The 240,381-nt window shown below is 38.9% G+C and overlaps 1 protein-coding gene across 1 annotated transcript; it reads right to left on the bottom strand.

The window, feature by feature from the left end:
• Positions 1-15,218: 15,218 nt before the first annotated feature.
• On the bottom strand, positions 15,219-196,770 carry dlgap2a (discs, large (Drosophila) homolog-associated protein 2a). Its single transcript, XM_088354961.1, has 13 exons — positions 196,570-196,770; positions 92,974-94,085; positions 80,064-80,278; positions 62,257-62,325; positions 60,682-60,835; positions 58,530-58,746; positions 54,758-57,073; positions 37,394-37,779; positions 26,696-26,781; positions 21,733-22,172; positions 21,566-21,657; positions 17,507-17,659; positions 15,219-15,476 (listed from the first exon to the last, which is right to left on the bottom strand). The coding sequence occupies exons 2-13, from the start codon at positions 94,015-94,017 to the stop codon at positions 15,270-15,272; spliced, it is 5,379 nt and encodes a 1,792-aa protein (XP_088211087.1). The 5' UTR covers positions 94,018-94,085; positions 196,570-196,770; the 3' UTR covers positions 15,219-15,269.
• Between the last annotated feature and the right edge of the window lie 43,611 nt (positions 196,771-240,381).

The following is a 240,381-nucleotide window of genomic DNA, read 5'->3' as shown; positions in this document are numbered from 1 at the left end:
TCCATTCTCCCACCTCCCTCCCTCACCTCTTGCCTTTCTGAACTCAAAACATGGTTCACAACAAACTTTCTTAAATTAAATGCCAATAAAACAGAATTCCTCCTTCTTGGCACCAAATCCACTTTATCCAAAGTAAACAATTTCTCAACATCGACAGCTCCTTAGTGTCCCCCTCCCCCCAGGTCAAGAGTCTGGGTGTCATCCTGGATAGCATGCCCTCCTTCCACTCACATATCAACACCATCACCCGCACTGCTTATTTCCACCTCCGCAATATTACCAGACTCCGCCCTTCCCTCACCCCCCGCACCACTGCTATTCTCGTCCACAGTTTTGTCACATCCCGCCTTGACTACTGCAATGCTCTACTCTTCGGCCTTCCTCAAAAGTCTCTCCATAAGATTCAGCTGGTTCAAAACGCCTCTGCTCGCATCATCACAAAAACATCTTCCCAGCAGCACATCACCCCCGTTCTCCAACAGCTACACTGGCTTCCTATTCAGCATCGCATCAGCTACAAACTGATCCTATATACATATATGGCCATTCACAACCTGGCTCCTCCTTACCTGTCCGACCTTCTCCAGGTGCACGTCCCCACTCGCTCCCTCAGATCCTCGTCCTCCCTCCGACTGTCAGTGCCCCCTGCCCATCTGAGCACCATGGGAGCCAGAGCCTTCAGTCGCGCTGCTCCCAAGCTTTGGAACAATCTACCTCCGGACCTCCAAAACTGCACACCTCTCTCCACTTTTAAGTCCCGTCTAAAAACACACCTGTTCAGGACTGCCTACAACACATAGCTTCTCCATTTCCTATGTTTTTATGATTTTATGTCTTGTTTTTATTTATTATTTCGCTTACAACTTTTTAAATTGTATTTTTTCCATTGTCTGTACAGTGTCCTTGGGTGGCCTGAAAGGCGCTTTTAAATACAATGCATTATAAAGTAGATGCATTTTTGTAGCAGTATTTAAGTATTACTGTGGTGTAGTACTTTTGCAGGATTTTAGTAGTATTTTATTTTCAGAATGAAAGCAAAATAATATATTAGGTCTCTGTTCTAAGCACTAAATTTGATCATTTGTTTTGTAGTTGTATTTATGTTGTAGTATTTTCGAAATACAGTATTACTGTAGTAGTATTATTATACTGTTTCTGTGGTATAAAAAAAAAGAGTCTCACAGGGTGGCACAGACTATTACACTATTCCCTAATCTAAAACCTACACGAGGGAAAGGAAAACCTCAACATGAGGAAAATGAAGAAACCTTGAGAAGGGAACGTACATAAAGTAATACCCCTTCCAAATGAGTATATGAGCTAGATCTTTGAGGAGCAACATCCAAAATGAAGAATTTTCCAAGCTGCAGAGAAGCTTTCTGCGTCTCTGGAGATATTGTGGCGCAGTCTTCGTTGCAGAATTGATTTCATCTGGCAACATCAGCCTGAGCCGCTTTTATAAAGGTTACTCTGCAGAATTTTAATCACATTCAAGTCTGGACTTCAACTAGGTCACTCTAAAATTTTCTTGGGAAGAGCAATATTCATAGTTCTGTCATCCAGGTCCTGTTTTATAGAAAAGCAGCACCAGATCATGACATCACTGTTTTGTTTGACTCGCTGTAAAGTTATTTTTTCCGAACTGCACTTTTATGCCGGACTGACCAACACGGTAACGGACCCCAGCCTGCCCCCGACCAACGAGTACGGATCGATCTTCGTCATAAGACCCGTGTCGCCACCTGGAATGTCCAGACACTCCTTCGCCCCGGAGCTGCCACCCTGCTGTCCCGAGAGCTCTGTCGCTATAACATCACCATGGCAGGGCTCTGTGAAGTACGATGGCAAGGCAATGGTGAAACAACAGCTGGCAACCATTGCTACATCTGGAGTGGCCCCGAGAGTCGGACCGGCCTTTACGGTGTGGCTCTTGCCATTCCAAAAGCCCTCCGGAGGTCCCTCATCAGCTGGACACCAATAAGTGACAGACTACTGTCTGCTCGATTCCTCCACCATCACGGCAAGATGACAGTGATCGTCGCCTACGCCCCCACCGATGTCGCTGATGAGGATGCGAAGGACGCGTTCTTTGACCAACTCCACCAGGCTGTCAACCAAGCCCCACCACACGACGTCACCATCATCCTCACTGATGCCAACGCCACTCTATCCAGCATTGATCGGTCCCCCGGCTCACCTGTCGGCACCACCTTCGTTGACAGCACAACAAACGACAATGGCAACCGCCTCCTCCTCCTCTGCCACCAAAACAACCTTTGTGTTGCTGACACCTGGTTTCCCCGGAAATGCATCCATCACTGGACGTGGTACAGCCCAGATGGCAGAACCAGGAAGGGATTGGACCACATCCTGATATCACGACGCTGGAAGTCGTTTGTAACCAACTGCCGGGTGTTCAGAGGAGCACAGCTTGGCAACACAGACCATCGTCTGCTGGTGGCCCAGCTCAAGCTAAAGCTCCGAGCCAACCAGCACAAGACTCTGCCTCGCCCCGACTCCTCCCGACTCAGCGACCCCAACATCGCCAGAGACTTCAGTTGCTCCATCCGCCGCTCTCTTGATACCCTGGCTCCTGACAAGCTGACAGACTGGGCGGCCTTCAAGGAAAGTGTCCTCCAGTCTGCTCACAATGTCCTCGGACGCCCGCGATCCTCCCCGAGAAAGCCCTGGATATCAGAGAGGACACTAAACATCATAGACCAGCGGCGTGAGGCCCGACTCCGAGGCGACCTCACAGAGTATCGGAGACTGAATCGCCTGCGCAATGTGGCCATTGCTGAAGATAGGGAGAGGTTTTGGCAGGCAGAAGCCCAACAGCTTGAGTCCGCGGCCAACAACAACAACATGAGCCGCGTATTCAGTCTACTACGCCAAGCCCGTAGCGGCCCACACATAAAGACAGCCCTGGTAAAGGACTCAGACGGCAACCTCATCATGACAGAAGCCAACTGCCTCGAGCGCTGGAAGGAGCACTTTAGCCTCCTCTTGCAGCACAGCACCATCCCGGCTGATCCCACCCTCCTACGGGCTGCGAGCACAGCACCTCCTAACGACACCTGCTGCACAGACCCCGTAACACCCGAGGAAGTGAGAGCTGCTCTGAAGAAGTTGAACACCAAGAAAGCCCCCGGCATCTGTGCCATTACCGGCGAGATGCTCAAGGCCGGCGGTGATGGCATGGTGGAGTGGCTAACCCGCCTATTCAACCAGGTGTGGGAATCGGAGCAGCTGCCCACCGACTGGACCAGAGGAGTCATCTTGCCCTTCTGGAAATGCAAGGGCGACAGGCTTGTCTGTGGAAACCACAGAGGCATAACCTTACTCTCCATCCCGGGCAAGGTCTTTACCAGGATCTTGCTCAGCCGTGCCCTTCCAGCAATCAGAAGCTGCCGCCGTCCCCAGCAGGCTGGCTTTATGCCCAACCGCTCCACAACGGACCACATCTCTGCCGTCCGTTTGCTGATAGAAAAGACCCGTGAATTCCGTAAAGATCGCCATCTATATATCGGATTCATTGATCTGAAGGCCGCCTTTGACACCGTCTGCCACTCTTCACTGTGGAACATCCTCCAAGCTCTCAGAGCACCACCCAAGATCATAGCCCTGTTCAAGCTGCTCTACAGCAACACAGAGAGCTGTGTCCGTATCAACGGCATTGACTCCGACTGGTTTGCTATCTCCAGCGGCGTTCGCCAAGGCTGTGTGGCTGCTCCCGACCTTTTTAATTGCATCATCGACCATCTGATGTTCAGGGTTAGTGAGCGCATCCCCGGAGTGTCTTTCGGCAACTACCACCTGACTGACCTGGAGTATGCTGACGACACCATCATTCTCAGCACTTCCTACAGCCAGCTGAGAGACGCTCTGGGCATTTACAGCGAAGAGGCAGCGCGGCTTGGCCTGCAAGTGAGTTGGACGAAAACCAAGTTCATGTATGTCGGTGATGGACCAGATCCACCTCCCATCCAAATTGGTAGCGACATCGTAGAGCCTGTCAAGAGCTTTGTATATCTGGGGTCCATGGTGACAGACAATGGGGACCTAAAACCAGAGATTCTCCGCAGAAGAGCCCTGGCAGCATCTGCTCTGCAGTCTCTCTGGAAACCACTCTGGCGGCACCAGACCATCGCACGCAAGACGAAGCTCCGCATTTACAACCTCGCCGTACTCCCTATCCTGCTTTATGGCTCAGAAACATGGCCCCTGAACGACACCCTGGCCACAAGAATCGATGGTTTTGATAGCAGGGCTCTCAGAACCATCGAGAACATCAGGTGGCCCCAGCGAGTCTCCAATAAAGAGCTCAGAGCCCGCACGTGCCAGCCCCAAGCATCTTCCTTGGTCGCACAACGCCGCACCCGCTGGTTTGGCCATGTCCTTCGTCTACCACCAGACCATCCGACACGAGCCATTCTCCAGTTTGACCCAAAGGCCGCAGGCTGGAGACGACCACGAGGGAAACCCCGCACTCGATGGCTCGACGTCGTTGCGGGCGACCTCCAACAACACGGAGTTGCCGTAGAGGATGCAGAACAGCTGGCACAAGACCGCCAGCATTGGAAAAACCTGGTTCATCTGGTCGGCTCAACGCACAGGGACGGGACCCCCCGACCTTCGCTGGAGCAATAAGTAAGTAAGTAAGTAAGCACTTTTATGTTTGGGATTTCAAGTACTTTGCAAAACATTCAATGTTTAGCGAACATTTCATTATATAATTACAGTGGAACCTCGGTTTTCTAACGCCTCTCAGTTCGGACAAATCGGTGTTCGACCAAAAAATTCGAGAAATTCTTGCTTCGCTGTTCGGTCAAAAAATCGGAGTTCGAACGCCGGTACGCTAGGGTGCGATGCTGAGCGGCGTACAGGTGTTTTAGCCCCTAATTATGCCTCCGAAGAAGGTCGGTGCAAGCAGGACAGGTGAAAAAAAACCAAGTTGTTCGTCCAACTATTGCCTTTAAGAAAGACATAATAGCTAAATATGAAAGAGGTGTACGAATTTCCGATCTTGCTAGTGAATACAGCATGGCTAAAGCTACTATCAGTACGATAATAAAGAATAAGGAGGCTGTGAAATCGAGTGATGCGGCTAAGGAAGTTAGCGCTATAAGCAAGCAACTGCCGCAAGTTTTGGAAGAGGTTGAAAAACTTTTGATGATTTTTTTCTCTCCCCACCGTCCAACACAAAGGTAAGAGATCCTATTCATAATCCTTTTTTTATTTTTACACGTTCATGTTAGCGTAATCTTTCGTACTGAAGATTACGCTAACGCGAATGTACGATTAGCCTGGGTTACCTTCATGTTTACGTTCATGGTAAACATTCAGGGTGTTGGAACGGATTAAAACGATTTTACATTACTTTTAATGTGAAAAACGATTTTCGGTGATCGACCAAATCTGTTTTCGAACAGAGTTCTGGATTATGGTCGAGAACCGAGGTTCCACTGTATCTGTATTTTTTCATTCGTTGCAGTGTATATATGAAATAATCTGGAAAAAAAATGTAGAAACCCCCACCAGAAAATATTCAAAATGAGCCGCTAAAAATTATTACTAACAATGCAATTTCTCGTATTTTAACTTTAACTAAAATGTTCATAAAACATCACATAATGTTATTTCAATGGTAAAAAATGAAAATCCGCAAAATTACCCGACCACAGATGAACAAAATGATCTCTAGGAAATATTTTGCCAATTTTATTTTGTGGTGTATATCTGACATCATTGGGAAAAAAAATATTTAAAACAAGCTGATACAAAAATGCTATTTTTTCCAATTTTGAACACAGTTTCATATATCTTAACAAGAAATTAGGTAAGCACACGCCCCAGGACCCCCCACCTTTTTATTTATATTACAGTACTGGGTTTTCATTTTTTTTTTGTATTTGCCTGTTTTTGTTTCTGTTTTTATTGATATCACTATATTTATTATTATATGTCAGGCGATCTTGGATGTCAAGAAAGGCGCCTTTAAATAATAATTGTTATTATTCTTAAAATAACCTGACCATGAATTAACAAAATTAAATATCTGTAGGATTTTTTTTGCCTATTTAAATGTATTTAAAAATATATGTTTCTCTCTGCTTAATTGTGTCGTTCTAAACTGGGATTTTTTATAGTGTAAAGCTGTGAATATTGAATATAGCATCAGGGGAAAATGTTTGAAGTTATCTGCACATTTCCTTTACTGTAAATGTTTTTAAGCGTTTAACATGTGTTGTGCATTTATATGTTTTGGAGTTTTGTTTGTATTTGTTTCATGATCTTATATATTTTTGTGACGAAGGAGGTACTTTGCAAAAATAATTATTTTGGCCCAGAAAAAATGGGCGCCACCAGGTTGTACTTCCAAGACACACCACAGAAAATGGTGCTCCTACCCCTCAGTGGTTAAGGGGTCCAACCAAACAATTATACATCTAAATAATTTTAGCGCTGATATAGAGTATCACTCTTTTTCCAGCCATACAAAAAAAATCATTTGGAAATATATTTGATGTTTTTAAATTAGCCAACAGGGGGCAATATTTGTTAGGTTAAATGTCGGCGGCGAGCTCAGCATTCAACCCAGGTCTTGTTTTGATGGAAAGCTGTCAAATGTATTTTGTTTTTATCGGCCTATTTCAAATTTCACTGCCACTTTGAAGGGATAAGAACGGTAGCCTGAACGTTACATGGAGCGAAAATAAACGGGTAGTAAGAAGACTATATGTAAGAGAGACCATTGAGCGATTTGTTTCCTTAACCATTTAAAAGAATCATGGATTAAAATAATTATTTCTGGGGGGAAATAGTGTGTTCTTTGCTTCCCTGATAAAAAACACTTTTCAGGAAAATAAATAATGAAAAGAAGAAATAGGAAGCAAATTTCTTTGTTTGTAACTATTTTGAAGCGGCCATTTTGCTATTTGGTGTTGAGTGAAGATGACATCACATTTACTGGGATCAGCAAACAACCAATCACTGCTCAGCTTTAACAAACAGATGAGCTGTGATTGGTTATTAATTGAGCCCAATGCAACTGTATCATTTTCAGTATAATGAAAGTTGCAAAATGTCCGCCACATTTACTGGATTAAATTAAGTGCCCCATCATTTTTTTGCCCAGGGGCCACATGGTAATAACACTCATTAAAAAAAAATTAAAGCATGTAAAAGAAAACAAATAATTATAAAAAGTACTGAAAAGTATAAAAAAGTACTAAAAAGTACTAAAACACATAGAAAAAGTACAAAAACTACTGAAGAATCTGGAAAATACTAAGAAGTACTGAAAAGTACTCAAAAATAAACTAACTGAAATATTGGAAAAAGTACTAAATAATAAGAGAAAATATTGAAAAGTATGAAATAATAGATAAAGTACTGAAAAGTAATAAAAAAAAACTAAATGTAAAAAAGGAACGAATATACTGAAATAATATACGATAAAGTTCTAAAAGTATCAAAACATTTTACAAAAACTGAAACGTAGGAAAAATAACTGAAATGTACTAAATAGTGTAAAAAAGTACTGAAAAAATATAAAACTATACAAAAGTACTGAAAAGTAGTAGCTCAGGAGGTAGAGCGCTCGTCTTGGGATCCAGAGATCACAGTTCGAATCCCGGCTCCTCTGTGTTACATGTCGAAGTGTCCTTGGGTAAGACACTGAACCCCTAATGCCCCCAATAAGCAGGTTGAAGCCTTGCATAGCTGCACGGTCGCTATTGGTGTGTGAGTGTGTGTGAATAGGTAAATGTGAAGCACATTGTAAAGCGCTTTGGGAAATCTTCATTGTCTTGAAAAGCACCATATAAATGCAGATCATTTCATTTTTTAATTTTACATGTAAAACCGTGATTAAATGTACTCAACAGTATGAACAAAGATCTAAAATTACCGAGTAAAAAAAAAGTATGAAAAATAACTAAAATACTGACATTGAAAGAAAAAGGTGACTGATAAGTATAAAAGTGTTCTAAAATTTTAAACGTGTTGAAAAAAACAGAAAAATATCGAAAATAACTGAAATGTATGAAAAGTAAATAGTATGTAAAAGTATTGAAAAGTACTAAAAAAGATGTACAAAATGAAAAATCTACAAAAAAAGTATGTAAAAAAATGAAAAGTACTAAAAAGTGTGAAAATAAATGAAATATAATAAAAAGTACAAAAAAGTATGAAAAGCCATAAAGTTGCCTGCCCCATTTTTCACAACTTGAAACGCAATAAGACGACTAATCGCAAAAAAATCCTTTGTTGCAAAGTATTAAGGATTGGTAATCAGGTTAAATTGCCAAACAAACCGACATTCCGAAATTTGCAAACCGAACTAAGATTCTGAAATCGGAATAAAGCAAAAGTTTTATTTGAAATCAATAAATAAATAAAATAAAAATTTAAGATTTTTTTTTTCTCATTTTTGAAAACGTTATCAGCCACCAGGGCAGAGGCGTTGTGTAAGTTGTATGCCCGACGTAAAATATGCATGCTCCTGGTGTCTGAGCAGACGTTATTTCAAACACTGGTGGTATGGTGTCAGACTCACTGTATTTGTATCTTATGTTTCAGTTTTACTCTAGTTTGGATTAAAGTGGAGCTTAGACGCTAATATTGATTCACTCAGCACTTTAGTTACTGCTTCATCGTGTAACACACACACACACACACACACACACACACACACACACACGCGGAGAGCAGAGTATAGTTATCAAAATTAGAGCAAAATATTTATAGTTTGAATTCCCACCTGATAACAGCAACATTTTTTTTCTGCCCAAAGTATTTTTTGTGTGTAAAAGTAAAATGTGTCGTGCTTTTTAAGAAATGATTTCAAATCCTCATAACTTGAAATGAAGAATCACACAGTCATTCAAACCTTTCTGTCCCAAAAATTTAATTGCGAGAATAATTGACATTGGGTGTTGACAATAATGAGAAAAATCACTTAAAATAAATATATACGTCTATAGCAGTATGTTCGATACGTAAGAGCAAAACTTAAATATAAATAAAAATAAATAAATACACGCACCAACGTTTGTATCAAATACAAATTAATTCAAACAAATGAAGGCTACATCCGTAAAATGTCGTATAAATAAATAAACAATATTAAACGGTGTACATTCATAGCCATCTTGCATGCCAAAATATCAATTTAGAAAATATTCCCACCCAAAAATGTTACAACAGAACGTGAGCAAGAGCAGAAAATAGTCATGTCTTATGAAGCATAATATAGAATTTATATACTGTATATCTCTATGTATATATATATTTCTTTACAAATAATGAATATTTGGCATTATATTCATCCACACTACATATATAAGATGAAAATAGTTTTCGCTAAACAACTACCGTTTTTTTCCTTCTTCGTTTTTGCCTCGTAGTCAGAATCGTTACACAAGTATTTGATTTAGAAAATGTCCCTTTTTAACATTTAACACTGAAAAATTGAAAATGTGATGGAGGTGTGATCATGGAGCGGATAGGAAAAATATATATTTACAGTATATGGCACTCGTAACAGATTTCCACCCTCACATTTTTTGGGATACGATCATTTCTGTTTTTGCGAAGATTGCGGGGGTTGATTTCCTATCGATTCATTTTTAGACTAGTGACTTCCTGTTTTTATTTCACGCATATTTCAAAAAGCAACGTGGGAAAATGAATTAATATGGAGGACCAATACTGCCACATGTAGAAATAAATGTATACATACATAAAAACCTACAAATATGCTCTTAACAACTTGTAGGGGCACCATTTCCTGTGGTGGGTCTTGGGCAAGTACAGCATGGCGGCACCCATTTCTCTCCAGGCCAACATATGTTTCCAGCCGGTCTCGAACCGAGGACCTTGCACGTGCTAGGCGAATGTGCTAATATATGCCATCCAGATAAATGAGCACATTAGTAAATCACGTAATTCCTAAATATATGACATAAATTCAATATATTTATATATTTTCATTAATTTTATCAGTCATTTTGTCACGTATTTCGTCGTAAATATTGTGTATTTGGGCATGTGTTTAGTAATTTGTCTTGTATTTAGTACTTTTGTTGCGTATTTTTTCATATTGTCGTGTATTTTTTGGTTAATTTTGTCCATTATTTTGTTGTTTTGTCATTTTGTCCTATATCTTGTAATTTTTTCATTTTATTATGTATTTTGTTTTGCACTCTGTTGTATATTTTGTCATATATTATGCTGTGAATATTGTTATGTATTTGGTCATGGGTCAAGTAATTTGTCATGTAATTAGTACTTTTGTCGTGTATTTTGTCATGGTCTGTATTTTGAGGTGAATTTTGTCGTGTATTTTGTTATTTTGTCCGATATTTCGTCAAGCATTTTGTCATTTTGTCATAGATCTTGTAATTCTTTTCACGTATTATGTAATTTTTTTGTTTTGCCATTTTGTCGAGCGTTTAGTTTTTGTATTTTGTCACTTTGACGTGAATTTTGTTGTGCATTCTGTTGTGCATTTGGTCATGTATTTTGGAGTGTATTTGGTCATGTATTTAGTCGTTTTGTCGTGTATTTTGTGGCCAATTTTATCACGGATTTTGTTATTTTGTGTGGTATTTTGTCATGTATTTTGTCATATATCTTGTCATTTTTTTCACATATTATGTCATTCATTCTCTTATGTATTTTTTCATTTTATCGTGTATTTTCTTATGTATTTTGTCATTTGGACATGTATTTTGTTGTGCATTCTGTCATGCATTTTGTTATGTATTTTGTCATGTTTTTTTCGCTTATTTTGCAGTGAAATTTGTCTTGTATTTTGTTGTGTATTTTGTTATTTCGGCGTGTATTCCGTTGTGTCTTCAGTCATGTATTTAGTAATTTTGTTGTGCATTTTCTTCATTTTGTCGTGTATTTTGTGGTCAAATTTGTCATGTATTTTGTCATTTTCCCATGTATTTGTCCTTTATTTTTTTGTGTACTCTGTCAAAATATGTGACAAGTGACAACATAATAATAAGAATAATGACAAAAAAGGTATTACATGATTTCTTTTATGTGGTCATTTATTTACATAGCATACATGTGTAGGTATATTCTGTATTTGACGTCTACTTTAATTTTTCATATGGCAGAATCGGTCCCCTACAATTTGAGTGGAAACATTTCAACAACATTGTTTGATTGTGAGCAGCATATCTGTGCGAAAAGGGGAAATGTGTGTTCTGTTTCCAGCACCCTCTATTGGATAGTTTATCGGTACAGTTAAATTTTAGTCGGGAATGTTTTTGGCCTCTGTAGGGTTTGCTCCTCTCGTTTTGGTTATCTTAGTAAAAATAACTTGGAAGGTAAACTAAAATATATATTGTATACAACATTAAACAATTGTGATCATTCTTAAGGATTTTTTTTCCAACTTACTGGAGAAAAATACATTAAAGTGGGAAACATGAGCATACATTTTCTGTTGGTGAAGTTAAAATGCCCTTTTTTTGCAGTGCATTACATATGATATTTAATGTTTAGATGCTTTTTGCAGCAGCTGCATATCTTTTTGTTTAACTAATTTGTTCGATATGCACTGTCATGCTACTGTCACGTCGTGCATGTCACAAATAAAGTACTGGACAGATTTGGTCACGGCTGTTGCAACTGATTTTCAGGATTTCGTACTAACATACTTTGATTCTGGGTGGGTCTTTCCAGACCCAATAGCTAAATAGTGTAATACAAATAAATAATAACGTAAATATTCCTCCCTCCCTAAAAAAAAATCAAGACTTGTACCGCAATACAGACGCTCGCCTACATACGAACATTTGAGTTACGAAAAACGGTAGATACGAACATTTTTTTTGGGATGTCGAAAAATATCTGGACATTGCTATGAGTTCGATTTTTTTTTATTGTGTGCACCTTTTTCCGAATGCAGGACATTACTGTAGTGCTTCTTTCTGCCACTACTGGTGTGTGGCACTGTAAGAGCTCAGCCAGCATCCATCCCAAAGAAATACGGCTTTCTCTTCCTAGTTCGTGTGTAAACATACTCTACTGTATCTCCAGCGCTAAGAACTTTGATATTTTTAAAGTTTAATATCTCGTGCATCTATTCCATATGGTTGTTGTAAATTGTAAAGAAGAGGAGAGTAGTTTCTTTTGAAATGAAAGTGGAATAAGAAAGTTTGATGCGGTTGAAAATATGGTTGGATCACTTTTATTCGGACACTTTCTATCACGGAGGAGGAAGTCGCCTAACTCTTGAAGCTCATCTTCCAAAAGCAAGTTAAACTTAACTTTATTTATCTTTATAGAGCATATTATTTTATAAAATGTTTATTAGTAGAAAAAAACACTGGTTTACTTATACATGCCTTAAACGTAAGAAATATAGCACTGAAGCAACTTACTAACAAATTCAACTTACGAATGATTGTCTGGAATTTCGTTTGTAAGTAGGGCAGCGTCTGTATAGCATTATTCTAAAAATGACAGGCAAGTTTCTGTTTTTCTCATTTCATTTTCTGGCTAATTATACATAATTTTGAGAGCAATTAATTGAAGCCGTTCTCATTTTTCCATTTTTTGACACAAGGGCTTTTTTTCGGCTACAAATTGTAAAAATAGATTTCTTGTTGCACTGACAAATTATGCATTTCTCATATTTTACAACACATTTAAACTTTATTTTCTAATCAAATGAGAAAATGTTACTTAGAATAATGACAATTTTGATATATTGTGATTTTTAGTATATTTTTTGATATTTCATGTTCTTTAAGTGTACTTCACTACAAACATACCTCAAGATATGAGAAGATATTGTTTAAAATGAGCTCAGTTAATGTGATTTGGAATCATGATTCGATTCGAACTGGATTTTTCTTTGTATATTTCTTGCTGCTTTGCTTCGCTAAAGGCAAAGCGAAAATACTTATAACACTGATTGTAAGCTAATCTTATTACATTGCATACAGTATGTAGCAAATGACACTTTGTGTGAGGCAAGTCTATTTTGTATCAAAGTCATCGTTTGGCTTTCAAAGATGTGCTGATGCAGAACATGTATGTTGTGTGCACACGCATGACAATAAACTATATACCACCTTGGGTTTGAACTAACAACATAAAAAAAACCGACCCTGACCTCATATTTACCTTATTTTTGTCTCTGCCAGCAAAACAGCACAAAAGTGACCCATATAAAAAAAGAATGCTTACTTGAGACTTGCCCTTGACTTATGTGTTATGGGGATTTAGAAAAAGCTGAATTTGTTTGTGGATGAGAAGAAAATACTTAAAAGGTTTTTTAACGGACATTGATACCGAACTGCATGATTAAATGGATTGAGGGGTAATAATCAATTCAATTTTGTGATACATTGAAAAAGGAAAATCACATTTTTCTTGGCAGGTACTTTTGCTTAAGTATATTTTTCTTATTCACTATATTTTGAATTATTTTTCTCATAATTTCCAATCTATTTTCTATATGTGATATATCAATTATTTTTTTTCCAAAATGTCAGTTTTTTATCATTTTCTTTTTTAATAGAATAATTAAATGACAAAAAAATAGAAAAGGTAAATTTTAAAACACATTTAATATTCCTATGAAGAAATTAATTTAAAATACAGGTTTTTTTAAACGTGAAATTCTATTTAAAAAATACAATTTTTAAACGAAAAAATAATAAAATTAAAACGAAATACTATCTTTTTTGAAACATAATGCTAAAAATAAAGTAAAATAAAAAAAGTGACACATAATATAGTAATTTTTCTTTTTTACTGAATTTACTAACTTAGATGAAAATTTTTAAAAATATTTTAAATGATGAAAAAAGTGGAATAAAATAAAAAAGTTATTATTAGCATATTTATCTATATAATAATTGTGTTTTTTCTAACAATGTATTTGTTTACTTAAAAAAACTATGACTTAAAAATAAACCTACATTTAAAATAATTTAAATCACTAATAACTATACATAAATTAAGAAAATGATGGTAAAATAAAGTGAAATAAGAAAATTGAAACTTAAAATAAGCACAAAAAAAAGCAAAACAAATATTATTCTTTTTTACTTGAAATTTTTTTAGTGTTAACAATTTTTGTGCCATCTCAAATGAGCTGTATGAAACTCGGCTGCCATCTCCTGGCTTAAGTTATAATTGTAGCCTCTGTCAAGCTCCTCGTGATGAAATTGTATTTGTGCTTGAATCAACTTCTCTTTTCATTTTTCTTAAAGTTTGGGTCGGTGTTTGGACTGTACTTGAAGTAGGCCTCTTCTTACTTTCCCCATTTTCATGCTACACTAACAAAATGAACAAAATAAATCAAACGCGGAAATGATCATGATGTCACTCTCCAGCAATTCTCCCACCCCTCCATTCTTCCTACCTTATGTATTCCGCCCCGGACAGCTCTGCTAAAAGTAAGCTAAGCAGATAGGCAGAGTGAAAATTAAAGTTTCAGGGTTCTTTAAACTCAGTTGGGCATTGTTAATACATAATAGAGAAAATTATCTACTTTCAACTTTTTAAGGACACCTGTAACAACACACCCATCCTTTGAGGTCAGTGCAGTTAGCTTACGATTTGCTGGGACTTTTGCCTACATGAAGTACAGTTTAGACTTTGTTAGCTTGGTATTGAACAGTACATTTCCCTTTTTCGAACAGCCAATTATATAAATGACACATTTTGATATAGGGGCACAAACAAACAAGTCGTTTCTCACAATGTTTCCACTTTCTAATCAGTGTAATGTAAAATAATGTTCGGGTAAATTAATTTAACTGGTCCATTGCCTGTGAAGATTAATTTGAACCGAGCTGGTGTTGAATGAGTTAGACTAAATGGAAATTGTGTCTTAAAAAAAAAAAAGATGACAAGAGAAGAAGTGTATTTCCCACACAGCTGTCCAGGGCTCATTGACTGAGGCTTGTCAAGTTTTGGCACTTTTCACAATTCACATTAGGTTGGGAAACAAAAGTCAATTTGTTGGATATTTCCTTAATCTATTTAAAACTCTCTTTTTTTGTAGCTTTAAAGGCTTGGCTACGTTTTTAAAACGGCACTTTGCAAAACACAGGTAAAAAACATGCATGATGAGAGCGAAGTAATCAGATTACTAATGAGACAACTAGTTGACCCTTGTCCGATATTGAACCCTAACCTTGGGATGATCGGCGCATCCTACAAGCCAACAGGAACAGGAGTCTAGGAAAAAAAGCAGGGAAACAAGTTTTCCCTTCAGGACAAACTTTTCAAAGTCGAGTCTGCGCCTCGGGAATATAAATCTCGATGCTGTCGGCTCGCTCCGAGGAGGAATTCTGTCGGAAGGAGGCGGCTCGCTTGGCCGCCATCAACCGTCTCCGTGCTTCCTGCCTCTGCCGGTCGGGGAGGTCCAGGGATCTGTCTCGAGTCACCACACTCTTTTGGCGAATCGTCTTCTTTGGTGTTGGAGCTTGAGGCTTCGAGGGAAAAAGGAAACGGCATAGCCAATGAGGTGCCGGTCTCGCCAACGCGTTCATTGTTTTGAATCAAACCAGGCGATCCGATTGAAACAAACGTTTACCGGCCGTTTTCTTTTGCTTGTCCGCTAATAACGTATTATCAGAAATAGCTCTGTCAAACAAAGCAAATGACCATATTCACAAAAGAAACAAATGGAGAAACCAAAAAAATCTCAACAAAGCATTCTCCTTCCTTGGCAGAAAAGAAGTTGAAATTATGCTCCTTATGACAGTTCACTAAATTATATTGTCTTTATAACGGAGTGTTTTTTTTTTCAATTCGAGAACGTGTGTAACCGACTACTGGGAATTTTGTTATAAATCCTGGAGAGTAACCTACAATAGTTATTATCAAAGATTAATTTAAAACTCTAAAGTTAACACTGCAGGACTCATGTGACTCCTGAGTTAAAGCTTTAGAGCATTAACATTATTGCTTTAAAAGTAATTTGATTCTTGGGTTATGTTTTAACTAAAAACTGATTTGGGTTGACTTAAAGCTTACATTTTTAAGTTAACACTTTAAACCTGCTTTCTAACTCTTGAGTGAAAATGGCTTTGCTTCAAGGTTGTGGATTTAAAGATGCTTGACTTAGTTAAAGCAGGGGCCGGAACAAGCGGGTCTGGCTTTTTATTTTGGGCGGCCTTCATTACAGTGGACTTGCAGAGAGAGAGAGATTTGGCATGACGAATTTATTTATCCGTGTGAATCTTAGCTGTAGTTGCCTCCCTCTCGCAGTCACAAGAGCTGTGCGGTTGGTGTGGGAAACATTCTTTATTTTGTTTTATGATCTTTTTTAAAACATTTTTTTACATTAAATGGCCATTCAGCTTGAATCCTGGCTGCCCTAAATGTCCCTTGATGGTGCGGAAGGCATCTTCTGTTTTCTCTTCATGTGATCTCTTTTTTTTTTCTTTTTTTTTTAATTAAAACTTTTTTCCTGATCTGTTTTTTTAAAGTTGAATATTTTTTATCCTCAAAGAAGTGAACCAGCGATAACTGAAGTCTGAAGTATCTCTGCAGTTTCTGTCCTATGGCCAACTTACCATTTCCAATGATAATATACACAAGTATATACTGTATATGTTGCCCTTCCAAGGCTTATATAAAGTTTTATTTTTTTTCGGCTCCATGCATGTTTTTTTTCGTCTGATGTCGCTCTTTCAACATTTTGGGTTGCCAACCGATGAGTTAAAGCTTTGAGGTTAAATCTTTAATCCTCTTTTTAAAAGGAGTAAAGGTCTAACTTGAAGTGTAGATAGCTAGATAGCTAGATACATAGATACTTTATTCATCCTCGTAGGGAAATTCTCACTCGGTTTTAAAATTGAAATGTTTTAACTAAATGATGTAAAGGTACTGTGACTCGAGGTAAAGCTTTAACATTACGCTGTAAGTTGAGTTATAACTTAAACATTTTAACTTCAGGTTTCAAGTGGCTTCAACTCAAGTGTTGCACCTTTGGATTTGAAAGAAATGCTTTTGACTCATGACTTTAAACTGCAAAGATGCTTTAAGTCAAGTTGAAAGTTTTAGTTTACGAATTTAAAACTGCTCTACTTCTATTTAATCCACGAGGGTTCAAATTAGGTTAAATTCTGATTCGCTGCTTAAATTAAGCTTTTACACTTACATTTTATGCAGCTTCAATCGGACCTACCAAACATTGAAAATCATTTCAGAATTATTTTTCTTCACAGTAAGATTTGAGAGAGCCATTTTATAGTCAAAAGTGCACACCAAACCTGTTTCTACTACACGTGACCAGCAGGTGGCACAAATGAACCATAAACAAATGATAAAAAAATCAAGGTTGAGCATTGCCTAATCATTTTTGTGTGGTTTTCATAAAAATGCTTATATTTTTCCTTTCGATAAACTCACACGGTAAATTACGGAACATTAGTAGTATTGGGCAACAATGTTTAAATCCAAAGTTAATTTCAAATTTAGACGGTAGTAGAAAATACACTTCGGTCCCAGTTACCTTCTTCTCTGGACTATCAATTGTCCTCCAGTTGTTGCTCTTGATCTGCTGCAGTTGATCGAACTTGCAGGTGACGTCATCAACAGAAAGCTGCAGAAGGTCCCAGAACCCAGCCAGGTCCTGTGAGGTAGGCCGCGGCATGGCGCTGGGGTCCTACGGGCAACAGCCAGGTCAGGGTCAATACAGTATGTGATGTAACTTTCTGGTCTACTGTTTTTAAAAAAAATATTTTTCTTTATTGGTATTTTGATTTGTTATACAGTTTAAATGTACTGTTCATGCAAAACTGTGGTAAGATGTTTGTTTGGTAATGTATATGTGAATGTTCAATAAAGCAAAAAAATAAGAAATAAAATAAAACCTGTCACTTTGCAATACTGTATTTACTGTACATGTAATGGGAAAAGCTCCTTTTTTTGCATCACTATCCAAAAACTATATCCATCATCTTTTATGTGGTTCCACCACAATGCTTTTGAATGTCCCAGATAGATATTGATCCTCATTTTTGTGACTTTAGAAAATCAATGGCTTAAAGTGGGGTTGATTTGAGACTGTCAGTTAATCAATGTCCACCGCAGTTTTGTAACTACAACAATTGAAAATGGTCACAATCATCAAATAACTTGGGAAAGGTGTCATGATAAAGGGAATAATAGAAATAAATAAATTAACACCTATAGATTTTTTTTGTCCAATCTGTGGCTTCTTAATAGTTTCAATGTGAAAACACCTAGAACTGACCATTCAGAAACTAATTTCACACAAAATGTTGGGTTCAAAATGGGACCTAGAGGTATATTTGGGTTTTGTAAAAGAACCATAACCTTTACTACACATATGAATAGTCAATTATATGATATATACATACATGTAAAAATTCTCTTTTTTCATACTCTCCCTCCCATTATAAATCCTTAAAATTAAAAAAATAAATAAATGTGTGTGTATATATATATATATATATATATATATATATATGTATATATGTGAAAATGTTCGTTTACATCCAGGATGTGAGAGGGGTAAAACGAGGGCTAGATTTCTATTAAGGTTTTTACGTAGCATATTTCGGACACAAATTAGGTACAGAACAAAGTTGTTTGATACACAAGTGCTAAGTCCAACATGACTGACACTCTCTTTTATATTAGGAGGGCGAGCTATGACAAAAACAAAAACCTAAAGTTGAGCGGTTAGAGAGATAATGGAAGTCTCTACTTCACACAGCCCTTGTTTTAAACTGCTTTAGGCAAGTATTGATAAGACTCAAGGCAGTCTTCTTACTGCAAATTAAGGACACCACTTTAAACAATATAGGGACTGAATAAAAACCAAATGAATGGATATACTATATCAAGAAGTCAGATAATTACGCTCAAATAAATGAATTCTCATGAAGTGAATTAATTATGACTAATTAAGTAAAATTATTATTGATAAAATAATAAAAAGGTTACGAATATAGAAATCATACAATCAAGATTATATGAAGTGCACAATATTACAACATATACTGTAAACCCAATGTCTTGGAAATGCCTACAGAAGGCAATAAATGGATCTTGATTGATTGAAAAGAAAAAAAGTCAGTAATTCTTAAAGCGGTTTAGCCTTTAAAAACGAACACAATCTGGATCAGACACATATTTGTTGAAAATAAAAATGATTTAAAGCAAACCAAATAAGCAGACAACTGTTATTGAAATCATGCTAATTTTTAGATGTACAGTATATCATAATTTATGATTATCTTGAAAATTGACAACATCTGAATCAGGTAATGTTACTTAGTTACACAAGTATATTTTACTATATTTTTAAAGATTTATTAGTAAATAACATATATACCAAATCCCAGTATTTTATTTCTATTAATTGCTGGCAGTGTACACATTTCAAAATAAATGAATGATATAAGGAAAAAATATATATAGCAATACTGTCACATTTTTATTCTTAGGGGCCGGTCACACAGCCGTTTGCGGCTGAATCACGGCTAAAATTTTGCGGGTTTTTTTTTGCCCGTGGTTGCCCGCGATGGAAAATGCGCAAAATTGGCCAACCCGCTGTTCATCGGTGGTATGCCCGCAAAACAGATGCCGGCGACTGTTCCGCTTCCTCATCGCGTCATTTCTGCGTCATTTTCTCGTGTGGACCACAAGTATTAAAGCTCCCGAGCCGGTGTTGTGCCCAAATCCGACTCCTACGCACCCCCCCCCTCGCATGAACGCGCATTCTGCTGCGATCGTTTTTGTTGGAAGCGTGCATTGACGTTGGTGACTTTTTCATCCGCGTTAACAAACACATTTTGTAGAATACGATCGCACTTTATTGTTTAAATAAACGCGTTATATAGAATACGATCGCTTTTGTTGGAAGCGCAGCAGAATGCGCGTTCACGCGAGGGGGGGAGGGTTTTATATACGGTGTGCATTACCGTTCGATTACGTTCACAACAAAAACAAAGACGGAATGGTTTAAGTTGTATTACATTCCCAACAAATGCAAGACGAAGTGGTTTTGGTTATATGTTCGCCATTACATTCCCTAAAAGTGAGATAAAACGAGGTAAAAGTGGTTGTAGTAGCGAGGGGATGCAAATCTCGGCAGGGATGCATTTCTCGGCATAACACCGGGCTGTAGAAATCATAACCGCTCAAGACACAGTCCCGTGAAGATCAAGATTTCAAGCTATGGCACCGAAGAAGCCAATATGTTATTATCGCTACAACGGGTCAGATGTATCGACATTTCGTTCTGTGTACATTGTTACAAAGAATGACAATACAAAGGAAATTATTATTATTATTATTATTGTAATAGTTTTTCATTTTTATTTTATTATCTTGTTATGAAATGAAAAGAAATGTCAAGAAATAAAAATGGATTAAGACGAGGTCACTACGGTGACGGGGATCCATGTTCACCCCCTTGACGTCTCGAGCACAACTGACGTGTGCTCGGCAAATCGCGCTGTATATACGCGGAGAAAGGCGTTTGACCGTCACACGCGTAACACGCTAATTTCACGAAATAACACCGCGATACAGGCGCAGAACATGCTATTACCATGCTCCACCCACAATTACCCGCTGAATTTTCCCGTCCTACCCATGTGTAACCAAGCCCTGGCCGCGGCCAGAGCACGTCGTACCGCGTCATTACCTCGTGTGCTGCCCGCGGTTAACACGTGCTCAAAGTTTTGAGTAGCTCAAAACTTTTTCGCGCGGCCAACCGCGTGTGAATTTCCGACCGCGAGTAAAGCACTGCTGTATCTCGTCTATATGGCGGTCTCAAAGCGTCCAACACCGCCCAACAGCGTCTGCTTCACGGCCAGAAATTTCTGGCTGTGGTTCAGCCTCGATACGCCCGTGAAAGGCTGTGTTCCCGCGTTGTAAAGAATTGAGATGCGCAAAACTTATTCGCGCTGCTACCCGCGCGCGAATTTCCGACCGCGTGTTAAGCACTGCTGTATCTCGTCTCTATGGCAATCTCAAAGCGTCCAATAGCGTCCGCCTCACAGGCAGAAATTTCTGGCCGTGATTCAGCCGCAAACTGCTGTGTGACCGGCCCCTTAGACACGAGATTAACAAGCTTTAAGGCAGGGGTCACCAACCTTTTTGAAGCTAAAAGCTGCTTTTGCACCGATTGATGCGAAGGGCTTCAAGTTTGATATGCATTTCTAAAATAACAACTTATGTTATTACTATGTTATTAATATGTCATTACCACTAGTTAAAATAGCCTCAGAAACCAGTGAAACATCATGCCAGTTAGAAAGCTAATTTCCTAGAAAATCACAATTAAGCATAACTGGTGAACTATTTTTAGAACCAACTCAGGTGTTATTAGGGGGCTACCTGTTGCCCATGGGCACTACTTTGGAGACAACTACTTAAAGATTTCAAAGTTTTAGAGTAAATGCTTTAATGGTGCGTTGACACTTTAGATAATAATTGCTAAGCTATTTTTTTCTTTCTATTTTTCATAAGAGCCCTGTTGGGGGCAACCAGTTGTTTGAGGGTTGGTGTTCTTATTTCATATTACCGGGCTCACCAGATTTTGCTGACACAGCCAATAGAACTGCTGGAATTTCTGTGACATCAGCAGCTGAGCACTCCCCACTGCGCTTCGGATTTTCCCCAAAACTGCCACACAAAGTTGACGTTGCAATCAAAATGTGATTACTGTTGTTGTTTGATATTAAAGCGGGTATGACTCACTCTCTTCCGACAAATCGTTCTCTTCGGCTTCTGCCTCCATTTCTTTGCACCAGGCTTCCATACGCTTGGTCTCGTTGTGCAGAAGCTGCATGAACCAGCTGCCGTCCCTCCTCAGCGAAGGGGAACCTCGGCCTGACTCGACGGAAGTGACTGCGTTCTCTTGCGGGGATGGGGGCTCCAGTTGCCAGGTCGGCTCGCTGGGGGCCTCCCTGGGGCTGGGCGGCTCGGCCGGGGCGCGGTAGTCCTCACGGTAGCTGAAAAGGCCCTGAGTACGGACGGTGCGCACGGCTCCGCACTGGGTGGGCGTGCTGGGCTCCGAGTGGCGTTGGAAGCCGCCTCCAAACTGCAGACCTTTGTCCTCCATGGCCGGGAAGCCCTCCAGCTCCAAATCGGCCTGAACGGCCGTCGTCACACTATTAGAGCGCTTGAAACGGCCTTGTCTGAAGAAAAACATCAAAGGGATATTCATATTTTATGGCATATACGTAAAAGTCAAGGCCCACTGGCCACATCCAGGTTTTCTCCTGCTCCTGAGATGATCTTACCATAAATAGATACATAAAGATTGGTGATGTCCATTTAAGTCTTACGAGCAATTACTGTGGAGTCCCTCAAGGGTCTGTGTTGGGACCTTTATTGTTTTTATTCTATACAAGCAAATTACCTGGCCTTTCCGGGCATTCGAGTTCTGCAAGGTTGTTGGAGTCGTGGTTTGTTGAAATATGTGCATAAAAAAACAATTGCAAAAATCAAGGTGGTGGTTCTGGCGTGGTCGGTTGTCGGGAGCTGCAGTACCCAATTTAACCATTGGGTGTTAGAGACCTCAGAATAATATTGATTTTTTTGGTATTTTTAGGGGGTGCCTTGACACGAAACCTACCTAAAGACCTTGCGGAGGTTAAAAGTACAACCGTGTTAATTTTGAATCCGTTTTGAGGCCTATAATTAAGATACAAACACATACACACACAGGATTAATAAAATAGTTCAGATTTAAGTAGATTAGATTAGATAAATGACTTGTGTTATGTATCATCAAAATTTTTTTTGCTTACGACGCTACAAGATTAGGCTCGGGTAAAAACCAGAATTGCAGGCTGAAATGGCCCCCAACGGAACACTGAAAGGTTTTGCTTTGGTTTATGCAAGGAGACTTGCCCAAGTTTTATCCAAAGTCAACCCAACAACCTGCCTTTTAGAAACAATTCCCACATCTCTTTAAAGATATTTTATGGTTTATTTGAGGAACAGGTTTTAAACATAGTCAATTGCTCTCTTCAGATAGACGTTTTCCGTAGTGCCACCAGCTCAGTAGCCTAGATGGTAGGGCGCCCGCTTTGAGACTGGGAGGTCGCTGGTTCGCGCCTCGGCCGAGTCATACCTAAGACTTATAACATTGGTAAAATGGCGGCGCCCTCTGTTGGCTGCGGCTGCATCGGCTCGCTACAACGGGTCAGGTGTATCGACATTTCGTTCTTACAAAGAATGACAATACAAAGGAAATTATTATTATTATTATAAAACAGTGGCGGTGAGGGCCCTTCTAAATAAGAGCAACTTACATTTGTGCATTTTAAACAATTACCGTCCGGTGTCCAACTTACTGTTTTTAAGCAAGATCTTAGAGGAACTGGTTTTAGTTTAGCTGTATTCTTTTTAATTTTCTATATTTTTATTTTCATTTTTTAGCAGAAATGAAATGTGGTTCTAGAAGCCACCACATTTTGGAGAGTGCCCTTCTAAATATTTTAAATGATATCAGGTACAATATGGATATTAATAACAGGATTTTAATAACATTTTCTTCTTCTGAAGTCTTACGAGGAAGGATGTTTCTCATGCTTGCTCCGGAATTTTATTTTCATCACTCCTGGTATCTCTTTTGGAATGTTTATTTTTGCTGCTGTTTTTTTTCTTCTTTCCTACGAACCTACATTTTGCGTGAAATGGAAATTGTTGAAAGCAAGGAAAGTAGAGATAAAATCAGCTATAAAGGATACGAAAAGAGACAAGAACAATTTCATATAATGGACAGCAAATTGAGGAAAAAAGCTGAAAAAAAATTGAGAAAATTCTGAACGAACTGATGTAAACAAAAAAGGAGCTGAAGGATGTTTGGAAAGAAATGCCAGAAATTAAAAAGACTTCATGGTAAAAATAACACACGGAGATCTAACAGGGGCTTAACTAGCCTGGACACGGCAGGCTAGTCGGCTGCTAACAATGTCTGGCTGACCAAAAAACATGCAGTGAGCAGCCAGGATAACTGCAAGCCAATGACTAACTCACGGCAAACACGAACCCAGGCGGTAGAAAAAACACTGAGCACGTCAGGCAAGCCAGCTAGCCGACTGGTAACTAGATTAACCTAGACCAAACAAAACTGAAAGCCTTCGGTCGCCTGCACGCTAATGGGGAGTTATCTTGAAAATATTATATTAACTGAAAAACATGCGGCAAAAAACAAGGAAGTAAAAGTCACAATCACATACCTATGTGGAAGAAAAGGCAAAAAAGGAAAGCACGCTGTACAAGACAGCATTTAGAATTACTAGACGCAACTTGAAATAAGCAAAGCAGGCGCATTGGACAAAACAGTCAAAAAAGTCCCCCTTACTCCCCCCAAAAAGTTTCAATTACTCCAAGCAGGAATGAGCGCTATGCATTTGCTGATCACTACAATCGCTGTCTGTTTTTCTCAGTAAGTATGGTTGCCTGATCCTCCAGAATGCATGAAGTTAATTGTGGGGTTTCCCAAGGTTTAATTTTAGGCTTGATACTTTTGATCTGTATATGCTTCCTCCTGGGGATGTCATCAGGAGACATGGCGTCAGTTTCCATAGTTACATAGAAGATACCCAGCTATACATTGCCTTGTGCCGTGATTACACAAGTCATATAGTTACCATTTTAAAATGCATTCAAAATATTAAGTCATGGATGGCGCAGAACTTCAGACACCTCAACCAGTACAAAACAGACGTCTTAACCATCAGTCCTGAAAGTCAGAGAGAGAAAATGTTACTAAAACTAAAAGATTCATATTGTGTTAAAAATGAGGGCATTCTTTTTTACTCTGAGCTCTTTTTTATGTCACAAATAAAAAGATATATGGTAACTAATTTGGGGTTTCACATCTGAATTTAATCGCCAAAGTCCGCCCAATTCTCTCTTGGGCAAACACAGATATGATTATTTATCCTCCCATTTACATGATTGTAATGCCCGCCCAAAAATAATACTGCCAGCTTGCAGCTACTACAAAACTCAGCAGCACATGTGCTTATGGGGATTACATTACATCAGTTTCAATTGTTGTTTTGGTTTTCCGTATATTTTAGGTTCTTTTACTAGTTTTTAAATGTCTAAACGGTCTTGAGCCGTCCTTATATCATCCCTCGCGGTCCCTCAGATCTACTAGCAGCGGTTTGTTACGTTCTCCGCCATTCAGCCACTTTAGTCCTCACCAATGGAATGCTCAGCTGTTGAACATAAGGTTGCGGGGTCCTTTGATATTTTTAACAGGTTTCAATAACGCCTTTCTTTATATGGCTTTTTTTTTTTTTTTTTAGGTTGTTTTCTGACCTTTTATTGTAATCTATTACACCGGTCGGATGTCGTTTGATCTTTTCCTACAGCCATCTGCTACTATCAATGTGGATGAGCCTCCCTAGGGCCCTTTCCTCGCATGGTAAGCCTGTGCCTGGTCATAATGGTGTTAACATTCTTATTATATATTCAATATCATTACACTTTTATTGTATTCATATTTTATTTATATTTCTCATTTTGTGTATTTGGTGTTTTGAGTTGTTGGGTGGGGAAAAAGGAGGGGAGTTTGCCGATATGGTCAGGTGTGCCGAGGAAATTATCCAATTCGTGTGCCTTTGTTGAGATTCAAAGGCACAGACTGGTGGTGTAACGTAGGATTTTTTTCAATGAAAGAAATGTGCCTTGGCTCAAGAAATTTTGAAAAACTCTGCCTTATTGTCCAATGAATGTTTTCATACACCACTTTGAGAGTTGATTCATTGTCTGAAAAGTGCTTTACAAATACATTTGATTTGATTTGATATTTTATGGCAAGAAACAAAAAAGAATTAAGATTGCAAAGCATCGGGATACGTTGATCATACCAATATTCTATCGGTGCAGTCCAAATCACTAAAACTGTTTTATCTAGAGGAGTTTTCATCATCCCAACTACTTTTCAACGTAACAAATATATACTGCAGAGAACATACAAAAAATATTCACAAGAAAAGAAGAAAGCTATAACTTGAGGGGATGTGGTAACTTTAAGAACCAACTGGTGAGAACCACCAGGAAAAGTATGTGTGTGTCTGTATGTGGAGTTTAACTTTGGAACAAATTACAGCATAAGCTCAAACATAGTTCAAATCCAGATAAAAAAAACAAAACAATCTTGGCAAAGTACAGAGAAGAAGAAAATGATGTCTAAATGATATAGCAAATGGTAGTAATAAGCAAATCGACATTGTTATTGTCATTATTATTTAATATAATAATGATAATAATTATCATTATAATAACTGTCAAAAATTTTATCGTCATTATTGGTATCTGAATTATATTTAGTGCTTCCTAGCATATTAGAGTTAATAGACGGGCAAAACAAAATTAATCCGGTATTAGAAAAAAGTGTTGGAAGTCGTGATGGTGATGATGATGAAGATGGTGATGATGAGACTGTGTTGCCAGAGAGCAAATGTAAATATGTATATTCATAAGTTATTTTTTACATGTAAATATACAGGGGATCTAGATCTAGGATGCAATTGTTAAGGAAGTCTGAGGGTAGGATTTAATAAGCATTTGCTACTTGCTACTCCCTTTTGAACATGCACGTTAACATTGTGTATTTTATTTTATTGTTCTTGATTTGTTGTTTTGTTTTTGCTTTTGTCAAGCTCGAAATAAAAGTTTTATTCATTCATCTCACAATTTCTTGTCTTCCACTTGGGTGCCGACGGAATGGTATTCCCTGGAGCCTTTGCTTTCAGATTCCGAGTCCGTCGCCGCCTCCACCTGAAGTAGATAAAAACCGATATTGCTGTCATTACAGGAGCTACCAGCCATTGCTCCTTTCTTTATTGAACCGGGACCTGGCATAACTAGCTATATATTGTCAGTAAATATTGAGTGATTTATGGTGTTTTCAGAAGCAACAAAGTGCCTTTTTTGGATTCTTTTGATTTAATGTATTTCACTTGGCATGTTTGAGTTCATAAGAAATATACAAGCCACTGACACTTTTATAGTGTTGTAGACACACAAACTAAGGAGGGAAGATATCAATGAATTTTAGACTTACAAGTATAACAGGAGAGGACAGTACAAAACCCCCCTTCATGGTGCTAGATTCCATATGTATGTTTAAGTTCCTCCCCTGAGCCCTTTCTTTTTATTAAATATCCCAGATTACAAAAAGCTAAACAGTAAAATTTCTGGCTAATAGTGATAATGATGTAAACAGTGTATAACAGTCAAAATAACAAACAACACTGATGAATAATAGTCAAAACAACAATAGTCTCTGGCATCTTATGCAATATCTCCTGCCAGGGTGTGCCAACAGGTAGAATTGTCACGATTGCCCATTGCCCTCACCTGTGACCGCTCGTTTGGCGCCAGCTGCTGCCCGTTGACAGATTGGCTCCCCTCCTATTTGAACTCGGTGCTCTCATTCACTCCTTGTTAGTCCGTCAACGAACCTCCGCACTTACAAGGCAAGCATTTAGACTCTGGCGTCTGTTCCGTATCCTGTATCGATCCCTGATCTAAGCCGTGTATCCTGTATAGTATCCTGCTCGTTATCGATCACGTCTGTCCGGTATCCTGTATCTTGTATCAATCCCAGATCCAAGCCCCGTTATCCCGTATCCTGTATCCGGTATTGATCCTGTCAGTCCCGTCCTCACCTGTATCCTGCTCTTCTGTCCCTGACTTCCCGATCGTCTCTGGCTACCTGACCCGTTCTGTCCATCGACCACGCTCCGATCGCCCGTCCCGGCTACTCCACTCGTTTCAGCATTCCGATCACGCTTCGATCTTGTGGGTTTCCTGCTTCCTCTACTCAGGAATCGCCGAATCGCTGGCGTTTGTTTTCCTGCGCCTGGCTTTTCCGCTTCCGCAATAAAGCTTGTTGTGAAACGTTACACGTTTGGGTCTACCCTCTGAACTGGCTCTGACAAGAATAACCTTATCCGCCACATAAAAGCTTAATACATAATCTCAAATAAATTCCGCACTGCAAACTTAAACGGGTAATGCCATGTTTTTATTGTCCTATATTTTCATAGTCTACTCATTGTGTAGTTCTTTTAAAAAAAGTTTTATTTCATAGTTTACTTCTGAGAGATTTGAATATTTGAAAATGATTTATCTATTATTTGATCTGTTCATTTAATACATCTTTTTTATTGCGTTTGAATATTTCTTTGTTTTTATCCTTCTTTTATAGTATGGCCAGGGGACTGCAGATGAAAAATATCCCTCTGGCCTTTTTTCAACAATGTTTTGTGTGTTGAGTTAAATTGAATTCCTCCCCTTTAAATAAACCAAACAATCACTCAGTCAAAAGTGACAAAAAAAAAATCTAAGTAATGAAAATGTTTTTGAGAGTTTTTATCCCTGCGCTTGGCAGATAACTGTGTTGATTAATGATTTTTAATATCTTTACATCACTTGATGATTTTATTTGTCAATGAAGTACTCGTTTACAAAATTCAAAACTTTAATAAAAGATAAGAAAACTATATTACCAAAGCCCATAATCTTTTGGTATTTGTTTTAAGACCTACCTGAATAGTTTTCTATTTAGGTTAGTTTAAACAATTACAACATTTTGGATCGAAAGCAGAAAATAATTCCGTCTCGTGACCAAACTCATTGACCAAACTCATTTTTCGACTAGTTTAAATTTAGCTTTTTGTTTGGAGATGAAACAAATAGAAACAAAGGATTTTGTCAAAAATGATCACAACTGCTTAACAGCTATGTCCAAACATTGGGTGGGGGTGTCAGGACCAGAATGAAGACAGGACCCACTTGCGTGCGTTTCTTTTAGTTTTATTAGGAAGAGGGGAAAGGATAGTATAAACGATCTGTAGATCGCTGGTCGAGGGAGCAGTTTGCTTAGACGCAGAAGTGGTATTTCTGTGGCGAGCGATGGCTGTGTCGAGAACGGGAAAAAACAGATCGGTGGCCGGGACGGGGGAGCAAAAACGTAGTCAAGTTCAGAAAATGGGTCGGAGCCGGGAATCAAACAGGAATCAGAACAGGAGAGAGTCAGGATTGGAAGGCTTGCCTAGTGTAGCTGAGGTTCGCAGACGGACTGACAACGGGTGACAGGAGGACGGGGGTTTAAAAAGAGACAAGCAGTCAATCAGCGTCCAAGGCTGTTGGCGTCAAAGGAGCAGACTCAGGTGCCTCGCATCAGTAATCATGACAGGGGGCCATTTTTCTAGCCCGTCATACACTTTTTCATGACCCGCTGTACGTACAAAAACTGGTTTCCACTTCAATATATATTTTTTAGATACTGTGGAGTTCCTGTAAAAAAAGTAAACTAATAACAATTTGACAAGAACACTTGTAATTTTGTAATGTGTTATAATCGTGGGAGTTTTCCAGTTACATCCTTTTCTTTATTTTAAATCATTACACACATATTTTAATCAAGTTAATAATTTAGTGGTAATGTTCACACCCTATGGTTATCCATTTACTCACATGTACTCGTTTACTTTCTGTTGGATTGCTTTGACGCCACAATATATCAACTTATCAGGTTGTTATACAATCTCTACATTGTTCTACGGGGTGTTCTGATTTTAGGAAAGGAGGCTTTGAGTCTTATCAAACCACCAGGAGGTTTCAGTCCGGACGAAGAGCAGTGTGAAGCTGGTCCCTTGGGAATTTTCCTCTAACTTCAGGGTTCTGCTCCTTTGGTATATAAGTGATTGTCAGCCCCTTTTGAAAGTGCACTCGTGAAAACATTACAGCTCATAAGCCAAGAATATTATTTCATGTATTTGTTTTATTGTAATAAAAATCTCAAACTGCTCACACCTGTGTTTGGTTTTACCTGCCTTGTCTCACGACTAGGATGTTGATTCAAACTCGAGAAGGACGAAAAAGTCTGTCCTCCTTCACAATGAAAAATTATGGTAGGGAGCATAAATGTTCTCTCTTAATATTACCCAAACAACCACTTAAAAATAGTTTTCAACTCTTGACTTTTAAAACCAGATTTTCACGTTTTTTTCCTCACTGATGTTTTTTGGTCTGTTACAGGATCTTGACCACGCCAGAATCTTAATTATTTGCGACAAAGTATGGAAATAAAACACTATTTTAGGGGCTTTTGGACACCCTTCTTTTGTGTGTTAACGTATTTCCTTCCAATCTAATTTGTTTTCTTTGAGGAGAGATCCTAATTTCCTGTTGGCCCCGTGTCACAATAACTCTGTCACTGCTCCCGAGTGCCTGCCGAGTATTTTGTGTGTGTCGGGGAAGGAAAAAAAAGACCTGGCAAATAAAAGGTTTGACGACACGCACTAGGTGGATATTGAGACGTATGGTCTGCGCTTAGAGGCAATGTCCCATTTTGCGCCTTTGCTCGCTCGAATTTACTTTTCTGGATGATTCCTCTGCCTCTCACGCGAAGCAATAACAGAGAACGGCAAGCAAGGCCTGCACAACACGTTATAAATCTTGGCCCCGCTACACTTTTTATCACTACGGGCCTGAAGTACTCATTTGGAAAATGGCACGATCCAAATTCAAGGAAATGGATCAAGTGTGTACACAGAGAGACACGAGGTGGTGCTCGAGTTCTAGCCCCACTCTAAACTTTTGGAATGTTTTTTTTAGTTCCCCTTTTTAAAAAAGATTATGGTTATACAAATAATTACAATAATAACAATAATAATATTTATTCTTTTTTGTATCATTCAAAAAATAAATAAATAAATAATTAAATTTTAGTTAACTAAGGTCAATCATAAATTACAACAAAGGTTTTCAATTTCAGTCCTAAGGGGCATTGTTTTACAGGGTTCTAATCTCTGAAAGACCGAAATCAATTGATCAGGAATGTTATCAAGTTCCTATAGGTCTTGGAAATTGAATTAGGACATGCATGTCAGGTTCATCGGCCGGTCCAAATTGTCCCTATCTATCTTCAAGCAGTGAGCAGGGGACACTCTGAACTGGTTGCCAGCCAGTCGCAGGGCACACAATGACAGACAATTCAATCAGTCATTCACACCTAAGGGTTATTTGGACCGGACAATTAACCTGACAGGCAGGGGAAGAACATGAAAACTCGGGTAGGCTGCGTTAGCTGAAATTAAACCCTGGACTTTTGCAACTTGAGGCTCCGTGCTAACCACCACAGCCACACTTGCCAGACTTAAACCCATGTGGAGGGACAAGAACATAGCAGTGAAATCAAAGACCAGACTCATGCAAGCGCTGGTTACTTCCATCTGCCTCTACGCTTTCTGGACTCTCACAGCAAGACTGGAAAAGAAAATCCAGCCTTGGAGATGCGATGCTACACGAAAGTTGTAGGCGTCTATTACTTAACCCAACGAAACGGTGCGCAAGACCATCAAGGTGCACATTGGACCTACGAGGACATGTTGTCAACTATGCGCAGATGGAAACTTCAGTGGTAAGGTGACGTCAGAAGATCATCAGGACTGACTAAGATCATTTTTCAGGGCACAGTCCAAGGGGGCAGGAGGAGAGGAAGACCAAAAAAGAAATGGGCCTACAACATCAAGGAATGGACTGGTGCCAACTTTGCCACGACCCCAGAATAGGCAAAGGACCGTCAACAGTGGAGCAGGCTGTCCAGAGTTGCATCCTCATCGGTGCGCCAATGACCGATGCAGTTAAGGGATCTGTGAACCATGAACCAAACAAGCACATCCTTACATTGTAATTTCCCAAATTTGGATCCTTTGTTAACCAAATGAATACATTGTTGAAAAATGTATTTAAATAATTTCACCCCTTCAAAACAAGTTTTCTGTACATACCACTGTCAAGCGCAGACCACCTAGTTTGGTAGAAAGTCCAAAACAAAAGAATGAACAATGAGTCATGTCTGTTATCACAATTACGTTTTCTGAGCACACTAAGAGCAACGGTGATACTTTGCAGAAAATGACAGCGAAAGGTTAAAAGCTTTGCCCATTTCTCAACTCAACTTTTATGTTCCTCCGGTTAAAAGTAATTTGCCGTTTTGCTCACATGACGCTGATGTCATGATGAAATGGTCAAAGAGGAAAGACTACAAATGTGTCGTTTCTACCGAGAAATCAGTTGTGTTGGGAGTTTGATGAAAAAGGAAACAAATCTCTTGGTCTCAGGTAGGTGAGGTGATAATAAAATATTGCGATACGACTGGCATGAAACATCTTTTTATGTACCGTCTCAAGGGCGACGGCGTCCTTGTACATGCTCTGAAACGTCGCTTGTGAAAATTCATCAACTGCGAGCTGGGTAAATGAGATTCTTCACGCTGACCTGTGTTTTTTTGCACGCCATTTTACGGCACTCTTCGGGAAAGCTCGTCGATCTTAACAGCTCTGACAACTTGTAAAAATTCGTCGTAGGTGAGTTTTTATGATATTCACTGCTTATCAAGTTTTGTGATGCACAAAGTCAATTTTAATGTCAAATTAAAGGAGATATATGCACAGTTGTTCTGAATGAGATTCAAATTCCTTGTTTAATTCTCTTTCCATCGATACCCGTTTAGTGACCCAAAAGGCGCTAGTGTTGGGAAATCAGGGTCTTTTTAGAGAAACGGCTCTTTTGGACCAGCTCACTTCAAAGTAGGGGTGGGACAAAAAAAAAAAATCGATTCACGTATATATCGTGATTTTTGAAATTTACGTTTCTCCTCGGAATGGATTTTTGATGCCTCATATCCGGTACATAAAAGTGCGGGAAAGCAACGAGAACTAAGACCGGCGCCTATACATTTTAAAACCAAAGTATGGACACATTTTGGTTTATTTATGTAGTTCCTAGGAATACAGAGCTGTACATGACCAAAAACTGACTGCAAATTTTGTCCCACATCCCTAACCCACTGCAGTAAGACGATAAACACATCTTTTGTGCCATCATTCAGATATCAACATTAACCAACACAAACCATCATTTCAGTTCATGTTCAGTGTACATGTTATATTCTCATTGTCTCAGTTAAAATAAATGTCCACTTCCAGACTCACTGACACAGAATGATGTGCATTGTCTGAACATCATTCATGGATCGTTGTCCCAGAAGTGTATGATATAAGTTGCTTGTTTTTTTAGGAAAGAAAATTAAATAGCAATTATCAAGGATATAAAAACGCAATACTTGAAGAATCGCAATTATTGACAATCATGATCGGCACCTCAGTATTGTTATACAATCTAATTGTGTCCAAAACATATCCGTGTATTCAAATGGAGTCTTTAGTTTTTGGCGTGTCCTAAGTGATAACGAGTGTGCTATCAAGGAATGCCTTAGGACTTGTACTGGATCCTGTCAATGGACGTATTTTGGGATTTTTCACTAACCAAGATTTTGTCCTTATCAGATTTAAAAAAAAAAGGTTAGAATTTCTTATCGAAAGTTTGGGCTCCTTGCAAATATAAGATCCACTGATGACTTCTCTTCTCATTTTAGATGTTTACCAAATGTGAAATTTATTAGTTATATTTTTGATAATATTGTGTTTGCACAATATTGGTCAAGAACCAATTTCTGTGTTTTTTTGTCCACTTGAATTGACAAAAGTTTCCCAGGGCTCAAACACAATTTCCCTACTTCCCGAGGCAGTTCTGTGATTTTCCCCTACCCGAGGCCTAAGCAACTGGGAGGTCATCTTTTAGTGACAGAAAGTGTCAAAATAGCCATGAAAAAAAGTTAGATTTATCTACCACCTCTATCGTCTGTACCGCTTATCCCCAGTAGGGTTGCGGGGGTGCTGGAGCCCATCCCAGCTATCTTCGGACAGTGGGCAAGGGACACCCTGAACCGGTTGCCAGCCATTTTCAGGGTATACAGAGACAGACTACTCACTCATTCATTCACACCTAGGGACAAATTGGACCATCCATTAACCTGACATGCATGTTTTTAGTATGTGGGAGGAAACCGGACTGCCCGGAGGAAACCTATACAAGCAGGTGCAAATTCCGCACAGAAAGGTTAGTAGGTAAGTGGTTAGGGCATCCTCAGCACAGTTCTGAGGTCATGAGTTCAAATCCAGTGCGACAGGCAACCAGTACAGGGTAATCCCCTGCCCATTACCCGAAAACGGCAGGGATAGGCTCTAGCACCTCCGCGACTTTACTGAGGATAAGCTGTGGATAGATGGATTAATTTGCTACCTCATTTATATCCCACAACCCACTAAGCAGAATATTGTGTTCCTAAAATACAAAAGGCACATAATGGATTGACTTGAGTCAATACAGTTGCTTACCAATAACACACGTGGGTGTTCTATTAAACTATTTTTTAACAGTCATGTTAAAAAAGATGTTTGACGTCAATAGCCACCATTGGTAGTGTATCAGTTAAATTGTATAAAAAGTTTGAACGTTCAGCAAAGAAGCAGATGTGTATTGTATAAACGTGGGGAGAATACAGATTTGTAACCATGGGAATCTGAAGTGTGGAGTCATAATTTTAGGCTTAGGCATTTTGATCATTTAAATAAAGGCAGATGATAAGTAAAAAAAAAATTACATTGTTGCTTTTTCATGAAGGGACCTTAGTTGAGTTTTCCCAAATTATCAACTCAAGCGCAAGCCTTAATGAAGATGCTGTGAATAGAGCCTGCAGGGGACCATTCACAAGAACAAGCTTTCGTGTAGGTTGAATCGTAAGAGACGAATTGTGGGGTGATGACTCACTGGGCCTATTTTTAGCAACTGCATCAAGAAAATCTCACGTGAATGATTGGACTACAGCAGGATAAGCAAACTTTTTGACTCGCGGGCTGCATTGGTTTGAAAAACTAAACTTCTTAAAACTTCTGCAAACAAACCCAGGGGCTATTTTCTAATTGTGTGTTTTTTAATCCAGGAGTGTGCATTTTTTTGCCTTAAGCAGTGAGTCCATGACTCCTATTTTAAGTCATATACTATCGAAATGTTTCTTCAATTACAGCTTTGGGAGTGGCGCTTAGCTTTGGCGACAACCAGTGGACATATTTAAAACTGCAGGTAATGGTTTGACTTGATAGGGCAGAGATCGGCTAACTACGGCCCGCGGGCAAAATCATATCACGGATTTAATAAAGCCAGCGAGAGGATGCTGAGAGAAGCACTCGAAAAAAATGAACCGCTTCTCGTGAATGAACTGCAGTTTTAAATATGTCCACAAGATGTCGTCAAGTCCACTTGTCATTCCAAACCACTCACTGTAGCTGCATATGCTGACTACCATATAGCAACTAGAGAACATTTGAGGAAACGCACATCCCGGAGTTCTTATCTCATCTCATCTCATCTCATTAGCTGCACCGCTTTTCCTCAGTAGGGTCGCGGGGGTGCTGGAGCCCATCCCAGCAATCATCGGGCAGTGGGCAGGGGACACCCTGATTTGGTTGCCAGCCAGTCGCAGGGCACACAGGGACGGACAACTCGCTCGCTCATTCACACCGAGGGACAATTTGGACCGGCCAATCCACCTGAAATGCATGTCTTTGGAATGTGGGAGGAAACCGGAGTGCCCGGAGGAAACCCACGCAAGCACGGGGAGAACATACAAATTCCGGACTTACTGTGCTGGATATGAACCCACACAGGAGGTTCCCAAGACCTTAGAACTGTGTCGCACACGCGCTAACCACTGCGTCGCCGTGCTGCCCATCCTGGAGTTATTTTATTTAAAATAGAAGTTGTTGTATAAAGCATTTTGATGTTACTAACCTGGATTTCTTACCGTGTGTCACTTTGTGTATCCCAATAAAAACTATATTGTTCATTGCACTAATGGCCAACAAATAGCTGGCTACATTTTCCTGCACTTGCTTATTTAAAATCCATCTTAATGATATTAAATTTCATGCAATAAAATATGAATTAAGAAGCCCTATTGAATTGAGTGTTTCAAAGCAATTGATCAAATTTAGTGCTTAAAAGGAAATCTTACTTTGCTATTACTTTTAATTAAAGTTAAGTTCCTAAAGTTCGTTCAGCATTAGGGGTTGGAATTGGGTGGTTTGGTCACCTAATGACTCCCAACACCTCAGTTGGGTTGAGCGAGGAGGCTGGGAATCCCCTCCTCTGAATCAATCTCCCAAAAAGAGTCAGAAAGGACTCTAGCCACCTCCCACTAGGGCAGGGGTCGGGAACCTATGGCTCGCGAGCCATATATGGCTCTTTCTATGAGTATCTATGGCTCAGTGACCAATTTGATTGCATGCAAAATTTCTCCATCTTGTTCAAAACCGGAATTGTCTATCTTATTCAGGTACACGTAAAGCCAAACCAAAGCTAAATGCAGAGGAAACACTTCGCAGTATATATAGGGCACGTTTTTCACTACAATTTACAGTCAAGGTGTCACACAAAAAAAGGGGGAAAAAAAAATCGTTTTGGCTGTACAACGCTAAAGAATCCTTTATTTAAAAGTTCACTATATAATCTGTGTTCAGTGTTCAGATACTTTATGATGAATCCACAGAACTGTAAATACGCCAAAACACCGCAAGAGAACTTAGTCATTTGATTGGGTGAGTGGGAGGGATGGGTGGAGCTATGCAAAAAGTACAAGCATTCCCTCCCATCTCTCGCCAAAGGTAAGCACATAAGGCTCCCTATTCTCAGAATGTTGTGACGTTTTTACAAAATAAATGCTTGCATCTGGTTTTGAAACCAGTATGTATGAAAAAAAGGGTCAAAAGGAGTTTAACCGATCTTGAGTAATTGCAAGAAAGAGACAAGTTTAAAGTGGTCTGTTTGTTGAATTTGGGACAGGGGCTCTGGCATTATTCTCTTTTCATAATTTTTATCAAATCATCAAAAATAAATGTGCTGAAGACTAAGCTTTTGTCTGGGGCGCGGGTTTAGCAATTTAGCAAATTTGTCTCATAATATATGGTGTGGCTCTTTCCCAAAATAAAATGAATATTTTTTGCTTTTATGGCTCATTGAGTCAAAAAGGTTCCCGACCCCTGCACTAGGGGGATATGGCTGTGGTATATATATATATATATATATATATATATATATCTGTAAATAGACACATTTTATCTGTATATATTGAGTGTTTCAAAACCATTTGGATGAGCACTACCATTGGTGAAAATTGGTCAATTTTGGTCGCTTTTATTTGGAAAATTATTTGCAATACACCAAGCCTGGAGGAAAAAAACATTGTAGCTATTACCCAGAAATCGAGAAGGAAATATTTGAGTGGTTAGAAGGCAAAAGACAAAATTAATATGGAGGGTATTAGCTGTTCGTTTGCAAGGTCTCAAGAATGCACAATCCAAGATATATGAAGGCTTCACAACTTCAACAGGAGACTAACACAATTACTTTGAAGTAACTAGGAACTTTAATCAATTACTTTCTTTCAGTAATGTGCCAAAAATTACTCAAGACCAACCTGTATTCCAATGGAGGATCGAGGTGTCTTGAGATACTCCTCGGCCTTAGACACCAGGACGGCTTTGTCACAGGTGAGGACGGAGCTGTGGCTGTCCGTGGACGGGTGCCTCCTCCCGGCCATGACCCCGGCCGCCTCCATCGCTATGGTAACAGCCTTTGCACTGTCCAGGCTGTCCACCGAGTTATAAAGTGCCCTGCCGGGGCTTAAACCCAGGGTCAGGCCATCGGGCCCCCACATCCCTCCGCGAAGGCGCCTCCCCTCGTGGTAGGCATCCTGGGTGGATTCAGTGCTGCTTTGGGCCGTGATGGAGATGAGTGGCTTGGATGTGGTGCGGGGTGGGACAGGAGGTGGGGGCTTCTTGAAGTTTGGCGTGTAGGTGATAGCTGCAAAATAGACGAATACAATGAAGGTGCATAGAATATTTAAGCTTCCGTTAGACAAAATAGTTGAGCTGAGTGTATGCGTTAACTAGTTACAATATTTTATCTACATTCAAAAAAATAATATGTATTATGTATAGTGGTAGGCAGTACATCGAATGTAAAGCCATACGGTGTACTTACCTGATCTCATTTTTGGGCAGTTTTGACACACTTACCTTGAATAAGTCATTTAGTGATCTTTAAAAAAAACAATAAAACAAGGGGTCTGTATTGAAAAGGATATGTTATTTTAAAAATAAGTGTTTTATACAATGTTAGATTAAATGTGACACTCAATATGTATTCATTATATTTGTTTTATCATTACATCACATTATTTTAATCGTTGCATTATTCATTTAGTGTTAATAAATGCAGCGTATGCCTAATCAAATATTTGAATGAAAAATTTACTTTTTGTTGTTTTCATTAGATTTCTCAATGTATGTTTCTTAATGTTGTTTTAAGTACTGTTCTGGTCTTTGTTCTGTTGATGGGAAGGCCTTGAGTCTGCTCTAATCTTGTCATAACCGCTGCAAAACCCACTTAGATCCAGGTTTAAAAATGATCTGTTGTGAAGTGTGGACTTCCTGACTTTGTCTGGAAATTCCCACTACAAGTAAGTTTCGTTCTTGTCAAACGACGCCCCTAAAATAATGGTCAGCAATTGTTGATGTTTGTTGGGAAGAGCTTAAACCTGTTGACAAACCCAGAATATTCCGTTTATTTCTTATTTTGTTTCATTGTAATAAAAGTCATCAAAAGATTTGCTATCCCCAATTTTAAGTTAAAAATTCACAATCATATATACATATATACATACATATATATTAGTATTTTTTTGTGACATGTCATGAACGGAAAATTTATATCATGCCATTGTTGATAAGTGAACGTTCAATTCAAACTAGAAGATTTTTCTATTTAAGACTGTTTAACTCCTGAGGAAGATTTTTTGTAATATCCCGTATCGTGAGCCACTTAATTCTCTACATTCCCATACCAGCTTATGTAATGTTCTCCAGTTATATTTTTATATGTTACATAGATGTAAAGACTTTGATTAATCATTGTTATACACCTTATAAGAGCAGAATTACATTAAATAGCTATGCGTTTGCATTTCATTTGAAACACATTAAAAATAAAGCATTATGTTAGTGGTTGACTAGCACACATCTTGTGTCGTTCTCCAAATTATCTGGCTGTTTTTTTATTTAAGGCCTCTAATAGGGATGGGCACCACCAGGCTGTACTTGCCAAAGGCACACCATTGGAAATGATGCGCCTACGACCCTAATAGTTAAGGGGTACACCCACCCACCGACCATTAATACTCGACCAGTTCTCTTTGAGACAGCAGACTGACCTCTTTCGCGGCAGCCATGTTGACACAATTCTGCGTAAACACAGGTGTTGCCGATGTCATTAATTAGGAGTTGCGCTAGCGTGCTGGAGAAGCTTCAGTTATGTAATCAGCAACACCTGTGTTTATCTAGGACATTTGCTTTTGGGGAGAAAGACACATTGGAATTACACACTGCAGTAAAATGGTTCTTCAATTCATGTCATATTCATAAACGTCTGTCCATTGTTGGAATATTGAAATGTGTCACTGCAGAGAAAGTCAGGATTGTGCTAGTTTTCAGCTATAGACTTTTAATTATTTCAGTTATCTATATCTTTGTCATTTATTTCGTGGAAATGAATGAACCTCAAGATTGTGTATACATTTGAATGTAGTTATGTACCATTTCCTATGTTAATCACTTGATGTCCGAATGTATCAATTTATTACCGGTGTTGGGCACGTTACTTTAAAAAAGTACTTAGTTATAGTTACCTACTACTTCTTCCAAAAAGTAACTGAGTTACTGAGTTACTCTATAGTAAAATTAACTAGTCACCAGGGAAAGTAATTTCGGTAATTTAAAAAAAGTTGTATTTCAAAGAATTTGACATTTTCTGAGCAGTGTTCGATTCAGTTGAATAGAGAACAAATAGGTAGTTGTGTTATAGAACATTTTAATATTTAATGCACCTCACCAGAATCGGATTTATATGACACTTGAAGTGCAACAAAAACAAGAAATATAATAAAATAACTATCAGAAGTAAACAATCTAAAGCGAATTTAATAAATTTAATCTAACTAATGGATTGTTGTAGAGATGGGAATTCTGACTCTTTTTCGAAAACCGGCTTTTTCAGCTTGGCTTGCTAAAAAGAGCTGTCTCTTTGGTCTCAAATGGCTCTTCAGGTTGTTTTTGTTGTTTAGTTCATGTATTATTATGAATGACTTAAAAAGGGGGAAAAGAAAGCAAAATTACACTTAAACGTTAATGCTAAAAAACACAAAAAACCTTTATTAGAATACTTAGATCAACAAATAAAAAGATAAAATACAAAATAATTCCAACCTTTATTACACTCCAAAAATTAAAAATCAACAGCTCAGAATCCCTGAAAAAAATGCATTTTGATTTTTGACCAATCACAAGAGAAAAATAGTGTCTCGGAGGAAATTGGCTCTCGATTGGTGGGTAGCCGGCTCACACTTCCAATTTTGTTCACAAACGACATGGGTCGGTTGCCATTTGCACAGATCCACATTTTCTCCCCGTTGCATGAGTAAATACTGTATTCATAATCCTTATCCAACTGTGTGTTAGTCGCTATTTTGAATGGTGACATGATCCAAAAAGACCTGACATAAACAACTCGTAAAAGAGCAAAAAAATGCACCAGTGAAAACAGCATCAGGTGTTCGAGGACATGCCGCCATTAGTGTTCTGCAGCAAAAGTAATGCACCACTTTTGACCGTCAATACTGTAAAGAAAATGCCTTTGTAACAGCGGAAAAAGTAATTCGTTTCCAACAAAACGCCATTACACATTCTTTCCATTGTTCTAAGAAGTGTTCTGATATTCTGTTAGGAGGGAGACCTTGAGTCTCACCTTGAGTCTCACTTGCATAATTTTGTCTGGACAGAGGACTTAAGTGAAGCTGGGATTTGGGGAATTTTCCTTTTTTGTCAAAGCCCCCATGTCCGCCCCTCTGGTATATACTGTAAATGATTACTGGCCATTTTGAAAGTGCCCTTACGTCCTTGTACTCACAAATCCAGAATATTTTGGTTTTATTTATCTATCCATTATAGCTGCACCGCTTATCCATCTAGCCAAGATCTAGATGGTAATATCCCAGTAGTTCTAGGTAGATCTAGATTCATTTATCCTAGATGTATTCATCTGTCTGTCTGTCTGTCTGTCTGTCTGTCTGTCTGTCTGTCGATTCATCTATCAATGGATCGATCGATCTTTCTTTTGATCCTTCTGCTTTTGGCCAGCAGTGTGAAGTAAATTAATGACAAGTGTTTGGGACTGAAAATATGCAACCAAGCATCACACATTTATAGAGCAAGAGGAAGAGCCCTTGGCCACACAGTACCTGACTCAAAGAGACACCCTTGGAATAAACATAGAGCACTGCGGTCCTGATTTTTGTTTAACACATGCTTCAATGGAACAAAAAAATTAAAAGACGTCCTGTGGGATCTTTTTTGGCTTATAATGAGAAGCACACAACACAGACGCCCTCCCAAAGGTCGGCACCAAATTAAAAGCATTTTGCCAAATTAAATTAAAACCCGAGCAACCCAATTACTAGTGACACAGCCATAAAAAATAAACACAATAAAAGTTTTCCCAAAAAAATAAATAGATAAATAAAATCTCAATTCAATCCAAACTCCTTCTCACCCTTAATCTGATTGCGTTTATTAAAAGCCGGAGAAGTCACATGGGCGTTTTGCTTGAGGGAATCGATGACTCAGGCAGTTTTCCATTCGCAAAATGAACTTTCCAATGATGAAGAGATGCATTGAAAAACTAAGAAAGGAAAGTGCATGGCCTATTCAGGGTGAATGACTCAGCTGGAAACCTAAAAATAGACTCCATAAATTGTGCGGTGGAAGGGCTCGATATTTTAGGATGGTCGTGGTGTAAAGAGTTTGGGCCTTTCTTCATAATTTCTTTCACATCTGCACAAGCAGCATTTCTCAGCAGTATTTTAATCCTAAATGAAGACTCACCCAGAAAATACAGAGTACATCGAACCATAACCATGCACATGGATGGTTTTTTTTTGTATATTAGTGCAGGTAGAAAAAATTACAGCGTTGCGGGAGTGTGCAAGGATAAACTATACTCTGGCCAATTATTTGCCTGTTGTTTAAAGGAAAGGCTGTGTAACATTTGACCACTAGATGTCGCTGTTTTGTGTAAGTGCAGCCGAAAACATTTGTTACAAAGCACAAGGAAGATTAGAAACTATGGAGACTCAAAGGGACCATCCAGCACATTTTTTATTTTTGTTTTAACAAGGTTTTTGTTTTTTAGGGGTATGTTTAGCAGCAAGATGGCTGACAATCATGTCAGAACCCTCTAGGTGAGGCTCATATTATGTAAAATACATTTCTCGATTGTAAAAAAATTACATGTCTATATGATAGTTGATGTATTTTTTTCTGATTACAGTGATTTCTAGTTTTTCGTGGGGGTTACGTTCCAAAAATGTACCCAAAATCTTCAAAAAGGCTGGGCAAAAAATGAGGGGAAAATGATGCATTTTGGTTACTTTGAGTCTCCAAAGTTTGTATCCTTTCTCATGCTCTTCAGCACTCCTTTTCAGTTGACTTTAGCATACAGCGACATGAAGTGATGAAGTGGTTAAATAATACACTCTATCCCAGGGGTCGAGGAACCTATGGCTCGCGAGCCATATATGGCTCTTTCTATGAGTATCTGTGGCTCAGAGACCAATTTGATTGCATGTAAAATTTCTCCATCTTGTTCAAAACCGGAGTTGTCTATCCTATTCAGGTACACGTGAAGCGAAACTAAAGCTTTAGTCGAAGGTAACACTTCGCAGTATATATAGGGCACGTTTTTCGCTACAATTTACAGTCAAGGTGTCACACAAAAAAAGGGGGAAAAAAACTCGTTTTGGCTGTACAACGCTAAAGAATCCTTTATTTAAAAAGTCACTATATAATCTGTGTTCAGTGTTCAGATACTTTATGATGAATCCACAGAACTGTAAATACGCCAAAACACCGGAAGAGAACTTAGTCATTTGATTGGGTGAGTGGGAGGGATGGGTGGAGCTATGCAAAAAGTACAAGCATTCCCTCCCATCTCTCGCCAAAGGTAAGCACATAAGGCTCCCTATTCTCAGAATGTTGTGACGTTTTTACAAAATAAATGCTTGCATCTGGTTTTGAAACCAATATGTATGAAAAAAAGGGTCAAAAGGAGTTTAACTGATCTTGAGTAATTGCAAGAAAGAGACAAGTTTAAAGTGGTCTGTTTGTTGAATTTGGGACAGGGGCTCTGGCATTATTCTCTTTTCATAATTTTTATCAAATCATCAAAAATAAATGTGCTGAAGACTAAGCTTTTGTCTGGGGCGCCGGTTTAGCAATTTAGTAAATTTGTCTCATAATATATGGTGTGGCTCTTTCCCAAAATAAAATTAATATTTTTTGCTTTTATGGCTCTTTGAGTCAAAAAGGTTCCCGACCCCTGCTCTATCCGTTTAACATTAAAAACCTAGAACTTATGAGACATTAGTCAATATATTGTTGTAATATGAAAATGTGTCACTGCGTTTCATTCTTATTGTGTGAGTTTTCCAGTTTTATGGACAATCTTTTTGGATCGTGGGCTGCATTGGGTTAAAAAATTTGGCAGATGAGTAGGGCCATTTTTGGAATACCAATACAGTGAATCTCAATACATGCGCAAAAAAGCGAAGGGACACTAGCCAAAGAGTTGCTCCAGAAAACACAATTGTTTATTCATTGTTTATTTATATGTAGTACTTTATTTACCATAATGTATTATTATTATTATTTTTCGTTTGGCGGGACGGATAAATAACACTGACTCCACCCACCACTGAGTTGTATCTATCTCATGCTTTTAACCGTCATATAATATTTTAATCAAAGTAATCATTCAGTGGTAATTAATGGACCTCATTGTATCCATTCATTTTGTCCTTATACAATCTCTACATTGTTCTAAGTGAAATATCACAGCAATGTTTTGTACTCGCAAGCCCAAAATACGCAGTTTTATTTGTATTTTTTTTTTGTATTGTAATGAAAAACCGTAAAAGAACTGCACAACTCCACCGCTTGCTTATTTTTGCCGTTGTGTCGAACACTCAAAGGAGAAAAGGTTTGTCCACCATCAATGATGACAATGAATCTATTTGAAAGCATTAAAATTCAATAAAAGCTTACTTGTACATCCAAACTTTACATTGGGGCAATCAGAGGCTTATGGTTGAAACTGATGGAATTGGGATCAAGACTTTTTAAAACTCGACATATTTGCGAGCCTACAGCGATATTCGTAACATTAAATGTATGTTTTTTAAAGAAGATTGATGACATCAGTGTTATTTAATAAATGTCCATTTTTGGTTGAATAAAGTCACTAAGAATATGTGGGGGGACTTAAATAATTGCAATAAATTATGCATGTAAATAAAAATAAATCCTCTTTCCCTGGTCCACAATTACTCCTGACCATGGCTTATTAACTTTCTGTTGTTATTCAACCAAATACACGACAAAATGTAAAAAAATCTTGGCAAAGCAATACTATTGAAGTGCGTCACTTCAGTGAATAAAAGACTGAATTGCATCAATAGAGGAAAAATGTTCCCTTGTGAAATGTTACCATTATACCATATAGATTGTTTGAACCCTTCAGCAACAACAAAAAAACCTTAAGTGTAACAAGCACCTGAACATTGATTTTGTGGGTTCAATCTCTTTACAAGGTCAGTGGATCCATAAATAATCGTGAGTGATGATTTTTTTAGTTTGTTTTACTGAGCTGGCAGTGCTTTGTTGAATAAATTATGTAAAAGTCTCAAAAAGGAAGTCAAAGTCAATGCTGGGCATCATGTTTTTCCCTCCATTACTAAGAAAGACCAACAATGCTTATAAACATTTTTCATTAGGTCAAAAATGCATATTGGTGATTAGGTTAATTAAGAAAACATGCATAGATTGCACTGTAGTAAAGGTTGCATTTTGCATGCATATAGGTCGATGGTGTTAGTTTTGGGTAAATAGGGAGACGGCAAAGGTTTTGGCAGAAAGAAAAACACATCCTAGTTTCCAGCAAGTCAAGTCAAGTCAAGTCATGTTTCTTTGTATAGTCAAGTCATTTTTTATTTATTTGTATAGCCCTTAAACTTTAAGTTTGGGGACTCCTACCTTAAAGAGTCTCAAAGGGCTGCACAGATCAAAGACTATTGCAAACTACAGACCATTATGACACCATCCCCTAATCTAAAACCTACATGAGGGCAAATTATGCACATATTATCAACATAAAATATAGGTTATTCATATGCTATAGAATAGAAGTGTGTTTTAAGCTTAGATTTAAACATTTCCACTGTATTTGCAGATCGACTCTCAGGGGGAAGAGAGTTCCACAGCACCGGGGCCCGAATGGAAAACGCTCTTGAACCTGCGGATCTCTTAATGGCTCTTTGGATCACTAGTAGACCAGCGTTTTCGAGTGAAGGCTCCGGACCGGAACATAGAGGGAAATTAAATCTGAAAGATATGAAGGAGCCAGTCCATGCATGATTTTGTATTATACCAACAGAACCTTAAAATCACATCTTGAGCTAACAGGGAGCCAATGCATGTTAGCTAAAATCGGGGTAATGTGATCAAACTTTCTTGTCTTGGTTAAAAGCCTCGCTGCAGCATTTTGCACTAGCTGAAGGCCCTTGATTTTGGACTTCAGGAGCCCAAAGATTGGTGCATTACAGTAATCGAGACGGGGGGTAACAAACGCTTGAATTATAATCTCTGCATCTGACTGAGACAGCATAGGGCGAACTTTAGCAATATTGCGAAGATGGAAAAAAGCTGTTCTAGTATAATTCTTAACGTGTGTTTGAAAGGACAGAATTTTTGACTGAGTCACTCTGGGTGACATTACATTTGTCAATGTTCAGAGACGTTTTTGAGAACAAGTCACGGCATTTAGATGGACCAATAACTAGCATTTCGGTCTTTTCAGCGTTAAGGCGCAAGAAGTTGAGTGACATTCATTCTTTTACCTCAGTGAGGCAGGCCTCCAAATTTCCACAGTTTAGTGTGGCAGATTCCTCCATCGGAAGATATAGTTAAGTGTCATCTGCGTAGCAATGGAAACTGATATTATACTTGCGAATAATATCACCTAATGGAAGCATGTAAATGCTGAAAAGAAGGGGGCCAAGTACTGAACCCTGCGGAACACCACAGGTAACACTAAAGGGCTCAGATGTCATTTTGTCATATTTAACACAGTGCGTCCTATCTGAGAGGTAGGATCTGAACCACAAGAGGACGGTTCCTGAGAGACCAATCCATTTTCCAACCGTTCTAGTAAGATTACACACAGTCCACAGTGTCAAAGGCAGAATTAAGGTCCAGCAGCAGCAAGAGTGTTGAAGCGCCGGAGTCCATTGCCAGTAGAAGATCATTGGTTACTTTAATCAGGGCTCTCTCAGTAGAGTGGTTAGCCCTGAATCCTGATTGCACTGATTCAAAAAGATTGTTCTCAGATATAAAATCGTTCAGCTGCTGTGCCACAACTTTTTCAAGTACTTTAGAAATAAACAGTAGGTTTGACACAGTGTCCCGGATTCAGTAGCGCCCGTACGGCTTAAATCACGACCTAAAAGATGCACGCCTTGGTTTACTGATGAAACTAGATTGCTTAAAAAAGAATGCAGGAAATCTGAAAGAAAATGGTGCGCTAAGAATATGATCCAAGGTTTTAAGCAAAGAAGAAGAAGCAGGTACTTTGTAGCAAGAAAGAAGCTGTTGCTAGTTTTCGGGGTAGAAAACGACAACACTAATGTTCAGGACAGACTTGGCTAGGTTTCGGTGTAGAAGAAGACAATGCTTGTTTGTGGTATAGAAGAAGACTTATGTATCTGGAGTAGAAGAGAACTATGAATGTATTTAGCATATATAAAAAGCTGTTTTTTGGCTTGGAACACAATGGTTGTTTTTGACAAATACGAAGACATCGCTAGTTTTCAGTGAAGAAATAGGCCTTTTTTGTGCAGTTTGAGAAAAATCTTGTCTTCAGTGTCAAAGAAGAACCTAAATACAATGCTAAGTTTTGGAGAAGAAGCTAATTATAAGTGTAGAACAAACCGCTATTAGTATTCGGCAGGGATGAATATGCTCGTTTTCAGCGTGGAAGAACATGACGCGATAATTTTTAAACACTTAAAGATAAAACACAACATGATACACAAAACCTTAAAATGCTGTTTTATTTTTCATATATTTATGATGGTAAGACAATAAATCAAGCTGCTACACAAAATCTTAAAAAGGCATGTAAGTAAATGATACCCAGTACAAAATATGTTTGCATATGCATCTGTGATTTCATATGTATTTATATGTATCCACTATATATAGTACTGTCAATAAAATCAGATATTTTTCATGAATAAATAACTCCTGAGCAGTGACGTGCAGTGAGGTTCGCATCTGGTGAGGCAAAGAGAGAAAATGAAAGTACATTTTATTAATTTACAGAGCAAGAAAGAAATATACAGTATAACCTGTAACATATTATCAAAAGATAGGTAATCCTCCATTGTGAAAAAGTCCATTCAACGAGAAAACAGTTACCGGATGGCTTAACTTGCTGTTAGCTTGCTTATACTATAATCAATTAGATTGTCTTCTACTAGTCTCATTAATGCCCTCTTCCATGAGGCAAGAGAATTGCATGCCTCACTCTGCATCTGCAGTAATATATTACATACGAATGGTATTAATTATATTCATATTATAACGTTAAGAATCATTGATTTTGAAAAATCAAATCATAAAAATGTAAAGATCAATGGGAAAGAACTTTAACACTGGATAAATATAACTATATAACATATTTTCAATTCCATATTTACATGATGATGCATCCTCTGATTGCACGTCACTGTGCCGGAGTGTGTGTCACAGGTACAGCCAGCTTATGGAAAAACGTGTTATTTATCCAAAAATGATGGTACCTGTTTCCCTAAAACAGAATGGAGTCAAACTAATGTATTTTCATTTAAAAATCAGTCCGGAAGTGCATTGTTTTGCTCTGTTTAACGTGCAAATAATAAAACATATGTTGGACGTTAACAACAAATATCCCACATTTGTTTGAACGGGCTTCAATTGTGCAAAATTGTTTTTTAATGACACATGTGCAATACAATTGGGCTTACAGAGTGTAATCAATTGCAATGCTGCATTGAGGTAAACAGGATGCCTCGTAAAGTTTTCTGGGGGAGGGGAAAGTACATAGTTCTGCTGCATGCGCCACATGCATTGATTAGCACATTGATTGACAAGTAAGTCATTTGCTTCTGAAGCAACTTTAATTGAGAAACAAAATACACCAAAAAGCAGGCATTAAAAAATATCTTTAGCATTTAGTTGAAGGCAGATATTTCATAGTTTCTTATTTAAATGTTGAACTTTGCAAAATAGGCAAATGCTTTCCAATTAAGGTCAAAAATTTCATACTGTAATCCACTTCATGTGATATATAAAAAAACAAGGTATACTACATTCTGTTATCGAAGATGTCTTATATGTAGGACTGATACCAGCCATATGTAGAAAAAATATAGAAATCAATAAACACCTACAAATACATGCCATATATATATATATATATATATATATATATATATATATATATATATATATATATATATAAATGATAATATAAATAAATCATCCAGCCATCCATCCATTATCTGCTCCACTTATCCTCTGTAGGGTCGCGGGGGTGCTGGAGCCCATCCCAGCAGGCAATGGACACCCTTAACTGGTTACAAGCAAGTCGCATGAATCAATCATGTATACATAAATAAATAACATAAATGCTGTGTATAAATTTATCGATGATTCGTCAATTATTTTTTTAGAGATTTATTTTGTCAAGTATTTTGTATTTTGTCATTTATTTTTTCATGTATTTTGTCACAACAAAAAGCTATTCAAATGAGGAGATGGCCCAGTTGCCTGAGCTTTTCACCAATTGGTTGATCAGTGAGGAACGAATCAGCTACTATACTGATAAACCAATAGATCAAAAGCTGAGGCAGTTTGACCCGCCCCCTAAATGACAAAATACAAAAAAGATTACAGAAAAAAATACATGACACAATAAGTACTGAAATAAATGACAAAAAATCTGACAAAATTCATAAATATATGAATGATATGAATTCATTTATGTTATGTATTTCTGTGTTAAGCAATGTTTTTATGTGTTTATTTATTCATATGGCATACATTTGTAGGTACCGTATTTTCCGCACTATAAGGCGCACCCAAAACCCTTTATTTTTTTCAAAAGCTGACCATGCGCCTTATAATACAGTGCGCCTTATTTATGGATCAATTCAATTAAGTCGCAAAGTCTTGCAACTAATGCAGCAGCCGCTGACTAGATTTTCCCCCGAACGCAAAGTAGTCCGCGGTGTATGCTGGGATTTATTTACCGGCGTTTCATTGGCTAACCAATGTGTCAATCATCATTTGAATCGTTCACTATTGGCTAAAGTTATTCGGAGGTAAAGGGGGCGGATCCTTTTTATCATTTACAGGCTCGCATAGGCTAAAGGGGCAAAACAAAGCCTGCAATTGGCCAAGAAAGATGAATGTGAATAGCATGTATATTTTACTCTTCTAGATTTACTACACTCACGGATATAAGAGGACCATGGTTGCACATTATTATTGAACACAACGACTTCGGTGAGCTACTCCGGCAATATATTTTCCCTGTATCTTGTTTCAGGCTGAACTCGATGTTTCTGTGATAAGCGGTGCAGATAATGGATGGAATGGAGTGTCTATTTTTAGATTAAACTCAATTCCAAGTGTTTATTGTCATATGCACAGTAAAGTTGCATGTGAAAAAGAAAATAGAAACTAAGGAATGGTTGGCATTTCTTGAATCCCAAGACTTTAACCTTCCGAATGATATTTGGAACGATGCATTTGAGTGACATCGTACGGACACCGCATCCGCACGTGTCTACGACACGTATTTGCTTCTTTGCAAGCTTTCCGAACGTTAAGGGGGTAATAAGTTTGACTGAACTGTCTGACTGTTTTGTCGACGTTCCCATTGTAGCGCCTTATAATCCGGTGCGTCTTATGTATGGGCCCGGTCACACAGCCTTTTGCGTCTGTAACGCGGGTAAAATTTTGCGATTTTTTTTTTGCCCATGGTTGCCCGCGATAGAAAATGCGCAAAATTGGCCAACCCGCTATTCATCCGTGGTATGCCCGCAAAACAGATGCCGGCGACTGTTCCGCTTCCTCATCGCGTCAGTTCCACGTCCTTTCCGCGTGTGGACCACGGGTATAAAAGCTGCCGGGCGGGGCTGTAGAAATCATAACCGCTCAAGACACAGTCCCGTGAAGATCAAGATTTCAAGCTATGGCACCAAAGAAGAAGCCAATATGTTATTATTCTAATAGTTTTTCATTTTGATTGTATTATCTTGTTATGAAATGAAAAGAAATGTCAAGAAATAAAAATGGATTAAGACGAGGTCACTACGGTGACGGGGATCCATGTGCACCCCTTGACGTCTCGAGCACAACTGACGTGTGCACGGCAAATCGTGCTGTATATACGCGGAGAAAGGCGTTTGACCGTCACACGCGTTACACACGCTAATTCACGTGATAAAACCGCGATACAGGCGCAGAACAAACGTGCTATGACCGTGCTCCACCCGCGATTACCCGCTAAAATTCCGCGTCCTACCCGCGTGTAACCACGCCCTGGCCGCGGCCGTAGCACGTCGTTCCGCGTCTGTACCGCGGAATTTCCGCGTGTGTACCACGTGTGCCGCCCGCGGTTACCCGTGGTCTAAAGTTTTGAGCAGCGCAAAACTTTTTCGCGCGGCCAACCTCGTGTGAATTTCTTGCCGCGTGTAAAGCACGGCTGTATCCCGTCTGTATCGCGATCTCAAAGCCTCCAACAGCGTCTGTTTCACGGGCAGAAATTTCTGGTCGTGATTCAGCCGCGATACAGACGCAAACGGCTGTGTGACCGGGCTCTAAGTCAAATATAAGACCAAAAACTATTTTTTGGGGGTGCGCCCTATAACCCGGTGCGCCTTATAGTGCGGAAAATACGGTATTTATTTATCTGTATATACGTATGTACATGTATATACGTAGGTCCTCCTTAGTCCAAGTTGTCTGTGCATGATGGGGTAGAAAAACTACTGCAGAAATGACAAAAGAGATACAACAATACAACCAATTAACTTCCCATCGCTTTCAAATCCTTCTGCCTCAGCCAATTTAGCAAACTTCAAGAAGTGCACAGGAAAAAAAAAATTGGTGGGGGGAAGCTCACTGATGCTCGACTCTGAGGTTTTCTTTTGTTCCAGTGTGCTTTATTATAGCAACGATTTCAGTGGGCCTGTGGAGCCTATTAATTAGAAACACAGCGAGATATATCTTGTGATTGATGTCACTTTTCAGACATTCTCTTAAAAGAATTTTGTCATCACTGGCTTTTGCAAGTGCTTTTAATTGCACCAATTATGAGGCGGATATTATAACAAGGCTTGTGTGCAAACTGTTTGGCATTAAACAGTTTGAATGATGACATGCAGCATTGCAAAATTCCTCTCCCCGTTTCATATGTATGAAAATATCCACAAGTATTCTGGATGGTTATGTCCTTTTCATTCTTTTGGATTACATTCACTGTCCGTGCATTCCTGAGCCCTTTTTACAGTACAAGTACCAGTACACAATATCACTTAAAGGGACGCAGTGTACCACTAGATGTCAGAGTGTTGTGTAGTGTAACCGAAAACAAGTGCAAAAAAGCCTGAAGAGAATTCAACTCAACTATAATATATATATATATATATATATATATATATATATATATATATATATATATATATATATATATGTATATTATTTTTTGGGGACCTAATGAAAATACATATATATATTTTTTTTTAATTGCTGATGCTAAATAGTCTTTTATCTCTTTTCTCTTCAAAACTTCTATATTATCTTTTACGCTAGAGTGCCGTGTCTGATCTCGTTTTTATCAATGTCAATAAAGACTAATTCTAAATAAAGTGAGAACTTTGCACATTATTTTGCGTGTTTTACTTATTGTTTTCTTATTTCACAAAAAAAATATATAGAAAAACGTTAATATATTAAAACCATTTTTTGTTCCACTGTCTGATCATTTTTGCTCATTTCAATGTTATTTTTCTGGATAAACAAGGAAAATTATAACAAAACTTGAAAAACAGGTTAAAATAGCGTAAACCCAAAACATTACAGCATAATTCTAGACCAAAATGTATACCTTGTATTATCTCCTTGGTGGCTACAAATGATAAGAAAAACGTTTAGGCAACATAATAATGTGAGCTTTAAAACAATCATTCTCGAATATTATTGATGGACTTTGTGCCTTGAGTCTTTTAACGAATTAAAGCGTGCCTTGGCTCAAAAAAGGTTGAGAAACACTGAAATATTTTATACAGTTTTTATCTGTTGTAACTGCATTTTATACACATTTTACGTGTGGTAAAGATTCCATATAAAGAAATGAATTCATCTTTCAATGCATGTCCTACAACTTCCTTGCTACGTAGTATAATAAACATGCCTGACACAGGCCTGTGATTTGGTGTGCATGGCTAATAGTTAATATGAAATAAGCAGTACATATTTGGTTGACGGTTCCCATCCAGACCTCTTCCTTTCAAGTTCCCTTGGATTTTTTAAACATTTGATATGTTTCTTTTAAAATCTACATACATATAAGATTAAACAGTTATGTGTATCATATTTGAAGGGACAGAGTGTATTATTTTACCACCAGATGCCACTGTATTATGTCGTACAACTGTAAATGAGTGCTAACAATTACAAGGAAGAATACAAACTACTGAGACTCACTGTCATGTCCTGCACGGTTGTCATGGCGCCCAGCTGGTCCCGCCCCTTGACACCGGCTGAGACGCATTGGACTGTTTGCTCTTGGAGTACTTAAACGCTCCTTTTGGGACTGCCCGTTGCCAGATCATTGCTAACCTTGTTGAAAACCTGTTCATGCCTGTTTGACCTGAGTAATAATTTTGCCTGCCTTTGAACCTGCTTTGTTTTGTTTTTGGTCCGTTGGACAACTTTTCTTTCTCAAAGTGACAGATCGTCTACGCTAATGAGTTCCAACTTCCTGATTCCGGGTCCGTTTCGTGACACTCACAGTATTTTTCCTTTTCATTTTTTTGCACAGCTTTCACACGGTTTTGGGTTTTTCAGGTACAAGTAGCAGCAAGATGGCGGACAGTTATATCAACTCCTTCTAGGTGAGACTCATGTTATGTAAATTGTATGCACTCTTATCAACCTATGAGTATAAAAAAAGACTTCTGCTCCTTTTTTTAAACAGTAGAATTTTTTTTCAATACATATTTTTTATCCACTAGGAGGCACTTAATAATACAGACTGTCCCTTTAAAACATTTATGAAACATAGTATTCTCAGAGTTTAATAGTCCCATACATGAACATAAACTGGTCATAATGTTGAATATGACATACACATTGTTTAAAAGGATAATTTACTACATTTATGTGAGAAATATTTTGTGATTGCAATATATAAGTTAAACTATTCTTGTGGGGTAATGTGCTCCATCCTATGAGGGTAAGTTATGAGACCAGAGGCAGCATTTAGATAGATAGATAGATAGATAGATACTTTATTCATCCCCGAAAGAGAACTCCAAAATGATTTGAGTAACTTTGCATGAGACTCAGTCATAACGCCAAATATTTCCAACTGACTCCTGACATCTTTTAGGTATTTCATAACCTGCGTGACATAAAATACTGCACGGAAAGCGTTCTAACACAGTTCAAGATTCAAAATAAACAGAGCCAGGAGAGATTGAAAAAAATGATAAATTAAATTGGCAAAAAAATAAAGTTTGACTCAACATCTGAATGGGAAATGGGCACATGTCAGTGTTACCATAGGAAACATGGAGAGGTCCATTGGTAGCTTCCCGGTAATTTCTAATAAATATTGATGGACAAAAAAAGTTTTTGGAAACGTTTTGGCATTTGTTGACAAGAAATGAGGAGGAGACATTGACTGACCTTTAGTCAATTCTTTACCATGCGTCATATGAATGAAGACATGTATAGTATGCGGAGCTACAGTATATCTACAGTATATGCCATAACAGGAATCTATTTGAGCATGTATGGACCTTCGTAGACATTATTCCAGATTCCAGAATTGTAGACGGCCGTCACTTCATATTTCACACAACTTTGAACATCCATTAGCTCACATAGTAAACACCCTCGCAATCAATAGTTATACAATAACCACCTGAATGTTATCACTCCAGGATGGAGCGAAAATACACTTAAGCAAGCACTGGAAATTGACAATTCTAAAGTTTGATTTGCAAATCATCTGCAGCATTGTCCCAAAGTATTTGCTTGGAATATTTGATATTCCCAGGTCCATTTTGTCGTTGTTCCTATCCGATGCAACATTCTGAGTGAATATTCTATAATGGGTTGAGTAAATTTGTCAGAGCAGAGGGCAGTACTTACAGTATGATAACTGTCTTAGCAATAAATACAGGTCTTGATGGAATTTCATGAGGTCCATGCTCTGAATGCCAATGATCATTTCACATTTGAATTGTCCCATTGCTACACATCAATTTGGTTGCTATTAACCGTGAATTATGGAAAGACTTCAGGCTACATTTTGTCTGCTGAGGCTGAAATATGAGCTCAGAGAGTTAGTGATACATAGGTGATTTCTGCACTGTTGTATTCATATCTTCCACTCCATAGTTCCACACTTGAACTTCTTTGTATCATGTCTTCCCTTTGGGTTCTTTTCTGCCACCGATACCAAAGAAAGGCTTCCTCGTATGAAGACCGATCCGGACCGACTGTGATCTTTTCCTTTTCCCGTTCCTCATGCCTTTGGGAATGTGTTGGGGACTCAAGAGACTCATCTTTTATATAATTTGGCTTTTTGATATCCTCAGGATCATGGGAAGATGGATCGACACCATGTAACAAAGGATCCAGATCTGAACTTGTGGGCTCAAATTCCATTTCCAATGAGGTATCTGGGGAGACTGAACTAGGAGGGGATATTGTGACAGTAACTTTCTGTAGTGGACATTTCTGAGATACTGACACACTGCCAAGATGCCCAGAATTTAAGGAACACTCAGGAGCTGGTTTACAACATTCATCATTTGCTAAGGAGGACTGATCCGAGGGGCAAAATGTGGCGGAATATTCTGGGGGAATTTTAGAGCAATTCGATTGGTTGAAAGGATTGTCCATATCCAAAATTAACGGAGAGTCAATACTTAGATCAAATAGGTCAGGCTCGGGGTCCATAAACACTGAATCAAGATCATCTTGATCTAAAGAAGTCAGCATAACTAAGTCAAAGTGAACCAGATCAGCACGATATATTGGGGTGTTATCAAGTGGCTCAGGAAGGGGTGGCCACTCTGGGTCTTCTGAAACTGGTTCAGTGTTTGCTTGGTTTTGTGCTGAAAGAGAGGAAATGTTGGCATCCAGTTGCATTTTCTCTGAAACAGGACAAGTCTGACTGTCTGGAAGGGACATAACAGGGTCAGGATTCACATCACTGTCTGTTGTACTATCTGGAGAATCTATGTCAAAGTGTTCCGTTACCACAATTGAAGGACATTGCCCCGTAGTAAATGAAAAATCACTATTTTCCTCCTTTACTAGTTCATCGCAAGATAATGTGTGGTTATTATTAGACTCTGTGGCCATTGGTAAGTTTTTATCTTTTCTTTCTCTTCCCTTTGACTCTTCTACTTCCGCTTCAGTTAGTAATACCGTCGTTGATTCTGCCTTGTCACCAGTGAACGATTCTAGAATGTCACAGTCTGATTTAAAGTCATACTCTTCTGGTGGAGACACTGTAACTATGGGCACTGGATTTGGTAGGTACGTATTTTCTTCCTGAATGGATTTGGATTCAGCTTCATGAGTTGGTTTGGATTCCAAGTTATAATCCTTTGAAGAGTTTTCACTGTATTCCTCCATATTAAGTACCATGTCTTTATTACCTGTTGAGATATCTTGTAGTCTTTCAGGGGACGTTTTAGTGAATTGCACCATACCCTTGGAACTTAGTGGCTCTTTTGTGATGGCCCCACTTGAACTTCCAGAATCCTGGTCAATAAACTCCCGTTCTGTTTCTGGTTTTACTGGGGAACCCACATTAGGCATATCCAATGGTTTCGTTGGCTTGTTTTTGGGTGCTCTAGCAGAGAATGGTGGGATTGGGTCTAAGGAAAGGGGTATAGCACTTTCCACATACATAGACTGTGGATGTGCAAGAATGCTTGGATCCATAGAGAGCTGCTTTGGGAGTTTTTTCCGTGCCCCTTTCTTTTTCTTTTCAGGGCAATTGACGGCTGCATCTGCAGTGCTTTGCCGCACCAACACTTTACTTCTCGCCTGAGTCCCCACAGAAACTTTGGATACACTTTTTATTTTTTCCTTTGCTGTGTTTTGATTTTCTCTGGGGGTTCCAAATTCTTCAGCACCTGCTCCTGCACCTTCACCCATCTTCGTCTCCAACCCGACCCCTTTACCCAAATCCGCCCCCACAGGGATTTTACAACTTTGAGGAGACCAGGTGTTGTAATGCTTGGTGAATGTGTTAAAATTGCTGTTAAAAGCACGAAGCTCTGTACATAGGTCTCTTCTGAGTTCAGCTAGCTCCAGGCGCATGGCAGAGACCTCTTCCTTCCATTGCATACTGATAGCTGCAGCCAAAGATGCTGACTCTTTAATACTGGCCTGAATGGCTTTTGGCGAAGGCCTTTCTGGTATGGTCGGTCTCGGGGATCTGAAGAAGACAGGAGATACTGGAGGTCCAGACAGGGGTTTAGTTGTTGCCACCATGTTTTCTTGCTGGTAAGACTTGTCTCCTCTGATAGGACAGCCTAGAACATCATGTGCCAAAGGGGCTTTGTCTGCCGCCACATCCTCATGTGCCCTGGGTTGCTTGCGTAAATAAGAGTCTTCCTGCACATAATTTCTGTCTGGAAGACAAATGTAAATATGTGTTTGTAATATAGGCACAGGTGTGAGCAACTGGAGATAATGTGCTTTTCATTGCCAAAAAGCAGAAACATCAAGTCATGCACTAGTTGACATGAGTCAAAACAAGATTATGGTATAGATGGACAATAGGAATATTCTCATTATCATTTCAACAACTTGCTTGTGTAGAATGTGTTGTTTTCAAATCAAAGTGTTTCCATATTGTAGCCAAAGCACTCATATTTTGACTCATTTGATAGTTTACACTGCCTTCTCAACATTAAAAATTTATCATGCATTCTTAACATCTTTTCAATGCACAAAGGGGTACCTTGTAGTCTCCATCACACACACAAGAAGATGTTTTGGAAAAAAATGCATGCTGCTCTGATTTAGTTTGAGATGCATGAACTTTGTGCAATGAAAAGAGGCAAAGATGAGCACAGCTTCCAAACCTTCTCCCACTAATCATGAAGTACAGTATGAACCCTATTGAAAATGTGATTTCCATTTTGGTTGAAACATTCCAAACTCTAATTACCTCTTGTAAAAAAATCCCATTAAGCTTCTTCCACCTAAAATGTTTATAGAGAAAGCAGTGTAATCAATAATTTATGACTTAATTGATAATAAGCACATCTCCAGATGGACACACCTCTAACCCTCCCTCTATTAATCCACATGTTGAAGGAATCCAGTTAAACGTTTTTGGTGGACATGTTCTTCTCCAATCTCCCTCCCCCCAGTCCTCATCTGGGCTTGGTTGTTTTGTGGAGAATCCATTAAGCAAGAGAAGTCAGGAAACCACCAGCAGCTTCCAATTTATAATCCCATGTCAGTTTCCGAAATAAATGGAGGTGTCAACTGAGTAGGTTTAGATTTTTTGTAACACGTTTTTATAATGTAAAGAGTGATCACTTCAAACGTTTGGAAATGAGCACATTCAATGTCGGCTGTTTATCGAGGCTGCACAAAACTGGAAACAACCAAGCGGAAAGGAAATACCACGGTACACCCTGTGAGATTTAGAGATTTGAAAGTCGTTGTATGCTGGGTTTACAAATCGGGAATTCATTTGACACGGTCACCATACTTTTGCTGCATTTACAGTAGAAGTCATTGCATTCATCTTGCGGCATAGTGTAGAAAGTCAGACATCAAATGTAGCATATAAAAACTGTTGCCTGATTGTTTTTTTGAGGTTTTCAATAGGGTTCATAACTCTACTCTCTGATGCATCCAATGGATAAGGACAATACTCCAAAGTACAAAATGTTTAGGTTCGAAGTGTGAAAGTCGTACACCCATCCAAAAATAAAGTAAAAAGAATAAGTCATGCAAGGGTTTGACATCCGACAGTATCACAATACTATGCCAGCTTCTCCAGCTTTTATAATTTCATGGCAAATCAAAGATTATTTAAAAGTGTCAAACAAAAATAATGATTTTTTTTACCTGTGGTTGATCTGATGGTGGAGGTGACTGTGGAGGCCATGGGAGGAACATAATCATCATCTTGAGAATATCCGGCTTGGATGGCTCGCAGGTAGCTATGGCTCCGAGTTCGGAAACAGCCGGGTAAATCCAACGCATCCATGGCCTGTGATTCCACTTCGCTGAACACCGACTCACAGACGGATTCAAACTGTCCATTTACTTCTGTTTCGCTAACCTGTAAAGAGCAAAAAGCCGTCGACGACACTCTTAGGTCAAATTGGGCCAGACATAATCTTTTAGATTATTCGTATACCACAAAATTGGATTATAATCTATAAACCAGAAAGCAAAAACTATTATGTTTTTAATTCCTGCTTTGTTGAAATTAATTTGCAAAAAAAACCAACAAAAAAAACAAAAGAAAAAAACAACTGATTTCTGAATATTTATTTTGTGGAGCTCCCTTTTAAAAACAAATGGGTAAAAATGAGACACATTGGGTCCAAGTGGGCCCAAACAATGTCCTCGATTAGTTCATTTGTACAAACACTCCAAAAAGGTCAATATCAATATTCATACAGCTAGCTAACAAAATCGGCTTCTTTTATAGATTATTTATTACAAAATATATTAGCACAAATCAAGCCATTTCCCGCATTTATTTTTTTATTTATAGAACTTCATTCTAAATTGGATCAATGTAGATGACATTACAGTATGTCAAACTAAATAAGCAAGAGTTTAATCATCCATCCATCCATTATCTGCACTGCTTATCCTCAGTAGGGTCGCGGGAGTGCTGGAGCCCATCCCAGCTGTCTTCGGGCAGTGGGCATGGGACACTCTGGACTGGTTGAGAGTTTAATCAATTTTGTTCAAAATTGAATTGTTTTGTAGATTCTGATTTACTGCTTGGTCAAACTAAATGAGCTCAAACAATATTTTTGCCATTGTTAATTCCAATCATACGCATAGAATCAAAAATAAGATGAGTCTGGACCAAAATAATATTTTGGGCTATTCTATTAGACTATACTTTTTGTTTTTAGGTTATTTCATTGGCTATTTTCGTCTGAGCTAGGCAGGTCTGAACAATCACAAAAAATAGTCAAAAAGGCTAAAACAACTCTTTTGAGTTTGTCTTTTAACACCAAATAATGAAATGATCATGAAAAAGGTACTGTATTTTCACCATGCTAAAAGCAAGAGTCTCCGTAGCTTGTTCTATTTCTGTATTAAACACATAGAAAGGGTGCACGTCCCTGTTGCCTTGCAACAATGCAGACAAGTATACAAGTGTGCGTATTTGAAAAACAGCGAGCGCAAAACCAAGTTTGTTGGTGGGTTTTTTAGGTATTGATTACAAAGTAAAACACACGGATAAAAACTTGTCGGAGTTTATTTTTCTACTTCCGCCACTTGCAAACCATTGATTAATTAATCTTTAATTCTCTGTGGGCTGTTGGTTTCCAAGCTCTTCCCCGAAGCATAGAAATCAAACCACTATGGTGGATAAAATCATGGAAAGCATTTAATGGCGGGAAAGTAAGGTTTTGGATTTAGTTAATATTTGGGGGGACAACTCTGTTCAGTCTCTCAATTGCTAGATAAGCTACGGCATTGACATCCATGAGTACTTCTACACACAATGGACGCATTGTGTATAAAGTCATGTGTCCTCTTCTGCGCAAGCGGGACACTTGTGGCGTTCAAACAGGATTCGCTTAAACACCATTCAGTTTGCATTTACCGGTAGTTGGAAATGTGAATGGTCTTACGAAAACATCGTATTTCACCCAAAAATCAGAATTGAGCATTAAGCTCTGAATGGCTGCGTCAGCCGACGCTTTTCCCGCAGGGCACACTGGACCGTTTGAAGAAAATCGGAGACGTTTATGTGCGCTTTATGGTCGTGAAAATACCATTCCATAGTTCAAACCAAGATAAATAGTTCACTTCAATCATCATTTCAACTTTCACAATTATTTCATTTAAATAAAGTCAATTTGAGATTGTTGAATGAAAAAAAAAACATTTTTTCCTGTGCAAAATTACCCCCAAAAAATAACCCCAGAAGTGGGTCCATTTTTAATCCCAACTGTTTTATTTTTCGACCCAACTGTTTTTAAACGCGTAAAGCCACACAAGAGACACACATTCGGAGACATACCTGGCTTACTTGGCTAACACAACTAGCCTGGCTGAGGGTGCTGACTGCTCGCATGTAGCTTTGGTTCCTGGAGCGAAACTTGGGGGAATTGTAGTGTGCAGCGGGGTCCAAGGCAATGCTCGGGTGCATGGCTGTTTGCAAGTGGTAGCTCTGACTAAACACAGACAAAAATAAACTAAGAACGGCACTCATGACGTTTCATTTTCTTTCAGCAGATAAACCGAACAGGAACTTTTTGCAGTGGATCCTAATAAGGATTTCCCCAAAGCAACCTGAACTCGAATAATAGACGCGCTGTTTGTGTAGCAGTGTCCTTTTGAAGGTGATTGGTTGTGCTGACGCATCAAATCAATGCCTGCAAATGAGGGCAAATGCAAACAAGGAGCTAGTTAGTCAGAAATTACTTCAGGGAAAACCCCCTCATCCAACACATCAATTAAAAATGCCAACCAAGCAGAAGGGGGAACTACGTGCTAGGGAAGGAAAGTGCAAAATTATTGTGAGAAAAAGTGAAATAACCTTAAAATGTAAATATTCCATTGCCAAAGATCTTTCGGGCATCAGGATGAGGTAGAACCATACTATGGAGATACGTGCATAGAAGTAAAAACTACGCCACATTAGAGAACTTTTCTACTTGATGGCAAATTTGTAGGGAACATTTGCATCAAACAAAAAATGTTTTGGAGATTCAAGATTTACAGCGCTGCCAAACATTAAAAATCCGAAAGGGTCAAGACATTTTTCAGATTTTTGAAAATGTTTTCAAAGTAGCATTGAAAGCACAATTTTTAAATCGAATGTGGGTCTTAGGCAATGTAGAGACTGCACATCAAACCTGCTGTTAATGGAAGTGTCCATCAAGTGGTACCAATGCACCATAAATAACAAAGAGACAATCAATATACAAAAATGAGCTATGGTTGATTTTTTTTCTCTCGATATTTGTAGTTTTCATAGAAACTGCGTATTTCATAATTTGCTAGAAACTGGCATATTAGATTACTAAGATTTGAATTGTTTGGTAGGACTGGGTTCATGTTTATTTAGCATGACTTCAATCGTGTCTGGAACCTCAGATGTATATTGTTTCATGCTGTGCCACCTTCTGTCAAAATGAAAAATAATGGAGTGGCATTAAACATATTCAACAGCTGCAACTCAATGGGCGAGAGGACCCCCTGACATACATCTTTAGTCCAAGAAAATACCCAGAAAATGTACAAATACATTCCAGTAGGATTCCAAAATTTTGATGGCTCGTAGGATAAAAACAGAGAGACATTTTGAAGACTGGTTTCTCTTATTTCATTATAACTTTTTCAGTGATGGGTATATCGTAGTGGCATTAAATAAGCTGACCTGTTCTTGAATGCAAAGTGTGGACCTTCAAGGTTCAACTGTTGTATATTGAATTTGTTTTTTTATTCATAGCACGCCAGTCGCCAAGTGATCTTTTATTGAGCTTTCATCAGCATCAATATAGCATCGTCAGCAACGGCAGCAAGTCGGCCACCTCTGGCGTGACGATGCAGCAGATGAGAGCTAACTGGAGACGCTCGATCGCGCATTCACCTTAAGTCTGCAGCAAAATTGGTGATGTAGTTACGCATGTCACTGTTGATTTTATCCAGGCGATAAGAGCTGTGGGCAGAGAGGAAAACAGAGTTACAGGGTCTTTCAAGTAGGAGTTGGATGGAGGTGACTTAATTGGGCGTTCGTCTGCTGGAAGTGGCTCGGGACGAAAATTGGGGAGAGTACAATGTTTGATTAGGGGCTTTCACCGAAGTGCTGCAAACAAGACCAGTATGGAGTCTGTGATGATAAATTATGGACAATGTTTTATGTACATTTATTTGGCAACCAATCCAAAGGATTGATTGCTTGAGTGCCGATGTTGAAGCTGATGATCTTCAGCTATGGATGGCGGTTAACGTGAGATGTAGTATAGATGAGGCATACCATAAACAGTGTGTTAGGTTGGGTCTTAATTTAAAAAAAAAAAAAAGGTTTTTCTCAAAGTTTATCAGAAGATTCCCTTGAAAAATCTATTCCGTATATGACATTGGATTCTAAATCTATACCAACAACTCCATCTTTTTATTCAAGACCAGACAAAGTGTGTTACTTTGTTGAGACATGCTAACATAGTATTGAGTTATTTTGTACAAAGCATCCCACCGAATATCTCTTTTGTTGTGAAGAAGTTCTCTAAAATCAGTCATTTTATACAACATTGAGGATTCTCACACTAAAACAAAACACCAAACCAAGACAATTCCAGTTATACTCGATATTTAAATATCCTCTATTGTGGATCTCGGCATAGTTCATTTCTTTGACATTTTCCCAAATATCAGTTATCAACTACTTTGACAAATACTAAAAAGTCACAACCTTGTCCATTTTTAAAATCACAATCTGTCAAGATAATCCTTCAGACATCTCAACCTTTGCTAATATTTTCAACATTTAAATAAACATTCCAATTCAGCCCAATTCATCTGTTACAGTCGTATTAAAAAAGGCAAGGTACCCCTGATCATTTTTTTTTGTCCGCCGTGCATACCACCAATGGTTATGTCCAAATAACTCTGTTATAGTTTCATCAGTCTATACCACATGTCAACCTGTACGTTTTTGCCGTACAAAGTATGTTTATTATGCATTTTAATATGTGTACGAGAAAATCTGTACAGAAAAGCGCAAATTTGTCAATTATGGGTAACTTCCGGAATACACCGACTATCACGAAAGGGCAAATCAATCAAGTCTAACGAGTTCCCCGCGGAAGCCTCTATCTCCGTATCGTTTTTTTTCGTCGGTTTGATGCTACTGTGCGCATGCGTCTGCCGTCTGGGGATTTTCCATCATGCATCATTCCGGGAAAAAAAAAAAGTGGTGTAAGATTATTTTGTATTTGTACGGGAAAATACGGCAGTTTGTACGGGCATGGAGCCGTGGAGGTTGACAGGTATGACAGCATCTTATTCCAAAATGAAGCTGGCTAGTCAAAATATTCTTTAGCATACTTCAAACAGACTCATGAAACTAAAATTGAGTTATTTGGACATAACGAGGGGCAGTATGCATGGTGGAAGAAGAATACAGTATTCCAAGACAAACACCCGCTACCCACAATAAAATTGGTAGGTGGTTCCATCGTGATGTGGGTCTGGGTGGCTAGTGCAGGTACTGGAAATCTTTTTAAAGTTGGAGGTACGGATTCCAGTCAGTATCAGCAGTTTACTATTCAAATGTTCGATACGTTGCAGATTTTCTTTGTGTTTTGCAGCAGGTTACACACGGCAAATGTTATCACAGGGGCAGGTCGCAAAGGGATTTGTGTATGTGATGGTTGGGCGTCACTGTGTGTGAGACTGTGATAGGCTGGTGTATGTTGTCAGTCAAAGAGCAGCGAGGGCGCAGAAGTCAATAGGTCCACCCAAAACAAATTGTGAAGCACAGCGAGAGCGAGTATTTTAGTGGCACATTGTGTTGAAAATAAATTAATTTATTAAATTGTACTCGAAGAAAAGTCAGAACAGCACAGAGCTATGCTGATCACCACCTGGCACTGCGTCGATTATTATTGGGTCCAGAAAAAAAATGAGGCGGCGTCAGGAGAGATAGCAATGTCTGTGCTGCAGGTCCAGCCTATTGCTATGGCTAGGGCGGAACAAATCTGACAAACCACCAGGTAGAGCCTGTATATCACCAACATCAGATCCATTACCCATGAAATAGAAGACCTGGAGTTACAACTTGTGGGAAACTGTTAAATTTCTTACATTTGTATTTAAATCATCACAGAGACCTGGCACAATTCTAAGATGCATGATGTTAGCGTGCAGTTAGCCGTCCACTCTCTACATCACTGTCTTTTACACTTGTACTAAAAGGATAGCCCTCCCATTTCATTGTAAAGTAGTATTGTATAATGACAACAAAGATCATTCATTCAACTGCAATTCTGTGCTCTAAGTTTTTATTTGTAGATCTGTAGTTGTTATTTTGTTACGATCACAAATAATATATGTTACTGATATCTAATAAAGAAATATTACCTTTTTGCGGGTATTGACTATTGCCTGACTTTTTGGGAAAACAACACTGGCGGAAAACTATGGATAGATGTACTTAAAAACAATGTTAAAGAAGCAGAGATTAGGTTGAAATTGTGCCAAGGCTGGATACTTTAACTAGACAACAACCCTAAATTGCTGACATTTCTACGAAGACATTCATGCAGAGGAACAAGTCCAACATTCTGGAATGGCCATCTCAGTTCCTAGACCTAAAAAATATTAAAAATCTATGATGTGTTTTGAAACATAATAAGGAACTGTTAGACATTTCTGAACAGAAGATGTTTTGCAAAGACGAATGGTCAAAAACCCTTTCAAACCGAATCCAGACCCTCATTGGAAGCTATACAAAGTGTCTAGAGCAGGTGTGGCAAACCCGGTCCTCAAGAACCGCATGTCCTGTATGTTTTAGAGGTTTCTCTGCTCCAACAACAGTGCTGCCAATTTTCAGCTTGTTAGCAAGCTTTGTGAGAGCTTGATAATGATCCAAACACATGCAGGACATGCGACTCTCAAGGGCCGGGTTGGCCACCCCTGGTCTAGAGTCTGTTATTTCTTCAAAAGAAGGATCTACTAAATTTTGATGTAATTTTTTTGGGGTGCCTAGTTTCATGCACCTACCTACTCTTGCTTGAGAGATTATTGCACACTTCCTGTAAATCCCATAAACTTAATTTCGCTTGTCGCTTCCTTTCATATTACTGTTATTCTGCCAAATTGTATATTTAACTGAAAACGCCGATCCAAACAACCAAGGATTTGTACAGGAAAATCTAGAAAATGATCAGGGGTATCTAACATTTTTCAAACAACTGTATGTGCGTATGCTGTCGCCACGGGTGGGACAGCCTCCATAATTGTTCATTAAAATAACAATCATCACCTAGCGTTCCCTTCTGTTCTTCCATCTGAGCAGGCCGTGCCTGTGATGTATTCTTCATGGGCGAGGCGACCCTGTCAGCAGCCCGCGTTTCAAAAAGCTCTTGAAAGAGAAAACGACACAAGAAGGTGAGTCTACCTGACAGCTTGTTCTTGACTCATAAGCTTTGCTTCAGTTGTCACATCTGAGTGTGACCCCTTCTCGGGGCTCCCCGCGTGGCGTCAAATTGTCGCTAACACTGGAGAAATCCATCGTGCTCTGTTTGTCTAGACCGCAATCTAATTCCCTCCCGACGAGCCCGATGAACCGTGACAAAAGTAGGTGAGCTCCTGCCAGGGGCTCCAGCACAGTCAAATCATGTGAATGACGTTTTGGGACCAATAATAATACCGTATTTTCTGCACTATAAGGGGCACCACATTATAAGGTGCAACCCCCTACAGAAAATTTTGCTCAGTTTCCTTCAAAATACTCGTTTCCAAGAAAGTTTATGAAAAAAATGTATTTTTGTGAAAGGATGTATTTCAAGCAGATCTTTCATTTTGACGCTTTGATACATATATTTGTGATAGCCTCCAATATCCTATAAACAGAAGTTTCCTTTGCTAGCAAATTAACATCTTACTGCAAGAATACTGCACTTGTGCATGAACATTGCACGAACTTTGCAAGAACTTTGCAGCCCCCGATGTTTCCGGTGACGATATCACACGATTCGGGTCATCATGGCGCTCGAGGACGTGCACGAAATGTCTTTTCTCTAACATCTGCTTCACTAATGATTTTGTCAACTTTTTCTGAAAGATTAAAATGAAGCGTGAAACTGTCTGTACTAATATCTTCGCTTTTATCACCACACTGCAAGCACACGGCATATGAGCCACCGACACGCTGCCATACGGTGGATACAGGAAACACAACAAGGCACAAATCAGATCTGATCAAAGCCACTCCTGCTGAACTCATTTGCAGAGGCTTAATACCCACCGAAGAGCTGCCCCAAAGTCTTTAGAATAGTTTTAAAACAAAAAAACATATTTTTACATTTTAGCACTCGAGGACAATGAATAAGTCAATTGATACGTATTGCTGATTAAAACACCAAAATATTGTTTGCAAGGGGAACCGAACATGGATAGTGGCGATGGGTGCACCGACACCTTACCACTGGAGCAAAAATGGTATACATGAGATACAAAAATGCACTATAAGTGATCTTATTATCGCACTATTTTTACTTATGGTGCCAAAAACAATAGCTTTTCCCTGTTTTTCCTGTTCAACTCCGACTCCCAATGAGCTCATGAACACATCATTTGTAGACATTAGTCCAAGTTGACCACGCATCTGACCTCACAGTGAGGAAAATTCCAGATGCAAAGACTCACAAACACACCGCTGCTGTATGAGAAGCCTGCCTGTCACTTACTAAATGACAGTAATGAATGCACCGCTTTTTGCATCACGCCCTCATCACAGAGGTTGCACCTTGCTCATTGGCAGACAATTGCATAGTGAGCTGCTAATGCACAATGCCTACATCAAGAAGCGAAAAGTTCTTTGCTCTATCTCAGCAAATGGCTAAAAAAAACAAGTCGGGTATAGCTATAGCTAAACCTAGATTAGTGATTATATTGGAGATTGTAGAAGATGACAGGTTGTTATTTTGACTATTATATCTCACCGTTGTTCATTATTTTGACTATTTAATCTCACTGTTGTTATGCACTGTTTACATCATTGTTATGATCAGCCAATAATGTTGTTGTTCTTTGATTTTCACACCCCTAAAAGCCAATTTACATTTGTAACCTAAGTGATATCAAAAAAGTAAAGGGCTCAGGCTAGGGCTTTTACAACAGATTTAGAATTTATCATTGTGAGGGTTTGTTTATAGTCCTCTCCTTTCCTTTTGCAAGTTCAAAATCCATTGATGTCTTCTCCCCTTAATTTTAGTCTCTGCTAAACTATAAACTTATCAGACAGTCATAACATAGTCTTCTAGTGTGACAGTAGGATTTGATTGTAAATTCTTCTTAACAGAATCGCTGTGAGAATATACTGGCTGTTAAGTACAGTATTTCAACAAAAATCTTTTGTAGTTTCAAAATTGTGGACAAACAACAGCTTGACTATCTGTACTGTGTCATTTCATCATATTGACTGTGGTCTTTAAAATACTTTCGGTTACCTACCTATCAGTTAAAGGGTTGGAAAAAACAATACATGTGCAAATTCGACAACTTCCTGATTTGTTTAAAAAATGGAATAATCCACTTCAGCACATATGTCTAGGGTCATGTTCTGTGGTCCACATCGGGTGAACAAGAAGTTTTTTTTTTTTTTATGAGATGAATCTATTTCATTTTTGGATTTTACACCAGGAATCGTGTATTTTTTTCACTGCACATTCACTGCATAGCCACCCAAGCCACTCCATGGCCCACAGTGGTCCTCATGATCCTCATGTTCCCCCTTGCCAGATCTCTCCTTCCTGTTCAATAAATCAGCACTGTCCTGATTTTGTTTCAGAGCGACCATATCTTATTTTATTGTGATTTAGTATGTGTTATTGCCTTTTTTTCTTATTATAATGGGTCCCAAGAAAGTTAGTGATGAGGGTAAAGAAAGAGGAAAACAGTTAAATCTACAATCTATTTGAATGGGATAATCATAAGATTATTATAATGAATGAGTGTCTGCCATTCTTCTCAAAGATTTGCAAATTGTTAAAGTTTTAACCTTTTTTATCTACACATTTAAATGATTATCAGGGTTCACTTGTTTCATTAATATTTGGAGTATTTATGGGTTAGGTATATATTTTATTAATATTTGTTTGTTTTGTAATGCTTAGGAATGTATAGAAATAAATACTAAAAATGTTTCATTCATCATTCAAACAATTCGGTGTTCAAACACCAATCCTGAAGTGATTATAGTCCAGGATAAATGTATCACTGTAATGCATCAGGCCAAATTATATAAAACAATGCAAAAATCTGGGCATTTTTGTAAGAAATAGCCCCAAACCCTGCTTGTTTCGAACAAAACAAGCAAACAAAATGGATCACTTTGGACAAGAAAAGTATTAAGTAAAAAATATACAACCCTTCTGCATACAAGATTAATTTGTCCCTGGATAGAGCATGTGTTTCTTGTATCCTGAACAAAATTTCCCAATAAGAAATAGCTGAAAATCATTTAATCCATTTTCGGCCTCAAAAAAGCATTTAAGCTAACCCTAAATAGCTTTAAAACACATCTTCCTGATCATCAAAAAACAAACATTCCTCTCAATAGTGGCGACTGGTAAGCACAAAAGATGCAACGCAATGAAAAAACACAACACAAGATCGCGGGATCAGGTCTTAATTGGCAAGAAACGCACAGGCTAACTCAGACAAGCTCATACCTGTCAACCTGTACGTTTTTGCCGTACAAAGTACGTTTATTATGCATTTTAAGACGTGTACGACCTACAAGAAAATCTGTACGGAAAAATGCAAATTTGTCAATTATGGGTACCATCCGGTATACACCAACTATCACAAAACGGCAAATCAATCAAGTCAAATTTCAAACGAGTCAATCATTTCAAACCAGTTTGCTGCGGTAGCCTCTATCTTGTAACGTTTTTTTTTGTTGCAAACGAAGTGAGCGGTTTGATGCTACTGTGCGCAAGCGTCTGCCTTGGGGATTTCCCATCATGCATCATTCCGATCTTACGTGAACAAAGCAATAGCAGAGCAGTAGGCCTACATTACAACAAAGTCTTGAATTTTCTTTGGATACAATCATCAAGTAGCAATGGCCGAACTTGAATTAAAACGCTGTAAGTCATTCTGATCTGAAAACAACAGGCGGGGTTGATTGAGTAAATTTGAAATACATGTGGTCTTAAAAAACATCGGATTTCATGTCGTAGTTGTGTAGTGAAAGGAAGTCCGTCTCTTTTTAGAGAACCAGCTTTTTCGGCTCAATTCATTAAAGAGAGCCTGCTCTCAAACGGCTCACTTGCTTTGATGCATTATATTCCGAATTATTATGTTATATAAAGAAGTTAAGAAAAAAAGGAAGTATAAAAGGAGAACATGAAAAAAGCCAGATTTGTGGTTATCCCTTTAATCAGTATATTACCAACAATAATTTAATGCAGAAAATGAATGAATAATTTGAATAAGAAAATGTATTATTCTACTTAATCATATTTGTATGTATTTTTTTCCTTCTACAGTGAACGACCAAGCTACTTAATTTTTTAACTTTTTTATTAATAAACCTTATTCATGTCGAGCAACTCAGTATCTCAAAACAAAATGTTAATTAACAATATATATATGATATAACGAAACACATGTACAATATAACATGTTAAACTACATAAATAAACACGTTAAAAAATATGGTGTGAGATTATTTTGTATTTTGTAAGGAAAAATACGACAGTTAGTAAGGGCATGGAGCCGTGGAGGTTGACAGGTATGCAAGCTGATGTTGGCGGTGAGTAGTCTCGAGCGATGAAAGGTCCAAAGTGTCTAAAAACGTGTTGTAACTTGGGTTTTCTCTTCTTGCACAAAAGACATCTCGTATCTCGAAAGGGGACCACGGTTCACCTCAAAATCTGACAACCCAGAATTTGTTTGATTGATCGGTCTATCGTTAAAAACGCCAGAAAAATCAGTCAAATTGAGCTAACGGGTTTTTGTGATCTTCTATATCATGCGTGCCGGAATGTATTCTTGTAAAATATTTTGCATATCTACTGTACATAATGACTAAGAACTAAACTTACTTTTCTTCTTCATATTTTCCCAAGAAATCCAAACAAAAGATGCGGCTGTGAACATAGGCCAAAACCAAGTCGATACTACATGATGGCAAAATCCAATGTTATGGCCTTTGCAATCGAGGACGATTACAATGCTGTGAAATCCTGGAAAAACATTTTCCAACTGCTCATGATATACGAGGCGGCCGCGGGGAAATGTGTTTCGCATCCCTTCGAACTGGCCCTGACTCTCGGTTCTGAACTGCCGTATAAGATATGATGAATGATTTCGAAATAATAAAACAGCAGGGGGGGCGATCAGCTGCCGTTGTTGCGCTGCAAGACGGCTCTGAATAATGACTGGCTGCGGCGCGTCCGCACCGACTCTGCCGGCCGGAGTTGAAAAGAAGCTATTGACCTGCCCGACTTGGAGTCCGTTGATTGCGGCCGTTGTATTATTGAGTTGAGAGGAGCAGCTATGATATTGAATTCATTTCAAACAGCAGAGAGTCCCCCCAAAGGGTGTCATTACCCGTTTTTGAAGAACGCTTGTCGTTCTTTTTGCCTCTTGTATCAATACACCATGTACTCTGACATATCTGATGCTCTGATAATAAAGTTGGAAGTAAGGTGTGAAACAGGTCTGTACAGTGGTACCTCCTCATACAAGCGATAAACGCGATAGTTTCAATATGCAAGTTCCATTTGAAACTAATATCTTGCTAATATCTACTTACTAGGATAAATCCAAGCTATGAGGGGTCTCCAACCTGGTGCCCGCGGCCAGCAGGGTGCCCTTGTAAGTGCCCGCAGTCCTGTTCTAGTAAAATGTTGTTATTTTGGTGGTAGATTGAGTCTTTTTTTACACTACTTCAAATAATTAATTAACATACTAACGACACAGTAAAACCATGATAAGTTTTTATTTCAGAATTGCATATCAAACTGGGTGCCATTTGCTCTAATATGTAATAAAAATTAGCTTTCAGCTTGAAAAAGGTTGGGCACCCCTGCACTAGAGACTGCTTGGGCCTGCTCACCGCCAGCATCAGCTTGTACCAGTTGGCACATGCGCTTGACACCCTATTTTTTATACAGTACATGTATTACGCAGCAAGTTTGTCTTTATCGTATTGCATCTTCTTTTTGTGGCTTTTTGTGGCCCTAGCTATGAGTACCAGAATGAAAAATGGTAAGGTGTTTTCTGAGAAAACAAGGAGAATTATGTCACAATCTGCACTGTCCTGTTTATCTGCACGTTCTCACTCTCTCCCACTCTCATCTACTTGTTCTCTCTTGCTTGGCCTTACCTTATCGGGTCACTCAATTCCTTGAGCTAATTTCCACGCAATTGTGTCACTCATCCTGATTACCTTCCAATCACACCTCTCCCTCTTCACTGTTTAAACAGTTGGTTTTGATGGCTCTCTGCTAGTTTGTTGCCTTCATGTCACATCACAAGCACTCTTTTCCAAGTGTTTTGTCATTCCAGTCTACTGAACCCTTGGCTGCCCTTCCAGATCACAAGTACAGCCTAATGAATTCTTGGACTCTGACCCTCGCTATTTGGACTTACTGGAACACCGAGTCCCGCATCCTTGGCAACGATTATCGCCTGGCTTCTTGACTTTCTTTGTACCTGAACCCTGCCCGAATAAACAACCTCTGTTTGCTGTACTAATCAGTGTTTCTGTTCTTTCCGTCAGCACCACCTCAAGTGGGTTCCTGACAAATTATGTCAATTGAAGCGAAGCAGGAAATAATTGACAATCATTGTGTTTGTGTGGGTGACCTAGCTAAGGAGAATGATCAGTCAACATCTCCTTTTTGTACACTATTAAAACAGAAAGATGTCATTAAGGCTATGAAACTGACCAGGGGCGTGAATGGTCTTTCAAAATTTTGAACCACAATTCATGATGAGATGGAGAGACGTTTGTCATTGTGGATAAGCGGCAAGAAGATAGCGGGACATAGCGACACTGAAAGAAGAAGTCGCTGTCTATCTACAAAGACCTACAACTTGAGGCAGCATCGGGTACAAAAGGAATGGATTTCAATGCCCGCCTTGGCTTGTTTGAGAAATTCAAGAAAAGGGCTCTTGGACTTTGGTCCAAGCTGTGCCCTGCTTTATTAAAAAAAAAGGAAGAAAAGAAAAAGGGTATGCTTTAAAAGAACTTTTTGTGCACATTTATTTAAAGTTACAATAACTTTAATTTGAAGTGTTCAGTAAGTGCTTACATATCATCAACAGTCTCTCAAGCACATGAGAAAAAACTACTGAAAAACTGAGTAATAAAAAACGTGCTTTCGAAAACAGTGTTGAAAACCCCCCAAAAACAACAACTCACGCTATTAGTTTTTAATTATTTCATATGAGGAAAATTAGCTCGTTCCACGAGGCATTCGAGTTACAAGCACGATTCTGGAACAAATTAAGCTTGTATGAATAGGTATTGCTATAAGTTTCTTTTTTGTCCCACTCCCCAAGTTGGATATCCATCCATTCATCCATTATCTGCACCGCTTATCCTCAGTAGGGTCGCGAGGGTGCTGGAGCCCATCCCAGCTATCTTCGGGTTGTGGGCCTGAACTGGTTGCCAGCCAGTCGCAGGGCACACAAAGACAGACAACTCACTCGCTCATTCACACCTAGGGACAATTTCGACCGGCCAATTCACCTGACATGCATGTTTTTGGAATGTGGGAGGAAACAAGAGTGCCCGGAGGAAACCCACGCAAGCACGGGGAGAACATGCAAACTCCACACAGGAGGTTCAATCTCGCGACCTCAGAACTGTGCCGCACACAAGCTAACCACTGCGCTGCCGTGCTGCCCCAAGTTGGATATGTGTAGGTAAAATCAGAGGTGGTAGAGGAGCCAAAAATGTCACTCAAGTAGAAGTAGTTACTTCAGAGTGATATCACTCATCCATTCATTATCTGCACCGCACTGGAGGTTCGATCTCATGACCTCAGAACTGTACCGCACACGCGCTAACCACTGCGCCGCTGTGCTGCTGATATGACTCAAGTAGAAGAAAAATGTAGTTATCCAAATATTTGAGTAAAAGTAAAGCACTTCCTGAAAAAAAAATACTAAAGTACTGAGTAACGTCTTATTTATAGTTTTATTTATTCATTTTTTTAAACAACCAATCAGAGAATCATAGCCCATCAAATCAACAACATTTACTATAAAAATAGATATTTTAATCTGTTTTTCAAGGTAAATTCAAGTACTTTATTAAAAACAATGAAATATTAATAGTATAAATCCAAGCAGAATTATGCAAAAGTAGCACATATGAAGCCTCAGTTGCCTCAGTGCAGACAGAACAACACACTAGCCCATGAACCAATATAAATAGTGTGTATCTGTGTGTCTGTGTTTCAGTCTGTGTAAAAAAGATGAAAAAAGCTGAGGGAAAAAAGAGGAAACGAAAAAAACAAAAACGTTTTAACATTATGCATAAAATTCTTTAATAATTTAGAAAAAAATATATTATTCTACCAAATTACATTAGAATTTTTTTTCACTCTACCACAAGATATCGCTGTGTTGTGTAACTCATTTAAACCACAAACTTTTTTATACTAAGCGACTTTTAATGTCAACTTCAAGCAACTGAGAAATTATGAAAAACAAAATGTTAGTGAAAATATTGCTTATTTACTGCAACAACAAATAAACGGTGTCGTGCAATAATAAACTTTACATTTGTTATGTAAAACACATTTAATTAGAAACATGCAAAACACAAATTGAAATATTTACAGATGTAAAATGAAATGAACTACACAGAATCCCTTGAAAAAAATATGTCGTTCACAAGCGAGCTGGCTAATTGAGTATGCTCACTCGCACACTACACACCACCAATATAGACTGGAGTGAAGTGTAAACTGCACCTTCCGAAACAGAGACAGACATACGTGTCCTTACGTACTCAAGTAACGGCTTCAATGTGGGCTAATGTAGAGGAGTAAGAGTACACTTTTCACAAATCTAGTCAAGTAAAAGTAAATAGTAAAGTGATTTAAAAATACACCTCGAAGTACAAAATTTTACTGAACTTACTCAAGTAAATATGTAAGAGAATAAATGTAACTCGTTACTACCAATTTCTGGGTATAATATGCTTAAAATCAGTCCACGGTTAGACATTTTAACAATACATTTTTAGCAGCTGAGATTTTATAGGTGTCTTGGCCTCACATGGAGAAGTAAGATCTTTTTACACTACTATTTTTTACGATTGAAATAGAGCAGCTTGGAGAGCTCTGTCACCTTGGCTTTTATAGCGCTAGCAGATATTTCCAGACATTTTTGCAAAGAATATCCAAGAGGCCTGTTGGCTGAGTAAGGTCAGCAATAAAGAGTGTTGTTTAACCAAAACAACACTCATGGGGAAAGCGACGGTGCCTTTGGGGTGAACTGTTCAACTTCCTCTATATATGTACTGCATTTTTCAAGTCAATATTTTTCCCCCAAAAACATTTTTTTGCAAAAAAAAAAAACCCCGCAATAAAATTATTTTATTTTACTATTATTTTCAGCTTTTACATTTTGAGACCCTGCATTTTGTGTTGCTGCTAAATATGAGTGCACTGTTATGATGCACTATTTTTCATCCATCTGCTTCGTGGTGTGTCTAACACCCCCTGGCGGCCAAATTGGGCACTGCAACTCCTGACGACCGACCACTCCAAACAGCCGAATCCAATCTCTGAATCAACACTTTGATTGATGTAATTGTTTTTAATGCCTACATTTACACAAACTACAACCCTCAACTCTGAGCCCTTCTGCTTGTTCTCTATATAGAAATTTGAAATTTTTCAAGGTGATAAAAAAAAATGGCAAAGTATCTCTGAACTGTATGATCATATTGCAACTCAATTTTCCAGCTTGGTGTCATCTCTCTCTTTAAATCTTTAATTATTACCGCGCACTCAAAATAAAAAACACTGGTTTTCTGGGTCCAGGAAATCAATACGGACTGAGTAATGTGGAATCTTAGCATCATCAAACTAACCAAACAAAGCATTTAGAGCAAACACTCCCAAACCTCGTGCAAACTAAAGAGACAATTTAAGGTTAATTGCCTCTCCCCTCAGGAGCAACCGCCATTGGATTGAACAAACAAAACCTCTTAGTAATAAATCACAGCTGCCTGAAGACTTTTGTTTTACTACTGGTTTCTCAGGGCAACTTTACTGACTAAAACACACTAGGCTTGAATTGGGTGGTCACCTGTCAATCAGAGGGCCAACAAAAAGCCATGCTAATGGAAAATTTAGATTTCTCATCTTGTTTAGGGTCACGGTGTGATGGGGTTAATGAGTCATCAAGATTACATCGCGGGCAGGTTTTACTGTTAGTCGAGTGTACACAGTAAATAATACTCATATGGTCAATCAAATACACTGCAGTTGCCTACCATTGATTTAAATGGTCCAAAATTCAATCTTGAACTTTTGGTAGTGAGCAATTACAGTAATCCCTTGCCGTGTCACGGTTTACTTATTGTGGTTTCTCTACTTCACTGATTTTCATCATGCATTGTGTTTTGCATTCTGATTGGCTAAACATGGTATGGGATTGATACCAGAATTCCCAGTATTGCCCACCCCTACTTGAAACAGATCCTGACCAGTTTTGGGAATATCGATATTTTTTCAGTAACGGCCGTGATCTAACTCATTACTTTTTTCACTGTTAGAACGTTGTTATCGTGACTGACGGTCAGAAGCGATTTGTTACCTTGAATAAAGTGGTTTTCCGCTCTCTTCCGAGTCCGTTGCATCACATGTTTTGGGATCCTGATGCCATTTAAAATAGTGACTACCATATAGTAAGATTTTGAATTTGCTGAAAGGAATTAGAAAAGACGGCTGGTGCAGCAACCGATTTGTGTCGTTCGCGAACGAAACGGCTTTGTGAGCCGTTTTTTCGAAATGGAAGCTGGCTACCCACCAATCGGGAACCGGTTCCCTTTGAAACACTTTTTTTCCCTTGTGATTGGTCAAAATGCATTTTTTCAGGAATTCTGTGCTGTTGACCTTGAATTTGTTGAGTATAAAAAAGGTTAAAATTGTTATCTATATTATCGTTTTGCTTAGTAGAACTATTAATATGTTTTCTAGGTTTTTCAGTTTTAACCAATAATTGTTAAATTGTTTTATTTTCCTTATTTTTAAGTTATTCATAATGACACATAATAAATATTAATAATAAAATTTTTGGATTAAACAACAAAAACAACTTGGAGAGCCATTTGGGAGCCGAAAGAGCAGGCCTTTTTTTTAGTCAGTCAAGCCGAAAAAGATGGTTCTCTAAAAAGAGTCAGAATTCCCAGAATCCCAGAATCAATACAACGGACCATTAGCGTTATTCATCCATCCATTATCTGCACAGCTTATCAGTTGGGTAGCGGGGGTGCTGGAGCCCATCCCAGAAATATTCAAGCAGTGGGCAGGGAACTGGTGACCAGCCAGCCGCAGGGCACACAGAGACGGACAACTCACTCGCTCATTTCCACCCAGGGACAATTTGGACCGGCCAATTAACCTGACATGCATGTTTTTGGAATGTGGGAGGAAACTGAAGTGCCGGGAGGAAACCCAATGCAAGCATGGGGAGAACATGCAAATTCCACACAGGAAGTTTTGATCTTATTTATTAAACTCACTTTATATTGTTTTACTGCTGATTGTCATTTTATATATTGTTTACTATTTCTTTTTGTTGCACTTCAATTGTCATATAAATCTGTTGCTGGTGAGGTGCAATAAATATTAAAAGATTCTATAACACAACTACCTGTCTGTTCTTCTCTGTTCAACTGACTGGAATGCTGCTCAGATAATTTCCAATTATTTGACACACAACTTCTTTTTAAAGTAACGGAAATAGTTACTGTCATGATTACTGATGTGACTCATCTGTGCCCGCTCATTTGGCGCCAACTGCCGCGGGTTCTGATTGGCTCCCGGTCAGTATTTGAACCCAGTCCTGTCTGCCCCCTTTTGTCAGTCGGTCTGCGAACCTCGGTGAACACTAGGCAAGCCTTTTTCGACCCTGACTCCCACCTGTCCCGTTTTATGCTCCCGTCTGTCCCCGGCTTTGACCCGTTTCGATCCTGACCACGTCTGCTCTCCCGTCGCGGCTTACGACCTCTTTTTGTCCCTGACTACTTCTTATTCTGGTTTACGACTCGCTTCAGACCTCGGCCACGCCTTGCACTCAGTCCCGGCTACCGACCAGTTTTTTCCGTCCCCGACACCGCCTTCGCTCGCTACGGAAGTTCTACTTCCGCGTTCGGAGCACCATCCGAGTACCAGAGTGACTTTCTTCCCGCGTCCAGCAAACACCGTATCGTGGGCACAGCCCATTCTCTTTCCTCTAATAAAACTTGTGAGAAATGTAACACAAGTGGGTCCTGTTTCCACTCTGGTCCTGACAGTTACTTTGTCTGGCAACTAGTTACTTTCCCTATGGAGTCACTCAGTTACTAACTCAGTTACTATTGGGAAGTAGTGAGTGACCATAACTAATTACTTTTTTAAAGCAACATGCCCAAAACTGGGCAGCACGGCGGCGCAGTGGTTAGCGCTTGTGCGGCACAGTTCTGAGGTCGTGGGAACCTCCTGAGTGGGTTCAAATCCAGCTCCCGGCCTTACTATGCGGAGTTTGTATGTTCTCCCTGTGCTTGCGTGGGTTTCCTCCGGGCACTCCGGTTTCCTCCCACATTCCAAAGACATGCATTTCAGGTGAATTGGCCGGTCCAAATTGTCCCTAGGTGTGACTGAGCGAGTGAGTTGTCTGTCCCCGTGTTCCCTGCGATTGGCTGGCAACCAGTTCAGGGTGTCCCCTGCCCACTGCCCGATGTTTGCTGGAATGGGCTCCATCACCCCCGCGACCCTACTGAAGGATAAGCGGTGCAGCTGATGAGATGAGATGCCCAAAACTGGACCTGACCAAATTGAACCAATCATTTGGCGGGGTTACTCTCACTTGAGACTTTCGTCTTTCTCAAAATTACTGCATATAATTTCAATGATAACGATGTTGTAATGGTACATGTGTACACGATTGACACAGGGGTGTTCCATTAGAAGCAGTACACGTGTTAACAAGTCAAGTTAATTTTTAAATTTGTGCAGTTTGGGTGGTTAGTTTTATTATTACTAGTCCAGTTTAATTTCAAGCAGTTATGGTTTGGCAACTCATGTTGGGACCTCAGTTAATATGCAACATTTGCATGCAGTTGCTCACCTTTATTTTTTGTTTGGATTTGCTGTTCTACACAAACCAAGAGAAAATAAAATGATGTAAAAATGGGCAAGCCAAATAAACGAAGCAAAGTGCAGGAATTCATGGTAACATCCAAACATAGTAGAGGTAAGATCTAAAGCCTGAGTACAAGCCCAAGCCGACCAAAATTTCAGCCTTGGTCGGGCCTAAAATGTCAATCACTGCTTTCAAATCAAGCCAAGCTTCTCTTTCTGACTTTTGATATCTTCATTATCAACCCATCATTGTTCTTCTTTGTCTCTGACTCTCTTTCTCTAGATTCTTAAAGGTGGGGTGGGTCATCTGAGGTGTCCTTAAAAAGGTGAAAGTACAATATTTTCACTGAGGTTTTTCCTTGCCCTCATGCAGGATTTAAGTTTCAAGGGATGGTGTAATAACAGTCTCTATTCTGTAATAGTCCGTGGTCTGTGGCACTTTCAGATTTCTTGTGATTAAGGGCTATAAAAATAAATATGACTTGACTTGACCTAACCATCTCTTAACAATGGCCAACTTAGTTCAAAGAGCACTTATACTTTATTTTCAACAGTGTCTATCTTTGTCCATCTTACTTTAATTGTTGCTGTTCAGAAGCGTAACACATAAAGGTGGCACAGGGGTGCGGGGGGGTTACAGTGTGCTGAGTGACTTTATGCTAGTCCTTGCAGGCGTTATATAATTTGTATTTGTCAGGGGAGAATGAAAATAGTAAGATTAAGAAAAGGCCTGCCTCAAGTAGTTGGAATGTCAACCCTAACCCCAAGATAGATGAAAAAAGAAGAGTTTATTGAAGAGCATCTATAAAACTTAATGTATTGTTATGCACATTATGAAGAAGCTTACTAAGGCTACAATCATGACTTTGAGCCAGGAGATGGTGGCAGAGAGTAACAGAGTTCCGAATTCAATACAGATCCTTTAAAGACATACTGCTGCTGTGAATAATTGCCCAATTTTAACCCGTCAATATGACGGATGGCCTTAAAATATTCCCGCCATTATGTTGAAAATATCTGTGTATCATTTGTTATTGCAACATCCATTGCATCCTGGTCATCCTGGACTGGAAGGGGGATTACCTCCCTTCTCAAGGTTTCTCAAGGTTTCTTCATTTTCCTCGTGTGAAGGTTTTTGAGTTTTTCCTTGCCCCCATGTTGGTTTTAGATCACGGGATGGTGTCATAATTTGTTTGCAATAATATGTAGTCTGTGCAGCCCTTTGGGACTCCTTACAATTAGGGGCTATTCAAATAAACATGACTTGACTTGACCTGGTCGGGCTGGATTTTTTTAGGCCTGATCTCACCTCTAAAACATAGGTAGAAGAGAGTTGTATGCGACGTACCTCTGAGAGTCCAACAGCTCTCTGGGTCTGATGATGGCCTTTACAAGGGCGTCTGAACGCACCGCCTTTTGGGGTGATGTCTTGGGACTTGAATCCGACTCGCCGCTCTCTTCATCTCCCATGGCTTTGACATAACTACTGCTTCGCATTCGTCGACAAGGGATCTCGTCATCTTTCTCTCCTCCGGGATAGCCCGCCCACTCATCTTGGGGAACCTGGGAACAAGAAAACACAATCATTCTTTTTATTTTTTCTAAATAGATTTATCTTAATCCAATTTTTCCTTTTTATTTCTTTTTTTTTTATGAAATGAAATCATCCAATTGTTGTATTTGAAGATATATTCTTACCAAAATGAGAAAATAATGTAATTTTTGCTCATTTTAATATATTTTTCTAAAAAGATTCACAATGAAAAAAAAACATCTCCAAAGAAAAATAACATATTTTAGTGAAATGAGAATCATTTTAGCAAAAAAATAAAAAATAAATTGAGAACAAATGACATTATTTTATTTTTTTCAGTAAAAATATATCTTCAACATTTTTTAGCCATACTTGATATTTTTGCTCATTTAAAAATGAAATTTGAAATTAGCCATGCTCATATTTGTATTATTGTTATTATTCTCATTGACCCTAAAACTTAAAATCCGTTTTATTTTGCTAATTGTAAGGATTGTTTTTCTTATTTCAAAAGATATTAAAATTTGAAAAATCTTTACATTCAAATTAAATCAAATTGATTCGTAAAGCTCTTTTCAGGAAATACATTTTTTTTCAAAGAGATGTGTAAAAGCCCTTAGTGCGCAATAGGCACTAAAACTTGAGAAAAATAAGTATTATGTATGGTATTCTTTAAAAAAAAATCTCAAAAACTAGGTTGAAATATATTAAAATAAAAAACAACACGCCAATGTTTAAAATAAGAAAGAGAATAGGTTGAGGACTGAGGAGGCATTTTTCATAATTTTTCTTTTTTGCTGTGATACCTTTTAGACATAAATGGTTTTGAGGAAAGAACTAGCGTAATTACATCATACATTTGTTTATAATAAGTACAAATAAAAATAATTTAATTGCCTTTTTCTTAAATAGAAAAGTTAAATTGTCTAAGGTACCCATGTGAGGAAAACAACCAGGAATAGTGCTATATAGACATCCATACTTTTAATTTGAGATTAATATATATATATATATATATATATATATATATATATATATATATATATATATATATATATATATATATATATATATATATATATATATATATATATATATATAATTTACTAAAATTCAGGAACTGGAGGTTTCGGATCATAAAATGCAGATTCTGGGGGCTTTCAACTCTGATCTTGGGATATTCCACAATTTTTGTGTGGCACACTTAAACAGACTTTAGGCTAAATATCTTTTTTTTCATTCTTTTTTTTTAACCATGATATATCGCCACAAGCTAAAAAAAACGAGTTGAAGGGTTAATTAAGTCTTAGATGGGTTTGGTACTTTTAGATGTCTAATTATTGAATGAAAAGCCAGAGGAAATTTCAAGCTGTGGTAGAACGTGTTTAATTTGGATTGGCTGATCATCTGAATAGATTATGAGGTGTCTCCCTGGTGGGATATAAAAAAATACCAGGCAGGGTATTGAAGACTATGGGTCAGGTTGTGAGGGAAGACACAGCAATTGGGTGAATAATTGGGCCATTTTTGACAATAGTTTCATTATGATACTATATTTAATTAAAACTCTATGGGACCAAGAGTGACGTGCGGTGAGGTAAGAAAAAGAAAGTACCGGTAATACCTCATGTATGGTCCCTTATTAAGGTTCCTTCATTACCCTCATGCTCAGGTTTTTGAGTTTTTCCTGGCCCTCATGTAGGTTTTAGATCGGGGGATGGTGTAATAATAGTCTGTAGTATGCAATAGTCTGTGGTCTGTGCAGCTCTTAAGTCTCCTTGTGATTAAGGGCTATACAAATAAACATGACTTGACTTAATACGTATATGAACCGGAACAAAAGAAAGAACGTTTTGTGTTACCTTAATTCATGAATAAGGTCTATGAGTTGCTCCTTCTGAATACAATCATCATTAGATAGGTAATCCTCAATTATAACTAAGAAAATTCCAATTCCAATTCCAACGAGAAAAAATAAATGACTGCTATTAGCTTGCTAATACTATCACTCATTCCATTGTTTGAGGCCAAATCAGAATCCTTGGTCTACTATTGCCCTCTGCCATGAGGCAAGAGAATTGCGTGCCTCCCTCTGCATAGGCTTAGCAAATTATTAAGTTTAACACTAATTGTATTAATAGTATTCACAATATCATGTGAAAATATAGCTAAAATCCTCAAATTGTGAAGTAAATAAGGAATAACTTTAACACAGAATAAATATAACCACCTATGTTTTTAGTGTTCTTAATCCATGACATGATAACAGGTCTGCATATCACAGTAAAGGAAAGTGTATGTATTTATTAGTTTGAGGTTGTGTGTGTGCATTAAAAAGCTTGCCAAAGCTCACGAACAACTCGTATACCAAAAGTGCATCCCATTAGTTTACTCTGCAGCTCTGTTCATACAAAGGACTTTCACGCCGTGAAAAATTGAGAGAGAAAGAAAGTCATCAAATGAAAAAATGTGGGACTAAGAGAGAAGTCGAAACGGATGAGCACAGAGGGAGATAAAGCGGACGGGAGGTGATCAAGTGCTTTAAAATGGTCAGTCAATGGCAATCCCACCAATAGATCTTCTTTTGCACCCTGCACAATTGTGAGGATAGATTGCATGTGTCGGAGCAGGTGCTGTGTTCCGTTTCTATTTAAAGTTTTTCTTGGTGCCTCAAAGGGAGGCAAGAATTGACTAGTTACCAGCTTCTCCAAATGATGTATATCCCAGTTCCATTTTTTTCCCCCTTTTAGAAGGTGTTAGAGCTGCTGCACAATACACACTAGCGTCTGGGATGCCTGAAATAGTTCTTCTGGTCTTTGACAATGCAGATGTGGAAATAAACGAAAATACTCAAAATAATGTGAAGTCTCATAGTGTGATCTCTAATGCCCAGGGTAACATCCAAAATCTGTCTTTGACATGGGTGTCCACGTTAGCAAGGAAAATAACCAATGAACTTGGATCAGACAATATCTGCTGTTCAATGTGAGTTAAGGCATGCTGTGTTGACATGAGAGGCAAACATTTAGAGACAGACTGCAATTATAAAATGTATTATTTTGCTATTTTTAGGAACTGAAGGAACTGTACTTTTACTTGAGTAACATTTTTGGCTACTCTACCAACTCTGATTTTATCTACTCATATCCAACTTACGGAGTGGGTGCAAAAAAAGAATCTTACAGCGATACCTATTTTTATGAGCTTAATTTTTTCCAGGATCGTGCTCGTACTGTAGTTTGAATGCCTCGTGCATTGAGCGAATTTTCCTCATTTGAAATAATTAAAAACTAATAAAGTGAGTGGGCGGCACGGTGGTTAGCGCACAGAGGTGCAGAGGTTCAGGGTACAAGTCCAGCTACTGCAGCCTCTCTGTGTGGAGTTTGCATGATCTCCCCGTGCCTGCATGGGTTTTCCTCCAGGCACTCCGGTTTCCTCACACATTCCAAAAACATGCAGGTTAATTGGCTGGTCCAAATTCTTCCTTGGTCTGAATGAGCGAGTGAGTTCAGGGTGTCCCCTGCCCACTGCCCGAAGATAGCTGGGATGGGCTCCAGCCCCCCCGCGACTCTACTGAGGATAACCGGTGCAGACAATAGATGGATGGATGAGCATAAGCATCCGCCATGTGTATCCCCTCTCTCTCTCTCTCTCTCTCTCTCTCTCTCTCTCTCTCTCTCTCTCTCTCTCTCTCTCTCTCTCTCTCTCTCTCTCTCTCTCTCTCTCTCTCTCTCTCTCTCTCTCTCTCTCTGTCTCTCTCTCTCTCTCCCTCTCTCTCTCTCTCTCTCTCTCTCTCTCTCTCTCTCCCTCTCTCCCTCTCCATATATTTCATTATCTGCACCGCTTATCGTCAGTAGGGCCGCGGGGGTGCTGGAGCCCATCCCAGCTATCTTTGGGCAGTGGGCGGGGGACACCCTGAACTGGTTGCCAGCCAATCGCAGGGCACACAGAGACAGACAACTCCATCGCTCATTCACACCTAGGGACAATTTGGACCGGCCAATTAACCTAACATGCATGTTTTTGGAATGTGGGAGGAAACCGGAGTGCCTCGAGGGAACCCACGCAAGCACGGGGAGAACATACAAACTCCACACAGGAAGGTTCGATCTCATGACCTCAGAACTGTGCCGAACATGCAAACTACACACACACAGACACACACATATATATTTTATATATCGCATCCCTGGCGTTTATATATATATATATATATATATATATATATATATATATATATATATATATATATATATATATATATATTTATAAAAGATTACAAATAGTAAAGAGAGCAAAATTATTATACTTAAGAATTTTCTTTTTTTCGCAGTGCAGAAATTTCAATCAGACACACGAATAATACCAAATGCTTTCAAATACTTAAGTACACCGACTGTTTCTGTATTAGTGTACATCGACTGCATTTTTAACTTCTGTGATACACTGTCCCCAGTAATTACAAAGCGACAGACTACAATAATGCTAGCAGATGACCCTGGTGAATTGGTATCCTTGACTACCTAAAGGGTAGGCTGGAAATCCATTATAATGCAAAGTTCTTCTTAGAACAATATGTCCTCCAAGGGAAAAAAATAAATAGCAAAGGACAATGCTGATGGAAGTGGAAGGTGACCACATTTTGTTTCATCCTTCTTCATTACTGCTTATCAAGCAAATGCAATGCTATTTGTTTCTTGGCTGCAATGCACCTATGTACCTCTTTCTGCAAAACCTTGTCTTGAAAGATGTTTGTGACCGCTATCTTAGAATAAAACCCATGGGAGTAGGTCTATGTGTTAAGGAGTTGCATGGTCGTAATAATGTTAGTTCTGTCTTTCAAACCTAACCTTTGGAAATTGATCTTTATAGGTCAATGCCCTTTCAAATCCGTATGAAATATCCTTATGCAGAGTCTTATCGACTTCAAACGAGGATGTGTGGCATGTGTTTGCATCCAAATGTCACAAAAATACAGTTGTCATGATATATTGCCGGTTGATATAATTAAAATAAGCTCAAAACCTTATAAAAACTCATTATATTGGGAGATAAAGCAAGAATCATGTGTGATTTAGTTGGTATGTTGCTGAATGTATGTGGGGATCCAGGGGAGTGAATACTGCTTGTAGAATATCTATCATTTAAATTGCTTCACTTGTTTATTTTATTTGGTACCTGAACAATGAAATGTAATTGTTTTATTGAATTTTAGGTATACAACCTGACTGTCTGTCTGTTTGACTGACTGACTGCTCTAGTGGATCCTAATACAAGAAAAAAACGACAATACAATACGTAACACGACTTTTTGCTCTTCTGGCGCCCCTTTCGGTGGGGAGAAAGACAAGAAATGAACAATATGGAAAGTTTTAATACAAATTAACAGTCATGTCAAAGAAATAACTTAGGTTATGTCATTGTCAGGTGCATCTATTTTTCAAAATGTGTTTTCTGTAGCTCTTGGAAGAGATGTCAAAAAATATTTGTTGTTATGACTTATTATTGGAAATCTATAATTTTTAGTGGCCAAAACGGTCCTAATTGAAATGTAACGATGAGATTAAATAAATAAATAAATAAATAAATAAATAAATAAATAAATAAATAAATATATATATATATATATATATATATATATATATATATATATATATATATATATATATATATATATATATATATATATGTGTATATATATATATATATATATATATATATATATATATATATATATATATATATATATATATATATATATATATATATATATATATATATATATATATATATATATATATATATATATATATATATGTGTATATATATTGTCAGAACCCAACAGTCGGAGGACACAGACACGTAACTGTCAGGAACCAGAACAGGATCAGGACCCAATCGCGTGACGTTCTCACACAAGCCTTTATTTTACGGGAAATGGGAAGTCATGCAGTCTGGCGTGGAAAGACGGGAAGCCAAAGACCGACGAGATCGATAATGAATCAGGATAACAAAAATAAACAGGAGACACTAGACGGGAAAAAAAAATGGAACCCGAAATTAAACAGGACAAAAATAAACGGGAACAATACCGGACTTGAAATACCAACAGCAAAAGAGTTCCAAGTCAGAACCCACGTCTTGTGGGGCAGAAGTTAATTTGACGGGCTGACCACCAAAGCAAGAGAGCGCTGAGCTTTATATAGACAGAAATCCAATCTCTCAACAAGCCGCAGCTGGCGCCCCACGAGCGAGGCCAATTGGGCACCATGGCACCCATGACACACACGACCGGGGCCAATATGGCACCATGGCAACCTTGACACAGATGGGCCTGCTCAATTGGGCGCCATGGCAACCATGACAGTCACGCTTTCACACAAGCTTTATTCTACTGGAATGGGGCAGTCATGCGCGTGAACACAAACGCCAGGGATGCGATGATCGCTGGGCTAGAGAAGTGAGACAGAGAAGAGAGAGGCAGACGAGATCGAGGCCGGACACAACAGATGGTACAGGATACATGGGTAGATACCGGACGGGACAGACAGGACAGACGGGATTGATACCGGATAATGGAGAATGGAGAAAGATACTGGACAGAAGGAGACAGGCGTGATCGATACCGGATACTGGATACACGAGCAAGAAACCGGACAGTCAAAACACCAGTCTTGACGGACAGACCAGGAGTGTCATGTCCATCATGGTCGCTATAAATCCTTCATTGAAAAATGTTTATAAAAAAAAACTATGATGTCATCATATATATATATATATATATATATATATATATATATATATATATATATATATAAAAATAAAGAGACCAATTGTAAGTTTTGAGAAAGACTCTCCACCATCTTGTACAAAAAAGAAGAATGGTTCCCAGTTTGAATTATGATTATAAAATGTAAGCTCATATTTCCAAATTAGAGGCCACAATATATCAGAAAAGACCACCAGATGGGTCCCCTGGCAGCTGGAGATTGATGTGTATGGGCGACTCAATGCTTTTTCGTTAGGCAACTGAAAAAATGGAACATTCATGTGTGTGTTGCTAAAGGCTAACTGGGGCTAATTTGTGAAAATACAGAGAGTGATAGCGAATGTCTGATTGGGTTGAGCTCCATTCGTCATTTCCCAGAAAAGATCAGGCACTTTAAATCAATCATTGTCTGAACCAATGGCCGTTTAATACATCTATTGTCAAGCCTTCGCACATACGAAGCCCCTGTTTCATGCTCACTCATATATATCTGTCATCTCTAAAACACGATTAGAACCGTTTCAGATTATATTATTATCCCTGAGACCGGACTGTTGACGCTCTGTGCATTTGCAACACATACTGTGTTTAAAAAACGATTATAGATTAATGTTCAAAGCATGTTTACGAATCAAATTGCAGACTGACAATTTAAATCAATCGAAAGAGATAAAGAGAAGGAGAAATAGAGATGGGTAGAGAGAAAGAAAAATGGCAAAAGAAAGAGAGGGAGAAAGAGAACAATATAGTGGGAAACAGATAAAGATCACAAGAAAGATAAAAAAAGAGAGAGAAAGGAGAGAGAAAGAGAGAATGACAAAGATAAATAAAGTAAGAATGAAAAATAAAAAAGAAAGAACAAAGGAAATAAGAAGGAAAAGAAGGATAAAAATAAGAACTAAAGAACTAAAGAACTAAAGAGCTAAACAACACTGATTTGAAATACAAACATATGTTTTAAAATAATGCTAGCCAAAATATATTTTAGATATAACACAAAAACAAGAATTAATATGAAAATAAACCAGTCAGTAATAAATTAATTCATAATATGCTTTGGATTCACTTAAATGAAAAGGACAGTGTGTATTATTTGACCACTAGATGTCACCCTACTGTGTAGGTCAGGTCGTGGTGGCCGCAAGCCCTAGGTGGCCCCCATGAACAATCGAGTAGCCCACGGACATGTTCTGATAATAGCTCACTGATGGGTCATTGTGATTTTCTAGTAAATTTTAGTGGTTGAATTAACTTCTAACAATTTCAACCTTGTTATAACATAGTAACAACATACTAACAACAGAGAAATTGTTATTTTAAAAATGTTCCGCTAATGAGTTACAAAAAATAGCTCTCAGCTTATAAAAGGTTGGTGTGGTGCAACTGTAATTGAGTGCTAAAAAAGCACAACACAAACTAAGGAGACTCAAAGTGACCAAACTCCTTAGTTTTTTTTGGGGGGATCCGTAGCAGCAAGATGGGAAACAATTATGTCAGCTCCCGCTAGAAGAGGCTTATGATACATAAAATAAATGCAAATTTCTCAACCTGTGGGTTTTCCCAAAAAACACACGTTTATTTCGTAGTTCATGTATTTTTGCTTATTTTACAAAACAAATACAAATGCATGTTTTTTAAACACCAGGAGGTACTTAATACGCAATGTCTCTTTAAACTGTCATATTAAGGTGGGGTCTTGAAACTATCATCCCACAAGCTGCAATTGGCCCCGGGCTGTGAGTTTGAGTCCCTTGCTTTTGGTGAAGCTCATGATATGTAAAATAATTGCAAATTTCTCAACCGACTAGTATTTAAAAAATGCATGATGACATCATAGTTTTTTTAAATAAACATTTTTCAATGAAGGATTTATAGTGGACTTATCACTAGGAAGAATATACTGTGCCTTATAACCTTTATATGAAGGAGTAGGCCTCAAACTATTATCCTGCAAGCCTTAACTTGCCCCTTGGGCCGCGAGTTTGAGACCCCTGATTTACAGTCTATGTCTCATAACCTGCAAATGACTTTTTAAGTAAATTACTCTCATGTGATCTATCCTGACTGATACGTTTTACTGTTTTTAATTTTGGGATTTTAGGCTGCAACTGCTTTTGTAAGCTACTATTTGTAATTAAAAGAAAATGTTCATGGTAGGGCTTTAAGAACAGATAGCAATTGCTTGTCTTAAGGATTATCTCCCTGTTCTGCTTGCAAATTCAAAATCCATTGATGTTTTCACTCCTTATTTCGAGTGTCCACTAGAAGTGTTTCTCAACTGGGGGGTCGGGACCCAAAAGTGGGTTGTGGACCCATTTTTAGTGGGTCTTGAGACTTTGCCTGGTAAGATAATGCTAAGAAGAAAAAAATATGCTCCTGAACAGTGACTATAATGCTCTGCCTAATCCCTTCTTTCTGATCAGTCAATTGGCGTGTTTGAGAGGGACCACCTCTCATTTTTGGTGGATTTTGTTAATTTTATTCATTTTTATGCCTATGATAATGGGTCCCAAGAAAATTTCTTATGCGAGAAAGAAACAAAGAAAACAGTCACAATCACAGGTGAGTCGAAGAAAGAAACTATTGCGAAAATACGAAAAAAACATACAAGGGCCGGCCATTTAATCGCCACTAGAAGGTACAGTAAATTTAAAAATGTTATATTTTAAATGTTTTACTAGTATATAATTGTTTATCTACTATATAATTACCTAAGTATCTGTCAGAACCCGAACAGATGGTGGACCCTGACGCGTAACGTCCTCACACAAGCTTTATTTTACGGAAAGGGGGCAGTCATGCGCGTGAACACAACGCCAGTGATTCGGCGATCGCTGGGCCGAAGAAGTGAGACAGAAAAGTCAGGCGCGGGAGAACAGGAGGCCAGAGGCAGACAAGATCGAAACCGGACAGGACAGACCGGATCGATACCAGATAATGGATACACAAGCAGATACCAGACAGGACAGAACAGAAGGGATTGATACCTGATACTGTATACAACAGCAAGATACTGGACAAGATGGGACAGGCGGGATCGATACAGGATACTGGTTGCACGAGCAAGATACCGGACAGGACGGTATAGACGGGATCGATACCGGATACTGGATACACGAACAAGATCCTGGACAGGATGGGATAGACGGGATCGATACCGGATACTGGCTACATGAGCAAGGTACCAGACAGGATTATCGGATACTGGATACAACAGCAAGATACTGGACAGGACGGGACAGAGGGGATCAATACCTGACACTGGAGCAAGATACTAGACAGGACGGGACAGACGGGATCGATACCGATACTGGATACACAAGCAGGATACCGGACACAGTTAAAATACACGTCTTGCAAGTCCAGGGGTTCGTTGACGGACTGACAAGGAGTGAATGGGGGCACTGAGTTTAAATAGGAGGGGAGCCAATCAGGCAACGAGCAGCAGCTGGTGCCAAACGAGCGGGCCCAGGTGAGGGCAATGGGCTATTGTGACAGTATCAGTGTTTAGGTTCACGCTTTATGTTTATTTTGAATTTTATTTTGTATGTGGCTATTTTAAAGCAGTTTAGGAGGTAGCTTATTTGCGATGTAGGCTTATATACAAGTATATATGGTACATGAAGTCATTTTGGTTTTGCTGTTCATTATGTTTTTTGAAAAAATGTGAATATATTATACAATATCCACTTAAATTTGCCCAATCCTTGAATTTGATAAATTAGAAAAGTAGATTTATTTTCTTAAATTAGGTTAAGGTGGAACGGTGGGTCCACTAGTCAAACCGTTTGAGAACCACTCTACTAGATTTTAGACTTATCACTGACCCAAGAAGTAGAAAAATGTTTTTAAAAACTCAATTTTTCATTGAAGGGAGCTCTCTTAGGAAAACAGACATTTTTGACTTGTTTGTATCCCCGACTTCGTCTCCTTCTTTATACATCTTCGGGACGCATCGATTCTCCCGCACGGGGGAAGACGTGTCACCCCGCATGAATGGGATTGATAATGCCAGGCTAAATATAACCCTGCGGCAGCGAGCAGGAAGCGAAGCTATTTTTAGAAATGTTTATGGCGCTCTCGACAAATAGGGAAAAAGGGTGAGACTCATTGCAGACAACTGCACTTGACTTGATGGAAAAAGTGTCAACGCGCGTCCATAATAGTCATTCGAACATTTGATGTTGATACACGCTTAAAGTGATTGTTGTTTTGGCTCCGCCGGCCAATCGGAGAGATGTATTGGCTTTCTATTTACAAGCCACTCAAATCCATACAACACACTCTGCCTCTGTCTCTCACAATATGCTGACACTCTCGTTTTATTTGCGCCTCGGGCTCAAGCTGTCAGATATCACATTGCTGTAAATTAAACGGCATTAATCTAATATTGATTTTTCTAAAACAACCATCACACGGTTGGATGACCAAAAAATAGGAACCACGGGCCGAGTACACAAAACAAGATGCAATTTACCGTATTTTTCCGGTCTGTAAGGTGCAACCAAAAACTTTAAGCTGGTAGAAATTTGAAGGGGCGCTTTTTTTTCTCTCGTTGCCAGAAACACTGATTTCAATAGCACATTCTGATAGGATAAACTGTCTCTCTACCTCTTCACCTGTGCGTAATAATGTTGCGAAAGACAGAAAACAGTCTTACAACAAAATTATACAGGCTATTGTACGTACGTATACATATCAAACCGAGGCTATTGATGCACAGGTTAAGAAGTGGAAAGACTATTTTACCTATCAGAATGCACTATTGAAATGATTGTTTCTGGTACTGTGAGTAAAAATAGTACAATAATGAGATAAGCTCTAATGGCTTTTTGTCACCTGTGCCAGTCGTGGTCTCAGAGGACATTATCAGCGCAATCCAGGTTTGATTCCTGTTGCAAATAATGTTATGTGATTTTAATCAGCAATACTGTTCATTCCACTCTTATATGCTGTAATACAGTAGCTCATACTGTAGCCTCAATTTCATGCGCCTTATAGTCTGGTGCGCCTAGAATGTGAAAAATATATGGAAAAAGACCATAGTGCCATAAAACCCCGGGCGCCTTATAGATCACGTAACTTGTTGTACTAAAAAAAATATTTTGATGAGGATGCCAAAAAGATTCCATGAATTCTATTTTTTCGCATATGATGTCCTGATTTTCCATAAAAAGTAGCTTGCAGATTATAGAACATTCTCTATTCCCAGTAATCAAGAATGGGTACAAACATATTCAGATTTTAAATACAGACGAAAATGTTTTCATTTTGCGTAAAAACTACAAAAATATCTGTTATAAGTATAAAGCACAATGTAAATGTCAAAGTCTGCGGGCCGAATATGGCCCATGAGAAGATTTTCTATTGCCCCTGAGAGGGTCTTGATTCATTATTGTATAATACACCAGGAATCAAATAAAATAAGGGGGTAAAAGTACAGAAAATACAGTAAAGGAAAGTGGGTAGCGCGTCCGCGCACAGTTCTGAGGTCATGGTACTGAATCCGGCTACCAGCCTTCCTGTGCAGAGTTTTCATGTTCTCTGCGTGCTTGCGTGGGCTTCCTCCGGGCACTTTGGTTTCCTAACACATTCCAAAAACATGCATGTCAGATTAATTGGCCGGTTCAAATTGTCCCTAGGTGTGAATGAGCAGGTGAACTGTCTGTCCCTGTGTGCCCTGCGATTGACTGGCAACCAGTTCAGGGTCCCCCGGCCCACTGCTCGAAGACAGCTGGGGTAGGCTCCAGCACCCCCGGGACCCTACTAAGGATCAACGGTGCAGACAATGGATGGATCGATAAATATAAATAAATGTTTGTACTTTGCAGGTTTTGACTATTGCGGGTTCTGACTAGTGCAGGTTCTTTTTGAAACCCCTGTAAAAAACAAGGGATTACTGTATACCGTTTTGAGGGTCATTTGAGCAAGAAAATTCAAGCCATTGAAACTCACCTGAAGAAAGTGACACGGCCTGAGGTTGGGCTTGAGGTCGGTTGGCGTCATGGGTTTCTCCAGATTAAGTGAAGACTTTCTGTAGGCCTCCTTGGCTTGGCTGACAGTTAGCGTGGACCAAGAGCTCCTCTTCATGAACTTGCCTTCCGGTGGCATCCCTGCACTCTCGCACGCTGAGCACTTCACATCATTGTTACTTTTGGAGGTCTTAAGCAATAAGTCTCCTGCTAAGTGGCTGTGCACTGAATCGGGGTAATAGTGACCGATTTGGTCCACGTGGTGTCGCGACATGACGCTCGGTGGTCTGTACGTGCTGTCACTGTCCAAGTTGTCATCCGAACTCCACCAACCTCCGGAACGTTGCCTCCCGCTGCCGTCGCCTTTACGATCTTTGCTTTTGCTGCGCTTGCTGTGTTTGTGGTGGCCTTGGTGGCTGTGGTGATGGTGCGATCCGTCCCGGTGCGGATCGCTTTTGGTCCCGTTCATCTTGGACGAACCTTCTAGAGAGTGTGACTTGGTGAAGAGCTTCTGCACTGAGTGAACCAAGTGACGGATCCTGCCGGGGCTTTCGTTGCGCTGCTCCGTAGTGGTTGTTGTGGACGTGCGCTGGTACTGCAACGTGTGGAAGCCATCTCGATGAAGCGGCATGTGTTTCTCGAATTGGTCCAGCAGATTTGCAGGGATTCGGTTCATTTTGCTGCTACGCGAAGAACTTTCATCCCTGCCACCGGAGGTGCCGTCCCGCGTTGCGCTTCCGTAATGCATTCGCGGAAAAGTGCTACATGCGACGGAGTGGTCCGTGGACGCCATGGATGCCGGCATCACCATGCACTCCGAGTGGATGGAGCTCCTCGGAGAGAGGCGGTGGCGTCCTTCCAAGGGACAGCTCTCTGTGGGGCTGAGGAGATAGGACGGCGTCCGCGGATCTCCGTGGTGGAAGTGATGGTCCAGGGAATGGTCGACATCTACAAAACCGCATGTGTGCACTGAAGTGGGAGAGGTAAGCTGGAGGTGGGCGGGTCGGCCACCGGAGAGACCCTTCATTTTTTTGAGTGTAGGCGAGAAGCTCTCCTCATCGAAGTCCGTCGAGGTTGACCATGAATACCGATGGTCTGGGAAAAAATGAGCAGGAGAGAAAGAACATTAGAGGATCTCAGGACACAACCTCTGGATTAAAGTGCTTGGATTACAAAATGCATGGTTGGATAGCATGTACTGTTAGATAAAAATTAATTAAGAGTTTTGTTTTTTGTAGAAAACTGTGCTAATTATATGCAGGTTTAAAACAAGAGGCCAGACAGGAGCAAGACAACACCTGGTTCAAAATTCTCTGAAAAAAACAAAATATGCTTCCTTTAGTACATAGACCTGTGAAGCCCGCCGCACACTTGACGCTAACCGCATGGAGATTTTGACATTGATGCCTTTGGCTGCAGAAAACCAAACACATGATTTAAAATAGTGACTACCTCAGAGTCATATTGCGATTATGAATATTTAATACTGCGCAAGAGAAAAAGATTATTGAGGGCTGCGTCTCATAAAGTGCTGTGTAAGTCTCATATTTCTAGACAACAGCGAAATCACATAATGAACCATACTGTGGTGAATACTAGGCATTACAGATGTGATAAGTCGGCTTTCTGTGTTGTTGTCATTGGTGGGTGTGCAGCAGCAGACCAAAATGGATTTGCTTGTCATGATTCCTTAAGGATTAAAGGAAATTCCAGCAACCTAAATACAACTCAGATAATATGTAAAGGGAACTGTGTCTTTGGTAATTAAACTGCCCAGCTGTAATTTGATAAATAAATTCAGGACTTGCTCGACATGTGGGTGAAAAACTTGCCATATCAAAGATGCAGTAAATATTAAACAAAGTACCACCAAACACCAGTTTTGCTCCTGTCATGTCATATATGAATAACATTGTCGGAAACATAGACTGATCTCTAGTCTAGAAGGATGTCATTCATTTTTCAGACATCCCAGGTCTAGAAAGAAAAACAGGAAGTACAGTGGGATTTACCCTGGTGCTTCCTAAACATGGTGGTTGGCCCGGAGATATACTCGTTGAATTTTTGGGTATTTCACAACAACCTACTGGCTTTACTTTCAATTTGTCTTAGAATCTCTTTTTCCAAAGAAACGTTTAATTTATAAGAACGTTTATCACACCAAAAAATTAAAGGTAAGATAAAATCATATTATTATTAATATATACCGTCTACTTTCATGTCAAAGGGCATATCACAAGAAGTGGGATTATTTAAAATACTGTAATTTCATATACTAAATCCACGAACACATATTAGTATGTGTTGTGCTTCTTTGTGCTTGAAGTTCTCGATAAACTAGCATTTCTTGTACATTGTACTGAAAACAAACGCTATATTTTTGTACAACGGAATTTCCAATTATTCCTCTGCCGAAAAGTAGCGTAATTTTTAAATCATGAAAAATAGCATGGTTCTTTTCGATATCTTAGCCGCATCGTCACATAAACCAGTGTTTCTCCACTGAGAGACCTTGTTTGATTTGCCGCAGGAAATGGTCCAATTACATCTAATCAGTGACAAAAAAATGATAAAGCCTTTAACAAAAAAAAAAAATATTTCCCTATTCTGTGTTGCGCTTCTAGAGATAGTTTGATAAATATTGATACTGACAAGAAGACATTCTCATAAACTCTTTATGTAACCTTAAACTTGTGTATAATTGATGATTTAAATAACAGTCAGTTCGTGACTCATTACTTTTGTAGACATCTATCCTGATACAAAATCTGATATACGCTTCTGCTGAATTGTACTGCTTTGTTGATGTACTTGCAGCATTAATTGTTAATCTGTGTATTTGCCGTTATGTGTTTTTTTGCCCAACCTCGTGGACGTTCTACAAAAGCCTTTGCAAATTGCCTCATTTACACACAGGGTTTTAAAAATATTCTATCTAGTAGATATTAATGTATAGGTTATCTTCCAATTTACATACAATATATTACATTTACATTATTTACATTAGATCTACATAAACTTCACAAACCAAATTTCAAAAAATCCTCGCCCTTGTTGATGAATAGTCTCCTGAACGAACAAAGCCAGTATAGCAACATGTAGTGGTAAATATTACGGAATGGTAAACATTGAAAATCATTTGTCAGAATAGATAAAGAGAATTTTCCGATTTTTCAATTTCTTTGTAGTAGGATTTTACAGCGCCATTTCAAGTATAAAGTGATTCTTGGACAACGTTAAACTGCACATTAAACCTGCCTATAAGTGTCCAATAGATGACACTATTGCAGAAAAATAACCATGAAATATCAACATTGTCAGTACAAAAATAAAAATTGCTGAATTTTTTTGTTTAATTGTTTGTTTCGATTTTCGTACGCTTCATAAAAATATTATTTCGTCATTTGCTATAAACTGGCATTGTAAACTCCAGAAGATATCGTAGTTTATGATAGTACTGATGTTTGTGGGAAACCCTAAGGGGAAATCATGGTGTGTTTATACAAGTTAACAGGATACTTTTTGTCCAATGTGTGTCTTAAATCACATTCACGTGTTTCAAGAATATCCATAACTGACACTTTATACATTTTTTATAGATTAAAAAAATAAATAAAGTACGAGTATGCCGTATTACAATTCTTTGTATGGTAAAATAAATAACATAGCATACGACAACATCATCATAGATTGCTAATATTGTTGTACTATTAATCCAGAGTCTTTTTGGCCACAGATATTTAAATAAAAAAATTGGGCAAGATCGCTTTCTATTGATGAAAAGATTCAAGCATTTCTGCTCTGCCTTCCTCACTTTAATGCTGACAGTGAAGGTTTTCAGCCATGTAAGGAAAGTACATATTGTATATAGGAATACAATAGTAATTGATACTCTGACATCTTTGTTGCGAATGAATCTAAATTGTGACAGTTTCTGTCGCAAAATAAAACCATCTGTGGGTATGAGGTAATTCTGCAAAATCCTGCACTGCTACGTGTAGTAAACAACACTATATTTACTGCAAGTGGGGAAATAATTGTTTGTATTGTTCATTTGCTAAATAAATTGAAATTGTTTAAAGAAATTACAGTGGAACCTCGGTTTTCGAACGCCTCTCAGTTCGAACAAATCGGTGTCCGACCAAAAATTTTGAGAAATTCTTGCTTCGCTGTTCGGTCAAAAAATTGGAGTTCGAACGCCGCTAATGCGTGAGTGCGTCAATAGCGTGCAATGCTGAGCGGCGTACGGGTGTTTTAGCCCCTTATTATGCCTCCGAAGAAAGTCAGTGCAAGCAGCAAAGTTGCTACAGGTGAAAAAAGAAAAGTAGTGCATACAACTATTGCATTTAAGAAAGAAATAATAGAAGAAAAGAAGTGTGCGAGCTCCTTCTGCTGACCCCCACAAAAGTAAGAAATCCTATTCATAAGATTCCGGATAATGCGAACGTACGATTAGCCTGGGTTAGCTTTAAGTTTATGTTAAACATTCAGGGTGTTGGAACGGAGCCCAACATTGAGGGTGTTGGAACGGAGCCCCCTTTTAAATGAACCGCTCATCACTTGTTGTGGAGACCCTGGTGCTCAATGACTTGTAAACGACCTGATTTTTTTATTTTTAGACGTTCATGTTAGGGGAATCCTTCGTATGGAAGATTACGATAACGGGAACGTACGATTAGCCTGGGTTAGCTTTATGTTTACGTTAAACATTCAAGGTAAACATTCAGGGTGTTGGAACGGATTAAAACGATTTACATTATTTTTGATGGGAAAAATGATTTCGGCGATCGAACAAATCGGTTTTCGAACAGGGTTCTGGAACGGATTATGGTCGAGAACCGAGGTTCCACTGTATCTTTGTTTTTATTCTACATAGTCTTTCTTGCTGTGACTGCCACGATGTATTTGTCAAGTTAATTATCGCGCATTAAGTAGAATTGCAATCAGTAATAAGGGGAGCAATTGTCTGAGGTTGACAGGTATGTATATATCAGGTTAACTTCCAATTCATAAATAGCCATAATTGCAAATAAGCTTTGTAGCACTGGCAATTTGTTCCGGAAACAACCCAGAAACCCATAAAGGAAATTGACTTGACACAACTAATGTCCTCAACTACCAAACGTTTCTCATCTCCACTAACTTTCCACACAAACTATTTCTAAGATGTTATCACCTAACTTAAAAAAAATAAGACAGAGAACAACAGGCGGCAGGTTGGATGGAGCCTGCATTGTCATTTGTCCAATTCAAAGGGAAATAATAGGCCATCAGCTTGCGGTACGGCCATGATTTATCAAAGACTTGAGAGGGAGAGCGATGCGGAGACATCACTTCTACCTTGCGTTTGCTCACAATGGTGCCTTGTTAGAAAATTCTTTTTTAATTTGCTTGTATACAAACCCCTTGTCATAGGCAAAGATCTTTGCAGTACTATGCAAAATTTGGGTGAAAATGCCCTGAATACATTTAATTTTTTCCAATAACTGAATAATTAAATAAAGTTTTTAACATTCAGGGTTGAATCTGCAAAGTTCCTGTATAATAAACATCCAGGGACTAAAAGCCTAAAAAAAATCTCTGCTGTCTATATTCAACATTGTCCTCAATGCGGGTCGATGTTTACGGTTATCCTTCAAAGTGGATCAAATGTATTCCCTTCAAACTTATTTTTAATGAGGGCTAAGAAGTCAACCCCCGGGGTGCAGCCGCCGCACTGCTGTTGCTGTCGTTCTCCATCTGCCGAGATGAAAACACGCTCTCGTTGTTTACCGGGCTTACACCAGGAAATCCACTCGGCAGTCTGATGTAAAATTAATCTCAGCTACTCTAACATGCATGAGGGAGAGAGGGCTTCCACGATAAGACATTCTCTAAGGAGAAGTTGCTTTTGTACAGGCAGGAAAAAAACTTACACAGGCGGTAGAGCTAAACAAGGTAAATCTGCTAAACTCCGGTTTATTTGCTATTAATTGTTGTAGACGGGCCATGGTGGGCTTTTGATGGCGAAGATACCAGAAATCTGCAACGACTGTCTTACTTCCTCCAAGTGTAGATTCTTCCAGGTGTGCTGTCCTGAATATCTTATCTCCTGACAAAAGGTTTGGCATTTCCAAGGATTACACCACAGATGACGGACTAATCTGCCTTGCATTTGGAGAAATTAAACAAAGGAAGAAAACAAAGGAGCGGATGCATAATTTAAAACATCAGGCAAATTGTTTTGAGGCCATAGTGAGGGGTTATCCCTGAATCTATTGACAGCATGGAAAGAGGGTTGATAGTATTTAAAGTAAACCCATAAGAAAGACAAAGTTTTCGTAGTAAGGATATTTTGTTTTAGAAAAGTTCGATACCACAGTTTTTAAGACAGATACGGACAAAAACCAAGTTCTGGTAATATTAGTACAAATAAATCACCTTCCTCTGCAAAAAACTGATGTTTTAAAAGAAATATAAACCCAACATATCATTTTTCCTTTCTACTACATTTATTTGATGGTGAGTTTTAATTCCAGGTTGCTGATTAATTGTCAAATGGCCATGAAAGACAACCGATACTGGTATGAAGTAGTTGTGAGTCCTGATGTTCTAATCATGTCTTTAGAAGTGATGGATACATGGAGTTACAACTATCAAAAAGCACTTTTATAGATAGGAAGTCAGCACTGCAAAGACGAGCGTTTTGACCACGCTCAGCACAGCGAAGGCACAGCATTTTTCTGTTTTTACTGCAAGAAGAAGAACTAGGACAACAAGTGTGATGTGAATTACAGCGGAAGGTTTCTGAAGATCCTTCATTTCTCTGCTCACCATTATCATTCAGCATGAGACTTGCACATGGGTCCATGGCATTCCTTAAAGCAATCCGCCGATTACATCTGTTACTAATCGTAGACATTGGTCCAAACCAATCACGGATCAGTGATGATTTGTTGCAATTGGCAAGACCCAGCCTGCTACAGTTGCTAGTAAAAACAGCTTGCTGCTACAGGTGCTCAGAAACCCCCAAAGGGCTAGGCAAAAAATGAGAAGCAGAACAGTGGCACTACAGATTACAGCAAAATGTAGTGGTCGAATAATACACACTGTCAAAGCTACTCCATGACTCACAAACACCATGCAAGTAAAGCTTGTTTTGCTACCTTAACACATTTGCATTTAAATAGCATTATATTCGAAACAGTGTATCAATGACAGCTCCGACTCCTCTTCCAGACATCTAACTGGAGTTAAGGACACAAGATAATAAAGTGCAAAATGAAAATACACGTGGTGAGCTTGTGTACTGGCGGCAACTCTCTGACAAGCCAATGGGATGAGAGCATTTATGAGGGTGAAAATCATAAGGAAGTGAAAAATCCAAGTTGAACATTTTGATGGGCCTTTGTGGTTGATCATCAATCACAGTTGCACCATCCGCCCAATGTCAAGTCATTCTGGCAGCTTCTCTTCCACAAGCCCGCAGTAAATTCAACTCGTATTTTCCCAGCAAAGCAAATCAATGGAGAAGCTTTCTTATCAATCTCCTCAAAGGTTAAATGTTCTCCCAGAATTCTGGCCTTTGTAGGAAATGGTCGAAAGGAGAATTGTGTCTTCAACCCTCGGGGGCAAATCAGCAACGGCCTGAGTCATTAGGTTTGAGAGCCAGCCGAGAGAAAAAGTGTCAAAGCTGCAATCTGTCAGTTCAGAAGGTCTTGTAATGGCCAGTGTGTTGCTTTTGATCAAAACAGGGTGGTGGCTTATGGTTTTGGCACATATCCTGCTCACTTGTCCATCAAAATGACAGCCAGGCGTGATTTATGCATACATTTGCAAATCCGACAACTGTTAGCCAAATACCAAGTTGTTGGAAATTGAATTTTTCTTTTTACACAGAATGACACTGTATCGATGTATTCATTCTCAAAAATGGATAATCTGATAAGTGGGAGTGATCAGAAATTTGCAATGATTGGATCTGAGGTTTTGTCAACCGTTGAACAGCAAATGCTTCACAGTACCAAATATTCCTCTTAATCAGGGGTGTCAAACTCATTTTTAGCTAAGAGGGCTAAGAGGCTCACAATTAAATTAGGATATAGGGTGTCAGATGTGATTATAAAATGATTATTTTTTTACCCCCTCAATATGTTTTTCCTTCACTAAGATTTAACCTTTTAGTGTTTATCAAAGCGTTTCTAAAAAACAAAAAACAAAACCACACTTGAATTCAACTCGGGAAACTCATGTAGACAGGAACGTTCAATAGTATACAAACAGTGATTTAAATTTGATATAGTGATTAAAAACTCTTTCTGCTTTCCATTTTTATTTTTCTATGAAAATGTTTACCTGAATATGAGAACTGTACTTTTAGATTTCATATTTATTAGGGAAAGGAGCTAAAGCTTCTTTAAACTTCTGCAAACACAACAAGGTGTTTTTCTTTACATTTTGTATTTTACGTATTGAACCTGTTGACTTTTATTTTAAGCAAAATAAAATTTAGGTGGGTTTCCTTAATTTTCTCTGGTTGATTAATAGTAGTCAGCAAACACAGCTAAAGTGGGTGCTTTGAGAGTGGTGCCTGGCTTTGGCGATGTCCAGTGGACATATTTGAAACGGCATTGTTTGTCTCATTTGTTTTTGTGCTTCTCTACTGTCTTGTGGTCCATTAAAATTTTGTGGCTGGCCACGTTTGACCTGCGGGCCATGAGTTTGACACATGTACAAATTACCTCATCTGTACATTGAAGTGTAACAAGTGGTAACAAGTCACTTTACTTGACTTTAATAGATACATTTGCAGTAAACAAGCTCTTTAACTGAAATGTTAAGAAATACATATTTATATACTGCAATGTGTGAGGCATCCTAACATCTATCCTATTACCCTATAGTTGTGCCTAAAAATATAATCAAGATAATCACTTATTCATCGTTTTAAAAGGACGCTGTGTAATATTTACCACTACATGTTGCTATACTGGCTTTAAAAAGCACATGTAAGAATACAAAGTATGGAGACACAAAGGGCCTAAACCACACCACTTTTCTTCTCATTTTTTTAGACACCCTTTCTGTCACGGTCGCCATGACGACCAGTATGCCACGCCCCCGAACTCAAGCTGAAGCAGATCAGCTGATTGCTGTTCTGCTATTTAAGGCTGGATTTTGGGTTTGGCGGGTGCTGGTTCATTACTACTCTTATACACAATCCCGGTCTGTTATGCTTGTCCTGTTTTAGTCTGTTATGCCTTGTCCTGTTTTAGTCTGTTATGCCTTGTCCTGTTGAGTTCGTGCCGGAGGAACTCTGTGTTGTTCTGTTTTGCCCCGGAGTATTGGGCGACTTTTATTTTGTAAAAATAAAACTTATGGATCGTCAACGCATTTGAGTTCTCCCTTCATGCCTCCTGCCTACGTTCTAGTCCGGTCTCCTTCCACGCCACCACGCCAACTCGTGACAGAATGAACCAGCCAACAAATAGAACTCAGCGAACGATCCCAGCGCGACTTGGGAGAGCTGGAGAGCGCAGTTCGGCAGGCGCCTACTGAGTTGGCCTTCCCTGCCCGTTCGAACCACGGCCCCGCCCGTCGTGGCCCTTGCTGTGCCTCGAATGGGGTCCCGGGAAGAATTGACGCCTGCCTGTTCGACTCTCATGCCTGCCTGCCCGACTCCCGTGCCGATTTCCTGCTATTCCGTCTCCCCTGCGTGCCAGCCCGACTCCGACTCTGCTGCCCGTCGGGCCGACTCCGACTCCGCTGCCCGTCGGGCCGACTCCGACTCCGCTGCCTGCCAGCCCGACTCCGCTCCTCCTGTTTTGCCGGTTCTGATTTTGACTCTCTCATGTCTTGTCTGTTCTGATTTTGACTCTCTCATGTCTTGTCTGTTCTGATTTGGACTCTCTCATGTCTTGTCTGTTCTGATTTGGACTCTCTTATGTCTTGTCTGTTTTGATTTTGACCCTCTCATGTCTTGCCTGTTCTGATTCCGCCTGTCCTGTCTGAATCGCCACTTCTGAACCTGAGCCTGACTCTTCTGAATCTGACCCCCCTGAGTGCGACTCTTCTGAATCTGACCGTCCTGAGTGCGACTCTTCTGAATCTGACCGTCCTGAGTGCGACTCTTCTGCATCTGGCCTGACCTGAGTGCGACTCTTCTGCATCTGGCCTGACCTGAGTGCGACTCTTCTGCATCTGGCCTGACCTGAGTGCGACTCTTCTGCATCGGCCTGACCTGAGTGCGACTCTTCTGCATCGGCCTGACCTGAGTGCGACTCTTCTGCATCGGCCTGACCTGAGTGCGACTCTTCTGCATCGGCCTGACCTGAGTGCGACTCTTCTGCATCGGCCTGACCTGAGTGCGACTCTTCTGCATCGGCCTGACCTGAGTGCGACTCTTCTGCATCGGCCTGACCTGAGTGCGACTCTTCTGCATCGGCCTGTCCTGAGTGCGACTCTTCTGCATCGGCCTGTCCTGAGTGCGACTCTTCTGCATCGGCCTGTCCTGAGTGCGACTCTTCTGCATCGGCCTGTCCTGAGTGCGACTCTTCTGCATCGGCCTGTCCTGTTTACCTGTTCTGATTTTGCCTGTCCTGTTCTCGTCGGTTCTGCCTGTCTGTCATCCCCTGTCCAGTTGGCCACCAGACCCCCCCTGCCGAGCGCCGATTCCGATCCGCCCGACGCAGATGGCGCCTGCCTCTCCCCGTTCCTGCGTGTTCGGAGGAGGGAGCAGGGTTGCCCCAATCGCGATCGTCAACATTCCGGGGCGCGAGGTAGTAATTTTTTCTTTTTTGGGACCTCGGGAGCTGTCCCTTAAGAGGGGGGCTCTGTCACGGTCGCCATGACGACCAGTATGCCACGCCCCCGAACTCAAGCTGAAGCAGATCAGCTGATTGCTGTTCTGCTATTTAAGGCTGGATTTTGGGTTTGGCGGGTGCTGGTTCATTACTACTCTTATACACAATCCCGGTCTGTTATGCTTGTCCTGTTTTAGTCTGTTATGCCTTGTCCTGTTTTAGTCTGTTATGCCTTGTCCTGTTGAGTTCGTGCCGGAGGAACTCTGTGTTGTTCTGTTTTGCCCCGGAGTATTGGGCGACTTTTATTTTGTAAAAATAAAACTTATGGATCGTCAACGCATTTGAGTTCTCCCTTCATGCCTCCTGCCTACGTTCTGGTCCGGTCTCCTTCCACGCCACCACGCCAACTCGTGACACTTTCACAAATTAACGGGTGGTACACATAACAGCATTGATGGCGTACAAACTTGTCAGCTCTATCGAGTTGAGTCTCATGTTATGCAAAATAAAAAAATTATTTATTAACCTATAAGTATTTAAAGAATGACGCTTTTATAAGACAGCTCATGTATTTTTGCTTATTAATCAATAAATATTGTTATTTTAAAGTTTTTCAACATTAGGAGGCACGAAATAATACACACCGTCCCTTTAAATAAATAATCTGCATTTATATGGTGCTTTTCAAGTCACTGAAGACCTCCCAAAGCTCTTCACAATGTGCTTCACATTTACCCATTCACACACATCCACACACCGATAGCCAGGAGCAGCGATGCTAGGCCTAACTTGCTTATCGGGGGCATCAGGGGTTCAGTGTCTTGACCAAGGACTCTTTGACATTTACTTCGAAGGAGCCGGGAATTGAATTGAATCTGCACCCATGATTCATTTAACTGTCCCTTTAACGATAATTACGATTTTGTTTTCATCCGTTTTTAGTTGGTTTAAGTAAATGATAAAGGGTCTTCATTTATATAGCGCTTTTTAAGACATCCTTACCCATTCACACACACCCATGGATAGCGGCAATGGCCATGCAACCCTCCTAACTGCTTGTCGGGGTCATTACCGGTTTAGTATCTTGCCCAAGCACATTTATTTCGGTGAATCCGCGAATTAAACTCCTCTTGGTCCAAAAACAAGCATTCTACCTCATGAGCTACTACTGCTGTAAAGTGCAAATAAATATATGAGAGGAAATAAATAAATATTAGATACATCAATGTATCCATTTAAAATTAAATTGGCAAATTATTTCACTCATCTTTAATTTCATTTTACAAAATTTGTTAAAAAAGTATTATACATGAGCAAAATTGTCCGCCATCTGCCATTTTAGATATGTTTCTACTTCTGGTGAGCCCCTTTTTTAATTCCTTTTTTTTTCCAATTGTTTCAAAAGTTGTTGATTTTCATGTGTGAACAAACTGAGTGAAAAAAGTCAAATGTCAAGATAAGAAAAATAATTCAAAATAAATAATCTTCAAAATATTTTATTTATTTAATATAGTTTTCATTCAAGTAATTTTTTTTTTAAATTAGAATACCATCAGTATTTGAATGTATAGGAAAACATTTGATATCCATCCATCTGTCAATTTTTTGCACCGCTTATACTCAGTAGGGTCTCTGAGGTGCTGTAGCCCATCCCAGCGTCTTAAGGTAGTGGGCAAGGGAAACCCTGAACTGGTTGCCAGCCAATCACAGGGCATACAGAGACTGACAATTCACTTGCTCATACCACATCATTTCAACATGCCAATTCACCTGACATGCACCATTTTGGAATGTGGGAGGAAACCGGAGTGCTCGAAGAAAACCCATGCAGGCACGGGGAGAACATGCAAACCCTGCAGGACGAGGCCGATAGCTGGAATTGAACTCTGCAACGTGCGGCTGCATGCAAAGCACCCAGCTGCCCAGATTTGACATATTATGAATGGAAGGAAATTTCATACATTTTAACAGTACTGTTGCCAATTTCTAAAATTAGGAAAAAAAAGATTCTTAAAAAAAAGAGACAATTCTTAAGTACTTTTTAAAACTATCTTCTTCAACATTTTTTTGGTGTGTTTTGCTTTTCTTTGTTGAGAATGCTATGTTTTAAAATATAACTACAGTCCATTTCCATGAATATTGAACAACAACATAAATGGTAGCCTATTTTTTAAAACGGGACAGTGACATCGATATATGAAAAGAAATGATTATTCATTATTCACTTTGTTGACGGTTGTGCATCCTCTGCACATTCTAGTGTTGCCTCCGGCGATATCTGTTTGATTTAGCGCACCACATATGGTAGTTCACAATTTTGCATATGACAAAGGACCAAAGCATAGAATTTCCATCAGGAGTTAGGATATAGTATGAATGCCACACAAACGTGCATTATGTTGGGTAATACTAGTTTATAGCTTAAGCAAACATTTCCACCCAAAAATCAGTACCGGTACTATAACCATTTTTAATAAGAAATAAGCAAATGGCAATTCTTCATCTTTGCCACCATTACCACATTTTATCCAACATGATGGCGAGCTGCAGCCTTTGGCAGCAGAGTTGATTGTGACCTGATATGCAGAAGCTGCTGAATGTTGGAAGACTTATCAGGAGTCCTTTAATGATGCGGCATGTAATCTACGCTGCGCTCAGCACTCTTCATTACGTTCAGCGCCTGCACCAATCAAAACGGGAACAAAGCCTGGAGATGTTAGAAGGAATTTCAATTTGTAAGACTTCGTGGTCTTTTGTTCCCCTGGGTAATAAAACATTAGAGACTTTGTACTCTTCAACGTTTGGGTTGTGGCACCTACTGTATAGTAGTTAATTCTGTTACCATTCAGTTAGACTTAAAATCATGTAATTTTATCAAACAACAATTTCAAATCACCTTTAGTATGTGCATAGGTAGCTTCGTGGTGTGTTGCTACGGTAACCAGAAATTGTTCTGAGCCGACAAACAATTTTGTCTAAAAAATGCTTCTACATTGGGTTTCCCGCGATTCAAATTAGACACCGTGTGCGCCGCTACCGCAGATGCACTATATTCATGACTCTAGCATGCGTATGCTGCCCCTGCGCAATATAGTAGCTCGCTTACTTGGCTTGAGAGGTGAACAAGGGCATTGGTAAACATCTATGATCAGGGATGTTTCATTCTAAGCTTTGGGGCTTTCGATTGGAGATCATAGCATGCCAAAGAGTTTTAAGACATTGTTATAACGGGATAATATGTCAATGGTGTTGTCTTGGTACATATTGGTGCTTTGTTTATTTCTAGCTAGTTACGTGGTACAGTTATTCCTCGTTTTGAAAAACATGATGACAATTTAAAGCATTTGCAAGCATTCAATCCCAATTTTAAACAGGTTTCAATCCGTAGAAACACAAGATCAAGAACTTTCAAAGATTTGCACCCATACAAACCCTGACTAATTCAATCACCTTGACATCTTCGATCAAAACTACCGTATATTCACGACCCTGAGGCACACTTAAAATGATCAGTTTTTCTTTAAATTCGTGCAGTGCGCTCTGTGTGTGATGTAAAACGTAGCTGAGGATGAGGCAGACGTTCACACTGCAGAGCTTAATGCTCGATTCCGGTTTCTTGGTGAGATGCGATTTTTTTGTGAGATTGTTCACATTTCCAACTAAATGCGACCTCTATGCGTCTGTTGTGGGAATGCCATCATATCCCGCATGCGCAGAAAAGAACACATGATGTCACACTCAATGCATTGTTTGCAGAAGTACTCATGGATGTTAATGCCGTAGCCTATCTAGCAATTTGAAGGTTATTGTGCTACCGGAGGCTGAAAATAGTTGAGTCCCATGAAATGTTAATTAAATCCAAAACCTCACTTTCCCTCCATTGAATGCTCATGTTAAGAACATAGAAACCAAGCAGCCGTGAGAATATTAAACATCAATGAATTAATGGTTCGCAAGTGGAGAAAGCTGAAAAATGAACTCTGACAAGTGTTTATCCACGTGTTTTACTTTAGAATCAATACTTCAATAAACCACAACAGAACTTAGTTTTGCTCCTGCTGTATTTACATATTTATATATTTAATTATCATACGCACACTTATATAGTTGTCTGTGTTGTTGTAATGTGGCAACAACACAGACAGCTGTGTATGTCTTCAATACAGAAACAGAACCAGCTACGTGCACTGCGCCTTTTAACACGGTGCGCCCTATGGCCATGACAATACGGTAACGCAACAGATTATACAAGAAAAAATGTGCGTACCAAGGACGATTGCTCCATGTCGCTCCATGGCATTTCGGTGAACCTGGCCGGGCCCGTCGGTTAAATGCAATTAGTTTAAGTGCCTGTGCCAGTGTTTTACTGGCCTGATTTCACGGCAGGGAAATAAATGAAGCACTATTGACAATGCCTTGGGTGTGCTCTAAACACAGCATACAATAAATACTTCGCAGCCAGTGGCAAGCACCGCATATGCCCACTCAAGTGCTTTCAGCTTCAAATATTATCATCCGACGGCGTTCAATCGGTGTCAACTTTATTTATGTGGCATTGTATCACGACAGCTCGTGGTAGTTTTTTTTTCTTCCCACACTGTCGATGTAGGACTACCTTTCCAAACCAGATGGACTCTTTTGTGAGGATACAAAGATTTTAGGGGTGCTTACGCCTTGCTTGTTTAGAAGTCATCAAGATAATTTGTTTACTTCAAGGAGATCTCCCAGAGTGACGAAGAAAACGAGTGCTATTCTTCGTAGAAGAAACGCTAATGCAAACTGAAAACTATTGATCTGACCTTTCTCCCTAATCCTAAGGTCTTTTTCTGGCATAAAGACTTGAATAGAACACAGACTCAAGCCACTTTTAAACAATAGTAACCATGAAATGTCGCTTTGAGTGGACTGAAACAGTGAAAAATGTAAAGTGACAATGTGTAATTGACCACTAGATATATATGTATACCGTATTTTCCGCACTATAAGGCGCACCTAAAAGCCTTTATTTTTTTCAAAAGCTGACCATGCGCCTTATAATACAGTGTGCCTTATTTATGGATCAACATTAAGTCGCAAAGTCTTCCAAATAACTTGCAGCCGCCGACTAGATTTTCCCCCGAACGCCAAGTAGTCCGCGGTGTATGCTGGGATTTATTTACCGGCGTTTTATTGGCTAACCAATGTGTCAATCATCATTTGAATCGATCACTATTGGCTAAAGTTATTCGGAGGTCAAGGGGCGGATCCTTTTTATCACTTACAGGCTGGCATTGGCTTGAACGGCAAAACAAAGCCTGTAATTGGCCAAAAAGATGTGTCAATCATCAGTTGAATCGATCACTATTGGCTAAAGTTATTCGGAGGTCAAGAGGCGGATCCTTTTTATCATTTACAGGCTGGCATTGGCTTGAACGGCAAAACAAAGCCTGCAATTGGCCGAAAAAGATGAATGTGTATAGCACGGCATACAGAAAGCATTTTTTACTATACTGTATTTGTAAATATTTTATTCTCCTGGTTTTACTACCCTCACGGATATAAGAGGACATTGGCTGCACATGATTATAAACACAACGACTTCGGTGAGCTTCCCCAGCTATATATTATCCCTGCATCTTGTTTCAGACTGAACTCGATGTTTCTGTGATAAGCGGTGCAGATAATGGATGGAATGGAGTGTCTATTTTTAAATTAAACTCAATTCCAAGTGTTTATTGTCATATGCACAGTAAAGTTGCGAGCGAAAAAGAAAATAGAAACTAAGGAATGGTTGGCATTTCTTGAATCCCAAGACTTTAACCTTCCGAATGATGGAACGATGCATTTGAGTGACATCGTACGGACACCGCATCAGCACGTGTTCTCGACACGTATTTGCGTCTTTGCAAGCTTTGGGAATGTTAAGGGGGTAATAAGTTTGACTGAACTATCTGACTGTTTTGTCGAGGTTCCCATTGTAGCGCCTTATAATCTGGTGCGCCTTATGTATGTCAAAAATAGGACCAAAAACTATTTTTCCGGGGTGCGCCCTATAACCCGGTGCGCCTTATAGTGCTCAAAATATGGTATATATATATATATATATATATATATATATATATATATATATATATATATATATATATATATATACAGTGCATCTGAAAAGTATTCACAGCTCTTCACTTTTTCCACATTTTGTTATGTTACAGCCTCATTCCAAATCGTAATAATTTAATCGCTTATCTCAAAATTCTACACAAAATACTCCATTATGACAGTGTGAAAAAGGTTTTTTGAATTTATTAAAAATAGAAAACTAAGAAATCACATTTACATAAGTATTCACAGCCTTTGCCATGAAGCTCAAAATTGAGCTCAGGTGCATCTTTTTTCCACTGATCATCCTTGAGATCTTTCTACAGCGTAATTGGAGTCCACCTGCAGGAAATTCAGTTGATTGGACATGATTTAGAAATGCACACACCTGTCCATATAAGGTCCCACAGTTGAGTGTGCATGTCAGAGCACAAACACCAAGCATGAAGTCAAAAGAACTGTCTGTAGACCAGCGAGACAGGATTGTCTTGAGGCACAAATCTGGGGAAGGATACAGAAAAATTTCTGCTGCTTTGAAGGTCCCAATGAGCACAGTGGCCTCCATTATTCGTAAATGGAAGACATTTGGAACCACCAGGACTCTTCCTAGACCTGGCCAGCCTTCTAAACTGAGCGATGGGGAAGTAGGGCCTTAGTCAGGGAGGTAAACGAAGAACCCGATGGTCACTCTGTCAGAGCTCCAGCATTCCTCTGTGGAGAGAGGAGAGCCTTCCAGAAGGACAACCATCTCTGCAGCAATCCACCAATCAGGCTTGTATGGTAGAGTGGCCAGACGAAAGCCACTCCTTAGTAAAAGGAACATGGAAGCCCGTCTGGAATTTGCCAAAAAGCACCTGAATGACTCTCAGACCATGAGAAACAAAATTCTCTCGTCTGATGAGACAAAGATTGTATGGAGGAAACCAGGCACCGCTTATCACCAGGCCAATACCATCCCTACAGTGAAGCATGGTGGTGGCAGCAACATGCTGTGGGGATGTTTTTCAGCAGCAGGAACTGGCAGACTAGTCAGGATAGAAGGAAAAATGAATGCAGCAATATATAGAGATATCCTGGATGAAAACCTGCTCCAAAGCGCTCTTGACCTCAGGCTGGAGCGAAGGTTAATTTTTCAGCAGGACAACGACCCAAAGCACACAGCCAAGATCTCAAAAGATTGGCTTCAAACCATTCCGTGAATGTCCTGGAGTGGCCCAGCCAGAGTCCAGACTTGAATCCGATCGAACATCTCTGGAAAGATCTGAAAATGGCTGTGCACAAACGTTTCCCATCCAACCTGATTGAGCTTGAGACTTATTGCAAAGAAGAATGGGCAAAACTGCCTAAAGATAGGTGTGCTAAACTTGTGGGCTCATATTCAAAAAGACTTGAGGCTGTATTTGCTGCCAAAGTTGGATCAACAAAGTATTAAGCAAAGGCTGTGAATACTTATGTAAATGTGATTTCTTAGTTTTCTATTTTTAATAAATTTAATAAAAGTAAAAAAAAAACTTTTTCACATTGTCATAATGGAGTATTTTGTGTAGAATTTTGAGATAAGAGATTTAATTAATACCATTTGGAATGAGGCTGTAACATAACAAAATGTGGAAAAAGTGAAGCGCTGTGAGTACTTTCCGGATGCACTGTGTGTATATATATATATATATATATATATATATATATATATATATATATATATATATATATATATATATATATATATATATATATATATATACTTATACTCAATATATAATTGAGTGTTTGTACCACTAGGAGGCACTAAAGCAACACACTTTCCCTTTAAAAAAATGTTCCCATATTTGTTTGAAGATTTTCTGAGAAATATGAATGACAAGAAGAGTGGATTTAAGTCCAAGATGCTATTTAAAATGAAAAACTAATGGGCATTGATTATTTCAGTGTTTTCCAACCTTTTTGCAGCTTAGGCACACATTTTTTAATTAAGAAGTCTCAAGATACACGGTCCATCAAAAATGTTTAAAAATGAATTACCAGCTTTCGGTTTTCACGCTTTCTTATCATACTGCAATTTTTCTTATCATTCGTGGTCACTGTGGCTCAGGAGTTAAAACAGATAATTTATTTTGATTAATCATTTTGCTTAATTTGATTATATTTTAACCTGTTTTTCTAATTTTATCTGTTTTTATAGAAATATACCCAAATTATTTCTTATAAATGGAATAAAAATGAAAAGAACACAATCCGGGGTACAAGTGGCTGAAATGAGTTTCCACCGCAGGGTTGCTGGGCTCGCCCCTAGAGATAGGGTGAGAAGCTCAGTCATCTGGGACGGACTCTATGTAGAGCCACTGCTCTTCCGCCAGTTGAGGTGGCTCGGGCATCTGATAAGGATGCCTCCTGGACGCCTTCCCTCGGGAGGAGTTCCGGGCATGTCCCACCGGCAGGAGGCCCCAGGGACGACCCAGGACACGCTGTATAGACTATGTCTCTAGGCTAGCCTGGGAACGCCTCTGGATCCCGTCGGATGAGCTGGAAGGAGAGGCTGGGGATAGGACGGTCTGGGCTTCCCTGGTAAGGCTGCTGTCCCTGTGACCAAACCCCGGATAAGCGGAAGATAATGGATGGATGGATGGATGGATAGATGGAATAAAAATGTGTTTAATGTGTTTTATATTTTTCAGCTTTTTTAAAGGGACATTGTGTATTATTTAGCGCTTCATAGTAGAGGTAAGATCAGACCTAACAAATCCAGCCTGACCCGACCCAGGCCCACCAGTTTCAAAGCCAGACACAGCCAAAACCCAACCAATTAACTTAATTTGCAGGACCGAGCCCAAAGCACCCCTGAATTTTCTTATTTTATATGTGAGGACTCAGGAGGAGGAGAGGTTACTTATGGTAAGATAACTAAAGCCTTTGTAACAAAATCCAAGTTAAACAAGCCTTTATAAACATATACATCTTTTATATTTCCATGTGCAGAGGTTACATTAACCGACAATTTTTTATCAATGACGGATTGTGACAAGAAAATTTAAAGGCCTTTAGTCATTTTGACAGCTGACCATAGCAGCAGTACGTCCTCAAAATTCCAGTGTGATACTTAAGGAGAGAGGCAGAGACAAAAAAAACAAAACAATGATGGGTGGATAGAAAAAAAAGTCAGCGAGACAGAAACCCGCCTGAATCAAATGTAATAATTAACATATTGGGCCCGACCCCGGCCAAAATTCGTGTTGCGTCGGTCTCCAACCCAGGCTAGGGGTCAAGATTTTACCTCTACCTACTAGTTGTTAAAAAAACTTCCTTAAAGAACAAAATCAGCCTGTGTCAGCCTACATCAATAAATGCGCAGAGGACGTCAGCAACACCAAAATCATCTGCACCCGTGCCAATCAGAAGCCCTGGATGACTGCTGAGATACGCAAATTGCTAAAGGCACGGAACCTTGTCTTTAAATCTGGTGATGAGGAGGCACTGAGATCAGCGAGGGCCAACCTGAACCGTGCTATCAGACTAGCAAAGCGATCGCACAGTCAAAAAATCCAGGACCTTTTCCTCAGCACAACCAACACCAGGGATTTGTGGAAAGGCATTCAGGCCATCACCTGATACAAGCCAACCACCGCCCCAGTGGGGGACACTAGCATGAACTTCCTGAATGACCTCAACAACTTCTTTGGGAGGTTCGAGGCACAAAATGGCACCCCTGCAGCGAAAGCGGTTCCACATCAGGACGAAAGAGCACTCCTCCTGGACTCAACTGACGTGAGGAAGACCCTGAGAAGGGTCAACACACGGAAGGCTCCAGGCCCTGACAACATTCCAGGGCGGGTCCTTAGGGAGTGCGCCGATCAGCTGGCTTGTGTCCTAACAGACATTTTCAACACCTCGCTAGACCAAGCCACGGTACCATCATGCTTCAAGATTGCCACCATCATCCCAGTGCCAAAGAATCCCCAGATCTCATTATTGAACAATTACCGGCCCGTTGCACTGACTCCCATCATAATGAAGTGCTTTGAGAGACTGGTTAAAGAGCACATCACCTCCAGTCTCCCCTCCTCACTCGATACCTTTCAGTTTGCCTACCGGACAAACCGCTCCTCCCCCTGCGGAACTGGCTGCTGGACTTCTTCACTGAAAGACCCCAGTCAGTGCGGATTGGTCAGAACAGCTCCGATGTCATCACCCTCAGCACGGGCTCCCCCCAAGGCTGTGTCCTGAGCCCCCTGCTGTTCACCCTGATGACACACAACTGCGTCCCCAGGTGAGCCACAAACCACAGCGTGAAGTTTGGGCCTCATCAGGGACGACGACAACCTGGCCTACAGAGAGGAGGTGGAGCAGTTGGTGGGCTGGTGCAGAGACAACAGCCTGGTCCTGAATGTTGACAAAACTAAAGAGATCATCATCGACTTCAGGAAAAACCAGCCCAACCATGCCCCACTTCTCATCAACAACAAGGCTGTGGAGGTTGTCAGCAGCACCAAGTTCCTAGGGGTGCACATCACAAACAAACTCACCTGAACCGTGAACACTCCATCACTGGTGAAGAGGGCACAGCAGCGCCTGTACTTCCTGCGGAGGATGAGGAGAGCCCACCTGCCCCCACCCACCCTCATCACATTCTACAGGGGCACCATAGAGAGCATCCTGACCAGCTGTATCTCTGTGTGGTGTGGAGGCTGCAGTGCCTCGGACTGGGGGAGTGTGAGGAGGGTGATGAGGACAGCAGAGAAAATCATTGGGACTTCTCTCCCCTCCATTCAGGACATTGGCCAGTAGCACTGCCTATCCCGAGCCAAGAACATCATTGGGACCCCTCTCACCCCCATCATGGACTGTTCACTCTGCTAGCCTCTGGGAAGAGGTACTGCAGTGTGCCGTGCAGGACCACTAGGTTCTGCAATAGTTTTGTCCCCCTGGCCATTAGACTGTTAAATGGTCAATCACACACATAGTAAAGTCTACACTGCTGCTAATCTGTACATCTGTTTGTCTGTTTTGTTTTTTTGCACTACTAGGAGTCCTAGATACCTAGCCACTCCTTTGCACATCTGTTCTCCTCTGCACTATCGTATTAGAGTGTTATTGTTACTGTACAGTGTCTTGTTTACTCTTTGCACTACTGTAAAATATTATACATAGCCATAATTATTTAGTATATTATTAGTTTTTCAATACTCCAACTCAATACAACATTTTATTTATATCTGTACATTCAAGAAAACTGTGCGGGTCAGATGTATCGACATTTCGTTCTGTATACACGTGTACTAGAATGACAATAAAGTATATCTGAATCTGAATCTGAATCTGAAAATACTTTTGATTTGAATAGCAAAAAATACACATACCACGTGCATTTTTTTGAATTTTTTTGTATGTATTTTACAAAACATGAAGTCCACCTAAAGGTAGCTGACAGGATTGTACGCCATCTTACTGCAACGGGTATCCCCAAAACCAAATACCTGGAGAAAGGCTAGGCAAAAAATGAGGAGAAAAACAGATTTGACAACTAATTTGGCATTGTGAGGATTTTTGTAGTCATTTTCAAGTTTAAAATTCATTGATGTATTTTCTCTTTATTCTGAGTGTCTACTAAACTATAAAATTATCACTTAAACACAAGGTTTTGAAGCTGGTTTAAACCACTTTGTTTAGTTATTTATTTAGTGATTTATATTTTTGGCATTTTTAGATCACAACGAGTAGTATCACTTTATACCTTTGTTACGTAGTTGTAATCTCAAGTGCACCCCACATGTCAATTGCACTTTAACATTTTCTCTACATGTGTAGGTTAAGATATTCCAAATCATATGTGCATACTTTTATTAAAAGGAATTACACAGGGAAACGTAGCGGAGATAATCACGTTGATGCTGACTTGACAGTTGACATCTGTAGCAAAGCACCCTTCTGGGAGCAGGCACACTTTCATGTGCTTCCCCAGGCAGTTACTAAAAGCACATGATTCCGGCAGTAATTCAATGGATGGAGGGGGCTGATTTAGTTTCCCCACTCAGATCCACAACACAAGCAGCTGTAATGGGATTGCCGTGAAATGTGAAAAGCACGGACGCCAGATTTTTCTAATCACTGGATTGGACTTCACCTCACACTATAATGCAGGGGTCCCCAAAATGTGTTACCTGTGAGGGCAACAATAAGTTTCCCTTCTATGATGAGGGGCCAGGGTTCAGTTTGCAACAGAAAAAATGTGTTAATTGCAGGAGTGCCTCAATGTAAAAATGTATTGTTTTCCAGAAAGCCACAATTAAATGACCTTCTCCGGATTCTTCAGTCTTAGCAGGTACAGCTTAGTTGTCAGCACAGGACCGCCTGAGGTACAGATGTTTTGCAAAAAGGCAGTTGATTTTATCTCATCATCACACTATTTCTAGTCACGGAGCTAGAGACTCTTGGTGTAAAGACGAAAGTTATGGCATTCCTGAACGATAATTCAAAGCTGATGGTATTCGATAGCATCTCCATATTGCATACTGAATATGCCATGCTATGTAATTGCAAAAGCTGACAGAACCATAATTATGTCAGTGAGACCTGGAGTGCGTAATAACAAACAGCAGTAAAACTCTGCAATAATGTTTTCTTTTAAGTGTAAATGAAATTGATAATTACAAAAAAAAAACATTTGGTGCTCTACTATAAACAGAACCCGAATAAATGAAAGCTTTGAGCAATGCATACTGTCAAATCAAGACAAGTCATGTTTATTTGTATAGCCCTTAATCACAAGATGACTGAAAATGCTGTACAGACTACTACTATGCAATATGAATTTCAGAACAAAAGAGTTTTTCCCCAGTGATTTAGCATCTTGCATCAGTATTGTCACACATGTACCAGGAAGGGCAGAGGTCCAGCTCATGTGAGATAACACTTAACAGCGAAAAACAACGACAACCAAATGATGAAGGTTCTGTATCTGAGCCAGATAAGGAAAATTTTCCTGCTACTGGGAACTGTTAACCGCTACTACCTTCTTTATGTGGGGGAGCAAACCCCTACCCATAATAACAACCTGAAGTGGGATAGGCGCTGCCAGGCTGTACTTGCCCAAGACACAACAGAGGAAGTGGTGTCCCATCTACCCAGCAGGTTAAGGCATATATGAATACAGGAACCAGAGACTAATGATAATTTTGTTGTGCATTTCATGAAATGAAATGAAATGATCTGCATTTATATAGCGCTTATCAAGTCAATGACTTCCCAAAGCGCTTTACAATGTGCTCCACATTTCCCAATAGCGGCCTTGCAGCCATGTAAGGCGCTAACCTGCTTATTGGGGGTATTAGGGGTTCAGTGTCTTACCCAAGGACACTTCGACATGTAACACGGACGGGCCGGGATTCGAACTGGGATCCCTTGATCCCAAGACGAACACTCTACCTCCTGAGCTACTGCCGCCCCTTAATTTCACACTTTAAAATTACAATACATTCTATTATATCCTTGTATTCTGTTCTACCCATTTTACGTGACAAATCTATTGTAATTGTAAAATGCACAACAAAATCACCATTCTCTCCGGTACTAAAGCTAGTGTGATAATGAGCTAAAACTCAATCCCTTTTTTTATATATCATTGATATCACTGGTAGTCCAGTGGGAAGAGGATGGTGCTTTTACCACCTTAAACCATGATCAAACCCTGTTATATCCATCCAGAGTTTGAGTTCTTTTATAGATTAAAAAAAGGAATTGTGTCAGAATGCTCTCTGGTTTTGTTCAGGGGGCAGACTAAATGTGGAGGCGGGCTGTAGTTTGGGGACCCCTGCTATAACGAATCATAGAAGTGAAAAGGAAAGAAAAAATTGATGACTGCTCAGTACGTGATTGATAACTGAGCAAACTGCTTCTTGTTGTTGACAATGGGCACTGGGTAAATGCACTGTCGATTTCTCTAACTCTCACAACACACAGCCTATCTTAGCCTATTCCTCAAGGGCAACTAGCAAACGTTTCTCTAAAAAGGGGGAAAAATACAATTTTCCCTGCATTCCCCTGAAATTTTAGATGCGTCCTTTCTGGGTTTACATAGAAAAAAATATTTGTGATGACAAGATTTTCCAAAAAGCTCAATTTCTTCTTTAATCCCATCACCCCGTTCTCACGGAAACGGTGTGGCTTGTCAGTATGCATTGTGACAACTTCTATTCTCATCAGCTTGCAGTCATTTCAGCGGTTATTGTGTTTTTTCCTCTTTTCCCTTATTCTTTAAAAAGATGGTAGCCTCCCCATGTATTTGCAAGAAAGAATCTGTACACTGTCAGTTGGTGATGTGCAGGAAAGAGAGTGGGTGATGCAGAGGCCACTAAAAGAGCGGCACATTTTGACAGGAAGTGCTATAGTACAGATACTGTGAAAGAATCTTTATCTTCAGTACATTGAAGAATAAATCAAGCTACAGTAAAGTCATAAAAGGTAACCTCAATGTATTGAAAAATGAGTCATTCAGGAAGAAAAAGGCCTTGATGAAATAAAACTGACAAGATGAACAAAATGTGGTTAATTAAGGCATGTGGCAACTCCATACCTATTGAGCTCACTATCAAAGTAAGGAAATATAGAATACAGAGTGTCCCAAAAACAAATATACACATTTTAGCAGCTACCAACTAAATTATTTAATCTTTCTTTATCGAAAAACACAAGAAAGGGAATTTATTCAAAATTGTTTCTGTAGGTATGAAAGCACAATAGAGCAACAACAATTTGGAAGACACTTTAACTAACGACCACCAACAAGAGATGCCATCATTCAAATTGGAGATACTTTTGAAGATGATCGAACTGTTTAGGACATCTATAAGAAGATTCACAAAAGACCTCATACATCGACAATCCCTACTTAAGAAACATTTTAACGAAGTCCAAGAAAGTTAAGTGTGAAAATGGCATTTAAAAATCATCTGTCTCACACATCATGAAACGTGTGGAATGACGAAGTACACTCCGAGATTAGACCATGCTCTTAATGACGATGATCCAGACTGAAGAGTACAGTATTGTGAGTGATACTTGGAATGATGTAACAAAGATGCACACTTTCCCATAAGGAAACCATGTCTATATTGTATTTTCTTATTTTCCGAAATATTTAGCACATCTTTTATAAGCACTGCCCACTAAAAACCTTTGCAACGAAATAAATGCCACAAATGTATGTGTCAAATTCAACAAAAATACACTAACACAATTCTTTCCTCCTGTTCGAGATTGGGTGGAAACATATGTTGGCCTGAAGAGCGATGGGCGCCGCCAGGCTGTAATTGCCCAAGACACACCACAGGAAATTGTGTCGATGCAACCCAGCATGTTAAGGGATCTGTGAACCCTCAACCACAGACAAATAGTAAACCAACCAACCAACCAACCAACCATAACACCCACCTACCCAAACAACCAACCGACCGACCAACCAACCAAATAACCAACCAACCAAACAAACAACGAACAATACCAACCAACGAACCAACCAACCAACCAACCAACCAACCAACGAACCAACCAACAAACCAACCAGCCAGCCAGCCAACAAACCAACCAACCAACCAACCAACCAACCAACCAACCAACCAACCAACCAACCAACCAACCAACCAACCAACCAACCAACCAACCAACCAACCAACCAACCATGTATACAGTTTCGCCATACTTTTGTGGAGCATGTTGGGTTATGTCTTGGTCGGACAAATTGCCAAAGTGTGCTTTAAGCACATGAGACAAGAATCATCTTCTACATAAAAAAATGAGTCGTCCTCTATCTTCTACAAACAAAACTAGTGTAATGTTATCATACACCCCAAAATAGCCTAAGGGTGCACATCACCTCTAGCATTGGCATTTTTTATACCCAAAACTAGAATGTCTGTTTATACTGCAAACTTGAATTGACATTAACATCTTTGAAATCATGTACAGCGAATATTTGAATCTTCTAAGCCAAAAACTAGCATTGTCTAAAAAGTTACTGTCATCTACTGCGAATATTTGTGTAATGTTATTTTGATGAAAGTTAGCATCATGTCCTTTAAAACCATTATCTGGCAAAGTGTTTTCAATATTGTAAAACCAGTATTGTTTGAACAAGTGGTAAAAAATGGCAGCTCATTGTCCAGAAAAAAATGCAGTAACTGTTTAAGAGCATAGTAACATAAGAAAAATGGGTAATAGTAACTAAACAGGAAACTCCCAGCGAGGAAAGTTTCCATCCATCCATCCATCCATCCATTATCTTCCTCTTATCCGGGGACGGGTCGCGGGGCAGCAGCCTCAACAGGGAAGCCCCGACCACCCTATCCCTAGCTACTTCTTCCAGCTCATCTGACAGGATCCCAAGGCGTTTTCAGGCCACCCTAGAGTCTCTCCAGCGTGTCCTGGGTCGTCCTCGGGCCCTCCTGGAAAGTGTCCAATTCCCCTCTAATATTAAAACGGACAATGAATGGAAATATTATGGAGAAAAATGTGAATTGTAATGAGAAAGAAATACATTCAGGAAGCATCTTAAACCAGCAAAATACAGTAGAAGCATCATGACACTGATGCTCCTGTCGGTCCTACCGGCGGAAATGCTGCTAAATACATTTAATTAATCTCATTATGAAATGAATCATTTCGTTTTAACCCCTGTCACAACAGATTATGATAATAAAACAAATAGAAGCTCGATCTTCGCCATGTCAATGAGCTCACCGTCAAAGGAGTTCTTTAGCCGCTCGACCGTCTTTGACCTGCCCGGTTGTTGCTGAGAAAGACTAAAGAGCATCCCAGGAGGAACGTTAGTGCTAGTAGTGACAGTCGCCAGCTGTGTCCCGCTTTATCATTGCACAGAGAATAATGTGACACAACGAGACATCCAGCTGCTATTAACCATTTCAGATAATGTTACAATAAATATATTGTATTTGCTGGGCTAAAATGTGCCAAAACCAAACATTGGAAATGGATTTGAACATATACCTTATAATTTGATGCAAATTATATAAAGGCAAAATTGGAAAAACGTCAAATCTGGGGATTGATCCGTGTAGCAATGGTAAGAGCACCAAACCCTAACCATTGAATACCGACCACTAACCCACTAAGGGCATGGGTGGTTGGTCACTATTGAATACTGATGGACGCAACAGGAATCAAGCAAAACACCGTATCCTATCCATGAAAACCACTAGGGATACGAACAACACATGGGACTTGGGACTATTTTTAGTCCTGGAAGCAGATGTGTTCAAAAAAATCGCCATATCTTATTTACTTATTTCAGGATGACGGAACTGCTTCCCAAAATTTCTTTCTTAAAATTCACTTTAGAATATTGTTTGCCTCGGAAAGACTTTGTGAGTCAGCAATGCAACACTGTAGGGTTGCAACAACAAATTGATAAAATCTATTAAAAAATTGATTATTAAAGGAATTGGCAATTAAATTTATCATCGTTTTGTTGTGTAGCACAATTTATGCACCACTCACGTTAATTCAATGGAGGTAAAAATGCATTGAATTTAGGTTTGACGTTGAAGGGACATGCTTTGATCTGACAGAGGACGACTCGAGTCCACATTTTACTGTGCACGACCTCTTGAGCCGACGATAAACTTGTAGAGGTCCCCATGAGACTATTTTTATAATAAAAGTATCTCACATATAGGTAGGTAGGTGTATAGCATACATTTTCATGTATTTTCTATTTTCTATTTGTCAAACACTTTAATTTTGTATTGTTTTATATCATATAATATTTTGTTGTTTTGTGTGCAATTTTTCTATCCGTCCAAAACTTCAAGATTTGAATGAAGATGAGGAAATTAAATATGTGTTTAAAAATAAATAAATAAATAAAATTAAAAAATTAAAAACAATCGGCTGATTCATCAATTATTAACCGTTAAGTGCCGCCCTACACAACTGTATTTAGGTGGTACCACAGACAGCTTTAATGTCCGACAATATTCCCGTGGCCTGGCCCAATAATAACATCAACAACTCGGTAAAGGAACTGAAAATAGTTTTAAGATAAAACAAAACTTATTGTCTTCTCACAGGTTTTCCTTCTAATAATCTAGTGAAAAGGATCCGGCGCGATCCGGGTTCGATTCCTGTTGCAGCCAATTTTGTTTTTATTTTATTTTATTGTGGTCAGTGATATATTTTGACTTGTCAATCCATGCACAAATGTGGAACTCTCTTATTTATCGTATAGTCTAGTGCACCTTAGATATTAATTTTTTTACTAAAAGACTATATTTGGGGGTGCGACTTATAACCCAGTGCATCTTATAGTGCGGAAAATATGGTGCTTCCACTCCACACTCCAGTAGATATGTTTCAATCTGATAGGTCAAAATTATTAACCTAACCTTGAGTCCAGGCTCTTCGGTTCTCGACCATAATCCGTTCCAGAACCCTGTTTGAAAACCGATTTGTTCGATCACCAAAATCATTTTTCTTATTAAATCAAATGAAATGATCTGCATTTAAATAGCGCTTTTCAAGTCAATGACTTCCCAAAGCGCTTTACAGTGTGCTTCACATTTCCCAATAGCGGCCTTGTATTGCAGCCATGTAAGACGCTAACTGGCTTATTGGGGGTATTAGGGGTTCAGTGTCTTACCCAAGGACACTTCAACATGTAACACGGACAAGCCGGGATTCAAACTGGGATCCCTTGATCCCAAGACGAGCGCTCTACCTCCTGAGCTACTACCCACGCAGGAGGTTCAAATCCAGCTCCCGGCCTTACTGTGCGGAGTTTGTATGTTCTCCCCGTGCTTGCGTGGGTTTCCTCCAGGCACTCCAGTTTCCTCCCACATTACAAAGACTCGCATTTCAGGTGGATTGGCCGGTCCAAATTGTCCCTAGGTGTGACTGAACGAGTGAGTTGTCTGTCCCCGTGTGCCCTGCGATTGGCTGGCAACCAGTTCAGGGTGTCCCCTGCCCACTGCCGAATGATTGCTGGGATGGGCTCCAGCACCCCCGCGACCCGACTGAGGATAAGCGGTGCAGCTGATGAGATGAGATGATATATATATATATATATATATATATATATATATATATATATATATATATATATATATATATATATATATATATATATATATATATATATATATATATTTATATATATATAAATAAAGAAAAACAGCGGTTCACAACCGTAAACACCTTCCATTTGTAATTACATTCGTATTGACCTCACAGATGCATTCACTGTAATTATGCAGGAAAACGTTTTGTCAGCGGAGCGTCTTCCTCCGTGCGCCCGCATCATTTAAGTGTGTGGTCATTACGAATGCGCAACATGGGGGCGGTCCAAAATCAATTAAAGTGCTAGTGATTTCCTTGCCACCATCATTTTCATATCAGAGGAGATGAGACCCGGGGGCTTACCGTCGTGTTTCCAAATCAGCCTCACGTTTGGATTGCCGTGTACGTCTTGCATAAAAACGAAGAAGCCTTGTTGTCTGCATCGCATTGTGCGTACAGCGGAAAAGGTCATTGGCGTCCCCCCCTTACACCCTTCCTAGACATCTCCAACTCCCACCTCACTTCAGAAGCCTCCAGGATTGCAGGGGACCCCTCCCATCTTACAGGCCCCATGAGCTGCTGCCGCCAGGCAAAAAAAGACTATGACTTCTCAGAGCCAGAACCAGCAGGCTCAAGGACAGCTTCTTCCATCAAGCTGTCAGGACTCTGAACTCTCTCACTGCCTTTCCCACTGCCTCTGCCTTCTGCCAAATCAGTGCAAAACTGCTCTATTTAGATTTGGGCTTTTACTTTGCACATTTTTTTACTTTAAACCTTTTTCATATTTTTATGGTTTGTATGCATATCTTTTTTTACCTTGTTGATATTTATTCTTTGTATTTTGTCTTTTTTTATTGGATGTTTGCGCATGGGGAAGAGAAAGTAATTTAATTTGTACTGTATATTATAGCATATTTGACAATAAAGTAGAAAGTTATACAATTTGAGATGTTTATTCCAATCAATAAAGGTGTTGCAAAAATGTGTGTGTGGGGGGAGGAAGGGTGTCTGTGTTTCTTGTTATTGTGTGTACAAGCAGTAAAAAAAACACGAGAATTAAACTTCGAGGCATGCTTTTCATGGAATTACTTTGTTTTGCATGAATAAACAGAATACATTAAACATGCAGCGGCAATGTTTACCGCATTTAAAGCCTCATAATCTTCGGCCATAACTGTTTCTTTGAAAACCAACCTGAAATGATTTGATTTGTTGAGTTCACTTCAACTGATGTAGAACGTTTTCGTTCATTTACTAAAAAGCATGAGCTGAGTACTCATGACACAATTATAGGACTAAAAGGCGCCCCTGATTATAAGACACACTTTCAAAAATAGCCCCTTGTGAAATACATTTTATGATGTATAAGTTGCAACAAACTATTAAAAGAGAAGATAAATAACGTATTTCATGGAACATAGGTATTAGGGAATCTAGCTTCGCACTTAAATTAATCGATTAATTCACAAATGGTGACCGTGTAGACGCATTCTGTTTAATCATTAGTTTCCGAATTTATTTACCCTAGAAACTCGCACTGCATTGGGTTCAGGACATTGCACACGCAATTAACCCGTGTGATATTTTGGCAAACGGCAAAAGGTTGATTGGATGAAAAGGGTCAACTATTGTGTCTGAAGGTTGGCTTGACATAGGAAGTCGTTGATTGGACTGTCAACAATACCAAGTAGCCGGCCGGATATATATATATTATTTTCGTTGCAAATAAGCGAGCGGTTTGATGCTACTGTGCGCATGCGTCTGGCGCCTGAGGATTTCCCATCATGCATCATTCCGAAAAAATAAATACTGGTATTTTGTAAGAGCATGGAGCCGTGACACCATATATATGTGGCAGAGAAAGAGTACATCAAAAGAAACCTTTGTTCGGACTTAGATGAAATATACAAAATTTTCAGCTATTAGATGTTTTATTTTGTTTGTTTAAACTTTATAATAATCTTTTTTTTTCCTTTGAGACTCTTTGTGATTAAGGGCTATACAAATAAAAATGACTTGACTTGACTTGACAGACAATAAAAAAGAAAAAATATTTACTGTTGAAAACTGATTCAAGAAATAATCTATTATAAAATAGTCTGTGATTAACATGATAATTAATTAGTTATGCATTAATAAAGTATGTTTAGTTTCACAAATGTACTAAACAAGATAGTGTTCTAACTGTTATAGTATTTATATTTAAAAAATATACATATTTTTCGTTGAATTTATTTCAAAAATACATTTTGGATGTGTGATAAAATATAAAAGGACTTCCAGAATTGCCAGGTAAATGCGTACTCTTATCTGTCCCCACCCGAGTGGTCATTTGTTTTCATAGGGTGTGGGGAGTGCAAGGGAGTTTAAAGGAATCAGTCCCTGTAAATTTTTAATGAGAGATTTGCTTTATTTGCGGTAGGGCGGGCTTGTTCATGCTGGTTGTTGGACACGCTAGATGTCGGTTCCTGTTCGTCATGGTCAATCGCGTAACTATTTGTAGGCGAGGTGTGAAAAGTTTACAGTTTAGTGGATTGGAAATATTTGGAGCGTAGAAACTCCTTGCATTGTAGACATCCCTTCATTGTCAGGCGTTAGTGACAGTTTTTTTAAATTTAGAGAATATTTTTCAGGGTGAGGAAGAGATAGAGACTTACTTTCTTTGTTTTGACAGCTGCCAGTCCCCTTATGTAGGTTTGCAATTACATGTATTGCAAATTATTTCTGCAGTGCAGTGCCGTCAGGTGTCCTTGGCAGGGTTGGGACTAATGTGTTACTGAGCAACTTTTCTCGGTAACGACTGTAGTAACGCGTTATTAATCAAGTTTTGTAACTCTATTATTATTACTGCTTGATGCGTTACTATATTTTTCTGCTACTTTATAAATGTAAATAATCAACAAAGCGTCCTCTAATTGTTGTGTACTCAAGATTTACTTATATAGTTACATAAATCCCTCAATCCAGAATAGGCAATTACTGAAGGGTGTTCAAATCTAGCTACAAAATACTACTGAATACAGTCCGTGTTACATGTCGAAGTGTCCTTGGGTAAGATACTGAACCCCTAATACCCCCAATAAGCAGGTTAGCGCCTTACAAGAATGCAAGGCCGCTATTGGGAAATGTGGAGCACATTATAAAGCGCTTTGAGAAGTCATTGACTTGAAAAGCGCTATATAAAATGCAGATCATTTCATTTCATTTTATTTCATCTCAAGCTATAAGACTGCTGAGTTTCTTCTCATATAGATATTCTCCCTACCGTATATACTCGCACCTAAGTTGAATTGACAGCTATAAATTAAAATACAGAAATCAGGTAGTCATCTTATATGTGCTTATTTTGGTGTGTGTCACAAGTAGCCAATGAAACGCAGCGGACTATGAGGGGGCTTGGCTTGTACTGGAACAACAAACTAACGGGTAAGTACAGAGGCCAACATAAGCTCAGAATTTACAATAGAGGTGTGCTGGATTTTGGTCTTTTTATTTGCAAAATTAGTTTTGCAATATACAATGCATGAAGACAAAAAGAAAAGGTCTTGGAGAAAACTATGTGAGCGGTTTGAGCCAATAGACAAAATGGATATAAAGTGTCTCAGATAATTGTTCGTTTGCAAGCTCTCAAGATTACACAATGATTATGAAGTCTCCATCGCACAATTTAAGGGGGTCTGCCTCAATGCAACTGTTCACGGCATTTTGTAATTACTTTAGTATTTTTTTGGTGTCAGTAATCTAAGGATAAGATAATTACTTCTTAAATGCAATTACTAGCACCTACTATTTACTGTTTTTTAGTAATGCGGCCAACACTGGGCGTGATTGACGGTTTTAAAAAAAATGTACAGAATATTTTCCAGGGCGAGGAGGAGATAAATAGATAAAGGTTTACTTTCTTTGTTTTAATGGCCACCAGTCCCCGTAAGTAGGTTAGTCCTTACATGCATCGCAAATTGTTTTTGCAGAGCCCCCAGGGTTTGAAAATACATCCATGCTATTGGTGGGTGTGGTGTGGTCACTATGGTCTCATCAAACTGTGACCTTTATTTGTCCTCCATGGGGTTTAAACTGTTGCTAGAATCATCACCTCCAGATCTGAAGCCATATTGAGGGCAGAGATAAGGAATTCAAATTCAGTTCATTTGAACAGTCAAATATTTTTCACTGTTTCTTTAATGGGACAGTGTGTATTATTTTACCACTAGTAGTCACTGTATTGTGTAGTGCAACCGAAAAAGAGTGCCACAAGATACAAAGAAGAATACAAACTACGGAGACACAAAGTGACCAAACCACACCATTTTCTTTGAATTTTATTGCCCAGCCTTTCACAAGGTTTTTTTGTTTTTGTAGTACCCTTTAGCAGCAAGATGGCCAACAATTACATCAGCTCCCTAGGTGAGCCTAATGTTATGTAGAATAAACAAAAATTTCTTCTACTAAAATATTTTAAAAAATGCACATTCATATATGAGTTTATGTATTTTTGATTATTTTTCAAATCAATATATTTTTAAAATATTTTTTTATCACCAGGAGGGAAATAATAATAGAGAATAATCCAATAAAAACTGTAAAAAGGAAAAATAATATTTACAAAAACGTTGGACTAAAAATAATCTTTTAACCAAAGATAACCCCAAAATAACATTTAAAATTAGCAAAATAAACTCTATAGGAAAGTTTATGAAAGATGATCAATTCTCTTTAGCCCATAATTGTGAAAAAAAAAAACCCAAAACAAATATGTACTCCATCATAACATAATGTAAAATTTCTACTAGTTTTTCTCGTATGTTAAGGCAAATAGTAGTTTAAACGAGCAACATTATCCAATAGCGCAGATTCTGGTCATTTTATTAATAAAAAACACAAAATAAGAAAAAAAAGACTTAAAATGTGCGAATTTTTTTTTGATAGAGGGTACAATTGCTCATTTGCTTAACGGTTTCATTTATTTAGTTTGTTAAGCAAACAGAATGCTTGAAATAAGAAAACATAACTCACAGTATAACAAGAAAAGAATAACCAGATACAAATGTTTTTACTCATTTTACTTTCTTACTTGGCTGCTGCAAATGAAAGTAGCTCTCGATGCAAATGCGTTATGCGGTTTTCACTTCATAAGAAAATGCTAGGCCCCACACACGAGCAATCAGAAATCACTCTCTCTTCATTATAAGTCCTTTTCTTGCATGATCTGGAAAGCAAATGCTCAATTAACGTTGTTTTACATTCTCCACACATTGTTCAATTTTTACAGAGTTTGAAGTCACGCTTTTATCGTGGAGATTACATTTCAATCATTTCCTTTTCAATCTGTTATTCTGTTCATTTGACACACATTAAAAGGAAAGACTTTAATGAACTCATTCATGTTTTTCTTTTTGTGGCTAATGCCTCGTAGCGATTTTAGAGACTATTCTGGACCGACTGGCAACAATATTGGATCTACTGTAGGACCTTGAATGCAGCTGCTGGCACATAGAGATCCTTTTGGGACATGAGGGTCTGGATTGCTAGCTTCCGGTTGTACAGGCAAACTAACAGATGGACAAAAATAAAAAAATAGCAGGCACAATTGAGTCCATTATTATGGATTATAAACCCATTTTTCACTAAACATCATACACTGACATGCAGTCAGGGGAGCCAGGCAGGGCCGTGCCTCACCTGTCATCATAGAAATATAAAATTAAAAATATAATGAATTGTTATTTTTATTCAGAGGGATATTTTCTTTATCCAAATTAATGAAATTCCACATTGTACCATGAATATTATGAAAGCAATTAGTATGTAACCTAATACTATGCAGATGTACATCTGCAAATGCAGTGAGGCATGCAATTCTCTTGCCTCATAGCAGAGGGTGATAGTGAGACCAAGGATTCTGATCTGGCAAATACCTCAATCCAAACAATAGAATTGCACTGCAAAATAGAACACTGGTTACCATGCTTAGACATGGATGTTTCAGTTCTTGATTATTTTAGTATAATTTTATTTATTTTTATACTTTTACCCGTAAGTTATTATAACAAACTGTGGTATATTATCTTGTAAATGTTCTTGCACCTCCAAGATGTCACTTTTTAATTTTGTTATGCATTTCAAATGTTACAATGACAATAAAGTATTTTCTATTCTATTCTATTCTATTCTATTCTATTCTATTCTATTCTATTCTATTCTATTTTAACATATTCTATTAGTATTAGCAAGCTAACAGAAAGTCAAGCCTTCCGGTAATTTCATTTCTTGGACCTTTATTCATCATGAAAAGGAGCAGTGCATAGATAGACTTGATTTATAAGTTATGTTAAGACATTAAAACATTTGTATTTTACATGCAATAATTTATATATTTTTTCTTTCTCTGCCAATAAAATGATGAATAAGATGTAGGTCCTTTTATTTGTAAATCTGACTGTGCCTCACCAGACACAAACCCCACCGTATGTTACTGTGTAAAAAGTATGTTGAAACACAGTAAAAAATCAGCTATTAATAACAAATGCATTACAACAAATGGGGGATAACTCTTTAAAAATGCAAATACACAAATCTCCCCCAGTATTTGTGAAATTGGAAGTGATCGCACATTTTTCACACTTTGGATGCTTTTACCACCCCCAGCACTGGCCAATGATATGGCAACTTGGTAACAGGGCGTTCCAGCACCCCTCCGGCGCAGCTGCCAAAAGGAACTGAAATCTTGGCACCGTATTTTCATCAAATTGGATCAGCATTTGCATGTGAAACTTTGCTTCATAGTATTTGAAAATGTTGGATACATAGGATTAAGGGATTAGGGTTTAACGAAGATGTGTTAAGTGTACTTAAGTGGCTTTATCGTACAATTCTGCATAAGAGAATACAATTTGACATGTGTAGCTGCTTGATTTTGGTGTGAAGTGTACACCAAATAGCTTGCACTGCAAGAACGTCAGAAATTAAACTATGATATTTTATTATATTTAAGTGAAATAATCAATCTTTAAAGTATAATGCTGTTATTCCAATTGAATGTATTTATTTATTTTGGCTCATTTTATGTACAAGCATTTACGCGTACGTATAAAATAACACCCAAAATGAAAGATGGAGCAATAGAAATGAATAAATAGATAACCAATTATTTAAATGTGCAATTTCATTTGATTTTGCTTGTATTCAAGTATTCAAAGTGTTTATTGTCATATGCACAGTAAAGAACCATGATTATTAGAACACGCCAGCTCAAAGGTTAGCGCTCAGTGGTTAGCGCGTAGTGGTTAGCGCGCAGTGGTTAGCGCGCAGTGGTTAGCGCGTGTGTGGCACAGCTCTGGGGTCATGGGATCAAATCTACCTGTGTGGAGTTTGCATGTTCTCCCCGGACTTGCATGGGTTTAATCCGGGCACTCCTGTTTCCTCCCACATCCCCAAAAAATTGCATGTCAGGTTAATTGGCCGATCCAAATTATCCCTCAGTGTGAACCACGACTGGCTGGCAACTAGTTCAGGGTGTCCATTGCCCACTGCCTGAAAATAGCTGGAACGGGCTCCAGCTATTTTCAGGCACAACGTGGCACCGTGAGTAAAGTTACCGCCTTTTCCTATGTCAGCTACATCCCTAGTGGTCGAGTGGTTTAGTGATTACAGGCTTATTCATTGTTATCATTACTCAAGATTATTGTCAGACATTAAATAATAATAATAATAATAATTTCCTTTGTATTGTCATTCTATGTAACAATGTACACAGAACGAAAGTGGTCCATTGTACAGAAAAGGTTTTGGTCCACTGATTTAAACAATCTTGCTCGTCTCGTTCGTAGATATTGATGCAATATCAGTACAACTTTAAGATCTTCATTTGGCTAAGCCCCTCTGTAAAATTGGGTGAAGCGTAACATAATTAGATTAAAACTACTGTTTCGCAGAAGGAATGCGTGTGTCTTGGTTTATATTTCCCAGCAGTGCTAATGTGCACATTCTACAAACAACAATGCTATTAACTACATCATTGATATCATATGCAATTGTATGTAAATAAACAATATGCAACTTTCCCACGAAAATTTTGAGTACAGTGATTATTGTTTGCTAATTCCCGTTCCTGCAGCGGAGTGCGAACAAGTTGTTCAGGGTTAAATTTTGAACTGGAAGATTCACACAGTCATGTCTGTACTCAAACTGTAGCCAATTCCGTCACAACTATTCCATTAAAGGGGTCCGATCTCATTATTTTCACCAAGCACATTTTCGTGTCACATTCCTCACCTGAAGCACCCCCCTAATGTGGAATCGTATTGTGATTTTTAGGAAAATGCACTGTAGGGTGCCAATGGTAAAAATATCAAGGTGAAGGAGAAAGACACGACACGCTCTGGAAAGCTGAGCGAGCAAGTTCCGTTCCTTGATGATGAGTTTGAAAGATTGCTTTGCCATTGCACTTTTGCTTGCCACTTGCTGAAGGAAAAGAAATCGCTGCAGTTTTAATTGCTTGCATCCTTAATCCCACTTCACCGGGCAGCTGCTGGCAAGCTTAAATGTCATATTTTCTTTCAAATCCCCCTGCGGTCTTTCTAAAAAGAGTGATGACTAACCCACCATTTAATGACTTAACGGCATGGCTTAAGAAAGGGGTCTCCAACGTGGGGCACCAGGGAGCCCCTAAGGAAATCTGAGGTGCCCGCGAACCTTTTCTGATAATAGCTCACCATTGTTAGCTCATTGTGATTTTCTAGTAAAATCATATTTTTTTGTGGTTTACAGAGGGGCAGCACGCCGATGCAGTGTCAGTTCGTGTGCGGCACAGTTCTGAGGTCATGAGATCGAACCTCCTGTGTGGAGTTTGCATGTTATCCCCGTGCTTGCGTGGGTTTCCTCTGGGCAATCCGGTTTACTCCCACATTCCAAAAATGTCAGGTTAATTGGCCGGTACAAATTGACCCTAGGTGTGAATGAGCGAGCGAGTTGTCTGTCGCTGTGTACCCTGCAACTGGCTGGCAACCAGTTCAGGGTGTCCCCTGCCCACTGCCCGAAGATGGCTGGGATGGGCTCCAGCACACCCCCGACCCTACTGAGGATAAGTGGTGCAGATAACAGATGGATGGATGGTTTACAGAGTCCATGTATTCCCATACTCTTAATAATTAATTTGTAATATAGATACAGAAGCCTCGACTCCCGCACTACTAGAATCACAAACAGCTTTTTCCACCAGGCGGTAGGACAACTGATGTCTCTCCATATCCGGTAAGAAGAAAAATGAACACTCATGACTGCACACCAACTTGCACACCCGCTAATTGTATTAATTTTTTTACCTAATTTAGCTCTTACAGTTTTACCGTTATTTATATGTCTGTCACTATTTGCTGCTGATTTGAACATGTTATTGTATGTCGTGTCTTACATGTCAGTCGGTTTTACTTCAGTACTAGCTTAAAAAACACTTGCACTCCAACATTATTTAAGGTCAGGACTGTTCTTTCCATTTGCACTATATTGCATTGAATTGTCTGCACATGGGAGAATGGAAAACGGAATTTTGGTTTCTTGTATGTCAAGTACCTTTGAGAAATTGACAAATAAAATTGACTTTGACTAGTAATCACATAGTAACAACCTATTGATAACGTGATAAGTTTTTTTTTTTAGAAATGCAAAACAAAACAGCTCTTTGAGACTCTTTGTGATTAAGGGCTATACAAATCAACATGACTTGACTTGAAAACATAGCTTTCAGCTTATTAAAAGTTCAAGACCCCTGGTTTACGAGGACGTCAAATGTATTATAAAGCCTGTGGTAGTTCAGACCTCCTTTCAAACCTCCTTTGTTGGTCACCGACCTTGGCCTGCAATCAAATTTTCGTCTGGGAAACATAAAATGTACATGGGTCTCTTAAAATGAAAAATCCATAATCTGAAGTTAGAGGACAGACAGGGCACAGGAAAATTAATTATCGTATTATTTGCAGGTCCAAGATCTTTTTCATGCTTTGGGATTGCCACATTCTAATAACATGAGTGTAGAATTTATGATACACTTGACCAATGACTTTTGAAATTTTGCCCAAACTACGACAACCTTAGTCAGTATGGCATGCATTTCAGCTACAAAATTGGTTCTTCACATGTGCGCGTTTAAAGTAAAAACATTTAACTTTTCTATATAAATAAAATCGTAATCACTTTATTTTCTGGGTTAAAGTACACTAATTATCAGTTTTATTTTAATACAGATTAGATAGATTGTTGGATTTCAACTTAAAATGATGTCTTCTGATGAGTGTTAAAATATATAAGAATATTGTTCTTATACACTGAGAACACGAATCATAAACTGGAAAGCTACTGAAAAGAGACGTCATCTTCTGACCCGGAAACTAAAGTCTTCTTCTATGTTGAAAACAAGTATCTTCTTTAACGACAAACATGAAAATCTTCGTCTTCTTAAACTAGTGGTCGGTATCCCAATATGTTAAAAGAGCCGTTTTGGACCAAAAAAATTAAAAAACAAATTTGTCTTGTAGCACAAAAAATCCAAGTCTTTTATAAGCCCTATATTGAATGTAAGACATGCTGTATGTATCTATATTAGCAATATTAGTAATCAAAATGACAAATCTATATGCAGAACAGTAAAGCATTTACACCTTGTATAGAAATCACTTTTGAGCATGTTAAAAATATTTACTCAGGCGAAATTACGTTTTATCTTCTAAACATTTGTCTCCCATTTTATCAGTTAATAACTGGGCACTTCATTTCGGCGTAATAAGTCTCGTGGTAGAACACATAAAAGTTTCAATACATGTGATCGGAAGATTACTGTTTTGAATCCCTGGGTAATCGCAATAAAATCAGCACTTTTACATAGTGAGAAATGGCAACTGTAAGCCACTAACGTAGCTAGTTAGCACAGGGTTAAATAACCATTTTAAAAAAGTGGTGGTTGGATTCATCTATTTCCTTTCACTCAACTGCCGTGCACTCAAGTACCTCTTGCCGTCCGTCGTGGCTCTCATTCTGCCAGAAGGCAAGTGTCATCACGTGCAAAGGGTCAATACCTATATTAATATTATTCCTTAAATCTTTGAATAAATTCCACAAAATTTACCAAGTCCCTATCCTGCACTTTTGTCAACAGTCAACTTCCCTCCTATTCCGACTCATTAACCATGCAGTAGAGTTCAAGGTCCCAATGAAAATTTGCTTAATGATGGGCATTTGCGCCCACTGAAGGAGAACAAATTTTCTACGCTTTGGTTGAAAGATGGAATTTGTGTTAAGGCTCCACTCAGCCTGCATATTTGTCATGAATACAAGATGAGATGGCAGTCACTACAGAACATATTCCAACACACATGAAGGATCATTATTATTTGTGTATGAAGGTTTCTGATCATTTTAGGACGCAAAGGTGAATTTGGAGACCTGCTCCTTCTAGTGGAATTGCCTCATCATTTTTCAGCTTTTCATTTCTCATTGTTGAGCAGCAAAAGCACATCTGTTGTTTTTCCATGCGAGATTTTTTGAAGGATTGTCAAAGAAGATCTACATTGCTATCTGAGGCTGGATTAAAATATGATCGTGAGTCATTTCCGCCCTAGGTCAGCATGGATAGAAAGAATCTGAGGGATATGATGCCCTCAGGGCTCACAAATGAAAATAATAAAAATATTATATAAAGAGAGGAAACTGGCTTTTTAAACCTTTGAAATTATATACATTGTAACTATCAAACAGTATGTCGTTACAGTAAAAAGGCTTGTATATGTTTTAATAGTTAATCTGTTGCAGTTTTCAATTAGATGTCACTTTTAAGTCTTGCAAACGTGGTGAGGCATGTAGCTATAATGGATAAAAACGAAAATTATTTCAATTAACGCGCATGGATTTTTGGGCTAATCTGTGCTGTTGACTTTTGAATTAGCTGAATGACCAAAATCTGTATATTTTACTTAATAAATATAGTAATATTTCATATAAAATATCTGAAGTTAATCACAAATTTGTGCTAAGGCAATTTGCTGCCACACGATTCTATTAGTATTTCATGTCCAACATTAGTGAACAAAATATAAATATTTCTGATGTGCATCATTAAGCAGTTTATGGACTTTGGGGCATTTTGCTCATTGGAGATTAATCAAAGATACATACGACGCTATTTTTTTCAATCACATTGATTTTTTTCTAAATGGTGTTATGGTGACTGCTTTGCATACTAATTTACGGAAAAAAACACATAAACAAAAAAAACACATAAACAAAATTCAATAGAATAGACTACTCTATCTTAGGGTTGAATTTAATTATTTTTTATCATCTTGGCAAAATCTGTTTTATGATGTGTAATTGTTTAATGAACTCCTTGTATAATGACAAAATGAAAACTAAGTTTGATGAGATGGCTATTCAAATACTCTACAAAGTAAAGGATTAGGGACACAATTAATTATACAGGAAAAATCAAACAGTTTTCAAACAGTAGGGAAGTTATATGTATCGTTTATACAGGACTACAATTTATTGGTCTCAATTTTCCGTATTTAGCGTCAGTGTTGGGTGGGACGCGTTACAAAATTCACAATTCTCGTAATGAGTATTGTAACGCGTTATTAAAAAGAATGTGTAACTCAAACAAGATGGTGCGTTACTCTGCCACTTATTTAAATCAGTTCATGAATTTCAACGCCATCTAATTATTACATGTTGCCCCTTGCTCAGCATCACACCGCTTATCACATTGTTTACGTGAAGTTGTCATGTTTATATGGCCCTACAGAGTACAACTCAATACAGTAATGATAGCACTGTCTCAAGCACATAGTACAAGAATCTGAAAATCTAACCTGGATTTACAACTATAAAATAAAATACTCTAATCAGGGGGCAGCTAAAATGCACGAGTTTTGTTGTGTATCAGCAGTAGCCATTGGTAGGCAGCGCGTGGGAGGGAGTGTAGATTAAACAGGAAATCAATGGACGTAAGCACAGAATTCATGGAAATCAACCTCTACATCATCTATTATTGTCTTCGCGAATGTTTCATCAAAATTATCTCAACAGATGTCGAGATGAAAACAGATGCCACACATACTGTACACTGCACGATTTCACCCAGGATTTCACAACTCCCCCACATGCCCTGCCTTCCGGACGTCACCATGAGAGGAAACTCGCTATTGCTCCTGCAGCACAACAACAAACAAGAACACTCCACACGCAAATGCAGTTTTAAATGGGGGGGTGAGCAGATTGATCCAAGTATCGATATAATTGATACTAAGCAAGTATTTGGATTGGATCAATAATATTGTCCTAGGATAGATAGGTCCCTCCTCCACCAATTTCTTCAAGGCAAAAATCCATGTAAATAGCTTAGCCCTACTTTTACCCAGCGCCTCTGGGCACTCTCAAAGTTTATGCTGGATTTGGAGAAAGACGGGCACACTCTTAGCACCTCTCTCCTGGCCTGCTGGCACATCCTGCCTTCCAGACAGAGAAGAAGGCTAAATCCATGCGTCTGCCCTTACCAGAAGCTGGAAATAACAGAGGAGAGCTGGAAAGGCAATGCGATGCGGACTTTTTCTTTCAAAAACTGGAAAGGACGATGCCAGTTGTAATTTGTGTGGTAAAGTGGTCTGCTACTGTGGCAACACCACAAATTTGAAGAAACACATGAAAAAAGCTCACCTTGCTAAGAGCAATAAGCAGCAACCAAAAATTAAAACATGTTACAGTTTCTGAACACAAACCTGTAAAACTTGTCACTATGGCAACAGAGCCAATGAAAGACAATTTCCACTTTATTTGCATTACTGACTTTCTTTTTTGAAATATTGTGCAATTGAATATATAGTTATCTTAATTACATTATATATTATATTTTTGTTACATTACTGCTTTTTTTTTGGTTTGTCTCTCTCGTAATTTTTCTGTGATGAGTACATTTTAAAATGGTCATCATGTATTGAAAACCTAGAGTTTAAACTTTCTAATGATATTTGGCATGATGTATTAAGTGACCGATGACCTCGTTCAGACACATACCGTCGGAAAATTAGGGGTTAATGAAATGAATATACAGCATTCATGTAAAGTTTGAATGCAGCAGTGTTAAAATAATGCAAGAATAAATCAAGAAAGTCCATAGAAATGCTCTAAAACAAATTTATTTTCCCACGATAGACAGAAGTTCCAGATGGATCTCCGGGGAAAAGCTTACCCTGGTTGTTAGCCTCGTCGGGATCAGGCTAGCTTTAGAGAATAAATCACCAGAGTAACTAAGTAGAGCAAAATTAAACCTGCTTTCGTGCAACAGACGTAAAGCCAAATTGAGCCAAGATAATCAACATATGAATATTGTGTTGGGTTGTACAGTGTACCACAACATATCTCCTCCACAACTTTTTCCCCTTTTTAGCCACCAACCCATTTTCATGCCCTGTTACTACCCTGTACTTACTTAGATCGGATCAATGCCAAAATTCCAACTATCGCCCTCCCAAGTTTTGAGTATGACTTGAAAACTTTCCTTCCTGCTCTCTGTTGGTCTTCTGTATCCCTCTCAGGGGGAAGGTCACTGTTATCACGCTCAATTTCATTATGCCTTAATCCAATCAGGGAAAGCACAAGCTCCATTGATTACGGAGACATAGAATAATGCTTATTGGGCGTTCAGGAACATTGTTGATTCACGGGCAAGGTTAAGTCCAGGGGGGTGAAAACATATCTGATTCACCGTTCAATGAGCGCATTTGCTTGTTTCCTCGATTCACCTCTCTCCAAGCGCAATGCAAAGTAAGCTGTCAGGTCCGCTTGTATTCACGGGGCGTTTCTGTTCAGTGAGGTTGTCGCTAACCGCAGACTTGGAAGCAAATTCCAACAATAGCCGCAGAAGATGAAATGCCTGATTGCACCTCACAATATAATCCATCCAAGAGGGAGGTATCAGGAAGAAGGCTGGCGAGCCAAACAGCAAAGACGCGGGAGAGAGTAGTTTTGCATTTGGAAACGGATGATGAGACATCGTGAGCCGCATGAGAAGACCCTAGAATGCAGAACAGCGGGTCGCTAAGCAGCTTTGTGTCCCTCAAATACATCTGAAGCGATGTGGCAACATACCAGAGAGTATTGGGGGCTTCATCAGAATCAAATGCGCGAGTAAAGCTTAATTTTTAAAAAGAAGAAGCAAAAATAAATGTGGTTAGTCAGCACCCGGAAGATTTGTCCTTCAGCCGTCATGCTGCCAATCAGTCACTTGAAAGCACATTAAGATAGCTGGTGGCTTGGAATTACATTTTGATGACCTGCCCCGCACTGCAGCTCACAATGTGGCGATAAGCCTTTAGAACGGTGGCCTGGGGCTGTTAGCTGCCCAATCTCCATCTGCTCCAGCTGCCCAAAGGGTAGTAAAGTCAGTACATATTATGAGTGTCGGTTGAACGCATTAATAATGGCATTAACATGACCTCTTCATAAGAGTGTCATTTTTTATTTTATTTTATTTGTGCCGATAAATAATATGCTCCAACATCGGAGGAATGCTAAAATAGCTATAAGCCGAATGAAATGCTCATAAGCTGCAATAGGTGGGATGGAGATAGATAGATAGATAGATAGATAGATAGATAGATAGATAGATAGATAGATAGATAGATAGATAGATAGATAGATAGATAGATAGATAGATAGATAGATAGATAGATAGATAGATAGATAGATAGATAGATAGATAGATAGATAGATAGATAGATAGATAGATAGATAGATAGATAGATAGATAGATAGATAGATAGATAGATAGATAGATAGATAGATAGATAGATAGATAGATAGATGAGTGGGTGGGTGCTACGTGTGGGTGGGTAGGTAGGTAGGTTGGTAGTTAGGTAGGTAGGTAGGTAGGTAGGTATGTTGGTAGATCTTTAGCAAGATACATCTATACACTTCTAAAAATGTATACCTTTGTCTATAGATATTAAGAAGTATCAAAGTATATTAAGATATATCAAACTACACCTCTATCCATAAATTGCTAGATCTATATAAAGATATCTCCATCTTTAGATAGATGGATCAATCTATCTCTAAATACTTTCATCTATAAATATACTGTATAGATCGATCAATCTATCTACAGATATCCACATTGATCTATCTATCTACAGATAAACGCCTCTATCATACATATCCTGATCAATCGATTTATCTTTAAATATCAATATCTATCTATAAACAGACAGATACCTCTATCCATAGATATCCAGATCATTCGACCTAATTATAGACATATACCTATATTTATAGATATCTAGATCGATCAATCTATCAATAGACAAATACCTCTATCTATAGATTTCTACCTCAATTGATTGATCCATCTTATTTATTAACAGATACCTCGATTTCTAAATATCTACATGTTTCTATTTGTATGCTAATAGCACACTAAAGTATTGTCAAGTTTATTCAAATGTTTGTAGAATGAAAATGTAACTGCATCACACCCTCGCGAACTGAGCTGTACCAGGCTTGGACTACCACCCAATGCTGGGGTGAATCTAATGTAGTGGAATGCTGAACACATCACCTCTAAATGTTGAAAAATGTAAACGTGTTTACCCTATAACCTCTACCAAATTAACTGGAGAATTCAAAAAACATGCATTTCAGGTGAATTGGCCGGTCCAAATTGTCCCTAGGTGTGAATGAGCGAATGAGTTGTCTGTCCCTGTGTGCCCTGCGATTGGCTGGCAACCAGTTCAGGGTGTCCCCTGCCCACTGCCGGGAGATGGCTGGGATGGGCTCCAGCCCCCCCCCGCAACCCTAATGAGGATAGGCGGTACGGCTGATGAGATGAGATGAATTCAAAAAACACATGATGTCGGGCTTTTATTCGTTCATGTAAAATGTTTGTTTGGGTAACTCTGTTTTAGAAATAAGAGCAGCACAATTGATGAATGTTTAATTTTCACTGAAAATCAGGGTGACCCTTTTTCTAAGAGGAAAAATGTGCCTTGCAGCACGGCGCCCCACGCATCCATCCACACCCTCTCAAAGCAGCATGAAGCAAGCAGGATGATGACAAGAGTTTTTGGGGAACGGCCAGACCCACTCACCTTCTGCTTCACCACACAGTTTGCACAAGGAGCCGAGACTCATACAAAGGCACATTAAATGAAGTAACGCAAACGCATGTGCTCCGTTCGCGCTAGTTTCCAGCAGAATCAGAATTTGCGAGGGGAAAAACACTGATAAATCTGCAGGCACAAAGGACAAGGAGAGCAACACGATGTCATGCTGCTTGTTATGTGCTTGCTGCGCAACACCCGCGTGCGCCACAATAGAGAGAAAGCCATCATGCATAATACGACTATCAGCCTCATGCAGCTGCATACAGGGGAACATGATGCAGTGGTGGCCATGAAACCGAAATGAGGAAACAAAAGCAGAAATAATACGGCTTCAGATAAGCGTGACCCCTTATAGAATGTGCACTTAGAAAACAAAAAAACTACCACAAATGGCAATGCGAAAATTCATCCATCCATCCATTTTCTGCACCGCTTATCCTCAGTAGGGCCGCATGGGTGCTGGAGCCCATCCCAGCTATCTATGGGCAGTGGGCAGGGGACACCCTGTACTGGTTGCCAGCCAGTTGCATGGCTCACAGAGACGGACAACTCGCTCGCACATTCACAACTAGGGACAATTAGAACCGGCCAATTAACATAATATGCATGTTTTTGGAATGTGGGAGGAAACTGGGAGAACACTCAAATTCCACACGGGGAGGCTATGGTAGCTGGCCCCTGAACCTCTGCACGCGCTAACCACCTAACCGCGGTGCTGCCCAGTTAAAATTCAAATCTTGGTAATTATTTTTAATTGCCAGACTACAATCAAGAGTGCAGAATTTTTAGTCCAGTTTCTTAAGCTATTCAACAAAAAATAATTGATTGCATCTATGGTTATTATCAAAATATGTACTTAAGTATGTTAGTTCTTCGGAATGCCAATCCGAAGAACTAATATACATAATGGTTAAGTCAAGTCAACTTCTTCAACATTTTTAGCTGAATTTCTCTCACACTGAACCCATCCCCACACAAAATTGGAAAGAGACAACTTGGTAGCAACACACCTGGTTAGCATGGTTGACGAGCAGCAACAATCATCGGCATTTTCCGCCAAAGTGGCGACGCAAACCACCTGCACCTGAACATCACCAAGACCAGAGAGATGGTGGTGGACTTCAGGAGAACCAGAACTCACCCGGTTCCTGTAACCATCAAAGGAGAATGTGTAGAATTTGTCCAGACCTACAAATACCTGGGTGTGCAGCTGGACAACAAACTGGACTGGACTGCCAACACAGAAGCTCTATGTAGGAAAGGGCAAAGCCGATTTTACTTCCTCAGAAGGCTGGCCTCCTTCAAAATCTGCAAAAAGCTCCTGAAAATATTCTATGAGACAGTAGTGGCAAGCGCCCTCTTCTATGCGGCAGCGTGTTGGGGAGGCAGCGTCAAGAAGAAGGATGCCTCTCGTCTCAATAAACTGGCTAGGAAAGCGAGCTCTGTTGTGGGCAAAGAGCTGGACAGCCTAACAACAGTAGCTGAGAGACGGGCACTGGAAAAGCTGCGGTCAATCATGGACAATCCATCGCATCCACTACACAGCATTATCTCCAGACAGAAGAGCAGTTTCAGCGACAGACTGCTGTCACTGTCTTGTACTACGGACAGACTGAAGAGATCTTTTCTTCCTCATGCCATGAGGCTCTTATCTATCTATCTATCTATCTATCTATCTATCTATCTATCTATCTATCTATCTATCTATCTATCTATCTATCTATCTATCTATCTATCTATCTATCTATCTATCTATCTATCTATCTATCTAATTCCCAAAAGATCAAAAGATTAGAAAATGCTACCTAGAGAAACATAAAATGAAGTTTAAATAAATCCTAATTATGTTGGAAAAACACATTGCAAATATTTGAAGCATTTTTATGTGAATTATGTAACAATGCGGATAAATCAGTGAAACAGACTAGGTCACCTTTGGTGCAGAAGAAGATGACGAGTGGAAGAAGTTTTTGGGTTTAAAGGAACACAGCGTTGGTCTTCAGTTATAGAGACGATAAGATATTCAGTTAAAAAAGGTGCCAGTTTTTGGAGCAGAAGATGGTGGTTTCACACAACAAGTGTATTGGTCCGTATAAGCGTATTTATATATTTTTTGTAGCGGTTTCTGGTGTGTATAAGTCCTAAAAACAGCAAAACTGTCATTATTACTGATGTGACTCAGCTGTGCCCGCTCATTTGGCGCCAACCACCGCGGGTTCTGATTGGCTCCCTGTCACTATTTGAACCTGGTCCTGTCAATCCCCTGTTGTCAGTCCGTCTGTGAACCTCATTGAATACTAGGCAAGCCTTTTTCGACCCTGACACCCATCTGTTCCGTTTTTGCTCCATCTGTCTCCGGCTAAGACCTGTTTTGCTCCTGACCCCGTCTGTTCTCCTGTACCGGCTTACGATCTCTTTTTGTCCCCGACTACGTCTACTCTCTCCTTCTGGCTTACGACTCACCTACGACCCCAACCACGCCTTGCTCTCCCAGTCCGGGCTACGGACCTGCTTTTTCCGTCCCTGACACCGCCATCGCTTTCTACGGAAGATCCACCACCACGTTCGGAGCACAATCCGAGTACGAGAGCGACATGCCTCCCGCGTCCAGCAAACACCGGATCGTGGGCGCAACTCTTTCTCTTTCCGCCAGTAAAACTTGTGAGAAACATAACGCTATTGGGTCCTGTTTCCGTTCTGGTCGTGACAAAAACTGATTGATAGTCCGGAAAATACTATAATTAGTCGAGGATGATGTTGACCCTGGAAATCCTCAGCACCGTCTGTATGTTTTTAGATTAAAAGAGGTAAGATTTAACATGTCAGATATTCTATCATAGACGTTATTATCATTGATTACAACAACATTAGACGTGATACTCCAGGATAAGCATGTAATGAAATGCTTTGAAGAAAATTTAATGAGATAAAAAAAAGATGCAGAAGCAACATTTACAAGATAATGACAGTAGACTGGCCTAAGTTGTAAGTGCAATAAAATAATTCAATGATAAGGATAAATGATAAAATATAAATATAAATGTTTCTATACATTATGGTAGATACTGTACTTTCCACTTTTTTTGTGCTTTTTAAGAGCGATGCCTCTGAATTGTTATAAATCTTTATATATTGGGGAAAGGTTATATGCGCAATATACTGTAACTATTTAAGAGCTCCAGATGAATAGTATTCATTCTGTAATTCAAAAATGGTCTCCTGTCTAATATTAAAAGTTAAGATACAAAATATATATTTTTTGAAATCACACTGTTAAGGGTATCAACCCCCCAAAAAACGGACAAAAAACATTTAGGTATCTAAATCCCAGACTTAGTCTACTATCAAAAATTAAACCGGAAGATCATGGAGGATAGAATTGTGCGTCAGCCAAGGTCGTGGATTTTATTCCTAGGCCTTCAGCACCCATCTGAATTATTAAGATGCTGTTTGCGGGCAAACTTGTTCTCAGAAGTGAAATTTCCTTTTTTATTGGTGAGGACTTGGGTGGGGGAGAGGTGATGATGGCATACCCCGCCTTGTACCGAGCTGTCTAGGTCCAAAAGCTCCGGAGTGGTCCGTTCAGGGAGCTGGAAACGCGGACTGCGCAAGGGAGAGGAGGGGACGAAAAGGGCCCTGCGCAGCCTGTCTTTTGCAACAAAATATAAGTTAAACAAGAATGTATAAACAGAGACAAAGAAGAACGATGACTGATGAATAAAAAAGTCAGCGTGAGGAAAGCTTGGCCTGACCCCAAAGTATCGACCTTGCCGAAAATTCAGATCGAACTCGGGCTTAAGAGTGAAAGGGCTTACGACTCACCTACGACCCCCGATGGTGAAAGTGGTGGACAAAACATTTTCCAGCTATTGATGGACAATATATAATTAACATCACATGATTCAGTTATTTCTCAGGCCAGCAGAGAAGGCTCACCACTACATTTAAATATTTACTGCGTGCCCCAAAAAATTGATATACAGTTGTGGATCCTTTTTCAGCAAGATGCAGAAGAAGTCTGTCTTATCTTAGGAAGCCCATAGTCTTATACTGCCTTAGCCGCCCACCCACACAAGGCCTCAGGGTACACTCAGCCTCACAACTGCACAAATGTAAGACCCAATGGGCTTAACTGGTTCAAAGTGTATAATGCGTGCAAGAATGCTTTTAGATAGTAAGACGCTAAGCAAGGACTGGTCACAGCAACCTAAAGGGTTAAAGTCTTCTGTCTAATATCTGAGGGGCCTAATCTAACAATCCCCATAAGGGTCCCTCAACTGAAATTAAAAGTTTGCAACGCCCAAAAGGTGAGCTAATCCCACCACTCTTCGTGTATGTACAAATCCTCTAAGTGCGTGTGGTCCCCCAAGAGTCATATTGCTTATGACTCGTCCCCGAACACGAGCTCCCTCCCAGAACCACATTTTGGAGGTGGTGGAACATTTAAAGTGTAAACGGACTGACACATGATACAATATCAGATTCATACATCAGATAGGGTTAATATCTTGCTTAAGATACACTGACTCGGTCACGGGGGCATGGATAGAAACCTACAACATCTGGGTGGAATGAGAATACCACTGAGCCAAGACCCCGTTATTTATAAAAGTGCATTTAAAATTTCTTTAATATCCTTCAAATCCTTCTGATATAATACATGAAGTATTCAACACCCAGGAGTCCATCGCTTGTTGATCCATTTGTGTGTTTTGATAAACACAACAGGGGGTTGATTCTATCCCAATTAAAAGAGTATTTAAATCTGTCCTAGTAATTTTTGGGGGGTTGAGAATGGAGCTACGGTTTTATATATAAATGGATGGATGGATGGATCGACATCTCTCTCTCTCTCTCTCTCTCTCTCTCTCTCTCTCTCTCTCTCTCTCTCTCTCTCTCTCTCTCTCTCTCTCTCTCTCTATATATATATATATATATATATATATATATATATATATATATATATATATATATATATATATATATATATATATATATATATATATATATATATATATATAAATATATAAACTTCCGAGAAAAAAATAGCTTTTTGTGAAAAGATGTATTTCACTTCTGTAATTTTTTTTTTATAACTAAACGATGCTTCCCATAAAAACATGGGCACTTTAAAAATACATGTTTTTTGCAAGAACATTGAATTTATGCATGCACGATGCAGGAACTTTGCAAGAACCTTTCAGCGCCTGATGTTTCTGGTCACATGATCACACCATGGCAATTGCGTTCTTGCATGAAACGTCTTCCCATTTGTGCCCCGACGATGACGAAGGGACTTTGTCTTCTTTTTTGTAATTAAAAAAAGCTCTGTTGAAGCGTTGACTACTTATCCTTATCTTCACTTTTCTCACCACACTGCTTCACTACACTTAGTTGCCATATGGGCTGCATACACAATTTCAATCTCTGGTTACAGGAAGTAACACTTAGAATTTGGGGTCCCTGAATGAGTTGACAAAGATCTGGTCAAAGCCACTCATGCCATCGAATGGAAAATTTTTCACACTGAAATCATTCCCAGTGACTTGATCCTTATTGATGGGCTACGCCAAAACCTTTATAATGAAATTTTTTTTTTCTTTCTTATTGAACTGCAAAAAACGTGTATTTTTATGTTTAGGCATTAAGGGGCAGTGCTTCTGAAAACGTATTTATACCTTATAGCACTAAATAAGTAAAATAACATCCTTATTTTGGGGTTCCCTGCATCAGTTCCTGCTTCCCTTCACTTGGGTAAACCCCCAAAACCGATCAGAAAAACAGAAACGGCACGAATGTTTTTCCTAAAAGCTGATTGGAATATGTTGTACATATTAAGACTATTTATTCAAATGGTTTTTGTTTATAAGAAAATGATTTAGAAGAAAAAAGGTCAAGTATAACACAACACAATTAAATAAGTAAGCAAAAAAAAAGACTTTACAAAATAAGACATACAGAGATGCATTTTTATTGACTCATTTATTAGGTCATTAATAAATTCAGTTTTATGTGGGAGCGCAGTGGCGGACATCTGAGGCCTGAAGTCAATTTACTGCTTTAATTACCTTCCCTTCCCTACAGTATAATTCCTGAGTCAAAGCAATTGGCGCACTCAGCTGGTCATGCCTGTTAAAATCTCAAGCTCTCCTAAATTTCCCTGCGTCGGGCTCTTATTGATCTAGGTCAAACGCACTTTGTGGGAACTGGTCTTGTGTAATTCTCATCGGCTCACTCAATGACAAGTTTTAAAGTAGCTGCCGGCTTTTAATCTCCAGATAAACTTAATAGGTTATCATTTTGGAGTCATTATGCGCTCATAACGGTGTAAATCTGTTTAAACTGTAACAGATCTATGATGATCTTAAAAGCTCTGAAAACCTTAATGTTTTTTCGATGGTGAAAAAAAAATCTAATGAGCGTAAAATTACGTGCCCAAGTGAGAGCAATTTTAAAGACTGGGAGCATCACAAAATATTTTATATCAAAGTTAAGGAATTGTTAACCTATATGCAATTCTTCCCATTACAATTTAACACTGGGAGGCGTAACATTCTATAACTTATATGTACTCTTTGCACTAATAGACATTTCATAGTGCCCCATTTAGGTGCAGCATGCTCTTGTCCTTTTGAGTGCGACCCGTAGAGGGAGATGACGTGTCATGGGACAATGCCATACTATGCTGCAGTTTACGAAGGAAGAAGAAATGCATTGGCAAAGTGAAGACACCAGAGAGCAGTGTCTGCATCATCTTTAAGCAGACTTATTGGGAAACATGGCAACAATTTTAAGCATTTACAAGAAGTCACCCGTAATACCATACTATGCTGCAGTTTACGAAGGAAGAGGAAATGCATTGGCAAAGTGAAGACACCAGAGAGCAGTGTCTGCATCATCTTTAACCAGACTTATTGGGAAATGGCAACAATTTTAAGAATTTACAAGAAGTCACCCGGAATACAAGAACTTTTCTGCATTACAGCATTACAATTCAAGCACTTTCATGGACCTCAAGCTCCCTTAAGAACCCCGTCAAAACTAACCACCTGCACAAATTCCAATCAATATGTTATGATGAAATCAACGTTTTTTGGAGCCCATCCAAGCCATTTCCGGGCAGTGGGCAGGGGACACCCTGAACCGGTTGCCAGCCAATCGGAGGGCACACAGGGACAGACAACTCACTCGCTCATTCACACCTAGGGACAATTTGGATCGGCCAATTCACCTGAAATGCATGTTTTTGGAACGTGGGAGGAAACCAGAGTGCCCGGAGGAAACCCACGCAAGCACGGAGAGAACATACAAACTCCGCACAGGAAGTCTGGAGCTGGATTTGAACCCACGAAGGAGGTTCCCATGACATGAACTGTGCCGCACAAGCGCTAACCACTGCGCCGCCGTGCTGCCCAGTTTATCACTGTATTAGTAACAATTTCAAATGATTAGATTCAACCAGAATTGAACCCTGGTCACGGCGGTGAAGGAAATCGTAACCACTCAACCACCAGAGATATAGGTTATATATGAAAAGGCATTTGGTTGTATTTCATTATCACACTATTTTTTGTCATGGTACCAGAGACAAATGTTAGAAAAATGGGGAAAACAGAAAGGTTTCCTGAAAGATATGCACAAACGTAAAAAAGCAAAAAGAATCTTTGGTGTATCTGATGAATCAGACTTTGAATGACATAAATAAATACATTGTTTATTTTTTGTTGGATTTGTTTTCATAGTTTACAATGCCAAGACATGCTTTTTATCATGGCCGCACATATCCAACCACATTTATCACTTGCTTAGTGCTGAGTTTGAGTTGAGAAAAAGTAAAACAAAATAATCTTCCGATTTGTAATAAAAAATAATACACAAGTGTGCTTCACACACGCATAAATATGGTTGCTATTTGTTCAAATCCCACACTGTGTCCATTGTATAACCACTTTGTGGACAACTCATACTCAATGACCTTTTTTATTACTTAACCTACACACAACCACTAGCCCTCAATATTGAATTTTAATGCATGTCAAGTTTTGTGTAATCACACAATTAATGGATTACCTTAAGTACCAATACTTAAATCACGGGTGCTTCTGTGATTATACATTTAATTATTCCTCTCGCAAGTAGGCCCTATCTATAGTTAAGTGCTCTTTATATTAAGGCCATTGCAGGTTCTCTCAGGGTCAATATTGACACAGCAAAAAGGATTCCATTCCTGTTAACTGTTGGTTTGAAGTCGTAATAAGGTTTTTCAATTTCAAATTAACCCCAAATCTAGACATTTTAACAAAGCCTATTTGTATTTTCATCAAACCTGGTATTGAATTGAATTGTCTTTATTGATATCAACATTGTAAAACATTGTATGCAACGAGATTAGACATGACCCTCGGGGGTAAACATGTGATACGACTTTAAAGAGAAAAAAGACTGTCAGGATAAACAGGCAAACATATTTACTAGGTAGTGCTGGCCCAAGTTATAGTAATAGTGAAATGAAAAATAATAGTGCATCGTAACATTAGTGCAATGAAAAGAAGTGCAATAACATTTAACATGTATAATATTAAAGTGATTTGTCTTTATTAACATTGGTATCAATGTTGTGAAACATTGCATGTAACTAGACGAGACATGGCAAAAATGTAACAAATACTTTAAAGAGAAAAAGAAAATCAGGAGAAATTGTCAGGACCAGTCAGGACCAGAACGGAAACAGGACCCTCTTGCGTGGCATTCACCACAAGTTTTATTGAAAGAGAGAGGAAGGGGTGCGCCCACGATCTGGTGTTCGCTGAGCGCGGGAAGCAAGTCGCTCTCCCACTCGGATTGTGATCCGAACACGGAAGTGGATATTCCGTAGCTAGCGATGGCGGTGTCAGGGGTGAAAAACTGGTTGTAGCCGGGACTGGGAGAGCAAGACGTGTCCGCTGCCATTCTCCCAGCATACCATACTGCGATGCTGTATGCCAGAAAGCTCTCCACTTGGGCTTTGTAGAATGATATGCAAGTGACTGTGCAATACAAAATTTAGTTTTTAAACATATCTGATGTCACTAATTCCAATCTAAAAATACAAGCAGATTTACAATCCTTGTTAGATTCTTTTCCAGCAATGCCTGTAGTTTTCCAACGAAGAAGTTCTTGAAATAGAATGGTTTAATAAAGGCTACAACGGCCATTTACCAAGAAAATCTTAAATATCTGCAGGCAATTTCTCCCAAACCAATGCTCCGATTAACCTAAAATTTTGACATGGAATTACTCAATAGTTTTTATAAATGACAGAAAAGAAAAACAGAGATACTACTGTTTGCACTCATGTTAACTAGGTTTTCTCTTTTTATAGCATGATGTGCTATAAGTAAAAGCTTTTAGAAATGTAAAAATAAAAAATTCATATTTTTAACAAAATTAATTGAGATGTAAAACTTAATAAATAAAGGAGATCATTTTTTCCAGATTTAATTTTTTGTTTTATTTGTATTTAAAACAGTCATTGTAAAAATAATAATAGCACGGATGAACATTAGTAACATTAATGAGTTTTCCAATGTCTGGGTTCTTCTGGGTTTTCTCTGCCACTCTGCTTTGAAGGCTGCAACTTGGAATTGTCTCTTCACTGTAGGTATTGCCACTGTTTGCGGTTTACTATTTAACGAAGCTACTAGTTGAGGACTATTAAGGTGTCTCTTTCTTAAACGAGAGAATACAGTGTACTTTTTCTCTTGCTTGGTTGTGCCTCCCATTTATTTTTCTTCTCTGTTTAGAGCGCTGTTCTTTGAAGGGAGTAGTACAAACCATTGTAGGAGAGCTTCTGTTTCTTGGCAAATTCTTGCATGGGTTCGCCTTCATTTCTTAGCACAAGAACAGACTGTCAAGTTTCACATGAAAGCTTCTTTTTATGACCATCCTGAAAGTTTAATCACACTTACAAATGTGATGCTCCAGATACGCAACTTGCTCAAATGAAGGTCCGTTTTATATCTTCTCTAACTAGCTAAACCTTTTTCAGCTGTGCTTACATAATTGCACTAGGGTTTTCTAATTATCCATGAGCCTTTTAAGATAGATAGATAGATAGATAGATAGATAGATAGATAGATAGATAGATAGATAGATAGATAGATAGATAGATAGATAGATAGATAGATAGATAGATAGATAGATACTTTATTCATCCCCTAAGGGAAATTCACATTTCCAGCAGCATCCCTGAGCTGAGAACAGTACAATAATAAAGCCAAAAGAATACAATATACAAATACCCAGTGTGGCGTGCAAATGCCCACTGTAGCGTGTTATATAGAGTAACTAAATAGTGCTACACAGAATACATATTGCAGTAAGATTCGGTAATATCCAATGTAGGTGGTGTGGTTTAATGTGGGCCTTTACTCTGCCGGGTGGAGTTAAAGAGCCTCATGGCATGAGGAAGAAAAGATCTCTTCAGTCTGTCCGTAGTACAAGACAGTGACAGCAGTCTGTCGCTGAAACTGCTCTTCTGTCTGGAGATAATGCTGTGTAGTGGATGCGATGGATTGTCCATGATTGACCTCAGCTTTTTCAGTGCTCGTCTCTCAGCTACTGTTGTTAGGCTGTCCAGCTCTTTGCCCACAACAGAGCTCGCTTTCCTAGCCAGTTTATTGAGACGAGAGGCATCCTTCTTCTTGACGCTGCCTCCCCAACACGCTGCCGCATAGAAGAGGGCGCTTGCCACTACTGTCTCATAGAATATTTTCAGGAGCTTTTTGCAGATGTTGAAGGAGGCCAGCCTTCTGAGGAAGTAAAGTCGGCTTTGCCCTTTCCTACATAGAGCTTCTGTGTTGGCAGTCCAGTCCAGTTTGTTGTCCAGCTGCACACCCAGGTATTTGTAGGTCTGGACAAATTCTACACATTCTCCCTTGATGGTTACAGGAACCGGGTGAGTTCTGGTTCTCCTGAAGTCCACCACCATCTCTCTGGTCTTGGTGGTGTTTAGGTGCAGGTGGTTTGCGTCACTCCATCGGACAAAGTCCTGAATCAATTTCCTGTACTCCTCCTCCTGCCCGTTTCTGATACATCCCACGATCGCAGTGTCGTCGGCAAACTTTTGCACATGGCAGGACTCAGAGTTGTACTTAAAGTCCGATGTGTATAGAGTGAATAGGAACGGAGAGAGAACGGTCCCCTGCGGAGATCCTGTGCTGCTAACCACAGTGTCCGATGTACAGCCCCCCTGTTTCACATACTGGGGTCTGCCTGTCAGGTAGTCAGTAATCCATTCTACAAGGTGTGAGCTAACTCCCATCTCTGTCAGTTTCCTACTCAGTAGCAGAGGCTGTATGGTATTTAACTCCATTCCACACAAATGCGTCTTATACTCTGATTCGACTTATATATGGTCTTTCCTTCTTGATTATTCATTTCGGGCTATTTAAATATTTTTCTGGAGCGACTCATAGCCCGGAAAAAATGGTAGATATAGTATATATTGTATTTCTGATTAATTCAATGTTAGCTTTTTAGAAAAAACTGTGCTTTTTCTTTAAAAATAAAGATATTTGTAGGCGACCTTGAAATTTTGAATGACAGGGTACATATAACTTAATTATAGGGTCTCCACTAATTTGGGGGTTAATTCAAATGTTAAGGAGTTAAGAAACATCAAACCTCATTCCCAATGAATCATTCAAGCCTCAACGACAACCTAAGAAGTATCTCAATGACAAAATATATTTTCAAAATAGATGTCGAAGTGTTTTTTTCAATGAACTTGCACGCTCTCCAAACACTGTGTCCCCAAAGACATTCTGGGACAATCAAGGACAAGATCTAAGAGTTCCATTGTCAAGGAAGGAATGGAAGTATAAAATGAGACAGACATTGCAGCTGAAGGACAAAAGTTCACCGATGACAGTCGATTTCAGCTAGACAGCAAAAAAAAAAAAAAAAAAAGTGGCGGCCGTTTAAAACATAGTAATTTACTGTCCAAGGCTGTGTAAACAAACCTAAGGGCAAATCTTGCTGCTGATTGCTTGTTGCCTACGCAGTAAACTAACACATGGAAATTCATGAGGGTCTGCAGTGTCCCTTGGCGTCATAACATCTACTAACATAGCATACACGGGGATCAAGTCTGATGCCTTGATATTAAAATGCCTTCATCCATAATTAAAGCCTTAATTTCCATATTCACCTTCCGTCTTAGCTGAACACCCACATCTGCCACTGAGTGTGAGACACAGGTGATGATTGGCTGCGATGGGCGCTAGCGGCACTACAAGTAGCAATGCTACTTATATTTCTCACTAGTGTGTTTGTTTGAAACTGTTTTAAACTTCAGCTTTACTGTATGTAGCAAATACACTACAATAGATATAAATTGCCGACTAAAGCCGCACCTAAAAGACCTAATTAGGGCAGAAATTTTACGAGCGGCTAGTAACCGTATATGCCTTATATACTACAGAAGACGGGAGATAAGATCGGAAATGCATACAGTAAGGTATGCATTATTATACCAGGTCCTACGGCAATACCGTACTTGAGCGATGATTGAGCAATGATTGATCGAATCAATAAACATTGCTGACCAAAATTGCAAAACATTGTATGTAACGGATATCGTTAGAGTTCGAATGTTGACATTTAAACAATATAAAAACAAATATGTGTGTTTATTTTGCAACCGTGACAAAACAAAAGAGTCAAACTGAAAAAACACCAAAGTAGCAAAAATACAGATTCTGTTTAACAATGTCAAATAAAGAATTCAAAAACCATTGCAGTTTGAGAATAAGGGTCAGTAATTCAAAAAATGGACCGTAACAATTTTACATTTTCTCGAAGCAGTTCGTTGCTCTCTGGAGAATCAAGTTGTCATCTTCATACGTACGTATAGCCCTTAATCACAAGACTTTTCAAAAGGTGAACGATTAACATGGGTCTATGTAAATTTGTGGTGTTGCCAGAGTAGCAGGCAACTTGACCACATAAACTACTTCTGGCGTTGTCCTTTTTTTTAAGTTGAAAAAAAAGCCCACACCGCGCTTTGCTTGCTGTTTGTCTTTTTCATGTTTAGCTTCTGGTAGGGTAGGGCACACAGATTTGGCACTCTCTTCTGCCTGGCAGGCAGGATGCAGTAGCAGGCCGGGTAGGGAGAGGTTCTAAAAAGATGCCAGTCATTCAACACTCAAGGCGCTGGGTGAGAAAGAAGGGCTGCGCCATTTACATCTACATGCTCTAAACCAAATTAGTAGAGGAGCTAAGTATCGATCCCAGGACAACATAATCGATCCGATCCAAGTACTTGTCTAGTATCAATAATATGGATATTTGGATCGATCCTCCCATCCCTAAATATCAGGCGCACTTTCAAATTTCTGGCCAATATGTAGTTTTTACGTGCGCTTTATAGTGCAGAAAATACGGTATGCGTATAATATATTCGATGTTTACTCAGTTGCAATGGTCAGCGAACCACGTGCTATTTTCATGGGTGTGGACAATCACTGATTTCAGTTTACCTTCCCCATGACTGGCACAATCCATCTTGAGCAAGCCCCAGCAGGAGTGCATCTCTTTTTCGAGCGAGTGAATGTGGCATCCCTACGGAGCTGATTTAGCGCTTCTCAAAGGAGATTCTGTGTCGAGCGAAGGCCTGGAGGAGAGCTCATCAGGCCGGCATTGTAAGGCTTTCTGGTCTCTTTGGGGGCTAATTACGGTGCATTGACCGGCGCAGACGGGTTTACTTCTCACTGCCCTCTCAGGACGCACACATTCGTAACACTTTAATTGCGTGTGGCCTGCCCTGCACAATGAATATGCAATAAGATCATGAAAGACAAAAGAGCTGCAAAGACAAAAGGAAATAGGGGACAATTTCAAGCATTCTATTTTAAAGTTTTAAAGAGAGTGACACTTTGCCTGTCCTCCATTCAAGTAATAAGTTACACAGCAAACGATTTTGGCTAATGCCTTTGAAAAACAAAAAAACTAAACAAAAACTGTTCAGATTTTGTCTCTACTATTCAGCCATCAGTTTTAAATATGAAAGCCCTCACACCAAGATTCGACACTCATTACTTGGCAGCTATCTGGTTGACAATCGGACAGTTCGGCCAAAAACTAAGCAGGGCTTTTGAGTGTTGTTGTATTCTGCTCTACATCTGGTGGCTGGGAAATAAACTGATTTAATTCAACTAAGTCAAGTAAAAATGTCCTCACAAGAATTTTTTTCAGATACCAAGTAACCCTTTAATTACTATGGGGGCGGCACCGCCCCCGTTTGACAAGTGCTATTTAGATTACTGTACATTACCTTTTGGGCTAAAGAGAAAAATTTAAACGCTTAGATAGAAGAGAAAACAGGCTTTGGATTAAACCCTTGATTTCAATGGAATTATGTCAAAGTAGTTCTCCAAAACACCCGCAAGGTGGCAACAACTTATTATAAGTTTCGATTGTAAATGTAAATGTTCTGCATTTATATAGCGCTTTTCAAGTCCATGAAAACCTCACAAAGCGCTTTACAATGTGCTTCACATTTTCCCTTTTACACACACTGACTAACCGATAGCAGCGTCAGCCTAGGGGGGGTCATGTATCTGTTATTATTCTATCCCACATTTTTAGTTTTTAATCCTCTGATATTTTGGTAACGTTTTGTAGATTATAACTATTAGTTATCTTCCTTCAAGACTAAAACAAGCCCATCCTTTAATTGGATAGTGCCGAACACCATCCTACGGTGTACTAGAGAGGTCTCAGGGTCAAAGTCGGCATGAGAGATCCAGTGAATGTATGGACGATAGAACAAGACTCCAAACCCTTTGTGGTGTAATTTATAACAGTTCATATTATGGGTTTATTTTGTAAAAAATGTGTTCATGTTCATTTCTACTTCATTATAATGCTGAAAAATCCAAGTCTCTTTTTAACACATATTTATGATAGATATTGCTAGATGTTGAAAGTTCCTGTTCTGAAAAAAAGGGTCCAAAAGTAATCTCTCATAACATGAGTTTTGACTCTTTTATGGACAAAATAACAAAACAAAAAAAAATGCAGGCGGCCTGTATGATACGTGGTCAAATCAGTTTTGGCCTGTCTCATGGGGCAACTGTTTCGCTGCTTGCTGTCAACTGAAAACGACATCACGGTATCAGTTGAATGCTTATCTCGACCTATTTTGCCTACATGGCATCAGGAAACACAGACTTCAAGTTTATGTAACCATTAACGAAGATATTTTCCCTCAATGTTCTTTTTATACATCCCTGTTCTAATATTAATTTCCATCTTATAATTATCTAGTCTAGTCTGGTCTTTATTACATGTTTGTCCTGGAGTGCCACGTCAAATTTTGTAAACAATGCACACTACATTGTAATCAATGACAACAATTATATTCTATTCTTTTCTACTATGTTATATTCCATGCATGAGTATTCCAGTACTGCGCTTAAGAGGTTATAATTGTATTTACTTGATGGCGATTTACGATTTCTTTAATTTCAGGTTTCTGATCGAGAAATGGCAGCTGCAAGGCCACAAATACTCGTATCGCTACCATCGCAAGTATGTTGCTTCAAACACCAGTATCGATACCTGACATCGGTACTGGATTATTTCTACAAACGATTCTCTTGCAATTTGGTCCTGGCCTTAGTTCACAATACTAAGTGCTCTGTATCAATCTATAATTTTTCCATCTTTGGCAAAATTAGTGAAAAGGTGCAAAACGGAAAAGAGACTTTGTAGTCTGCTGTTACTTTCCGCATAGGATCTATGCCATAGCAGATAAGAGGATCAAAATGTTGTCTTAATTAGCCATTGAGCAAGTGCTGGGAGACGTTTCCCAACAGCTTTCATTCTTACTTAGACAATTATTTCCCAAAAGTTGAATAGGAAGTGACTATTACCTTTACAGTAACATAGAGATAATAAGTAAAAATATTCTGTCTTTAATGACATCCACCCAGCTTGGCTCTACTTTGGCTATGTAGTGTTGATCGTCAATGGCTGGCCCAAACTCAACTTAAGTTAAAAAATGTGTCATATCCTTCGTTATTGTTATTGTATAGTGACTTGTTTACCTGACTGCCCATTTTGCACATCTGGTTAGCTGCTCCTCTTGCACTCTTTGCACTACTGTATAATACTATACATAGCTATAATTATTTAGTATATTATTAGCACTTCAATACTCCAACTCAATAAAACATTTTATTTATATCTGTACAATCAAGGAAACTGTGCGGGTCAGATGTATCGACATTTCGTTCTGTATACATGTATACAAGAATGACAATAAAGTATATCTGAATCTGAATGTGAATCTGAACATTCGTGATTATCTTCTCTGTTTTGTTTTTTTGCAAAAGTTTATTCCATATCCATTATTTGCTGTTTTACTGTTTTCAATACACTTGAAAAAATTAACCTCTGTAGATGTGACAATGATTCCACAAAATATACCCTTTTTCCAAATTTCTGAAGTTTTCATTCCGGTTCATTTTGCAGTTACTGTAAATTTGAATATAAAGATGTAGGTTAAATCCCAAATAATGAGCCTTGAGCTACCCAAAGATCATCTCAAAGGAAATAATCAAAAAATATGCACTCATGTTTTTCTGGTAAATTCCAACCTGGCCTTTTTTCACTAGGCTTTTAAAACTCCCTTTATTTACTTCTATTAGGGATTCTTTAGCTTGTGATGACTACTTTAATGTATCAAGGGAAACACTCTTTGACTCAGACTAGAGAGCATTTTATAAAAAACACACCATTCAGCCGCCCATGGTAGTAGACTAAGTTACTATTGGGACACTAAAAGCTGCTCCTTTTTATAAGGGCTCTCAAATTTGGTACCAGGGAGCAACGCTTTAAAAGGCTCTTAGCAAATGTAGGGGAAAACGGACGAGTGTGGTACGCTCTAACGCTGGAACATCAACCACAAACTCCATTGCCGTTTGGTGGGGAGAATAAGCAGTCGTCACATATAGTGGGTTACCTGTCCTCGGAGGAAAACACCGTGTACATGTGTGTCTGCCTTTGAGACCATTGACGCCTGAGAAAAGAATATACTACAACACAAGAGGACTTTAGAGGGGCAGTAATGAGGATACTGCAGCTGTTGGAGACTTTCTTTAGTGTGTGAAGGTTTAAACCACCAAAAGAGGATGCAACTACTAGCTCACAATCAAGTACCACATTTTGCAGACCATTTGGCACCCAAAACCTCGAAATTGGAAAACTGCGCCTTATAACGTGGTGCACTTTATATTCCACAAAACACAGTGGATACGTTTGGAAATACAAACAGTACGCATTACTATACGGTATACTTCCTTATTGGAGCAATTAGTGATTAATCGATAATCATTGCTGGGCCAAATCCCAATACACTGTACCAGTGGAACAGATGACATACGGAACGAAAATAAAGGTCATCTCATTATCACACTGTTTTTACTCGCTATGCCAGAAACACTGATTTGCATAGAGCATAATGATAGGTTTAACAGTCCCTCGACTTTTTCACCTGTGCGTCCATAAAGACAAACAGAAAACAGAAAGTATTTCAATAAAATACAATAAGACTGTTTCACGTTCATACATATGAATATAATGTATTAGTGATACATATACATATTAAACCGAGCGTTAATAAACGCACAGGTGAATAAAGAGAGGGATTTCTGTTGCAAACAATGTTTTGATATTTAATGTAAGGGATGCTTATTTACTGATTATCATTGCACTATTTCATGATGTAAGTGTATAAAAAGCCCTATGGTTATACACAACTAAAAATGGTACTTCTTACTGTAGTTTAATGCTGCCTATGTAAAAATATATGTTGTCAGAACCAGAACCGGATAAGGACCCAGGTGCGTAACGTTTTCACACAAGCTTTATTTTACGGAAATGGGGCAGTCATGCGTGTGAACACAAACGCCAGTAATTCAGCGATCGCTGGGCGGAAGAAGTAAGATAGAAGTCCGGCGTGGAAAAACAGGAAGCCAGAGACCGACGAGATCGATACCAGATACACGAGCAGATACCAGACAGACAGGGTCGATACCGGACAGGACGGGGCAGACAGGATCGATACCAGATACTGGAGACTAGAGTCAGATATCAGACCGGACGAGACAGACAGGATTGATACCGCAAACTGGAGACTGGAGTCAGATATCAGACAGAACAAGACAGACGGGATCGATACCGGAAACTGGAAACTGGCGCAAGATATCGGACAGGATGAGACAGGCGGAATCAATACCGGACAGGACAGACAGGATCGATACCAGATACCGGAGACTGGAGTCAGATATCAAACAGGATGAGACAGACGGGATCGATACCAGACACTGGAGACTGGAGTCAGATATCAAACAGGACAAGATAGACGGGATCGTTACCCGATACTGGAGACTGGAGTCAGATATCAGACAGGACCAGACAGAAGGGATCGATACCAGACACGATACACAAGCAGGATACCGGACAGTGTCAAAACACATGTCTTGCAGGGGCAGAGGTTCGGTGACAGGCTGACAAAGGGTGAGTGAGACTACTGAGCTTAAATAGGAGGGAAGCAATCAGGTAACGAGCCGCAGCTGGCGCCAAACGGGCGGGGCCAATTGAGGGCAATGGGCAACCGTGACACATATATATATATATAAGAAAAGGCAATTTTTAAGGGTGCGCCGTATAATCCAGGACATCATATAACGTGGAAAATACCTTAAAATATGCATAAAAATGTCACGGAGTACTATCAAGTCCCCATCCATAACTATGTGTACTGTTGAGAGATACTGGTGATGGAGGTTGTCTTACATTTTACCATTCAAATAATAAATACGGACTAGTAAAGTAAATGTTTTTTACAATTCAGAATAGATGTTCACAAAGAAAAATGTAGGAGTTTTAGCTTGGAATGGAGAATCTATACAAGGTTTTATCAGTGTGGTCCAATGCTGCTAAGCCAATATTTATGTGGTGGTTTCTTCAGTTGAAATCTAATTTTCAGGAAATTCAAACGGCAGTAAGTTGTCGTTGGCACAGAATATTTGAATCATGGGAAATAGTCTCAAAAACATTTTGCCAGGTCATAAAAATACACAGATTTTGTGCTATGCATTTGATTATTATATTGAAATATACAAAATGTTGACACAGCAATGCTTTAAAGTCTTAACTATAATTTCCTGTGGTAGCACATTGCAAAAAAAATGTTACTCCTTTAGAGGAGAATACATATTACATAATATATAATATATATATACATAAAATATAATACTATGATATACTAGATATTATTTTTGCTTTAGTAAGAGAAAAAAAACAACATCCCTTAAATTAATTCCCTATCTGGCATATTGGACAATTTTGGTTACTTATGTATGATTTTTTCTAATCTTACTAGAAACATATGTTACAAAATACACACTTAAAACAAACATATTTTCTGCCAATTGCTTATAATGGCTTTCTTTTCATTTGTCATGATTACTGATGCGGGGCACCTGAGTTTGCTCCTTTGGCGCCAACAGCCTCGGACGCTGATTGGCTGCTTGTCTCATTTTAAACTCATGTCTTCCTGTCACCCGTTGTCAGTCTGTCTGGGGAACCTCAGCTCACGCTAGGCAAGCCCTTTCGACCCTGACTCTCTCCTGTCCTGATTCCTGTTTGACTCCAAGCTCCCGACCCCGTTTCTGAACTAGACTACGTTTTTGCTCCCCCGTCCCGGCCATCGATATGTTTTTCCCCGCTCTCGAAACTGCCTTCGCTCGCCACGGAAATACCACTTCCGCATCTGAGTAACCCGCTCCCCACGATCAACGATCCAAGGATCGTGTATGCTACCCTTTCCCTTCTTCCTAATAAAACTAAGAGAAACGTACGGAAGTGGGTCATGTCTTCGTTCTGGTCCTGACAGCATCAGTGCGAATACATTTTTAAGTTAGTTACAAGAATGGGTTGCACCATTATGTTTGTCGACACAGCATGACTTTATTAATTGTTGTTTTAGGAGAGTTTCATTCATTCACTCACTTAGTAATTCATTTATTTCTTAACCGCTTATTTTCATGAAGGTGGCCTGGGTGCTCGAGCTAATTTTTAATAGTTTATCATTTTATTTAGGGCAACGGACGGGGTATACCTTGGACTGGAAACCATCTAATTGCTGGGCACAGACAAACGCACACAGACTTGAACTAAACCTATTTACCGGTCATGCATGTTTCTGAAATGAGGAAACCATAGGTCCCCAGTAAAAAGTATGGAAATATTTATATTGATAAAGGCATTTTAATAAATGATATTGTTATAACAATCAACATGTAGAGATTGTGGAAGAATTTCCCTCTGCAATAAAATAAAAAACTGCTGTGGACCACGGTCCACTCGCTTCACACAAACTGAAAAAAATTTTGTACTTACACTCGAAATAAATGTAGTCATATTTTTAAGTAAATTGTTCGTAGTACTGAGCCCTGCGCAGGAATAAATATAGAAGGAAAATTTGGGAAATACTCTCAATTTTATCTTGCCATGCCTAAGGTGCCAAAATGTAAGTTTCATAACAAATACAAGGTAGCTACTGGATTTGGATGGAGCTGATTTTATTTATTAATTAATTATTCATATTCAAAGAGCACTTTAAAAGAAAGGTAAAGGCTAGAAAAAGGAAAAGTATACGGTAAGTACTACTGTACATTTGAACATGCAATATGCATGAATTTACTGTATGGGAGACATTCTGTCTCTTCCTACATTTCTACATTTCTACATTTATCGTATATATTTATAGTGCCCTGATATTTCTACATAGAGCATTTAAACTTCGTTTGAATAGCAACCTAGCAGTGTGAGTTAAAATAAGAATTCATAAAGACAAAGAAAAGAAGAGGGGAGACGGTTGGCTCTTTGATGGTTAAAATATTCTGAGTCGTAACCCCCAAGATGGCTTTTCACCCCTTGGGTGATAAAGTAGAAGTGACACTTTGTTGAGCGACTTAAATTGCAAAGTTAGATTTTAGATAATACATTTAGAGATGTGGGGAGCTTTAATGATTCATCTGTAACCGAGTTTGGCTGATTCGCTTCCTGTGAGTTGAAAACTGAATGAAGGAGAGGGAATAGACAGGGACGAGCCGGGGCGGACGAGACAAAACCAAAACGATATTGATGGTCTCCTTCACGCCTCAACAGCCAGCCGGCTTTGGGTTGGCGGATGAACATGCTGGAAACTCGTGATTGAGTAGGGGAGTCCCTCACTGGTTCACCTCTGTGGTCATGCTAACCTCTCATCTGTCTATCAATCATCATTTCTGGGTAAAACCAACTGAAATACATAAACACTATATCTTTCCACGTATGTATGGATTTATCTATATACAGTATATAGGGTCAGTCTTTTGTTTTTATCTGGAGAACCTGCTGCCGGAGGCTTTCACTCACTTTAGAACGGCTCACCATCTTGCAAAGTCAGTGAAACTGGCAGTTTGAATGCCAGTTAAGTAGGAGTTGATAGGTAATCAAGGAAATTAGCACCATGTGCAAGATTAGGACCACTAAGTGGGAGGCACCCGAAAGTGTTCTGTAATTTTGATCAGTGCATTTTTGGCAAAATATAAGTTTTGTTTGTTGAAGTGCTTTATCCATTTTGTGAAAAAGTGGTGTAGAAGCATGGTATGGACCCAACAAATTGTCCTTAATTCAGGGGTATAGTGCAACCCAAAAAAGTGCTACAAAGCACAAGGAAGAACACAAACTACAGAAACTCAAAGTGACCACTTCCCATTTTTTCCAGCCTTTCAAAAGGAAAGAAAGAAAAAGGAAAAGATAAAAGGGAAAATGAATGAAAAAAGGAGAAAAAAGAAAAAGGGAAAAAAAGGAAACAAGGGAAAAAAAAAAGAAACATTTTGTGTCTTCAGCAGTAATACGGCAGCCAATTAGCCCATGATAGTAAAATGAAAAACCTACAAGTACTTTAAAACATGAAAGCTAAGATTACATTTTGCTTATTTTTCAAATCAATGTATTTTTAATCAATTATTGATTTTAACACTGGGGGGCTCTTAATAATACGCAGTCCCTTCGAACTTTTATATTATGGCGGCGCCTCAAACTGTCAATTTACGGGCCGCAAATGGCCCCCAATCTGCAAGTTTGAGACCCATGCCTTAAACTGTTGAGCAGCGAAGATGGCATTTAATCAGAATCATTCAATTGTTTGTAATTTTTTTCTCTAATTTTGATCGCTAGTGTGTATATTTGGACTGAAAGCCCATACAAATCATTAGTAAAAAATAAGTAATAAGTTAGACTGAGTTTTCTGAGGAGCATGTTGTGCAGACAGAGGAGAACTGGTCCTGGGTTTTCTTTAGTGATGAAAAAAGATGTAATTTATTTTGGTCTGATGGAAAGGAATTATGTTTGGCAACCCATTGGAGAAAGACTACACCTGAAGTGTGTAAAAAGTCAGTGAAAGGTGGAGGAGGAAGTGTCATGGTTTGGGGCATGTTTTCTGCAGCAGGAAATGGTATTCTTACAACATGGCCAAATGAATGTAAACGTGTATCAGAACCTTCTTCAACAGTACATGGTTCCTTACCTGTGTTCATCGCCCTACCCCTGAGGCCACCGAGCTGGAATACCTATTAACCTCAACCAATAACTCCTCTTATTTATGATTACAATTACTATCAAACGATAATAAACATTCCAAAAACAATGTGGCACCTATTTCTTCACAAGAAGACAGACTAAGTAGAGTTAAAATATATATAATTTGTGTATCAAATTTATTTATTTACCAAATGATTGCTTTTCTGAGGATGACATTTCCTAGGGTACTGCGACAATACAGTGTGAGCAGTGTAGGATGACATTGTCATCTGCTACCAGTGACCGACACGATCCGGATTAGAGCCGAAATGAGCAAGACGATATCGGTCCGACAAAAATAAACCCATTTTTTAAAAATTTCCCTCACAGAAATTGCTGTATGGGGTACACAATTGGAAATGATCAAAACACGTATAAAATACCGATACGTTGACAGTTATGCATATCGATGGTGCTACAGTACATGTTTCAAGATCTAATTGACATTTTTAAAATATTTTGCGGTGGATGATCTATAAGTCATAAATTCTTGCTGCAAACCAAACCTAAATAGTCCAGCTGCATCTTTTCATCTTGTTTGCCGATGAAAGAAATCCTCAACTACAAGCGAGTGACAAAGCGGTTGAAATGACAAATGACTCAGACAAGAACACAAGGCGACCGCTCTCAAAGCTGGAAGCTGATTGGCTGGCAGGGATGTGCCCATGACACCAAAGCAGATCTAATCAGTGAAAGAGAAACGTATCAAACCCTAAAAAGACAAACAGGAAACCGACATTGAAACCCGCCTCCAAATTAGAAACCGTTATTCCGTTGTTGTTTCCGTGAAGTGATTTGTTTGCTGTTTTGATTGGTACCTCATGAATATTACTTTCAGTGGTGTGAGTGTCCGAGGTAAAAGGGCAGTATAATATTTGAGAGAAGAAGAAAATGTGTCTGTCTGAATGATAATTGTGACAAGCAGGAACCTATGGCGGTAGAAATCTATTGTACAGTGCCTTGCAAAAGTAGTGGACCCCAAGAACGTTTTGTCTTATTGCCACATTTCAGGCTTCAAGCTTGAAATATTTTTCATCAACAACAGGTGGGACAAAATCAATAAAAGAAACCAAATGTATTGAACTGTTGCAAATTTTTTGACCCTCTTTATCTGCGATCACAGCCACAAGTTTTCTTTTTGGGTATGTTTCTATAAGTTTTGCAGATTTTTAAACAGAAAAAAATTCCCATTTTTATTTTCAAAACAGCTCAGAATTTTCGTGGTTTGATGGTGATTGTTTGTGCAGAGCATTTTTCAGCTCTTTCCAGAAATTCTTTAAATGACTGAAGCCTGGACTTTGACTTGGACATTCTAACACCTTTATATTGTGAGTTTGAAACCATTCCATACTAGATCTTGCTTTATGTCTGGGGTCCTTGGGAGGTGAACCCACGCTCCATACTCAGGTCTTTTTCAGACTCTAACGGATTTTCTGCTAGAATTACCGTATATTTCCCATCAACTCTAATGATCTTCCTAGGTGCTGCTAAAGAAACGCAATCCGAAAGCATGCTGCCGATCTCATCATGTTTGACAGTGGGGATGGTGTTTTCAGAGTGACATGCGGTGTCACTATTGCGCCAAACGTAACGCTTTTCATTTAGCCCAAAAAGTTCAATTTTGGTCTCATCTGACCAGACCACCTTGTTCCACGTGTAATTTGTGTCTCCCATGTGGCTTCCTGCAAACACCGAACGGTCCATTTTATGGTATTCTTTCAGAAAGGGCCTTCTCCTTGCCACTCTTCCATACATGGCAGATTTGTATTGATTTTGCTGCTCATACAGTGCTCTGGGAGATGTTGCAAAATCGTCTATAATCCCATTCCTGCTTTTAACTTTTCCAGAACTTTATCCAGGACCTGCTTGGTGTGTTCTTTGTTCTTCATAATGCTGTATGTTCTCCAATGTTCTTTTCACAGTACTTTGTGCCTATCACACAGCAGGTGCATTTAAACTGACAATACCTTTGCTGGGCACTATATCTATTTGTGACTTTTTTTTAGCAGTCGGAGTGCCGTGAGATGTTTTCCAATGCTGGGGTTGTCAAAGATGTAAGTGACATATTATCCTTAATAGAAATTGTCAAATTTACACGTTCGTAGAGTCAAATTGGAGCAGGCGGCCTCCACGTTCTTGTTATGAATCAAGAAATATTATCAAGCAATAACAACAGGCAAAAGAGCAGAGAACCAAATCCTTCAAGCGTGAAAGTAATCAACAAGGTCAGCCATGCTGATTGCGGGGCCACTGTTGATTATTCTTTATCAATCAGGCATATTCGCATTGTGCAAACATTAAGAAATCTCAGCAGATAGTAATTAGAAATGCAGGTGCAATACAATCTAACAAGTATAGGCAATGTTGTTGAAAAATTAAAAACACAAACCCTTACTCCCTTGTACTAACCCAGGGGTCGGGAACCTTTTGGACTCAAAGAGCCATAAAAGCAAAAAATATAATATTTTATTTTGGGAAAGAGCCACACCATATATTATGAGACAAATTTACAAAATATCTAAACCCGCGCCCCAGACAAAAGCTTAGTCTTCAGCACATTTATTTTTGATGATTTGATAAAAATTATGAAAAGAGAATAATGCCAGAGCCCCTGTCCCAAAATCAACAAACATACCACTTTAAACTTGTCTCTTTCTTGCAATTACTCAAGATCGGTTAAACTCCTGTTGACCCTTTTTTATCATACATGTTGGTTTCAAAACCAGATGCAAGCATTTATTTTGTAAAAACGTCACAACATTCTGAGAATAGGGAGCCTTATGTGCTTACCTTTGGCGAGAGATGGGAGGGAGTGCTTGTACTTTTTGCATAGCTCCACCCATCCCTCCCACTCACCCAATCAAATGACTAAGTTCTCTTCCGGTGTTTTGGCGTATTTACAGTTCTGTGGATTCATCATAAGGTATCTGAACACTGAACACAGATTACATAGTGAACTTTTATATAAAGGATTCTTTAGCGTTGTACAGCTAAAACGAGTTTTTTTTCCCATTTTTTTTGTGTGACACCTTGACTGTAAATTGTAGTGAAAAACGTGCCATATATATACTGCGAAGTAATCATTTCTCAGTAAGTTTCGGTTTGGCTTTGCGTGTAACTTAATAGGATAGACGAATCAAAGTTTAGGACAAGATGGAGAAATTTTGCATGCAATCAAATTTGTCTCAGAGCCACAGGTACTCATAGAAAGAGCCATATATGGCTCGCGAGCCATAGGTTCCCGACCCCTGTACTAACCCATTTATTTACCTACTCACCCATCCATCCATCCATCCATCCACCCATCCATCCATCCATCCATCCATCCATCCATCCATACATTCAACGATCATCCAATTGATTATCCATCCACAGACCCACTGATCGTCCATCAATACATTTGTTCCTTTCACTCATCCATCCTTCTACCCAGTAGTTTTTTTCACTCACCCATCCATCCATCCGTCCATCCATCCATTTATCCATGCATCCATATATCCAACGATCATCCAATTGATCATCCAACCACAGACCCACTGATCATCAATCAATAGACTTGTTTGTTTTACCCATCATACATATATCCAGTAGTTCTTTTCACCCATCCATCCTTTTACCCATACATACATGTGTCCAGTAGTTCTTGACATCCATCCAATTGTCCACACACCCATCCATACATCCATGCATCCATCCATCCATGCATGCATGCATCCATCCATCCATCCATCCATCCATCCATCCATCCATCCATCCATCCATCCATCCATCCATCCATCCATCCATCCATCCATCCATCCATCCATCCATCCATCCATCCATCCATCCGTCCGTCCATCCATCCATCCATCCATCCATCCATCCATCCATCCAACGACCATCCAATTGATCATTCATGCACACACTCACTGATCATCCATCAATAAACTTTTTCCTTTTACCCATTGATCCATCCATTCGTACGCTTGTTCCTTTCACTCATCCATCCATCTATTCAGTAGTTTTTTTCACCCATCCATCCATCCTTTTACCCATCCATCCAATGACCCATTTTTTTCTCCCATCCATACATCCATTCTCTTGTTACTTTCACTCATCCTTCCATCTATCCAGTTGTTTTCATTTACCCATCCATCCAGCTATCCAATAGTTATAGAAATCCATCCACTCGTCCACACAACCACTGATTACCCATCCATTCATCCATCCTTCCATCCATCCATCCATCCATATATCCAACGATCATCCAATTGAGCATTCATCCACACACCCACTGATCATCCATCAATAGAATTTTTCCTTTTACCCATTGATCCATCCATTCATACGCTTGTTCCTTTCATATCCATCCATCTATTCAGTAGTTCTTTTCACCCATCCATTCCTCCTTTTACCCATCCATCCATCTAGCCACTTGGTTTTTCCATCCATCCATCATCCATCCATCCATCCATCCATCCATCAATCTGTATATTTAAGTACTGTATATACCTGTATAATGATGGGTGAATGGCATCTGACAATCTCTGACAATGCTCTATCTGAAAGTGGCCCACTCTTTAGCGGCATTCATTAAGTACTGCTTCAGGTTAGAGTTGCATAACATAGTTTTCTGAGTAATAGTATAATAGAGAAATGTCAATGGCGTTGAATGAAAGAAATGCTTAGTTGTATAACTATATATATTTCTTTCCACTTTAAATATATTTCTATATATATAGTATTTGAAAAAAGAAAACAGATAAAAAAGACAAAGATATTTATTTTGAACAAATTAAAAAAGACTGACATATTGTATAAAATGACCTTTGGGTCAACCAGGATTTCAAATAGAGTCTTTATTATACTCCTCTGTATTCTAATGCTGCAGTGGGCCTAATGAGCTGTGAGGAGAACAAAGACAAAGCAGGCTCAATGGTAACGTTAACATGCCAACCACCTGTTCAGGCATGTAACTAGACGGCCATTAGTGCAGGCGAGTGCTGGGGGGAGCAATCAAGATGAAAAATGACCTTTTTATTCTGGATGTCAAAGCTCCTCTCTCGTTTGGTATATGATCATGATCATAGTAATTAGAGAAGTTTTCCCATAACATTATATTCTATTTTCAGTAGTAAGACATTGACATACATTTTGCATGTGTTATCTCCTTAGTAGTTTTTTTCAACCTATTAAAAATGCATGATGCTATGTTTGGAAATCATTGTCTTCCAACAAGACAAGTCATTTTTATAATCAAAAGAAAAACCTACAAATGGATTTAGCCATCATTCACTTTGGGGATGCACGATACAATTTTTTTCCAGGCCGATACGAATAAGCGATTAAATTGTGCTTAAAGAGACCGATAAATAAAGTAAATAGGTGTAAGATTGCTTTTGTAAGGTCTATTATTGCTTAATGAAGGGGATTTCATTCAGTATCAAGAAAAGCGATCGGCTGAGGTTGGCAGGTAGGGATATGGCCCACAAATATAGGTCTGGGACAACAGAGGTCACGTTATTGAGACTTTGATTTACTTCTTCAGATGGTGAAAACTGTAACAATACAATGCAGTGCATTGACAACATAAGCTAATATGTTTGTGAAAAGAAAGTGCATACAGTTGTATCTCTTCAAACTAATAAATATAGATTTTTAACTGAGCTACATTATACAATATACAGGTCAGGTGATCATCTCTTAAAAAAGTAGTTTTGGAGACTAAATCTTGATTAAACAAATCAATAAGTCAAGGACGTAGAGGTCTCATATAGGCACAAGTGAAGCCAATTTATGGCAGTGCTGCCTTGCCAAAAGAGTTTAAAACATTAAAATATGTACAATTCACTAATTTAAGTACATCTAGTAGAGCTTTCAATAATTGAAGCAACTGTCAGTACGTATTATTTGGCACCTCCTAGTGGTAAAGAAATGTTCATTTTAAGCAAAATTGGATGATTCATTATATATACAGAGAGGAAGACAGGAGATCTGACCAAGTTTTGCAACTACTCTACAGAAACTCACACTTTATTATAATGAGGAACACAAATGCTTGGAATTGTTCGAACAAGTAATGTTGGATGATTGGCTAAAATTGACTACTGCTCACTTATAAGATGGATTTAGAACTATAAAATACAATACTGAAAAAAGGGGGTTGGCTTATATGCGCACAAAACAAAATGAACACAAGGCGGCATAAAACTATCATAGCTTTGTGAGCCACTCAGTGGCCTACCGCCGTACCGTATCTGTATGCTCCCCCCTCGCCCAATTTCTTCCTGGCACCGTTCTGATTTTATTGAGATGAAGTGTGTTTTGTTACCTTTTTTGCAATACTAATGGGCCCTATAGGCCCAACTCATCCGCTCATTCACACCTAGGGAGAATTTGTACCGGCCAAGTAACCTGACATACATTTTTATTTAATGTGGGAAGAAACGCACAGGGAAAACATGCAAACTACACATAGGAAGGCTCGGTGGCTGGAATTCAACTCTTGTCCTCTACAGTGTGCGGCTGCACGCTAACCAACCAGCCATTATGCCACCTGGGAGGATTTTAATGATTGATATAAAATACTGAAGACATACAAGCTAAGAATCTGTTTTCATGTAAAATCCCTCATAATGTACGGAAATTTAGACCTTGTTCAACCTGACACCTCCGCATTTACATATATATATATATATATATATATATATATATATATATATATATATATATATATATATATATATATATATATATATATATATATATATATATATATATATATATATCCTGGTAAACACCATGCTGCTCCCTTAGTTTTAATATGTGTCACTTTTGTTTGTTTAAAAATGCAAGCACAATTCACAACAGGAGTCGCAGGAGAGAATATTCCTGCATTTCTCAAACTGACATAATCCGAGCAAAGTTTATCTGCATCCTTTTTAATTAAAAGACACATACAACAGCAGTACTTGACATAAGTTATTTTCTGTCTCCTAAAGCTCTGCAATGTAAAATGCGACAAATAATAACAGTGGAATCCTTCAGGGGTCCTCCATGTTCTTTAGTATCTTAGCAACCGAAATGCAGCTTTATTTTTTTCCTTTTCTCTGCAGTGGAACAGCAAGGAAAACACTCCCCACCGATGCGGCAGGACGTGCCAGAGAGCTGACAAGCAACACGGGACATGAAGGAGTCGAAAAACTCTCAAAGACTAAACCTGCATGACAAAGTGACACAACGCGAGACAGTGAGAAGTAAGCGCTAAAAGACATCTCGGGAAACACTCAGGAGTCTTTGATTACATACGCACACATTCACGAGGAGCTAACGCAGTTAAGTGAATACAGGACTTATGCACATGCCCAAAGCATAGCTCGCTTATGAAGATGTCCTGTTGCCATGACGATGGGCGAGGAGGTGTTTGCGGAGTCTCCTTCCCGACTCGTAGTGTTTTCCCTCTTGCGCTCTCCCACTTAAAGCAGATGCATGAGTATAAAGCTAATCTGCTGTCTCAACCAAGGCTGAATTAATGTGGCCTATTTCTATTCCCCAAACGGAAATGCCAAAGTGGAAAAATGGGTCTTTTTTCAAACTACGTGAGTCTTTGGTTTTAAGAAAGGAAGTGGGCGGTTCACCTCAACTCAGAATGAAATATTTTGGTAAAATCATTTATTCACTAAAGCTGGGCTTTGCAATAAAAAAAAATGGAGATACTGCGATCTGATATTCAATCCAGGCATCAGCTCCCGATACAGATGTTTTTTATGAATATCTGTGAAAAACAGGTTGAGTCAAGCTGCTCTTGTCATGCTCCCGATGGAGTGGGACGTAAGAAACTAATAGTATGACGTTATTGTATTTAAAGGTGGGGTCTGGAGGTGCTGTTCGAGGTGTCCTTAGTTTAAAGTTGAATATTTTCTCTATTATGTATGTGTTAACAGTGTCCTTGAGTTCAAAGAGACCTTATATTTTATTTTACAAGGTTTTATCTTACTCTTAGCAGAGCTGTTCGGGGCGGAACACATTATGTTCGAGGCATGGGACAAGGAGGAGTACTAGAGGGTGCCATGCTCGCCCCCAGGTTTGTTCAATTTATACTTGTCAGTGTAGCATGAAAATGGTGAAAGTAAGAAATGTTTTGCTTCAACTAGAGTCCAAACAGCAAACTAAACTCCAAGAAAAATGAAAAATTAATTTATTTGAGCACGTCTAAGAACGTTAGGCATCATAAATGAGCTGACAGTGGCTGCAATGATGACACAGGCGGCAAAAATTAACAAAGTGCCTAAATCCAGACAGCTCCTTTAAAGAACGATGTAATATTTGACCACTAGATGTCACTGTTTTGATTGGTACAGGGGTATCCAACATGGTGCCTGTGGACAACAGGTAGCCCTCTAAAAACACCTGAGTAGCCCGTTGACTGGTTCTAAAAATAGTTAACCAGTGATAGGTCATTGTGATTTTATAAGAAATTTGATTTATAGCTAGCGTCATGTTTAGTGGGCGACAGCCTATATCAACCCTACTTCTAATGAGGTAAACTTTGTAATGACTTCATAGTTATAACAAATTAACAACATAGTACTACCTTGCAAATTTGTTATTTTAGAAATGCATATCCAAATGGGAGCCTTTCTCACTAATTAGTAACAAAAGAAAAGGAAGAATGGGGCGGCAGTAGCTCAGGAGGTAGAGCGATCGTTTTAGGATTAAGGGATCCCAGTTCGAATCCCGGCTTGTCCGTGTTACATGTCGAAGTGTCCTTGGGTAAGACATTGAACCCCCAATTACCCCCAATAAGCAGGTTAGCGCCTTACATGGCTGCACAGATCACGGCCGCTATTGGGAAATGTGAAGCACAATGTAAAGCGCTTTGGGAAGTCATTGACTTGAAAAGCGCTATATAAATGCGGATCATTTCATTTCATTTCAAACTACAGAGGCTCAAAGTGATCATACTGTACCATTTTACTTCTCATTGCTTTGTCCAACATTTCACAAGGTCTTTTTTTTTAGGGGAAAACAGCAGAATATCATGTTGGCTTCCTCTAGGTGAGCCCCATGTTGTATAAAATATATACAGATGTTTTGACCTACAAGTATTTAAAGGGGCAGTGTGTAATATTTAATGCCTCCTAATGGTATACAAAATTTAATTCAGTAAAAACTAAACATTGATTTGGATACCTGGCAAAATTACATGAACTATCATACCTATGTTAAATTTTATTTAAAAAAATCATAGGTCTAGAAAATTGTATTTCTTTTACATTGTGAAATCCCTTCATTGAAGTAGCAGCGTTGTTTGTCTTGCATCCTGCTGCTACACTGTGCTCTGTGGCACTGTTGTTTGTTCGCATTAGACAATACAGTGCCACCTTGTGGACAGGTATTACACACTGAAGCGTTAAAATGAGAGATCATGTGTTTTGCTTACTATTCAAATAAATGTAGTTTTAGAGGTGCTAAATAATACACAATGTCCCTTTAAAAATAGTATTTTTGAAACTGCAAACTAGTACGATTTTCTGATTAACTGCAGCCTACTATCCAATTTTTATTATAGACTAGATTATAATAGACACATCGACACTGGATGAGTAAACTGGAGGTCATCAAAACGTTTGGCGTTAAAGTAAATGGTCCATGGTACAGAAAATGTTGGGCACCTCTGTCAAAGACTCATCATAGGGTTTACACATAGTTAAGTTGCAATTGAGTTGAACACAGTCACAAGAATTTGTAACCTAACGTATTCTTGTTTTTATAAAAATGATGCGTAAAGCATTTGAATCCCCGTTTCACCCATCCTAGAAGCCTAGAGTTCACATTTGGAGGCTCAGACATCAATTTCAGCGTGAAAAAGAGATAAGCAACGTTGCCTTGCATCTCCATTAGTCAACTGTCTCTTTGCAGACAGCAAAAAGTGACGGAGTGCACAGTGATAGTAAACAGAAGTGAGGCAATGCGTCTTGAATATCAAAGGAAGGAAGTTCAAATGAAAGCCTGAGTCACAAAAATTGAAAAAAGGTGAAAACATTTAGCATTATTACGCATACCTCAACTGAATGAAGCATCCAAAGCAAGAATGAAATGTGAAATGAGTTCACACCCGATGCATCTTGATGACAATGCAAGGTTTAAAGAACAATATTTGGAAAACACCTGAAACAGACTGTGAGTCCTTTTGTAAAATTGAAACAAAATTCTGCTATCGAGAAGGAAACAGTGCTATGTGTGTTGATATTCGCCAAAACCTGCCATGCAGGTGATCAAATGGCTTTGGGTGCTTGGCTGGCGTTTTCAGCCGTTTACAGTTTGTTCTGTGGGTTTTCATCATGAAATGTTTGAACGGTGAATATAGATTGTTTAATGAGCATCCATATACAGTAAGTCAAGTCACATTTATTTGTATGACCCTTAACCACAAAATATCTTAAAGGACTGTGCAGGTTACAATTACACCCTCTCCTGATCTTAAGGGATTCCTTTGAGACGTACTGCCAAAACAGGGTCTGTTGGTGTAACATTGTGAGTGTAAACTGTTTATTAATCTTTGCCTTATATAATTTGGACTGAACATTAAGTCTACTGTGTTGCTTCGGCTTTCCATACACAGCAATTAGAAAATCTCAAGTACGGTTACTACGGCTCTTATATTATCTCCTAGCCAGAGGCACTCATAAGAAGAGCCATACCTTGCCTTGCCTTGCGAGACATACTGTACGTTCCCCACCCTGTGTTTTGGGGGGATTTTCCCAACAGCAAACCAAATATCTAATTTGTCTATTCAATTTTTTTCACTTAAACTTAAAAAAAATGTAGAACTGATTGACTACAATAAAAGTGTAAACGTGGTGTAAAATTCCATGAGAAATAATTCTTTATGTATAAAAAGATGTTCAGTGGATGTTTGAGCATCAAATAAGATGTGTCAGGCCCAAAGATGCTTTACTTGCCAGCTTGACTATCAGAACTAAAAGCTTTGTAAAAGCCCAGAGGGAAAATCGAGAGCTCTCCTTCATATGTTTAACGATAGAAAAAAAGGAGAAAAAAAGACCAGCCTCCATCTGCATTGTGCATCTGCTCGCTCACAGGCTGTCGATGAAGCTGACGCAGCAATCGGAAATGCCATTCACACGTCATGTTTTCTCTCACGTTTGGCAGGCAAGTCGAGATGTGGCCCAAAAGCTGTCCTAAAGTTACAAATCCAGCGAGTTATTCGGCCTAAGTGGTTCAAACAGTCATAATTGGACACCTAGTTGTCATGAAATATTTATTTTGCAACATTACATAACATAACCTAGCTCTTCTTTTAGTTCCCTAAAGACATAATTGTAGTTTTTACAATTTGCCATTTCAATGATATTGAGATCACACCCAGCCCCATGGATTCAAAGGGAATAACAAGAGCCACTTTGATTAGCAGCAAAAGGCTTTTTAAGGTGGGAAAGCTTACATAAGATTACAAAAATTCCAACACTTAATCTAAGTGGCCATACCAGCAGCAGTAACACAAAAAAAATCCCTGGATTTAGCATATCCTGTTAGGACAATAATATAAATAATAATCAAAGAAAATAAGGTTTTCTGCCAATCTCCCAGCAAAAAAAAAAGTCGGAACATATCCTATAAAGCACCTATGTCATTAAATCAAGGTCTGCGGTTCATATAAGGCCCCAGAAATAGTTTTCTGTGGTGAGATGATTTGAAGTCATTATTAGAAACGCCCAGAACCGAAGCAAGGTATTTTAAATGGAGACATACTTAATTTCCCACAATGCAATCGTGATATACGACGGTGAGAAATAACATGAGTTGGATGTACATCTGCCCTTCAATATAATTGACTAGCAACTCTACACAGTGCGTTCATGTAAAAGACCAGGATTTTCTATCAGTCAAGTCAAGTCATGTTTGTATAGTCCTTAATCGCTGAGTCTCAAAGGGCTGCACAGACCACAGATTATTGCAAACCACAGACTATTATGACACCATTCCCTCATCTAAAACCTACATGAGGGCAAATAATACACAGATATTGTCAACCTAAAATATAGGTTATTATATGCTATAAAAAAGAATTGTGTTTTAAGCTTGGATTTAAACATTTCCACTGAGGTTGCAGATCAAATCTCATGGGGAAGAGCATTTCACAGCACCATGGCTCAAAGGGAGAATGCTTTCGAACCTGCGGATCTCTTCTTGGGTCTTGTAATATGCGCACACAAGGTACCGTAGTTTAGAAGTTTAGATAGAGTAGAGTGTTTATTAAATTCTAAAGATATAGGAAACTATAAAGGCTTTACAGAAGTAAAATAAAGATCAACATGGAATTTGGCGTGTTTGTCATATAAGTAGTCCTTTTTGCTGTATGTGTCTTTTTGGAGCAAACTTTTGGACATGTCTTATTAAAAAGGCAATGCTAGTATTATAGGATGGCTAGCACAGTGATAAATAATGCAATCATCAAATGAACTGTATATTTCTGTCTGTCGGTGATAATATGAAACATGTGCTGCTCAGCAGGTATCACAGATGCACCACCTGGCCCGCTGACCTTGATCCCTACTAGTCGGCAGGAATCTGGCTTGAGCAGTCGAAGATCAGCTGCCAGACGGGGGAAGTATAAGGGAGAATACGTCTGTGTTTGTTGCATCATAACACTGACCCAGTAATAGGGCTGTTAGGTCAGCATCATTTGATCCTGAGGGGAGGGTGTCCCATTTATACCGAAGCTTCACTGACGAGCGTTTTTATAGAAAAAACATTTATAGAAAAAAAAATCATCCTTCTATTTTTTGTATTCCGTTCCATGTTAGGATTACCTGTACATGCCACACTATAAGGCGCGCCAGATTATAAGGTTTTCTCATCTTAGCCAACTAACTCCAGAGGTTACCTGATGAGTTCTGAATGATCCAATGTTGACCTAAAATGACTAACCATGGTAAAGTGCAACTGTGTGTCATTAAGGCTATGTTTGAATGCACCTGGCCTCTGGGGTCTGTTATAGGATAAAAACAGCATTATGAAGACAAATGACACGCCAGGTAGGTAAAGTTGTGGAAAAACTTCAATGTAGGAAAGGGATATAAGCAGATTTTGCAACATTTACACATCACCTGGAGCATTGTGAAAGCAATAAAATGAAATTGGAGAGAGCATAAAATCACTGCAAACCTTCCAAGACCTGGTTATTCCTCTAAACCTTTGCCCAAAGAAGGAGAAAACTAATAAGAGAGGCAACCAAGAGACCCATGATTACGTTGTAAGACCTGCAGGCATACACAGCTGAGGTAGACCAATCTGTGCATACCACAACTAGTAGTTGTACTTTGGATAAATATGCTCTATATGGAAGAGAGGAAAAGAGAAAGCTCTTTCTGAAAGAACCCCATAAAAAGGTCCATTTGGCAGGGGGACACAAATAAGATGTGGAACAATGTACTTTTGTCATATGAGACCAAAATTGTATATTTTGGGCTGAATGCAAAGCGTTTCGTTCGGTATAAGTGTAACACTGAAAGCATCATCCTGAAAATGCCATCCCCTTTGTCAAACATGGTGTTAGAAACATCATGGTTTGGGGACGGTTTTCTTCAGCAGGGACTGGGAAGATTGTTAGAGTTGATGGGAAGATGGATGGAGCCAATTAGATTGTCTTTCTTGTACACGTGTATACAGAACGAAATGTCGATATATCTGACCCGCACAGTTTCCTTGAATGTACAGATATAAATAAAATGTTGTATTGAGTTGGAGTATTGAAGTACTAAAAATATACAAAATAATTATAGCTATACATAGTATTATACAGTAGGGCAAAGAGTGCAAGAGGAGCAGCTAACCAGATGTGCAAAATGTGCTGTCAGGTAAACTAGTCACTATACAATAACAATAACAATAACAATAACACTGGAGTACGATAGTGCAGAGGAGAACAGATGTACAAAGGAGTGGCTAGGTATTATATATATTACAGGCCAATTCTGGCAGAAGTCTGTTGGAGTCTGCCGGAGACCTGAGAATGGTTCGCAGGTTCACCTTCCAACAGGACAACGACCCTAAACATAAAGCTATACCTGCAATCGAAGGGTTTGAGATGGTGTTAGAGAATGCTAAAGTAGCCAAAAGTCAGTGGCCCAAGTCCAGACCTCAGTCCTATAGAGAGAGAGAGTTATCACATGGCATTCACAGGGCTGACGCAAAGAGACAACTTCACACTCAGACCCTTGCCAGTCTGTGCAATAACGTTCATGATTTTGGGCTATCAGGGGAAGCTGTTGACAGGAAAGCCGCAGCCAAGATAATCCTCATCTACCAAAACTGAAACTCGCCACTAGGCAAAGACAGCGATAACGAGCCAAATGATTTGATTCAGATTTGGCAACAGTGCGCGGATGTCATATTGTTAATTTATCTGCCGCTATTAATAGTCAAGCAGTAGGAGGGCGGGTATAATTGCTTTCTTGTGGTTACCGACGACGTAATATTGTGAGCAATGCATGCGAGATTGTCGCTATTTAAGACGAAGCAGAGGTTTTCAAAGGAGCATTGCAATTAACCACTATTTTAAAAGATGACTGACTACTCACCAAATATTGAAAAGTACTCTGATAATCTGGCATTCTTTTTTTCTTAGATTTTGCATTAAGTTTATTTAATAATGTGGAAAATAATAAAAAACGCAAGAAAAATGTGAACAATTAAAAATTCATGTTTTTACTGACAAAAATGAGAATTTACAGAAAATCGAAGTTCAATCTAAATCTATCCTTCTAATCAAATCTAAACTACTTTATAAATCCAGAGTTCGTGTGTGTGTGTGTGTGTGTGTGTGTGTGTGTGTGTGTGTGTGTGTGTGTGTGCGTGTGTGTGTGTTTGTATGGGATTTATAGGCTCTGAAACCGGTTTTCGTAAAAAGTTACACAGTTGTAGCTTAGGCCTCCACAAGCTAAGTTTCATGTCAAGGTCCCTCTCATACAATCGATAAACATCTACTTCCGTGTGCTTTAATAGGGTATCTCATGCCAAAGACCAAATTGGGTACTCCCGACCAATCCAAGCAGCAGATTTCGATAAAAAAATACACAAATGATAAATAAAAATCTAAAACGAATTATGACCAGTGCTCCGTCAGATTAATAAATAAACGTTTGTCCATTTTTGGGGACATAAAATAATTACTGTGTGCATTTTGTGAAGTACATTCAGTGGTCAATTGCAAAGTCTGTAACACAATAACTTAACAATTTTCAACAATTTAAAATCAAATAGTTTTAACAAATGACCTTTGATCACATTCCCCTGATTTTAGCTAACCTGCATTGGCTCCCTGTTAGTTTAAGATGTGATTTTAAGGTTCTGTTTGTATTGTACAAAATCATGCAAGGAGTTGCTCCCTCATATCTTTCAAATTTAATTTCCCCCTATGTTCCGGTCCGGTTCCTTCGCTCTGAAAATGCTGGTCTACTAGTGATCCCAAGAGCCAAGAAGAGATCCGCAGGTTCGAGAGTGTTCTTCATTCGGGACCTGGTGCTGTGGAATGCTCTTCCCCCTGAGATTCGATCTGCAACTTCAATGGAAATGTTTACAGTGGGACCTCGCTAATTCGCGGTTCCTCGTTCACGGGTTCAGAGCTTTACGGGTCCAAAAAATAATAATAATTACACAAAATAATTAAAAAATAATAATAATAATATATATATATTTTTTTTAAGCATTTTTGAAGGGGCATCGCTACTTCGCGGATTTCACTTTTCGCGGGTGGTTTTGGTCCCCATCAACCGCGATAACCGAGGGATTACTGTAAATCCAAGCTTAAAAAAACACTACTATTCTATAGTATATGAATAACCTATATTTTATGTTGACAATTTCTGTGTATTATTTGCCCTCATGTAGGTTTTAGATCAGGGGATGGTGTCATGATAGTTTCTAGTTTTTGTAGTCTCTGATATGTGCAGCCCTTTGAGACTCTTTGTGATTAAGGGCTATACAAATAAACATGACTTGACTTGACTTTGCGTTTTTCACGTTTTACAACTGAGTTTGTTTTTAAAATTTACAGTGCATGTCATCAAAACCGTCTTGGGTCGAACGTTTCTTGAATCTTACCAAGGCAAGTCAGACTCCGTTTTGTCCGATTGTTCAACATGATTTTTAAATGTTCGTGCGACACTGACTACTGCCATGCTACGCAAGGTCTGCATTGCCCAGTGGTCTTTTTATTGGCTGTATCCACGCAAAACTGCTCCCAAACTATAGAGGTTTTGGTATGCGTACTTGTGTTGATGCTGCCATTTTTTTATCCTATGTTACCACTCAAGACAGAGAAGCGATTGTGCAACAAATCTCAACACGGATTTTATTAATGTAGAGAGGCGTTACTCTGTTGGAAAAACGTGTCTGGCGACAATAGTTGCCAAGGGAATTCGTTGTCGATTATTCATATTATTGATTTTTCTCGACAATGTTGAATAATCGTTGCAGCCCCATTCAAAAGTGGACTTTGAAGAGACTCAAGTTTTCTAAATATCCAAAGCTAACTTATTTGCTCCTGCACCATCATTTTTGCAGTTTTATTCCCCCTGACACATTTTCTCACTTCTTAGACTTAATCGTTCCCCTTATAAAATTCTGGAAGCAGCAATCACTCATATTTGCCACGGCCGAGGTCACGCCTTTTGAACTTTCTTGGTCTGTAACTTGACTGGAGGGGGAGAGGCGAGTATTCTTTTCATCAGAGGTCACATTTGTCAGTCACAGATCTCGGCATTTTCATTCATGTCATGTCGTAACGCCTGGTGACAGTCATGTCTGCCTGGTAATATTCGTCACACGAGGCTCCTTCACTGCCTCCTTTTGCAACAATTTACATCACGGTGGGGATCGAGTCATCCATCAGTCCATCCATTTTCTGCAACGCTTATCCACACTAGGGTCGTGGTGGGTGCTCGACCCCATCCCAGCCATAATCAGTGGGCATGGGAAACCCTTAAATGGTTGCAAGACAGTCGCAGGGCACACAAAGATAGACAACTTACTCGCTTATTCACACCTAGGGACAATTTGGACCGGCCAATTAACCTGGCATGCATGTTTTTGGAAGGTGGGATGAAAGCGGAGTGCCTGGAGGAAACCCACACAGGCACGGAGGGAAAAAGCAAATCCCGCACCGTGGGGCTGCGCACTAACCACTCAACCACGTGACGCCCGGATCAAGTCATTTAAAAAAAATAAAATAAAACCTCTCTAATAAATGCTTCATATATGATAATGTGTTTGATTTTAAATGTAATTTGGTTGCTTTTTTCATTCCTTAGTTTTTGTCCTAAATACTGTTTGTATGCACTTAGAAGTTAGGCCAGTCTCCAAGGACTACCTTGTAAATAATTTTGCCTATTTATCCCATATCTGTCAACATCAGCCGAATATTTCCCCTTATTAATGATTGCAATTCCCCTCATCAAGCGATAATTAGCCTTACAAAAAACACAACGGGGCACTTATTTACTCTCAGCAAGACAGAATATGTAGACTAAGAACAAAGAAAATTTGTGTAAACAGGTTATTTGATATACCAAATAAACAACACAAACAATTAAATCGGCATCTTTCTTGTTTCTTTCCCCACTTGCAGTAAATTTAGTGTTGCTTATTATTCGCAACAGAGCAGGATTTTGCAGACTCATGCTGAGCTATCGGTAGTTTTACTCTGTAACAGAAACTCACAATTCATTAGTTTTGCAACAAAGATGTTAGAGTATTGGTTACCAAACTCTTCCTATACTCTCTACTCCATACTTTCCTCGCATGGTTGAAAACCCTTTCATTGTTGGCATCCGCAAGCAGAAACTTTCACATCCTTTGTACATGGAACGCAGAACGGCAGTCAGTTCTTCCATGCTTACTTTCACAATTATAACTGTGACATTCTTTGAATCTAACACAAAAGCCTGATTTGGAAAAATGTAGAAACAGATATAATGTGACGCGCATATCATGCTTTATCGACAACGCTGCGATATGAGCAAACAGTAAATGCTTGATCGAGGATAGCATTTGGTAGTGTACCGTGACAATATTAGCAAGCTATAGTACGATGATGTTGTCTTCTGCTACCAGGGCAGAGATAATCCAGAATAGAGCCGAAATGGCCAGGACAAGATCGATCTTACGGTGTACACGTTAAAATAGATGCCCCAAAATTCCTGCAAAAAAATTGTACGCGCCGTACACAATTTGAAATGATCAAAAAACGTATAAAATACAGGGAAAACATCCATCCATTATCTGCACCGCTTATCCCCAGTAGGGTTGCGGGGGTGATGGAGCCCATCCCTGAACTGGTTGTAAGCCACACAGGGACTCACTCGGGACAATTTGGACCAGCCAATTAACCCGACAAGCATGTTTTTGTAATGTGGAAGGAAACCCGCATACCCGGAGGAAACACACACAAGCACGGGGAGAACATGCAAACTCAGCACGGGGCAGTTGCAGTAAGTGGACTTTATTACATGATTATCCTGGAGTGCTGTGTCTAATCTTGTAAATAATGTCCACCACGTTATTCATGGAAACAAAAACAATTCTAATTCCAAACAATAATAAAAGAGACACATAATTGGTTTAAAAATAGACATTGGGGACATCTTTTGTTTTACACACATAATCAATTATAAACAATGACGGCTCATATCCAGGGAATATCAACCGTAGAGCGCTTTTGGTTGCTTTTGCAACATATTTCTTTAAACCTAAGGTGGAAAATGTTGAGAGCTTAAAAAAGGACAAGAAAATAAATGCAAAACGTCGGAATTTGTCAAAAAAGCAAATACAGCAACACTTCAACATATGATATTAATTCGTTCCTCGAACATGCTTGACTCTAAAATTGCTTGTATCTCGAGGGAATTTTCGCTATACTAAATAACCCAAAAACAATTAATCTCTTATTAGCCTCCCAAACACACTTAAGTTTACAAAAAATAGCTATAAACACAAATTACTGATCACAAAAAAACAGATTCAAACAGTAATCAAACAAAAACTAAAGTAATAAGATAAATACAATTATGATAACTTGATTTTAGGAGCAGAGGTGTACCAAGCGGCTGGCCTGGTTTGGATGGAGCTAAGTTTACGTGAATTGGCAAATAACTAAAAGTAAATTCAATGCGTAACAAGAGAGTTGGATTTGTAACTTTTTCACTGCTGCCCAAAAGGAACTCCTTGTTAAATTACTATCTTATTTTGATAATATAAGATAACACCACTCTTAACTCACTGACTGAATAAAACTTTCCCAATTTAGCATCAAGCCTTTTTGGTGAATCATTGTTGCGTGCCACATAATTAGAAGACATGTGAGGACTCTGTGAGTAAGCATTATGTTAATGCTTTCGAATCTCGCTCACATTCTGCTTTGACTCAGCTCCTGCAGGAAATAAGATGACTTGTAAAATAAGACGAGCAAAAAAATACGATCAGAGAAAATAAAATAGGTCAAAGAAGGGTGCAAGGAGAAAATAATTGATGTAAATTTGCAGGGAAATAAACCATGACTTTCATCCACCCTGCACATCTTAACTATTTGCAACCCCGATATAAAGTCAGGGCACATGAAGGAACGTGTAGTGTCCTTCCCCACAAGTATTTAATAATTCAGCAAAATATTCCAGGGGGACTTGAGAAATTTAGTCCCAAAGTTGACCAATCTGACTTGTTTGCTGTAGAGCTTTGATGTCATTGAAGGAACACACTTTAAAATGGTGTACCGCATTAACACAACATCTAAGGTAGCTCTAAAATAATCAGCGATTGGCGCTCGTTGGCTACTCACCGTGTGTTGTTTGACTAGCTAGCCTGGCATTAGCGCTGATATTGCCGTAACCCTTTTGTTTATTTGGGGTTTATTGCCGAAGCCATTGCCGCTCTTCGTTGTTGGTTCCCAGTTACCTGACAGCTCACTGCGTGCTTTTTGATTGACTAGCCTGGCGTTTGCGCCGGTTTTGCCGTGTTCATTGATTAGTTTATTACCGGCTGGCTTTGCGTCTGTTGCAGTAGCCATTGCCACTACTCATTGTTGGTTCCCGGTTAGCAACGCCGAGAGAAGCATCAAAGAAAAAGAAGCAACAGTTTCAGTTTGTTAGACATTGCAAAATGCCAGACGCCACTCCCAAAGCAATTGTAGCTGTATTTTTTCCCTCTATTTCCCTCCCTCTCTTTCTCTTTCTCTCCCTCTCCCTCTCTCTCTCTCTCTTTCTCTCTCTCTCTCTTTCTCTCTCTCTCTCTCTCTCTTTCTCTCTTTTTTCTCTCATTCTCTCTCATTGCCTGTTTACAAATTTGGCGTTACCTTTAAGGTACAAAGGGCAATAAAAGAAAAGTATCTCGTTGAATTTCATACCTTGAATTTAGGAAAAGCCTCACCACCCACCCTCCTCTACAGCCACCCCCTCAGCTGCAAACTTGTTTTGATCTTCCTCATTCTGCTCCCACGCGAAAGCCACCACAAAAACACACGTGTGCTCATCTGTCCGCCCACACAAACCAACGGGTGAGTTCTCGAAACCAGGAAACCAAATCTGGATTGGGGGATGTTGATGCAAGGACACAAAAAGCAGTGCAGCATAACTCACAATTGGTGCCGTCTCCATGGCAACGAAAGGAGCAGGACCCTTCATTACCGTGTCAAACAAACACTAAATTTGAAACTTTTCCAAAGAAACGAGATGAGGAGTGGGGCTCGATATGAAGAGACGGGGTCAATAAAAATTGAGAGTGGTGGAAACTCGTTATGTATCAAAAAATATGTTGTCAAATGAAAGGTATTTATGTTTTTGGGTAAAAACACATTTCAAACATTCTAAGGCGGCAACTAGTCAGGTCAGGTCAGGTCAAGTCAAGTCATGTTTATTTGTATAGCCCTTAATCACAAAGAATCTCAAATGGCTGCACAGACCACATATCATTGCAAACCACTATTATTACACCATCCCCTGATCTAAAACCTACACGAGGTCAAGGAAAAACTCAAAAACCTCAACATGAGGAAAATGAAGAAACCTTGAGAAGGGGCTGCACATGAGGTAATCCCCCTTCCAGGATGACCAGGCTGCAATGGATGTTGCAATAACAACAATAACAATAATAAATAATATACAGATCTTGTCAACATAGAATGTATGCTATACATATGCTGTAGGATAGAAGTTTGTTTTAAGCCTAGATTTAAACAGTTCCAATGAGGTTGCAGATCGAATCTCAGGGGGAAGAGCATTCCACAGGACCGGGGCCCGAATGGAGCACGCTCTCGAACCTGCAGATCTACTCTTGGCTTTTGGGATCACTAGTAGACCAGCATTTTCAGAGCAAAGGCTCTGGACCGGAAACTAAGGACTATTTAAATAGCCGACTAGTCACCAACTATGGGAACGATTAGTTGAATAATCTGACCCAATTTTTTTCTTAAATTTAGCATGACGTTGAATCAATTACGTGAATAATAATAAGAAACAAAAGAAAAATGAGTACAATGAAAATAAGTTAAGCGCAGTTCTTGGCAAATAAATATACCATAAATAAACTTCTGTCCTTTTTTAGGGACAGGCAAATAAATAATAAATTGCAATCAAGTAAACATGTTTTTATCTCTGTAAACCAAGAACAAGCTCTTTAGCCGCAGTAGAACAGTCAATAAAACACTGCGATGTCATAGGTATCAATACTGTATGTCGTTACTTAAATCTTTACCAAGGCTCAGTTTTGTTCAACTATCCAACATGCTTTTTGAATGTTCACGTGTCACAGAGCTACTGCCATGATACGCAAGGTCTGCATTGCGAGTATTCTTTTCATCAACCGTATCAAGGCTAAACTGTTCTCAAACTTCAGAGGTTGTGGTGCTCGTACTGGGTGTTCACGCCGCCATTTATGTATGTTATGATACCGCTCAAGACAGAGATCCTGTTGCGCATGAGCAAAACTGAGAAAAGACTATAGTCAAATGAAGATATCTCACTCTGTTGGAAAAATGTGTCTATAACGTTTTTTTTTTGACAACGTCGACTAATCCTTGCAGCCCGAAAACATTCAATTACATAATTTAAATATGGTTGTGGTGAAATAATCCCGCTGCTAAATGACTCACAGCCAATGGTAACTTCATTAATAAATATATCAAGCATAATCACAACACTCCATTACAAAATCTTTAAAGGTGAATTCATAGTTTTTTCATAAGTTGTTTCAACTACAAACATAGAATTGTTACTGCACATTAAAGATAAAAATAACTGCACACGGTTAAACAACCTCTGCTAATAAAGCATCAGAACGTATTTTCCACCTAGGAAACATAATAATACAGGGTGTTACAATAATGCATTGTCGATGTCATGATGGAAAGACTCATCGCCAAAATTCATTTTTAGAATGAGCATAGTAGATTAAAATATTAAAATTAAAACATAAATCCCAAAACTAATTTTGGACATACGTAGGCAGCAGTACATGTTTTATTGACGGATTTAGAAATTGTTTACTCTTCAAACAATATTTAATAAACCTTTAAGACATCATTTGAACAAACAAAAACACATTTTGGAAAATATTTTATTCACATGACATTGACAATATATTTATATTATACGGACCATAGTAACAGCATACTTTATAAAACCTAAAGTGAACACTTTATCATCATTTGATACCCTTATGAGGAAGATATTACCAACATACAGTCAGACAAAACCAAGGATACTATATCCTCTAAATACCTGTCATCAGCAAGGGGTACATAGTAATTTATTAAGATTGGAAAAAATAAGAAAAAGTTGATACCTTATCGTATATTACTGTAAAGGGATGCATAACTGCATAGGATGAGACGAACTAGGAAATCTAATTAATTATCGTGATATTTAAGACTACCACTGCAAGATATTTACTTACTGCATAAATATAGAGAAACTAAAGTGAAAATATAATCATCAGATATGACCATCATAAGGGACAACCATAATATTAGATGAAGGCTAGTATATCATTGGTGTATAATATTGTCATAAGGATCATGGTAACTGAATTATATTAGAAAACAGAAATGAAAGAGATCTGTCATCATATATCACCGTTATAAGGGACTATGTAACTGAATAAGAACAAAGAATGAGTAGCTATTATAAAAGTTTAAATGAGATAAATTTAATTACTCAAAAAAATCTTTAAAAAAATGACCCGGTAATACAAGCCTAAGAAGAGTCATAACCGTCCCTGCATAAAATCCAGCCAGATCACATCAGATAACATCAACAATAAAGGAAAAAAAAACATAAATGATATATACTCTTGCTTACTGGTGGAAAATACACGATACGACATCCATCTATTTTACAACGATGTTCCTCTCTAGTGTCATGGGTAAGCTTGGCCTTATCCCAGCAGTTTTTCTTTCTGCAATATTTTAGTGAGCACAGGTTGCTTTAGGATCCTCAACCAATCCACCCTCTTATTAACCTCTGACATCTTGACACATATTCCCCAGAGTTATGGGAATGTTTGGTCATGAGAGAAGTGGACGCAGTTGCTTGGACACTGATTGAAGTCAGAAGCATGAACCCTGCGCTGACAATCGTTAGCGCTTCACACGGTCTCATGAGATCATCTGACACAACGCAAACGCTTCGAAACGACACATTTGACACCGGCGGCTGATCACCGCATGTGTCTAAGGGTGGGGATCAATTGACCACTCAATTTCGGGACAAGCTGAGCCACCATCTGCGTTTGATCTGCGTCATGCAAAGAAGTGTCACAGGAAAGTGTCAGCGCTCCAGAAAATCAGTTGTCATTCAAAGTCTATTCTATTTTCACGACCATAGGGAATCCTATAAAAATGGTTGGTCCTGGCCATCCTATTTGTGCACCGAGCTTTAGTTCAAAGTTGTAGTACTTGCAACAGCTAATACTGGTATTGGCTACTCCCCCAAGTATGTTGTTCAATCAGGAATACAAGAGTAAAAGAAGCCCCGGAACAATAGTAGTCTTGGAAGAATGGTAAGAATTCCAAATTGCCAAATGTCATCACAGTGTCTTGTTCCACTGGTATGATTGATATGAACCAAAATCCATCGTCTTTCATGATCCTCCACTAACAACCTGCCAGCAACAAGTATTAGGGGTCCTATGAGGGGGATTCCCAACAGAGAAACGTTATCATTATAGTGTTGAGGCAGTGCTCCATCATTCCTGATTGTCAATGTCAATCATCTCTGGAGGGCCTCAAACCGTTTGAGACCAATTGTATGGGTTGCCTGCCTTTTTGTGTTATCTGTGCTCACAAAGAGTTTTGAAATTCTGAAACTAAAACAATACAGCTTTAGTAATTGTAGAACTAGAAATGGGTATCTCCTGCATTTACACCAGGACTTATCCAATTATATCTGCCTGTGTATCAACACTGCTGCTTCTCATCTCATTAGCCGTACCGCTTATCCTCATTAGGGTCGCGGGGGGTCCAGCCATCTCCGGGCAGTGGGCAGGGGACACCCTGAACTGGTTGCCAGCCAATCGCAGGGCACACAGGGACAGACAACTCATTCGCTCATTCACACCTAGGGACAATTTGGACCGGCCAATTCACCTGTAATGCATGTTTTTGGCACGTGGGAGGAAACGCAAACACTGGGAGAACATACAAACTCCGCACAGGAAGTCTGGAGCTGGATTTGAACCCACGACAGGTTCCCATTACATGAACTGTGCCGCACAAGCGCTAACCACTTTGCCGCCGTGCTGCCCCTACACTGCTGCTGATCAGAATCAATTGTCAATACTTTTGTCCTGCTAGTGGAAATAAATGCTGAATCATGACATATCTGCACAATGCTGTGTTCAATTGAGCCATGGAAAATTGCAAATTATTCTACTCATGCGGCAAAACATGACGGTGCTTGGAAGAACTGACCCCTAGAAGTATTGTTACATTAACTCATCCGTAGGTCTAAATATAAAATCATTTGACCATACTGCAAATTTCCTTTATGTAATCAAATGGTTGTTTGAATGTACTACAAAGTTGTGTCTTTGGGCAAGACACTGAACCCCTAATGCCCCAGATAAGCAGGTAGACGCTTGGCATGACTAACGCCATTATCGGTGTGTGAGTTGGTAAGTGTGAAATACGCTGTAAAGCACTTGTAGGTTTTCAGTGACTTGAAAAGCTCCTTATAAATACAGTCCATTTACCATTTTTTTTACGTGGTACTGTAACATTTGACTTACGACCGGGATCGGTACCCACCATTTAATTGTAAGTCGGATTGGAATTAATAACATTTATTACAATGGTGCCATCTGCTACCGGGACAGTATCCAGTTACTGAATGGAGTAATGGATTGCTTTGTCGGCCGGCTGACAAAATTGTGTCATGTGTTACCAGGCTGCAACGCACTGCAGTGCCAGACATTGAATAAAAAAAAAGACCATATGGTCATAACAATGAGCATCTGCTGGCCGGGGTTGTAACTCCGGGTGGACGTAAGTCGGATGTTACTTGTATCAGTATAGTTGTTCAAAACCTATTGTGAAATCATATTATTTCTCACTCTAAAATAATAGAGAAGTATCGTCTTAGCAAAGTGGTATAATTCACAACAAGAAATAATGCATATATCCCCCCATCATGCAATGGTGCTTTATCCAATATAACCAGAATCATTCCAGTAGTGTTTTTTTAGCATGTAATCGATTATCATATTATGAATAATTGTTCTTGAACACATACTTGTTCTGTGACATTTACAAGTAATTCTTTTTTTCATATATCAAATTGTTAAGGTGTTTTATAGGTTCAATTATTCTATTACTTGTAGGTTGAGAATTTTTTTATGTGTCTTAATAACATGAGGCTCACCTACAGGTAACTGACACGATTGTCTGCCATCTTGCTGCCAAGGGTAACCCAAAAGACCCAAAACCTTGCTCAAGGCTGGGCAAAAAAAAAGAGAAGAAAAATGATGCATATTGTTTTTTTCCTTCGGCTTTTGAACACTTGTTTTTGGTTTAATGACACAATACAGTACCATCAAGTGGTCAAATATTACACTTTACCTTTAAACAAAATATTTAAAAAACAAAAACTATGCTTTTAGCCCCAAAAGCCTTCACCTTCAGTCTTATTGAGGTTTAAGGTTTGATGATTTCTTTTAAAACGTCTCCACGTGTCATGCGGATTCCAAACACAACTTTGCTATCAAAGTACTTTCACAATCGTTGGCTAAGCAAATGATCCCTTGCAGCCTGTTCCATTTTAATTCCTCTCTTAAACCTGACAGTGAAAACAGATGAGTCCCAATAACAATTCAGAAGAACATCACATCCACATCAAGCCGCAAACATTTGAGCGCAAGCATCTGAAAAACCTCTAACCCACTTTGGGCAAATTGCTCGTATTGTCGCTATCACAGAGTCATATATATAAAATGATGGAAATTAGCTTTGCAATATGCCCGTGGCAATATTTCACACATGCTTCCACAGCAAGAGCAACACGTCAAGTTGCCGTGTGATGACACGATATTTGACAACTGTTATCACTGTTTACAAGCCGCGGGGTTTGCGCGACCATGGTTTACGGGATCAACAAAAGGTCTCAAGTCCTATGATGTTTACACCCATACTTGGTGGCACCCTGAAAATCACCTGGATATACTTGGGGCAAATCAAGAAAATTAGGACAAGGTCAGAGAAACCAAGCATGACAAATCCATCTAACCCAATCAAAGCTAAAAAAAAACACATTATGTAAGCAAGCTGTTGTCGCAGTCAAATCTAAAATGCCCTCCTGACTCATTCATATTGGTTAAGAAGTGAATGTGACAGCATCATTTGCTGTGGTTCAACAGATTTGTCCTGCTCCTGATGCTCTGTGATCCCCTGTCAGGTTTTTGAAAGGATCATAGCAAGCGACAGGAATGATCTCCATCTTGTTATTGTCTGTCAAGGTATTGTGCCGGACATTGTCCGGAACTGTATTATTCCCTTCAAGGCGGGTTCCGTCGTTTGAGATGTCCTTAAAAAAGTTGACAGTAGAATATATTGTCTATTAGGTACAGTATGTATTAATGATGGCCAGCTGATTTCAAAGAGCCTTTATATGTATAATTTTTTTTTATTCACCACACTGGGGCTGCATGATTTTAGGGAAAGCCTGTTAGCGATTTTTCAGACTAGTATTGCAATTTTAATGCAATTTGGGATTTTAAAAGAAAGTTGCATTCTCTGTGCTAGTCTTTTTGTGAGTACTTAACCCTTGGATGCATGACCTACCAGTACATACACTCTTCTATCAGTGGCGTCGATAATTAGTGGGGAACACAATGAAAATACTTATGGCATCATGTCATACACATGTTTTATGCAGAATGCCAGGAATACGGCAGCATTACAACTTTTTATTTCATTTTCAGAGATTTTAAAGAATAACAACCCATGGGGTTATTTTTGATCTCACGTATGCATCCAAGGGTTAACACTATTGACATGCTTTTACCCGCCTATGGGCCGTCAGACTGTTGGGACGCAAAGACCTGTCTGTATGATGTCACCAGCCAATGGTGATTTTGGACGTTCCAAATGGCCACTCTGTGCAAAATACTGATGTTAAATTGTCATCAAATTTGACCTGGGACCAGGTTAGGCTCCATGCATTTATCTTCAGAGTCTTGCCTTTCAAAAGAGACTAAAACCATCCATATTCTCCAAAAGCTTCAACAACATCATTGAATTTACTTTGGGTTCTTCTTGGATCAAGATTTTAGGTGAATTTTACAGGATTTTTAAAATGTTAAATTCAAGTAAACACCGCCCTCTTATTGGAAGCTTTGTTAGGGTTGCTGTCTATAAATCTTGAAAAAAACGCAGAGCCGTGCAAGTACACAATCACACCACGTTACATCACAATGTCAATTAGGTTTCGGTTAATCGTGCAGCCCAACACCGCACCTATCTGCTTGTAATTTACTTTACGAAAAGCTGTACGGGCTACATTAGGTGGGAGGAAAGAAAGTGTGAGTACTCGAGAGTTTATGCTCATCACTGCAGAAAGTGGCGAAGGTAAGAAAAGGCCTGCTTAGAGTGCAGTCCAAACGCCAACCCAAACTCCAAAAAGATGAAAAAACTTATTTTTCAAACGACTTTAACTCATGCACATACTTGCATGCGCAACATAAGGCTTGACAGAGGCTGCAATGATGATACAAGCCAGAAGAAGGCGTCAGCAAGTAGAAAATATCAAAATTCTGCACGCGTGTATACATGTATATATATATATATATATATATATATATATATATATATATATAGGTGTGAATGAGCGAATGAGTTGTCTGTCCCTGTGTGCCCTGCGATTGGCTGGCAACCAGTTCAGGGTGTCCCCTGCCCACTGCCCGGAGATGGCTGGGATGGGCTCCAGCCCCCCCGCGACCCTAATGAGGATAAGCGGTACGGCTAATGAGATGAGATGAGATATATATATATATATATATATATATATATATATATATATATATATATATATATACACATGTATACATTACAGTATATATATATATATAATGGATATTTTCCAAAGTATTAAATTATAGTACAGTACAGGTAAAACAATACATTTGTTGTATTTAATTACAATGATGGTCCTCATAATTTATCTTGGCTGCCTTTAGAGGAGCCACAGAGAATCAACTAACTATATACTTTAGAAGTCAATTGCTGTTAATTCGTTTTGCACAAACATTCGCGTACCGAAAAAAACCCATTAAAGGTTGCGGATACAAGGGCAACGTGAGCCTATTTAACAATCTTTTGTGAGTGCTCTGTCGACAGAATAGACAAGCAGTATTGTTAATTGATCATTGGCCGCTTTGTTACTTTCATATCTTTAAACTTGCAGCTTTCGGAGCTCAATTCATTTAGAATGTTAACAATGACGAAAACCATCAAGACGCCGTACTTGGGGAAAGTGGTGCGCGTGGGCCCAGATGACATTATACAACAAGCATGGAAGTTTGTTAAACTTTGTTGAAAAGGATTATTGTGAGAAACCAAGAGCCTGGTCTTGACCGATAACCAGGCAGGCGACTGCAGGAGAGTGGCGAGGGGCCTATTTGTGTTTCCTATCATTTGTTTCAAAATGTCTCTGTATGTACTGCACACTCGAGACCTAAAAATCTTTATATGTCATGGTGTGTGATGGGAAAAAATAGCAAAAAAAAACCATGGCATTTCCAGATTTGAAACAACTGCAAAAAGTCCAGTTAGAACATTTTTAGAAAAAGTAAGTTACACATTGAAGATCGTTTTGTTTATTTTAAAGATAATTTTTTTAGTAAAAAAATAAAATAAATAAACTTAGAACATTATCATGAATGTCATGTCATTATTTTTAAATTTTAAATTTGTTTTACTCAACACAACAATTATTTAGATTAATAGTGATTAAAACACTAAAAGAGAAATTGTGTATTATCCAGTGCCTCCTATTGGTAAGATAAACTTAATTCATTTATTAAAACAATATTGATTTTAAAACAAGCAGAAATACAAACAAAAAATGTTTTTAAACACTGTATATCATAGAAATTTGTATTTTTTTTCAGCTGAAGGATGCTGCTATGATTGACCTCTTGCTGCTATAGGTACCCTACCAACGAAACTTTGTTAAAGGCTGGGCAAAAAACAAGAAGGAAAAATGTGCTTTTTCGTCTCTATGAGTCTTTGTAGTTTATAACCTTCCCTGTGCTTTTCAGCACTTTTTTTCAGTTGTACCACACAATACAGTGACATTTAGTGGTCAAATATACATAGTCACCCTTTGATTTGACTTTTTTGAATACACTTATTTATATTTGACTTTTTTGAAATAAATCGCTTAATATTATTTATGACAAACGCGGTATGTTATCAAAAAATGAAACTGGAATAACGTGAATTACATAATAATGTGAAAAAATATATTATGTTGTAAAATCAAATTATTTTATTGTTATTTTTTTTGGGTGGTAGCGTGTACAAAGGGGGGGTGGCTTATACACAAACAACAAAATCAATGGTGGAACCGTGAGCACAGATTTCACTGTAAAAGTGTGCTGTATGTTGATCTTTCAATTTAATTTTTTTTTTTACAAAACACCATGCCTGGGGAACAAAAGGAAACGTACCCAGGTATTGAAAGGAGATCTTCGAGTGGTTTGAATCCCAGAGACAAATGCGGATATGGTGTGTCTCGGAGTTAGTTTGCAAGATCTCAAGATGACATAAGAAATATGAAAAATTCACTTCAAAGGTTGGTGTCCATGTTTTCTTCTATTCTTTTATCATGTGGCTAATTTTAAGCAGTTTTAAGGGGTCAGCTTCTATATGAATACTGTATATAAAGTAATTTGTAACTACGTAGTTACTTTCAGAGTAACGCGCTACTTTTGTGTGTCAGTAATCTGGGGGGTAAAGGAATTACTTTTTAAATGAAGTACTGTATTTTCCGCATTCTGAGGCCCACCATATTATAAGCCACACAGCCAAAATAATGTATTTTGTCACACATTTTTGTAGATAATGTGTGCACATTATCAATAAAGGCATGTGAATTTGAGACCATATTAATAGATTCTGTGTCTCTAGGTACATATTAGGGGCGGCAATAGCTCAGGAGGTAGAGGGCTCGTCTTGGGATCAAGGGATCCCAGTTCGAATCCCGGCTCGTCCGTGTTACATGTCGAAGTGTCCTTGGGTAAGACACTGAACCCCTAAAACCCCCAATAAGCTGGTTAGCGCCCTACATGGCTGCAAGGCCGCTATTGGGAAATGTGGAGCACATTGTAAAGCGCTTTGGGAAGTCATTGACTTGAAAAGCGCTATATAAAATGCAGATCATTTCATTTCATTTCATGCAATAATTTAATATGAGCCACTAACCCAAATTGCAAAAGATTGTATGCATAGTGCATTCTGTTTCCACTTCACGTCCATAACCACTTGATCTAATATCCATGTGTACGTAAAACGCTTATCAATCTTGAATAACATTTATTAGTGAAGTAGAGAGACTGTTTAACCTATCCGAATGAGCTATGCAAATCTGTGTTCCTAACACCATAATAATTGTGTGATGACAAGATAAAATCAAATGTTTTGTCTTATGTCATTTGTACCATCGGTGGTCTAGTGGTAACATGTCAACAATCTACCCGCCGGTATTCGGGTTGGATTGCTGTAGCATACAAATTTTTCAAATTCAGGTCAGTGATGTTTATTGATTTGATCCATTATTGCGTAGTCATTGCTCAAAGATTGTATTTCCGCATTGTATTCTATATGGTTTGGCAAACTAATAATTGTTGTATGCATTTCCAATCTTATCTGCCATATCCTGCAGGTCAAAAGGTGTACTAGTATATAAAGTGCACTTCCAAATTTCTGGCCAAAATGAGGTTTTAAGGCACGCTACAGGGTCTGTAAAATATCGTAATTAGTAACTGTAACTATTTAATTAATGTAACACGCCCAACACCGTTCTTTAAGTACAACTCAATATTTGTTAATGTGAACCATAACTTGTGCCTGATTCACTTGATACCCCAATTGTTCTTCTTTTCTACCACATTCTTGTATGCATTAAAGCCTCGTAAAAACCTGTGCCAATATGCAGACACCTTGTACAACACTTTGCTAAAAGCGGCATCATGCGGTTTTGTACGCAATCTCTCAGCCATGATAGAGGATACAACATCAATCGGTGTGAACCAGTACAGCAGGCAAGTAGGAGGAGGCCTCGAGGATGCATGACGGCAAACCATTTGGCCACTCCAAATAACGTTGCGGGAGACCCGCTGTTCATTTAGAGCGTCGAGAGCTGCCGAGTTGCCAGCAAGGCGCCCTTGCAGACCTCTTCATCCAAACAGCGCGGCGCTTATGCCAAACGCAAACTCCCGACTGATAAGGCCACCTGCACTTCCAGATATGCCGCGGCACCCACTACCGTGAGGCACTCGGCCACAGCCATCTGTTATAACGGCGAAGGGACACTTGAACAGTGTTGAACAGGGTTTCAAATCGTAATCCGATACAAGTTACTGGTTGCCTGCTGAAAAATGTGGTTAGATTACTTTCAATTAGGGCTGCACAATTAATCGAAATCAGCGTTTTTTTTTTTTCAATGATTTATAGTTCCATGTTTCTGTTTTTTCCCCCCTTTGTTATTTGACTGATGGAGTGTTTGGCTAACCAGGGTTTTAACAGGGCTGGCCAATCAAAGCCAAGTTTTAACAGCACCAGCCAATAAAGGCTATGGCACACACCCACCTGTAAGCCTCGTGTTGGCAGACAGCAACCCTAGCAAGGCTCCCCAGAAGAGAACGCTGTTTTCTCAAGGTTAAAACTTGTTAGTATGATGAAGTACTCACAAAAAAACAAAAAAACAAGCACAGAAAATGCTCTTTTCTTTTAAAATAGAAAATCGCATCGAAATTGCAGTACCGTTCTGAAAAATTGCAATTAGGTGTTTTTCCCAAGATTGTGCAGCTCTAATTTCAATAACTTTTGGATTACTTCGATACAACATATTCCAATAAAACACAAAATTAACATGATATGAATATCATAAAAAAATGTAAAGATAAATGAGCAATGTTACCTTTAAAAATGTGTTTACTGGTGCGTATATTTAAATATACTTTATTATAAAATTGTAATCCTGCAAAGTAATCCTTATTTTAACTATTGTGTTTTTTTTCTGGAACTGTAACGGAATACAATTTCATTTTTTTGGTATCCTGATTACACATTACCGTAATATGTATTCCGTTACTCCCCAAGCCTGGTGATGGGATTAACACGTTGCTTTGCACTTCCCGGAGCGCAATTACTTTTGTTGTTAACAAGTACTGTAACAAATTATTAATAACATTTTGTTACTTGTTACATATGGTGCGTTACTCCGCTAGTTTTGGAAAGCACACCATGATTTACAATGTGTCCTGATCTCTTAAGAGTTAGGAGCTGCTGAGGTATCAATCCGATCCAAGTAAATAAATGATAGTAATCGATTATCCGTTCAAATAATTTATAAGAGTAACGTGCTAATTTTGGTTGTCAGTAATCCAGAGAATTACATAAAATACTAGTAACTAGTAACAAGAACTAATTGCTTTTTTCAGTAATGTGCCCAACACTGCTCTCGAAGCCTGTCTGGATTGAAGGGAAGTAGCACGTAGCAATCAGGGTGGGAGCGCCACTGTCTGCAGTGCAGCAATGGACAAGAAGGACCCCTGAGCATCTCCTCCAACAGCGCAAGACCAAAAGTATAGGAAACTGAAATAACCCGAAATCCTAAATCTACTCACAAACTTGTAGCCTCTCAATACTCTGATGAAGCTCAAATCTGAACTCCAGTCAACCAGTCTCAGACGGTTGACACACATTAAGAGAATAAGCATTCGGTGACACACATAACCTAACCCTCCCTCCATGACAGTTTGCACACGCCAGCAAGTTCAGACAGTATTCTTTCGCATACAAGCAGGTGGACGGCGAAATATTGAGAATAGAATGCAAAAATATTCGTCATCGTGCAATATGTCCCATTTTTGCATCAAGTGTTGCAAACCTACCACATTTATCGCATTGCTCATTAGGAAACCCACAACGTGGTAATCTTATCAAAAACATTTAAATACAGTTCTGTGTGCAGTGTGCTCATCCTATAACTTTTCCCCCAAATATAATTTCCTTAGTTAGAAAATCAAAAGCATTGCAAAAACCTCTCCGCTATAAAGCAAAAAACACTAACTTACCTGGCAAAGTGTCTACGAGCAGGATGCATGCTTTGACCACAGGAGACAGCAGAAAATCACACACTCATGTACCAAGGGGGGCACTGAATAACACACTTCCTGAGCTCTCCACCTGTATGCACCCCAACTCATTTATTCACCCACACTGATCTTAACGAAGGGGCAGAAAAAAAAGAAAAAAAAGAAGCGTGTATAAATGGCAGCAAGGATGCTGCGACCGGCGTTGCGATGGGTTGCAAGCGCACTATTTGGAGCATCCTTTGCAGCACAGCAGAGTGGCGGTGCAGCAAGAGAGAGGAGAGGCAGACCACGCTCACGTTTGCCGCTGCTGTTTCGCTCACGCGGCTGGAGCTAAACTGCGACCTGAATTCTGGATTCTGGACTTGGATCACAGATTTCAAACAGATGGAGCGTTTTGTAGTGAGGTGGCAGGAAAAAGAAGGCCCAAATAGAGTGTGATGTGGGTATTAGAGACGCTCCCCTACTTACGACCATTCGACTTACGTAAAACGGTAGAAAAATATCCAGACGTTGCTTTGAGTTAGATTTTGTATTGTGTGCACCTTTTTCCGAGTAGAGGACAGTACTGTAGTGCTTCTTTCCGGCGCTACCGGCTATGGCGATGTGAAAGGTCACCCACCATCCACCTGGAAGGAAAGATATTTGCTTCCTCTTTCTTGTTCGTGAGTAAAAATACAACATATGCAGTACTGTATCTCTAGCTCAGTAAGAACTCTGACGTTTTTATTGTTTAATATCTCGTGTATCCATTCAATACGGTTGGAGTTAAGTGTAAAGAAGTGGCGAGCCATTTCTTTTGAAATGAAAGTGGAATAAGAAAGCTTGATGCGGTTGAGAAAATGGTCGCAAGGCTTTTTTTCAGCCACTTTTTACCACGGTGGAGGACCTTTTGAGGCACATCTTCCAAAAGTAAGTTAAACTAAACTTTATTTATCTTTATAGAGCATATTATTTTATGAAATGTTTATTTTTTAGTACAAAACAATACAATTTATTTTACAAGCCTTAAACATACTTATAAAAACCTTAAACATGCATTCCATACAACATATAGCACTGAAGGAACTTACGAATGAATTCAACTTACAAACGATCGTCTCATTCGTAAGTAGGGCAGCGTCTCTATTGCATATATTATGCCTCGGAAGAGTTGTGTTATTCCTAATTTAAAAATGTGAGTGGCAAATTTAGGATGTAAAAAAGGGAATCAGAATTTAAAAGATGAAAACATTTTCCAATTAATCAAGAACAGTAATTTGCAAAAATATAAAATAAAAAATAAATTGCCTTTTAGCATATATTTCTTGTAAGTGCAATTTTTCTTATCTTAAGCCTTTTTTCATAAAACAAGAACATATATACTTAAATAAGCAATAATGTCATTCTGGGAGATGGTAGAAGGTTTCCCCCCATTTTTTATCATTTATTTTAATTTTTAGTAGAATATCTTCTAAGGAGCAAAAGTACAGTAACTAGAAAATGGTAGGTATCTTATTTTAATTTTTTTTCCCTTATTTTATTCAAGAAATAAAATAGCTTTAAACAATAAAAAATACACTTAAATGAGGACTTTTTGGGTAAATTACGTAGGAATTTATTTTTTGCAGCGTAATGACATATGTATAAAATCACAGGAAAAAAAACATCTCAGCAACAGTACTACACGTACTGTACACTCAAAATGCACAATTATAGATACAGTAGCATACATCCCATCATTTACACCATACACCATAAAGCGGTAAATGTTATTACACACTCAATTTTTAACACAATCCATCTCCAGAATATAAAAATGAATGAAATAAAAATGTCGTGGTTTAGAACCGTAAGCGGACACCTTTTATCGAACCGGAAATGTAAAAGAAAAGGGAGAAAAGCTGTAGTCTAACCCGTAAAGCAGTAGTGTTGGTCGGTATGATAATATTCAAAAGCGTCGAAAGTGGTTCACTGATAAAAAGAAACCGGGCACCAAATCTGTCACTGCAAGTATCTAGCTGATGGCACTAAGGGCCTGGTCACACAGCCGTTTGCGGCTGAATCACGGCCAGAATTTTCTGCCTGTGAGGCGGACGCTATTGGACGCTTTGAGGTCGCCATACAGACGAGATACAGCAGTGCTTAACACGTGGTCGGAAATTTACGCGCGATTGGCAGCGCGAAGAAGTTTTGCGCTGCTCAATATTTTAGAGCACGGGTACACAGCCTTTCACGAGCGTATCGAGGCTGAATCACGGCCAGAAATTTCTGGCCGTGAAGCAGACGCTGTTGGGCGCTGTTGGACGCTTTGAGACCGCCATATAGACGAGATACAGCAGTGCTTTACTCACGGTCGGAAATTCACACGCGGTTGGCCGCGCGAAAAAGTTTTGAGCTGCTCAAAACTTTGAGCACGTGTTAACCGCGGGAGGCACACAAGGTAATGACGCAGAAATGACACGGAACGACGTGCTCTGGCCGCGGCCAGGGCGTGGTTACACATGGGTAGGACGGGAAATTTCAGCGGGTAATCGTGGGTGGAGCACGGTAATAGCATGTTCTGCGCCTGTATCGCGGTGTTATTACGTGAAATTAGCGTGTTACGCGTGTGACGGTCAAACGCCTTTCTCCGCGTATATACAGCGCGATTTGCCGAGCACACGTCAGTTGTGCTCGAGACGTCAAGGGGTGGACATGGATCCCCGTCACCGTAGTGACCTCGTCTTAATCCATTTTTATTTCTTGACATTTATTTTCATTTCATAACAAGATAATAAAATCAAAATGAAAAACTATTACAATAAAAACATATTGGCTTCTTCGGTGCCATAGCTTGAAATCTTGATCTTCACGGGACTGTGTCTTGAGCGGTTATAATTTCTACAGCCCGGTGTTATGCCGAGAAATGCATCCCTGCCGAGATTTGCATCCCCTCGCTACTATAACCACTTTTACCTCGTTTTATCTCACTTTTATATCCCTTTTAGGGAATGTAATGGCGAACATATAACCAAAACCACTTCGTCTTGCATTTGTTGGGAATGTAATACAACTTAAACCATTCCGTCTTTGTTTTTGTTGTGAACGTAATCGAACGGTAATGCACACCGTATATAAAATCTTCCCCCCCTCGCGTGAACGCGCATTCTGCTGCGCTTCCAACAAAAGCGATCGTATTCTATATAAAACGCTTATTAAAACAATAAAGCGAGCTAATTATAACAATTGGGAGATCCTAGTCTATATAACGCGTTTATTTAAACAATAAAGTGCGATCGTATTCTACAAAATGCGTTTGTTAACGCGGATGAAAAAGTCACCAACGTCAATGCACGCTTCCAACAAAAGCGATCGCAGCAGAATACGCGTTCACGCGAGGAGTGTGGGGGGTGTGGATTTTGCGTAGGAGTCGGATTTGGGCACAACAACGGCTCGGGAGCTTTTATACCCGTGGTCCACACGAGAAAATGACGCGGAAATGGCGCGATGAGGGAGCAGAACAGTCGCCGGCGTCTGTTTTGCTGGCATACCACCGGTGAACAGCGGGTTGGCCAATTTTGCGCATTTTCCATCGCGGGCAAACACTGGCAAAAACAAAACGAAAAATTTTACCCGCGATACAGACGCAAACGGCTGTGTGACCGGGCCCTAATACAGCCTATGTTACGGCTTGCGGGACAGGATCCAAGCGCAGACAAGAGCGGCAGATTCAGTTTTAATGGGGAAGCGCGTTTCAACATAAGGCGCTACAGAAAGAAAGGGGAAAGGAAACAATTAAAAGAAAACACAGTCCATTCAAAAATGAGGCTAGTAATAATGCAAAGCCTTACATAAAGCTCAAGGCATAGCTGGATTTTCTTGAAAGGGTATTGCATCACTGATCCGGCAATGACTGTCTGACTGTCACAGTTGCCTTCAAATACGAGAGTCTCAATGAGCACCAGGTCTGCCAAATTAGGTAATCAGTTCCGTGGCGCCCTCCGACCGGTATTGGGGTGCTGGAGCCTCACAATTCGTTAGCACTGAGGAAATATGACTATAAATTTTCCCAAGGAAAATAGTACAATAGTAGCTCTTTATTTAAAATACAAACACAAGAATTTTAATCGACAAATTCATGTGGAAAAAAATCTGTGTCAAGGGCATTCCCAGAGGCTACCAATAGAGATCACTCGAGCCCGCTCACAGCCAGTATCAGCTTTTTCCAGTTTGCGCTTTTTCTACTAAAGGATAAATGTTTGTGTGTACGTTCATTTTGAGTTACAGTAACTTCAAATTCAAGTGTACAGTAAATATGTATTCTTCAACAATCTATATTTATATCTGTGAACCTCAGCCAATTGATCCCTCTACTAATGGTTGAAATTCCCCTTGTTGAGCTAAAATTTACCCTACAAACTCGACGCAGCACCTATTTACTCACAGCAAGACGGACTGACGTGGATGGTGTTATGAGTGCACTGCAGGAAAGAGGTCTAAATCAAGTTAAAGCTAGAGCTATTGTTGGTGATAGGAGTGAGTGGAGAGGTGTTGTATAAGGATAGTGGGATGTTTGGGCGCTTTCTGAGGGATGGGCAGGGCACCTGTATGATGCGGCAGGGGTAAACCAGTGAAAGCTGTCGGGCCCTGCTGTTGAACAAAGGAGTGTGTTGTGTCAGATAGATAGATAGATAGATAGATAGATAGATAGATAGATAGATAGATAGATAGATAGATAGATAGATAGATAGATAGATAGATAGATAGATAGATAGATAGATAGATAGATAGATAGGTAGGTAGGTAGGTAGGTAGGTAGGTAGGTAGGTAGGTAGGTAGGTAGGTAGGTAGGTAGGTAGGTAGGTAGGTAGGTAGGTAGGTAGGTAGATAGACTATGTAGAATGCCAAGACAATATTATCTGCTATCAGTGACTGAGACTATCCAGAGTAGAGCCAAAATGGGCAAGACGAAATTGGTCTTTTTTCGTGTAAAAATTGTTATACCGCGTACCCAATTTGAAATGATCAAAAAATGTATAAAATACACGGAAAATGTATAGGTTGACAGGTATGCTACCTCCGTCACTCCTCCGTGCAAACGCACCATCCGCACACCTTCGTTACGGTGACTGCCTCCATGGTAAGTGTTTGCTCATAATAAATTCGCATTTCATTATGTTCGTATCATCTTATTTATCTTATTCATATTGTGATTATTTTGAATTCACTTGGATGCTTTAAGGAGGACAGGAATGGACCAATTTCTTTTTAGTTATTTTATATCCGGAAAATGTGCTCCTTACATGAGCAAATCTGGCTACGACCCTAGAACAAATTAAACTCATACGAAAAGGTACCACTGTCATGACTTTTGAATCGTGGTAGTCAATCAGGGAGTAGTTTCGAGCAAGTGCCAGAGGGATGCTCTGCTTGCAGTAACAAGGAATCAGGGTTTTTACTGATAGTCCCTGGGTCCAAACGGGACTCAAGGTCGCTTGTCAGCGTGGCTTGCCGGCAGCCCAAATCCTTCAGTGATTAACCATAGCAGACAGAATGGAGCAGCTGTCAATCTGAATCTATAATAATGACCAAGAGAGAGCTCCAAACATCCCCTTTTTCAACCAGGTGCCACCGACGTTTATAAGGCCATTGAAAAAAAAGAAAATGCCTCCTTCAAGGGGACATGCATAATATTGACGGTGGCCCGTTTTCTGCTTTGCGAGTTTAAAAGTGATAAGAATTTATTTTCATTGCATTGTATTCTTTTTACAGGACCCTGAGGCGATCAACTGGAAGGAAACTTCAGAGGAAAAAATGCACATTTGAAAACATTATCAGTCTGAATAAACACAAAGCAACAATGGTAAACTATGAGGACTTTTCTGCAAAAAAGGAAGACATTGTATGATGCAGTGAAAAGTAAGGCATCGTCAAGAAATTGTGACACTAAAGACGCTCCTCTACTTCCGACCATTCGACTTAGGAAAAACGGTAGATAGGAACATGTTTTTTCAGAATGTTGAAAAATATCCAAACATTGCTGTAAGTTAGACTGTATTGTGTGCACCTTTTTCCAGGTACAGGACATTACTGTAGTGCTTCTTTCTGCCACTCCCGGCGTATGGTGGCGCTGTGAGGGGGTCACCTAGCATCCACCTTCTTCCTAGTTCGTGTGTAAACATTCTATACTGTATCTGTAGCGCGCTAAGAACTTTGACATTTTTATTGTTTAATATCGCATGCATCCCTTCAATATAATTGGTGTAAAGTGTAAAGAAGAGGCGAGCTGTTTCATTTGAAATGGAAGTGGAATACGGAAGCTTGATGCTGAACTGTTGAAGCTCATCTTCCAATGGTAGGTTAAACTTAACTTTATTTATCTTTATAGAGCATATTAATTTCTGAAATGTTTATTTTTCAGTACAAAACAATACAGGTTACTTATACCAGCCTTAAACATACTTATATAAACCTTGAACATACACTCCAAACAAAATATACTGAAGCAACTTACGAACAAATTCAACTTATGAACGGTCGTCAGGAATCTCGTTCGTAAGTAGGGCAGCGTCTGTATTACAGCATTTGACTCTGCAAACGGGCAGAACTTGGCAGAACATGTTTGCTTGTTTTGATATTTTTCCCCATTTCAATATATTGTATTATCATCCAGCAGATGATATATTGTTTTGTTAATTTTTCACAAAAAAAAAAAAATATATTATTATATTTAGCAACCTCATATTAATGTTCTAATTTTAGGATATATGTCAAGATTTTTTTTTGTAAAAACAAAAATAATGATACACATATGTGGCTTATTTCTTAAATATGGGGACTTTTTTACTTAAAAGCCAGATATGCAGTAAAATGTGAAAGACGTTGCTACAAATATACCTTAACATCGGGTTTGTGATTGAAAAATAGCAGGAAAAATAGCCAGAAACTGGCAGAATTAATATTCTTATTTTGATTTTAAGATATTTTATTATTATCTAATGGATGGTAATTTTTGTTGTTGAAATTTTTAATACATAATTCAATTCTTATTGAAAAAAAGAATTAGCAGTATAATATTTTTCTAATTCCAGGATATATTTTGATAATTATTAGTAGTACATTCAGAATTAATGATACATAAAATTAGCTAAAATTTTAGTATTATTCAATCTATTAAAACTAAATAAAATTACAGTATTTTGAGTTTAAAAATCATTAATATTAAAGTATTTAGCCGATTTTAATGTTGATTGATTCCCAATTTAATAAAAATCGTTGATAAAGTAGAAACATTTTGTATTAGTTTGTAATAACTTCATTTTTTATTTATATACATACTAATTAAATTAAATGATTTGTTGCTTTACCACTTAGTTCATGGTGACATTCTGAGGGTCACGTTTACTCTTGATGATGTGTTCATGGACCATAGAACACAGTTAAGGAGTTTTTAATGCGGTGCCGTTGATCGTTCACAGTTTTCTATTCGGGGTTGCTTTGGGCCCACAGAAGGGGCAATTTAATCCGGCCAATTAACCAAATATTCAGGTTTTTGAAATGTGTGAGGAGACTGGAGAGCCCGAAGGAAACCCACGCAGGCACGGGGAAAACATACAAACTCCACACGAGGAGGCTGCGGTAGCCGGACTTCGCACCGTGGGGCTGCGTGCCAACCACCCATCCGCCGTGTTGCCAACTTGTCAACCCCAAGTGAATAAAAACAATTGCATGGACAAAATTGATTACATCAACTGATTCTGACAATTTTCAGGCCTGCAGAGAATGCCCAGTAGGCCCTGATGACCCACCACTACTATGTTATTACAATGTAAAACCAGGTTGTAATTAGAGGTTAAAAGCGGCTTAGTCCTTATTCCTCAGGCCATGAGGCTCTTTAACTCCACCCGGGGAGTAAAAGCCCATATTAAACCCCACCCCCACATTTGCATATTACCCTATTTTTTATTACAGTTTCCACTATTTAAATACTCTATAGCAAAACATTATATTGGGTATTTTTATATTCTATATCTTTATTTTGTTTTTTTAACACAACACACATCTATCTATCTATCTATCTATCTATCTATCTATCTATCTATCTATCTATCTATCTATCTATCTATCTATCTATCTATCTATCTATCTATCTATCTATCTATCTATCTATCTATCTATCTATCTATCTATCTATCTATCTATCTATCTATCTATCTATCTATCTATCTAGTCAACCACAAACCATCATGCAAGTTACAAATCAAAACTTGCTAAAAAATCCCATTGCCTCATGATATAATTTCAAAACCAGTCCGCGAGTTGCTCAGGTGGTCTTAGGGGGTTACCAACCTGCGGGCACCTCGTCGGAGACCCCCCCACCCCTTTTTATACAACATTTCGAGGCACCCCCAGTATAACATAATTTAAATTTCACTGTCAGCCAGCCAATAAAAATATATCTCCAATTCAATGTACTGAAATGCGTAATCTTTCGCTTAGCGTGCATATCTTGTGTTTATATCATATTTGTGTTCATAAATATAATATGCGCTGAGAGTAATTTAATCAGCACCAAACCGATTATCTTTGAGTAATATAAGGGTTGAAAAACAAATAAAATACGTCACCAGTTTATTTTAATTTAAAGTCATTACCCATATAGCATGCATATTAAGCAGAGCAAAGAGCTGCTGTGCCAGAGGAATCAGCCTCCTGATGTATGAGCTTTGTCCTTGCCATGAGAAGGCAGCGATAGAAATACTAAGCAGACGCTAAAATTGTTGGCCAGCCAGCAGTATCGTTGCTCTCGTTTGACTTTGGCTAAATTAAATGCAAAGGTGACACGCTTTGCAACCTGCCTTGTGATGCTTGACTGATGTGCTTCACACTGGGCGGCTTTCCACCTTGCGAACATTAGCATCACAAACCCTTCATTTTTCATTTTGAAAAGTTAGATTTGCATAATTGTGACCAGCTCCGACAAAAGGGTCCTTATGTGCGAGGTAATGAGAAATTATATTTCCTTATATTCAAAATGTTTACTACACGTGTGAAACTCATGGCCTTCGGGGCAAATGTGGCTGCAAGACTATGCTGGGAGAGAGACATGATTTGGAGCGCGTCACAAGTTGACTTACAGTTTTAAATATGTCCACTAAATGTCGCCAGAGCGAGGCGCCACTGGCAAAGCACCCACTGTATCCTTGGTATTTGCTGGCTACTATTAATCAACCAGAGAATATTGAGATAACCCAGCCTAAAGTTGTTGTTTTTTTTCAAGGAGCTCTACGGAATTTGAAACTTTCTTACTCTCTGCTGCCATCTCCTGGCTTAAAATCATGATTCCAGCCTAAGCATGTCCCTGATGCGCATGCAAGTAGGGGTGCCCGAATAACTCATCTTTTTTGAGGTTGGGGTTGAGGTTTAGAGTTTTCTAAAAGCACGCCTTTCTGTTACCACTTTCATGTGACACTGACAAAAAAAAACTCGCGAGGACAAGCACGTCATCATTCTCCAGCCCTCATTCTTCGAACCTAATTTGTTCCGCTCCGAACAGCTCTGATAACAAAAAGATATAGGCAGATAGACACAATGGAAAATAAAGCATAAGGACTGTTTGAACTCACTTGGGCACTGTCGGCACATACTTAATAGATAAAATACCTATTGGAAATACCTGTATTTAACTTTTAACTTTTTAAGGAAACCTCCAACGACGCACGCCACCTTCAAAGTAAAAGTTACAGATGCGCTGTTAAATGTATTTGAATTCCAAAACGCGTTGTAAATTCAAAGAATATTATAAGAATTAAATAAATAAATAACTAGAAATGCTCGTGACACTGTGTAATATTTAACCTCTATATGTCACTGTAGTGTGTCTTGTAACCAAATCGAGTACTATAAAGCACACGGTAAAACTCGAACTACAACTACAAAGTGACCAAATCGCGAGTTTTCTTCTAATTGTTTTGCCCAGCCTTTCACAATTCAAATTCAGTGCCCCCATATTTTGTAAACTAACAAAACATCTATGCAACTCGTAGTTTTTGTTACTTCCCTTCTATAAACAGTAGTTGGCTTTAAAGGGACACCTTAAAATTTGACCACTCGGTCCGAGTGACCAAACTGCACCATTTTTCTTTCCAATTGTTTTGCCTAGTCTGTCAGAACCCGCACAAACGGAGGACCCAGACGCGTAACGTTTTCACAAAAGCTTTATTGTCAGTCATGCGCATGAACACAAACGCCAGGGATGCAGGGAAGTCAGAGGCAGACGAGATCGAGGCCGGACAGAACAGATGGGATCGATACAGGACACACGGGTATATACCGGACGGGACAGACGGGATCGACACTGGATACTGGAGCAAGACACCGGACAGGACAAGACAAACGGCATCGATACTGGATACCGAAGGCTGGAGCAAGATACCGGACAGGACGAGACGGACATGTTCGATACCGGATACTGGAGACTGGAGCAAGATACCGGACAGGAGGAGACAGACTAGATCGATATTGGATACTGGAGACTGGAGCAAGATATCGGACAGGAGGACACAGACGGGATGAATACCGGATACTGGAGACGGCAGGAAGATACCGGACAGGACGAGACAGGCGGGATGAATACCGGACACTAGATACACGAGCAGGATACCGGACAGAGTCAAAACACAAGTGTTGCAAGAGCAGAGGTTCGTTGACGGACTGACAAGGAGTGAATGAGAGCACCGAGTTTCAATAGGAGGGAAGCCAATCAGGCAACAAGCCGCAGCTGGCGCCAAACGGGCGAGGCCAAGTGAGGGCAATGGGCAACCGTGACACAGCCTTTCACTAGGATTTTGTTTTTTTGGGGTACTCGTGGCTCCCTTTAGGTGAGGCTTCTGTTATGGAAAACAAATGTAAACTTTTCATCCGACAAGTATTAAAAAATCAAAAAACAAATGCACGTCTATATGATCGTTCACATATTTTTGCTTACTACAAATCAATATTGTTTTTAATGAATTAAGTTTTTTTAGCACATCGACTGTCCACAAGATGTCTCCTTAATTGCTAGACATTGTATCTGTAGTGAGTTTTGGTATAAAATTTATAGTTTTGTACTATGGTGCTCGGGTACTCATCACCAAGTTTTATATTGATATTTTAGTTGTTAACTTTTATTTCCCACTTTTTTAACTTTTTACTTACCCATTGCCTGGTATGAATGTACCTTTGACATCCAAAACCGTCAATGGTAGTGAATAAGAATTGAATTCATTGGAGGTCTGTCACTATAATAACTGGACGGTTGTAGACATTTGACTCACACACATTTGATTAAAAAAAATACCGAAAAAAAATCAAAGTTACATTGACCTGTGAAGTCAACTTGAGTTTCACAAAAGCCAAATGAAAGTAAATTCAACAACATTTGTGAAATCAAAACCATAGGACTCGGCTCCTTTACTGAGTGGAGCACCTGCAAAACATCCAAGCAGCAAAACCAGTTGGACGTTAAATGTATCCAACAGGAAATATAATTCTGACAGACAAATCAAATTGGGAGTTAATTGAATTCTCAGTCTGCATGCTGGGAATTTCTGGTGCTGCTGGGTGCAGGGATAATGGCGCCCTTGGTTTATCTGCTTCTGCTTATCTCATCAAACCTATGCTTTGTTTGTGTCTTGTGAACGCAGGCGATGTCATTCAGAATGTGGGGGGGGGGTTTCATCTTTTGGGAAAACCTTGGTGGCATGCTAAGCTGACTACAAGATTATTTGTCTAAATTCTGTGTTTATTGTCGTATGTACAGAAAATAAGGAAAACAGGGGTGGGTAATTATTCTGTGGACTGCATTTGGTCAAGAAACTTGTCCTAGGGGCCGGGCCAGGAGGAAAAAACCGATTGACTGAAGAATTTGTTTGTTTTTGTAGGTGCTGCTAGTTTAGAATGTAATAGATTGAGATTACAAAAAAGAACATGCACATAATTTTTTTTCATTTGCCTATATATGAATATACACACAGACATCCTCATGAATACGTATTATTCTATCTTTTTTTTTTTTATAATTCACACTTTTTATTCACACTAGTATAGTTTCACGCTTATCCGGTGAGCCCTTTTTTTCGTTTTGTTGATTTTGAATTTATCGTAACCACGTATCTGGATGGAAAAGGGGAAAAATGAAATATAAATCAATCAATGTTGGCCTTGAGAGCAGTACACATTAATGCTTGATTCAAAATATTTTTTCATTGGGGCTGGAGACACAAAGGGACTCTCGGGACAAAAGTGATACAAAAACTTTTTTTTTTAAATAATTAGTACGTAAATTATTGATTTATTTTTTATTATTTTAGTTTTTCACCACTTTTGCTTGGCACGAAGGCCGTCATTTTCCCACCAGCCTATATTATAGTTTCCATTATGCTTTTGGGTGAAAAAGAAGCGATATTTGAGTGATATAGAGAAGAATGTCGACCTTTAGGTGTTTGCATTACCAGTTGACGGTGTCCCCTGCCCACTGCCCGAAGTCGGCTGGAATGGGCTCCAGCACTCCTGCGGCCCTAGTGAGGATAAGCGGCACAGAAGATGGATGGAGGTGTTTGCATTGAAGGGTGTTTTTTTTTAACTTCTCATTCTTCCGACAGTGGTTAGCGCATGTGCAACACAGTTCTTAGGTCATGAGATTGAACCTTCCTGTGTGGAGTTTCCTCCGGGCACTCCAGTTTTCTCCCACATTCCAAAAACATGCAAGTCAGGTTAATTGGCCGCTCCCAATTGTCCCTAGGTGTGAATGAGCGAGTGAGTTGTCTCAGTATGCCCTGGGACTGGTTGGCAACCGGTTCAGGGTGTCCCCTGCTGACTGCCCGAAGATAGCTGGGAAAGGCTCCAGCACCCCCGCGACCCTACTGAGGATAAGCGGTGCAGATAATGGATGAATGAATGAAGAACTCTTCCAAATTGCACCAAATTACCGGCTGGTGAATGCTCAACATGAAAATGTAAAAGAGGTAGGCAGACATGAATAATTTTTTTATTGTCAAATTCACCTTTTTCCCTCCACAAATAAAAATAAATCCAGTCGATCTGTCAAACTCGAGCGGGTTCAGGCAGGTTCGGGCTTTTATACCCTCAGGCTGGGTTGGGTCGGGTTGGATTTTATAGGCCCGATTCTACCTCTAACTTCTACTGATTTGTGCATTGTTTTCCACGCTTACTTATCATGTAACTCCTTCCGATCTTATTGCACAAGACTGTGAAAAATATATACCTTGTGGCTTGTCTGGGACTTTTTTGTTGCTGTTAAATGTCATTGCCCTTCTTTTCATTGCACTATTGTTATACTTAGGCCAGTCTTTAAGCCCTATGTTGTAAATATTTTTGCCTATTTATCCTGACAGTCTTTTTTTTTTTCCTTTTAAGTCCCTACTATCCATGTTTACCCGGAGTGCCCTGTTTGATCTTGTTACATAGTCGTGATATCAATAACAAAGACAATTCCATTCAATTAAATTGTTTTATGTTTCGTTATGTATTTATCTGTTTTTGATTACATAATGCCACATTTTAGGTGTCATTATCCTATCAATAGTCGATAAAGTATCCATTAATATATGAGTGCTCATCGTGACTTCCGACACATAACCACCCTCGGGTCACATAACGACTGGAATTGCCACGTAATGACAAAGTCAAAACTTTTTCATGAGATTTTTCCAAGTTCTCGCATCTCCATTGTGATATTGCTAATGTGCAAACTGAGAGTAATGAACACACACTTTCTATCAGTGGTGGACCTTGCATTTCAAGGGCGCTACTTCTGAAACAATCCAACTCTGAATAACTATTTCATGGCTATAACACATTTACTACAGCTACAGTTGCGGCACAAAAGGCATCAATGATAACTTCAAAAATTGCAATATTATTTAGGAATATATATGAACATTTTACTCACCAAAAATATTTTTCAAAATACATCCACCTTTCTTTCCTCAAGAAGAATTCAATGTGTGTGTTTCAGTTCCATCAAGAGGTTTTATTCTATCGCCATTGAAGCTGCTGAAAGTCGAGCCGGTCCATTCATATATTTAGCATACATTTATATTCGATTTATGGCTGAAAATGTGAGTTTGACAAAACTTGTCGACACAGGGATCTTTTTCTTCATATTTTCATTGTGATACCTCCGTTACCACCCCTTTAACCACTCAAAGTTTGTGGAAACGTTTCCCAAGGCCCACTAGCAGGTGCTGCCTCGCCAACTTGGAATCTGATTGGCAAAACCAACAGCTTCATTGTCACTTATTAGTTATGCATCAGGGCCCGCAAAACTCATTGTGAAGGCCTCCGGGTAGATTTCGGACCCTGGAAACAAGTAATGGCTGAAATGTGATTGGTTAAATGCTTACATATTAAAGCTCACATCTGAAAGCAGTGCAACCAGTGGAAGAGCAATGAAAGGAAGCTGACAATTTGTAATGATTTAGTAAGTATTTATGGACAAAATATGAATAATATCACATGATTCAGATACTCTTTTGGCATCTGGGAGCAGCTCGTGAATTGACCTAATAACATTTGGCATCTGGCAAAACAACAATCCCCTACTTACAGCTAAGTTGTTCTGTTTGCAGTTAAGGAAAGAAATTATTTTCAGCATGTTTGAATACTTGGCTGAACTAAGAGAGCTACAGATTTTCCCTCAGGGGATTAACACTGTGAACTAAGACAATTGTGTGAACAAATAAACTGTGACTGCAAGCGCAGAACAAAGTGGCAGCAAGAACATGCAAACATACTGATATCTTGGTACAAGCACATTGATAAACATTTGCCTATTTGAATGTAGAAAGCTGTATATTTACACACCATTTTTTCCATGCATTCACAATGTCAACTGTTATAGTTGGTATATTAAAAGGACGCTAAAAAGGAGTATCATTGTTTTAAGCGCAACACCAGAATCTATTTACAGTATATACTTAAAATGAGAGAGGTTTGAATGAGGACATACTATTCCCCTGAGTGATGAAATTAACATCCGGGTTGCAAGACAAGCCCGTTATAAACGAGTGCTGGGGGAGCAGTTCTGTTGAAGTTTTTATTTCAATGAAATAAAAATAAAAAAGAATGCGCTGGGCTTGTGAGTGCAGAACGAGATTGTAAAGGTTTCAAGAGCTCGCTTTCAAAATTTCTGACAATCATTTATATACCGGAGGGGTGCAACACAGAAGGCAATGACAAAAACAAAACATAGGTCGGTAGAAAATTCACTTTGCCCTAAAAAATTGTTGCTTTTGTCTGTGCCATGTGGTAGTGTAAGTAATGGCTCGGAAAAGATGGTGGATTATTACGGTATTCCTAAAGGTACTTTGTGTAATATTTGACCACTAGATGGCACTGCATTGTCTAATGTGAATGAAAAACAGTGCCAAATGAGAACAGTGTAGCAGCTAAATGCCAGACAAACATGGCGGTAACTACAACGTATGGATTCCGCGATATAAAAGAAATACACTTTTCTTTCCCAATGAATAGTTATAAGAATTAAGATTGATAAGAACGTTTTTGCCATTTTTTTTTACTTGATGAAGGGTTTTTGGTACCACTTAGAGGCCCTAAATATTACACTCTATCCCTTTAAATATTTCAATGAAATTTTCAGTAATTTTCAGTTCTTCTTGTGTTTGACTTTCAGCTGAGGATTTTTGAACAATACTGAAAAGGACCATTAGTTTTGGATTAGCCCTCTTTTACAAGCATGTCTATTTTGAAATTAAGTGTCAGATCTAAGGAAAATTGTATTTATGCATGCTGTGATTGATCAAAATGCTCGTCACATTAAATTAGCAAACATTCATCAAAATAATGAACGAGAAAACTGTGATACAAATTTTGAATTAGAAGCACAACCTGTTTTACATCTTAAAACACATGCACAAAAACACATATTGCAAGTGTACATACACATGGCAATATACTAGTTACATATACAGTACATATACAGTAGAGAGCACATAGCTGGTCATCTGTTAAATGTGATCCAAAGCACATGAACATATTTGGTATTAGTGTTACATTATAAAAAAGATTGCTCATTTAATTGAGACTTTACTAAAGCAAATACATTTCAGAAGAAGTCTTTATTGCAACTGTATACATTTACCCAAACATATTTTCAACACATTTTGCTTCAAAATAGTTAAAATGGCTGAAAGCCGACTTATCCATTTATGTTTTTAGCCGATTGGTGAAAGATTTTTTTTGCAAAAAAAATTGAGTACAATCCTATTCGTAAAAAATAATACCATTTTCGTTCAACGTGCAATTTTTAAAATTGACCTTAAACGAACATAAGATTATTTAGTTGGATTTTGTTAGCAAAATGCATGCAAATTGGTTAGTTTTTGTGATTACAAGGGCTGAATTTTAACATCAGGAATAATTGGGCAGCTAAAAATAGATACAGGACTTGATGATCTATATTTCGCAAAACCGGAAAGTATCATGAGAAAATTAACAATAAGTACAGAAGTCAGTCCAGTCAATAAGTACAGAAATCAGTCCATCGAAAGGACAAAAAGATCTTTGCAGGCCTGGTAAGGACATAAATAATAGAAGCAAAACAAGGATCCTTGCACATGCAGTGCACAATGATGTGGCAACTGAGAGAGTTTTCAACACCTTCAGTGCATTTCCACAGTAAGTATTTGTACCCCCATAGAAAAAAATAGTAATACGATTTTTTGAGGGATGAAAAAATATACATGTTTTGGGTTGACATTGGCAGCACGGCGGCGCAGTGGTTAGCGCTTGTGCGGCACAGTTCATGTCATGGGAACCTGTCGTGGGTTCAAATCCAGCTCCAGACTTCCTGTGCGGAGTTTGTATGTTCTCCCCGTGCTTGCGTGGGTTTCTTCCGGGCACTCCGGTTTCCTCCCACGTTCAAAAAACATGCATTTCAGGTGAATTGGCCGGTCCAAATTGTCCCTAGGTGTGAATGAGCGAATGCGTTGTCTGTCCCTGTGTGCCCTGCGATTGGCTGGCAACCAGTTCAGGGTGTCCCCTGCCCACTGCCCGGAGATGGCTGGGATGGGCTCCAGCCCCCCCGCGACCCTAATAAGGATAAGCGGTACGGCTGATGAGATGAGATGGGTTGACCCTTATTAATTTTATTTACTTGGGGTTGACAAGTGGGTAACACGGCGGATGGGTGGTTAGCGCGCAGCCCCACTGTGCAAAGGTTCAGGGTTCAAGTTCAGCCTCCCCGTGTGGAGTTTGCATGTTCTCCCCGTGCCCTTTCTTCCGGGTGCTCCTGATTTCCTCCCACATTCCCAAAAACATGCATGTCAGGGTAATTAGTTGGTCCAAATTGTCCCTGGGTGTGAATGAGCGAATGAGTTGTCCGTCTCTTTGTGACCTGCGACTGGCTGGCAACAAGTTGGCTGGGATGGGCTCCAGCACCCCCGTGACCCTACTGAGGATAAGCGGTGCAGATATTGGATGGATGGATGGACGGGTTTGGCTAAAATCAATTTATGTTGATTACTTAAAAACAATCGGGAAACATAAAGTAGTAAAAGTAAGAGGTGAGTAGAATCTCAATTAAATGTTTTATTTTGTAGTTTCACGTTTAACATTTTACATTTTGCAAGACAAGCAAACATTTTTAATCCGCAAGCACTGTTGGAGTCAAGTGTTCATTAAAAAACTTTTGGCAATCAGGCATAATGGTCCTGTACAAGTTCAGGCATCAAGAAGGTGCAACTTAGTAACGACATCCTCAAATTGAAAAGAAAAGGTTTCTTATACATAACCAATTCTTTTTATGTCACATGAACCAGAAGAGTGAAAAAGAAATGAGACACATTCCACAATGAATGATGGGGAGTATTATACTCCTCGAAATTTAATGGTATATCTGAATTCGGATTTGGATGACGAATAGGGGCTGCACTGAAAGTCAATATCAGTCTGTTTTCACTTGATGCGTTGTCAAGAGGTAAAACAAATCTGGAAGGACTAAATAGACACATTGTATTTGTACGTAGCTATCTTTTGTAACAAATAATTACTCCTTCCGAACATATATGAAATCCCCGTTACAAAGCAAGTTAGAAGGTTAGAAAAAGTAGTAAATATTGCATCATATAACTATATTACCAAATGAAATAAATTATTTTAACTAGCGAACAATGATTTGTTATTCCCTGCTTCAATAAAGTTTTGTAAAAAAGACATCAAAGACATTATAGACCTCATAGCAAGAACTGACAGATAGGACCTGAGCATATCAATAGCAATTGTTAGCAAGACATTGCTTAGAACACCAAAATGTCCTTTTCTTTGTTGTGACACCACTTGGTTACAGTACAATTCACAATGGATGATAAAGAAGGATCCAGACGAGTTTTGACCAGAATTTTTTCCCTCCTCGAAAAATTCATTGATTCCTTGGATTAGGGGTGTCAAACTCACATGCACAGAGGGCCAAAATGCAAACCACAACTTTGATCGTGGGCCAAACAGGATGAATACACTAAAACTTTACGTCTTTAAAAAAAAAAAAAAAAAAAACATAAATATGAATTTAAAACAGACAGGAATATTATTCCATAATAAACAAATTTAAACATTAAAAAAACCATGTTTTCACAAAAATATCTTCTTTCAAAACTATACAAATTCAAAATATGAAAAATGTGAAAATATAAATAAAATTGGTTCTTTTCACTTTGGGGAATTTGTTTTTCTTTAACTCTTCAACTTTCTTCTGCTGTGAGTTCAGGTTTTTCAGCCCACTCTGATGTTTTGTCTTGTAGTCCCGTTTTACATTAAATTCCTTAATAAGGGCCACATAAGACACAAAGGTTTACCAGCAATGCCAGTTAACAAATATTTAGCCTCTGCCCAGTTTTGAAAGGCTCAGATTTTCGAACTAACTTTTTGCTCGGCTATTGTCAGGTTTTAGCATCCGCGTAATCCACAGCAACAGAAATGTCACCCTGCTTTTCTTCATTTAACCTTCCGTTACATCGCAATAGATAGAAGTTCGTCCCTAGGCGTTACATCTCCGCTTCCTAACACTAAAGAATCTCTATTAATGCACTTGTCGTTCTTAATTTTAAACTGGCCGACATTTTATTTTTCAGTGGACAGTTGTAACAGTGGCTGCGCTCGTCAAGCTACGGTTATCTCGACTGATGCCGGAACATTTTCGGGAAGTCTTGCGGCGGCAGCAGAAGCGCTGCATTGTAGTTTGAGAGTTTTCAGCTTTTCATAGAGCTGAGACATTATAGTAGATGTATATAAAATGATTTCATGGGCCGGATATAATTGTACGCCGGGCCAGATGTGGCCCACGGGCCGTGACACCTTGGCCTTGGATGATTGGAAATCTTCGTTAACCAAGTGGCGAGCTGTCCAGACAAAGAATCCAACATGGATTTGATTCATCATAAAGCTTCACATCAGGGTTGTGGTAGGAGTTGGATTAGTCTATTAATCTTGACTGTGGACTGAGAACTTTATGTAACCAGCAATACCCAAAGATTTTGGATCCTCTGATTTGGATAACACGGGAATTGTGTTTTCTTTGCATGTTTGATTAACCTTCTTGTCATTCATTTGAATTAGAAGTGTGTTATTATGTGACGTTCTGACTCTAAAACAGATTTAGGTTGATTCTTCTTACTGCACATAAAAATACATTTTGCAACCGACAATAGGTTTATCAACCAATATTAGAGAAGATGACCAGTCTGAAATAGAAATAAAACAGGGTTAGTGAACCAAGATTAACCAAACTAAGAACTTTGTAACCAACACCTTACACCAAGGATTTGTGTCCTTTTACTATAATTATTGGTTAATTATGCTTCTTGTCTTGTCCATTGTTCATTAAATTGCCAGCTTTCGTTCAAATGAATTTGGATGTTTCCTCTATTAGTTTTATGACTCATCTAACCTAGAACTTCTCCAGCAGCTTTTTTTCTTTTTTTCCCTCTGCCTAACAGCATGTGCAGCAATTACACAGTCTTAATTTTGTGTGATAACTGTTTTATCAAAGATTTCATGATAAACCTCAATTTCACTTCAGTAATTAACAACGTAGATCATTATTAGACAGGAAATTTTCCCTTCCACATGCTCAGCCTCACATCTGGCGAAGTGGCGAAAAGATAAATTAGAGGTTGCGCGTGACACTCGGAGGACAATTAAAACAAAAGTGCTCATACATAAAATCATGGGGCCCTAATGCAGCATAGCCATGTACACATCAGGCTGCCTTTGATGGGATTTCAAAAGCAAACACAGGCGAAACATGCATCTGCCCCACAGCGACCGGCGTAAAGGCAAACGGCCTCTCGAGATGGATTTTCTTTTAGCATGTTTGTTTTAAAATTAAGCCAATGAGGAGGGATGTTAATTTACTTAGGGGGGAAAAAATACCCGTCATTCTCGGATGTAATTTGTGTCTGGCGGCAAAAAGACAAGCCTCTTGCAGCACGGATGCACGTATCTGTTTGCCGCCACCCGACAAACCCCCACGATGCCGTTAATCCTGGGTTTTCGAGCAAGACTGCTTTGGCTCGCTGACATCAGATAATTTTGTGAATATTTGAGCTGTTTTGGAAAACATAATGACATGAGCATCATGCCGGATAACATGAAACTGTGAGCAAATCTGATTTGACTTTACAAAGATCATGAAAATGCCAAAATTCACTTCATTTTTTGTTTATTGTATTTCATGCAGAATTTATTTTCTTGGGCAGTGATTCCAATCCAAATATAGAGCGTGCTAGTACATTTCAGGGACTAAATAAAAAGATGCATTTATCCACTAAATCAAAAATATAAAAATATTTCCCAATTGGCATAGAATTTTGCACATTTCATGAACTATTTTTCTTATATTACTGGTTCTTTATCACTCATAAGCAAAGCAAGAGAGGTGATAATGTTTTCGTTTCCGATCTAAGTATGTATATACTAATTATCCATCCCTCCATTAACTGCACCAAATAGCCCATCCCAGCTATTTTCGGGCAGTGGGCAGGGGACATCCTGAACTGGATGCCAGGCAGTTGCAGGGCACACAGAGACAGACAACTCACTCGCTTATTCACACCCGGTTAACCCAGTTTTTTTCCCTTATATATTGTGATCCGTACAAATAATCATCTCCAGCATAACTAAATAAATAACGAATGAATAGTTAATACATTTTAAACAAAACTTTATAACCAGATAGAAAGTTTTGCATTGTATTAGCTGCTTTTAAAAAGTATTAAAATTTACTCTTCGTAACAAAGGAAATTTAACTTCAATAAAAAGCGTCAACGGGGATTTGATTATTAGACAGAAAGTAATGCTGTCTTCGGATAAATAAACCTCATGAACTAGTGAAAAAACACATGTATTGAGTATTGTGTTCCTTTGCCTTTTGACAAAGATAAATGTCCAAATGAACAATTGTGGTTAGTATAATAACAAATAAAGTGAAGAAGGACAACAGTAATATCATAGACAAAAATCAGACTAACAAATATCAAAAGAAAACAGGCCAGGGATGTGATAAATCACTTAAAATTGAAACTCCCATTTATTAAAAGAGACAGTCATCTCTTCCTGAGAAATTGCTGGGAAAAGTCTCGAAACGGGAACGATCAATAATGCAGTGCATTGGTGAAAAAAGTCCAAGAGCAAGTGATACCATTCAAAGTAAAAGCCAGAAATGAATTAATGAACAGTTTTAGTCGGTCCCTCTTTTGGGTTGTCTGTCAATTCTCACATACATTAATTTATCCATCCAATCCTTTTCCCCATTCCCATGGAAATAGGGTTATCCTTGGGAACGACCAAACAATTATCAGTGTTTAAAATAAACATGAAAAGGAAAGAAGGAAAATAGGTCACCATTTTAAAACTGACCTCAAGTCGGATACCAAAAGACAATTGGCACACCGGATGCAATTCAGATCTAGAAACATGAAAGTGCTTTCACAAGGTAAGCTCTCTGTTCTTGAGACATTGTTTTTGAAAAGTCAGCCTTGAAAATAGAGGAATGTTGTGAATTCAGAGTTGAATCAATAATGCAGCACCTGGGCGAAGGAGGTAGAAGAACAAACAAGATGAATCAAAACCTTCCTGCTGCTTCAGTTAATGTAACTGTCTGCACTTTGAGGATTATCTTAAAAAAGTGTTAATAAAAAATATACAGTAAGGCTATGAATATCATTCGGGACATTAGTTTTTTTCAACCTCAGATGAAATCCATAAAATTCTCGTTATGCTGATTGATCTTTACAACCTCTACTGGCCCTAACTGAGTTTTTAATCCTCACAGTTTTTGTCAAGCCTGCCAATTTTTTATTGTGACGGACTCACTGAGTTCCATAAAAATCTTAAATCACATAATCATTTACATTTACTATGTGTATACAAGTCTGATCATCATTATATTAGGGATGTAACATTTCTATGCATCTATTATATAACTAATGATGAGCTTTCAGGAGTATGAAAGTCAGGTGGCCATTCCTTTATATATGTCTTATTTTTATGTTGTTTCTATGGCAAATTGGTATGGAGAATGTTTTAGCCTGAACAATTACTCCACACCATCTGAACTATGGTAGTCTGTCGTAAAGGTAGATTTCAATCCTAATGCTCCCACTTCCCGCAATTTGATTTGTTACTCGAACCCTCCACCAAGTGTAAAGTGAGGTATTAGAGGATGGGGCATGATGAGGTCAGATCGTGAGCGCCCAAGTTTCTCCCTAGCCACACTTGTTTGGCTTTACTGACCAGCTAGAAGCAATTAATAGATCCGACAGCGCTTGTTCTCAGGCAATCAGAACGTGAGGATGATGACAGACGGTGGATGGACATTAGGATTATTGATGGGAACTGAAACAAAGGTTTTTTTTCTACAATAAGTGTTTTTTTTTGTTTTGTTTTGTTTTTTTAAATTGAAGTTCACGCTGCTTTTGGGTCAGTTATAACACAGCACCCTATCAGCCTCACAGTATGACGTGTAACTCCTCCCTGCCACGTTAATTTTGTATATTACCATGTAATAGAAACCTGGACATGCCTTGAAAAATTCAGAAATGAATTTGTTCTGTCCAAGCTTTTGATCCTATAAAGCTACCTGCAAAGACAGCCTAAAGAAAACGTTGCTTTTTTTTATAACAATATATGCGCCAAGAAATATGAGTAATGTGAAATATATAAAACTCATGAAGGTCTGTTACAAGGGAAAACAATAAAGCGTACATAACCCTGCTTTACAATTGCAGTAAGACTCGGTCTGAGCTGACAAACATGCATACATTTCTATGTGAAGTTTGTGGGGGTTTGACGGCTTCCTTATAGATCGCCAACATTACATGGTTAATGGCATCTTCGGACACTTTTATGCCATGAATATAACACTGGGTGGCTTTGGCAAGTTTGAAGCTCGCTCTCTCTCTAACAAGATAAAGTTCTCTAGATGCCAAATCGAGACGATTTCATCCAAACCGCAATAAATAATCCTTTGCATGAATCATGACACGGTACATCAAGACAAATGCATAATATTTTGATTACAAGCCAACACTTCGGTGATTTGAATTTTCATTACAGACACTCCCCTACTCATGACGTTTGGACTTACGCAAAAAGTTACATACGATCATTTTTTTCGGGACGTCGAAAAATATCTGGACATTGCTGTAAGTTAGATTTTGTATAATGAGCACCGAATAGAGGACAGTGTTTCTTTCCGCCGCATGGCGCTGTGAGAGGTCACCCAGCTTCCAAGCCGAGGAATAATTTTGGCTTCTACTTCCTAGTTCGTCTGTAAACACACTGCACTTTATCTCTAGCACGCTAAGAACTTTGACATTTTTATTGTTTGATATCTCGTGTCTCAATATGGATGGTGTAAAATGTAAAGAAGAGGAGAGCCCTTTCTTTTTAAATGAAAGTGGAATATGAAGGCTTGATGCTGTTGAGAAAATGGTTGGATCGCTTTTTTTTCACATCTTACCACAGAGAAGGAAGTTGCCTAACTCTAAGTAAGTCAAACTTAACTTTATTCCAAATCAAGTCCTGTTTATTTGTACTGTATAGGCCTTAATCAAGGAGTCTCAAAGGGCTTCAGTGACCACAGGATGTCAATACCTAAAGTGTAGCTTTGTTTTTCAGTACTATGCTTTATCATTCAGCCTTCTTTATAACGTTTTAGAGCATATTATTTTATCAAACCTTTATTTTTCAGTTTAAAAAAAATACAGGTTACTTATACAAGCCTTAAACATATGTTATATAAACCTTATACATACAAAATATAGCACTGAAACAACTTACGAACAAATTCAACTTATAAGGGATCGTCTTGTTCCCAAGTAGGGCAGCGTCTGTATACTGTACATTTGTAGAGGCTAGTCATCTCCTGAAAGCGAAAAATGCTGTTGTCTGTGCACATTTGTAATGTACACTTGTGTGCACCGGTGGGCACTTTTTTAAGCTGTCCATCATGGGCATTAAGACTGTCGGTAGGCAGTTGTGGTTCTGTCTATTGCGGGCCTACGTCAGTTCTTTAGGCGGCTTAGGTCATCCAATAATCCAAGAGGAAAGAAAAATAAGAAAAAGGAAAGAAAATGTCTTGTAGAACGAATGGTGAGTCTTTTGAAGTTTCTTGTTTTTGACAGAGTCTGTGGCTGGAAAAGTGGGGATGTGTTTTGTAGCAAGAAATTCACCACATTTGAATGCTAAAAGAATGGAAAGGAATGAACAGTTGCTGTGTATGTTAATGCCCCAGTTAGCACAGCTCAAGGTGATGACATAATTCCTAAAATGAGTCGTTTTCTTGCAGTAACCAAAGAATGGGAAACGGGTGAGAAAGATAAAGAAATGCCGAGTTGGTAGGTGAAAGGGGAAGGAATGGGCTTCTAAAATAGCTTCTAAAAAAAGGTTACATTTTGATCCTTAACTTCTACAAATGCAAGTATAATTGAAATGCTGTGTTTGGACATGAAACAAAATATGAAGTCTTTTAAGTTAGCTTTAAAGCCGTCTGAATCCATAGGAGTTTTTGTCGTTACTTTTTGACACAAACTTGCATTTGGGCTACAACCCCGCACTTGACATGACATTAAACAAAACAATTGGTATTTTTTTATTATCTGAAAGGATTTAGGCGTATTTGAATTAAGACTTCTGTTGTATTTTTTTTTTTGTGAAAGACTTCAGATTTCAATTGTCTTTTGTTTTATTTTCGAGGGAAGGGTCAAAATAAGTTATTGATGCCACTATAACTACAGTCTCTTCTCAGTAGCTTTGTTTGGCACATATGAGCAAAGCAATTTTTTATGGTGTGTGCCGCCAGGGCCCAAGGGCACGATGCCTTGCCGAGGAGGTTGGAGGCACGCTAAGAGCTCAGATCGAAAAGGTGTCAATTCAGAAACAAAGTGCTGTGACAACATCTTGGCACACCCTAAAGGTTGGCGATCCAATAAAAAAATAAAGTGTAGTGTCTTTTATGAAGATTTATACCATGTGTTCTCAAGTCTTGTATTATTTCAGGATTTACCGACACAAAAGAACGTAACTATTATCATTATAAAGATCAATCAGGAAATCCCCAAAAGACACTGTAATACAGATAAAGGTAGGTAATAATCAAATAGAAAGAGTATAGAGTTAAAGTTTCTCGGAGTGCAAAATACTTTATTGTTTACTTTTGTTCATTAATGATTGATGCTGTTTTTGTGCTGTGTCTAAAAAAAGCCATAAACAAAAGAGACAGCGAAGCCTGCTTTTCATAATGTTATTCCATTTACTTAGATAAACAAAAGGTTTGAGAAGCGAGGACAAGTTTGACCTTTTTAGGCATGGAATAAAACCAAAACCTTTGAGCGACAAAAAAACACAGGCGCTTATACCTTTTGATCTTTTTACTTGAGAAAAACAAAATAAACCCCACTTTTTAAGATTAAAGTCCATCACATCAGGCCAACATTTCCCAAAGTCAGATGTTAAAGCGGCAGAGGGCATAAGCACTTTTCTAGGACTTAGTTTAATCCTCCAATTTCATATTTTAGCAAGCTGCAATAGACAGGCCACTTTATCTGGCTCACACTGCTGCCCTGCGCTGTCAAAGAAACAAAAGATTGAAGTAAAACGATCACTTTTCCTGCAATTAAAATCTCCCTTCAGGGATCAGATGCAAAATATAAGTATAGAATGAAGCATAGCAAAAGTATTTAATCCGTCAGTATCCTTTATGAAAAAAACATCTGACAGGCATGACAGAAACAGTAAGAAACTAAAATGGCTGTGCGCGATGAGATCATCACCTGTATTGAGACGCGAAACCATTTGGATGTCTTTCTGGATAAACTGATGAGTCAACAAAACCAAAAGTGCTGAGTCAGCTTTTAGTGGGCATTTTCCCAATATAGGTTAACCTACCTGATTGCCCGTAAAGGCGAGTTTTGATATACAATGTCGTTCTGGCCTGGAAAAGTGGAATACAGACGCTGCCCTACTTATGAACGAGACGATCGTTTTTAAGTTGAATTTATTCGTAAGTTGCTTCAGTGCTATATTTTGTATTTTTAAGGTTTATATAAGTATATTTAAGGCTTGTATAAGTAACCTGTATTGTTTTGTAATAAAAAAATAAGCATTTCATAAAATAATATGCTCTATAAAGATAAATAAAGTTAAGTTTAACTTATTTCTGGAAGATGAGCTTTAGGGGTTAGGCGTCTTTCTCTTCTTTGGTAGAAAGTGGCCGAAAAAAGCGATCCAACCATTTTCTCAACCGCATCAAGCGTTCTTATTCCACTTTCACTTCAAAAGAAACTGCTCACCTCTTCTTCACACTTTACACCAACCATATTGAATGGATGCACGAGATATTAAACAATAAAAATGTCAAAGTTCTAAGAGCGTTGGACATACAGTATAGAATGTTTAAACAGATTTTTTTTCTTCCGGGTGGATACTGGGTGACCTCTCACAGCGCCACACGGCGGTAGCTGCGGAAAGAAGAAATACAGTACCGTCCTGTACTCTGAAAAACGTGCACACAATACAAAATCTAACTTACCGGATATTTTTCTACATCCTGAAAAATATATTTGTATCTACCGTTTTTCTTCAGTCGAATGGTCGTAAGTAGGGAAGTGTAGGTACTTTTCTGGGAGAAAATGCGGAATCAACAAAACCAAAAGTGCTGAGTCAGCTTTCTGGGCATTTTTCACATCTAAGGTAACTTACTTGACTACCTGTGAAAGATGATGGTGATATATAAACTCCCTGCCCTTTTTCTTGGGTGGACAGACACACAAACAGACAAACAAGCAAACAAACAAACAGATATATTTTTAATGTATGTACTTAATTCACAAACAAAAACATAAGGGGGGGAAACAAGAAGTGACTGCAGTGATAGATAAGAGCAAGAGCAGAAGTTATTCCGAAGAAAAAGCATGGGTTCGCAAAAGAGTCATTACTGCGGTGTATCATGCTGTAAAATGTGGTTTGGTTGATCAAATCCCCCAATAGACACATATAAATACTACCTAGACACTGACGTTTTTTTTGACAGCAAACTTACAAATTCAAGCCAGCAGATTTCCATGTGTACCCCCCTTTTTCCCATTCATTTCTCCAGGCCTGTCGCCAACATGGAAGAACAGCGGCTAGCTTCCCCTTGTTCCCTGCATGGAAGCTTGTTCTATTACCAAAACTGGCAGGATGTGATGTGCGTGAGTGTGCTGTGCCAAGAATAACTATTGGAAAGTCACCCGGGGGGAATTTAAATACAAGAAATTGCATTTGTGCATCATGTAGAAGAAAGTGTGGGAAGACATTAATGACAAAAAAAATGCAATCATGTTGAATTTGTTTTTCAATCATCTTGCCAGCTTTCAGTGTAACTGCAAGATAAGATTCCACAAACCTCCCATGCTTACAAAAAAAAAATGGACGTTAATTTATTGTAAAAGGCTTCTGCCATCAAAGTTGCTGTAAAACGGCCTCTACAAAATACAAGAACGCTAACAAGCCCAAACGAAATAAAATAACATGGGAAGAGAAAATAATAGTTAATGTTTGGAAGATTCGCAGAGCTTTAAATAATGACATTCTCAAATCCTTATCTTGGTGTATCCAAACTGATGAAAAAGTGGCCTTTATAGACACCATATTGAGGAAGCTTTTTCTAGTGTCTTGCACTTCTCCATTAAAAAAAACAAACATGTGTGTCTAAAGTACGACAAGTGATTTGGGATGGGTAAGTACTCTATGTCGAAAGTTTTTTAAAAACATGCTTCCTGTATTTGGACTTCTTGCTACAGTGCTAAACTAACAAAGAACCGTGATGTCGAGCACAAAGTCGATCTCAACCCCCCTTCTTTCTCCTGTTGCACGTCCCAAACAACTTTGCAAAAAGTAAGACGAAAGCAGATGTACGCCGTTGGAAAAAGGCTCTTTGAACTCATTGATAGCACATACTTAATAGAGAAGATATTTTACTTTCGGGTTTTGAAGGACAATTCAAAGAACTCACTCCACTTTTAAGAGTATTAGTGAATTTAATAACACAGATTATAAATCTATGGGGGAAAGTATCAGCAATCCCATAATTTCATGAATATATTCGGCAGTCAAAATGATTTAAAAACAAAGAAAACTGCAAAATCAGCCATGTTTGGTAAAAAACAAACCCATCTAATAAAAACAAAAAATAAAAACATTCAGACCTCTTGCTTGTGTGTAATTATGCTGAAAAAAATTATAGTTTGATGACTGAATGGGAATAAAAATGAAAATGAATAAAGAAACCCTGAACATATGAGCCTGTGCTGCACCTCTGTGGTATTTTTGTAGTCATTGATCTGAGAGAGTGTCTAGATTCAGCCCCCCAGATGTGTCAGTATTGACCTTGCAGTGTTTAGACAGGCTGATAGAACCTTGCCTAAACAGGACCCTCGTGTGATTGGTAGCTGGGCTGCGACAGCAAGATGATGCATTGTGATGGGACACAGATTGAATAGTTTATAGGTCCTTGCTTCACTCCCATCTGCCAGTACGCAACCTTGCTGAAAAATCAGGGTTGGAGAAAGTAATGTGTATCTAGAGTAATGCTGTTTACTTTGGACCCGGATAATAATATATATACAGCTCCAATATATTTAAATTAAGGGACAGGTCTAAGCTCTTGGTGGTTGATAATAATTAAAATTGTGATACATTTGGGCTTTTGGTAATTACTTTTGTTTTTCCCCGTGCTGGGTTTCATCCCATAATGGGTTGATGCTTTGTCCAGGCGATTGACCACATTCTCTGAGTTTCTGTTCTTCTCATGCCGGTCCGACAATATCATTGGAAAAGGGAGGTAAGTGATGTCATGTGCCCAAATACTGACAGTACCTTCATGTTAGTCCAGGGCTTCAGTTATGGTCCTCTTCACAGTTTGTTGATGTTAAAAATGACCGTCCACAAACCTTCATATTGGTTTTTTTTATTCTCTCTAAGGTCCATTTAGTACTTTTTCACATATGTTTTTATTAGGTTTGTCATTTTTTAAAATATTTTGTATATTTGACTTTTAGTCTAATGTCCACTTCCTAAGAAACATTTTTATTCGTTTTTCTTAAGGCATGTATTCAATAATCCCGTTCTCATCCATGTGTTTGGTTTGTTCCTTTTTATATAATTATGTGATATTACGAGGCAAAGTTGATCATTTAAATGTGTGCACAAAGATCTCATATTCCCATTTACATAATTTTCCAGGATAACATGGTCTCAACTCCTTTTTAACAGACTCTAAATCAAGGCATTCATGCCATGTTCAGACCGATGTCTGGACATCTTGTTAATGTATATATACATTTTTAGTCTTTTCCTTTAACAGATCAATATATTACCCTTATGTTGTGTTAGGGTCTCCAGGCATCCGTTTCAAGGTTATAAAATGTAATAACTGATGTGTCTCAGTGGCCCAAAAAAATCTAGTTACAATGGGAATATATGGTTATGGATGCATATACAGTTTGTTAGGATGTTGTATTTACTAGATTGAGCAATGCTTGTTACTTTTTGGTGGTCAGGACTGAGTTTAACCCTGGGTCAAATTGACGGTTAATAGTGCCGTCCTAACACAACTTGAGGGTTAAAACCCAAGATACGGAAATATCCTCATGGGTGTTGTTTGCAAACGTAGTCTCAATATAATCAATAATCACCCCCATATCAACATTAAAAACTTCAATTTTAACAAAAGAAGTGTGAATAAGTACTGTGCTGTACAACCAACTAAATAAATCTCAAAATGTCCTTTTTTCACATGTAAGAGTGGCTGTAAAACAACTGACGCTTTCGGACCATGCAGTTTGTCCTATATAACGTTAGCCAGTTTATTAGAATTTGTAAAGGTAAAGTATTGTTGCCGGAAACACAACACAATGTGACTTGATTAGAACTTGGGTTTGACATGTATGATTCGATTGCCACACACATGACCGATGTTTCTTACCTTGGTTTCAGGCAATGCTCACAGAACTGGTGTGAATGCTCAAACACATGGAAAATAAGAGGAAACATTGTGAGGACTTGAATGACGCACATACCTAGTTCCCAAGCAAAAAAAAAAATGTTTGTCTTGATTTTGACCTATTTATACAAAAAAAGAGTGATTAATAGCATTTCTCATTGCAATTACAGTTGCATCACCCTTATTTTAGAGCTAGGGTAATAAAATAACACATGACAAAGACTCCCTTCTTTAAATATATTTAATCGTGAATCCAATTCTCATCTAGAATTAGTCCAAACACGCACCAGTGTTTCAATCTACATCAACGGCAGCCACATCTTAGGTCTAGAACGATAAACAACTGTTATGACTCCCTCCCCGGTTAAAATGAACTCAGGCTGCAAACCTGAATTAATTTCATGTCAAGTTGAGGCTCTAATAGCTAAGGCTTGGATAATATCTGTGATGCAGAGGGGGAAGATAGGATGTCACCTTGAATGAAAAGCTGGCTCCAGTTAGACTAATGGGGAAATGAATGGTTTGTTGGTGCAGAAAATTAAATAGGCCATGCATTACATTCATGAATACAGCATAATACTTGGCCTGAAGTAAAATATTATTTAGTCAAAACATGTTTAAAAAAATAACACTGAAATAGCCCTATATGGTCCTAGCTATTCAAATACCAAGTAGACAAATTATTTATCTTTCAACCAGTCTAAGGTCAATTTATTGAGTTTGGTCATGCCATAGACGAAACTTTTATATTCCAAACAAAATCATGTAAAACAAGATATGGTCATCATAATAATACATTATGATATTCTTTACCAACTGCTGCAGTCAACTGACAGAACTTGTACATACTCTATAGTGTTGATAAATGTATTAATAGTAAACCCCTCCAAAAAAGATATAACTGGATTTTGAACTTGCAAAGAGAACAGGAGAGGACGCTGACCTTCAGTAAGATATTCCTACCTGTTATAAAATCTCTCACCTAAGCCCTTTTTTTTATAAATCTCCTAGGTTACAAAGACAGAACAAGCTTAGAAGTGCGAAATCAGAGAACAGCAACATTATTGGCCAAAATTAAAAACAGAATAACTTATATTTTGTTCGAAAAAATACTCAAGCCTCAAAATTCAACACTAGTCCGTCACAGTTGCCATGGCGCCCAATTGGCCCCGCCCATGTGGCGCCAACTGCTCAGTGCTCTCACTCAGTGCTTTTGTCAGTCCGTCAACGAGCCTCTGCCCCGCAAGACGTGGGTTTTGACTCAGTCCTGTTTCCTGTTAGTATTTTCTCTCCGGTATGGCTCCCGTTTATTTTGTCCTGTTTAATATTGATACCCTGTTTTGATATCAATCCTGTCTGTCCCGTTGTTTAATATCAGTTGCCAGTTTTGTTCCCGTCTAGTTTGTCCTGTTTAATTTCAATATCCTGTTTTGATATCAATCCTGTCTGTCCCGTCCTGTCCGTTACCGACCACAACCGTCCAATATCTGCTCTGGCAATTGGTATCGATCTCGTCGGCCTCTGGCTTCCTATCATTCTACGCCAGACAGCTGCCTTATGTGCATGACTCCCCATTTCCCGTAAAAAAAAAGCCTTATGTGGGAACGTCACGCATTTGGGTCCTGATCCTGTTTCGGTTCATGACATAGGCTTTATTTCCTTTACAAATGAGGAGCAATATTCCTGAAAACAAAAACGCTACAACTAATATACTCAACAGCATTTTGTTTTCCATTTTACAAAGGTTCTATGTGCTTGGAAAAAAAAACAGCACTTTATGCAACCTTAGTCATCAATATGATTTGTGAAGGCTTTTCTCCGTTAAATTTAATAACGTGAAATTTTGTTTTGACTATCTCTAATCAAAAATGAATGTGTGGTTTCATAAATATGCCGGTGAACAAAAGCAGATGACTCAGTCGTGAATTCAATGAATAGCTCGAGTCAACGGTCTTGTTTTTCTGTGAATATGACCATTCATGGTGCTACTTAGTGACATATCACGACAACCCAAAGGAATGTTAATCAATGCGAGGGTGGGGTTTTGCTGGGATTACTTTAGAGACTGATTGTTGGCCTTGTTTGCCTGATCATTCAAGGGGTAAACAAAATAATTTATATTCAAATCATTAATTGAATTGAGTTAAGAGAATATACCAACATTGTTATGGAAAGAAAATTTCAAGAAGTAGTTCATCCTTGCATTTTAAGGTTTCAAGCTCATTTTAAATGAGGTAGAAAACTAGTTGGAACCAACACGTCGAAGTAATGTTAAAGGGGTATTTTAACTGATTTCACCCAAATATACTCAAACTCTCAAATTTTCTCTGCAGCTTTATTCATCTTTCGGGAGAGGTCTATGTCCTAAGCTCTGGAGCAACATGAAAGGACATTCAGTATTGGGGGACATGACATCACTAACCTTTGTTTTGCTGATTATATTACCAGATTGGTAGGAGACGGAGACGGAACACGGCGATCTGGTCAAGATTCAACCCAGTATGGGATGGATATTAGTACAGAAAAAAAAAGTAATGACCACCACTCCTCGAGATATCACAACAAACATCACCATCAACCACCGAGAGCCGGAACCTGTCACCAAATTTAAATATCTTGGAGCTGTCATATCAGCAGAGGGGTCAGAACCCAAAATCATGGCCAGGATAGCTCAAACCACAGCCGCACTTGCCAGACTCAAACCCACCTGGAGGGGCAAGAACATAGCAGTGAAATCAAAGATCAGACCTATAGAAGCGCTGGTTACTTTCATCTTTCTCTACCCTTGCAAGACATGGACTCTCACAGCAAAACTAGAAAAGTAAATCCAGGCCATGGAGATGTGATGCTACAGGAAACCTATAGCCATCAGCTGTTGACTGTAGCCAATGTGACAAGATAAAGAGTACCCAACACCATCAGAGGGCACATTGGACCCTACGAAGAACTGTTGTCAACCGTGCGCAGACGAAAAATTGAGTTGTGTGGTCATGTCACAAGATCATTACTACTGACCAAGATAATTCTCCAGGAAACAGTCCAAGGGGTTATGAGGAGAGGAAGACTGAAAAAAGAACTGGGCTGACAGCATAAAGAAATGGACTGGCGCCAACTTTGCCACAAACGAAGAATAGGTCAGGGACCGTCAACAGTGGAGAAGGCTGTCCAGAGTTGCGTCCTCATTGGTGCCCCAAGGACCCATGCGGTTAAGATATCCCTGAACAATTTCAACAATGCCAATCATTTTCCCTATTTTGTGTCATGTTTTGGACCAAGTTAGTGGCTGAACATAATATTTTGAGGGGAAAACACTGAAAAGAAAAATACCCGACTTTTAAACATTTTAAATGAATAAATGCAAAATTAGCAGTTGTGTGAAAAATTAAAAAACTTACTGTTGATTTTCCAGGGTTAAACTGCTGGTGATTGTTATTGCTATGCATTTGCATGGCAACAGCAAGTTGTCATGCCTCTGTACCCCAAAGGTGAAAATGGTGCATGCAAAAAGTCATTTGGCATTTTTAATCTGTTTGTTGCCAATGTTGACAGCATTGTTGAGCTGCATTCTCGAGATAAAATTTCACTTGTGTGATTGATAAGCAAACAAATAAAAAAATAAAAACATCACTTTAATGATGGGTCAAATGAACCGAAGTTGGTGATTGATCAAACAAATAATTATACCAGTGTGTGGCTCGGCCAACACACTTCCGGTTGTCCAACCAAAATGTACACCAAAAAAAAAAGGAATTAAATCGTAAAAAATGCATCAAAATGGTAACACTGGTGAAGGAAATACACATGACAGGGTGTGGTTTGGGCTGCCAATTCAGTCGATTTGGGGGTAAAAAGTAAAATAATGGAGTGCTTTAGTGGATTTTTCTGGAGCAGACATTAGTTCAAAAGCTCATTCCATTTTGAATCACATTCAACCACAGAAAAATCCTCCTTGCCTAAGCCCCCCCCAAAAAAATTGTATTCATGGTCTAAAATAAATGACAATATTAACAATACTTAATCCAATAGAATAAACAATTAAATTTAAAAAAATCTTATTTTTCTGCCTAATCAACCGTTCCTTGCCTTCTAGATGAGCCTACAAGACAGTTGGAAAACTGCGGCATTCGAGTAGTAGTTCTGCGCGTCTGCATCACACTCGTAACTCTTTCGACACAAAAGCAAAATGGACCACTGATGTCAACGTGAGACGTAAGCTATAAGGAGTCCACTTAAATCGTAACTGAAACAAGGTCATGATACAGAAATGCCTAAAAGATGCACCGTTACAAATGTGTCAACCTATCAACAGATTCGGGTCAATTTTCTCCCATTTTCCACGACCCCCATTTGTCAGGAGAGAAGCAGGAGAGAGGCCGCAGTAAATCAATGCTTCATCCTAAAATCACTCATTTTGTCAAAGACAAGATGAGACAAGCAAAGAATGGCCGCAACAGGTGTCCTCCTGCCAGGCATGCTGTCTTTTTACAAGCAGGAGTCCCCACTGGCACATAGAAGATGGATTTCGTCCATATTTTTACTTTCCCAGGCAAGTAACACTGCCAAGGACAAGTGAACATCAAGGCCTCCTATTTAACTGCTTGCAACTATTGGGCTCCACCAGTTCTCCATATCGATGGCAAGACAAATTGATGACAGTCTTGAAAGCACCCCAGCTGGTGACTGAAGGTGGTTGAAGCATTCTTCTAAAATAGGGCCACACAACTGGCATGATATTGACTCTTTGTATGTGACGTCATGTTGCCTTCCCTGGCCAAAAGAGAGCCATGAGCGCATGGCAGTTGAGTTGAAACCAATACCAATAACAACGACAGAATAATATACCTACAACTTTGTACAATGGTGATTTATTGCTATGCGAAATAGCAAGATCTAAGACCAATTTGGAATTTTTCTGACCTTTTTTTTTAATTATGATTGTTTTATTATTATGATAATATTAACAATAATTAGTATAACTGTCATTAATTGTTATCATTGTCATTATTGGTGCCTGAATGATATTTAGTGATTAGTAGCATTATATGGTTAATAGATGGGTAAAACCAAACCAAATTAACCTGGTATTATTATAACTGTTATTATGATGATTATTATTATAACATTTACTGTATGTGACTATAATTGTTATTATTAGTAGTAATATTGGTATCCAAATAACGTGTGTGAGCAGAAGACTTATCTATAGATGGGTCAAGCTAATTATTTAGCTATCTATCATCGCAACGACTATCATGACTATTATGTTATAGTTTTTATTATCATTATCAACTACCGTATTTTCCGCACTATAAGGCGCACATAAAATCAGATTTTTTTAAAAAAAAGCTGACTATGCGCCTTATAATCCGGTGCGCCTTATATATATGGATCAATATTGAATTACAAGGTCTCGCAACTTACGGTAAGCAGCCACCGACTCCATTTTTCGCGTAGAAGAAGAAGTGCGCTGTGCATACTGGGAAATATTAAACAACGATTCTCTTTTATTTGTGCGTTTGTATAAAGACCCTGAAATGGCTCATATTAAGAGACACGCTTACAACGCAGAGTTTGAACTCAAGGCGATCAGTCACGCAGTAGAACACGGGAATAGAGCAGCAGCAAGAGAGTTCAACATTAATGAATCGATGGCCAAGTAAGGAAGACTAAACAAAGTTTCCGTGGCAATAAAGCGAGATGTCCACAGTTAGAGAACACACTTCAACAGTGGGTTGTTGAACAAAGAGCAGCAAGTAGAAGTGTCAGTACAATAACTATTCAAATGAAGGCAACGGCGCTGGCACTGGAACTTAACATTAAAGAATTCAGAGGTGGTCCTACTTGGTGTGTGTTTACGTTTTACATTTTACAGTTATTATGTTATTGCTTTATTGTTATTGTTTTGCACTTGTTGTTTTTACACATTACGAGTGTCACTATATTGCGATTGCACAAACGTTTAATTTACTATAACAGTATCAGACGTTTTTTTGCGTGTTGACTAAATGGAGGAAAAGTAAAATGTTATGCAGTGCTGTTGTTCAAAAATGTTAAAGATGTGTCACGAAAATGCTTTACCTCAGAGAAAATAATAAAACGGCTGTTTATTCATTTTGGGAGTGAATGGAGTTGTGGAAAGCTTGTTTGTTATCTATTAATAAAGTTTGACTGACCTACCTGACTGTTTTGTTGACATTCCCTTTAGCGCGGCACCATCTAATGGTTACATAACGTAACTACATCCTCTACTGTAGCCAAGTCAAGTTAAGTCACATTTATTTATGACGCCCTTAATCACAAAAATGTCTCGAAGGACTGCACAGGATTACAATTACAAAATTGCACAATTACCTGATCTTAAACCAGCATGCACTTATAGCGCCTTATAATGGGGTGCACCTTATGTATGGAAAAAGTTTAAAAATATATCATTCATTGAAGGTGCGCCTTATAATACGGTATATGTTTATGCTTATTGCTATTGTCGAAATTGTTACTATATAACTGTCACCATCATATTATGCAAATCCATCACAATCTGGACCTATATCTATAAAAAAAATTACTATGAGGTGAATAAATATGTTGATGAGGATGGTAAAAACAAACAAAAACATAATAAATGGGTATACAATCGCATACATATACAAATTAAAAAGACCACAGAACAGACATATTGTTCACATCTCAGAGTTAGGGCAGACAAGTGGGAGCTTGATGGTGGAGGCATCTGGCTCAAGCTCCCATAACTTGTCTTTTTAATGCACAGATCAGGGCACTCTAGAATTGTGGTCATGCTGGGGGGGGGCAGACTCAGGTCCAAAGATACTTGAATGCCGCACACCACACACCACATAGCAGTCAGTTTCTCCATGTGCACCCAAGAAACGATGTTATCATAATAGATACTCAAATTATACAATATGCTGAAAATGTATGGAAATAGCAATAATGATAATGACGATTTTAAAATAAATGATGGAAGTAGTGATGGTGGTGATGATAATGAAGAGACTGTGTATCCACACTGTGTATTTTTACATGTAAATACACAGAGGATCTAGATGTCGGATGCAATTGTTAATGAACTCTGGAGATAGGATTGAATAAGCAATATGCTTCTTCCTACTCCCTTTCGAACATGTACGATAACATTTTTTGTGTGTTTTATTTTCTTTTTTTTATTGGTTGTTTTGTTTTTGCTTGGTTATGTTGTTTTCAAAATAAAAGTTTCATTTATTCATTCATTCATTCATCAAGATAGAAGACAACGATGTTTATCTGTAATCAAACAGAGGCAACGGCAACCCTCTAGGTACTCCAGGATTTGCAACAAGCATTTTTTATAAAACAATTGTGTTTGCATTCTGGGTTATTTCGCAGATGAATTCCAAAGCTATGCATGTGCATGGTAAAACTCAATTAGAACCACCCGGAGCAGGTAAAATTAATTAAAACGTCTACATCCGTCTATGGCACTTAATGTGTCAATTGCCTTTGCCAAGAGCAAAAGTGCAATGTGGTATGCTTAAAGAGCAGAGTCGCAAAGCTATATGCTCACTTGTAACACTTCAATAGATCTGCTTTGATTGCACCGGTGGGCTCTCGAGGGGGAGGGCGGGTAAAGAGTGCAGGCCACCAGGCAAGCAAGAGAGACTCATTATCATCTGCAGCACTTGAGAATTCAAAGCAGGTAAGAGGGTGTGAGGGGGCAACCAACTCGCACGGACAAACACCAACCGTGTAACTGACAAAAATCTGCTTAATTTGAAGTCTAACAGCTGTCTCTCAGTCTCTTGGTCAAGTCTTTTTTCATATTATGCAGTAATACTTTTGAGGCTCCTTAAAAATCCATTACAGTATTTCCTGGACTATATTTAGGGCCTACCTTAAACCCCAAATGGGCGATCAATTTCAAGTGCGTCTTACAAGCCGGGGCACCTTATATTATGCAGAATACTGTGGATAATATTGGAATTCATAGATAGTATTCATAGATGTGCTTTAATTCAAGTGGTTTTACAGTTCCTTCGTCATAGAGCAGGGGTCAGCAACCTTTTCGGTTCAAGTTTCCTTGTAAATCGGTGTGCCACACCAAGATTAATGACTCGCACAACATTTTTTTTTAAATCCAACAGAGGTGTCATTTTACACCAATCCAAATATACAACATGGATGGACATTTTAATCGTATAACTCAGTGTTTTTCAAGTTGAAATTGTTTAAAAATGAAGTTATGTCAAATATTTTACTGTACTACCTCATAAGCAGATAATTACTATATAAAAAGAAGATAATACTTAAAATAAAAATGAATGATGTGCTTTATGTTTTTATTTTTTACAGTGCAATCTTAAACCGCTTTGTTAAACAAATTAAGTTATTAAATGTACTGTGCTACCTAAAGAACAGATAATTAGTACATAAAAAGTATATAAAATCGACTGCCACCTACTGATATGGATGACTATTACAGTTCCTTGTCTGAAGAGTGCAAAAATATTGAATAATGGCCTGATTTTTTGGAAAGACAAAATTCCAGCGGCACACTAGACAAGGTCTCACAGCACACTAGTGTGCCCCGGCACACTGGTTGAAAAACACTGGTATACAGTATTTATCTTCCACTATTCTTGTTCATCAATCAACTAAAATATGAATGTGAACAACATGTGGAAAGGCCTGTAGCCATTCTGACTTCAACTTTTTACCACAAGAATTAACCAGAATCAACCATTCTTCATCAACTATAAACTACAATCAAAAATCAAGTAATATGGTCAGCTACTATACCATTTATCAATGATATCTTGTTGCAGAAAATATCAAAACTTGAAATAACAGCAGCAATGCAGAAGGCACGCGTGCACACGCGAACACACACACACATTTCTTTAAAATATATTAGTCAATGGTTTTCCGTGCTTTGCTATTCAGTGGGCAATTTGTTAGATAGCTTCAGTGGTGGTGTTTTTAGCAGCGACAAAGGTTTTTAGGGTCTGTGTTTGTTTGCTACCTGGACACAGCGCGTTTTAATGTCTCGGCCTTGAATTCATGTTTCTCGTAATGACGTTTAACACTTGATGCGTGAGGTACAACGCTCCAGTCATCTGTCCACGCTGGCTGGAAAGAACGAGATGTTTTCGCTCAAGAAGCCGTCATGATTCGTTCATTTATCGCACGCGTGTGTTTCGTTGGCTGGGTTAAGACAAGGAGCTCTCCTTTGCATGGCGCCGCGGAAACATGCCCTGACACACGGAGGGGCGGTAACGTAAATGGTAAATGGTCTGCATTTATATAGCGCTTTTTAAGTAAAGCTTCTAAATAACACGGTGCGCAACTGTCTAAATTTCAGGTAAATGTGCTTAAATTTTAAAAATTATTATTATTATTATTTTGCCGTTCGCTCGCGTGCCACTGGTTAACCCCTAGCGTGCCACTGCTGGCACGCGTGTCATGGGTTGCTGACCCCTGTCATAGAGGAATGATGATTCAGTCTCATATCACAGCACAATGTATAAAACAGAAATGAAATGCATGTCCTGTAAGTGTGCACACACACAGACCACCCTACTTCATTTTTAGAGAAACAGATGACTAAAGGAAATTCTTAGAGATTATGTCATTATGACACTATTTTTACTAATGATGCAAAAAAACGCGGATTTTCATTGTGTATTCTGATTGGTTAAACCAGTGATTTTCAACCACTGTGTCACAGCACACTACTGTGCTGTGAGAGACCGTCAAGTGTGCCGTGAGAAATTATCCAATGTCACTTTTTAAAATTTTAAATTTTATAAAACAATTATAAATCATTATCTGCAAATATGATGTAATTGTCAAGTGTATGTGCTGTAAAAACTGGGGGTATTATAAATTATATTGTAATTAAACAAACTGTTTAGTGTCATTTTATAACATTCTTGGCTAGTGGTGTCACGGTTGCCATGGCACCCAATTGGCCCCGCTAGTGTGGCACCAACGGCGGCCCGTTGACGGATTGGCTTTCCATCTATTTAAGCTCAGTGCTCTCACTCTTCCTTATTCAGTCTGTCAATGAACCTCTGCCCCGCAAGACATGGGTTTCGACTCGATCCTGTTTCCTGTTGGTATTTCCTGTCCGGTATTTTTCTCGTTTATTTTGTCCTGTTTAATTTTGGTTTCCAGTTTCGTTCCCGTTTAGTTTGTCCTGTTTAATTTCGGTATCCTGTTTTGATATCCATCCTGTCTGTCCCGTCCTGTTCGGTATCGACCCCATCTGTCCGATATCTGTTCGGGCAATTGGGATCGATTTCGTCAGCCTCTGGCTTCCTATCATTCCACGCCAGACTGCTGCCTAACGTGCATGACTCCCGTAAAATAAAAGGCTTGTGTGAGAAACGTCATGCATTTGGGTCCTGATCCTGTTCCGGTTCTTGACAAATGGTGTGCCGCAAATTTTTTTTAGTGCAAAAAACATGCCCTGGCTCTAAAAAGGTTGAAAAACACTGGGTTAAACAGTCACTCAAATTTTTCAACAGTGCGTATAGAAGGTTGTGAAAGACAGAAATAAAGGACAGAAAGTATTATACAAGCTCCTTTACATACGTGCACATATTAAACCGAGAGGTTATTGACACAAAGGTGAAGAAGAACAAGGACTGTTTAACTTATCAGTATGCACTAAGATAATCAGTGTTTCTGGCACCGTGAGTAAAAGTAGTGTGATAATAAGATAACCTCTAATGCCTTTCAAAGTGCCATATCGACTCCTATTGGTGTAACAGTTATATATCAGCATGCTTAATTTGAATACTATTTATGAGATTACTATTGCAGTACCTCCGGGAACGGTGCATTCGCAATGATCGCAGCAAGGCTTTAGGGCTAGGACCTTAGCTTGGCCTCTTGGCTGAGAGTAAGTGTCCCGGCTCCTAGGCTTTGTAGCGCATTAAGAAGTGACCGAAAACGGATAATGGATAATGAATAACGAAGATAGAACAATAACCCTTAAAAACCCCAAACCCCGCTTACTTTCCTCATCATCATGGTCCAGGTTGGGTGCCTACCGTACTGCAGTAGTCAATGATATTAATTAACTGAAGAATTATTGCATTTGGAAATACATTCAGTGTATAGCGAGTCTAAAAGTTAGACATGAATAAACAATATTTTACTGTAGTATAATTTACAGGCACCTTATTTTCTAATGCAGTGTTTCTCAACCTTTTTTGAGCCAAAGCGCACTTTTTTTGTCAGAAAAAAATCTTGAGGCACACTCTCTGTCGAAAATGTTAAGATATTAGTTTAATTTTTTTCTAATTTTAAAGCCTAAATGATCATGTCGCCGAAATTGACAGTGTAACATTTTTTATCATTGTTTGTGGTCACCGTGGATCTGGAGGTCTCATCTCATCTCTCATCTCATTAGCCGTACCGCTTATCCTCATTAGGGTCGCGGGGGGGGCTGGAGCCCATCCCAGCCATCTCCGGGCAGTGGGCAGGGGACACCCTGAACTGGTTGCCAGCCAATTGCAGGGCACACAGGGACAGACAACTCATTCGCTCATTCACACCTATGGACAATTTGGACCGGCCAATTCACCTGAAATGCATGTTTTTGGAACGTGGGAGGAAACCGGAGTGCCCGGAGGAAACCCACGCAAGCACGGGGAGAACATACAAACTCCGCACAGGAAGTCTGGAGCTGGATTTGAACCCACGACAGGTTCCCATGACATGAACTGTGCCGCACAAGCGCTAACAGGTTATTTATTTTGGTTAATAATTTTACAGAAATTTGGGATTTTACTATTTTTATCACTTTTATCAGTTTTACTACATATTTATTTTCTTTTTCTAAAAAAAATAGTATAAAAATAATACTTAAAAGATCTGCCAGTACGACTTTTTATTTTACTACATTAACTTTTTCTGTTTGTTTAATTATAAATAAGAAATTATCAATCCAAATAAGTACAATTACAAGCAATATTTTTACACTGATTAATTGTATTATTTCTATTGGAATACAATCTTGAACAGCTTCATCAAACAAAATAAGCTATTAATAAAATTTCCCGGTCTCCCTCATTATTAATATATAAAAGGTAAAAGAATAGGAAACTGCTGCCGGGTAAATGAATGTTAAAGGTTTTTGGCTGGCCACTGGAATAAAAAGGAAATATACTGAACAATGGCATGCTTTTTTTTATGGAAAGATAATATCGGGAAATTTCCTGCGGCACACTAGACAAGGTCTCCCGGCACACTAGTGTGCCCCGGCGCACTGGTTGAAAAACACAGGTCTAATGTGCCTGATGCATGAAAAATACATGACAAAAGACTATTTTTGGATGGCGCGCCTCATAGAAAAATGCTAATTTTAAGAATAAAGTAATAGATACATCTGTAAAATAGAAGACATTATTTGTTCAAACAAAAATATAGGTGAAAAAATATTCCGGAGCCAAGCATTTGTTTAATGATTAAACTTACTATATACTAAACTTAGTTTTTGTTTTTTAAATGTATACTCCCTCTGAGACTGCAACTTTCACCAATCAGTATAGGTAGTACAAAAATGACTTCAATACTTTATTTATTATTAGTATTTGTATAATTATTAGTACTAGGTAAGTCAGAGGACATCATACCATACAATTAAATAAATTTAGAACTTCAGAGAAAGTGGAAGTTAAAGATCTAATTCCATGCTAAAGCATGACAAACGAGTATGACAATGAGATGGCAATCAAACACAGAAAATAAATAAATCATACCGTAAATAAATAAATACCGTAGGTATATAGGTTGAGAGCTAGAAATTGCCCAGGAGAGGGCGCCCTTTAATCAAATAAATAACCTGAGAACATTTAAAACAATTTAGTACTTGCTTTTCACAATCAAATAATTATTGATAGTCCTTCTAAGGTTCAACCTAAAAAAAAGTCAGTGCCAGCATCTCTGGATGAGAAAATCAATGTATGTAGTACTTAATCATGGGATCAGTCAGTCATTTTTGAGCATTATGTTCATGCTGTTATCATGCTAATGCACGTCAGGGGGTCGTTGAGTGCATAATGTTAATTTGTCTCTTCCTGTGAAAATGCTAATAATCTGGCCAGTTGCTATGTGCTGTTATTAGACACTCTGATGTGGTCTTGTCACTTTCAATTTATATTTAGTTGATATGACTTACAACTGGTCGATGTTATTTTATCATAAAGGATTTCATTCTTTTATATAGAAGTCTGACCAAAAGGTAATGATAAATGACACTCACATGT

Source organism: Urocampus carinirostris, chromosome 15, assembly GCF_059441175.1.
Source record: "Urocampus carinirostris isolate Australia breed hairy pipefish chromosome 15, RoL_Ucar_1.0, whole genome shotgun sequence".
Lineage (NCBI taxonomy): Eukaryota > Metazoa > Chordata > Actinopteri > Syngnathiformes > Syngnathidae > Urocampus > Urocampus carinirostris.
The sequence above is the reverse complement of the archived record's forward strand: the minus strand, read 5'-3'. Positions and strand labels throughout refer to the sequence as shown.

Excerpts from the sequence above, each read along its gene's own strand:
- dlgap2a (XM_088354961.1), bottom strand. The coding sequence starts at position 94,017 with ATGAAGGGTCTCTCCGGTGGCCGACCCGCCCACCTCCAGCTTACCTCT. Across the intron at positions 58,747-60,681 it reads GTGTTAGCCAAGTAAGCCAG|GTTAGCGAAACAGAAGTAAA; the intron begins GTATGTCTCCGA and ends TGCTCTTTACAG. Across the intron at positions 37,780-54,757 it reads CTATGTATCACTAACTCTCT|CTATCACCTACACGCCAAAC; the intron begins GAGCTCATATTT and ends TCTATTTTGCAG.